This window comes from Hordeum vulgare, chromosome 6H, assembly GCF_904849725.1.
Source record: "Hordeum vulgare subsp. vulgare chromosome 6H, MorexV3_pseudomolecules_assembly, whole genome shotgun sequence".
In the NCBI taxonomy this organism is placed as follows: Eukaryota; Viridiplantae; Streptophyta; class Magnoliopsida; order Poales; family Poaceae; genus Hordeum; species Hordeum vulgare.
The window spans coordinates 199,539,166-199,827,523 of record NC_058523.1 but is presented as its reverse complement, the minus strand read 5'-3'; positions in this window follow the sequence as shown (position 1 = coordinate 199,827,523).

Genomic DNA, 288,358 nt, shown 5'->3' with positions numbered 1-288,358 from the left:
TAGGCTTATTGGGAGTGTATGGGAAGACAAAAGATACACCAGAGGCATGGGTGGAACATCACCGCGTGCATGAAAAAGACGGCATGCATCTAGATCAGTATGAAGGTCCTGCCAGCTACGCTTTTACCAAAGAAGAGAAGGAAATCTTCTTTGAATGCCTGCTCAGTCTGAAGGTCCTGTCTAGCTTCTCGTCGAATATAAAGGGAATAATAAATATGGTAGAGAAAAAGTTTGAGAACCTAAAGTCTCATGACTGCCACGTGATTATGACACAACTGCTTCCGGTTGCATTGAATGGTGCATTTTGGACACACAAAAAGTATGGAGTTCAAATAAGTTCAAAAAAATGAAATCCCTTTGTAACAGATGAGTTTTCGTATGAAACCGTGATACTTCGAAAGAGATTGTCTGTCTTGTACACGAAGTGCATCCAGTTTTTGTCGCAACCCTCTCAACTTTTTAGCACATGTTATGTGGGTGAAATGCTGATACCATGCCAACTTTCAACCTTTTTAGAGTTCATTTGTAGTGCTTTTCAATTTAAGGGCCATTTAGCTAAAAAATCACTAAATGCATGAAAAATACCAAATGAAGTCAAAACTAGTTAAAAACTTATGACGCGTCTTTGAATGGTGCATTTTGAACACACAAAAAGTCTGGAGTTCAAATAAGTTCAAAAAAATGAAATCCCTTTGTAACAGATGAGTTTTCGTATGAAACCCTGATACATCGAAAGGGATTGTCCGTTTTGTACACGAAGCGCATCCAGTTTTTGCCGCAACGCTCTCAACTTTTTAGCACATTACATGTGAGTGAAATGATGATACCATGCCAACTTTCAACATTTTCGGAGTTCATTTGTAGTGCTTTTCAATTTAAGGGTGATTTAGCTAAAAAATCAGTAAATGCATGAAAAATACCAAATGAAGTCGGAAATAGTTGAAAATTGATGATGTGTCTTTGAATGGTGCATTTTGAACACACAAAAAGTCTGGAGTTCAAATAAGTTCAAAAAATGAAATCCCTTTGTAACAGATGAGTTTTCGTATGAAACCGTTATACTTCGAAAGAGAATGTCCGTTTTGTAGAAGAAGTGCATCCAGTTTTTGCCGCAACCCTCTCAACTTTTTAGCACATGCTATGTGCGTGAAATGATTATACCATGCCAACTTTAGACATTTTCAGAGTTCATTTGTAGTGCTTTTCAATTTAAGGGTCATTTAGCTCAAAGCAAAAATCAGTAAATGTATGAAAAATATCCAATGGTCTGACGGACCTTTTGTCCCGGTTCTAGCCACCAACCGGTATGAAAGTACTCTTCTTCATGCCCTTTTGGGCGAGCGGAAGTGTGGCTTTGGTCCCGGTTGGTGCCACAAACCGAAACCAATGGTTCCACATATAGTACGGGAGTTGTCGAAATTGTCCTTTAGTCCCGGTTGATGTAACCACCCAAGACTAAAGGTGTGCTTCGGTCCCGGTTTGGGCCACCAACCGGAACGAAGGTGTTCGTATATTGCGGGAGTTGTTAAAATTTCCACCAACTTCCATCCCCCCCGTTCTCTCTTCGTTGCCGTCGCACCCGAGCCCTTCGCTGCCAGCCCGCGCCTCCTCCACGAGCCCGGCGACGCCATCGCCGTCGCTCATGAGCCTGTTGTCGCCCCAAGCCCATCGTTGTAGCCGTCGCTCCCGAGCCCGTCGACGTCGCCATCGCCGTCGCCGTTGCCCCCGAGCCCATCATCGTCGTCGTCCTTGAGCCCATCGTCGTTGCCGTCTTCCCCGAGCCCATCGCCTCCCTGTTCCCCTCGAGCCCATCGCAGTCGTCGTCGTCGCCCGTCGCCCCCGGGCCCATCGTCATCGTCATCGTCGCCCGTCGTCGTCATCGTCGCCCATCGCCCATCATCGTTCCGAAGCCGGCCGTCGTCGCCCGTCGACGTACCGGTAGCACGTCCATCGATCTCTCCATCTCCCTATTTGTGAATCCATGTGTCTGAGAAGATGTAGTTTAATTGCGAATCCATGTGTGTGTATTACAGTCATATTGGATTCAACTTCAATAGAAAATAAAGTTATAAAAATTATAAAAATATTTAGATTAGATTCAGTTTCAATAGAAAATAAAGTTATAAAAATTATAAAAATATTTAAATTAGATTAAGTTACAAATTAAGTTTTTATGTTAATATTTGGGATTATGTATAAAGGGCTTCCCCCACTTTGAAATATTTGCAGAAACAATGGATATTCTAAGAGACATGGAAAAAGAAGAATTTTTGGGGGATATAATCCACGACGACGGTAGTAATGTCGATTTTTTGCTCAGCAAACTCGGTGACTACCGAATCCCGGAGGAAGATCATGATGGCTTCGGTGATCGAACAATGGAGGAGGAAGGACATTATCATGATGGCTTCGGTGACTACAGAATCCTGGAGGAAGAACACCATGATGACGGCTCCGGTGACCGAACGGAGGAGGGAGCTATTGAATGTCCAGATCGAGCCAAATTTTGGTAACGAGACGAGGCCCGACGAGAAGGTTGGGCAAGGATCAAAAGTTCAGGATAACAGAACTGTCGGACAATGGCCAACCGATTGAACCCAAGCGGACCAGGGACACATTTTCTTCTCACTGTGGACCTATTGTCAGGGACAACATCCCGATCAGCATCAAGCAATGGAATAAGCCTAAGGGCGACAACGTCCCTGAAGGTGATTATGTCGCCAAGAGGCTGAAAGATGATCTTTGGACCGTGTTGAAGGAAAATTTCACCCTACTGCCAGAGGAGGATCCGAATAAGCCAGTTATAGAGCCACTAGTCAAGGCATGTGCTCTTAAGAAGATGGCAGAACTATTCACGAGGTGGAAGAAAGAGTTGAAATCAAAGTATGTCGACCAAGGGAAGACTCCAGAATTCGGCAACCGATTTGAGAAGATTAGAGATCACTGGTCCGCATATGTGGCCTACAAGTCATCGGACAACAGTTAGGAAATGTCAGAGAGAAACAAGAACAATGCTGCAAAGAATCAGTCTCACCATCACACGGGGTCAAGTGGCTACCTCAAAGGCCGTTTGTTGTGGGACAAAGCTGAGAAAGACATGATTGCTAAAGGGGTCCAACCACAGACGTGGAACTGGCCCGACCTTTCTAGAAATTGGTTCTTCGGAGTTGGGGGAACTTGGACCCTGAAACAGGGGATTGTCATTGGACGGACGAGCAACTTGCAACACCCATCAACAAGCTTCAGCAGTGTATCACCGTAGCATAGGAAGGGGCGTTCTTTCCTGAAAAAGAGAAGGACGAGTTGACTGAGGGCCTAGGAAATGCTGAGCACCCTGGACGAACACGAGGCACACGAGGCTCAATTTCGTGGAAGGTTGGGTTTCCCGGCGCAGCCGGTTACAAAAGCCGAGCGAGAAAGAGGAAAGCGGAGCTGAGCGACGTGCAGAAGATCAATGCAAGACTACAAATCCTAAAGGAACTTCACACCGCGCGAGCTGTCGACCAACCATCTCAGCGGCACGAAACTACCCTAGAATTTACCCCGCCATCTCAGCGGAGAAGCAACGTGGCTTCCACGGAGCTCGTTCAGCCTGACTTCACGGCTCCTAGCTATCCCATGGATACTATCACGGAGTCTCAACCTTGCGAGCTTTTGACAAAATGCCGGAACCTCACTTTCAAGGCTGCTATCGGCGTTGTTGCACCTCCTCAATCCAACGGAACTTTTCACTGCCGTCCGATTCCACATGGTTATGCTCGTGTGATGGTGGATGAATTAAATAAGGATTTTGAGCAGCTCAAGCTTGACCACCCTACAGCTGACGATGAGAATAATAAGCTGGTTCATGCTTTGAGGAGTTCATGTCTATGGCCGAAGGATTACATCAATCTTCCAAACTGGACGCCTCCTCCTCCTCCTCTGGCGAGTGATCACGGCACTCCTCATCCTCCTCCGGTGACTGATCAGGGCACTCCTCATCCTGCTCCGGCGAATGACCAGGGCACTCCGGCTCCTCCGACGCGTGAGGGCACTCCACCTTCTTCTTTGGCCCCTCCTCTGGCGCGTGAGGGCACTCCGCCTCCTTCTTCGACTCCTCGTCCGGCGCATCGGAGCAGTCCGCCTCCTTCTTCGGCTCCTCCTCTGGCGCTTCGGAGCACTCCGTCTCCTTCTTCGGCTCCTCCTCCAGTGCGTTGGAGCAGTCTGCCTCCTTCTTCGGCTCCTCCTCCGGCGCGTCGGAGCACTCCGCCTCCTTCTTCGGCTCCTACTCCATCGCGACAGAGCACTCCTCCTCCTTCGGCTCCTCCTGAGGCGCGTCGGAGAAGTCCGCCTCCTCCGCAGCGGAAGACATACGTCGTCGCCGCTCCGTCGAAAATTACACAAGTAAGAAAGATGCCGCCTCCTCCTCCTTCTCTCAAGCGGAAGACAGACACCGACGCCGCTCTGGCGGCTAGTAGTGATGCAATGTTAGCAAAACGAAGAAGTGGGAAAACAATTCCCTAGCTCGGCCAACAGAAGAAGCAATCGTGCCCCGCTCAAGGTGTCTAGCGATATCGTCGTTGCTAATGATTTGGGGTTGCTGCCCGGTACCAATCCTGGTGATTACATGAGCGATTCAGTAATTTCTATAGTTAAGTATCTAGCTCAGCTTGTTCATTGCATGTATCTATAATTATCCTCACTATATATATTATGTAGATTGAAGATCGTCGAATTAAAAAAAGCAGGGATCTTCAACATTGGGTTCATTAGCCCAGAATCGGTAAATGTATTTCGATACAAAATGAAACCAAAGAGACCGAGGTAAAGTTGCTAAATTCGTTGCTTGCAAATCAAAACAAAAGGGAAATACTCTTTCCTTACAACTTGAGGTGAGTGTTGATGTCTTCTCTGTATACTCCGTTTCGCTTACTCGAGGTTAATTAGTAAATGTAATTGATGAGTTATATATGTGTGCGCAGTTACCATGGGATTCTGCTATCCATTAAGCATGACGCGGGAAAAGTAAGTGTCTTAGACTCGAGACGTAGAGATCCCGAGGATTATGCGGACATGACTGCAATGCTCAAGAAGTAAGTTCACTCAATACCGGGACCATACGGGCCTGCAACTTTTGTTAATTTCCTGATATCAAGTAATCATTTTCTTTGCCTGGCAGGATTTGGAAGAAGTTCATGAATATGGTTCGCGATATACCAAAAGAGTTGCAATTTACACACCCCCACTAAGTAGTACCAGCTAGCTAGTTCTGCGCATCTCTAATTGATTCAAATTTTCATCAATATATCATTACCATGCTTGCTTATCAGTTTGATTGAACTCTATATATTCTCGTAAAGTGCTTGTACCAGGTAGGTGGGACTGAAAAATGTGCATTCTATGTATGCGAGTTCATTCGCCTCTCGACCTCTGGGCGGGGCATCTCTGACGAACAATTTGAAGTACGTACATAATATTCACAATTTTATTTTATATATTACAATCAATTGTGTTGAGTTTTATTCATATATATGCATGTATTGACCTTCTTCTTTAAATTAGTTCTGGAAGAAGCGGGATGAACCCCTATCAGATGATGGCATACGAGCAATTAAAGAGGAATTGGCGGGATTCCTTCTTAACCACGTCATATCTAGTGACGGAGAATACCATGTGAGCTATTTGTGATTGGATCTTAGGTAGATGATATTAGGCATTGTAAAATATGTTATATTGTAAAAGATGTTTAGTACTGTAAATGGTTAACTTCATTTTCTTATTAGCTACCATCATGTTCTCTCTATATGTATAGTAGCTAGCATCGACCAAGCACGGAGAAAGAGAGGACACTTCTCTCTATTAGCTAGCTAACACAATATGAAACCACTAAATTAACCCTCCACCCCCCCCCCCGATCAAAAAAACCCCAGCTCTGGGCAGATGCTGACGCGTGCATGCCATGTTGTCGCGGTTGGTGTGACCAACCGGGACTAAAGAACCTCCTGCACGGGCTCGCCGCAGCAGCCACGTGGAGACCATTCGGTCCCGGTTCGTAAGCGAACTGGGACTAAAGTTTTGGGCTTTAGTCCCGACCATTTAGTCCCGGTTCAAGAACCGGGCCTAATGGGCCCCTGGAACCGGGACAAATGGGACATTTTCTACTAGTGATGCTTCCTCTTCCTCGATAACATGCCGTCTCCGAAGACCTCTTGTTTCCCCTCTGAGGTACGCCGCCCCCCTCTTCTAGCTCCAGGACCTCAGCTGTCAGGTACTCCAGGATAGCTGCAGAGTAGACCAACACAATAGCACCAACGCGGCCATTCGACTAAGTCCTTTGCTTCAGGTGATGATGGAGACGACCAACAGGGAACTGAAATATCGCACAACCATAAATTAGTACACTGGAGCATATTTCTAAACGTTTACACAAGAATTTCATAACAATAACATTAAACCAAAGGATGCAAACAACCCAAATCAACTGACTTTGTTGGATTTCCTCAAAACATGTTACCAACAGGACCTACCAACCTAGGCAGCACCCATCCTGCTAAGTGCAAGGCCAATACAATTATATTCATAATTTTGAAAACGATGGACCAATTGACCATCACATACTTGAAGTGGGTTGTGAAACAGATGTAAAAGCAGAAAGCATCGACACAAGTCGGTATCACATATCACCTATATGCTAACAAACCATCACTTGTTGAGTTGTACATGATACCAAAAAGATTCAACATTACTTCTGAGATTGATGTGACAGCAGTATATCATACTCTGTTTATTAGTATTAATTAGATCATGGTAGTTTTATTGTAGGTAGTATGACACTTTTATTAATTAATACCATGACCATTTTTATGAAATACATCTTGGTTATTTTATTATATGCAGAATTTCACTCTTTAATTTGTGTGTGTTAGACATATGTGTCATGTGAGATACATATGTCTTGCCGGAATCATGGCCTACTTCTCCATGTCTTATTCTTCTAGAATATGTCAAGAAAATTTCCGAGTGGCCTATGTTTTGCCGGAATGTTGATTCATTTCCGTTCTGGCAAATTTCAGGCGCTCCATATGTCCACTTTGTAGCAAAGGTTATGCCATAAATTTCCGTGAATTTCGACATGACTGGTGCTAGAAACTAGGACATATGGAGTGCGTGGGAATTGCCAGAAAGGGGAATGAATCAAAATTCCGACCAAATACAGGTCCCTTTTTATTATTCATTTTATTCGGCCTAGAATTAAACTATTATACTTAAATACTCGTAGGAAATTAATATGTCTAGCGAGGACGAAGCTGGGGGTTCTGGTCACGCCGGAGATGACTATTTTTAGGAAGCACAAGATTTTTTTCAATTACATGGACCAATGCACATTCGAGGCGCAGGGTGGCACTAAGACCTACCAAGACACCGACGCTGGCACCGACACCGACACCGCCCCCATGTCCCGCAACGATGCTGACTTAGTCGGTGAAGAACCGAAGCCGAAGTGGGCAAGAAAACCAAACGAGCTTGGCACCGGACAAATCGTGGTCACCGCTATGCACCCCACGAAATTAGAGCCAACAGAGCCAAAAAAAGCACAAGTGCTACGACAATTAACTTGGATGCATCCTTACGGAAACCACCAACAACAACGACGAAAAGTTAAAGAAGATACCACATATGGAGAACACGCTCCTAACGAAGTTGCACAACAGGTTCCTGTTCCCCGACCGGAATGAAGAAAAACTTCCGTGGAATGAAAAATACATGACAAAGATAAACAACAAGGCAATGGTGACGTTCACCAATGCCTTGTCCACTTGGAAAGTACGGGTAAAAAAGCCATTATGAAGAATGAACCATGGTCCAAGATTAATGCTGACAATCTGCCAATAACGGAAGAGGACTTCGGAAAATTCGAAGAGACTTGCGCTACAGAAGAAGCCCGGCAAAAGTCGGAGAAAACGAAGGAGCTCCAAGCCAGGAACACGCCTGCCCACCGCCTCGAAAGCCATGGTTACAAGGGGAAGAGGAGCACATGGGCCAAGGAGGACGCCGAACGTGAAACTCACGGAATCCTACACCCCTTAGCGGAGTTCACCGAACCGCGGGAGCGTAACTAGATCAGGGCCCGACACAAGTGGGACCCCGTCAAGAAGATATTTTACACGGACATGAACACGAGGGAGTTCATGAGACTACTAGTAAGTGTTGTATTACCACCTTATATTAAGTAGCTTCGAATTAATTCGAAAACAAGTTTTGTCACATTTGTAAACCATCCACGTTCCTTTTGCAGAAAGAGCAGCACCAAATGGTAGCTGAAAGCGACGAGTCATCTCAGTCGTCGACAAGGCCCAAGTGGGACAATCCGTTTAACCAGGCCCTGAACATATTGAAAAATGTATCATTGGAAAAACCTCTATCGGGTGGACGTGTGCACATCGTTGGAGATGGCGCCTCGTGGAAGAAGTGCTACCACATAAGCAGGAGGAAAGAAAGAAGAGATGGGAGCATACTCAACTGACCGTCAACGAGGAGGTCGCACGGGCGGTCGATCAGACCAAAGAAGAGTTGACCATGGTAGTCGACGATAAGGTCAATGTAGGTGTGGCAACTTCCTTGGGCCAATTGGTTCCGACAATTTTTGAGTATGTGGGGAGGAATCAAGAAAAGGGCGAGAGGACTTTCCACTACTCAGCTTTGTCGGGAGCAATTCGGCGAACATCGCACCACCAGCACCTGCTCACGCAACTGCAAATGCTCCCGTACATGGTATCGCTTCGGTTCATAGCAGCCCGTCCTTCGTCTCTGGCATGCTCGGCGGGGCTTCATCTTTGGCTGAGCTCGACGCCATCATGGTAATTACGCGCCATACACTCTTCACAAGTATATCTATATAGTCTTTCGTTTTAGTTGCCTTTCGGATGTCTGACGTCATAGTCATGTCTTCGTAGGGCAACGAAACATCGTGCACCCTACTGTACTATATCAACGGCCAGAAGGTGGGTGTGGGAAAGGCAATGGTCATCAAGCCGAAGGACCGCATGCTCCACAACAAATAGATGCCCCATTGCATCTTCAAAGTTTGTGTGGCCAGTGTCAAAGCAGGCTTCGAGAATTTGCGTCTACCGGTACCAGTCGGTGATGACGAGACCCCTCAACTGATTGGTGCATGCAAGAGCTAGGTCTTGCCTTGGAAAAAGACTCACCTTCGTGTCCAGGCGCCCGGTAGCACACCAACAACAACTCCTCAAGAAGGTATGAACACCACCCCACCTACCCAATTACTTGCACCTGGCATGGGGGGAGATAGCGGACGATGCAGCGAGGGAGAGCCTCCATTAGGGCAAGATGATGTCGGCCCCGTCAAAGAAGCAAATGTTGATGATGTCATGGAGGAGGATGATGATGACGACCCTAACCAGTATATCAATACCGGCGTGACGATTCTCGACAATATGACTCGGACTATGAGAGTGCAGATGACTGGATGATGCCTGATTTGCTGGAGCCGGAATGTCTGACGGCTGAATGCAAAAAGTATCTCTTCGTGCGATCCTCACATGAGACGTCTCCAGATGGCACCTCTACCCAGCAAGAACAACACAGGGGCCGTTCACTGATAATTAGCCCGACGACGCTGGGGGAGGTAGTTAGGGAAGGTATGGCGGGCTCACTACTGCCACCCGCCAAGAAGCCAAGGAGGAGACTGGACAAGAAAGGCTTTAAAGGTGCTAGAGCTACTTCAAGCAGCCAACCAAAGCCCCCGGATGTAGACATGATACCTGTCGTAGGTGCAGAGCGTTTCCATGACGTCGGCCACCCGACCCTACCTCAAAAAGACGTAGAGAGCATAATGAACAGTGATCTAAGGAGACTTATTGATGACGTGGTGGCCACAGAGATCAGACTTCTCAGCTCGAAAAAACAAGGATACCCGCTTTACACGGTTCAGGTTCCGGGTGCGAGTGGATATGTCGACACATGGCCCGTGGAGAAGTTCATCATGCGATTTGACTACATCTACGACATGTTCCACATGACCAAGCTGAATTTTCAGTTCATCCGCTTGTATGCGTTGCATCTCAACTATGTGCACGAGAGCCTCTTGGCACACTGCAAAGAGCACCGGGACTCTGTGAGCAAGTACATTAGCGATTTCATGATCGCTAATAGGGACAAGGAAATGATTCTCCTACCTTATCATCCCACATAAGTTATCCGTGGATATCCTTTCTTAAGTTTTGATCATTCCTTTGCAAGCATGGAGGCTAATTTGAGCTCTTCTTATTTTGCGCAGCGGGGGGGGGGGGGGGCACTGTCGTCATCTGTCTGTACCCACAGTACTCCTATGCTCTGTACTTGGACTCATGGATGAACATCAAGAAGAAGGATTACACACAAATAAAGAGTGTTCTCGATAGTGCCATTTTCACCTACAACCTTACTGGTTGATATATCCAGGTGAAAAGGTACAGGAATAAAGCACCGACTTTCGGCCATAAGACCAACTTCTGGTGCATCCAGCAACCAAACGGTAGTATGGCTAATGGATTCTACCTCATGCTTCACATGATCGAGTTAAGAAGGGATAGACAACACCTTCGCATGTCATCTAATTCCGGTGATGCCAAGATTATCAACTGGGCTACAAGCATAGGAAGCACACCGGATCATCGAATCCAAGCTGAGTTTTATCACATCCAATGTGAAATTGCCTAGGTGCTCATGAAGCAGGTCGTCGAACAAGGAGGGATGTTCTACCATGGGCCAATGAGGCGGGAGACTGTCCAAGATGTGCTACTCGCTCAGGGTCTGGTCCTGAATCCATTCAAGAAGCTCGAGTGCTTCATCCATGACTATGAAGATTGGAGCTTCGACATGGAATAGTGATTGACGATGACAATGTGTGTGTCCAATTATAATTAATACTACTAGTCTTTCTATGAACTATCGTACATCGCTCTAGTTAATTAGATTGCGTATGAGGAACTTCATTATTTAGGATGCATTCTTCTAACTATGCCTCTTTGTGTTTCTCAAGTACATTATGTTGCATATTATATATCGTTGAATTAATCAACTTACGATGCAGGTACATAGATCAAAGATGGTGAAGGACTGTTACACCGTATTCATTGGGAGGGTTCTAGGAGTGTACGGCCACTGGCAAGATGCTCAGGCCCAGGTGGACAGGTACCCGTGGGCTATCCATAGAGGGTTCGACAGCAGAGCCGAAGCAGAAATGAGTTACTTAAGGTGGATGGTACGGCAAGAGATGGAGCCAAACCGGTGCCTCAAGAAGTACTACATAGTCGCGCTCTTGCTTATGCTGATTGCTCTTCTCTTCTACATGATGGTTTTGATAGGGATGATGAAACATGTGGGTGTGCCATGACTTGTGTGTATCGCTATTTTTGAGATTTGATTATATTTGTGTTGGATAATGATGATTATGATGATGGTATAAATGACGAGACAACTTTATGTGTATGATGTGATGACAATAATGCATGTTTGTCATGATATGATGAAACCATTGTATAGAGCATGCACAAATACGTAGGGGGGCATAAATATGAATTAAGTTTTGAAAGATGGAATATTATCGGTAGCACATATATTCCAGGGCTACTGCTAATGTGTATACGAGTAGCGCTTTATATTCAGCACTACTGCTAACAGGTTAGCTGTAGCGCGTTAGGAGTAGCATTGGCCCCAACACTACTAGTAAGGGAAAAACCAGTGCTACTGGTAGCCTTTCTCCTACTAGTGTAGCCTTCACTTGTACCAAGCTGGAATTCTGCTTGTGCATCCAAACTCCTAAAATCAAGTTGTTCCACATGAGTCAACCATACCTACCCATATGCGGTATTACCCTGCAATTCCAAGTAAATTTGCATGTGCCATCCCTAATATTCAAATAAATATCTGTTTTGTGTGCTCGTACCACTCATGGAGCAATGGGGCGGTCATTATCTTCCATTGTAAGTGGGTTATTATCAAAGATGAGTGTTTATTCACTTGTCATTACACGAGAGAGGTTGGTAAAAGGATGCCCAGTCCTGCATAATAAAAAAATAAATAAACAAGAACCCCCCCTAGAAAGTTGACTCTTTGGATGGTACCCGTGGATTCAATTACCATGGAGTGTGTTTGAATGCTCGTGGGGAGTAAAATTTCAATTCTGTTTGTAACCGCCAATAATGTGATTAGCATGGAAGATATTGAAAAATCCACTCTAACGTTGATAGGAAAAGCACACCACCCCAAAAATACAATTTCATCCCTGTTTTGGACCTTGAACTGTGGCACCTCAGCAAATCAATGCTTCCCTCTGTGAAGGGCCTATACATTTATTTTTGTGCTGAGTCATCACCTTCTTACTTACCGCACCAGACCGGAGAGAACCATTGTCATTCTTATGCATTGAGTCTAGTTAATGTTGGGTTTGAGCATTACTAGATCTTTCCTACTGTGAATTATAATGTTTAGTCGCTCCTTGAACCTCGGAGGTGCTCTACATTTATGTTTTGCAGTCCCAGAAAGGGCTAGCGAAATACCATGTCACCATATTATATTATGATTGTTTTGATAAATTGTTGGCATATGAGATATCTTATTATTTCTCACTAGTTTATTATGTATTGCCATGTGCGCATATGATGTTTAATTGTTATCATGTATATGGTTACTTATGATTTATGTTGAAAACCTAAACAGTAGCTAAGGTATATACAACAACAAGAACAAAAGAGTTTGTAAAAGTTTTCTTTATCACTTTCAGTTTATCAACAAAATTGCTTGAGGACAAGCAATGCATTAAGCTTCGGGGAGTTGATACGTCTCCAACGTATCTACTTTTCCAAACACCCTTTCTCTTCTTTTGGACTCTAATTTGCATAATTAGAGTGAAACTAACCTGGACTGACTCTATTTTCAGTAGAACTACTTTGGTGTTATTTTTGATATAAATTGGACAAAACTTTTTGTGAATTTTTCCAAACTTATGCCTTTTCTCTCTTATTTTACAAGGTTTACATGAAGAGGGAGAATGCCGGCAGCTGGAAATTAAGGACCGGAAAAGGAGCAAATCTTAGAGACCTATTTTACACAACGCCAAAAGTCCTGAAAACATACGGAGAATTATTTTGGAATATATAAAAATATTGGGAGAAAGAAATACATCAGGGGACCCACTAAGTGGCCACAAGCCAGGGGCGCGGCCTACCCCCCTGGGCACACCCAGCAGGCTTGTGGGCCCCCTGGCAGGTCTCCGGTGCCCATCTTCTGCTATACGAAGGATTTTGACCTGGAAAAAAATCATATCAGAACTTTCGGGCGAAGCACCGTCGTCTCGAGACGGAACTTCGGCAGAACCAATCTAGAGCTCCAGTAGAGCTATTTTGTCAGGAAAACTTCCCTCCAAGAGGGGGAAATCGAAGCCATCGTCATCACCAACGATCCTCTCATCGAGAGGGGGTCAATATCCATCATCATCTTTATCAGCACCATCTCCTCTCCAAACCCTAGTTCATCTCTTGTATCCGATCTTTGTCTCAAAACCTTAGATTGGTACCTGTGGGTTGCTAGTAGTGTTTGTTACTCCTTGTAGTTGATGCTAGTTGGTTTACTTGGTGGAAGATCATATGTTCAGATCCTTAATGATTATTAATACTCCTTTGATTATGAACATGAATATGCTTTGTGAGTAATTACGTTTGTTCCTAAGGATATGGGATAAGTCTTGCTATAAGTAATCATGTGAATTTGATATCCGTTCGCTATTTTCATGAGATGTATGTTGTCTCTTCTTCTAGTGGTTTCATGTGAACGTCGACTATATGACACTTAAACATTATTTGGGCCTAGGGGAAGGAATTGGGAAGTAATAAGTAGACGATGGGTTGCTAGAGTGACAGAAGCTTAAACCCTAGTTTATGCGTTGCTTCGTAAGGGGCTGATTTGGATCCATATGTTTATGCTATGGTTAGATTTATCTTAATGCTTCTTTCGTAGTTGCGGATGCTAGCGAGAGAGGTTAATCATATGTGCGATGTTTGTCCAAGTAAGGGAAGCACCCAAGCACCGGTCCACCACATTCCAAATTATCAAAGTAACGAACGCGAATCATATTAGCATGATGAAAACTAGCTTGACAGATATTCCCATGTGTCCTCGGGAGCTCTTTGCTTTATATAAGAGTTTGTCTAGGCATGTCCTTTGCTAAAAAAGGATTGGGCCACTTTGCTGCACCATTGTTACATTTGTTACTTGCTACCCGTTACAAATTACCTTATCAGAAAACAATGTGTTACTGATAATTTCAGTGCTTGTAGAGAATACCTTACTGAAAACCGTTTATCATTTCCTTCTGCTCCTTGTTGGGTTCGTAACTCTTACTTATTGAAAGGACTACGATAGATCCCCTACATTTGTGGGTCATCAGTGTGCCAGGGGGGCACAAGCGAACATGAAGCGGCCCTGATGGCTTGTGGGGCCCCAGTGGCTCCTCTAACCCTATTTTCAGTCCTATAACTTCCTATTCATAGAGGAATAAATAGGAGAGAAGATTTTATCGTGTTTCATGAGACGGAGCCACTGGCACCTCCTGTTCTTCCTCCGAAGGGATGATCTGGAGTCCATTTTGGGCTCCGGAGAGGGGGATTCGTCGCCGTCGTCATCACCAACAATTCTCCATCAACACCACCATGATGCTCACCACCGGGAATAAGTAATTCCTGTATAGGCTTGCTAGATGGTGGTGAGATTATATGAGATTGATCAGGTAATCGAGTTAAGTTTGATAGGGCTTGATCCCTAGTGTCCACTATGTTCGGAGAATGATGTTGCTATGCTAAATGCTTGTCACTAGGGCCCGAGTGCCATGATTTGGGATATGAACCTATTATGTTTTAATGAATATAAGAGTGTTCTGGATCATATCTTGCAAGTCGTAGTCACCTATAACGTGTCATGATCTGCATCCCCCAAGGTGATAGAAATTGGGACTCTTTCCGGTGATTGCCGTAGTTTGAGAAGTTCATGTATTCACCATGTGTTAATGCTTTGTTCCAGTTCTCTATTAAAAGGATGCCTTAAAATAGGACCCCGCTGCCACGGGAGGTTAGGACAAAAGATGTCATGCAAGTTCTTATTGCAAGCATGTATGACTATATAGGGAATACATGCCTACATTATATTAATGAACTGGAGCTAGTTCTCTGTCGCCGTAGTGTGTAAGTGTTACATGTTCAATGTCATCTAAATCATTCTCCATCACCGATCCACGTGCCTACGCTTTTCATATACCGAATCTTGCTAAGTTACTACTGCTGCTTCTACTGTCACACTTGCTACTAAATTGCTATTGTTACTTTTTCTACTAAAACTGCTACTCTCACTACTACTATTTGCCGTGGTACTAAATCCTTGCTGCAGAGAGATATCCCTGGTGCGGTTGAATTGACAACTCAACTGTTAAGGCCAATAAATACTCTTTGGTTCTCCTTGCGTCGAACCCTTAAATTAGGGTAAAATACTACCCGTGAAGACTATCGCGATCCCCTACACTTATGGATTATCAGCCACCAATGCCAAAGCATCCATATCCATCTAGCATCCTTGGGTGCCTTGTTGATACTACCTCCAATGTATCTATAAGTTTTGATTGTTCCATGTTGTTATATTATCATCCTAGGGTACTTTTTGGGTCATAATTCAACAATTTATATTATTTTTTTGCACCAAGCTATTAACCCAGTGCCCACTGCCACTTGTTGTTTTATGCATGCTTTTTGTCTTTCGGTTTTTCAGTACCAAATGAAAACCAATTTCCGTGAAACTATTTTATGAGTTTTTCTGGACTAAAAGAAGAGTTTGAAACCTCGGGAGATGTCTTGGGGACACACAAGGGAGGCACAAGGCAACAACGCACGACCAGTGGGGTGGACGTCAAGGCGATAAGCGTGGAAATAGTACCAGGGTACAAACAAAGGGAGGAGCCTAGCTACATTGTAGTTGTCACACTCGAATGTATGAGTGCAGGCCCCACTCAGGATTGGTAAAGACCCTACGTCTCGAGACCAGAAGCTTAGTGTTGCTTATTAGCTATGTTAATAAACAGAATGCTTAACCCCTATATTGGAGCTCATGACAGGCTTATATAGAGTGCGCCTGGACCCATGGCCTCCACTTCAAGGGCATTTAATGATAATAACTATGGAAGTTACCTAAAAGTGTAGCTCTAACTATACGTTACTGGTTAGGGCTTCTTGGAGCATTATGTGAGAGATTAAGTCCCTGGTCATTGCAGTCCTTATATCGTCCGGGCATCCTCTTTGTCCGAGTGTGGGCGAACGTTCGTCTCACCGAAGATGGTCCGAGTGAGCGTGTGCATGTCTGAGTGAGACTTAGACTACACCTATAGACCTCAGACTTTAGTGACTGTGTGGGGCCCTAGGTGGGCCTTGGATAGCATGTCCATGGCCCTACCCCTACTGGTAGGAGAGAGACTTGCTATCCAAATCTTGTGTTTTCTTCCTCCTCTTTTACCCTGTTACCCCATTTGAGAGCTCTGCCACCCCGCCTCCAGCCACCACACACCTCGGTCGCCTTGCCGAGCGACATGATGAGAAGCACGACGGTGAGAGCCGAGCAAGCCAAGAAGATCTCGCGCGTGTCCTCAACGAGTGGCGAAGCACTGTCGCTGGCCTGGATCCAGGGTGACTGGATGGCGTCCCGCGTCACGACGAGCCGTGTGCGGGAGCTAGAGAGCCAGGGCTCGTGGCTCCGGAGAGATGGCGCTTGTCGGAGGAGGGCAAGCGGGAGCCCATGCCGCGAGGAGACGAGCGGGCGCTCGTCGTCACCCATGTGGAGTGAGGTTTCTCCATACCCCTCATCCCTTTTTCCGTGCATTTCTCGACTTTTTCTGTGCGCACCTTCATCACCTTCCCCCCAATGCTTTTTCGTACTTAGTTGGTTTTGCGTGTGTGTGAGAGAATTTCCTCGAGTGCCACCCACATTGGGGATTGTTCAAGAATCTAGTCACCCCACCGAGTGATGATGGTGAAGAAGTCTTCTCAGTCGGGGGGGGGGGTGGTGGGAATACGAATGTAGTGCAACTTTGCAGGGGTCTAGGTATTCAACTCACAGGGAAGAGTGGCTCCCATCCAATGTCTTTTTCCTGATTCTGTCAAGGGTTGGCAGGACTCTTGGTTCTACTGCTAGGACGTCCTATTCGGCGAGGTCCAGCCAGGTCTCACGCCTTACTCGGTTGAGCTAGTTTAGTCAGCCCCTTCCTTGATCGTGTCAAAGAAGGAGAAGGTAGATGTAGACATCTTGGTGATCGCACTGGTTCCTGATACATCCAAAATGCATCATTATTTTGTATCAAAATTTGTCTCTATTCATTGATATATTTCACAATATGATGATGTACTTATAGTGTTTTGGTTTGTTTTACACAATTTACAACTTTCCGGTGCCGAAACAGCAAACACAGGATTCAGCGGAGAAAATAACATGAAGAGTTACCCTATCAGAACATCTCCAACTATGCTGAAATTTACAGAGAAGGAGTTTCCAAACAGATCACGAATACGGACCAAAGGAGGGCTGGAGGGGGGCCAGAGGGCACCCAGGCGACCTGGTGGCGTGAGTCACCCTAGGTCGCGCCCAGAGGCCGCCCGGGTGGTGGGTCCCGCCTCCGGTGCTCTTCTTTGGCCAATATGACCCCCGTGACCTAAAAGTTATGGGGGATAGAAGTTTTCCCGAAGTTCCACCGCCGCTTCGGGGCGGAAACCTACAGAGAAGAAAAGATTTGTCCGGTTGGCAGATTCCGCCAGGGAGAACTCCTCATCGTCATCACCATTGTCACACGCATCATCGAGATCATCATCACCACCATCATCATCACCAGCACCATCTCCATCTACACCCCATCTCACTTTACCATTGCAATCGGAGTTGTACCTTGCACTATTCATCCCCTCTACTCTACCGTTGTTGATTACACTTTTGTGGTGAATGCTATTGAATTTTGTTGGATAATTAATGTTATGACCAGATTCTTCATCATATTTTCATCACCTATGATCATGATCTCTTTTATGTCTTGTGAGTACTTACTTTATTTCTTGAAGACATGGCAGAAGTCTAGTTGCTAGTAGACATATGACGTTGAAGTAATATGTGTTGCTTGATATTTAAGTTATGGTGTGATTATTCTAGTGGTGTTATGTGAACGTCGACGACATAACACTTCGCCTTTTTAAGGACCTAGGGAAATGTATCGTCTATAAAGAATGCTTATGATGGGTTGCCGGAGTGACAGAAACCTGAACCCGAGTTCACATACTTTTGGACGAGGGAGTATTGGATCCTAAAGCTTATTGCTATGGTTAGGCTTTGCCTTAATTTCTCTCTTGTATTTGCGGACGCTTGCAAGGGGGATTAATCATAAGAGTGTACTTGTCTTAGCCTAGACTGTACACTAGTTAAGATCCACCCACATAACAATTATCAATACAAAACATAGTACTAGATAGAATATGGCGAAAGCACTTGACTATCTCTCCCGTGTGTCCTCAGGAACGCCTTAGTCTTTATAAGTTTAGTCCCTCAGCTTATCCCTTTTGTTCAAAAGGATTGGGCCACTTGCTGCACCTCAGCACCATTTACTTTGCCTGCATTTATTTCCTTGTTGCTTATACTAGAAAACCAATAAAAAGTTACCTTTCAGTACTTGCAGTTTTTCCTTGCTCACGATCGCTTGTCAGTACCTTCTGCTCCTCATTGGGTTCAACACTCCTACTTATTGAAAAGGCTACGATAGATCCTATACACTTGTGGGTCATCAAGACCATTTTCTGGCGCCGTTGACGGGGAGTGTAGCGCTATTGGTAAGTGAAATTGGTAAGGAAACCTTTACATTGTATGTGTTGTTTTTATTTTACTGTCTCCGCTTTTTGCCCCTATGGAGAACTCTTCTCTTGGTTTGTTGCTTGTGCGGAACCAGCCCAACACTATTGTGGTGGAGATGCCTCCCCCACCAACTAAAATTGTGCCCCTTAAAATACCAATTGGTATTATTGATTGTGTCTTGGCTAATCGATATTCAGGAGATACACATCCAGGTGAACACTTGTTATATCTTTCACAACTATGCTCCTTATTCAAGCTTAAAGGTATATTGATGGATTTTGTTATGAGAAATCTATTTTGTCTATCATACAAAGATAAGGCTTGGCATTGGTATAGGCTTCTCGATAACTCTCATTTACTAAATTGGCAAAATCTTATGCCTCTCTTTTATGCAAAGTTTTATCCTCTTCATGAAATACATCGAGACAGGAACTATATTTATAAATTTTGGTCTCGTGACGGAGAAAGCATCGCTCAAGCTTGGGGGAGATTGAAGTCCCTAATGCTCAAATGTCCCAATTATGAGCTCTCCAAGGAAATTATTCTTACAAATTTTTATGCAAGGCTTTCTCGTCAAGATAAAGAGATGCTTGATGCCTCCTCTCGTGGGGCATTCTTCAACAAAAGCACTAAAGCTAAGTGGAATCTTATTGAAAGGATCTAGAAGAACACTGAAGATTGGGCCATTGATGAAGGTATTGAAGCCGTTATAAATTATGAGCATGATTACATTGAGAGCTATGTGGAAACTGATTACTTCAATACCTTTTGTGCTAAGATTGGTCTTGATTCCCAGCTTCTAATTTATTTTTGCAAAGACTTTGCCTCTCATATTGACTCTTCTAAGAAGAGGGAGGATCGACACCATAAACCTTTTAAGGATTTACCTGTTGATATCAATGTTCTTGACCCTATCTTGCGTGCAGTTTTATATGAAAAGCCACCTTTTCGCACCAGGATGAGGGAGCATTCTTTTGTCACAGGCATACTGAATAAAAGAGAAAGAACGACTGATGAGCCTGAGGACTTGATTAAGGTCGATCCTCAAGTTGCATTAGTCATGGATCTTGTTACTAGTAATATTGAGGATTCCAATATAATTTTATGTGCTATTTCTACTAACCTTGTTACAAACAAGAATAAAGGCCCAATTTGAAGTACCCCAGTTGTATCTATTAAAATAGGAGATCATAATTATTATGGGCTATGTGATTTGGGATCTAGTGCTAGTGCTATTCCTTTTTCATTTATCAAGAGACCATGAATGACATTCTACCATGTGAAATCAAAGATGCTGATGTTACTATTCATATTGCAAACAAAGAAACTATCTCTCCTATTGGAATTGTGTGAGATGTTGAAGTTCTGTGTGGAAAGGTAAAATATCCTAACGACTTTCTAGTACTTGGTTCAGTGCAAGATAGTTTTTGCCCTATTATCTTTGGTAGGCCTTTTCTCAAAACTTGTGGAGCTATTATAGATTGCCGGAAAGGAAAAGTATCTGTTGAATTTAATCGTGAGCCATATGAATTTAACTTTTCTAAATTCTTGAAGCAAACTCGTGGTACTGATTTGCCTAGTAATGATAAAATTATTGAAGAGATTGATTCTATTGCTATTCCTCCTAGCGATCCTTTGGAGCAATTTATTCTTGAGACAACCTGCTATCCTGAAGCACAATCTTCTGGTTGAGCCTTTGGGAATTTTATTGAAACCAAAAGAAGACCCGGTGTTTGATCTTAAACCTCTTCCCAATACGCTCAAGTATGCTTATTTAGATGAAAAGAAAGTATATCCTGTCATTATCAATTCTAACCTTTCAGGATATGAAGAAGATAGATTATTGGAAGTCCTTTGTAAACACTGAGGCGCTATTGGCTATACCCTTGATGATCTTAAGGGGATTAGTCCATCTATTTGTCAGCATACTATCAATCTTGAGCCTGATGCTAAACTGGTTGTTGATCATCAACGACAGTTGAACCCGAAGATGAAGGATGTTGTGAGGACCGAAATCCTCAAGCTTCTAGCCACAAGTATTATCTACCCTATAATTGATAGTAAGTGGGTAAGTCCGGTACATTGTGTTCCCAAGAAAGGAGGTATGACTATGGTTCCTAATGATAAGAATGAACTAATACCTCAAAGAATTATTATTGGATATAGAATGTGTATTGATTATAGGAAGCTGAACTAGGCAACCAGGAAGGATCACTACCCGCTGCCATTCATCGACCAAATGCTTGAAAGGTTATCCAAAAACACCCACTTTTGCTATCTTGATGGGTATTCTAACATCTCTCAAATTCATGTTAACACTACCGAGATGGAGAAGACCACTTTTACTTGTCCCTTTGGTACTTATGCTTATATACGCATGCCTTTTGGTTTATGCAATGCTCCTGCTACTTTTCAAAGGTGTATGTCTGCTATCTTTCATGGTTTTTGTGAGGAAATTGTGGATGTCTTCATGGACGATTTCTCCGTCTATGGAACCTCTTTTGTCCATTGTCTCCACAACCTTAATAATGTTTTGCAACGATGTGATGAGACGAACTTGGTACTCAACTCAGAGAAGTGCCACTTCATGGTCAATGAGGGAATTGTTCTTGGACATTAGATTTATGAAAAGGGAATCGAGGTGGACATGGCAAAGGTCTAAGCAATCGAAAGGACGCTTAATCAAAGGACATTAGAGGTATTCGTAGTTTCCTCGGTCATGCTGGTTTCTATAGAAGATTTATTAAAGACTTTTCTAAGACTTCGAAACCCCTCACTAATCTTCTCCAGAAGGATATTCCTTTTGTTTTTAGTGAAGATTGTAAGGAAACCTTCGAAGTTCTTAAGAAAGCCTTGATAACCGCCCCTATAGTCCAATCACGTGATTGGAATTTGCCTTTTGAAATCATGTGTGATGCTAGTGATTTTGTTGTTGGAGCTGTGTCAGGACAAAGGGTTGATAAGAAACTGAATGTTATACATTATGCTAGCAAAACACTTGATAGTGCTCAAAATAATTACGCTACTACTGAGAAAGAATTTTTAGCGGTAGTGTTTGCTTGTAATAAGTTTAGGCCTTACATTGTTGATTCAAAAGGCATCATTCATAATGATCATGCTGCTGTAAAGGATCTTATGGAAAAGAAGGATGCCAAACCAAGGCTTATTAGATGGGTCCTTCTTCTTCAACAATTTGATTTGCAGATTGTTGATAGGAAGGGAGAAGCCAACCGTGTAGCAGACAACCTTTCCAGGATGGAGGACATACCACATGATCTTATTCCAGTCAACGATAGTTTTCCTGATGAACAGTTAGCTGTTTTGAAAGTACAATCTAATTCCGATCCTTGGTATGTAGATTATGCTAACTTTATTATTGCAAAGTTTTTGCCTCCAGGTTTAACATTCCAGTAGAGGAAGAAGTTCTTCCACGACTTAAGGTATAACTTTTGGGATGACCGACATCTTTTTATAGGAGGTGCGGATGGGATCATGAGAACATGCATACCACAACATGAGCAGAAGGATATATTGAGACAATGTCATAACAGTCCTTCTGGAGGACATCATGCCGGTGAGAGGACCACACACAAGTTTCTCCAGTCAGGTTTTTATTGGCCTACTCTCTTTAAAGACGCTAGAAATTATGTTTTGTCTTGTGATAAGTGCCAGAGAGTTGGTAATATTAGTAGGAGAAATGAGATGCCTATGAATTATTCTCTATTCATTGAGCCTTTCGATTGCTGGGGTTTTGATTTTATGGGTCCTTTTCCTCCTTCACACAAATACACTCACATCTTAGTGGCTGTTGATTATGTGACCAAGTGGGTTGAAGCAATCCCAACTGAAAGTGCTGATCACAAGACATCTTTGAAAATGCTCAAGGATGTAATCTTCCCTAGGTTTGGGTTTACCTAGGTACCTCATGACCGACGGAGGATTGCATTTTACACATGGTGCTTTTAGAAAAGCTCTAGGCAAATATGATGTTAATCATAGAATTGCTTCACCTTACCACCCTCAAACAAGTGGGCAAGTTGAGCTCACAAATAGAGAGATCAAGTTGATCTTGCAGAAGAAAGTGAATAGTTCTAGAAAGCACTGGTCCAAAAAGAAAGGAGATGCCTTGTGGGCATATAGAACTGCTTACAAAAAATCCCATGGGGATGTCTCTGTATAAGATGGTCTATGGCAAGGCATGCCATCTACCTTTAGATTTAGAGCACAAAGATTTCTGGGCTGTTAGAGAGCTTAATGCTGACCCAAAGCTTGCTGGTGAATAGCATTCCATGAACTTGACTTCTCTAGATGAGTGGAGAAGTGAAGCTTACGAGAGCGCAAAAATGTTCAAAGAAAAGGTAAAGAAGTGGCATGACAAGAGAATTTTGAAACGTGAATTTAATGTTGGTGATAAAGTTTTTTTGTATAGACCTCGTTTCAGGTTTTATATTGGTAAATTACTTTCCAAGTGGGAAGGACCGTACCATATTGAAGAAATCTACCGCCCCGGTGCAATCAAGATTAATAAATTTGAGGGCACAAAACCACATGTTGTGAATGGGCAAAGACTCGAGCATTACATGGCTGGAGACCCCATAAATGTAGAGGTGGATGTGATACAGGTAGCCACTCATGAAGAACATATTGCAACACTGTGTCAGACACCGACAGAAGCAGAATAAGAATAGGTATGTAATACGGCAAGGAAACTTCACGAACATCAATAAAAGTTCTGTATTATGTGTTTTTGCAAAATTAGGAAAATTCTGAGCCGAATTGGAGCTGGAGAGAAGCTCCAGGTGCTCCAGGAGACCTGGTGGCGAGGGCTACGTCCTGGCCTTGCTAGGAGGCCGCCTGGACCACCCGGAGTCCGTCTCCGACCCCACTTTGGCTTGTTACCTTCCTTTTGATGCAGAAATGTTTGCTATATATTTTCCCGGATCGTCCCGGCTTTGTATCTTGCGATTCCGTGCATTTTATTTTCGATCTGTTTGTGCCAAGAGAACTTTCAGCAAACCTAGGTGCCATGGCTGGCCCAAAGTCCCCCTAGGACAAGTTCTTCCAAAGAGGATCTGAAGGGACCTCTCAAGAAGGGAAGCACTGAGGCCAGGATGGAAGAGGTGGAGCAAGAAGTCTTCTAGTACAAGCTGATGATCAAGCGTGGTGTCGAGGCCAACTTTGATGTCATCGCCGAGCTGAAGAAGCAACACGAGAAGGATATGAAGGAAGTGCGATCAATCATATCCGCACTGGAAACCAAAGTGTTCGAGCTTCAAGGGCACATCTATGACCTTCAAAACCAGAATTGTGAGTATGAACTAAAGTTTTCGCACATGGGCTTATCTGCCGAAAGCAGGATCCTGGAGACTGAAGAATCCTGTGTGGAGGACCTATGCCATGGAAGCAATTCGCTAAGGATTACCTGAGGAACAAGAACAAGGATGAATAGTGAAATCTTCATGGGTAATGGCATCCCCTTACCTTGTTCCAATCTTTGGGGAGTGCTCGGTGTCTTTATTTTTATTTTTATTTTTATTTTTATCTTTTATGGTCAAGTTTAGTGTCGTATCATGTCTAGGGAAGCTATCTTATGAAATAGGTGTTTGCATTGAGGTCCATCATTCCTTTGTGGAGAGTGTTGTGTCCGTGAGTGTGGAGTTGTCTATGATGGAATATCAATGAGAAGTCTATTGGTTTCTTTGCTCCACCTGGTATTCTCTTCTGCAATCGACCTTATATGCTGATTCTTATAGGAGTATTGAGCTTACATATCAGGTATGGCTTTTAAAACTTCATTTAATCTGGGCAAACATAGCATTGGTCATAACAACAAGCATGAGTTTTTCTAGTAGCGACATAGCCAAAACCTTTGTGTTCTTATGCTTGGAGTGTTATGCTGACAAGGAAGACAACTTGATGTTTCATGCCAATTCTTTATGTTAAACCTTATATTGTTTTGTATCCAAGTCAACATCATTTGTCTGCTCACAAAAGCCTTTGCTAGCCAACCCGTGTACTAAGCGGGAATACTGATTGTGCATCCACACCTTGAAACCTCAACCTTCCAAAGAGTCCACCATACCTTCCCTTTATGTGGTATTTCACCGCCACTCCTAAAGTATATTACTCATGTGTTATATTTAAACCTTCAAATATTACTCCTTGTTTTGTGCCTCTATTTTAGCTCATGAGGAAGTAGTAGATAATTCATGATCTTCTCATACTGGACAAGTTTTATCCTGGGCTTGCATGTTTAATCTGTGAACCCCTAATACAAGAAGGTACTGACATGAGTGCGCCCAGCTCGTAAAAGATAATAACAACAAACAAAACCTCCTTCATGCTTTGTTGATGAGTAATCAGAAAACTTTGGTAGTGATAAACAAAGGAGACTAAGGGGATGTGATCGTCCCACTTTGGGAGCCGTTCCTCAAAACATGTCCAACATGAGAAGTATTAGGCTATCTGCTAGCATTCGTTGACAAATTATGCACCTCTCAAAAGCTTGTTTTACAATCTTCTTGATTTCAAAATCTCTAGCCCATGAGTTTTCCCTACTTCCCTCTGCGAAGGGCTAATCTTTTATTTTTATGTTGAGTCAGTAAACCTACTTCTTTCTATCCTATAAAAGAGCACACACTTTATGTTGACAGGGTTGCATGCATTTATATTGTTTCATTGAGAATATCATTAAGATGAGTTGTCTGTTAGGCCTAGCCAAAGCAAACATCTTCCTTTGTGTTAGCATTTTTACTTCTTGACTAATAACATGTTCTTTCAAAAATCTTCAATTGATCTCATCAAAATATAAGAGGAAGAGCAAAAGTTAAAAGTTATTAGTTGTTCTTTGACCAAAGACATGTTTCCCATGGTTTGATGAGTTTCCTTAGCCGTACTTTTGATTGTGATTGATATTACTCTTTCATATGGGGCTTATGAGTTGTGATTGCTGTTGAGGATGGTTGAGTTTTGTAGAGAAATTATGATGCTTCTTGTCCATATTCTTATTTATCAACACTTGACTCTCTAAACTTGTGGAGAGGTTTATCGACCTCAGTATCCGCTTGGGGAAAAGCGAGGTATAAGCTTCAGGGAGTTCATACGTCCAAAATGCATCATTAGTTTGTATCAAAAATTGTATCTATTCATTAATATATTTCACAATATGATGATGTACTTATAGTGTTTTGGCTTATTATACACAGTTTACAACTTTCCAGTGCCGAAATAGCAGACGCAGGATTCAGCGGAGAAAATAGCATGAAGAGTTACCATATGAGAACATATCCAACCGCATTGAAATTTATGGGGAAGGAGTTTCCAAATAGATCACGAAGATAGGCCGAAGGAGGGCCAGAGGGGGCCATAGGGCACCCAGGCGACCTGCTGGGGCGGGTCACCCCTAGGCCGCGCCCAGAGGCTGCCTGGGTGGTGGGTCCCACCTTCGGTGCTCTCCTTTAGCCCATATGCTCCCTCGTGACCTAAAAGTTACGGGGGACATAAGTTTTTCCAGAGTTCCGCCGCCGCTCCGGGGCGGAAACCTATAGAGAATAAAAGACCTTTTCGGCGAGCAGATTTCGCCGGGGAGAACTCCTCCCGGAAGGGGAGATTGTCCTCATCGTCATCGCCATCATCATGGGCATCATCGAGATCATCATCACCAGCACCATTTCCATCTTCACCCCATCTCACTTTACGATTGCAATCGGAGTTGTACCTTGCACTATTCATCCCCTCTACTCTACCGGTGTTGATTACTCTTTTGTGGTGAATTCTATTGAGTTTTGTTGGAGAATTATTATTATGACCAGATTGTTCATCATATTTTCATCATGTCTGATCATGATCTCTTTTATGTCTTGTGATTAGTTACTTTAGTTCTTGAGGACATGGGAGAAGTCTAGTTGCTAGTAGTCATATGATGTTGAAGTAATATGTGTTGATTGATATTTAAGTTATGGTGTTATTCTTCTAGTGGTGTTATGTGAACGTCGACGACAAAACACTTCGCCTTTTTAAGGATCTACGGAAATGCATCGTGTATAATGAATGCTTATGGTGGGTTGCCGGAGTGACAGAAACCCGAACCCCAGTTCGCATACTTTTGCACGAGGGAGTATTGGATCCTAAAGCTTATTGCTATGGTTAGACTTTGTCTTAATTTCTCTCTTGTATTTGTGGACGCTTGCAAGGGGGATTAATCATAAGACTGTACTTGTCTTAGCCTAGACGGTACACTAGTTAAGATCCACCCACATAAAACTTATCAATACAAAACATAGTACTAGATAGAATATGGCAAAAGCACTTGACTATCTCTCCGTGTGTGTTTATGAACGCCTTAGTCTTTATAAATTTAGTCCCTCAGCTTATCCTTTGTGTTCAAAAGGATTGGGCCACTTGCTGGACCTCAGCACCATTTACTTTCGCTCCATTTATTTCCTGGTTGCTTATACTCGAAAACCCATAAAATGTTACCTTTCACTACTTGCAGTTATTCCTTGATCTAGATCGCTTGTCAATACCTTCTGCACCTCGTTGGGTTCGACACTCCTACTTATCGAAAAGGCTACGATAGATCCCCTACACTTGTGGGTCATTAGTTGCACTAGTGCGGACGGGTGTCAATGGGATGGACCTGCTGAAGGACTTCTTCTAGTGGAGGATCTAGCACCCATGCAAGGGCCCGCCCCATGTGGAGGTATGAAGGGTCATATGACCCAACCCGTGTTCACCAAAGGAGCTTAAGCCATCACCCCAGTCCGCGACAACCTTAGGGGCACGAGGCTTGTGGCCCCTTCGTCACAGGGGAACCCGCCGAATGAGGTAATTTCTTGTTCATTTTTTCCGAGTGACATTTATAGCTATACTCTTCTGTTGGTGCACATGAACTTGTTTTCTTCACTTGACATGCCTTTATAGCGTTGATCATCTCGGTGTCAGCAGTCGACCATACGTTGATTGACGTGGCGATTGACACAGAGCATCCTGAAAGTTCGGGAGGTGACAATGATAATGACAATGAGGAGGAGTCTGAGGAGAGTGACGACGACGATGAGCACAGGGATGGGGCAGAGGCCTCCCCGCCCGATGAAGTTCCGGTCGAGGATCGTTCCAAGGCGCACCAGGACCATGGATCCCAGTTTGGAGGCGCCAAGGCCCTAAGTGTCTCTAAGCCAACTATGTCGGCTACTCAGACCCGTAGTTCCAAATGGGGATGGACTGAGCATCAAGGTGGACGTGCGTGTGGCCTCCAAGCCTCAGAAGGCTGTTATCCGACACATCAAAGTGGACGTGCGTGTGGCCTCAGCATAAGTATTTTTGCGGACTGAAGTAATTTCCTAAATGATGTTTCCCGACTGATGGTCGAGTAACATTTCCGTCTGAACATCTTTGTTGTAGAGCTGATACCTTGACCACCTCAATCGAAACCATGGCTTCGGAGAAGGGTTAGGCTGACGCCAACGTCACATCCTCCGAAGGAAGTAATTGAACACATTTTTACTTCATTCGGGACTTGTGATTTCCCTTGATAATTAATCGTCGAGTGCCTTTCGACGCTTGTAGGGCCATATAACATAATCAATCTTGATCTACTCACCCCTTCGGTCTTCTAGGATGTGGTGATGCTGGACACCACTCCCGGATGAGTGACTAGATCTTCCACTGTCAAGGTTACGACTCTAATGCAGGGTGCCATTTCGATTGGAGTATCACTCAGACCTGGTCCAAAGGTCACGTCGCTAACTCCTCCACTGGCCAACATCTTCGAGCTGCGCCATATCTTAGAGGACCAAGAGGGTGCGCGTAAGGAGTCCTTAAAACAGCTGGGGCTCATGATCGGACGACTGAAGGAGGCATATAACACCAACGAGGCCTTGGAGAAGAACGTTCGGGTAAGTTCCCTTGTGAATGCACCCACTGGGTGTTCTCTGCCAGTAGGGCCATTACCACCGAAGTCGGAAGATTTTCCTTTGCATTTTTTGTTTTGGAACTCGAGTAGGTTTGCATGGAGCACACCCACTAGGTGTTCTCTTCTAGTGGGGGCATGTTGAGTGCACTCAGTGGGTAGAGGCCCCGAGACTGCCGCTGACTGAAGCAATCAGCAGTAATCTTAGTTCCTATTTTTCCTTGACATAGATCGATAGGGTAAAAGGCCCTTTTTCTATCTCCTCATCCTTCTAGTGGGGGCACGCTGAGCGCACCCACTCGGTGTAGTCCCCGAGACTACCGTCGACTGAAGCAGTCGGCGGTAGTCTTATAGTTTCCATTGCTAACTTTTGGATAATTGTATTTGTTGCTGACAGAACGTTTGTGGGCTCAGGAGCCGCTATGATTCCATGAAGAAAGAGGTGCGGGACCTGTGGCTCAGCCTTAATGCCGGGAAAGCTAAGAGTGAGCGCCTGCAGCAGGAGAAACCCTCACTCGAAGGTAAACATTTCCCATTCGACTGCTCCTTCAGATTTGATATCTCTTCCCGTCCTGCTGAGACTGTTTTACCAGATCAACTTGTTGAGAGGTTGAAGACTTCTATTTATTTAGTTACCATGAAGGAGGTCCTCGAGAAGAGGGACGGGGATCTTTCATCTGCCTAGAAGGAAGCCAACCACAAGACCAAGGCGGCTAACGACAAGCTCAAATCAGTCTAAAAGATCGAGGAGGAGAAGAAACTCTTGGAGGTTGCGTCAAAGAAGTTCGCTAAAGAACTTTCCGAGCTAAAGACACATTATGTCGAGTGGGAGAACAAGCTTGAGCAGGTCACTGCCAAGAAGCTCGAATTGGAGCAGTTCGTGAGGGACTTTGGCAAGGAAATGAACGAAAAACTTAAAGGTATGCCTTGAATCCAAGTAATTATTTTCAATATCTTCGTAATTTCTAGGTGGTATTTGATGTCCTTGTCATTTGCTTGTGCTTATAATTCTACATCAACATTGATGAAAAGACTGAGATGATCGAAAAGGACTTGAATACATAGAGGGGGCTTCTCAGGGATAGTGCAACTTTGTGTCTTCTACGACTGGAGGACCACATCCACCATGTGCCGGTTTGCTTCAAGTGGCTTGAATCGGCCGTCCTGGAGATCGACTAAGAGGTCGCTCCTGGTGAGGAATAATCCAAGGATGTGCAGGCCATCATTGATCGAGTTATGGAGGTGCCCAGCCAGATGCAGTCTTGGAAGAAAGCAACGACCTGAGCTCGAGCTGACATCACCCTCTCGCTGGTTCATGTCCATTGCAAGGGAGTGGACGAAGAGAAGCCAAAGAACCTCAAGGTCTCCAACAGGAAGAACACCAAGTTCGAGGACTTCATGGAGATGTTCATGGAGGATGTTACTCGGATTGGTGACGGAATCGACCTTGACATATTTGTGGAAGTTATGGCTCCATCGTCCTCTCAGTGTTACTAAAAAAAAGACATAAAATTTGATTTGCTTTGGAATGTCGAGTGGTTGATGTAACCCTTAACCTCAGAGTGAGCCTTGGGATCCTGCTATCTCTACTCTTGCTTCAAACTGAATAAAACTTTATTTTCTTTACGTCCATTCATATTTTGAGTCTTCGAGTGTTTAACGGGCTCCAGCAGGGGGAATTGGAATACTTAGGTGATTGTTTGATCGCGACTAATTTCTCGAGTATGAATAATTTTCTACCTCGGGGTTAATCTGGGCTTAGGCGAAATTAGATTCACACCTAAACCCCCGTGCATGGAGGACATCCTCACTTGTGGCAGGTTTTATCTTCGGCGAATTCAGGTTCACAGCTAAGATATGAAGGTAGTTCCTGCCAACTAATGATTTTCATGTTCATATTGGGTTCCGAGTGAGGGTCGTGCCCTCATTCTACCTCATGCCCTCATTCTAAACCATTTTTAATTACGCCAAAGCAGGCTCGCAGCTAAGCCCCGAGTGTGGTGTACATCTTCACTTGGGGAAGGTTTTATCTTAGGAGAATTCAGGTTCACAGCTAAAAAATGAAGTTAGTTCCTGTGAATTAATGATGGTCATGTCCATCTTGGCGCACGAGTGAGGGTCGTGCCCTCATTCGGAGCCGTTTTTACTTAGGCAAAACCAGGTTTGCAGCTAAGCCCCCGAGTGTGAAGGACGTCCTCACTCGGGGCAGGTTTTATCTTAGGCGAATTCTGGTTCACAACTAAATAATGAAGGTAGTTGCTACGATCAAATGATGGTCATGTCCATCTTGGTGCCGGAGTGAGGGTCGTGGCCTAACTCGGAGCCGTTTTTACTTCGACAAAAGCAGGTTCGCAGCTGAGCCCCCAAGCATGGAGGACTTCCTCACTCGGGGCAGGTTTTAACTTAGGCGATGTCAGGTTTGCGGCTAAGTTTCACTCCCACTAGGTTAATAAGAAGGGGTATTTCACCGGAGTGAGAAATTTGACAAAATGTGAAGAAAGAGGACATTTTATTTGTCAAATCATTCGGATTCATTACAAGAATGAAGAGATATGTTCTACATGTAGAACTTGATGGCCAGGTCTGTGTTCTTGGTTTTGGGATCTTCTGCCCCATTTTGGAAGTTGTAAAGTCTACAGGCTCCGTTATGCAAGACCTTGGAGACCGCATAGGGACCTTGCCATGGATGTGCCAGTTTGTGGGCCCTTTGCTGGTCCATTCGGAAGATCATGTCACCTTCTTGCAAGGCTCGTCGTCTGACTTGCTTGTCATGGTAGCGCCTCAGATCCTGCTGATACAGTGTAGACCGAATGAGTCCTAGTTCTCTCTCTGCTTCCAAGAGATCCAGACTGTCCTGACATGCTACCTTGGTGTGAGCTTCATTGTATTGTTCCATTCGGGGGGAATTGTGATGCAAGTCACTCGACAAAACAGCTCCAGACCCGTACACCATAAAGAAAGGGGTATGCTTGGTGGTGCTGTTAGGGGTTGTTCACATCCCCATAGAGTAGAAGGCACCTCTTTGACCTAGGCACATGTAGTGTATTTTAGGTCCCTCATCAGTCGGGGCCTCGGTGCTTGCAATATCATACCATTCGCCCGCTCCGCCTATCCGGTCGACTACGGGTGAGCCATGGAGGCATAGTTAACCTGAGTGCCCTATGAGTAACAAAATTCATGGAATTCGTCCGAGTCGAAGTTGGACCCCTTGTCGGTGATGATATCATGTGGAACTCTGAATATGAAGATAATTAGCCGAATGAAATTGATGGTAGTTGCAGAATCCAGGCTTTTGATTGGCTTGGCTTCGTCCCATTTTGTGAACTTGTCCACGTCTACTAGCAGGTGGGTAAATCGACTCAACCTGGTCGGCAGGTGGCCAACCATGTTGAGACCCCACACAGTGAATGGCCAGGTGAGCGGAATTCATCCGATATCATGTGGAACACTAAATCTGAAGATAATTTGCCGAATGAAACTGATGCCAGTTGCAGAGTCTAGGCTTTTGATGGGATTCACTTCGACCCATTTGGTGAACTTCTTGAGGGCTACTAGCATGTGGGTAAATCCACTCGACCGAGTCTGCAGGGAGGCGAGCATGTTGAGACCCCACACGACGACTAGCCAGGTGAGCGGAATTTTCTTCAGTGCGGATGCAGGCTTGTGTGAGTGATTCTTGTAGAATTGGCATGCAACACATAGCTCAATCAAGTCTATTGCTGCCTCATTAGCTTGGGGCCAACAAAAACCCGTTCGGAAGGCTTTAGCAACCAGTGTTTGAGAGGATGCATGGTGGACACAAGTTCCCGAGTGAATCTCGTGTAAGACTTGTAGTCGTTCCTGTGGGGAAATGCATTTCTAACTAACACATGTAGCACTTTTCTTGTATAGCTTGCCTCCCAATATTTCGAAAGCTTTAGATCCTTAAACGATTCAGTGGGCTTCGTCTTCGTCTTCTAGAAGATCTTGTCGGAGCAAGTATGTTAGGTATGGTTAAGTCCACTTGAGAGTGATTACCAACATCTCCTCGACTAAGTCGATCACTACAAGGATGTCAACCTCAGTCGGATGTGAAGGACCAACTGGTTGTGGGGGATCCTCTACGGAAGGATCTTCCTTAACTGAGGGTGCGCACAAATGTTCAAGGAATGCACCCTTTGGAATGGATCCCCGAGTGGATCCAATCTTGGCCAGGTCATCCGCTCCTTGGTTCTTGGCTCGGGGCACATGGTGTGACTCCAAGCCTTCGAATTCTTCTCCAGCTTTCTGACTGTGTTGCAGTAACCAGTTATAGCTGGACTTGGAATGTCCCACTCTTTCATCACCAAACTGATGACGAGTTCTGAATCGTCGTAGACCATCAAATGCCAAATGCCGAGTGAGATGGTCATACGGAGGCCATACAGAATGGCTTTGTACTTGGCCTCATTGTTAGACGGATCGAAGTGGAATTGGAGCACGTAGACCAGTCGGTCTCCCCTTGGGGAGACGAGAACCACTCCGACCCACGAACCATGGAGCATCTTGGAACCATCGAAGAACATAGTCCAATGCTCACAGATTCTTGGCGATGGCTACTCTTGCTCCATCCATTCGGCCAAGAAATCTACCAGGGTTGAGACTTGATCGCCTTCTTGGCTTCAAAATTGATCTCCAACGGGAGGATATCTATTGCCCATTTGGCCACTCGGCCATTTGCGTCTATGTTATGCAGGATTTATGACAGGGGGGCATCGCTGATAACACTGACCGAGTGATCTTGGAAGTCAAGAACCACCTTCTCTGCTTTCGGGTAGATACAGTAGACCAGGTTTTGGTAATGTGTATACATCTGTTTGGAGGGCGTCAAGACATCTAAGATATAATAGATGTGGCTTTGAACCTTACATGCTTTGCCTGCATCCTGACGCTCCAGATTGAGAACGGTGCGGACCACTTGGCTAGTAGCTGCAATGTACAGGAGCAGCGGCTCCCGGCTGCCCAAAGCAGCTAACATCGGCTGGGTGGAGATCAAGACCTTGACTTGATTGAATACAACTTGCATTTCATTAGTCCACTCGAATCTATCATATTTTTTCATTAGTCGGTAGAGAGGTAGTGCCTTCTCACCGAGTCTTGAGATGAAGCAGCTCAGGGCCGCAAGGCAACCGGAAAGCCTTTGCACATCATGTATGTGCTCTAGCGGTCTCATTTGATCTATAGCACCAATTTTGTCGGGGTTAGCATTGATACCACGTTTGGCAACATGGAAATTGGGTAACTTGCCGGCTGGCAAGTCGAAGGTAGACTTGGCCGGGTTGATCTTGATCCAGCAGCACCACAGGTTTGTAAAGGTTTTGGCGAGGTAAGTCAGGAGGTTGGAACCTTTCCTAGACTTGACCATAGTAGCATCCATGCATGCCTCCACGTTCCGACTGATTTACTCTTTCAACCATTTCTGGATCATACGTTCGAAAGTAGCTCCGGCATTTTTGAGGCCAAATGGCGTAGTGATGTAGCACAAACACCCGAAGGGGGTGATGAAGACCGTTTTTATTTCATCAGGCCCATATATTCGGATCTGGTGGTACCCTGAGTTCGCATCCAGTAATGACAAATGTTCACATCCAGCAGTAGAATCTGCAAACTGATCTATGCGGGGTAAAGGGAAATGATATTTCAGGCAGGCGCGATTGAGATGCTTGAAGTCAATACTCAGTCGAAGTGACTTGTTCTTCTTGGGCACCATTACCACATTCAATTGCCACTGGAAGTGGTAAACCTCGCGAATGAACTCAACATCTAGGAGCCAGGCAATCTCCTTCCAAATCGCCTTACACTTTTCCATGGAGGAACGACACAAGTGTTCTTTGACGGGCTTGACCTTGGAGTCCACACACAGGCGGTGTTCAGCCAGCTCCTTAGGAACACCCAACATGTCAGATGGCTTCCATGCAAATATGTCCCCGTTCTCATGGAGGAATTGGATGAGCTCGACTTCCTATTTTTCTCCGAGTGATGTGAAGATGTTTATCGCGGAGGCACTCAGATCGTTGGGGTGAACGTGAACTCGTTTGGTCTCATCGGCCGACTGAAAGGCGGACTCAATAGCCGGCAGCTTTGGCATGAGCAAGTCGGGAGTGTCCATTGTGTTCTTGTACCCATCGAGCTCGACTACAAGGACTCGCTCGTTGGCAATTTTGGGGCATATTGGAGGCAATCCTCGACAATCTTCCAATTGCCGGTCACTGTTATCACGCCTCTCGACCCTAGCATCTAAAGCTTAAGATACACGTAACATGGTGTGGCCATGAACGTGCGTAGGGGGGCCTACCCAGGATAGCGTGATAGGCACTATGGAAGTCCACCACCTTTGAAGTCCCATGCTCCTTCCGATATTTTTTCGTTGTCGAATACGACATTCAGACCGATATGGCCGAGTGATTCGACCTTCTTCCCGGGGATGACCTCGTGGAAGTTCATGTTTCTCTTGAAAAGTTGGGACAACGGAATGTCCATTTCCCAGAGCATATCGGTGTAGATGATTTTGATGCCGCTGCCTCCATCCATGAGGACCCTACATAGTCGGACTCCATTGATAGCCGAATCAACAACCAGCGCATGCCGCCCACGGGTGGAAATATGGGTTGGATGGTCGCACTGATCAAATGTAATGGGCGTCTTAACCCAATCGTGGTACTTTGTGACAGTCGGAACTGCCAGGTTAACCTCCCAATTGATGACCTTCAATCGGCTCTTGCTCTCGACGTCGGTGCTAATCATGAGGACCTTTTCGATGTTCAGATACCCTGAGGCACCCTATTCGTCCTTCTCGTTTGTGACAATCTGGTCCCTCTTGGTGTGGATGTGGCACGACTGTTCTAAGAGGCCATTCTTGGGCTCTTGGGATAGATGGGATTACCATCATCATACAAGTGACAATCTCGAGCAGATTGCTTGTGATAGATGGGATTACCATCATCGTTCCTCTTGGTGTGGATGTGGCACGTCTGATCTAACAGGTCACTCATGGGCTCGGACTTCTTCTTGGCCGCCCAACCCTTCTTTTTCTTCTGCTTGATTTTGCCCCAGCCTTGCTCGAGGACAGTGCAAACTTTAGCCTTGCCCGATCCATCGGCCTTCCGCTTCTCCTTCTTCCCTACGTTACCCCTAAAGTAAGTGGTATCACTGTCTTGACCCTTGCCACTATGAAGGTTGTCTTCTTCTTCGGTGTTCGCTTATCGATTGGTGATCTACATGGGGCGACTGAGGGACAGATCCGCCGCTCGGCGAAACTTAAAATGAGCTCCCTGTACTGAGTGTTAGACTTGATGGCGCACATGGCCTGGTGCTCCGTAATGTTCTCCACGGTGTTGTGCAACGTGATCCATCTCCCTATGTACTCGCGGAGAGTTTGATTGATCTTCTGGACGCAATGCTACAACTCCGTCAAACCACCCATTCGCCTATAAGTGCCCTCGAATGTATTGACAAACAGTTGGGTCACGTCTTCCTAACTGTGGATACTGCTAGCGGGCAGCTGATTGAGCCACGCCCTTGCCGACCCCTCCAGCATGAGGGGTACGTGCTTCATTGCGACGAAGTCGTCGACGTTGTCGATCTAGAGGGCCAGTCGCTAATCCTCAAGCCAAGTTTCGGGATTGGACTCACCATTAAATTTGCCGATTCCCATGGACAACCTGTAGTTGGAGGGGATTTTCGACTCGCGAATGTGCTTGCCAAAACACTCGATGACAAAGACGCCTCGCCCTGCTCGCGATCGGTCAATCATGTTTTGCATGATGATGGATACTTCATTGAGGAGGGGAGCGCGATGGCCATCATCCCCATGGCCCCTATGTAGATTGTCGCTTGACATGCGGTCGTATGTATGGTGTTCAAGTGAAACCCTCCTCAGAGGAGGTGTTTTACTGCGAATCCAATTGTCACGCCTCCGGTCCCCATATTGTCCTCTCAGAGGAGGAGGGGTTCCTCGGTGTCTCTCAGGTGCATGAGGGCTCTGAGCCGATTGCACCGTGTCCTCCCATATGGTCGTCCTATGAGTATGGTACTGTGATTGGGATACCACTGAATTCTGCTGTAGGGAAATCCTGAGCAGTATCTGGTTCTACTGAATGCACTCCCTAGCCATGGAATCACTCCACTGAATGGATTCACCGATTCGAGTGGTCGTGGTCAAGTTCTGCAGAGGTGTTCGCATGATGTATATGTAACGTTGGTTTTCGTTTGTGTCGGTGCACTAAAGACTCGGGTCTCCGGTGCCCCAAACTAGTGTGCGGATGCCGGCAGCCCCTCTGCAGTGGCAAGGCGCATAGTAGGGGCTTAGGGCGGAAGCAAGACTCAGAAGCCACCTAGAACAGATTGCAAGCCCCCCAGCAAGCCCTCGCTTGATGGGAAAGAAGAAGAGACGCCAGAAGGATCTCCCTGTTGGGGGGGGGGGTGGATAGACAATGCCACGGCAAGACCCTCCTGCCAAGGAAGAAGGACTAATCCCCGCCAAGCCATCCTTACCAGGAAGATTGACAAGGCCTCGGCAGGCCATCACCTCCCTGCCGGGAGGAAAAAGAAGAGACCCGGCCAAGCAACCCTTGCCGGGAAGGAAGAGAAGGTCCGAGGAGGGGCGCAGGCCTAGGGCGCCTTCGCGTCCTGTGAACACCTCCACCAAGGAACACTCCACCACCGTTGCACGGACCACGTGTCCACCCACACGCCAGCGCAACACCCCGAAGTTGCCATGTCTGGGTACGTGTCCAACCCCCCACCCCCACCCCTGACGAGGTCAGGGAAGTCTGTGAAAGCATTTAATGCACCGCAGTAACACTGTGGCTGACGGTCGACGTTGTTCCACTCGCGAACCACCATTCACACACTGAGCCACAGTGGTGACCCGTTCGCCTGTAAAAGTAGGCCCGAGGCTCAGTAGTATGGACTTTTGGATTTTTGACTAATGGAAAGGTTGTATGAGGGACGGATCTACAGTAAGCTAAAAATGAATAACTGAACACATGCAGGAGTAGGGTTTTACGCTCCACACGGCCCGAACCTGGGTAAAAAATGACCTTGCCGGACCCTGACTGTTGGTTCTGCTCTTGCCGCGATCCCTCTCCCCGCTGAACCAGCAAAAGGGGACCCTTGAGGCCCCCATAGGTGTCGATCCTTCACCGACAGTTTGGGAACAACTACCTGTGGATGAGACTGGAGGTGGGCTGATCCCTTGTTGTTCGGTCATCGAGTGACTGTTGGAGCCACTCGATTCGCTCGTGCTCAGCCAATGTGGCTTGGCGATCATTCTCCTGTGCCATCTCCTTCGGGGGTGTTCCCGGTGATGAGTGTGGGAAGAGCATGCCCATTTGTCTGCTTAAGTTCCTTCCACTTCTGCTCATTGAGAAGTTAAGGATGTAGAGGTCAGAGTCGACATTGCAGCGATGGCCTCCATCGGATCTACGAGAGTAACCGACAAAAAAACAAGGAGCTCCTCCCATGGTCCTGTCGGCCATCAGGATCTTTGCAGCGTCTACGCTGCTCTCGTAATTGGACTCGCCGAATGAGTCGTCGCCCGAGGAAGGGACCAGGCAAAGAGTGGGATCGTCCGAGTCAAGCATCGCTACCTGTACCGAAGTGGCTTGAAGAGCCACCGCATGCTTCATCCGGCGGTGCAACCTAAAGCGCCTGGAGCGCTTGCGACGAAACGCGATAGGACATGGGCAAGCCGAGAGGCACTACACCAATGGCTGCCGAATAAGGACCCCGTGAGCCACTGTGCTGAAGTGCAATGCACCACGAGCGGGCAATACAATGGTATACAGTGGTGCATCCTACGGCCATGCCAAATCATCGGCTGTGAAGCTGAGGGAACCGAAAAGGATCTCGCCGCGGAGTGTCTTCATGATGACAAAAAAATTGAAACTCCAACTGCGCCGGAATTTGCTAGACGGGCAGCCCAATGGTGGGTGCCAACTGTCAAGGGGATAAGCTTGACAATAGAACCAAGGGTACGAACGAATGGCGGTGCCTAGCTATGACGCAGTTGTAACACTCGGATGAACGAGTTCAGGCCCCACTCGGGAGTGGTAAAGACCATATGTCTCGAGCCCGGAGGCTTAGTGTTGCTTATGGGGTTGTGAATACACAATGCTTAACCCCTCTCTCGAAGCTGAAGGAAGGCTTACAGAGTCGCGTGTACACGTGGCCTCCACTTCAAGGGCATTTAATGAAAATAACTATGGAAGTTACCTCAACATACAGCTCTAACTATATGTTACTGGTAACATATGGCTTTATGTGCATTATGTGAGAGATTAAATCCCTGGCTGTTGCATTCGTTTCGTCGTCCGCACTCCTCTTAGTACGAGTGTGGGCGAACGGCCGACTGATCAAAGATGGTCCGAGTGACTCTGCATGTTTGTCACTGTTATGGGAATGGGGGTCACCAGACCTACCTCTGTGTGGCCCAGGGCTGGCCCACTTCATCAAGCAAACCAACGGGCTCGACACCACTCAAGGCAAGGCCCTCGTGAGGGAACAAGCCTCACGAGAAGGAATTGCATCAATACCTGCAGGGGCCTCCTCAGGACCCCTTCGGAGCGGCGGATATTCCGAGGCGAGGCCCGGCCTCACGAGTCAAGGGTGATGCAAGGAAGGATAGGTGAGCAGCAGACAGCAGGGCGGAACAGTTTCCCCTTTAGTGCAAAGAGGGGCAGGGATATACCGTTGTTCCAAAGGCATCTTTCAAAGGTTTCCCTTCTTGTGCAACAAGGCCGTCCCCGCCCGCTAGCAGGACAGACGTCATCCCCGGGCCCAACTTTCGGGCAGGGGAGCATGTTCCCCTATTCCCCTTCAAAATTGGCCGCTGTGGGATCCCTTACCACTGAAACGATAAGTGAAGAGGAATGGGGCCTCCACTATATATAGGGGATAGGTTGCTTCATAGAAGCCCCCCTGGAATCATTCATTCACCCATCTTCACACCACTAGGCCACCTAGCCTTGGGAGGCCGAAGAACACTCTACTAGTTCATCCACCAGCTCCCACGAGAGGTAATCCACCAAAGCAGGAGTAGGGTTTTACGCTTCACAGCGGCCCGAACCTGGGTAAACTGTTGTGTTCTGTGTTTCCCTCACCACCGGTTGAGTTTTCTACCATCCCAAGCGAGTAGCAAGCTAGGTGAGGCGAACCAGTGACAGATCTTCGTACATGCCCCTAGGTTCGAATCTTTAGGGTTTTGCGGAACCCGAAATCCGACATTTGGCACGCCAGGTAGGGGGCGTGTCAAGGTCTCCTTCAAGTTCCACCTTCACCAAGCTTCGTCGCTCCGATGGCTGATGCTCGCCGGGCTCGCGCCGAACGTCGCGCCGCCTGCGTCGCTGAGACGGCCCTTGCAGGCCCCGCCGGCGCACGCCCGTCACCATCACCCGTGGTGAACGCCGCCACGGGCCCCGACGCTCAAGAACAACATGGCTCCTCCCAGCTGGCTACCTAGCACCGTGACTACCGCATCGCCACTCCATTGCTCGTCCGGGCCTCCGGGGCGACCTCGCACGCCCGACCAGGGATGCCACACGGCCGGCGCTTGCTTGCCATGGCCATCGAGCTGCTCCACTATCGGCTCGCCCCTGACCGCCACCACGACTGGCTCATCGCATCGAGGAGCTCGTTGTTGCCGCTGCTGACTCCATAGTGCTCTCCTGTTTGTTTCGGCCCCAACTGTCCCGAGCAAACGACAAGGAACAAGATGCGCCACCCCCACCATCATGGCGAGATGTGCGTCCCGAGCCTAGACAGGAGGCGCGTCCCTGCGACTAACCTCGCGAGCCCAGGGCGAGGCCAGGCGACGAACCAAGCTATCAGGTCGTTCTTCAACCGCGCGCCAACGTGCACGCGCTCCCGGTGCTGCAAGTCCCACACTGCGAGCGCGCCCCGCCCGAAGTAGACCTGTTGGAGCAACAGGGCCCGGTCGCCCCCGCACGCGCTACGCCCGTCAGACCGGTGGGATGCCTCGCGATCGCCCTTGAACTCTACCCAACTACATGGCCCTGCAAGTTCATGCCCGACCTGCCCCTGCGGTACGACGGCACCCTGGACCCGGCAGACTTCCTGCAACTTCACACGCTGAGCATTAGGGCGGCAGGAGGAGGTGACAAGGTCATGGCGTGTTGGTTCCCCATGGCGCTCAAGGGGGCATGCTCTCTTCGCTCCTCAACATCCCGAAGGCGTCCATCACCTTGTGGGACAGCCTGCACGAGCGCTTCGTCGCCAATTTCCAGGGCACTCGCGACCACGCTCCTAGCATGAACGACATGCGGCTCATCAAGCAGCAGAAGGGGGAGACCGTGCACAAGTTCATACAACGCTTCACGGTCATGCGCCTCAAGATCCCAAAGGTGTCAGACGAGGCCGTCATCTCGGCCTTCTCCGACGGAGTCACCGACCTCAAGATGACGGAGGAGCTCGCCATGAGTTATGAAATGAGCACCGCTTCGGAGATGTTCAACCTGGCAAACAAGTGCGCCAGGGCTGACGAAGGTCGCCTATCTCTCCTCGGGCCTCAGGCGGCGGAACCAGAAGAGAAGAAGGCCAAGGCCAAGGAGGTGAAGCGCAAGGCCCCTGTGGTGCTCATAGCCAAGCCTGAGGCGATGTACAACTGAGGAGGAGAGAACCCATTAGGAGGGGGCCAATGTGCATCTTCCATGGCACCATCGGCCATGATACCTCCGAGTGCCAAGATCTCCGACTGGCCCGTGCCGAGCATTTAAACAGGCACCTTGGGCAGGGAGACAGAAGCCCCGCCCGCGGCGAGGCTGCGACGGAAGCCACAGGGATAACCGAGAGCCGTGTCAGGGGTGGCGCGAGCAGCCTCATGAAGACCGTTGGCGCGGACAACCTCAGGAGGACCGCTGCCGTGGCCAAGCTCAGGAGGACCGCTAGCGCAATGACCCTTGGGAGGGGCAACGACGCGGTCAGCCTCATGAGGTTCGCCCTCGTGAGGCTCGACTGCCTCCTCTGCCTCCGCCATTCAGGAGGTTGGATGGAGACAGGCACGACGATGGGGCTGGAGGCTTCCAGGAGGTCAGGGCGGTGGCCTCCATCTTGGGCGGCACCCAGATCCCGACCTCCTACTGCACCTTCAAAAAGTTCGCACGGGAGGTGAATGCTACTCTCCTGAAGCCTAAAGCGATGCGCCCCCTCAACTAGTCCCAGACCACCATCAACCTCGACCCAAGTGATCTGCTCAGGTGCTCGTTCATGGCCAGCAAGCTCCCAATGATGTGCAACCCCGACCATCAGCAACGTCCTCGTCACCAAAACCCTTATTGATAGTGGAGTGGGGATCAACGTCCTCTCAGTCGAGACCTTCAACAAACTCCAGCTGCCGTATGCACAACTCCTGCCGACCAAGCCCTTCTCAAGAGTGATAGAGGGGTCCACCATGCCCATCGGGCAGGTGCATCTGCCAGTCACCTTCGGTGAGCGCAACAACTACCACACTGAGATCATCGTCTTCGACAACGCGCACATCCAACTGCCGTACAACGCGATCCTTGGGTACCCTGCTCTCGCCAAGTTCATGGCAGTGACCCACCATGGCTACAACATCCTCAAGATGTCGGGGAGCGGTGGCGTCATCACCAGTGCCTGCGACGAGAAGGACACCGTCTGCACACTCAAGTGCGTCTACCTCGCAGCGGCAGCGGAGCACTCGGACGACGAAGAAGAAGATCCACCCCGCGAGGAACCATGCAAGAAGAAGAAGGAACTCCTTCCCATGGAGCGCCCTTGGGCTTCGGGCTCCGTGCCGGGGGACGGGGCCATGATTCCAATCGCATAGGAAGGCGCACTCGGAGCCCCCCTTGGGTCAGGGATGAGCGCTCCCACCAGGGAGGTCCCTGGCCAGACCAATGAGGCAGGGTGGCACTCAAGCACAACCCGAGGACGAGCTCCGGCGCGCGTCCGCTCAGCTCATGTGAGTCCGTCATCGGAGCAATCCAAGAACTTAGAGAGGCCCAGGCCGTGCGAGGCGGGGATTGCCCGGCACCATCAATCGTAGTCGCAGTCATCGGCACAGTCGACCGGCCCCGCTTCTGCATCAACGCGCTCGCAACCGACAGAGCCGTGGCTCAAGGCCCTTTCTGGCCTACGCTAGCTGACCATCGGTGGGTGTACCCACGCGCCGGCGCCCTCATGCCATTCGAGCTGGGGAACGTGGCTACCACTTACGAGCGGCTTCAGTGGGCCATGCTCATGCCTGGCCTGCTAGGGCGTGGAGAGGAATAGGAGGAGATGCTCGGGCCGAGCGAAGTCCCCGAGCCTCGGGAGACGGCGGACCCGTGAGGGCCGCGACCGTGGAAGCAGGAGTTCGGGCGACGACGACGCTTCGGCACTTCAACTGCATGGCCACCAGGTGACTTTTTGTTGGCTGCTGCCAGGTAACTTTTTGGCTCACCTTGTCCGAGGACGCCCACACGGCCATGCGGCCTCCAGGAGCTCAAGGCATTCCCAGTCGCTACTTTCATTTAAGCATCTCTTAGTTGTTTCTACCTCACCCGCTTCGAACCCTAACATTCTACTTTGCTTGCATCTTTGGGTGGTGGACCCTCGCTTGGGGGCTCCGGTCGAAGCTTATCCTTGCAGGACGCCTGAGGCATCAGACACCCAATCTCACTCTCAAAGAAGAAGAAGCCAACAAGGTTTGCCAACGACCCAAAAGAAGCTTAGTCCACCAATGACTCGGGGGTAGGGACACTCGCGAGGCCAAAGCATCCCCGCGACCTCCCAGATACACCCCCACCGTGACACTCCCACAGAATAACGAGCCGAGGCTGTATACGCCTAGGCCCCCCCCCCCCGAGAATCCGGAGGGGTCCATCCCATGCAGAGTGGCAGTCCTATGCTCCTTGTCGGGGAGAAGTTCAGTCCACCAATGACTCGGGGGTAGGGACACTCGCGAGGCCAAAGCATCCTCGCGACCTCCCAGATACACCCTCACTGTGACACTCTCATGTAACAACGAGTCGATGTTGTATACGCCCAGGGCCCCCCGAGGATGCGGAGGGGCCCACCCCACGCCTAGTGGAAGACCTATGCTCCGCGCTGGGTACATATGGAGGCAATCAACATAGTCCTCCAATGACTATGCTCGCAGCTGGCACCAACACAGTCCGCCAATGACTATGCCCGCAGCTCGAACCAACACAGCGCGCCAATGGCTACGACCGGAGCTGCTAAGGAAATCAACACCGTCCACCTGCGACTACGCCCACACCCAGTGCGTGGGACACACAACTGAAGGTACGAAGCCGCTCGTACGTAAAGGGGGACCCCTGAGCATCGCGACTCAGGGGCCTAACTGCGCCCGTAGCCCCTTCCCCCTTTGGGCCATCCTTGGTTTCTGGTCGATCCAATCGCGGGGAGCTACACGTAGGGTGGGCCCTGCCGACGTAGAGCGTAGTGCGCTCAACAAGACACCTCAGGTCTCTTAGGAAAAATGATGTAGTCACTCGTACGTCAAGGGGGACTCCTGAGCATCGTGACTCAGGAGCCTGAACTGCGCCCGTAGCCCCTTCCCCCTTTGGGCCGTCCTTGGTTTCCGGTCGGTCCAATTGCGGGGAGTTACCCATGGGGCGGGCCCTACCGACGCGAAGTGCTGAAGGTGTTCTGAAGTTTTCAAATCCTCGTCGCATTCTCCTCATGAGGGCACCTCGCGCGTCAAGGGGGACTCCTGAGCATCGTGACTCAGGGGCCTAACTGAGCTCGTAGCCCATTCCACCTTTGGGCCGTCCTTTGTTTCCGGTCGGTCCAATCACAGGTAGCCCTACCAAGGCAGAGTTGCACATCAAACACGACAGGAATGGGGCGAAGAAAACATTCAAGCATTCAGTTATTACAAGCCTTGACAAGTTCATGAAAACGCAAATATGTTTGACGCCTTCACGACGCATGATGTGCATTGCAGTAAAAGCTACGAAGAAGAAATCAGGAGGAGCCTCCGCCGGTCGCCCGCTTCGCAGGGGGCTGGTCGTCGACATCAAAAGCGTCGTCTTCCCCGTCGTCGGCTTCATCAACATCTGGAGACGAAGGAGGTGCAACACGGGCAAACCTCTTCACCAACGCCTCCATGGGGCAGAGACAGCGGACAAGTAATACTCAACGCTAGCCATGCGACGTGCTCCAGCCTGGCGCAGAGGCATCTAGGGCCTGCAGCGTCTCAGGTCGCCCCCGAGGCTTCGCCCAGAAGCCAACCCGAGCGCGACGTGGGACCGAGGGCTACTGTGGGCGTTCTGGTAATGGGGGTACCCAGACCTGCCTACCTATGGCCCAGGGCTGGCCCACTTCATCAAGCAAACCAACGGGCTCGACACTAATGACCCACAAGTATAGGGGATCAATCGTAGTCCTTTCGATAAGTAAGAGTGTCGAACCCAACGAGGAGCAGAAGGATCTGACAAGTGGTTTTCAGCAAGGTAAAATCTGCACGCACTGAAATTGTCGGTAACAAGTGATTGTGTGGTGAGATGATTCGTAGCAAGCAACAAGTAACAAAAGTAGCAATGATGCAGCAAAGTGGCCCAATCCATTTTGTAGCAAGGGACAAGCCTGGACAAAGTCTTATAGGAGGAAAAACGCTCCCGAGGACACACGGGAATTTCTGTCATGCTAGTTTTCATCATGTTCATATGATTCACGTTCATTACTTTGATAGTTTGATATGTGGGTGGACCGGAGCTTGGGTACTGCCCTTACTTGGACAAGCATCTCACTTATGATTAACCACTCTCGCAAGCATCCGCAACTACGAAACGACAAAGTCTAACCATAGCAATAAACTAGTGGATCCAAATCAGCCCCTTACGAAGCAACGCATAAACTAGGGTTTAAGCTTCTGTCACTCTAGCAACCCATCATCTAATTACTACTTCCCAATGCCTTCCTCTAAGCCCAAATAATGGTGAAGTGTTATGTAGTCGACGTTCACATAACACCACTAGAGGAAAAACAACATACAACACATCAAATTACCGAACGAATACCAAATTCACATGACTACTATTAGGATGACTTATCCCATGTCTTCAGGAACAAAAGTAACTACTCACCAAGCATAATCATATTCATGACCAGAGAGGGAATGAGTAGCGTCAAGGATCTGAACATAAACTGTTCCACCAAGTAATCCAACTAGCATCAACTACAAAGAGTAATCAACACTACTAGCAACCTTACAAGTACCAATCGGAGTCGCGAGACGGAGATTGGTTACAAGTGATGAACTAGGGTTTGGAGATGAGATGGTGCTGATGAGGATGTTGATGGTGACGAGTCCCCTCCAATGAGAGGAGTGTTGGTGATGACGATGGCGACGTTTTCCCCCTCCGGGAGGGTAGTTTCCCTGGCAGGATCATCCTGCCGGAGCTCTAGATTGGTTTTGCTCAAGGTCCGCCTAGTGTCGGCGGCGAAATCACGAAAAAGCTCCTCCCTGATTTTTTTCTGGACGAAACCCTTCATATAGAAAAAGAGGGGGGCAAGTGGGCCCGCAGGGTGCCCACAAGCCCTCATGGCGCGACCTGGGGGGTGGCCGCGCCGTGCAGGCTTGTGGCCACCTGCACGCCCCCTCTGGGACTTCTTCGGCCCAGTATTTTTGATAAATTGGGAAAAAAATCCTTGTTGATTTTTACGGCGTTTTGAGTTGCGCAAAATAGGTATCTCAACTTTGCTCCACTTTCAGGTCAGAATTCCAGTTGCCGGCATACTCCCTCTTCATGTAAACCTTGCAAAATAAGAGAGAAAAGGCATAAGAATAGTATCTGAAGTGAAATAACAGCCAAAGAAGCGATAAATATCAACACGAAAACATGATGCAAAATGGACGTATCAACTCCCCCAAGCTTAGACCTCCCTTGTCCTCAAGCGAAAGCCTAGCTCAATCAATATGTCAACATGTTTAGGCAGAGAGGTGTCGAAAAAACAAGATACGAACATGCATGCATCATGATCATGATCAGAACAGCAATACCAACATATAATCTCTCATGCTAAAGTGATAATTCCTTCACAAAGTCAAGCATGGATCAAGAACCTTACCGAGAAGTAACAACCGATAGCCTTTTGTCATTGAAGCAATTGCAATTTATCACAAAATCAGAAAGAGTCAAATAAGAGCTTGTAAAGCAAATCCACATACTCAATAATTCTTTCGTTCTCTTCAATTGCTACAACTCACGTGGTACTCATGAGATCAAAGTTTCAGCTGGACACAGAGAAAGATAGGGGCTTATAGTTTTGCCTCCCAACTGCTTACCTCAAGGGTAATGTCAACAATAATAATTCATGAATACTTACCTCCAAGTTGACATATGAATATAGATCTTTCCCAAGCATGTGACGGTAGCCAAGACAAAGGAAAAATAAGGAATTGGTGAAGATCACCATGATTCTTTCAAGGGCAGAAAGTAAAGGTACAAGATAGGCCCTTCGCAGAGGGAAGCAGAGGTTGTCATGCGCTTTTGAGGTTTGGATGTGTGTCCTCTTAGTGCGGAGGAACGTCACTTTATTTTTCCTCCTGTGATAAAGAACTTTATTATGAAGTCTGTCGCTTTTATGTCTTCCTCATCACAGGTTCGTATAAAGCTTATTTTCCACACATTAATAGATCATACATATTAGAGAGAAATGTTTATTGCTGGCACCGATGACAACTTACTTGAGGGATCTTATTCAATCCATAGGTAGGTATGGTGGACTCACATGGCAAAAGTGGATTGAAGGTTTATGGATGCACAAGTAGTATCTCTACTTGGTGCAGGAGGTTTGGCTAATGTGAGGTGGAAGCAATTATTACATGCTAAGGGATCTCTAATCATATAACATTGTTCGGAGCCAAGCAAACACAATTCATTATGTTGTCTTCCTTTTCCAACATCTACTTCTAGGCATGCAATAGTTTAGCGAGTGTTCACAATCATAGATGGTGTCAGAGATGATATATTTATATGTGAACCTCTCCTTCTTTATCACTTCCTATTAATTGCAACCATGACCAAGGTCTACGTTTTCCTACCCTCAACAAGTTTCAATCCTCATTCTTTTTATATGTGAAGCCATCACTTCCCATAAGATCATTACATGATCTTTCATGCTTTTGTTCTATTCTCACTCTTTTGATCATGGCAAGAGGCAAAGCCCTTCAACTAATACACTCTTTATTATATGGCTCACGAGCTCGAATACATCGGGGGTGACACAAAGCAAAACTCAAGACTAAAACACTAAGACTTTTAAAACTACTAGAGAAAGTGAAAACTGAAAAGGAAAACTAAAACAAGGTAAAGGCAAAAGATGTGATGGTGATACGATACCGGGGCAACTTCCCCAAGCTTGGCACAAGCCAAGGGGATTGCTCGTTGTCTTCCTTTGGTGGTGATGGTGGAGGAGTTGTTGAAGAGGTCTTGAGCTTGTTTAATTTCCAATTGAGCATAAAATTCTGCTCCCTCAGATCATCATTTTCCTCTTCATGCTTTAACACCCTTTGGCATAATTCCTGCTTACTCTCCTGCAAGAAACGGGAAGGGATAAACAAGGTCTTAGGCTTCTTCCTTGAGTCAGGGAGGCTTGATTTCTTGAACTCCACATGCGTGCATCCAGGTTGAGGTAGAGGAGCCTCCTCTTCATCGGAACTCGTTTGTTCCTTCCCCTTGGGATCATAATCTTCTTCCTCATCAGAGGTCCATCCATAAGGATCAAAGTCCCCATAGATCTTGGGGTTAGCAAGGTAATCAGACACATAGCTCTCCCCCTCTGAATCCTTAGAAGACATCTTGACCTAGATGTGCGGCAGAAAACAGGCTCGAAACGAAAAATAGTGAAAATCTGCGTGATGTAGGGGTCAGACCAAACATGAGTATATATAATGATTTTTTCCAGACCAGAAGGAGTACCCTGCATGAAAACGGAGTCCGGGAGGCGCACGAGGTGGCCACAAGGCCTCACGGCGCGGCCAGGGGTGGGCCCATGCCATGCAGGCTTGTCGCCTCCTCGCGCACTTTCCGGACTACTTCCAATTTTTGTATTTTTCAAATATTCCAAAACGGAGAAAATTTCCTACTGGAAAAGTTTTGGATTCTGTTTTGTTACCGAATCACATACCTCTTCGTTTTCGGAGTCTGAGACAGGCTGATAAATATCCCTTAGGTATTCATACGGAGTTATGGTATTGATGATATTGCTTTCAACATTTATGGGAGTACCTAAGATATAATGGTTGATTCTTTGCCCATTTACAACTCTCGGACAATTACCTTCTGTGTTGTTGATCTTGATATCACCGGAACGATATACTTCCTCAACAACATAGGGACCTTCCCATTTAGAGAGAAGCTTGCCTGCAAAGAATGTTAAACGAGAGTTATATAGCAAGACATAATCACCTACATTGAACTCACGCTTTTGTATCCTCTTATCATGCCACCTCTTAACCTTCTCTTTGAACAACTTTACATTCTCATATGCCTAAGTTCTCCAATCATCAAGCGAGCTAATATCAAATAACCTCTTCTCACCGGCAAGTTTGAAATCAAAGTTGAGCTCTTTGATTGCCCAATAAGCTTTGTGTTCTAGCTCAAGAGGTAGATGACATGCTTTACCGTACACCATTTTGTATGGAGACATGCCCATGGGATTCTTATAGGCAGTTCTATAAGCCCACAGTGCATCGTCGAGCTTCTTAGACCAATTCTTTCTAGACCCGTTGACAGTCTTTTGCAGAATCAGTTTAATCTCTTTGTTGCTTAGCTCTACTTGACCACTCGACGGAGGGTGGTAGGGAGACGCAATTCTATGGTTGACATCGTACTTAGCAAGCGTTTTATGAAAAGCACCATGAATGAGTGTGAACCACCGTCGGTCATTAGATATCTAGGGACTCCAAATCTAGGGAAGATAACTTCTTTAAGCTTCCTGATAGAAGTGTTGTGATCAGCACTACTAGTGGGGATAGCTTCTACCCACTTAGTGACATAATCAATAGCAACTAGGATATGAGTATACCCGTTGGATTTTGGAAAAGGTCCCATATAATCAAAGCCCCAGACATCAAATGGTTCAATGACAAGTGAATAGTTCATAGGTATTTCCTGACGTTTGCCAATATTACCTATTCTTTGACATTCGTCACAAGACAAGTAAACTTACGGGTATCCTTGAAGAGAGTGGGCCAATAGAAACCTGATTGCAATACCTTGTGTGCAGTTCTATCTCCCGCATGGTGTCCTCCGTAGGCCTCGGAGTGAAACTTCTGTAGGATTTGTCCCTGTTCATGTTCAGGTACACAACGTCTAATAACACCATCTGCTCCTTCCTTATAAAGGCGAGGATCATCCCAAAAGTTGTGTCTCAAGTCAAAGAAGAATTTCTTCTTTTGCTGGTACGTGAAACTAGGTGGTATGTATTTGGCAACGATATAGTTTGCATAATCAGCATACCACGGTGCACTACGTGAAGCATTGATGACATTCAGTTGCTCGTTGGGAAAGCTATCATCAATAGGTTGTGGGCCATCAAGAACGTTCTCCAACCTAGACAAGTTATCTGCTACGGGGTTATCAGCACCCTTTCTGTCGACAACGTGCAAATCAAATTCTTGTAGCAAGAGAACCCATCTTATAAGTCTAGGTTTAGCGTCCTTCTTCTCCATGAGGTACATAATAGAAGCATGATCAGTGTGAATAGTGACATTGGAATCAACTATGTAAGACCTGAACTTTTCACATGCAATCACGACTACTAAAAATTCCTTCTACGTAGTAGCATAGTTTCTCTGGGCATTGTCTAGAGTTTTACTAGCGTAGTGAATAACATTCAGCTTCTTTGAAAGGTGGCAGGTGCATTACATAAACCAAAAGGCATACGTCTATGAGCAAAGGTACCGAAAGGGCAGGTGAAAGTGGTTTTGTCCTGATCAAATTGTGCAACTGGTATTTGGGAGAAACCGGAATAACCGTCTAGAAAGCAGAAGTGTGTGTGTTTAGACAACCTTTCTAGCATTTGGTCGATAAAAGGCAGAGGGTAATGATCTTTCCTAGTGGCTTTATTCAATTTCCTAGAATCGATCACCATCCTATAGCCAGTAATAATCCTCTGTGGGATCAATTCATCCTTATCATCAGGGACAACGGTAATGCCTCCCTTCTTAGGGACGCAATGCACCGGACTCACCCAATCACTATGAGCAACAGGATAGGTAATACTCGTTTCCAGGAGCTTTAGTATTTCTTTTCTTACTACTTCTTTCATTTTAGGATTCAATCTCCTTTGATGATCAGCAAGTGGTTTGAAATCAGGATCGGTTTTAATCTTGTGCTGGCATAGAGTGGGACTAATGCCCTTAAGATCATCAAGAGTAATCCAATAGCAGCACGGTGCTTCCTCAGAGTTTTTAGCAACTTCTTTTCTTCATGCTCTGAGAGGCTAGCACAAATAATAGCAGGATATATCTCCTTTTCATCAAGATAGGCATACTTAAGAGTATCAGGCAACTGTTTAAGCTCGAACACAGGATCACCCTTTGGTGGGGGTGGATCCCCAAGCAGTTCAACATGCAGATTATTCTTAAGGATAGGATATTGTTCTAAGAGAACTCTATCTATTTCATCCCTTTCATCCATATGCATAACATTTTCATGCTCAAGCAAGTATTGCTCTAAGGGATCAGTAGGAGGCACGGCAATAGAAGCTAAGGCAATAGTTTCATCCTTACTAGGCAACTCCTTGTCATGAGGTTGTCTACCAAACGTGGAGAAATTGAACTCATGTGACACACCATCAAAGCCAATAGTGATAGTTTGCTTCTCACAGTCAATATGAGCATTGACGGTATTGACGAAGGGTCTGCCAAATATGATGGGACAAAAGCTATCTTGTGCAGTAGCAAGAGCGAGGAAATCAACAGGATACTTCGTTTTACCACACAAGACTTCAACATCCGTAACAATTCCCACAGGGCAGATAGTATCTCTATTGGCAAGCTGAATAGTGACATCAATAGGCTCTATCTCAACAGGTGCAATCTCATCTTTGATTTCATCATATAAGAATTGAGGTATTGCACTAACACTAGCACCCACGTTACATAAACCATGGTAACAATGATCTACTATCTTAATAGAAACCACATGCATGCCAACAACAGGCCTATGTTTGTCTCTAGCATGAGGTTTAGCAATTCTAGCAGCATCTTCACAGAAGTGAATATTATCTCCCTCAACTTCTTCAGACAGAAGATCTTTGATAATAGCAATGCTAGGTTCAACTGTAATTTTCTCAAGGGGTGTAGGTGTTCTAATATAGCCTCTACGTATCACAGTTGAAGCTGTAGAATGATCCTCTATCCTAACAGGGAAAGGTGGTTTCTCAATGTAAGCACTGGGAACTACAGGATCATTATTGGCAATGACTTTCTCTTCAACTGGAGTGGGTTTAACTATATTGACTTCTAAAGGAGGATGAAATTTAAACCACTTCTCTTGTGGGAGATCAATATGCCCGGCAAAGGATTCACACAATGAAGCTACTATCTCAGAGTCAAGTCCATACTTAGCGCTAAAGTCACAAAAAGTATTTGTCTCAACAAAGGATTTACCGCAATGAAACGTGAAATTCATACCTAACTCCTTACCTTCTTCAAGCTCCCAACCTTAAGAGTTGCATTTAATTCTCTCCAATAAATTCCATTTGAAGTCAATATCTCTCTTCATAAAATAACCGGTACAAGAAGTATCAAGCATGGTGCGATGATCATGAGAAAGCCGAGCATAGAAGTTCTAAATGATAATTTCTCTCGAGAGCTCATGATTGGGACATGAATATAAAATTGATTTAAGCCTCCCCCAATCTTGAGCGATGCTTTCTCTATCACGAGTCCAAAAGTTATAAATATAATTCTGATCAGGATGTACTAAATGCAAAGGACAAAACTTTTGATGAAATTCCAATTTCAACCGATTGTAGTCCCATGATCCAGTATCATCACATAGCCTATACCATGTCAATGCCTTATCTTCAAAGATAAATGAAATACCTTCTTCTTGACCTCATCCTCGGGCACACCTGCAAGCTTAAATAAACCACAAACTTCATCAACATAGATTAGATGCAACTCTGGATGTGATGTTCCATCTCGTGTAAAAGGAATGAGCCAGTAGTTTCTCCAGCATACCCGAAGGAAATACAAAGAAAATATTTTCAGTCGGTGCAGCAGGTTGAGGAGCAACTCTTTGTGCTTCCGTTTGAGGTGAAGATACCCGAACAAGCTCCTCAAAGGATTAGTATCCATAGTGACAAGTGACAACAAATTTCAACACACTATATGAATGTTTCCTTACCAAGTTCCACTTACCAAAGGCGCTTCACTCCCCGGCAACGGCGCCAGAAAAGAGTCTTGATGACCCACAAGTATAGGGGATCAATCATAGACCTGTCAATCAGTAAGAGTGTCGAACCCAACGAGGAGCAGAAGGATCTGACAAGTCACCTCCGATGGTAAGAGAGTCTTGATGGTGGCGAGTCCCCTCCGATGAGTGGAGTGTTGGTGATGACGATGGCGATGATTTCCCCCTCGGGGAGGGAAGTTTCCCCGGCAGGATCGTCCTGCCGGAGCTCTAGATTGGTTCTGCTCAAGTTCCGCCTCGTGTCGGCGGCGAAATCACAAAAAAGCTCCTCCCTGATTTTTTTCTGGACGAAACCCTTCATATAGAAAAAGAGGGGGGCAAGTGGGCCATCAGGGTGCCCACAAGCCCTCATGGCGCGACCTGGGGGGTGGCCGCACCGTGCAGGCTTGTGGCCACCTGCACGCCCCCCTCTGGCACTTCTTCGGCCCAGTATTTTTGATAAATTAGGAAAAAAATCCTTGTTGATTTTACGGCGTTTGGAGTTGCGCAGAATAGGTATCTCAACTTTGCTCCACTTTCAGGCCAGAATTCCAGTTGCCGGCATTCTCCGTCTTCATGTAAACCTTGGAAAATAAGAGAGAAAAGGCATAAGAATAGTACCATGAAGTTAAATAACAGCCGAAGAAGCGATAAATATCAACATTAAAACATGATGCAAAATGGACGTATCAGGCACCACTCAAGGCAAGGCCCTCATGAGGGACCAAGCCTCACGAGGAGGAACGGCATCAAGACCCGCAGGGGGACTCCTCAGGACCCCTCTGGACCGGCGGATGTTACGAGGCGAGGCCCGGCCTCAGGAGTCAAGGGTGGCGCAAGGGAAGGACAGGCGAGCAGCAGACATCACGTCAAAATAGTTTCCCCTTTAATGCAAAGAGGGGTAGGGATGTACCGGGGTTCCAAAGGTTTCCCTTCTTGTGCAACAAGGCCTTCGCCGCCCGCCAGCACGACAAACGTCATCCCCGGCCCGACCCTACAACATGGGAGTCACTTTGCACGCGAAGACCACTTTCGGGCAGGGGAGCATGTTCCCATGTTCCCCTGTTCCCCTTCAAAATTGGGCGATGTGGGATCCCTTACCACCGAAACGATAAGGGAAGAGGACCGAGGCCGCCACTATATATAGAGGATAGGTTGCTTCATAGAAGGGGCCCCCGAGAATCATTAATTCACCCGTCTTCACACCACTAGGCTACCTAGCCTCTGGAGACCAAAGAACACTATACGAGTTCATCCACCATCCCCCACGAGAGGCAATCCACCAAAGCAAGAGTAGGGTTTTACGCTTCACAGCGGCCCGAACCTGGGTAAATTGTTGTGTTCTGTGTTTCCCTCACCATCGAGTGAGTTTCCTGCCATACCAAGCGAGTAGCAAGCTAGGTGAGGCGAACCAGTGAGAGATCTTCGTACACGCCACTGAGTTCGAATCTTTAGAGTTTTGTAGAGCCCGAAATCCGACAATGTACGAGTGAGACTTTGCATGTCCTAGTGAGACTTAAACTCCACCTGTAGCCCTGGGACTTTAGTGACTGTGTGGGGCCCTAGGTGGGCCCTGGATAGCAGGTCCATGGCCCTAACCCTAGTAGGCAACCCCATTAGTGGTCACACCCTGATGCCTTGTCCCTCCCTGGTCTCCACTCTTGCTCCATTCTCTAGCATATAAATTGACAAATACTCCAAAAACCCTAAATATCATCAACAAACACTTTTTACGCCACCGCAAATCTCTGTTCCACGGCGACCCCATATGGACCTTTGTTCCGACACTCTGCCAATGGGCGATCAATCATGGAGGGCCTCTTCCTCAACCTTGTTGCCCTCGCGATGATGTGTGAGTGGTTCACCACATGCCTACATGTCCCTAGTTAGTATCTAGATGGCTCTCTCTCTCTTTAACTTCAATACAATTATCGTCGCATCTTCGCTTTAATCGATCCGATGTAATTCTTTTGTATGGTGTGTTTGTTGGGATTTGATGAATTGTGGGTTTATGTTTAATGAGTCTTATCTGAGTTTTATGATTCTTATTTGCATGATCATCATAGCTTCCTAATTCTCTCTCATCTATTGAATTGCTCCGGCCGAGTGGTTTGGTATTTCTTCAGTGATAGGGGTGCATTGTAGTGGGTTCAACCTAGCGAGTTTCTATATCTCACAGACAGAAGGGGACAAGTTGCATCTTTTTGTTTCTGCCAGTAACGACAAAACGATGGGGTTTACTCATATTGGTTGAGTTTACTTTGCCTACATCACTGTTTTAGTTAATACACTGGATGCATGCTAATAATACACTGGATGCATGCTAGATAGTGGTTGATGTGTGGACTAATAATAGTACCTGCAGGCAGTACTTGGCCTATTTTGTTATGGATATTATGCACATATACATATCGCCCTGTTCTATCAATTGCCCAACAGTAATTTATTTACCCACCAGATGTTGCTTTCATGAGAGATGCCACTAGATATTACTATGGCCCTCGGGTCTATTCACTTATATATTCAGAAAAATTTTAATTCATAAAACTTATATTATTTTTCTTTTATTTTATTTCACAAGTCACAACTATCTTCAATTATCTACACACCTCACTTGCTTGCAAATAACGAGATCAAGGGGATTGACAACCCTCTTGCCCGCGTTGGGTGCAAGTTGTTTGATATTTTGTGTGCATCCGGTGAAGGCGGTTGAGGATTGATATTCCTACTAGTTCGATTATCCTTGGTTTCTTAACCGAGGGAAATGCTTACCCGCATTGTGTTGCGATTACCCGTTACTCTTCACGGAAAACCTAACACAGATCACAAGTACCATGAAGGATTTCGAGTGCCGTTGCCGAGGAATATCATCACCAACTATCAAGAAACTTCACACAGATTATCATTCACTTGTTCTTCTTTTTAATTTCTGTTAGATGTTTGTTGCTTAAAAAAAATGAAAAAAATAAAAATATTTACCTTTGCTTGTCACTAGTTTGCATCTTGGCTCTCTAGTTTACTTACCCAACTTGCCACTTTGCTTGGTCGATCACCATGTCTCAAGATACTAGTAGTTGTGTGACTTATCAAATACTAATAATCATGATTTTATTAGTACTCCAATACCACCCTCCACAAGTGGAGATGCTTTTGATATTAATGTTGCATTGCTGAATCTTGTCATGAAAGAACAACTTTCAGGAAGTCCTAATGAGGATCCTGCTGCTAATTCTAATACCTTTGTTGAACTTTGTGATATGCAAAATAAAAAGTAAATGGAAAATGGTATTGTGAAATTAAAATGATTTCCAATTTCTATAAGAGATAAAGCTAAGGTTGTGTTTTCATCTTTGCCATGAAATACTATTGGAACATGGGATAAGTGTAAATATGCTTTTATTGCCAAGTATTTTCCTCCTGCTAAGATCATCTCCCTTAGAAATCAAATAATGAATTTTAAATAAAAATATCATGAACATGCCGCACAATCTTGGGAGAGGATGAAATTAATTATTATAATTTTCCCTAGGCATGGTTTAAACCTGTGCATGATCATCCAAAAACTTTGTATCCAGGAATCTTCTAGATTCTGCCGCACCTGGTACCTTCATGGAGGTGACCTTATGATAGGACTCCAAACTTCTGGACAACATCATGGTAAACTATTCCGAATGGCATATGGAAAGAGCTGCAACTGGTAATAAGGTAAATTCTATTGAGGAAATCGCTACTTTGAGTGAAAAAATGGACGCTCTTATGAATTTGGTTGCCAATAAAAATGCTCATGTCGATCCAAATGCTATGCCCTTGTCTACTTCGATTGAGAAAATAATGATTCCATTGATGTGAATTTTATCTCGTGAAATAATTTCAATAACAGTGTCTATAGGGGTAATTTCAACGCTACACCATATCCCGATAACCCTTTTTGTGGTTATGGAAATTCTTATGAACATCCTTCTACCAATAATAATAAGTTCTCCTCTTATCTTGAAAACACCATAAATAAATTTTTAATTCCCAATTTTTTTTCAATACTATGGTAGAGGAAAAGCTGCACACACTCGATGCTTTGGCTAAGAACATAGATAGAATTGCGCTTGATGTAGAAACTCTTAAAAGTAAAGCTTTTCCACCTAAGCATGATTTTAGTGAGACTATTAAATATATCCAAATATCTATGAATGAAAGTAGGGAGAGGACCGCTAAGTTGAACTAACCGGGAATTCCTAGAAAAAGCTCTCCCACTCGTTTTTTACCAAAACCATGATGAATATTTTAAAGAAATTGGAATTTCTCCTATTAAATATTTATTTACTTTTCTAAATGCTAATGATAAAGGGATGAGGTGAGCCAACTTTAGTTAGAGAGCGTCCCATTTACTTGGAGGGTGATGATTCTAATACTAAAACTGAAAAAGTGGGTTTGTAGAGGTCAAAACATTAACTAGTGATGTGCCCGCTATCACTTTAATTATGAAATTTGCCTCTTAATAGAATTTATTTCCTAGTTGCAATCCATTAGTAGCTCATCCAATGCTTATGAACAAAACAAGGCTTTCACCAATTATATAGTGCAAGCGGTGATAAAAGCATAAGATGAGAAACATGAACTTGAAGTTTCTATTCCTAGAAAATTGCATGATGAGTGGGATCCTACTAACAAAATAAAGATGAATAAATATGAATGTAATTCTTTGTGTGACCTTGGTGTTAGTGTTTCAACAATACCTAAATCTCAATGTGATGTGCTTGGTTTCACTAATATTCAAGTGTGTTCCCTAAACTTGCGTCTTCCGAATTCTACCATAAAGAAACCTTTAGGTAGAATTAATGATGTTATCATAATTGAAAATAAAAATTATTTACCTGTAGATTCCATTGTGCTTGACATTGATTGCAATCCTACTTGTCCAATAATACTTGGAAGACCTTTCAAACGAACTATAGGTGCAATTGTTGATATGAAAGAGGGCAGCATAAGGTTCAAATTTCCATTAAAGGAAGGGCCAGAGAACTTCCCTAGAAAGATAATTAAACCACCTTATGAATCAATCATGAGGGCTACTTATGTAATGGTGTCAAAGATGACAACAATTGATCATATGCATTTTGCCTAGCTAGGGGCATAAAGCAATAACGCTTGTTGGGAGGCGACCCAATAGTTATCTTAATTTTATGGTTTTTACTTTATGTCTTGGTGTGATGACAAGATTATTGCCTCTCTAATTATTGTGTTCTTATGTTTAAATTAGTGTTTGTGCCAAGTAAAGTTTTGGGATGACTTGTATGATAAGTATAACTCATACGATGGAAAAGCAGAAACTTTGATGTCCACTGTAGAATTATTGCGATTTTATTGGAATGTATTTTTAAGCAGAATTTGTTTTACACGGTATTTCTGTACAAATTCCTCAGTTAGTCCTAAGTTTTCAGAATTTTTGGATTTACATAAGTATAGGTTCATTACAGACTACTACAGATTGTTCTCTTTTAGATAGATTCTGTTTTTTGCTTGGATAGTTTGCTTGTTTTTATTATGCTATGGATTGTACGCGGGGTATAAGCCGTGTAGAAGCTAGAATACAGTACCTATTATAAAATAATGAAATATGAGTCAATTTACAAGAAAATACCTAAATATTTTATATGTTTCTTATACTAATGGATCTCACGAAGTTTTGTTGAGTTTTGTGTTAATGAAGTTTCCAAGATTTGGGTGTTAACGCGATGGACCATAGAATAAGGAGCGGCAAGAGCCTAAACTTGGGAATTCCCAAGGCACCCCTAGGTAATATTCTAGGAATACTCAAGCATCTAAGATTGGGGATGCCTCGGAAGGCACCTCAATCATCACTACGTCAATTGGAGCTACATTTTTATTCGTCACATGATATGAATTTTGCTTGGAGCGTCCTTTGCTTCAGTTTGGTTTTTTACTTTTAGTTTGCCAAAATCATAATTTGATGGAAACACCAACCTGAGAGAGATACACATTTATCCTGATTTGTTAGAATACTCTATGTGCTTCACTTATATCTTTTGATTTAAGTAGTTTCTCTAGTACTTTGCTTAGGTATTTTTGAGCACGGTGGCGTGTACATATTTTAGAAATTTTTGCAATCTCATTCTTCACTTATATTTGTTTGTGAGTTTACAAACAGTAGCTCTAATTTGCATGGGTCATAAGGCTAGTCCAAAAATAATAAGTATTCAATGAATGATAATCAAAACCATCATGTTGTACATAAAGAGAAATTGTGGGTAAATGATATTGATGTGGTAATGTGAAAAAGTTGTGAGTCCATCGTTCTTGATTCATAGAAGTAGTGGTATTAAGATGTGTTAATTCCTTGTTTCTCTGAATATTAAAAAGGCATGGTGTGGATGTGTGTGCATTTCTATTCCTAATTGGAATCCTATTTTTGTTTCGAGTCGGAGTTGTGCAATGGTTAACTCCTCCCAACCCTCTCCGCCGGGGAATACGGGCAGTGCTTTGATTTGTGATGAAACTAATAAAAATTTGCAATAAGTATATGAGTTCTTCATGACTAATGTGAAACCATGGACATACGCAATCTCAACTCCTCATATTTTTCTAGCCTCTTCGGTACCGTGCATTTCTCGTTCTCACCTCGAGGATCGGTGCAAACTTTGATGGTGCATCCAAACCCTGTGGCATGATAAGTTCTGTCACACATCAAAAGAGACACATACCTACCTATCATGGCATTTCCATAGCCATTTGGAGATATATTCCCATGGAAATTCCATTGTTACATCATATGACTAGTATATTAAGCATCATATCAATTTGCATGATCATATAGAGCTGACATAGCATTTGTGGAAAAGGACCATTCATTATATTACTAATACATATCACTATAGATCATTGCACAGTCTGGTACACTGCCATAGGCATTCATTTTGAGTCATAGTTCTTCGTATCGAGCTTTCATGAGTTGTAAGTTAATAAAAGTGTGATGATCATAATTACTAGAGCATTGTCACAGTGAGGAAGGGATGATGGATACTACGGTTCCCCCACAAAGTCGAGAAGAGACTCCAAACGAAAAATAAAAATGGGGGAGGACAAATGAGCCCACCATAAAAAATAAGAAATGAAAAAATGAATGCGAGAAAAAGAGAGAAGGGATTTTGCTACTATCCTTTACCACACTTGTGCCTCAAAGTGGCACCATGTTCCTCATAGATACAGTCTCATGATATATCTTATTAATATGCTAGTGGGAATCATACTATCATTATTATAAACTTGTCTTGCATATTCTGATAATGGGCTTCCTCAAATGCCCAAGGTCTTCATGAGCAAGCAAGTTGGATGCACACCCCACTTATCTTCATTTGAGCTTTCGTACACTTATAGCTCTAGTGCATCATTTGCATGGCAATCCCTACTCCTTGCATTGACATCTACTTATGGGCATCTCCATAACCCGTTTGTACGCCTAGTTATGTGAGACTATCTTCTCCACTTTTAAAACTTTTGATATATACCACATATTCTATTCCACCTTATGCAATGTCCATGGTTGACGCTCATGTATTGCATGAAGAATAAAAAGTTGATTCACTTTGAAGAAGTATGATCCAATTGCTTGACTTGGACACCATGGTGCTTAACAGTTGTATTAATGTGGTGAAGACAGAGCCATGCTTTGCTAATATGAAAGATTAATGGGCGTAAACATTCTTTTAGGACCATATACTTTGAAAGATTGATGATTCTGTTGCTTGTGCTTATAATTATTACTATGTTGATGTTTGTCAATTTATAATTTCTTAATGAGCACACATGCAAAAGATTACTTACTGATAGCATGTCACATCAAAAATTTTATTTTTATCATTTACCTACTCGAGGACGAGCAGGAATTAAACTTGGGGATGCTTGATAATTCTCGAACGTATCTATATTTTTTTATCGTTCCATGTTGTTATATTATCATCTTAGGATACTTTTTGTGTTATAATTCACCATTTTAAATTATTTTTGAGCACTAACCTATTAACCCAGTGCCCGATGCTAGTTGATGTTTTCTGCGTGTTTTTTGTTTTTCTGGTTTTTAGTACCAAACGAAGTGCAATTGCCACGAAACTTTTTATGATATTTCTGTACCAAAAGAATACTTGGAAACATCGGAAGGAGTCATGGAGACACACGAGAGAGGCACAAGGTACCAGGGCGCAACCAGGGCGGTGGTCGCGCCCTGAGGCCTTGTCCCTCCACGATGGCCCCACGTGCTCCGTTATGTGGCTATAAATTCACAAATATTCTAAAAACCCTAAATATCGTTGCCATACATTTTTTACGCCAATGGAAGTTTGTGTTCCACGGCGACCCCATCTGGAGCTCCATTCTGGCACTCAGCCGGAGGGGGGACCGATCATGCAGGGCCATCTTCATCAACCGTGCTTCCCTGGTGATGATGTGTGTGTAGTTCACCACAAACCTATGGGTGTGTAGTTAGTATCTAGATGGCTATCTCTGTCTCTCGCTCGATCTTCAATACTACGATCATCGCATCTTCGCTATAATCTATCCAATATAACTCTTTTGCATGGTGTGTTTGGGTGGGATCCTATAAATTGTGGGTTGATGTTTAGATTATTCATGAATAATATTTGCGTCTTCACTGAGTTTTATGATTCTTGTTTGTATGATCATCATTGCTTCATAATTCTCTCTGATCTATTGAATTGATTTGGTCAGGTGGTTTAATATTTCTTTAGTGAGAGAGGTGTGTTGTAGTGGGTTCAGCCTGGCGAATTTCTATATCCCAGTGATAGATGGGGACAAGTTGCATCTTTGTGTTGCTGCCGTTAAGGACAAGTTGCATCTCGGTTTTACTTGATAATCTAGATGCACGTTGGATAACGGTCGATGCATGGAGTAATAGTAGGTGCTGCAGGCAGGAGTCGGACTATTTCCTTATGGACATGATGCCTATATACACATGATCATTGCTGTGAAAATCACATAACTATGGGTTGTTCTATCAACTGCCCAATAGAAATTTGTTTACCCACCATATGTTGCTTTCATGAGAGATGCCACTAGAGAACACTATTTCCCCCACGTCTATTCACTTATATATTCAAAAAACTTATAATTTCCTCGTTCTTATTATTTGTCTTTTATTTTATTTTGCAAGTCACAACTATCTTAAATTATCTACACACCTTAATCGCTTGCAAATAACGAGATCAAGGGGATTGGCAACCCTTTTGCCCATGTTGGGCGCAAGTTGTTTGATCTTTTGTGTGCACCCACTAAAGATGGTTGAGGATTGATATTCCTGTTGGTTCGATAAACCTAGGTTTCTTAACCGGGGGGTTATTTATCTGCAATGTGCTTCTATTACTCGTTCCTCTTCATGGAAAACCCTACGCAGATCAGAAGTATCACCTTCTGACGGAGAAATTTCTGAAGAGGGTGAAGATCAGCCACTTGTTGCTAACCCGAAGCCAATGCTAAAAATTTAGGCTTTGAAGCAAAAAGATTTGACGTTTTCTAAGCCAATCGCCATAACACCTCAGGCTTCACGATCGAGACCGGATGAACCAGCTGAAACCGGTGAGACCGAGGATGAATCTTGTACTACGAGAAGTCTTGAGAGAAAAAATGTTTCTACTCGTGTCAAAAAGCCATCCGTAACCTTGATGGATGGTGATATCGTGATTGAGCTACCAGATGATGAGTTCGATGATGAGGCTCTCACGAAGCTCAACCAGCAAAAGGAGGTAGAGGCCAAACGTCTTGATGACTTGACTCTATTTTATGGACACATCCTAAACTATTTGATCGACGAATGGTATGTTGATCCCTCACTATCCCATGATGCCCTCCACCTTCCCATTGGGCTTAGTGTCACCTTTCAAGGGCTGGTGAATGAAGAATTGACAGTTTCTCAGAAGGTAGATGAAATGCATGAAAAGATTCCCCATTACAAGGCACTCTTCAAGAAGAACGTGCACAAGGTAAATGTTCAGAAAATCCACGGCTATCAGAAGATGATGGATGACTTGAAAGCAGAGTTTAAAAGCCGTCGATATGACGTAAGAGGCACCCTAGAGCATTTTAAAAAGATGTCTGAAAAGTTGGTCCAATCTCACAATGAGATGCTTAAGATGAAAGCACTTGGCCAGCCTGCTCTTGACCCAAGAATTATTGAGAAGTCAAGGAAAGCCTCTATGTCTTCGATCTAGTATACACCATCAAGGCAAGCAACGCCAAGCATTATGTTCCTTGGCTGGCTTCTCTAGCTCAAGGACGCCTCCTCCTTTCACTGTTTGTCCAACAAGCACACCAAACAGACTAAGGCTGAAGCCAAAAAGCGCAAATCTATGCCAGCCGTTGAAGCTCAACCTGCCAAGAAGCTGAAGACAAAGAAGACAAAGTCTTCGAGCTCGGCCCAAGTTCCCAAGCCCCCTCAAGTTCCCTCTGCCACTCCACCTTCTCAAGATAAGCCCCTGCTAGTGACACATATCTCCATGGATCCTACTGCGCATGAAAACGTTGAGGGGTGCATTGTTCTTCATGAGTCTGCTATCATATAGGCTCCAACACTTCGATACATCGTAGCTGCTGAACCCACCACAGCTCAAGACATTATTTCTGCTGAAGACAATGTTGTAAAAGAACTAGAACCGGTGCCTCAAATTCATGCACCTATGGTATCATCTCCACTGCATACTATTAGTGAACAACTGGGCATTCATTCTCCTACTACACCAATTGTTCAAGATGTGCTTTGGGAAGGAATCATCCCAACACCCCCATGCATGAAGTCATTCATTGCACTCCGCATGTTCCTGTTTTAACTCAATTTTGAAATCACCACAATCTCCATTTAAAGACATGGAGGTTGGTACTCCTGAACATGTGTCACCCCTCAAAAGAATTCGTAGAGGACCAAGGTCTGTCATGTCTTTGATTACAAGCATACTTGAAGATGAAGTGCATGCTAACCCGACTGCATCACTCGACGAGATTCCCAGGACTGAAGATGTTGCTCCTGAACAACCAAAGCATCCAAAGACATTGTTGCTGACACTACTATTTCCCCTCTAGAACTACAACCCTTAACAGTTAGTGAGGGCAAAGTTAATGCTCCATCTCCTGATGGTCCTCCTGTTCTTTCCACGCCATCGAGTGACGAGAATTCTGAAAAAAATATTATGGCTCGCAATAGGGCAGGAGAGATGGTGCCAACCAAATGGCCCAAGATAGTTCTTTCACCAAGAATGGGTCCTCAGTATGAATTGAACATTCATTGTTGCAGAAGGGTCATGAATCATATGCCGAGGATTCCAAGTCTGGAACAACAAGAACCAACTCGTTATCTTGTCTTCAGTATCAAGAGATTCTGATTCAACAACACTTTCCTTAACTCTGACCAGAATCCCTACAAGGATCAGAAGGTTTAGTCTGATTAATTTTGGAGTGTTCCACAATGCACCTACTACACCTGTGTGCTGTATGGACAGAACATGATCTTTCCTCACAAGAATATCAACTTTGAAGCCATGAGTGGCCTTCCTTGTTTTGATGAGCCCTTCATTGTTGATCACACAGACTGGAATGAAGAACTCATTCTAAAATTTTATGCGACGCTCCTCATCTATGGCTTTGGGAGATATCTCAAGACATGGGAATGGACTTCATGATTCAAGATGAGCATATCAATGCTCCTGCTATGGAATTCTTTGCTAACACACCTCTTGCTGCTTCTGGCGAAAATTTTCATCCACAATTTGCTGCTTATGCTAAAGCTACCAAGAGCATCTTCCAAGTGACCGAGCCTAACATGAAAGATATGCTGACGCTCATGAAGCCAATGGAACTGGATACTCCCTTGCCCACGAGTTTCTTGGTTGATGATCTTTAGTACCCGAGGAAGACTATCTACCATATTCTTTGACACACTATCTGGCCAGTCAAGGGCATTCATCTTCAACCAAGCTGGAAGGTGCCATGAAGACATTGATCTATAATACAACATATGTCATAAGGTTCAATCTTCAATACTTATCCTTGCGTAACTTCGCTGCTTCTGGTATCAATCTCTTTGAACCAAAGATTTATGCACCATGGATCATGCACTTCATCAAGCACAGAACAAGCACAAGATATTTTCCATCTGTGCACAACCATGGTGTGTACCTCCCGGATTTGTAAGTCATTCGCGAAGACATTTACCCATCCAAGAGAAAGAACCCCCTTATTGAAGGCACAATTGGCAAAAGTCACATTGAAGGGCTTCACATTTCGTCTGATCCTTCCGTGACAAGAATAATTTTCGCCATTTTCCATCCACAACCTAGTGCTATTCTCACTGAAGCCACTACCAACACTATGCCTCAACGGACCCAGCGCAGAAGGGAACATGATATGACATATCGAGAGATTCTTGTCTCTCTACATTAGAAGAAGGATCAGCACCATCAATGGATAAGGAAGAAAATGCAATTCGTTGTGGCTGATATCAATTACATTCATAACCTATCCACCAAAAACACCTTTGTGTCCCATGAGACTTGCATGTGTTCCTGGAAGACATTGACAATGCTGGTCCCTGAGGATGATCTTCACGAGGATGGCTTCGAGAAATATTTCAAATTCTGTGCTCCTACTCCACGCACGAAGAAGTGGCGCAAGATGCCAGCTCTCAAAGAAAGTGACTACTCCTCTTCAGTACCGACCGTCCACCTAAATCTTGTTAATGATGAAGATGAAGATGTCACTTCTCCGCTAGTACCACCTAAATGCAACAACGATGTAACAAGCCCATCTGCTCTGCCAAACTTCGACCCTGCTGCACCATCATCTTCAACTAAATATGGGGACGTGTAGTGCCCAATGTTTTCACCCTTTTTGGTTAGTTGATGACAAAGCGGGAGAAGCATTGGATTGATAGTATTCAAATGGGTCAATAGGGCCGGGCTCTTCTATTTTTGTTAACTTTACAACTCTTGTTCTAAAAATTTGCTATTTTGGGTTGTATAACTTATGTCCTCATGGACGTATACACATTTTATGTTTACCTTACTTTTGGCACTACTCTATATCTTATAATATGAGCCCGAAGTCATTCAGCGAATGCCCATTTTTCGTTATGCATTTCATTATCTTTATAAAACCTCTAAAGTGCATAGTGGTTGGATTCCAAGATATAGGGCGAGATCTACACAAAGTAAAACCTGCCATGTGCTCTTGTATTCAAATAAAAATCTCCATAAGCACATCCTTAGGGGGAGCTGTCTATATGTTGCAAGCATAATCTCCAAGTATGTATCTTCATATAATTGATCCCCCATGAAAACTTCAACTAGTTTGTCATCAATCACCAAAAACGGCGGAGATTGTAAGCGGATATAGCGCCACCCTTTGCTAGTTTTTGAATATTGAAAACACGTGTGGTTGAGGGACTAATGTATTTGTGAGAGTTCAAAGGTTTACAAAGATAGAAGTGCCTAGAGATTTGGATTAACCATCGAAGACGGCCCCTAAAAATGTCTGGAGACATTGATGATGGCCGAAGATAATCACTTGAAGATACTGAAACGCAAAGACGAACCCTTTTGGTTGTTTTGTTTCTTCTTTCCTGAGTCAAAGGAAGCACTATACTATTAAGTGGGGTTGAGGTGATCAATATCAGATGCTAACGTGATGCTCAACCGATATACATATGTCTTTGAGTGAAGACAATGAGAGGAAATATGTTCAGAGTTGGTTGAGTGGGCATTACTTGTAGACTAAGTAATGATGCCTCGTGAGTTTATGAAATGTTATCGTTGGAACACGTGTTGGTTGGCCATTGACCGAGGATCATTTTGGTCATATAATGTCGAGTTGTCTATTGGCTATAAATAGCCCACCCCCTCTTCCACAAGTTGGTGCCTGCTCAGAGTCAGATACGGGTGTTGTCATTTTTGAGCAACCCACCTTGAGGACATTGAGAGGGAGCTATCCTGCAAGGATATACCCAAACACCTAGAGCCTGGTTGTTTGGACATCACCGAAATTGTTCTGGTCTGAGTGAACAGAAAACTTGTTCACTTGAAGACTATGAGCTTCTATACAGTTAGGCGTCGTGGTCTAGAACATCCAAGAGTCATTGTGGATTGTTGGGTGACTGAGTTGTACCGGTTTCAAAAGTCCCCCTTGAAGACTTACCTTAGTAATGGGCAAGGTATAAGTGATCATGGCTCAAGAGGACCAAGGTGAAGATGAGGTCTTCTGAGTTGAATCTCAGCGTGCCCAACCAGACATACATTTGTCACAACAACTGGAATTGGTCCAACAAATCCCGAGTTTTAGTCAAGCAACAGGTTTTATATTTCCACTCCTTTACTTACAACTATGCACTACAAAGCCATCGCTTGATTGCTCTAGAGTGAAGACATTCTTCGAATACATTCGTCTGATCAACATTTGTCTTCGTACTATTGTAGTTTATGTTTGATACACTTTTATTTGTATGATGACTGTGTTGCACATGTCTAGATGTGTTTATAATACTACATGCCATGCCTAGATTCTTGAGTGTTATCCCTATCTAATCATGTTCTCTTTCGCTTATTCAAAGACATTTACTGTTTTGAAGGTTTTCATAAAACTAGCATATTCACCCCCCTCTTGTTGATAACTATCACTTTGAAAATTTCATCCACCTATTGAATAATTAAGGGAGGAACCCATTAAAGTTAACGAAGAAACGATTATTTATCATGTTGATTTAGTTGTGCCTACTGCTTTGTCAGTGCACTAGAGACTGGGGTCCCCTGTGCCCCAGACTTGTGCACGGGCACCAGCAGCACCCCTCGCAGGGGTACACCAAGATAGTCGACGGTGAGAAACCCCAGGCTCGCCAAGACCACACACCACCAAACGTGTGCAGAGCCACCCCAGGCTACAAGGCCCCAGTGAGCCCTCCTCGCTGGGAAGACTCACAAGACCCTGGCAAACCCTCCTTGCTGGGAAGACTTGCAAGGCCCCGGAAAGCCCTCCTTGCCGGGAAGATGTGCAAGGCCCCGGCAAGCCCGCCTTGCCGGGAAGATAGGCGAGGCAGCAGGCAAGGACGCCAGGCCGGCAAGCTTCCTTCGTCCACCAGGTGTCCCTCCTACAAGAGTGCCACTGACCGCCACCGCCCCAACGCATCCCTCATGCGCCAGCACAAAGCCCAGGTGTCAATACACCTGGGTACATGTCGAAGCCACATTGATGCTGGTCAGGGGGCCTGCCAAGGCATTTACTGCCCCTAACACCAAAGTAGAAAGATAAGAGGTGAACCCTGTTCACTATGCAACCCATGAGCACACGGTTGGTGGCCCCCTTGCCTATAAAATAAGGCCCAAGGCTCATTTATAGGGGTTGGACCTTTTGGGGTTAGACTCTCTAATCACCAGCTAAATTACTGTAGCAGATAACCCTCCAGTAATCACCCAATACAAACAAAGCAGGAGTAGGGTTTTACAAGACAAGTGGCTCGAACCTAGGTAAATGACCTTGCCGGTGTTGATCGCTAGTTCCGCCCTTGACGCCACCTCTCGCCCTCAGCCGAACGCCAAGGGATTCTCAGAGTCTCCGACAGGCGTGCGTTTTCCCGGTATCTTTGGCGCGCCACGTAGGGGGAGCTACTGAGAGCTTTTTAGCGGATTTGAGCAAGCTCCGCACCAGATCTTGGGAAGTTGAGTGCACCTTCCAGGTTCCCAAAGGCGGAACGGAGCTGTGGTCGCTCCACTTCGCTATGGCCTCCTAATGCCTGCGCGAGCGTGATACGTCTCCATCGTATCTACTTTTCCAAACTCTTTTGCCCTTGTTTTGGACTCCAATTTGCATGATTTGAATGGAACTAACCTGGACTGACGCTGTTTTCAACAGAATTGCCTTGGTGTTATTTTTGTGCAGAAATCAAAGATCTCCAAATGTCCTGAAAATTTACGGGGAGCAGTTTTGGAAAATATCAAAAATATCTGTGCCAAGTTCCACCTGAGGGGGTGGGCCAGTGGGCCACAAGCCCCTGCTCCGCCACCACCCCCTGGTGGCGGTGGGCAGGCTTGTGGGGCTCACAGGCACCTGCCGCCCCCAACTCCAGCTCTATAAATTGCCTTTCGTCCGAGAAAAAGCGAGTTTTCGTCGAGTTTTCGATACGGAGGCGCCGCCACCTCCTGTTCTTCATGTAGAGGGCAGATCTGGAGTCTGTCTTGGGCTCCGGAGAGGGGAAATCGTCGCCATCGTCATCATCAACCTTCTTCCCTCTCCAATTCCATGAAGCTCTTCGTCGTTCGTGAGTAATCTATTCGTAGGCTCGCTGGGCGGTGATGAGTAGGATGAAATCTATCATGTAATCGAGTTAGTTTTTATGGGGATTGATCCGTAGTATCCACTATGTTCTGAGATTTGATGTTGCTACTACTTTGCCATGCTTAATGCTTGTCACTAGGGCCCGAGTGCCATGATTTCTGATCTGAAATTATTATGTTGTCACCAATATATGTGTGTTTTAGAACCGATCTTGCAAGTTGTAGTTACCTACTATGTGTTATGATTCGGCAACCCCGGAGTGACAATAACCGGAACCACTCCCGGTGATGACCATAGTTTGAGGAGTTCATGTGTTCACCAAGTGCTAATGCGTTGGTCCGGTTCTTTATTAAAACGAGAACCTTAATATCACGTAGTTTCCTTTTGGACCCCGCTGCCACGGGAGGGATGGACAATAGATGTCATGCAAGTTCTTTTCCCTTAGCACGTATGACGACACACGGAATGCATGCCTACATCACATTGACGAATGAGAGCTAGCCACATATCTCTCCGTGTTATAGCTGTTGCATAATGAATATCATCCAAACAAATCACAAACCCATTGCCTACGAGTTTGTCCTACTGTTGTTACTTGTTTTGCTCTACTGCTGCTACTACTGTTCCTACTGCTGTTACTTGTTTTGCTCTGCTGCTGCTACTGCTATTACTTGTCTTGCTCTGCTGCTACTGTTGCTATTACTGTCGCTTGCTACTGTTGCTACTTGCTACCGTTGTCACCATTGTTGTTCCTTGCCACTTCTATTGCTCGTTACACTGCTGCTACCTGCTACACTATTGATTCGCTAACCATTGGCACGAACTGACAACTTCCGTCAACGCGGAACGGAGGCTCCATTGATACAATCGTTAGGAATAGTCTGCCGTCAACAGATCATTTCTGACACCGTTGTTATCATATTACTTTGCTGTTACTATTGTGCTTGCAGATACTAATCTTTCAGGTGTGGCTGAATCTGACAAATTCAGCTGCTAATACTCGAGAGTATACTCTCACCTCCAGACTGGCTTATCAACAAATTGGGTCGAATACTCTACCCTCGAAAACTGCTGCGAACCCACGCGCTGGTGGGTAGTCAACAACATTCTTCTAGTCTCACTACTGGGGAGTGCTTTCAACATTCTTCTGGTGCCGTTGTAGGAGAAGGTTTGTTGTCATAAGCATTCGTCTAGCTAACGCTAGAGATTGCAGATCAGAGCGCGCCGCTGCGCGAGCATAGTCCAAGGAGGCGGAGACCCCGAGCTCCATGGCATCAGGTTAATTTGCCGCACCAAGACAGTGTGTTGCTGTCGAGGGTGTACCTGGGGGCTTCGGTGAGGCCTCCGGTGCATACTAAGGCTCATGCACCTCCGCGAAGTGATCCATAACCGTCGAAGATGCGCCAACAGGCCCTGAAGCCCATGCACGCACTCCAGCGGAAACACTTTCCCCCCTTGGAAGCGTCACGTCACAGACGAATATGCGCTCGGGGGCTCCGCGAGCATGGCCTGGCAAAAGAGAAAAAAGATTTATACTCTGGCAAGCCCTTTCCTATACGATAGTCAAGGACTATCGGCAATAACCTTGTCGGTGGAGAAGTTGCCGACGGAGTGTAACGTCGTGTTTGTCGGGGGTCTGACGCCCCGACAAAAGACCCAAACACCGCAGGAACAAGTGTCGCGACACAACAGATAAGTTATAGAATTCTAGATGAAATTTTCGTGTAGATAGGTTGTTTCCTTTCAAGAAATCGCAATCTTTGTTTGAGAAACCTGCGCTCAGATGGAACCTTGTCAGGATCGGTGAACCTTGGCCCTGTTCTGAACTAGTTCAACGACCTGAATGGCCACAGAGAGCCTTCACACTGTTTTGAACTTGTTCAACACACAAAGCGGCTACGAAGCGCCTTATTTCCCCTCGAGCTGCGCTCGACGATTTAATGGTTGCACCGAATGCGGCAAGGAGTCTTGCCGGTAACGACCCCTCCGTCGAACTGCTAAGGATCCTTTCCTCAAAGCACTAGCGGCAGGACCAATCACAGCAGCAAGCTTCCAGAAAACGCAAAGGATGTATCATAAAAAGAGGGGGATCACACACAAATGAAACAACATTTCATTCATCTGTTTGAGACAAAATCAGACATATTAGATGGATGATTTTTACTACTCTAACCTATGATACTGTCTTTTGGCGAGGGACATGCTGGCCGGACGAAAGTTCAAGAAGACAAAAAGTGGGGCTCGTGGCACAACCCCGGGTTGGCTCCTCCAGGACCAACACTGTGCCGACGAGAACGTAACCAGTCCCGACAAGTGTCGCCTGGTCTCTATGGTTCGGTTCCAGAGGATAGGTCCACAGGAAGGGGAGAAGGATCCGGAGCCCGCAAGTGCGCCTCCTCTTGGAAGATAAGCCACCGGCGCCGGCCTCGGCGAGGTGACCCCAGCAGGAGGGGATGGAGAATCCAGAGCTTGTGAAGGTGCCTCCTCCTGGAACATGAGGCACCGATGCCATCTCCGGCAAGGCAACACCGTCGGGCGGGGCAAAGGCGTGAGCTAGCCACGGCGGCATGGCCGACGATCAGTTAGAGCTCGGGTTGTTGTGCTCCGACCTTACGCCCCGAGATCCTGACCTGCCAAGAGCGCCACTCCCACCACTGTCCTCCTTGTCGCTATCGCTCGAGGAGGGACATTCGGCGCCGCTCGAGCTCTCTTCGCAACAGCCGAGATGCCCACCTGAGCGCCCGTAAAACTTGACGGATAGCATATTATCATCCGCTAGCTTAAATCGGAGGATATGCCCATCCTTGAGGCTGTGGGCGCGGGCGAAGGCTTTCCAGGCCCGCCTGAGCAGCATGGAGTCGTGTTTCGGGTACTCCACGTGCACCTCCATAGCGTCGTGGGATCAACCGTACGCCCGCAACCACAAGACGGGAGGCTTGGCAGCCACCATCGCCCTGGCAAAGGGGCGAGGGAGGTGCAGATGGTCCCGAGGAAAGCCGTGCAGCTCCACGACGAACTCAAGCGTTGTCCCGTCCGAGTGCCCGCCCCATGGAGGAGAAGCCGGCGTTGGGGGAGAAGACGAGGGTGCTGGAGTAGCACTCCGCCTTTCCTGGCCACGGCCTCAGTGACGACTACGGCCCCTCGCCCCTCCGCCACCTCGAGCGCTTGGGCTGCCCTCCGCAGCTGCTTCCCCTGAAACTGTGGCATGATCCGAATGGGATCCTCTTTCCACCCTGGCGGCCGATGGTGGCCGCCCTCGTCCCCTAGATATGGTTAGGGGAGAGCGCCACCTGAAACTGAGGACGACACTGCAGAGACAAGATGGTGTTGCTGACTGTTTTGAGAGTTGGATGGCTGAGAAAAACCCCCTCGGAAACCTCCTAATTTATAGCGCGAGGCACGAGGGCTAGCTCTCCTCACTCCAGAAACCGCCGTCCCTCTCGCCCAATCACCCTGATCATGGGCGAACAAGGAGCCGCCCTACTACACCAATGCATGAAGGGACGGGCCCTTCCACGACCATGACCTTTAAAGCCACGATCGCCACTTTCCTGGCCATTAATGCGCATGCCTCACATGTGGAAGTAATGCCTCGGGAGGTGGGAAGGCCACTGTGCGCACACCTCTCCACCTCACGTGCTCGATGCGCGACGTGAGGAAGGGCCACTCGCAACGGCTCCAAGCTACCGAGCATAAGCCCGTGCACCACTTTGGTCCTGGCCCAACGACGCCTCGCATGCGTGTGTGGCCCAGGCCCGGGGGCTCTTGTCGGTGCACTAGAGACTGGGGTCTCCTGTGCCCCAGACTTGTGCACGGGCACCAGGAGCACCCCTGGCGACAGTACACCAACAGAGCCGACGTGGAGAAACCCCAGGCTCGCCAAGACCACACCACACCAAAGGTGAAAACCCTAGGCTACAAGGCGCCGGTGAGCCCTCCTCGCCGGGAAGACTCGCAAGACCCCGGCAAACCCTCCTTGCCAGGAAGACTTGTAAGGCCCTGGCAAGCCCTCCTTGTCGGGAAGATGTGCAAGGCCCGGGCAAGCCCTCCTTGCTGGGAAGGTGTCCAAGGCTCCGGCAGGCCCTCCTTGCTCGGAAGGTGTCCAAGGCCCCGACAGGCCCTCCTTGCGGGGAAGATGGGCATGGTCGCAGGCAAGGATGCCAGGCCGGCAAGCTCCCAACGCTCGCCAGGTGTCCCTCCCGCGAGAGTGCCACCGACCGCCACCACTCCAGCGCATCCCTCATGTGCCAGCACAAAGCCCAGGTGTCAATACACCTGGGTACGTGTCGAAGCGACCTTGATGCTGGTTAGGGGGCCTGCCAAGGCATTTACTGCCCCTGACACCATAGTGGAAAGATAAGCGTTGAACCATGTTGACTATGCAACCCGTGAGCACACTGTTGGTGACCCCTTTGCCTATAAAAGGAGGCCCAAGGATCATTTCTAGGGGTTGGACCTTTTGGGGTTAGACTCTCTAATCATCACCTAAATTACTATAGCAGATAACCCCACAATAAGCACCCAATACAAACAAAGCAGGAGTAGGGTTTTGCGCGCCAAGCGACCCGAACCTAGGTAAATGACCTTGCTGGTGTTGATCGCTAGTTCCGCTCTTTGCATCACCTCTCTCCCTCCGCCGAACGATCAAGGGATCCTTAGAGTTTCCCATAGGTGTCGTTTTCTCGACATGCTTGTATTGAGAAACCACCTTTTCCTGTTAGGATTAAGGAACATGCTAAAGTTTGAACTGTTGTTAGTAAAAATCATTTTAGGACACGTAAACATTCTAAGAAACAAAAGTAGAACCTAATATTGCTATGGTTAAAGATATGCTAGCTGATAACATTGATGGTCACGTTATTTACTTCTGTGATGAAGCTGCTAGAACTGCAAAACCTATTAGAAACAAGTAGGATGAGTTAGATTGCAAGTGCGTGTAGTGCCCCTTATTGATTTTGATGTATTGTAGACTTATAAGTTAAGGAACTAATATGTTTGTGAGTGTACACATGCTCTACAAGTCGCTGAGGAGTTTGGTATGTCCAAAGAATGTTGACCCCTAAAAAATAATGTCATCAACTGAAGACTATGATGTTTTCCTGAAGACTTTGGAAATGAGGAAATTCGTGTGTCCTTGAAGATATTGATGGGAGGACTGTGAAGCGTGAAGACTTTAGTTATCTTGTTTCATTTCCTTTATTTTTGAGTCATAGGTAAAATCATATTATTAAATGGGGTCGAGGTAAAACTAAGGAACATTTCCAACTAATTCTGAACTCAAACCTACACATACCCAATCCTTCGAGTGAAGCCTTTTGAAATCTCTTACAGTGCAGTCAAATTGCTCAGTGACATAGTGAAAGTTCTTCTAGTATCTAAGGAAATTGGTCTAGCTGAGGAGTTAGGATTTCCCTAGTGTGAATTGCCTACAAGTGAGGAATATGATAGCCCTGAGACTTTCATAGTTTGCAATTTCGACCGTTGTTGTGCTTAGCGCCAGCTATCCCAAAATATTTTGTCCACATAACAGTCATATCATTAGGGGCATTTATGTCATATCATGTCAGATTGCACCCTGGCTATAAATAGCCGCCCCCTAGAACCCCTAGCTGGTTGGCTGCTCAGAGAGAGAAACTATCAAGTGTCATTTAAGAGCAGCCCATCGTGTGATGACTTTGAGAGAAAATCATTAGTGAGGAAAAACCCAAAACCAAAATACCCAAAAACCCAACGTGATTGGGAATCACTCAATGGATTGTTCCTCTGTGGAACCGATGACTGTTACCTCTAAAGACTGTGTATCTTCGAGACAATTAGGTGTCATGGTCTAGAGCATCCAAGATGAAATTGTGTATTGTCGGGTCGCCAAGTTTGTGAGGATTTGAAAGTCTTCCCCGAAGACTTACCACGAGTGTTGGCAGAGATCTATATGACCTTACCTCAAGGACAATACGGTAAAACTGTATGTCCTTTGGTTTAAATACCAAGCCGCTCCAAACCAGATGTACGAATGTAACAACAATTGGAATTGGGTCATCAAATCATTATATTCAGCGAGCTCCTGGTTTTATTTCCTCAACCCTTTTCATTTCTTCGAGTACTTGTTGATGAAACTGATTGTTACTGTTTGAAAATTTTGATTGAATACTGTCTCATTTTCCTCAACCCAAATTCATGAGTCACCTTGTCTATATCTGCTTACCCTATTTACACGCTACTTGTGATGTGTGTATGTTTCATTTCATCATGACTACTATGCTACTGCTACGTTATGCATACAACTAAGTACTTATTCTGTTGCACTTAGTTCGTCACTTTGCAAATTCCTCAAGTAGTAATTCCTCAGTTACGAATTTGTAAAAATCCCCTATTCACCCGCTCATGTCGATATAAAACACTTTCAATCGGTATGAGAGCAAGGTACTCCCTTGTTCAGTGTGATTTTGGTTTAACCACCTGGAGTTTTAGTTATGCTGACTATATGTATGATCAAGGTCTCTTCAGGTTCTCCTACCTTCGAAGGGGTGAACTACCCCTACTAGTAGAACAAGATATGCATGCATCTTGAAGCAATTGACAATGATCTCTTGTATGTCGTGGAAAATTTTGTTCCCTCCATCTCCCCTTCTATGAACGCTGCTGGTGTGAAGACATTCAAGCAACTCGACTCTCAAGCAAAGAATATCATATGTGGCTGTTTGGCAAAGTTTAGTATGGCAGAGTGAGTTCTTTTAGATCTGCAAAGCTCATGCGGGATAGGCTGTCCAAAGTCAATTAATGAATCTCAACTCAATGTGACACTAGAGTCGATTTCTTCGCAATCTCTTCAACCGCTTCAAAACAATCAACGATGAAAATGTTTAGCAAACTTCGATCGCCTCACTAATATCTCCAACGAGCTCCAAGCTCTTGGTGCCACTGACATCACCGTCCATGAGGGGTGAAGAAACTACTGAGATCTCTTGATTCCACATTCAATACACTAGCTTTGATGATTCAAGAGTGTGGAGCCTACAAGTCACTAGATCCCGCTGATATTCTTGAGAGGCTCAATACTCATGAATTCCAACAATGTGAGCAAAGAGATCTCTATGGTCCAAGCTATGGAAGGTCTCGTTCTCTGAAGGAAAAGGCAATTTCCTCATCTAAAGAAGAAGAATATGATTGCAGCCTTGGTGATCCTGAACAACTTGGTCAGGTGCTTGCAATGCTCGTGAGGAAATTCTGGAAGTTTTCAAGAAGAGGTCAGTTTGGAAAATCTTCAAAAAGAGATGTGAAGAAATCAGAATCTTCATCTGAGGACTACAAGAAAAGAACTACATTGATGATTGCCCTTGTCGGGTAAAGGAATTAAAGAAGAAGAAATACAAGGATGTCAGTTCTGATGACTCAAAGAAAAAGAAGAAATCTTCAAATTCCTCATCACACAAGAAGAACAGTCCTAGAAAGGCTCGAGCACTTATTGGGAAGGAAATGGATTCTGAAAAAGTATCTGAGGAATACGAGTAAGAGGAAGGATCGAAGGAGGAATCAGACTCCATTATGGCAAGACTATCTCTTGCTACCGCATTGATCGGCAAGTCCATCTTCAACATTGAAGAAAATCATGTCTTCGATGACATTGATGACTACGATGACGACTCTACTCCCACCTAAACTATAATGATTATTAGAAACCTAGTTACTACGAACTTGCTAATATTGCCACTAGGAAACAAACTTATTTGAAAAAACTTGAGAAACTACTAGATAAAAGCAATGACCTCTTGAATGAGGAAATGGATCAGACTCAAACTCTGACTGATGACATTCAAAATCTTCAGTCTAAGTATAACAACCTTTAAAGTCGTCATGAAACTCTCTTAGCTGATCATGAGAAACTTTCCTATTAATTTCTTCAAAGAAAGCAACATCTTGAAAACCTAAGGGTGTCTCATGATGATCTTAAAAGGGAAAACGACTCTTTGTTTTCCACCTTGTTTAAAATGCATCAAACGTGAAATTGCTAATTCTTCACATGAAAGTTCAAAAGCTTCTATTGCTGAAATCTTTAACAATATTCGTGGTCACAAATTCCTCAAATCGGGAAAACATAAGTGTCACTCACGATAATGCAGGGTTGATGGAATTGTATGTGACACGCATGTACAAAAGTCTCAAAGGCCATCAAACCCTTTTTGATGTGCTGTGAAAGCATATTCTGAACAGGAACCCTATGAAAGAGGGTATTGCATTCGAGAGGAAGTTGAATGATGATGGATCTTACTGGAAACCTGAGCAGTATCCCAAAACCTCATGGGTTGCTGCAAAAGGACCTCTTGTAGATCTATCCACTTTATATGGATTTACTTGTAAATCTTCACATTCCTCTAATGAGTAATTTCATTCAAACTATAAAATTTCAAATATCAGAATGATGAAGTATTTGCTAGATATGTTGGAAGTAATTGCATGAACGGTTCCCCTCTGAGGAAAATCTAGGTTCCCAAGAGTTGCTTGGAAAATCTTCAAGTGAATGTCCCCATGACATCATCCATGAAGAAAAGGAACCCCAGATCAAATTCCTCAAATGGACCAAAGTCTTCACATGGACCAAATTCCTCATCTGGTCAAAGTATAATAAAGCTCATGCTAATGCTTTTGCTTCACAGGGAAAATATAAGGGTTGTGAATATATGCTTTATTCTTCAAACTATTATGTTCACAAATTCTCGAAGAATTTCTCTTCATATTTATTTGAGTAGATGAACGCCCCTAGTGTGAAACAAATTGCACTAGATTCAATGCCTAAATTCTCATATGGTGCTCATAGAATGATGAACTCTTTGCAACCCCTCCAAATGTGGGTATTGAAGAAGTGAACTAATCTGTTATGTAGGTTTAGGTCTCTAGACGAACTTGAATGTCTGATGAATTTGCTTAAGACCTGAGGAAATGCTTAAAAGAATGCAAGCTAATCATGATGAAATGAATTACTCATTCCTCTCGTCCTCTTATTAGTACATATATACAACTTCATTGATAATTCCTCAAAACTGATGAATTTGATAAGTCATATTCTTCATTCTAAAGTATATGAGTTCGTAAGTTGTACTAGTTCGTCTGTAGGAAAAACCACCTAAATCTACTGAGTGGGTCCTCGACAGTGGATGCACTAATCACATGATTGGTGAAGAGAACGTTTTGATGGATTCTAAACTAAGTCCATATCTTGTGGAGCATATCACATACGTTGAAAAGGAAAAAAGCAAGGTGTTGGGTCTAGATACGGTTGCAATCTCAGAGGGTGGACACATGGATAAAGTGATGCTTGTGGAATCCCTAGGATTCAACCTCATGTCTGTCTCAATGCTTTGTGATCTTGATGTGGTTGTCATCTTTGCAAAATATCGTTGCATTGTGCTTATGGAATCTGACCAAATCCAAAGTCTTCGGAGGCTCTAGGAGAGGCGACATGTATATTCTTGATTTCTCTACAGGTCCTCAGCCTCCCACGTGTCTACTTGCAAATGCTTCACAAGGCTGGCTATGGCATCGATGACTTGGGCATGCTGGCATGAGGAATCTGCACACACTCATGAAGAAGAAGCACGTCATTGGCATTAAGGGTGTCAGGTTCCTCAAGAATCATCTCTGCAAAGCTTATGAGTCTAGAAAGATGACGATATCCATGCATCCCTCAAAGACTATCATGACTACCACTCATCACCTTCAATTGCTTCACATGAATATATTTGGTTCCATTCATTATGCTACAGTAACCAATGTTACATCTTTATATGGCTTTGTCATTGTTGATGACTGCTCTCGTTACACTTGGGTGCATATTATTGATAACCCAGAAGTGTAGGGGGTCGTTTGTAGACTTTTTTCGTAAGTAAGAGTGTAAGACACAATGAGAATCTGAAGGTAGAATTAATGTGCTCTCAAGTTTTGTTGAATACCGATACAACTTGACGCACGCTAACGCTTACTTTACCTAGAACAAGTATGAAACTATTTTGTGAGAAGGGAACTAGAAGTACTTAGTAGGTGTAATAGATAGCTTTGCAAGATAATAGAGAACGTGAAAATAAAAGTTAGGTACTATCTTAGACAAATATTAATTTAGTTAGTTGTTTAGTAGAAATCTTTTTGTGTAAGGCAAGAGAAACATTTTCCACTAGCAATTGAATATAACATGATAGATACTTAACATATGCAATCAGGGCGAGGCATACGCTAACACAGTTTCCATACTTGGATCATATGCATGTATGATTGAAACTCTAGAAAGTATCCGCAACTACTAAATATCATTAAGGTAAAACCCATCGATAACATTAATCATCAAGTCCTTTTTACTGGCATAAGCAAACAATCCCCTTACTCGGGTGTAAGCTTCTGTCACTCTAGCCACCCACTATAAGAAAATTATTAACATATTGTGAACCCTCCAGCGGGATTGCCTTATGTGTGCACCTCACGGAGGGCACCTTAGAACAGCACCATGTCAACATACACCTCATATCAATAACATCATACCACACTTAATGCATAGGACAAAATAAATCTTCCCTAACAACATAGGATAGCCATACATCGTTGCGTAATAATATATATCATTAAGCACCATGTTTAGGTAGAGATTACAGCGGAAAGAAGAGGGTTTACACCGCTTCATAGAGGGGGTGAGTTGGTGGTGACGGTGGCGAAGTTGTTGGTTGTAGATCGGTGTCACGACGGTTGCCTCTACGGCACTCTGGCGCCACCGGGAGAGGGGGGAGAGAGCCATGTCGGCGTAAAAACCGGTAGATCTCAAATAAGGGGTACCAAACTATGGATCTTGAATCAATGGGTAATGGGAGACAAAGGGGACGATGTTTACCCAGATTCGGGCCCTCTTGATGGAGGTAAAACCCTATGTCCTGCTCTTGTTTATATTAATGGTGGAGTATCGAATACAGAGTTGATCTACCTCGAGATCGTATGTTGTGGTCAAAAACCCTATGAGTAATAATAATAACCCCTCCTACGAACTAAAGCCCTCGAATTTATGTAGATATTAGGGGTACCAGTGTTACTCTATGGAAGTTACACCTAGGGGAACACATGATGAGTATTATATTGCCGTGAACTGAACACCAAGTGTTCGAAGAGTCCGTCTTGGATAGACCGTTGTCTTGTAATCCGGATTCCAATGATAATTATCGGACGTTCAAGGAGTCCGGCCCATGAACGTAGGCAAGCAGCCCGAGGACCCTTATTCCCGGACTCCCTCACTATCCCCCGAACTGGCCTCCAATGCTACACTCTGGATCTAGCATCTTCACGCATCCAAAGTCTTCAGCTAGCGGGGTGAGTTCCCCTCATCTTTTATTTTTGGCTTACTCTTGTTCGGCATGAGCCACATTCTCGATTGTTAAAACATCGCATGGCCCACAAAATTAAATTTTCGTTTGTAGGGTTAATCAGACCCCTCGATTCTCGTGTGCCAATAATATATAGGATTTTACAATAATATTTTCGCAAAAGCCCTTCACATGTAATGGGGAAAACCACTTATTACATAAGTCGGGCGCACTTTTAGCAACACACCATGTCTCCCCAACTGTCGAGAAGAACACGGGAAAGCCAAGAGACATCGTGAGTGCTTCAAGCTCCTCCTCGCGTCCTTATGGCCATCTTCTAGGCCACTAGGCAAGTTGGTGTGTCTCCCGCCTTCTCTTGCGCAAACGCGAGGTGCAAAGGTACCTCCCCTTCTCAGATCTGGCGCCTTCCCGTTTCGGATTAGCTTCTACAAATGGTGAAGCCTTTGCACAGAAATTCCCTACTCCTACAAGGAAGAGAGGGTAAGTTTCGTTCCCTTCCTCTTATGGTTCTTGGGATTCTCCGTTCACCCTTTCTTAAGTGGTTTATTAGCATCTTATAGGATTCAACTCCACCACCTCACCCCTGGATCCATTATTCACATCTCGGGTTTGGTCGCCCTTTGCGAGATGTTTCTGGGTTGTGAAGCTCTTTTGATCTATGGAGGAACTTTTTCTACCGCATCCCCCGAACTCAAGGAGGGACAATTTGTGAAGTAGGCGGAGCCAAAGTGTGGCGCATTGTTGGGACGGGATATCTGGTAGGGACCCCAAAGAAAGCCTCCTAAAACAGGAACTTTGAATGGTTCTATATTGAGGATGTTCCTCTATTCGATCTTGTACAAAGGGGTCTACCCGAATTCTCAATTGTTCCCATAAAGAAGCGGTTCAACTAGCACCCTAAGAATCCTTCCTAGGAGTATAGCCAAGAAGTGAGACAGTTGGTTGCCAAGGTAAGATTTCTGGCACACTTAAAGATGACCATTATTGATGTGATGGCCGCGACCATAAACCAACGTGTACAACCTCTTTAACAAAGATCCCATCCTTGGTGGCATTATAATGGCTCAAGTAATGCCACCCGGTATAAACGGGAAGGTCCTGCCAACCAAGCAGCGACGAACCCTATATTAGCCGACCTCTTCGATGGAGAAAAGAAAGATTTCGTTAGTATGAGCACCAAGGAAGGCTACTCTAATTATAACCCCATCGAATGGGTGAGTATAACCCTATTTTCATAATTCAGATTTTATTTTGTAGTTATTTTGGCCAATTGAACCCTTGAAAACTTTCAAACAGGAATAGAGGTGCTGGATAGAGAAAGTTAATTGACCTCCTCCCCAACCACAGAATTATGCTCAGGACAACGATCTGAGGTTTCATGACAATCCCAAAACGTCGATCATATTTGAGGACGGGGTCTTTTTCAGCGATCATTGATGGCTCCGAGGTTGCTCTTATAGCCGAGTACCCTGGGATACCTCCTTCCTCAATTGGGGGTAAAAAGAAGGCTTCTTCCCAAAAAGGGGCCCCGTCCACTGTAGCACAAACTCCCACTCCAAAAGGTCGTCGCTCCTTGCGCTGAACACCTGCTAGTACATCACCTGCCAATCCCGTGCCCAACAATGACAGGACCTCTTAACGCGGAGCATCCAGAGGGACTACTTTGAATGCACCACCTCCCAAGAGGTAATGAATTTACACTCATGATTTAGGAATTGTTTACAACCACTTGTGGGTTTTCACACCTATTGCGAGATTCTATAGGAACCGAACACAACAACCTCCATTCAAAGACATCGAGAGGGTTCAGGGCAGTGATCCCAAGCTAACACATCCTATGACCGCGGGTGGTAATGCTGAGGTTCCTGTTGCAAACAAACTTCGAGAGGATCCTGAGGAGGTTTCGGTTACTAATACTTAAATTGAAAGCATGATGAATCATCATCGTTGGAAAGAGTCACTACACCACTCGAGTTTTCTAAACATGAGTTTAATGCTTTGACTTCAGTGGATGCACATCTCGAAACTGCCCGAGCAAGACTTGAGGGAGTCACCCACCGCATGTCAACCAGTCCTAAGGTATGTGTTTGATTTTGACAACCGCACACAAATCTCAACCCAGTAGCCCCCGAGCCTTAAGTTGGTTGGGATGACCGAGTTAAGGGTCTAAACAACCCTGTTGCCATATTTTATAGCCTTCAAGAGATGAAAATGAGAAGTTGTCAGAAGACCTTGAAATTCACCGAACACAGTTGGAGGATCTGAAGCCCGAATTGGAGGAAGTGAGGAAATTTACAATCAAAGAACACAGTGAGTGAGGGAGTTCTGGATTAAGGGGTCCTCGGGTGGTCGGGTTATCCCTTATGGGCCGACCATATGGGCTACATCATTTAATACCGGATTGTGTGATGACTTCGCAATCAAGAAGGAAGAATCTGAAGAATAGGCATGCACTCCAAGACAAGAGGACTAGTTCGGCCCATCTATCCCCGACTAAGGCTGGTAACATGTAACCCTCGGAACCCTGGTGTGTATATAAACCAGAGGTTCTTATGCTTGGAGGCAAGTTATCTCACCTAGGGTTTTAGCTAATACTATCTCGAGGTAGATCAACTCTGTAACCATCGTTCCCAATCGATATAATCAAGCAGGACGTAGGGTTTTACCTCCTCAAGAGGGCCCAAACATGGGTAAATATTGTGTTCCCTACTCTGCTACAACCCTTCAATCCCAGGTCCACTATTCGGGACCCCCTACCCGAGATCTGCCGATTTTGACGCCAACATTGGTGCTTTCATTGAGAGTTTCGTCGTTGGATCACCGGAAGGATCAATGGCTCCCTTGATCATCAGCGATCGAATCTGCAACAGGGGCATCTTCACCCTCGAACAGGTCCTCACGCACGGTAGCATCATACTGCGCTTGGACTTAACTGGCCTTCCCGGCCAAATAGAAGATTCCGTCCCTAGTTAACAAATAAGGTTTGGAGTGTTTCAGTTCTCTACCGACTCACGGGGCAATCTGTCCCTCGCCGACGTCACGGCCTTTGCTGATGAAATTCAAAACCCTCAAGCCTTGACTCTGTATCCCTTGTCGGACGACGACCTCGGTCCCCTGCTCATCGAAGGGTTGGCCTTGAGCTCGGACCAACCATTGTGTCTGGACAAGAGGAAACAACCATTGCCGAGCTTGCATCCCTTGTGAAAATCACGAAGGTCAACTCCAAAAATCTCAAAAAGATCGATCAGGACAGCCTGTCGATGTTAAACGAGATGCTCGACTAGATCCGGTCACTTCAAATCTGACTTCATCGAAGCCCGACCTGTCCGAAGATCGGGTCCGAGGTGGATTATGAGGACTTTTAGGGCCCACACACCACACGCTTGATCACCACCGTCGAAGACTTAACTGACGCATTGGACTATGCCTCCGAAGTGCTCGAGGCCATGGACGATGAGGCCTACTACGCCACCCTCGTAAACACTGGGCGGAGGACCGCAACATCCACCTACGATGTTTACATGGTAGACACCCAACCAAAACAACAATAAGCCCGTGATGAATCCCTCAAAGCGCCGAAAGCCGTGTAAGCGTGCCAAGGCAAATAAGGGAAGGGGCTCTGCACAAGCTACAGGGGAAAACATCACCCCCAAAACCACGGCAACCCCGAAGCTCCCGAACAACAACGAGAGGAACCGGACAATGCCGGTCCCAACGAGCTCAATAATCCGGAGGACGATGACTAACTTCCCCCTGTCGACGATGAAGACGGCCTTGAAGTAGAAGACTTCATAATCCCCAACGACCCGAAGGCCAGGAGAAATTCCGGCACCGGCTTATAGCTACCGCTCACAGCTTAAAAGCAAAGCAACACCAACTCCATGATGAACAGGACACCATTAACAACAGGTGGACCAAAATCCTCGCGGACGAAGACGGATATGTCATAGAGTGGTCGGACCAAATGAAAACCTACCTGCACCCACACCTGCTTCCCGAGTTCAATGAAGAGGCCCCATAACACGTGTCCCCCCGACGCATGGACTATGACCAAACTGATCACCTGTCTTGAGGGCACGACAGAGAGGCCGGAGAGAATGAGTATAGACCCGAGCCTCCCTCTAGAAAAGGCAACGAACATATGCACCCTGGGGACAGACGTGACCCATGACGTTAGATCAGGTCACAACAAATCCATCTACGGATCCACGAGGTACTCCCCCACTCGATGGGATGACGAACCTCCTCGGGTCGCTTACAAAAGCAGAGGCCAGGAAGCGTACCGGGCTCAACCCGGAGCCGATCTCCAGCACAGCATAGCCCGGATCAGAGGCGCTGCTCCCCCATTGTGTTTCTCACATGAGGTTATGCAACACCAGTTCTCGGAAGGGTTTAAACCCATAAATATTGAACAATACGACGGGACAACACACCCTGCTGTTTGGATAGAAGATTTCCTTCTCCACATCCATATGGCTAGAGGAGACGATCTCCACACCAGAAAATACTTGCCCCTAAAACTCAAAGGGCCGGCACGACACTGGCTAAACAGCCTACACGAAGACTCCATTGGAAGCTGGGAAGACCTCGAGGAGGCTTTCCTATCTAACTTTCAGGGAAAGTATGTTCAGCCACCGGATTCATCTGACCTAAGCAACGTTGTTCAAAAGGCAGGAGAATCGGGCAAAGAATTCTGGAACTTGTTCCTCACCAAGAAGTATCAAATCCCGGACGAATGGTTGGCCAGGCAACTCGTCCAGGGCAGGACGAGGGCAGTGTCCACCCTTACTTCCCTCATGACCCGCTTTTGCGCGGGTGAAGGTAATTGGCTAGCTCGGAGCAGCCACAATGCGGATGACCCTGGAACCTGTGAAGTTTGGGACAGAAACGACAAGCCAAGAAAAAAACAAGAACAAACTCCGCCACTATAATGGTGATGCCGACGACACTATAGTAAATGCTAGATTCCGCAGTTCAAAACCTAGACAGCCGAAGAAATCCTTCAAAGGGAACAAGGACGGACCGACTCCATGGGATAAAATCATGGAACGGCCATGTCAGATCCACGACACCCAAGACTAGCCCGCCACCCAGACCAACTGTAATTGTTGGGTTTTCAAACAGGCTGGCAAGATGGTCGTCGACGAACAGAATAAAGGCCCATGAAGTGAAGACAATGAGGAGCCCCGCGGCCCGAACAATGGTGACCAAAAGCAGTTCCCTCCTGAGGTCAAAACTCTCAACATGATCTATGTCACCCATATACCCAAAAAGGAGAGGAAGTGGGCCCTTCGGGAGGTATAAGCCATAGAGCCCGTAGCACCGAAATATAATACATGGTCGATCTGCCCGATCACTTTCGACCATAGGGATCATTCGACCAGTATCCGTCATTGAGGATCAGCTACCCTCGTCCTAGATCCCATAGTAGATGGGTACCACCTCACTAGAGTCCCCATGAACGGAGGAAGTAGCCTTAATATGATTTATTCATATAGGATGAAAAAGATGGGTATAAACCCATCACAAACCAAATCAAGTCGCACTACCTTTAAAGGAGTGATTCCATGCGTCAAAGCCCACTGCTCGGGAACGATAACACTAGAGGTTGTGTCTCACCGAACAACTTCCGTAGCGAAGACTTGATCTTCGACATCATCCCCTTTCATAGCGGATACCATGCACTGCTCGCCCGCACATCTTTTGATTGCTTCAATGTTGTGCCCCACTACACCTACATGAAGCTCAAAATGCCGGAACTCAAGGGAGTCATCACTGTCAACAGCAATACAGAGCATTCTCTATGGATCAAAGAGCACACGATCACACTACAACTGAGTGCCAACATGACAGAGAAACATCAAGCCACAGGCTGGCAATCGAGGCGCGAAAGGAAGGCAAGCGAGCTCGAGCTAAAACAGATCTACCGGAGACATCTTCAGCTCAGAGTAAATAGGGATACGACTCCCATGGCACAGCCCAAACACTTTCAAGGTATGTCCCTCATAGACACAATTTCATCCTTAAAATTCCATGGACATCCTTGGGAGCAAGCCGCCAGGGATCATGTGATCGGTTCAACCGAGCCATGGTCCAAAACACCTCTATGGACAAAAAGCGGGGTATCATGAAAAACCCTTATACGTCAAGTTTCTTCGTTTCATCAGCACCTTCTCAAGACCCTCTACTCAAGGTCCGCTTGTTGACAGAAACTTCCTTCAAAGGATAGTACACCCACCTCTAGTAAGGGTCCTAGATAAAGTAGAACCGAAAATAAGGCAGACGTCAAGTCGCCCATGCAAGGCTACTAGAAAAAGTTGGTTTAAAAACTATTATCTCAAGTAAAGATAGTTACCTATAACAGCTGCCTTGGTGCCATGAGTTATAAAAATTCCTCACAGACATTATTTAGAAACCTTTTTTAGTATTTTTGTATGCACATGTTTCATACTCATTGACGCTGACAGGTCAAGTTTATTTCTACATATGCCAAAGTGTTATCGGTCAATAGACTAGGGGCTTGGATGGCAATACCACCCCGATCACTACAAGGTCACTACTTAAGTGTCTGGTCCCTCGGGTTTTATATTATATGCATTGGTTCCGAATTATGTCTTGGGTCTATAGTTGGGTTACCCTGCTCCTGTGCTTACCTCCTTACGTTCTTCTAGTTCGGCTAAGGGGTAAAGGAAGAACCACTGCGATTGTATTACCAGCTAGTCTAGCTAAAAATACCTCAGTGGAGAAAGCCGAAAACTGATCGTCATAGTAAGCGAGAACTGGTCTGCAACCCGAGCTCAAAAATAAAAGCCATTGGAAGTTATTCCGTGTTACACAGAGGGTTCATGCCTTTGGAGATCCTATGGTAGCTATTTAGAAACAAGGCTTATCCAACTACCACGAAAAACCTCACGGCTTTCGATCAGCCCCTGAATTTAAACTGCTAATGTTAAGTGAAAGCGATAAAGCCACATGTCTGATTGCCTCGTGTCCGTCGCACACTACCCCCTTCGAGCCTCGACTCATCCGCTAAGGTTAATAGTACGAATGATGAAACACCCTGAGTAGTTTCTACCTAGGGGTTGAAGCCGATAACTGGTAACTTTCAGATTAAAACGGCCAAACGTCAGGAGTCCAAATAATGCACAAGTACATCCCATTCAAAGACAAGCATCATGAATACAAATTGTTCGGAGGCACGTGACAGTACAATCAGTCAAAGAGTACATCTTTTGAGCATTGGGCTTCTATAACCCGAGCACCCTCCGTCGCGGAGGGAAATTACAGCATGGGATGTCGGTGCTCCTTCCCGGCAGGCGGAGGTGCGGTTGCCATATTCGGGGGCTTCATACCCGGCAAATGCACAATGGTCCTCGCAAAGGCCATCCGAGCTCCTTCTATGTAGATGGAACGCATCAGGATCTCGATTCGGGACACGACATCAACCAACTTCTACACCAAGCCGAAGTGGCTGCTCGGCAAAGGCTTGGTAGGCCATAGCTGGCTACATATATCCTTCGTGGCCGCCTCCGCCATCATATGTAGCTCCATGAGCTGTTTCATTTGATAGCCCACACTAGGGTTGGGATCGGGAGTCTAAAACTGAGCCCACAAAAGCCTCCGCTCAACATCCCCGTCGTGAGCGAGTAGTGCTTGGTTGCTTCTGCCACAGTCCACGCGAGGTCCGTGAAGGCGCCTAAGGAACGCCATATCCGCGTAAGAAATGCATACCTATTTCCACGAAAGGCACACTGCAATAAGTATGGCTTACCATTTGCCATCAGCTTGGCATGGCGCATCTCTTATTCAAAAAACCTCTTGTCCACCTGCTCTGATTTGAGCTCGGCGGATAGCTTCGAGAGCTCAGTCATCTGCTCCCGAGATTTCTGCTCCAAGTCTCACACTTAGAGCTCGCCTCGTGGAGCTCCTGTTGAACCTCTGCCACCCTGGCCTCATGCTTGTTGCTATCATCCTTGAGGGAGCTCAGCTCGTCAGCTACTTGTTCGGCCGCAAACTTGTGAGCAGTGGCCTCCTTCATGGCCTACTCCAGTTCAGCCTAGAGTTTTTCAAACAATCTATCCTGGGCTGCTGACCAAATAGATATCATGTGTCGCATATTAAATGAGGGAGTCTTTCTTTACTAAAGGGCACTAATAATTTTTACAGCATTGTTGGAAACTTACCCTGCTTCTCATCAAGCCGGACATTCACACGGCTGAGCTCATTGTCAAAAACCTTCAGTCTCGAGTTCAGCTCGGTTATCTCCAGAGCATTGGCATCAGCAACGGAGGATGAAGCCTGCATGGCATAATTATGGATTATAACGACTATAGGTTAACGGCATGCAAGACACTCTGGTCGGAATTACTCCGGCAAGCATTTATAATTGAAAAATCTCAGGATTATTTTTTATGCCTAAGAGTTAATTTTGAGCCACAAATAAGCTTGTCAAACTTACCCGTGCCTCGGGGGCTGTTATACCCATAAAGGCATATAAAACCTTATAAATAAGACTTAAAACATTACACGGCTTACCTTAAAACCTACCAGCAAGCCATTGAAGGCTTCGCTGATTCTGCTCTTAACGGACTGAATACTCTATAAAACTGCACCCATAAGGCTGCGATGATCTTTGGCAATAGAGGAGTCCGTCAAGGCATCCTCCATCATGGCCTGTCACCCAGCCGTAGCCTATTCTACTAGGGGCGACGCTGGATGCGGCACCGAAGATACCGGAGCATCAGGGCTCCCGGAAGCTTTTCCGGGCAAAGCTCGGAGGGAGTTTGGTTCCCCTTTCCACTTGCGGGGAGGGAACCAACCCCTTGGGTCTCGATGACCGAGGTATGGACCTCGGCTAGAATCTCGTGTTCTTCAGTGGCCGGTGTATCAACACCAGCAGGGCCCTCTCGGTCTTCGGAGGCTAGTGTATCAACTTTGTACGGGACCTCCCGACCCTCGGTGTCCGATGTACCCACCTCTGCCATCACCACCTTGGTGGTGGTCGACAGGGCCTGATGAGGCATCACCTCGGCCATCTCATCCGAGGCCCGAGGAGGGATATTGTGGGACACGTTCCCACTCTCCGCCAGCTCGGCAGGCAGTGAACCCTCCTCTGACACCTGGTCCATCGGAAGATCTATGATAGGGGTGTGACGGGAAACATCTCGTTTCTCAATATTAATAAAAATTTGATGTAATTCCGTTGAATTAAGAATTGGATTTCATACCTTCGGGCTCGGGGCTTGACCCTAGGGTTCAGCGAGGAATCCCCTCGAAGGCTCTGATCTCGTCATCAGAGCCCGGGCGAGCGCCGAGAAGGGTGACCTTGCTCTTGCAATGTCTCTTCGGATCTCGAGGAGGTAGCCCCTCCTCGGCCCCCTCCAGTGCTTCCCTCCTCCTTGCCTGAAGAGAATCCTTCTCTTCCTTATCTTCTGCATCCTCCCCCTCGTGGGTGGAGGAGGCATGAGTGTCCCCGGACTTGGTATCCGGCGGACCCCTCGAACGGAGACCCCCGTGGGTCTCCTTCTTGTTGTTGTCTAGCGCCATGTGTGGTGCCTACACCAGCATCACGCTCAGCAGAGGATACCGGGGTTCCTCGAGCAGGGGACCTGGGCCATCCAATCCTCCAAGGAAGGAGAGATGGTAAGTAATTGAATGAAAGGAGGTATTCAAGTAAGTATAAGAGCTCGGACGTACCTCCAAAGTGGGGGGTCTCAGCATCCAAGCCGGTGTCTTTGTCCTCTGCCGGCCACTCCTACTGTGGGTGGAGCAGTATCCGCCACAAGTTCTCATGGGTGGTGCGGTAGAACTCGTGCACCACCCAGGGGTCGCTAGGCTTGTAACACCACATCAGTTTATCCCGGCGCTGCCAGGAAAGGATGTGGCAATGGAGCATGACCTCGACTATGTCGATCAGTTAGATGTTAGTCGCCACCATCTGCTTGATGCGCTTTTGCAGCAGCTTCACATCTGAAGCCAAGCCCTAGTCTAGGCCCTTCTTAACCCATGAGGTTAGCCTCACCGGGGGTCCAGATCTGAACTCGCCGGGCATTGACCAGTTTGCTTCTCGTGACTCTGTGATGTAGAACCTCTCCTTCTGCCAGCCCTTGATGGTGTCGATCAAGGTGCCCTTCGGCCACGACACGCAAAAAATCTTGCTTATCACAACCCCGCCACAGACGGCGTGCTGGATGCTGACCGACTTTGGCTTAACATTGAAGACTTTGAGCCAAAGTCCCAAGTGCGGATGAACCCACAGGAAGGCCTCGGAAATAGTGATGAAGTTGGAGATGTGCATTATAGAACTCGGTCGAAGATCGTGGAAATCTAACATGTATTAAAACATCAATACGCTGACGAAGGGGTGAAGCGGAAAACCTATCCCCCGGGGGAAGTGGGGACGAACACCACCCGCTCACGGGGACTTGGTGTAGGTACCACCTGGCCCTTCTCTGGTGCTCAATGGGCGATGTTGGCCACAAGATAGCCAGAGTGCTTCAGCTCCTCGATGTCCCTGTCGAAGACGCAGCAGATCTCTCACTTGTCATGAGAGCCCGAGCCGGCCATTGCTGAGCTTGGCAAGGAGGATGGCTCGAAAGAGTGGGATATGGAATGGATCTAGGCACTCGAGCTTAGAAGGAGAGAGAGTTGACTTTTGAATGCCTGTGGTGTGTTTTGGGTCTTTTCGCTTTTTAAGGGAGGTAGTAAAACCAAGGGTTTCCATTTACTGCGCCACCAGCTCCGCCACTTCCCAAAACGATTGCGCTATTGAACGTGCATGTGTTGGCCCGGGTAATTAACTCAAATCGCCTTGAATGCGGGACATGATCTTTTTTGTTGATAGAATGTGTCTCGGGGAAACTGGCCTCGAGCCGCGATTCGAGTTTTTCTCATTATTTGTTATCATGACTTTCCGCCAGAAGAATTTTCAAATAAGTGACTGCTCACCTGTGGGCCTTTAAGCCTTTAGATTCAATGCACCTGTTTTGAGAAATGAAAAGTAGGAAGAAGAAGAAGAAGAAGAGAAGAAGAAGAAGCAGAAGAAGAAGGAGAAGGAGGAGAAGAAGGAGAAGGAGTCCTACTTCTCCTTCTTCCCCTTCTTCTTCTCCTCTCCTCTTTCTTCTCCTCTTTCATATTCTCCTGACCTTATTTCCCCCAACAATGACATAATTATCCCATTTAGCTCCAAAAACACATACTTAGCTAATTTAGCTCCAGGAAGAGGACAAGAGGAGATGAAACACGAAAAATGAAAAGAAGAAGGCAGAAGAAGAAGAAGAGAAGAAGAAGAAGAGAAGAAGAAGGAGAAGGAGGAGAAGAAGGAGAAGGAGCCCTCTTTCTTCTCCTTCTTCTACTCTCCTCCTTCTTCTCCTTCTTCTTCTCTTCTTCTTTTCTTCTTCTCCTCCTCCTCCTTCTCCTTCTCCTCCTCTTCCTCCTCCTGCTCCTCCTTATTCTTTTTATTCTCCTTCTCCTTCTCCTCCTCTTCCTCCTCCTGCTCCTCCTTTTTCTTCTCTTTCTTCTTGTACGTAGCTTATTTTCCCCAACAAAGACATACTTAGCTAATTATACTTCAGAATGACATAATTAGCTAAGTTAGGTAAAAACATCATAAGAACCTTGGTTAGCTCATAACTTAGCTAATTTAGCTCCAAAATGACATAATAAGCTCAAGATGGCATAAGAACCTTGGTTAGCTCATGAATATTATATACTTAGCTTGTTTTCATCTAAAATGACATAATTAGCTCCAAAAAGACATATTTAGCTAATTTAGCTCCAAGAAGAGGAGAAGAGGAGAAATGAAAAGAAGGAAGAAGAAGAAGAAGATAATAAGAAGAGAAGAAGAAGGAGAAGAAGAAGGAGAAGGAGGAGAAGAAGGAGAAGGAGTCCTACTTCTCCTCCTTCTTATCCTTCTTCTTCTCTTTCTTCTTCTCCTCCTCCTCTTTATTCTCCTCTTTCATTTTCTCATTACCTTATTTTGCCCAACAATGACATAATTAGCCCATTTAGCTCCAAAAAGACATACTTAGCTAATTTAGCTCCAAGAAGAGGACAAGAGGAGAAGAAAGAGGAAAAATGAAAAGAAGAAGGAAGAAGAAGAAGAAAAGACGAAGAAGAGAAGAAGAAGGAGAAGGAGGAGGAGAAGGAGAAGGAGCCCTCCTTCTTATCCTTCTCCTTCTCTTCTCCTTCTTATCCTTCTTCTTTTCTTCTTCTTTTCCTCCTCCTCCTTCTCCTTCTACTTGTCCTCCTCCTCCTACTCCTCCTCCTCCTTCTTCTTCGTCTTCTTTTCCTTGTCCTTCTTCTTCTCTTCTTGCTTCTTCTCTTTCTCCTTGTACGTAGCTTATTTTCCCCAACAAAGACATCCTTAGCTAATTATCCTCCAAAATGACATAATTAGCTAAGTTAGGTAAAAACATCATAAGAACCTTGGTTAGCTCATAACTTAGCTAATTTAGCTCCAATATGACAAAATAAGCATAAAATGGCATAAGATTCTTGGTTAGCTCATGAATATTATATATTTAGCTTGTTTTCCAAAAAAATGTTATAATTAGCTCCAAAAAGACGTACTTAGCTAATTTAGCTCGAAGAAGAGGAGAAGAGGAGAAATGAAAAGAAGGAAGAAGAAGAAGAAGAGAAGAAGAAGAGAAGAAAAAGGAGGAGAAGGAGGAGAAGGAGGAGAAGAATGAGAAGGAGTCCTCCTCTTTCTTCTCCTCTTTCATATTCTCCTAACCTTATTTTCCCCAACAATGACATAATTAGCCCATTTAGCTCCAAAAATACATACTTAGCTAATTTAGCTCCAAGAAGAGGACAAGAGGAGAAGAAAGAGGGAAAATGAAAATAAGGAAGAAGAAGAAGAAGAGAAGAAGAAGGAGAAGGAGGAGAAGAAAGAGAAGGAGCCCTCCTTCTTCTCCTTCTTATTCTCCTTCTTCTTCTCATTCTTCTTCTCCCCTCCTTCTTGTGCTTCTTCTTCTCTTTTTTCTTTTATTATTCTTCTCCTCCTCCTCCTTCTTCTTCTTCTTTTTCTTCTCCTTCTTCTTCTCTTCTTGCTTCTTCTCTTTCTTCTTGTATGTAGCTTATTTTCCCCAACAAAGACATACTTAGTAATCATCCTCCAAAATGACATAATTAGCTAAGTTAGGTAAAAACATCATACGAACCTTGGTTAGCTCATAACTTAGCTAATTTAGCTCCAAAATTACATAATAATCTCAAAATGGCATAAGAACCTTGGTTAGCTCATGAATATTATATACTTAGCTTGTTTTCCTCTAAAATTACATAATTAGCTCCAAAAAGACATACTTAGATAATTTAGCTCCAAGAAGAGGAGAAGAGGAGAAATGAAAAGAAGGAAGAAGAAGAAGAAGAGAAGACGAAGAGAAGCAGAAGGAGAAGAAGTAGGAGAAGGAGGACAAGACGGAGAAGGAGTCCAACTACTCCTCCTTCTTCTTCTCCTTCTTCTTCTCCTTCTTATTCTCCTCCTCTTTCTTCTCCTCTTTCATATTCTCCTTACCTTACTTTCCCCAACAATGACATAATTCGCCCATTTAGCTCCAAAAAGACATGCTTAGCTAATTTAGCTCCAATAAGAGGACAGGAGGAGAAGAAAGAGGAAAATTGAAAAGAAGGAAGTGAAGAAGAGAAGAATAAGGAGGAGAAGGAGCCCTCCTTCTTCTCCTTCTTTTTCTCCTTCTTCTTCTCTCCTCCTTCTTCTCCTTCTTCTTCTCTTCTTCTCTTCTTCTTTTCTTCTTCTCCTCCTCCTCCTCCTCCATAGCCCATTTAGTTCCAAAAAGACATAATATGCTCAAAATGGCATAAGAACCTTGGTTAGCTCATCAATATTATATACTTAGCTTGTTTTCCTCTAAAATTACATAATTAGCTTAGTTAGGTCAAAAATGGCGTACGAACCTTTGTTACCTCATAAATGTCAGATAGTTAGCTTATTTCCATCCAAATTGACATAATTAGCTTAGTTAGGTCAAAATGGCATAATAACCTTGGTTAGCTCAAAAAGGTCATATACTTAGCTTATTTTACTACACAATGACATAATAAGGTCAAAAATTTCATATGTTGTTGTTCTTCTTCTTCTGACTTTCTTATTCCCATTTGCAGATTGGATGTACTACATGCATGGAAGCTGTCATTGATGGAGTGCTTTAGTTCTAGTTTTCATTTGAGTTGGTGAACAATGTGGAACTATGTCTATATGTATATATGGATGAATAGTAGATGTGGAACTATATGTATATGTATATATATGGATGAAACTTTGTATATGTTGGTTCTTTCGATATATGGGATGTACATTGATGAACAAATGGCATTGATGAACTTTATATGTATATCATATATGTGTTGTGAACTATATATCATATATGTGCTATGAATTATATATATATATATATGTGTGTGTGTGTGTGTGTGTGTGTGTGTGTGCTGTGAAATAACATAAAAAATTAAAACTCTGACAATATGGGCTCTTTCCGTCTGCCAACTGATGGCAAAGTCCTTTGCCATCAGGAAGCAGATGGCAAAGGTGCCACATAGCACCTAGTTGTGCAACCTGATGCAGCATTAGCTGGGCCATATAGGATCTTTTTCGTCCGCTACCCTGCCTGGCAGACGACACAGAGCCTGAGGGAGGTGGACGGCAAAGAGTGTGAGGGATGCACACGACAAAGAGTGTGAGAAGCCGGCTGGGCCAACGGAGGGCTGGCCCATATAGGCAGACAGCAAAGCTGATGAGTGAGGCAGACAACAAAGCCTCCGTTAGACCTAATGGAGGCGTTGCCTGTCGGCTGCCGTCTAACGATGGTTTCCATCTGCTCGGTACTAGAAGCTAACGGCAAAGGCCTTTGCCGTCCTCTTACGGCAGATAGACGACAAAGAAGGTGCTATGCCGTCGAAAGTAGCCATAGGAACTTTGCCGACAGGAGGCAGACGACAAAGACCTTTGTCGTCAGTGGAACACCTCTTTGTTGTTTGTTATGGCAGACGACAAAGTGTCCGATTCCTGTAGTGAATGGTAAGGAGGTACCTCTCCACTTGGTGTACGATCAAGTGATGCCTGTCGCACGTCACTCGCAAGAAGACTGTCGTCTGGACGTGATTATAGATAATCTGGATCAACGGCCAGATGTGTGATTTTATGTAACTATGTACTTTATATCACATATTTCTCCCCCCCCCGATTTGTAAGCATTGTCTTAACCGTACATCGGCTTCTACTTCCCTTGACAATAGTCAGGTAGTGGTCTGTACTATGTAACCTGAGGTAACAGGGAAACAGTTCGGAGAACCAGGCAATCTGTCCATCTGGTGCTAACAAACTGCTTCTGATCTCCGAGTTATGTTATATTCCTTGTATAACATAAGAAACATCTTAGAAATAAAATAGTTCCTCTATGGGTTGCTTTTTTTGGGTTGCTACGCAAACGTAGACATAATAACCGAACATTCACCCTATGCGGATGATGTTAACTTTGCGAAGAATAACCTAATTATTTATGCTTCCTTTGTGCCTGATCGATTATTTTCTTAAGAACCCTAGCTTTCGGCTTCACTCGTCTGAGGTATGTATCCGAATGACCCGGTCGTAACAATCGCACATGTGCTCCCTTTACCCTCTAGCCGAATAATCGGGAACATAGAGGATAAGTGAAAGTGTGATATATCGACTAGAGGGTTGAATAGGAAATTTTTAGAATTTCATCACTGAGAAAATTCCTTGTGAGGAAAGTCCTAACTTATGAACTAAGTGCAGCGGAAATAGCGCAGGATTAGAGTGCAAAAACGACTACAACAGAATACTCAATGAAGTTTACGAGGTTCGGTTTGCACAGTTCACAAGTAAAGAGTACGCAGGTGAAGATTAACTCAGGTGAAGAATTTGAGGTTGAGGAAATTCAGAGAAAGTCTTCAGAAAGATTCTTCAAACAGCACAGATGAAAGTCTTCAACATACAATTTGAGGAAATGACAGAGTTGAAGAAATAGAACCCGTAGCTCGATGAAGACAGTTGTTGATGACCCAGTTCCAACTGTTGTGACAGTTGTACGTCTAGTTTGGAGCGGCTTAGTATTGAAACCAAAGGACACACAGTCCCTACCGTATTCTCCTTGGGCTAAGTACACACAGTCCTCGCCCAACACTCGTGGTAAGTCTTCAGGGCAGACTTCCAAACCCTCACAAACTCGGTCACCCGGCGATCCACAATTGACTGCTGGATGCTCTAGACCATGACGCCTAATTGTCTCGAGGATGCACAATCCTCATAGGTAACAGGCTTCAGTTCCACATAGTAACAACTTCTTCAGTGATGCCCAATCACTTCGTTTTTGGTTTGGGGTTTGGTGTTTTGGGTATTTCCTCACTTTATGATTTTCTCTCGAAGACTCTAAGGAATTTGGGTTGCTCTAAATGACAAGTGTTAGTTTCTCTTTGAGCAGCCAACCAGCAAGTGGTTGTGGGGGCGGCTATCTATAGCCTCGGAGCATCCCGACATGATTTGACTCAATTGCCCTTAAATAATGTGACAGTTGGGTGGATAAGATTAGTGAGGTAGCGCGTGACGCGGCAACGGTCTGAACTTTCAACAGTGAAAGTCCTCATGTCTCTCATATTCCTCACGTTGAGGCTTTGGAAGATTTAGTCTTGGGTTGAGCATCATGAGGAAATTCGTTCCGTAGTTTTAGCTCGATCCCCTTTAAGAGTATGGTGTTCCTATGACTCAAGATTAAAGAAAATGAAACAGAAAGAATAAATCTTCACGCTTCAAAGTCTTCAGACAGTTTTCTTCAGGACACATCGAATTCCTCATCTTCAATATCTTCATTAGGAATATCAATTTCTTTTTAATTTCTTCGCGATCAAAGGCTTCAAGGAAGGACCAAAGTCTTCACCCAAATACATACATTTTTAGGGTTCATTATTCATCGTATAACTGAAACTCCTCGGCGACTTATAGAGCATGTGTACACTCACAAACATATTAGTCTCTTAACCTATAAGTCTTCAAACCACCAAAATCACTAAGGGGCACTAGATGCACTTACAATCTCCCCCTTTTTGGTGGTTGATGACGATTAGTTTAAGTTTTCAACGGGGATAACAATATGGAATGTAAGTACTGAGTTTGAGGAATTTGAAATAAAGATACAGAGAAACTCCCCTTGAAGATGTGCATATTTTGAGGAATTTGCTTTGAACAGCAGATGCACATTGACGATTTATATCAAGGAGATCTCCCCGTGTATCTTACAATTCATGAATGCATTTGTCATATAGTATGAGGAATTAGATATGCATGATGAACAATGGTGTCTGACGAATTTCAGCATGCCTGCACTAATGAACTTTGAGGAATAAGCATGCGAGGAAAAACATCCAACAGAGTTAGAAGACCATCGGGCTTAAGTTAGAACTCATTACATCAAAAAATTCAGAAGAGACAAGAGTTTGTAAATTAATAAATTTTATAAGCCCCATAAAGTATCTCTCTTGAAGACTAACTCGGATCCCCACTTTGTCATCAAGTGACGAAAAGGGACAAAACTGAGGACTAATGCCTTGGAAGAAGTTCACTTCTTTGACGATGTAGAGGTGTGAGCACCCTTGGAGGCACGCTTGTTTCTTGGACCAGTTGGAGTGTCTTCTGGTTCTGCATCTGACTCAGCAGTAAGAAATGAAGAAAATGAACTGTCCTCCAAGTGAGGAACTGGAATTGGCTTGAATTTCTTATTTGGAGGGCACGACCAGTCAAAGTCTTGAGTAAATTCTAATTCCTCAAGTTCCTCAGGAGTCTTCAGATGAGCCAAGGTGGCCCAAGTGCGATCAAATACCTCATGAAGATAGTTGTGATTTTTCTTCACTGCATTTTGAGTCTCATTGAGAGTTTTCACAGTGGCACCAAACTGGCGCTTCACCCACTTGTGATTGCGATTGACTTTGTGGTGAATACTGAGAAGAAGCTCTACGTTAGTCATCACGCTTGGAGCAGTTGGGCTTGGAAATCTTGAGTAGCAGTGTCATCATATGAGGAATATGAATCAGCCTTGCAAAATTGGCCATCAAGGGGCCGATTTCCTTCATCGATCACATATTTTCCTTTTCCTTCAACAGGTTCAAAAGTTGACTTGATGACTTTGATCGGTGGCAGATATCCGAGGTAATTCTGAAAGTTAGCTTGATAGTTGATGCCTGATCTTTTCCTGATGAATCTCATGATCCAAGGCGCATAAATATTCAACTCATATGGTGATAGAGCATTATCAGCCAAGTCCTCAAGAAGAAATCATGAAGATCCATAAGGATACCATGAATGACGTTGAAAAGGATATTCTTCATGATGCCTAGGACGTCTTCTTCATTGTCATGCCCTTTGATAGGTGCGATGGCATAGGACAAGATCCTGTACACGATTCTCGGCTCATACTTCTAATCTTGCACCAGAAATCAAGTCCTTGGAGGTTGGCCCTTGTCCAAAGGCTTCATGAGTACTTCCGTAAGCTTGTTCCACAGTTCTCGTTCATCATACATTTTTACTGCGTCCTCTGAGGGAATTGATATTGGGAGAGCTCGAAGCAATTCAATAGCTAGAGCTTTGTAATGAGTATGCTAAGTCATCCAGTCCAATACCCATGTGGTAACGTCTTTTGGGTCGCCTGAGATAGGAAGTGTGGCATAAAATTGAAGAATTATGTACATGTTCCAATCACTGATATCTATGCAGAAAGGCAATAACCCAGCTTCATGAAGAACATTGAGGACTGGTACGAAGCAAGTATTTCTTCCATATCAAAGTGAGGAATGTGAGTGTGAATAAATATCTTCTTTCTTCCACAGAGCACAGAGGCATAGTAGTTGAGTTGATTTCTTGTCCAGAATTTCCTGTGTCTGATGCGAAGCCTGTCGTACGGATTCTCTCCCGTGAAGTAATGACGTTCATCAAAGAAAGCTTCCTTCTAAAACTTTGGCCTCTTGGAGAAAGGTTGATTTGGCTTCGGTTGAAGATTGTGCTGCTGTGCATCTTGAGGAGTTGTGGCCACTACAATGGTAGTTTTAGTATTCACCACGACAAGTGCAGTTTTAGCATTTGGGACACAAGCATTTTCATCAGCTTGAGCATTTTCTTCACCTTGAGGATTTTCTTCAGCATGAGGAATTTGCTCACTAGAGGAAGCAGTTGCAGTTTTTGATGCTGCATTTTCTTCAGCTGATGTAGCTGATTCACGGTCTTGGGCTGATTCCTCATGTATGCTCTTCTCATTAGAGGAAATCAGAATTTCAGTATCAGCCGAAGTTGGAGGAAGTTGGGTTGTTTGTGATGAGTGAGGATGAGTCTATTTCCAAAACTCATCATGGATGACAGGAGTGCTGCATCCATTTTCATGATCACCCTCCTTTTCTTCAGTGGTCATCGAAGGTGTGGTGATTTGAGTAATATCATCAATTTGTATTTCCTCATCCATTTCTTCATCCTCTTCAGTGTTATCAATTTCTTCATCCTCTTCGGGAATGAGATAGTCCTCACTGAAAGGAACAATCATATATGATGGTGCTATATTGAGAGGAGTAGCATCCACCGGGGCTAATGAAGATTCTGAACACATGATCTTTAGACGTTTGGCTTCTGAGGATTCCGAAGCCATTGAAGCTTTTCTATTTTTAGCTTCTTTTTCAGCCACTTTGGTTTTCTTCACGTCTGATGCAGACGGAGTCACTTTCTTCACCTTTGAGGATTTTGGTGAAGGAGAAATTTCATCAGGCACTAGTTCGTCGGTGTTTGGCCTGGCAGTTTCTTCAGCTAGAATAGTCTGAGGAATTTCTTCTGCAGCTGGTTCTTCATCTTCATCTTCCTCATTCAGTTGAACGGTATAGCTTGGCTGACGGTTTGTCTGCTGCACTGGAGAGGCAGCTCTGCTATTGTATTCATCAAGTGCAGTAGTTGCAACCTTGATGAATTTCACTTTCACCCCTTGACGATCAGAGTGAAGACTTGTATACTTGTCCGTGGGGGTTTTGAGTTCAGCCTGAGTTGATACATGTACTTGAGGTGACAAGTTGAGGAGATTCTGCTTGAGGAATTTCTCCTTTATAACTTTGGCAGCTCTGGTTGCTTGGCTTGCTGCTCTTTGCATTTAACTTCATTGATGTAAGTAGCAACCGTATGGCTTACACCAGGGGGAAGCTTCCAATCATCAATCGGTGTGTTTGGATCTTCATACCAGAGGTCGATGAAGTCCAGCAATACCTTCGGGTCCATAGCAAGAAGGTTGGAACTACCAGAGGCTTGTGCAACACGTTCCTGTTTGTTTCTGATAATTCCTTGGATTGTTTCATCATCAAATTCTTCACTTCCTTATGATGCAGCGGGAACGTTGATGATTTTTTTTGGACTTGGCCTTGAACCTTTATCGGCAGTCATTTTAGTCTTCAAAAGACTTGGTGAAGACTTTGAGGCAGAGCGAGCAGCAGATGGCACAAAGGAACTAGGTTGTTCAGATTTAATCTTAGTGAGCTGCTTTTGCGGAGGAGGTACGGACTGTTTTGCAGTTTAGGATTTTGCAGTCGGTGCGACTTTCTAAGGTAGTTGTTGATTTGACACGGCAGTTGAAGCTTCTGGTTTCTTCAGAAGAGTCTTCTTCTCATGAACTACAGTAGCAGAGGCCTCAGGAGCTGAAGAAGTGGTAGCAGTGGCTGCAGCAGCAGAGTCCTCATTGAATTTCATCACAGCTTCTTTTGCCTTTTTCTACAATTTAGAGAAGTATTTGTGTGTCTCATCATGATAGTCCTCAATAGTGGCTACACTTGAGGGATGAGCTGCTTGTTGATCACCCTGTGGTGGTCTTTTTTAGGGGCTCTTGAGGGCGAACTTCTTTGCATATTTTGAAGTCACATATTTGTCCTCTTTCCATTATTTAGCCCACCTGCACTCAATCTTTTGAAGCCTTATCTTGCGCTTTGCCATGGTCTTTTTACCATGTATTTCCTCATTAGGTGTACAATAATCAACATATATTTCTTCAGGTATCTCAAAAGCAGTATTCTGCTCCAGTTTCTTGCCACCTTTCTGTTTCTGATCTTCTTCCATTTTCTTCAGCCGAGGTTTTTGCTGAGGAATTTTAATTCTTGATGATTCTGAAGACACGGGTAAGGTTTCTTTGAGAAATGCTTCAAATGTGTTAAGTTGATGAGAACCTAGAGATTCATCAGCTCACATTTTGTACCTGTGAACAGAGTATAGGTGCGAAGAATTTGGAGAGGTCATATGCGTTCTCAGATTTGAGGAAATTGAATTTTTTTTAAAAGTTGAGAAATTTGACCAGTGCATTGAGGAATTTGACTAAGCATTCTGATCTTCTGTTCCAGAGTTGTGTAGATCCGAAAATTTACACAATTGATAAATATCGTGAAGAATTTTAGTAACTTAGTGAAATTCATCAAGTGTTCTAGGCATGAGTGTGCACAGTTGAGGAAATTTGTGAGGAAAAACTGATTTCACGAATCTAACGTGAAATAATAGGTCAACAGGGGTAGTAAAATAAGATTTTACTTACCCTGTGCGAAGAATACGTTGAACTGAGGTTGTAAAAGGAAGAAGTTCTTCGGTTCAGATCTTCAGTGCCCTAAGACGAGAGGGAAGCTCTTCCTCACCAGCGGCAAAGATGTTAGCGGTGGCGCTAGGGTTCGAGCTCGAGCGGAGAAGACGAGAGGGAAAGAAGTGTTAGGTTGTGTGCAAGTTTAAAAGACATTCGAAGATTCTACGATATTTAGCTCACACCGCAACTTGCAAAACCTTCTCTCATCCAAGGTCTTTGTGAAGATATCAGCTAGTTGATCATCAGTCTTCACATGGTCGATGATGATACTGCCCTTGAGGACATGGTCATGAAGAAAATGATGATGAATATGCATGTTCTTGGTCTTCGCGTGTTGTACTCGGTTGTAGGCAATCTTGATTGCACTCTCATTGTCGAAGTAGAGGGGCACATTCTTCATGTTGATGACGTAGTCTCTGAGGGTTTGCTTCATCCCTAGTAGTTGAGCACAGCAAGATCCAACATCAATGTACTCAGCTTCAGAAGTGGAGAATTATACACAGTTCTGCTTCTTTGAGACCAGCAAACTAATGATCTTTCAAGGAAATGGCATGTGCATGATGTTCACTTGAGATCCACACGGTCACCAGCATAATCAGAATAAGAATATCCGACGAGGTGAAGATTTGACCCCTTGGGGTACCATAATCCTAGTGTTGGTGTGTGAGCTAAGTATCGAAGAATATGTTTCACGGCCTTATGGTGTGATTCCTTCGGTTTTGCTTGAAAACGAGCACACATGCAAACACTAAGCATAATATCTGGCCTAGATGCACATAGGTACAATAAAGAGCCAATCATAGAGCGATGTACCTGTTGATCTAAATCTTTACCATTTTCGTCAGTGCAGAGGTGGTCGTTGGTAGGCATAGGAATCTTGACGCATTTGCATTCATGCATGTTGAATTTCCTCAGAACGTCCTTGAGGTATTTCTCCTAGGATATGAAGATTCCATTCTGCTGTTGACAAATTTGTAGACCTAAGAAGAATTTCAGCTCCCCCATCATAGACATTTGATATTCTTCACTCATCATGTAGGCGAATTCATCACTCTAACATTTGTTAGTACAACCAAAAATAATGTCGTCGACATATATTTGGTACATAAATAGTTCATTGTCATAGGATTTTTTGAAAATAGTAGGATCAAGTGAACCAGGTATGAATCCTTTCTTCATGAGGAATTCCTTCAATGTATCATACCACGCCCGAGGGGCTTGCTTGAGGTCATAGAGTGCCTTTTTGAGTCTGAAGACTTTGTCTAGATGCTTCGGATCTTAAAAACCTGGAGGCTGAGCAACATATACTTCTTCCTCAAGCTTACCATTGAGGAATGCACTTTTTCACATCCATTTGATACAGAGTAATATTATGATGATTAGCATAAGCAAGTAATATTCCAATAGCTTCAAGTCTAACAACAGGTGCAAAAGTTGCATCGAAGTTAATTCCTTCAACCTCTGTGTAGCCTTGGGATACAAGTCGTGCCTTATTCCTCACTACCAGACCATCCTCATCTTGCTTGTTTCGGTACATCCACTTGGTGCCAATGATATTGTGTTTGCGAGGATCTGGTCGTTTGACGAGTTCCCATACATCATTTAGCTTGAACTGAAGAAGTTCATCTTGCATGGCTTGAATCCACTTAGGTTCCATGAAGGCTTCATCAATTTTGAGGGTTCTATGATAGACAGAAAAGAGTAATGCCCACAAAACTTAACTAAATGTGAAGCTTTTGAGCGAGTGAGTGGACCTGGTGCATTGATGTCATCGAGAATTTTGTGAATTTCTACTTCATTTGCAATCCTCGGATGAGCTGGTTGATGACTTTGATTGGACTCAGGAATTTGATCTGTAGCATTTTCATCAGGTTTACCAGTTTGAATTTCCTCAGTGTTGTGGATGACTTTTTCAACAAGGGCTTGTTCCTCAGTAGGAATGATATCCTCAGTTGCCTTGAGCTTGATGGCTTCCTCTGGAGGTAATATATCTGGCATAGGAGGCAGTTCCTCTCTTTGCGAGCCATCAGTTTCATTGAACCGCACATCTACAGTTTCATTGAACCCTCATGTGATTTAGGTGAAAAGTTTGAGCTATGATCAGGATCTCTAATCCAGCATTTTGCACCGAAGACTTTGAAATAACTTACATTAGGTTTCTTGTCAGTGAGGAGTTCATATGAGGTTTTCTTTAGGAATTTGTGAAGATATACCTTGTTGATGCTGTGGCAAGCAGTGTTGATTGCTTCAGGCCAGAAACGACGAGGAGTCTGATATTCTTCAAGCGTAGTCCGTGCCATTTCAACAAGGGTCCCATTTTTGCGTTCAACGATGCCATTCTGTTGAGGAGTATAAGGTGCAGATAATTCGTGAGTAATACCAAATTTCATCAAGATAATCATCAAGACCAATGTTTTTGAATTTTGTCCCATTATCACTCCTGATGTGTTTGATCTTGACACCGAAGTTCGTTGAGGCCCTTCAAGAAAATCGTTTGAAGACTTCGTGCACTTCAGTTTTGTACAAAATCATGTGTACCCAAGTATATCGAGAATAGTCATCAACGATGAAAAAACCAAATAAAGATGTTGCATTGGTTAGAGTTGCATAATGAGTAGGTCCAAACAGATCCATGTGAAGCAATTCAAACAGACGAGTAGTAGTCATGATAGTCTTCGAAGGGAGTTTGGATTTGGTTATTTTTCCAGATTCACAAGCACCGGAGAGATGGTCCTTGAGGAATTTGATTGATTTGATGCCAATGACATGATTCTTGTTCGCCAGGGTGTGCAAATTCCTCATGCCTGCATGACCCAGACGTTGATGCCATAGCCAGCCTTCTGAGGTTTTGCTAACAAGCGTGTGGCTGGTTGAGGATCTGCGGAAAAATCAACAATGTACAAATCTCCTCTCCTAAAGCCTTCGAAGACTTTGGATTGTTAGATTCCATGATGACTATGCATTTGTATTTTCCAAAGATAACAACCATATCAATATCAAAAGCATTGAGACTGCCATGAGGTTAAACCCAAGGGATTCGACAAGCATGACTTTGTCCATGTGTTTGTCCTTTGAGATAGCCACTTTGGCAAGTCCCAATGCCTTGCTTTTACCTTAATCTGCATAAGTGATTTGCTTTAGGGGTGATGGAGTCAGTGGCATATTCATCAACAAGCTTTTATCACAAGTCATGTGGTTTGTGCAACCACTGTCAAGTATGCACTCTGTATTCTTGGGTTTTTCATCCTGCAGATGAATTAGTACAGCTTACCATCTCATATGCTTCAGACTTCAAGAATATGATTTCAAATTCATTAGATAGGAATTTCATCATAAACAGTAAATTTGAGGACGTGTGAAATGTTATCATTTCATCAAGTTTAGCTTGCGTCCAATCAAGCAATTTCCTCAGATCTCTAGCAAATTCTTCAGATGACGACTTTCATCAGGAGATCTGACCTGCAGAATTGACTAGTTGAATTACTTCACAACCCACATCTGAAGGGGTGGCAAAGAGTTCATCAACCTGCGAGCACCATATGAGAATAGAGGCATTGACGCTAAAGCACTTTTATTCATAGTAGGGGGTTAGAGTACTAAAATGAATAGGCAGAGATATTCTTTGAGGACTTATGAACATAATGATTTGAGGAATAACGCTCATATTCATGTCCCTTGTATTTTCCATGCATATCAGAAGAATTAGCGCGAATACAAGCAAAGTATTGACCATTTGAGGATTTTGATCCCCGTGAAGACTTTTGTCCACCTGAGGAAATAGATCTGGGTTTCTGGTTCTTCACAGGTGGTGTCATGAGGACATTCACCTAAAGGTTTTCCAAGCAACTTTTGGGAACCCAGATTTTCCTCAAGGGTGGTCCACTCCTACAATTAGTTCCAACATTTAGAGCAAATACTTCACCAGATTTATTTTTGAACAGTTTATAGTTGGAGTCGAATGACTCATCCGAGGAATAGGATAATTCACATGCAAAGCCTGTTAGAGTGGATGGATCGACGGAGGACCTTTAGCAGCAACCTATGAGGTTTTGGGGTACTGCTCAGGTTTCCAGCATGATCCATCAGCATTCAATTTCCTCTCAAAGGCAATTCCTTCTTTCCTCGGGTTCCTGTTCAAAATCTGGCTTTTGAGCACATCGCAAAGGGTTTGATTCCCTTTGAGACTTTTGTATATGCCTGTCACATACAATTCCTTCAGCCCTGCATTTTCGTCAGTAGCATTTGTGGTTTCTTCAAGTGAAAATTTTGATACCACATGGACAGTTGAAGAATTTGTAGCAATAGAAGCATATGATGATTTTGGTGAGGAATTAGTAGTTTCACGCTTGATGCATTTCAAACATGGTGGAATGAATTCAACCAGAGCAGTACTGATCTGTTGAGCAAGCAATGAATTATTTTCCATTCAAAGATCATCATGAGACATTTTCAACTTCTCAAGATCAAGCTTCCTTTGAAGAAATTCATAGGAAAGTTTCTCATGATCACCCAAAAGTGTGCCATAACGATCTTGAAGACTATCAAATCTAGACTGAGGAGTTTTCACATCTTGAGTGTGGACTTTAGTACTATTCATTTCATCATTCAACACATCATCGCTTCTGTCTAGCAGTTTTTGAAGATTTTCAATGGCACTTTGTTGCTTAGTGGCAATGTTGGCAAGTATATAGTAACTGGGTTTTTGATAATCATCAGGTTCACAGTCACTCGAATCAGAGGAGGAAGTATGGTTTGGTACCTTTGAACCTTTTGCCATGAAGCAATAGGTTGGAGCAAAGTCATCAGCATTTTCATCAGTGTAGATAGCGTTGTCATTTTATTCAAGGTTAAAGATTGACTTGCTGACGAATGTGGTAGCCAGTGCAAGACTTGCCACACCAGACTCAGAATCTTCTTCAGAACCTTCTGCTTCATCACATTCCTTGGATTCTTCTTTCAAATCCATTTCCTTGCCAATGAGTGCCCGAGCCTTTCTGAAACTGGTCTTCTTGTGCGATGAGGACTTTGAAGATTTCTTCTTTTTCTTCGAGTCATCAGAACTTTCATCCTTGTATTTCTTCTTCCTTGATTCCTTCACCCATGTGTGGACAGTTAGCAATGTAGTGACCATATTTCTTGCATTTGTGGCAGGTTCTTTTCTTGTAATCCTCATATAAAGTTCTGAGTTCCCCATATCTCTTCTTGATGATTTAGCGATCTGGCCACACCTTGTGAACTTTTGGTACTTTCTCACGAGCATAGCAAGTTCATGTCCCACTTCTTCAGGGTCACCAATGTTGCAATGTGAGTCTTCTTCTTGAGATGAGGAAATAGCCTTAGCCTTTAGCGCACGAGGTCTTGAGTAGCTTGGTCCATACAGTTCTCTCTTTTCTTCTTCTTGGAATTCATGAGTATTGAGTCTCTCGAGTATATCAGCAGGATCAAGCATTTTGTAGTGTCTTCATTCTTGAATCAACAGAACTAGTGTATCGAATGATGGATCAAGAGATCTTAGCAGTTTCTTCACAACTTCATGGTAAGTGATGTCTCTAGCTCCCACTGCTTGCAGTTCATTTGAGATGTTAGTGAGGCGATCAAAGGTATCTTGGCAGCTTTCATTGTCAAGCCTCTTCAAGCGATTAAAGAGATTGTGAAGAACATCAACACGAGAGTTACGGTGCATTGAGACTCCCTCATTGACTTTGGACAACCTAGCCCAGATAAGCTTAGATGTTCCCAAAGCACTTACTCTACCATACTGACCTTTGCTGAGATGGCCACAGATGATATTCTTCGCTTGTGGGTCAAGTTGCTTGAAATTCTTCACATCATCGGCAGAGACAGTAGCAGCGATGGAGGGAATACGGTTTTCCACAATATACCAGAGATCATTGTCAATAGCCTGAAGACGCATCTGCATCTTGGTCTTCCAGTAGGGAAAGTCCTTTCCTTCAATGGTAGGACATCCTGCAGTAACCTTGATCATAACTCCGGTCGACATAACTAAAACTCCAGGTGGTTAAACCCAAATCACACAGAACAAGGGAGTACCTTGCTCTGATACCAATTGAAAGTGCGTTATATAGACTAGAGGGGGTGAATAGGCGATTTTTAGAATTTCATCACTAAGTAAATTCCTTCTGAGGGAAGTCCTCATCGATGAATTAAGTGCAGCGGAAATAGCGCAGGATCAGAGTGCAAAAATGACTACACCAGAATACCCAATGAAGTTTCCGAGGTTCGGTTTGCACAGTTCGCAAGAACAGAGTATGCAGGTGAAGATTAACTCTAGTGAAGAATTTGAGGTTGAGGAAATTCATAGAAAGTATTCACACAATTCTTCAAACAGCACACATGGTAGTCTTGAACATACAATATGAGGAAATGAAAGAGTTGAAGATATAGAACCCATAGCTCGATAAAGACAGCTTTTGATGACCCACTTCCAACTGTTGTGACATTGTACGTCTGGTTTGGAGAGCTTGGTATTGAAACCAAAGGACACATAATCCTGGGACACACAGTCCCTACCGTATTCTCCTTGAGCTAAGGACACACAGTCCTCGCCCAACGCTCGTGATAAGTCTTCAGGGCAGACTTCCAAAGCCTCACAAACTTGGTCACCCGGTGATCCACAATTGACTGCTGGATGCTCTAGACCATGACGCCCAACCGTCTCGAGGATGCATAGTCCTCAAAGGTAACAGGCTTCAGTTCCACACGGGAACAGCTTATTCAGTGATGCCCAATTACTTGGTTTTTGGTTTGGGGTTTGGTGTTTGGGGTATTTCCTCACTTGATGATTTTCTCTCGAAGACTCTAAGGAATTTGGGTTGCTCTAAATGACAAGTGTCAGTTTCTCTCGGAGTAGCCAACCAACAAGTGGTTGTGGGGGCGGCTATTTATTGCCTGGGAGCATCCCGACATGATTTGACATAAATGCCCTTAAGTAATGTGACCGTTGAGTGGATAAGATCAGTGAGGTGGCGCGTGGCGCGGTAACGGTCGGAACTTTCAACTGTGAAAGTCCTCGTGTCTCTCATATTCCTCACTTTGAGGATTTGGTAGATTTAGGCTTGGGTTGAGCATCATGAGGAAATTCATTCCGTAGTTTTACCTCGACCCCCTTTAACAGTACGGTGTTCCTATGACTCAAGAGTAAAGAAAATGAAACAAAAAGAATAAATCTTCACGCTTCAAAGTCTTTAGACTATTTTCTTGAGGACACACCGAATTCCTCATCTTCAATATCTTCATGAGGAATATCAATTTCTTCGCAATTTCTTCGTGATCAAAGTCTTCAAGGAAGGATCAAAGTCTTCACCCGAAGACATACATTTTTAGGCATGGGTATCCATCGTATAACTCAAACTCCTCAGCGACTTATTGAGCATGTGTACACTCACAAACATATTAATCTCTTAACCTATAATTCTTCAAACCACCAAAATCACTAAGGGGCACTAGATGCACTTACAATAAGCACATGAGCAAGGCAGCCCAGCTTGGCCAAATCTTAAGTCAAATCAATGCATATAATGGCTTTAAAATAATATAGGAAGGACACATACATCATAAAGGCAAAAATATATGCATAAATGTTGTTTGATTAGCTTTTACTAATAAGCCCCTAGGTGTTACAAAAAATACATTTTCACGAAAATAGTTCGGTCTAACCGAATATATCCTGGGATAGGCTAATCAATATTGAACGAAAAAAGGTACACACAAAAAAAGAGTGGAAAAGGTAAAATAACTAGTTGAGTATGACGACGAGTCTAACTATAGAAGCGTTGAAGAGGAACTGCATTCCATGGATTTGGTTCAAGGCGATTATCAGACGGCTTGCGAAGACGATACGCCCCTCCTGCAAGTATTTCATTAATTATGAAGGGACCCTCCCATTTAAGTGTGAGTTTATTCTTATTCTTCTCTGGGAGGCGTAGCATAAGCTCGCCCACATTATATGCTTTTGCTCGAACTTCCCTCCTCTAGTAACGCCAAGACTATTGTTGATAATGGTGGAACGTGCCAGAGCTATGTTGTTTTCTTCTTCTAGTGCATCCAAGTCATCCTATCGATCTAGGTCGGCCTATTTTCCCTCGTACATGTGTACTCTTGGTGCATCATGGTTGATATCACAAGGGAGGACTACTTATGCCCCGTATACAATAAAAATGGTGGATATCCCATTGATCAGTCTCGGGTGGTGCGCTAGTCCCACAGTATGGAGTCAAGCTCCTCTACCCAATGGCAATCAGATTCCTTCAGAGATCGGACTAGGCGCAGCTTTATTTTGCTCATAACAAGGTCGTTAGCTCGTTCAACCTCTCCATTGGTTTGTGGGTGATACATAGAAGCGCAATCGAGCTCGATTCCCAAATTAGCACACCAGTCCTTGATTTCTTGAGCTGTGAAATTGGATCCCTTGTCCATTATTATACTATGGGGGACACCGTAATGGTGAACCATGTCGGATATAAAATCAAATAATCATTCCGGACTTGACAGAAGTTATTGGTTTCGCTTCAACCCACGTAGTGAATTTATTGACCATAACCTGTAAATATTTCTTTTTCTTGGACTCCCTTTTAAGTGGTCCGACCATGTCCAACCCCGGGACTGCAAAAGGGTAAGTGATCGCAATAGTCCGAAGAGTCGTTGCAGGCATCTGGCTTTGTTTTGGAAAAAAATAACAACCAACACAATGTTCGATGAGTGTGAGTGTGAGCGCGAGCCATGGGCCAAAACAAGCCAGCTCGAAAAGCCTTCTTGACCAGGGCCCGAGCTGCTGCATGATGACCGCCATGCCCGCATATGTTTTAGCCAAGAGTTGTTGACCCTCTACTTCAGATATGCACCGTTCGAGGACTGTGGTGGTGCTTTTCTTATATATCTCCTCCTCATGAACCTTGTGAAGCTTGGATCGAGGAATTATTCATCTTTCCTTAGTTCGGTCATCCAGGAGCTCTTGGTGGAGAAGGTAGCAAGAAAAGGTTCAATCCATGGCACAATTAATGCCATGATTTCATGAGCTGAAAGTGTTTCTTCAAGAACTGAGCCACCAATGATTCGTTCACCTGGCTCTGTTAGAAGAGGAGTGACCAATTCCTTTCTGTTGACTCTGGTTTCATTCTCTTCATCCTGCCATACCACAGTAGGCTTGAAGAGCCGTTCCACAAAGGTATTTTTAGGGATGGGGTCGCGTTTGGCGCCCATACGAGCAAGAACATTGACAGCTTGATTGTTGCCTCTTGAGACATGGTTGAATTGAAGGCCTTCAAACAACGATGATATTTTGAGGATATCGTTCCAATAAGCCGCCATTTCCCTTGATTTTAGGTGTGAATTCAACATTGATTTTGGAGAGAGCAAGGTAAGAGTGTTCCCATACCTCGAGCCATTGTACGACCATCGGAGTTGCCATCGAGAGTCCATGCAAAAGAGCGTCGTATTCGACCGCATTATTGGAACCAGCGTACATAATTTGTAGCACATACCGCATGTTGGCTTGAGTGGGTGATGTAAGTATGATACCAGCCCCTAGTCCGGCAAGCGTCTTGGAGCCCTCAAAGTACATCGTCCAATCGCAATATGCACTGTACTCATTAGGGAGATCAACTTCCATCCATTCGGCAAGAAAATCAGCCAACACCTGAGATTTGATAGCTCGTCGTGGCTTGTACACGATTTCCAAAGGTTGAAGCTCAATAGCCAATTTGCCTATGCAGCCCGTGGCATCCTTGTTGTTGATTATATCATTTAGAGGTACATCCGATGCTACCGTGACTGAACACTCTTGAAAGTAGTGTTGGAGTTTACGAGATGCCATAAAAACTGTATAGGCTATCTTCTGATAGTGCGGATAACAATATTTGGATGGGGTAAGTACTTCGGACAGATAGTAGACTAGCTTGTGTATCCGGAGCTTATGGCCATCCGCCTATCATTCGACTATGAGGACTATGCCGACAACTTGGTTGGTGGCCGAGATGTACGGCAACATTGAATCCCCCGCAGCAGGTGTCGTTAGTATGGTATTACTAGCTAATAACATTTTGATTTCTTCTAGCGTGATTGTTGCCTCATTGGTCTACTCAAAATTTATTGTTTGTTTGAGCAGTTTGTAGAGAAGTAATGCCTTTTGCCAAAGCAAGAGATGAAGCGGCTCAAAGCGGTCATGCAACCTGCCAGTTTTTGCGCGTGCTTCAACTCCGTGGGGATCAAAAGTTAGGGTAAAGCTTGGATTTTAGCCGGATGGGCCTCTATTTTGTTGGATAACGTAGCATAAATTCAAAAAATTTCCTACGCATATTCAGATCTTCCTATGGAGAGACCAGCAACGAGAGAGGGGTGAGTGCATCTTCATACCTTTGAAGACCGCTAAGCGGAAGCGTTGCTAGAACACGGTTGATGGAGTCGTACTCGCGGCGATTCAGATCGCGGTGTGATTCCGATCTAGTGTCGAACCACAGCACCTCCGCGTTCAACACACGTGCAGCCCGATGACGTCTCCTGCACCTTGATCCAGCAAGGAGGAGGGAGAGGTTGGGGAAGATCTCCGGCAGCACGATGGCGTGGTGTCGATGGAGAGAAGAGGTCTCCCGGCAGGGCTTCGTCAAGCACCGTGGGAGATGAGGAAGAAGGGGGGTAGGGCTGCGCCGTGGGAGAGGGAAAACTGTGTGTAAAATAGCCCCAAAACCCCCACTATATATAGGAGGAGGGGAGGGCAGGTGCCACCCCTAGGGTTCCCACCCTAGGTGGTGCGGCAGCCCCCCCAAATGGGAGGTGCGGCAGCGAGGGCAGGGGAAGGGGGTGGCGCACCCCTAGGTGGGCCTTAGACCCACCAGCGCCTAGGGTTTCCCCCCCTCTCCACCTAATGCGCCTTGGGCCTCCTTGTGGGAGGCGCACCAGCCCACTTTAGTCGGGTAGCCCTCCCTCTTTTGGCCCGTGCTACCTCTTGGGGCTGGTGGCCCCTCCCGGTGGACCCCCCAGACCATTTCCGGTGGTCCCGGTGGTCCCGGTACATTACCGGTGACGACCGAAACATTTCCGGTGTCCAAAACCATCCATCCTATATATAAATATTTACCTCCGGACCATTCCGGAGCTCCCCGTGACGTCCGGGATCTCATCCGGGACTCCGAACAACTATGGGTAACCTCGTATAACAATTCCCTATAACCCTAGCGTCATCGAACCTTAAGTGTGTAGACCCTACGGGTTCGGGAGAGAGGCAGACATGACCGAGACACCTCTCCGGCCAATAACCATCAGCGGGGTTTGGATACCCATGCTGGCTCCCACTTGCTCCACGATTATCTCATCGGATGAACCACGATGTCAAGGATTCAATCAATCCCGTATACAATTCCCTTTGTGTGTCGGTATAGAACTTGCCCGAGATTCGATCGTCGGTATACCTATACCTTGTTCAATATCGTTACCGGTAAGTCTCTTTACTCATTCCGTAGCACGTCATTGTGTGACTAACTCCTTAGTCACATTGAACTCATGATGATGTTCTACCGAGTGGGCCCAGAGATACCTCTCCGTCACGCGGAGTGACAAATCCCGATCTCGATTCGTACCAACCTAACAGACACTTTCAGAGGTACCCGTAGTGCACCTTTATAGTCACCCAGTTACGTTGTGACGTTTGATACACCCAAAGCTACGGTACCCGGGAGTTGCACAATCTCACGGTCGAAGGAAAAGACACTTGACATTAGAAAAGCTTTAGCATACGAACAATATGACTTAGTGCTATGCTTAGGATTGGGTCTTGTCCATCACATCATTCTCCAGTGATGTGATCCCGTTATCAATGACATCTAATGTCCATCATCAGGAAACCATGATCATCTATTGATCAACGAGCTAGCCAACTAGAGGCTTGCTAGGGACACATTGTGATCTATTTATTCACACATGTATTACTGTTTCCTGTTAATACAATTGTAGCATGAACAATAGAAGATTATCATGAACAAGGAAATATGATAATAACCATTTTATTATTGCCTCTAGGGAATATTTCCAACAGTCTCCCACTTGCACTAGAGTCAATAATCTAGTTACATTGTGATGAATCGAACATCCATAGCATTATGGTGTTGATCATGTTTTTCTCATGGAAGAAGTTTAGTCAACGGGTCTGCGACATTCAGATCCGGATGTACTTTACAAATTTCTATAACTCCACTCTGGACATGGTCGTGGATGGAGTTGTAGCGGCGTTTGATGTGCTTCGTCTTCCGGTGAAACCTGGGCTCCTTGGCTATGGCAATGGCCCCAGTGTTATCACAGAAGAGTGTCATTGGACCCGACGCGCTTGGAACCACTCCAAGGTCGGTGATGAGCTCCTTCATCCAAATTCCTTCATGAGCTGCTTTTGAAGCAGCTATGTACTCCGCTTCACATGTAGATGCTGCCACGACTTCTTGCTTGCTGCTGCACCAGTTCACTGCCCCACCATTAAAAACATATACGTATCCGGTCTGTGACTTAGAGTCATCCGGATCTGTGTCGAAGCTAGCAACGACGTAACCCTTTACGACGAGCTCTTCGTCACCTCCATAAATGAGAAACATTTCCTTAGTCCCCTTTAGGTACTTAAGGATATTCCTGACCGCTGTCCAGTGTTTCATACCGGGATCACTTTGGTACCTCCCTACCAAACTTATGGCAAGGTTTATATCAGGTCTGGTACACAGCATGGCATACATTAGAGAGCCTACGGCTGAGGCATAGGGGACAGTACTCATCTTCTCTCTATCTGCTGCCGTGGTCGGTGACTGAGTCTTACTCAATCTCATACCTTGCAAAACTAGCAAGAACCCTTTCTTTGAGTTTTCCATATTGAACTTCTTCAATATCTTGTCAATGTATGTACTTTGCGAAAAACCTATGAGGCGTCTCGATCTATCTCTATAGATCTTGATGCCTAATATGTATGCAGCTTCTCCAAGGTCCTTCATTGAAAAACTCTTGTTCAAATAGGCCTTTATGCTCTCCAACATCTCTATATTATTCCCCATCAATAATATGTCATCCACATACAGTATGAGGAAAGCTACAGAGCTCCCACTCACTTTCTTGTACAGACAGGCTTCTCCATAAACCTGTATGAACCCAAACGCTTTAATCACCTCATTAAAGAGAATGTTCCAACTCCGAGATGCGTGCACCAGCCCATAGATGGAGCACAGGAGCTTGCACACTTTGTTAGCACCCTTAGGGTCGACAAAACCTTCTGGTTGCATCATATACAACTCTTCCTTAATGTTCCCGTTAAGGAACGCTGTTTTGACGTCCATTTGCGAAATTTCAAAATCATAAAAGGCGGCAATTGCTAACATGATTCAAATTGAGTTGATGGGTAGCGGGAGACAAAGGATACAATGTTTACCCAGGTTCGGGCCCTCATGATGGAGGTAAAACCATATGTCATACTCTTGCGTATATTGATGATGGAGTATCAAATACATAGTTGATCAACCTCGAGATCATATGTTGTGGTCTAAAACCCTATGAGTAATAATAATAACCCCTCTTACGAACTAAAGCCCTCTGGTTTATATAGATACCGGGGGTAGCAGGGTTACACCCACGAGAAAACATGCCGATTATTATCTTGTTATGGGGTGCACACCAAGTCTTCAAAGAGTCCATCTTGGATACAACATTGTCTTGTAATCCGGATTACAATGATAATTATAGGACGACCCAGGAGTCCGTCCCATGAAAGTAGGTAAGTGTCCCAAGGACTCCTTATTGTCAAACTGCCTCAAGCCCCCTCCTTCTTCTTCTTCCTTGGCCTCCTCCCTAGGTGGGAGTAGGGTTTGCCCTCTAGTCCATGTCCTCCATGGATCCCAGAGGACAGGACTCCCTCTGAGAATGGATCTATCTCTGTGTTTCTCTTCTCTTTTCACTACTATTTTCTGGCCCTTCACCGTTTCTTAAATATCCGAAGATTCGTAACTCCGATAGGGCTGATATTTTGAGCGGATTTTTATCGCAAAAATATCTTTGTTGCGGCAAAAGTAGGGGCCCATCTGACTTAAGGGGGAGCCACAAGGCATCAGGGTGCGGCACCCCCTGGTCGCGCCATGTTGCCTTGTGAGAGCCTCCGGCATCGTGTGGCGTTGATTCTTCTTCCCAAAATTCACATATATTCCAAAAAATCTCCATAAATTTTTATCACGTTTGGGATTCGTTTGATATGGAATTTCTGTGAAAAAGCACACAAAAAACAGGGACTAGCACTAGGCAGTAGATAAGTAAGTTAGTCCCAAAAATAATCTGAAGTGTTGCCAAAAGTATATGAAATTTTTAGAATATTGTCATGAAACAACCAAAAAATTACAGATACGACGAAGACATATCAACATCCCCGAGATTAGTTCATGCTCGTCGTCGAGGAGATAAATGAGAAAAATATGATTTTCGATGTGGAATTCTACCTAACATAATGTTGAACAAATCTCAAATCATGGCATGAATATTAAGAAACAAGTGATTCAAGGAAATAGTCTATTATTTGACAAAACGACATCCATACTCAGGTTTACCAACAAATAATTATATCCTTTCAAAATAACAATGCTAAAGAAAGATATCCCTACAAAATCATGTAGCCTGTCATGCTTGGTCCTTCTAGCATAAAGTATAAATCATGAGCACCCTGGTGTCAAATCAAGCAATTGGATCATACTTTTTAACGCGCTTCAGCTTTTTATTACTCACTCAATACATGAGCCTGGATGATGGATATAGCATAAAGGTGGAATATAATATGGTGGTAGGTTTCAAAGGGGTAAAAGTGGAGAATAAAGTCTCGCATCAACTAGGCGTATCAAAGGGCTATGGAGATGCAAATCAATAGATATCAATGCAGGTTTAGGGATTCTCGTGCAACGGATGCACTATAGCTATAACTGTATGAAAGATCAACTGAAGCTAAGTGGGTGTGCATCCAACTTGCTTGCTCATAAACAGCTCATGCATTTGAGGAAGCCCGCCATCGGAATATACAAGCCAAGTTCTATAACAAAGAATTCCCACTAGCTTATAGAAGTGACAAAACAAGAGACTCTCTTTATGTAGAACATGGTGCCACTTTGAGGCACAAGTGTGGTAAAGGATACTAGAAAAGTCCCTTCTCTCTTTTTCTCTCATTATATATATAGAAAGTCTATTTGTCATTCACGGTGCAAAATAAGTTATTCTTCTCCCAAGTAATCTTACGACTGTTTCATAAATAAATTACATTAGCAATATTAATAGTTACATTAATATTGATTCATTACGTAAAATTTGATGTTAAAAAAATAAAAATATAGGTCATAAAACTAGAAAAATCGCATTTCTTGTATATTTTACACTACGTTTTTATGTTCGTAATTTTACGTGACATAAAGTATTTTTTATGATGACTATATATTTTTTTACAGTGTCTTTTTACGTATGAAATAAGAAAAAGACATATAATTACGGGGCATTGATGTGAAAATAGAGGGGGGTATTCTTCACCGATGGTGACGAATAGTCAATCCCTATATATATATATATATATATATGTTGGAAATATGCCCTTGAGGCAATGATAAAATAGTTATTATTATATTTCTTGTTTCAAGATAATCGTTTATTATCCATGCTATAACTGTATTGAATGAAAGCATAGATACATGTGTGCATATATAGACAAAACAATGTCCCTAGCAAGCCTCTAGTTGGCTAGCCAGTTGATCAAGGATGGTTAAGGTTTTCTGATCATATGCAAGTGTTGTCACTTGATAACTGGATCACATCATTAGGAGAATCATGTGATGGACTAGACCCAAACTATGAACGTAGCATGTGATCGTGTCATTTTATTGCTATTGTTTTCTGCGTGTCAAGTATTCATTCCTATGACCATGAGATCATATAACTCACTGACACTAGAGGAATACCTTGTGTGTATCAAACGTCACAACGTAACTGGGTGACTATAAAGGTGCTCTACAGGTATCTCCGAAGGTGTCCGTTGAGTTAGTATGGATCAAGACTGGGATTTGTCACTCCGTGTGACGGAGAGGTATCTCGAGTCCCACTCGGTAATACAACATCACAAACAAGCCTTGCAAGCAATATGACTAAAGTGTAAGTCACGGGATGTTGTATTACGGAACGAGTAAAGAGACTTGCCGGTAACGAGATTGAAATAGGTATACGGATACCGACGATCGAATCTCGGGAAAGTAACATACCGAAGGACAAAGGGAATGATATACGGGATTATATGAATCCTTGGGACACAGGTTCAACCGATAAGATCTTCCTAGAATATGTAGGATCCAATATGGAAATCTAGTTCCCACTATTGGATATTGACCGAGGAGTGTCTCGGGTCATGTCTACAAAGTTCTCGAACCCGCACGGTCTGCACACTTAAGGTTCAATGATGTTTTAGTATAGTTGAGTTATATGTGTGGTTACCGAAGGTTGTTCGGAGTCCCGGATGAGATCATGGACGTCATGAGTGTTTCCGGAATGGTCCGGAAACGAAGATAGATATATAGGATGGTTTCATTTGGTCACTGGAAAGTTTCGGGCATTACCGGCACTCTACCGGGAGTGACAAATGGGTTCCGGGTATTCACCGGGAGGGGCCCACCCACCCGGGAGTGAGGCCAGTGACCCTAGGGTGGTGCACCAGCCCTTAGTGGGCTGGTGAGGCCAGCCCAATAGGGCCATGGCGCCACAAGTGGAGAAAACCAAAAGAAAAGAAAAAACAAGGAAAGAGGAAGGTGGGAAGGAAGGAGGGGACTCCTTTCCCCCAAACCGAGTTGGCGTGGGACTCCACCTCCTCCCACTCGGCCGGCGCCCTTGGGGCTCCCTTGATCCCCAAGGCTAGCCCCTCCCCTCCTCCTATATATATTGGTGGTTTAGGGCTTTTTGAGACACAACTTTGCCACGTGCAACTCAAACCGAGCTCGGACGGAGACCTGCAGGAGTAGATCATCACCACCACCGGAGAGCTGTCACGCTGCTGGAGAACTCATCTACTTCTCCGTCTCTCTTGCTGGATCAAGATGGCCGAGATCGTCATCGAGTTGTATGTGTGCTGAACGCGGAGGTGTCATCCGTTCGGCGCTAGATCGGAATGGATTGTGGGACGGATCGTGGGACGACGGTTAATTGAATCACGAAGATGTACCACTACATGAACCGCGTTTCTTAACGCTTCCCGCTTAGCGACCTACAAGGGTATGTGGATCTAATCTCCTCTCGTAGATGGACATCACCATGATAGGTCTTCGTGTGCGTAGGAATTTTTTTGTTTCCCATGCAACGTTCCCCAACAGTGGCATCATGAGATAGGTTCATGCGTAGATGTTATCTCGAGTAGAACACAAAAGGTTTTCTGGGTGTTTATGTTTGATTTGCTGCCCGCCTTAGTCTTTACTCGATTCGGCTGTATTGTTGGATTGAAGCGGCCCGAACCGACATTACTCGTACGCTTACGACAGACTGGTTTCATCGACTGACATGCAACACATTGCATAAAGATGACTGGAGGGTGTCGGCTTCTTCAACTTTAGTTGAATTGGTTTTGACCAAGGCGGTCCTTGGAGAGAGGCTAAATAGCAATTTGCACATCTCCGTTGTAGTTTTTGCGTAAGTAAGATGTGATCATACTAGATACCCATAGGAACCACGTAAAACATGCAACAACTAATTAGAGGACGTCTAACTTGTTTTTGCAGGGTATGCTTGTGATGTGATATGGCCAAAGACATGATGTGATATATTGGATGTATGAGATGATCATTTTGTAATAGTTAATATCGACTTGCACGTCGATGCTACGACAACCGGCAGGAGCCATAGGGTTGTCTTTAAACTAACGTTTGTGTTTGCAGATGCGTTTACTGTATTTCTAGGTCGTAGCTTTAGTAGTAATAGCATAGATAGCATGACAACCTCGATGGAGGCACGATGATGGAGATCATGGTGTGGCGCCGGTGACAAGAAGATCATGCCGGTGTTTTGGTGATGGAGATCAAGAAGCACAAGATCATGGCCATATCATGTCACTTATGAATTGCATGTGATGTTAATCCTTTTATGCACCTTATTTTGTTTAGAACAATGATGGCATTATAAGGTGATCCCTCACTAAAATTTCAAGATGAAATTGTGTTCTCCCCGAGTGTGCACTGTTGCGACAGTTCGTTGAGTCGAGACACCACGTGATGGTCGGGTGTGATAGACTCAACGTTCAGATAGAACGGGTGCAAAACAGTTGCACACTCGGAACACTCGAGTTAAACTTGACGAGCGTAGCATGTGCAGACATGGCCTCGGAACACATGAGACCGAAAGGTCGAGCATGAATCGTATAATTGATATGATTAGCATAGAGATGTTTACCACTGAAACTATACTCAACTCACGTGATGATCGGACTTGGGTTAGTGAATTTGGATCATGCACCACTCAAATGACACGAGGGATGTGCTTTTTGAGTGGGAGTGTATTAATAATTTGATTAGTTAAACTCTGATTGTATTGAACATAGTCTAAGTCCACTTTGCAATATTTTATGTTGTAGATCAACGGCTCACGCAGTAGCAACCCTGAATTTCAATACGTTCCTAGAGAAAGCTAAGTTGAAACATGATGGAAGCAACTTTGTAGACTGGGCACGTAATCTTAGGGTCATCCTACAAGCTGGGAAAAAGAATTATGTCCTTGATGCTGCGCTAGGAGATGAACCACCCGCTACGTCTGACCAAGATGTTCTGAACGCTTGGCAATCGCGTAAGGAGGACTACTCAGTAGTTCAATGTGTAGTCTTGTATGGCTTGGAACTGGGACTTCAACGTCGCTTTGAGCGTCATGGAGCATATGAGATGTTCCAGGAGTTGAAGTTTAGCTTTCAGAAGAACGCCCGGATCGAGAGGTATGAGACCTCTGAGAAATTCTATGTTTGCAAGATGGAGAAGAATTCGTCTGCCAGTGAACATGTGTTCAAAATATGTGGGTACTCCAACCGTTTAGCTGAGTTGGGGATTGAACTCGGGCAAGAGGCTATCACTGACAGAACTATTCAATCACTGCAACCTAGCTATAAGATCTTTGTGTTGAACTATAACATGCAAGGGATTAACAAGTCACCCGGCGAGTTATTCGCGATGCTAAAAGTCGCAAAGTCGGAACTCCGGAAAGAGCATCAAGTGTTGATGGTCAATAAGACCACTGGTTTCAAGAGAAACGGCAAAGGCAAGAAGGGTAAATCCAAGAAGAGCGGCAATCCTATTGCCAATCCGACGAAGAAATCCAAGGTCGGACCTAAGCCATAAATAGAGTGTTATTATTGCAAGGGAATGGGTCACTCGAAGTGCAACTACCCCAAGTATTTGGCTGATAAGAAGGTGGCCAAAGAAAAATCAGGTATATTTGATATACATGTTATTGATGTGTACTTAACCAACTCTCGTAGTAGTGCTTGGGTATTTGATACCGGTTATGTTGCTCATATTTGCAACTCGAAGCAGGAACCGCGGAATAAACGAAGATTGGCAAAGGACGAAGTGACGATGCGCGTGGGAAATGGTTCCAAGGTTGATGCAATCGCCGTCGGCACAGTCTCACTGCAATTACCATCAAGATTAGTTATGAACTTAAATAATTGTTATTTAGTGCCTGCGTTAAGCGTGAACATTATATCTGGATCTTGTTTATTGCAAGATGGTTACTTGTTCAAGTCAGAGAATAATGGTTGTTCTATTTATATGAGTAATATCTTTTATGCTTATGCACTCAATGTGAGAGGATTGTTCATATTGAATTTTGATTGTGATGATACAGATATACATAACAATGAGACCAAAAGATGTAGAGTTAACAGTGATAGCACCATGTTTTTGTGGCACTGCCGCTTAGGTCATATTGGTGTAAAGCGCATGAAGAAACTCCATTCCGATTGTCTTTTGGAGTCACTCGATTTTGAATCACTTGACATGTGTGAACCATGCCTCATGGGCAAGATGACTAAGACTCCGTTCTCCGGAACGATGGAGCGTGCAAGTGACTTGTTGGAGATCATACATACCGATGTGTGCGGTCCGATGAGTGTGGATGCGCGCGGCGGATATCGTTATTTTCTCACCTTCAATGACGATTTAAGTAGGTATGGATATATCTACTTGATGAAGCACAAGTCTGAAATGTTTGAGAAGTTCAAGCAATTTTAGAGTGAAGTTGAAAACCATCGTAACAAGAAGATCAAGTTCCTACGTTCTGATCATGGGGGTGAATATCTGAGTTTCGAGTTTGGTGATCACTTGAGACAATGTGGAATCGTTTCATAGTTAACACCGCCGGGAACACCACAGCGTAATGGTGTGTCCGAACGTCGCAATCGTACTTTGTTAGAAATGGTGCGATCTATGATGTCTCTTACCGATTTGCCTTTATCGTTTTGGGGTTATGCATTAGAGACAGTTGCATTCACTTTAAATAGGGCACCATCAAAATACGTTGAGACGACACCATACGAGTTGTGGTATGGCAAGAGACCAAAGTTGTCGTTTCTTAAAGTTTGGGGATGTGATGCTTATGTCAAAAAGCTTGAGCCTGAAAAGCTGGAACCCAATGCGGAGAGGTGCGTCTTCATAGGTTACCCAAAGGAGACAGTTGGGTACACCTTCTATCTCAAATCCGAGGGCAAAGTGTTTGTTTCTAAGAACGGAGCTTTTCTTGAGAAGGAGTTTCTCACGAAAGAATTGAGTGGGAGGAAGATATAACTTGATGAGGTTGTCGAACCTCTAATCCCCCTAGATGGTGGCGCAACACAGGGGGAAACCTGTGTCGAAGCGATGCCGGTTGAGGAGGAAGTTAATGATGATGATCATGAAACTTCGGATCAAGTTCCTATCGGGCCTCGCAGGTAAACAAGATCACGTACTGCTCCTGAGTGGTATGGTAATCATGTCTTATCAATCATGTTGTTGGACAACAATGAACCTGCGAATTATGAAGAAGCAATGGTGGGCCTCGATTCCAACAAATGGCTAGAGGTCGTGAAGTCCGAGATAGGATCTATGTATGAAAACAAAGTGTGGACTTTGGAAGTATTACCTGAAGGCCGCAAGGCTATTCAGAACAAATGGATCTTTAAGAAGAAGACGCACGCGAACGGTAATGTAACCGTTTATAAATCTCGACTTGTGGCAAAGGGTTTTTCACAAGTTCAAGGAGTTGACTACGATGAGACGTTCTCACCGGTAGGGATTCTTAAGTCCGTCCGAATCATGTTAGCAATAGCTGCATTTTTCCATTATGAAATCTCGCAGATGGATGTCAAAATGGCGTTCCTTAACGGTTTTCTTAAGGAAGAGTTGTATATGATGCAACTCGAAGCTTTTGTCGATCCAAAGCATGCTAACAAAGTGTGCATGCTCCAGCGATCCATTTATGGACTGGTTCAAGCATCTCGGAGTTGGAATAAGTGCTTTGATGAAGTGATCAAAGCGTTTGGTTTTATACAAGTTTTTGGAAAATCTTGTATTTACAAGAAAGTGAGTGGGAGCTCTCTGGCGTTTCTAATATTATATGTGGATGACATATTGCTGATTGGAAACAATGTGGAGTTTTTAGAGAGCGTAAAAGATTAATTAAACAAGTGTTTCTCTATGAAGGACCTAGGAGAAGCTGCTTACATTCTAGGCATTAAGATCTATAGGGATAGGTCGAGACGCGTGATAGGACTTTCACAAAGCACATACCTTGATAAAGTTTTGTAGAAGTTCAAAATGGAACAGTCCAAGAAGGGGTTCTTGCCAGTATTACAAGGTATAAAATTGAGTAAGACTCGGTATCCAGTAACTGCGGAAGATAGAGAAAAGATGAGTACCGTCCCCTATGCTTCAGCCATAGGGTCTATCATGTATGCAATGTTGTGCACTAGACCGGACGTCAGCCTGGCCATAAGTATGGCAGGTAGGTTACAAAGTAATCCAGGAATGGATCACTGGACGGCATCAAGAATATTCTGAAGTACCTGAAAAGGACTAAGGAAATGTTTCTCGTTTATGGAGGTGACGAAGAGCTCGCCGTAAAGGGTTACATCGACGCAAGCTTTAACACTGATCCGGATGACTCTAAGTCTCTAACCGGATAGGTATTTATTCTTAATGGGGGTGCGGTAAGATGGTGCAGTTCCAAGCAAAGCGTCGTAGCAGATTCTACATGTGAAGCGGAGTACATGGCTGCCTCAGAGGCAGCTAAGGAGGGTGTTTGGATAAATGAGTTCATGACCGATCTTGGAGTTGAGCCGAGGGCACTAAATCCAATAACTCTATTCGGTGACAACACTGGTGCCATTGATTTAGCAAAGGAACCAAGGTTTCACAAGAAGACCACACACATCAAACGACGCTTCAACCTCATCCGCGACTACGTCAAAGGAGAGGACGTAAATATTTGCATAGTGGACACCGATCTGAATGTAGCAGATCCACTGACTAAACTTCTTCCACGAGCGAAGCATGATCAACACCAGAACTGTATGGGTGTTAGATTCATTACAATGTAAATGGCATAGCGATGTGCGGACTAGATTATTGGCTGTAGTGCAAGTGGGAGACTGTTGGAAATATGCCCTAGAGGCAATGATAAAATAGTTATTATTATATTTCCTGTTTCAATATAATCATTTATTATCCATGCTATATTGTATTGAATGAAAACATAGATACATGTGTGGATATATAGACAAAACAATGTCCCTAGCAAGCCTGTAGTTGGCTAGCCATTTGATCAAGGATGGTTAAGGTTTTCTAATCATACACAAGTGTTGTCACTTGATAATTGGATCACATCATTAGGAGAATCATGTGATGGACTACACCCAAACTATGAACGTAGCATGTGATCGTGTCATTTTATTGCTATTGTTTTCTGCATGTCAGGTATTCATTCCTATGACCATGAGATCATATAACTCACTGACACCGGAGGAATACATTGTGTGTATCAAACGTCGCAACGTAACTGGGTGACTATAAAGGTGCTCTATAGGTATCTCCGAAGCTGACCGTTGAGTTAGTATGGATCAAGACTGGGATTTGTCACTCCGTGTGATGGAGAGGTAGCTCGGGGCCCACTCGGTAATACAACATCACAAAGAAGCCTTGCAAGCAATGTGACTCAAGTGTAAGTCACGGGATCTTGTATTACGGAACGAGTAAAGAGACTTGCCGGTACCGAGATTGAAATAGGTATACGGATACAGACGATCGAATATCGGGCAAGTAACATACCGAAGGACAAAGGGAATGATATACGAGATTATATGAATCCTTGACACAGAGGTTCAACCGATAAGATCTTCTTAGAATATGTAGGATCCAATATGGAAATCCAGGTCCCGCTATTGGATATTGACCGAGGAGTGTCTCGGGTCATGTCTACATAGTTCTCGAACCCGCAAGGTCTGCACACTTAAGGTTCGATGATGTTTTTGTATAGTTGAGTTATATGTGTGGTTACCGAAGGTTGTTCGGAGTCCCAGATGAGATCACGGACATGATGAGGGCTTCCGGAATGGTCCGACAAGGAAGATTAATATATAGGATGGTTTCATTTGGTCACTGGAAAGTTTCGGGCATTACCGGTAGTGTACCGGGAGTGACGAATGGGTTCCGGGTATTTACCGGGAGGGGCCCACCCACCCAGGAGTGAGCTGAGTGACCCTAGGGTGGCGCACTAGCCCTTAGTGGGCTGGTGGGGCCAGCCCAATAGGGCCATGGCACCACAAGTAGAAAAAACCAAAAGAAAAGAAAAAACAAGGAAAGAGGAAGGTGGGAAGGAAGGAGGGGACTCCTTCCCCCAAACCGAATTGGGGTGGGAGTCCACCTCCTCCCACTCGGTCGGCGCGCTGGGGGCTCCCTTGAGCCCCAAGGCTAGCCCCTCCCCTCCTCCTATATATATTGGTGGTTTATGGCTTTTTGAGACACAACGTTGCCACGTGCAACTCAAACCTATACCACGTACTTCTTCCTCTAGATCGGATTTCTGCGGAGCTCGGGCGGAGCCTTGCAGGAGTAGATCATCAGCACCACCGGAGCGCCGTCACGCTGTCGGAGAACTCATCTACTTCTCTGTCTCTCTTGCTGGATTAAGAAGGCCGAGATCATTATCGAGCTGTACGTGTGCTGAACGCGGAGGTGTCGTTCGTTCGACGCTAGATCGGAATGGATCGTGGGACGGATCGTGGGACGACGGCGATTTGAATCACGAAGTTGTACCACTATATCAACCATGTTTCTTAACGGTTCCCGCTTAGCAATCTACAAGGGTATGTGGATCTAGTCTCCTCTAATAGATGGACATCAACATGATAGGTCTTCGTGTGCGTAGAATTTTTTTATTTACCATGCAACGTTCCCCAACAGTATATATATATATATATGTGTGTGTGTGTGTGTGTGCGTGCATGTGTGTGTGTGTGTGGGTGTGTGTGTGTGTAGGTAAAATAATTGGGGCACCTAGGTGCGTGGGCACCTAGATCTTGAGCCCTACGATCTACGAGTGAATCATCGCATGGCACAATGGATATTTTGATAGTCAAACCCGTTATGCAAATGCAACCCGTAAGCATTTTTTTTGGACAATTGATACCTTGCCAACTTTAGTTGTCGTGTTGTACCTACCAAAATTCTGTTATGATTGTGTTTTTTGTGTTTCTTTTTGCGTTTGTGCCAAGCAAAATCGTTATGATTAGTCTTGGGGATGATCGTTTGGTCACGCTGGAAAAGACAGAAACATTCTGCTCACGAAAAGGATTTTCATTTTCTTTCTGTAAGAGCTTTTGAGTTGATTATTTTTTCTGCTGATTTCTGCGCAAATTCTTCAAACTTCCATAATTATTTAGAATTTTCAAGTATCATAGGTATACGAAACATACAGATTGCTACAGACTGGTCTGCTGTTAACAGATTCTATTTTTGTTGTGTTGGTTGCTTATTTTGATGAAACTATGGATAGTATTGGGGGGTATTAGCCATAGAAGATTGAAAGTATAGTAACCCAACATCAGCACAAGTAGAATTTAAGTTTGCAACAGTACATAAGGAAGTGGTGGTTTGCTTTCTTGTACTAATGTTATCACGAGTTTCTGTTTAAGTTTCGTGTTGTGAAGTTTTCAAGTTTTGGGTGAAGTTCTTATGGACAAAAAGATAAAGAGTGGCAAGAGCTCAAGCTTGGGGATGCCCAAGGCACCCCAAGAGATTCAAGGATGCCATAAAAGCCTAAGCTTGGGGATGCCCCGGGAAGGCATCCCCTCTCTCGTCTTCAATCCATCGGTAACGTCACTTGGGGCTATATTGTTATTCACCACATGTTATGTGTTCTTGCTTGGAGCGTCTTGTATCGTAGGAGACTTTTATTTTTGTTGTGTCACAATCATCCTTACTGCACACCTAGAGAGAGAGACATGCACACATCGTGATTTTGTCGAGCTTCACTTATATCTTTTGGTAGACAATTCAGCTCACGTGTGCTTCACTTATATCTTTTGAGCTAGATACTTTCGCTCTATGTGCTTCACTTATATCTTTTAGAGCACAGCGGTGCATGGCTTGGTAGTTGATCTATGCTTTCAATGTAGTCTCAAAAGGGGTAGTTATCCAAAGGGATACGAAAACTTCCACCTTCATGTGCATTGAATAGTTAGAGAAGTTTGATTCATCTCAATTAGTTTTGAGTTGTGGTTATGGTAATATTGAAGTCATGCTAGTAAGGTGTTGTGGATCTAGAAATACTTGTGTTGAAGTTAGTGATTCCCGTAGCATTCACGTATGGTGAACCGCTATGGGATTAAGTCTGAGCATGATTAGTATATTGATTGTCATCCTTTGCGTGGCGGTCGAGATCGCGCGATGGTTTATACCTACCAACCCTTCCCCTAGGAGTATGTGTTGAATGCTTTGTTTCGATTACTAATAAAACTTTTGCAACAAGTATATGAGTTCTTCATGACTAATGTTGAGTCTATGGTTTAGATGCACTTTCACCTTCCACCATCGTTATCTTCTTAGTGTCGTGCAACTTTCGCCGGTGCACAAAACCCACCATTAGCCTCCCTCAAAACTGCCACCATACCTACCTACTATGGCTGTTTCAAAGTCATTTCGAGATATATTGACATGCAACTACCACCATGATATGTGCACCACGTCTACATTACCATTGCATGATCGTAAGATAGCTAGCATGATGTTTCCATTGATGTCTATGCCATGCTAGATCATTGCCACGGTACACTACCGAAGGCATTCCATAGAGAGTCATAGTTGCTCTAAGTTTTGAGTTGAAATTCTGATGATCATCATTATTGGAGCATTGTCCCATGTGAGGAAATAAAAGAGGCCATAGAAGCCCATAAAAAAAGAGGACAAAGAGCCCACCAAAAAAAAGAGATGAGAGAAAAATAGAGAAGGGACAATGCTACCACTTTTTCCACACTTGTGCATTTTGAGCACCATGATCTTCATGATTGAGAGTCTCTCGTTTTGTCACCACCATATAGCTAGTGGGAAATTTTCATTATATATCTTGGCTTGTATATTCGAATGATAGGCTTCCTCAAAATTGCTTTAGGTCTTCGTGAGCAAGCAAGTTGGATGCACACCCACTAGTTTTCTTTAAGAGCTTTCACATACTTGTAGCTCTAGTGCTTCATTTGTATGGCAATCCCTACTCATTCACATTGATATCTATTAATGAGCATCTCCACAGATCACTGATATGCCTAGTTAATGTGACTATCTTCTCCTTTTTTGTCTTGCAACCTCCACTACATTCCACACTATCTATAGTGCTATAACCATGGCTCACGCTCATGTATTGCGTGAGAGTTGAAACGGTTTGAGAAAGTAAAGGTGTGAAACAATTACTTGGCCAATACCGGGGTTGTGCATGATTTAAATTCGTTGTGCAATGATGATAGAGCATAGCCAGACTATATGCTTTTGTAGGGATAACTTTCTTTTGGCCTTGTTATTTTGAAAGTTCATGATTACTTTGCTAGTTTGCTTGAATTATTATTGTTTCCACGTCAATAGCAAACTATTGTTTTGAATCTAATGGATCTGAACATTCACGTCACATAAGAGGAATTACAAAGGACACCTATGCTAGGTAGCATGAAAGCATCAAAAGTTCATTCTTATCACTTCCCTACACGAGGACGAGCAGGAGTTAAGCTTGGGGATGCTTGATACGTCTCAAACGTATCTATAATTTTTGATGGTTTCACGCTGTTATCTTGTCTTCTTTGTATGTTTTATGTACCTTTTTATATCTTTTTGGGACTAACTTATTAATTCAGTGCCAAGTGCCAGTTCCTGTTTTTTCCGTGTTTTTGACTCTTTTCAGAACTGATTTTGGAACGGAGTCCAAACTGAAGAAAAACCCCGAAATGATTTTTTCCCGGACGGAAGAAGTCCAGGGGGATTTTGGGCCAAGCCAGGTGGGCTCCAGGGAGCCCACAAGCCCCCACTCTGCCACCAGGGGGAGGCGGCGGTGGGCAGGCTTGTGGCCTCCCTGGCCGCCCCCTGACCTAGGTCTTTGGCCTATAAATTCCCAAATATTCCGCAAAAAATCAGGAGAGCCTCGAAAATACTTTTCCGCCGCCGCAAGCTTCCGTTTCCGCGAGATCACATCTGGGACCCTTCCCGGCACCCTGTCGGAGAGGACTTTGGAGTTGGAGGGCTTCTTCATCATCATCATCGCCCTTCCAATGACTCGTGAGTAGTTCACTTCAGACCTACGGGTCCATAGTTAGTAGCTAGATGGCTTCTTCTCTCTCTTGGATCTTCAATATAAAGTTCTCCATGATCTTCATGGAGATCTATCCGATGTAATCTTCTTTGGCGGTGTGTCTGTCGAGATCCGATGAATTGTGGACTGGTGATCAGATTATCCATGATATATATTTGAGTCTTTCTTGATTTCTTATATGCATGATTTGATATCCTTGTAAGTCTCTCTAAGTCTTGGGTTTTGTTTGGCCAACTAGATCTATGATTCTTGCAATGGGAGAAGTGCTTGGTTTTAGGTTCTGCCATGTGGTGACCTTTCCCAGTGACAGTAGGGGCAACAAGGCACACATCAAGCAGTTGCCATCAAGGATAAAAAGATGGGGTTTTTATCATTGGTTTGAGATTATCCCTCTACATCATATCATGTTGCTTAAGGCGTTACTCTGTTCTTATGGACTTAATACACTATATGCATGCTGGATAGCGGTCGATGTGTGGAGTAATAGTAGTAGATGCAGAAAGTATCGGTCTACTTGTTTCGGACGTGATGCCTATATGTATGATCATTTCCTTAGATATCATCATGACTTTGCGTGGTTCTATCAATTGCTCGATAGTAATTCGTTCACCCATCGTAATACTTGCTATCATGAAAGAAGCCTCTAGTGAACACTATGGCCCCCGGGTCTACTTCACATCATATTTTCAGCTCTACACTTTCACTTCGTTGCACTTTCCGCCTTCAGATCTCAACTTGCAATCAATCATGAAGGGATTGAAAACCCCTTTGTAGCGTTGGGTGCAAGTTTGTTTGTTTTTGCGCAGGTACTTTGGAGACTTGCCTTGATACTCCTACTGGATTGATAACTTGGTTCTCAAACTGAGGGAAATACTTACTGCTACTGTGCTGCATCACCCTTTCCTCTTCAAGGGAAAAACCAAGGCAAGCTCAAGAGGTAGCAAGAAGAATCTTTGGCACCGTTGCCGGGGAGTATCAAGTCAAGAATAGTCTTCCTTCAACGTGTCAATTTCTCGCACCAGGGACTATTCTAAGTGAAGCTTATCCAAGTAACTGTCGCAAACTCATCTCTTGCATTTACTTTTTTTGCCTCTCGTTTTCCTCTCCCCCACTTCTGAAAAACAAAAATTTACAAAAATATTTTCCTTTTTCGTTCGCCCTTTTCTTTCGCTTGCTTTCTGTTTGCTTGTGTTGGATAGTCTACCTATCCTTATGGCTAGTCCTATCGCTTTGAACGATACTCCCGAGAGCGAAGTTCTAAATTTCAAACAGAACGAGGGAGAAAATTTAAAGGATTCTTGGTATAGGATTTGCAATGCTCAGAGTAGATCTACTCGTAAGAAATCTACTATCATTCTGCTTCGCAACTTTTATGTGGGAATTTCCCCTTGGAATAGGTATGTTCTTGACACAATCGTAGGTGGAAATTTCTTCGGTATCCATATTGTGGATTCTTACGGTGCCTTAATAAATCTGGTAGGCTCACCCCCACTCACGGTTAATGGAACTACCTTAACTTTGGAACATGTGATGTGTAGGCTGGATATCATTGAAAATAAAGTTTCTATGATTGAACTCATTGAAAATTTGGATAAAAAGATAGACAATCAAATCACTCAGTATGGATCAAAGGTGGGAAGGACTTTGAAAAATTTAAAGGAGAGGGAACCCACAGTTAACGAAAAACTAGGTCATGATTCTGCTAGAATTGGCAAACTAGAGGATGCTATAACCAACTTGGGTTCCGCTTTTGCCGCTTTTCAGAACACTCCAAGTTTTGCCCACAATAAGGCCACCAAGTTTGTTTTTGTTCATAAAAATAGTGGTGAACCATCTAGTAAGACAGATGAAGATCTTAAAGTGTTGAGTGTTCACCCTACTTATGGTTTGAGCACCAAAGACGACGATACTTGAATCTATCGCCTTCTGCCTAGCTAAGGGCGTTAAACAATAGCGCTTGTTGGGAGGCAACCCAACGAATTTATATTTGCTTTTTGCTTTCTTTTTAGTTGTGTCCGAACCATCACAATTCCGTTATGATTGTGTTTTTTGTGTTTCTTTTTGTGTTTGTGCCAAGTAAAACCTATATGACTAGTTTTGATGATGGTTGTTTCATCTCGCTGAAAAAGACAGAAACTTTGCGCTCAGGAAATTATTTTTAGTTCCTATCCAGAAAGAGATTTTGTGTTGATTCTTTTTTCTACTGGTTTATATGCCAATTTACCTAATTGTAATAATTTTTCAGAAGTTGTGAGATACCAGAAGTATACGAAGTATACAGATTGCTACAGGCTTGTCTGTTTTTGACAGATTCTGTTTTTATTGTGTTGATTACTTATTTTGATGAAACTATGGATAGTATCGGGGGTACTAGCCATGGAAAAGTGAGAATACAGTAATGTAACACCAATGTAAATAGAAATCAAGTTTTATATAGTACCTAAAGAGGTGGTGGTTTGTTTTATTATGCTAATGATATCACGAGTTTTTGTTTAAGTTTTGTGTTGTGAAGTTTTCATGTTTTGGGTGATGTTCTCATGGACAATGTGATAAAGAGTGGAAAGAGATCAAGATTGGGGATGCCCAAGGCATCCCAATCCAAATCCAAGGACACCAAAAAGCCTAAGCTTGGGGATGCCCCGGGAAGGCATCCCCTCTTTCATCTTCAATCCATCGGTAACGTTACTTGGAGCTATATTTTTATTCACCACATAATATGTGTTTTGCTTGGAGCGTCGTGTATTATAGGAGTCTTTTCTTTTTGTTGTGTCACGATCATCCTTGCTGCACACCTTTTGAGAGAGACATGCACTCATCATGAATTTGCTAGAATACTCATTGAGCTTCGCTTATATCTTTTGAGTTAGGCAATTTAGCTCGCATGTGCTTCACTTATATCTTTTCGAGCTAGATAACTTTGCTCTAGGGCTTCACTTAGATCTTTTTAGAGCACGGCGGTGTCATATTTTGGAAAAATAAAAACTCTCGATCTTCACTTATATCTTTTTGAGAGTGCTCTCTCTAAGTAACTTGGTAATTGGCGTGTGCTATGAAAGTAGTCCTAAAGATGATAGGCATCCAAAGAGGATAAAATAAAAACTTCCATATTCAAGTGCATTGATTAGTAAGAGAAGTTTGATTCCTCACAATTAGTTTTGAGATATGGATTTGGTAATATTAGAGTTATGTTAGTAGGGTGTTGTGAACCTAGAAATACTTGTGTTGAAGTTAGTGATTCCCGTAGCATGCACGTATGGTGAACCGCTATGTTAGGAAGTCGGAGCATAATTGATTTACTAATTGTCATTCTTTGTGTTGCGGTCAAGATCACGCGATGGTTAACACCTACCAACCCTTCACCTAGGATTATGCGTTTAGCACTTTGTTTCGATTACTAATAAAACTTTTGCAATAAGTATATGAGTTCTTCATGACTAATGTGAGTCCATGGTATAGATGCACTTTCACCTAACAACATTGCTAGCCTCTCTAGTGCGGCGCAACTTTCGGCGGTGCACAAACTCACCATATACCTTCCTCAAAACAGCCACCATACCTACCTATTATGGCATTTTCATATCCATTCCGAGATATATTGCCATGCAACTCCCACCGTCCCGTCTCATGACAGGTGCCGTCACTTACATATTGCCATTGCATGATCGTAAGATACCTAGCGAGATGTTTCAACGTCATACGCTAAGCTAGATCGTTGCACATCCCGGTACACTGCCGGAGGCATTTCCTATAGAGCCATCATTATTCTAAGTATTGAGTTGTGAGTAAATAAAAGTGTGATGATCATCATTATTAGAGCATTGTCCCATGTGAGGAAATAAAAAAAAAGAGGCCAAAGATGCTCACCAAAAAAAATGAAAAGAGGCCAAAGAGCCCAAACAAAAAAAAAGAGAGAGGAAAAGAGAGAAGGGACAATGCTACTATCTTTTTCCACACTTGTGCTTCAAAATAGCACCATGTTCTTCATGATAGAGAGTCTCTTGTTTTGACACTTCCATATACTAGTGGGAATTTTCATTATATAACTTGGCTTGTATATTCCAATGATGGGCTTCCTCAAAATTGCCCTAGGTCTTCGTGAGCAAGCAAGTTGGGTGCACACCCACTAGTTCTCCTTTTGAGCTTTCACACACTTATAGCTCTAAGTGCATCCGTTGCATGGAAATCCCTACTCATTCACATTGATATCAATTGATGGGCATCTCCATAGCCCTTTGATACACCGAGTCGGTGTGACCATCTCCTCCTTTTTTCCTCACAACCTCCACCACACCCTATTTCACCTATAGTGCTATATCCATGGCTCACGCTCATATATTGCGTGAGAGTTGAAAAAGGTTTGAGAAAGTAAGAGTGCAAAAACAATTACTGGGCCAATACCGGGGTTGTGCATGATTTAAATTCGTTGTGTGAGGATGATGGAGCATAGCCAGACTGTATGATTTTGTAGGGATAACTTTCTTTGGCCTTGTTATTTTCGAAAGTTCATGATTACCTTGCTACTTTGCTTGAAGTATTAGTGTTTTCATGTCAATAGCAAACTACTGTTTTGAATCTTACGGATCTGAACATTCATGTCACATGAAATAAGTTGCAAAGGAAAAATATGTTAGGTAGCATTCCACATCAAAAATTCAGTCTTCGAGCAGGACTTAAGCTTGGGGATGCTTGATACGTCTCCAACGTATCTATAATTTTTTATGGTTCCATGCTATTATCTTGTCAACTTCGGATGTTTCGTATGCATTTTATATCTTTTTTGGGACTAACCTATTAACTCAGTGCCAAGTGCCAGTTCCTGTTTTTTCCGTGTTTTTGACCCTTTTCAGAGAAGAATATTAAACGGAGTCCAAACGGAATAAAACCTTCAGAAAGATTTTTTTCGGAACAGAAGATACCTAGGGAACTTGAGAACCAAGGCAAAGGATCCCTGGGGAGGCCACAAGCCCCCTAGCCACGACCTGGGGGCGCCTAGCAGTCTTGTGGGCACCCCATGGCTCCTTTGCCCTACTTCTTCCGCCTATAAATTCCCTAAAAACTTGAAACCACGGGAGAGAGCCACGAAAATACTTTTCCGCCACCGCAAGCTTCTGTCTCTGCAAGATCCCATTTAGGTACCATTCTGGTGCCCTGTCGGAGGGGGATTCGTACACGGAGGGCTTTTTCATCAACACCATTGCCTCTCCGATGATGCGTCAGTAGTTGACCACAGACCTTCGGGTCCATAGTTAGTAGCTAGATGGCTTCTTCTCTCTCTTGGATCTTCAATACAATGTTCTCCATGATCTTCATGGAGATTATCCGATGTAATCTTCTTTTGGGTGTGTTTGTCGAGATCCGATGAATTGTGGATTTATGATCATATTATCTATGAATATTATTTGAGTCTCTTATGATCTCTTATATGCATGATTTCGTATCCTTGTAATTCTCTTCGAGTTGTGGGTTTCGTTTGGCCAACTTGATCTATAATTCTTGCAATGGGAGAAGTGCTTGGTTTTGGGTTCATACCATGCGGTGTCCTCACCCAGTGACAGAAGGGGTAGCAAGACACGTATCGTGTTGTTGCCATCAAGGGTAAAAAGGTGGGGTTTATATCTATTGCATGAATTTATCCCTTTACATCATGTCATGTTGCTTAAGGCGTTACTATGTTTGTTATGAACTGAATACACTAGATGCATGCTGGATAGCGGTCGATGTGTGGAGTAATAGTAGTAGATGCAGACAATATCGGTCTACTTGTCTCGGACGTGATGCCTATATGTATGATCATTGCCTTAGATATCATCATGACTTTGCGCGGTTCTATCAATTGCTCGACAGTAATTCGTTCACCCACCGTAATACTTGCTATCATGAGAGAAGCCTCTAGTGAACACTATGACCCCCGGGTCTACTTCACATCATATTTTCAGCTCTACACTTTAAATTTGTTGCACTTTCCGCCTTCAGATCTCACCTTGCAATCAATCGTGAAGGGATTGACAACCCCTTTATAGCGTTTGGTGCAAGTTTGTTTGTTTTTGCGGAGGTACTTTGGATACTTGCCTTGACACTCCTACTGGATTGATACATTGGTTCTCAAACTAAGGGAAATACTTACTGCTACTGTGCTGCATCACCCTTTCCTCTTCAAGGGAAAAACCAACGCAAGCTCAAGAGGTAGCAGGGACATCAAGGATGCCTCACCGGTGCTCGGGCTATCCCACAAGGCCGCGGTCATAGTGCGTGCCAACTCCAGGGGCGAGGCACGTGCCGCGGAGGACCCAGGAGACATCCACGACATCGCGCCCGTGAAGAAGAAGCAGTTGTTTTCCCAGGACTGGGCGAAGATGAAGCAACTGCTAGTGGATGAAGGAAGCCTTGGCCCCACCTTCACCATCGGCGCGAACCTCCCCCAAGACCAAGAGAAGGCATTTGTGGATTTCCTCAGGGAGAACAAAGGTGCGTTCGCCTGGAGTGCCTCCAATCTTGTGGGGGTTCCGAGGGACGTAATCGAGCATGGCCTCATGGTGTGCCCGAACGTGTGTCCGTTGAAGAAGAAGGCAAGGAGGCAAGCCCTAGAGAAGCAGGCGTTCATCGCTCACGATTGCGCAAGTTGAAGGACGGAGGGGTCAAAAGGGAGGTGCGCTACCCAGAATGGGTGGCCAACCCGGTGGTTCGCCCGAAGAAGTGTGGGAAGGAGCGCATGTGCGTCGACTTCACGAACCTCAAGAAGGCTTTCCCTCAGGACCCGTTCCCACTGCCACGCATCGACTAGATCGTGGACTCCACCATGGAGTGTGACCTCCTGTGCTTCTTGGACGCATTCTCGGGCTACCACCAGATCAAGATGGCAGTGGAGGACATCGAGAAAACAACTTTCCTCTTTCCGTGTGGGGTATACTGCTACGAGTGTATGCCTTTCTGGCTGCGGAACGCCGGGGCGACCTTCCAGCGGTTGATGCATATTACCTTGGGGTCATAGCTCGGGAGGAATGCGGAGGCCTACATGGACGACATCGTGGTCAAGTCAAGCCAAGCAAAAACCATGGGGGAGGACGTGGTGGAGTCCTTCCCCAGCCTGCGGAAGGTGAACCTGAAGCATAACCCCGAGAAGTGCGTCTTTGGATTCCCATCGGGCAACCTGCTCAGTTTCCTCGTGTCGCACTGGGGAATCGAGGCTAACCCAGTAAACGTCAATGCCATAAACAAGATGAGCGCACCCACAACCCTCAAGGAAATGCAGAAGATGACGGGGGGTGTCTCCTTCGTGGGTCGTTTCATCTCCAAGCTTGGCGAGCGGGCCCTGCCCTTCTTCAAGATCATGAAAAGGAAGGGGTCCTTCGAGAGGACCCCGGAGGCCGAAGCTGCCTTCGACGAGCTCAAGTGTTACCTCACGAGCCCGACGGTCATGGTGGTGCCTCTCCCTCGGGAGCCCCCGCTACTGTACCTCGCTGCCACACCCCACTCCGCCAGCGCCGCATTGGTGGCAGTAAGGGAGGAGTAAACCGGCAAGGGCGCTACTTTGGGAAGCCCCAGCGGGCCCCCGCCCACTGCGCCTGGGGGCTCACACGACTCACAAGCTCCAACCTCCCGCGAGCAGAGGGACTTGAGGCCCATACTGACGAATCATGTCATGAAGATCCTTGCCCCCCCTCCGGACGAAGAAATGCCCCGGCCTCCTGAAGCCACCAAGGAGCACGACGCCCTGGGCAGACGCGTCCTCGTCGACCACCCAGTGTACTTCGTCAGCACGGTACTGCGGGACTCGCGCTCGCGCTACCCCATGCAATAGAAACTCCTTCTAGAGCTCCTCATCACCTCACGCAAGCTGCGTCACTACTTCCAAGGACACCCAATCAAGGTCGTCTCCGCCTACCCCTTGGAGAAGATCCTGCACAACCCAAACGCTGCAGGAAGACTTGCCGAGTGGAACACCAAGCTTCAGGCCTTCAACAATGAATTCAGCACGACCAGGGTCATCAAGGGAGCGGCTCTGGCTGACTTCGTGGCGGAATGGATGGACGCACCGGACCGGGGGATGGAAGGGAGCAGCGGCGCCAGAGGGATGGACGATGCACTTCGACAGAACCTTCGCGCGAATGGGAGCAGGGGCACGTGTCCTGCTCACCTCCCCGATAGGACACAGGCTTCGCTAGATCGTGCGGCTCTGTTTCCAATGGGGGAGAACGTCTCCAACAATAGAGCAGAGTACGAGGGCCTCATCGCCAGCCTCAAGTCAGCAGCGGCCTTGAGGGTCCGACGCCTCACCGTGATGGGAGACTCTCAGCTCCTCGTCAACTTCTCCAACAAGGAGTACACACCCAAGGACGAACATATGGAGACATATCTGCAGGAGGTACGTAAGATTGAGAAATCTTTTCAGGGCCTCGAGCTGCAGCATGTCCCGCTATGCGAAAACAAGGAGGCGGACGACATCGCCAAAAGAGCTTCGCGTCGTGAGGCTCAGGAGCCAGGCGTTTTTGAGGAGCGACTCTTCAAGCCTTCCATGACGCCATCAACTGAGGACCCGGCACCGCACGCAGAGGAGCTCCCCCGAGCACCTCCCTCGAGGGCTCCGAACTGTGGACAGGCCTTGGGTGCTCGACTACTCCTGGCCCTAGAGGCTCAAGACGATGATTGGATGCAGGAACTCGGGGCATATCAGCTCCACGGGACATTATCGGAGAAGGAAGAGGATGCGGAATGCGTAGTATGACAAGCCTCAACCAACTGCGTACGAGACGACGCCTTGTACCGCACGCACGCGAACGACGTCGCGCTACGGTGCATTTCCCGGGAGCAGGGGCGCGAGCTACTGGCCGACATCCACGAAAGGGACTGCGGACATCACTCCTCCTCGCGCGTGCTCGTAGGTAAGGCGTTTAGGTCAGGTTTTTACTGGCCTACAGCTCTGGACGATACCACCCAGCTGGTCAGGTCTTGCAAGGCATGCTAGTTCGAAGCCAAGCAGATCCACCAGCCCGTGCTGGGCCTCCAGACCATCCCGCTCTCCTGGCCTTTTGCGGTCTAGAAGTTGGACATATTGGGGCCCTTCCCACGGGCCGCGGGGGGTTTCCGCTACCTCTATGTAGCCATCGACAAATTCACCAAGTGGGCGGAGGTGGAGCTCGTGCGCACTATCCCGGCCGGGTCTGCCGTGAAGTTCATCAAAGGCCTCGTGAGCCGCTTCGGCGTCCCCAACCGCATCATCACCAATAATGGTTCGCAGTTCACCAGTCAGCTCTTCAAGATTTACCATGCTAACCCCAGTACGCAAATATGCTATGCATCGGTGGCCCATCCGCGGAGCAATGGCCCGGAGGAGCGCGCCAACGCGGAGGTCCTGCGTGGTCTCAAAGTGAGGAGCTTCAAGAAGAAGCTCGAAGTATGTAGCCAGGGTTGGGTCGACAAGCTCCCGTCGGTACTGTGGTCCATCCGCACCACTGCAACCAAACCCACCGGCGAAACCCCGTTCTTTCTCATCTACAGAGCAGAGGTGGTCCTTCCCCACAAAATCAAGCACCGGTCCCCGCGGGTCTTGGCGTTCGATGAGGAGCGTAAGGACGCTGCGGGCGGGACTGATACGTCTCCGACGTATCTACTTTTCCGAACTCTTTTGCCCTTTGTTTTGGACTCTAATTTGCATGATTTGAATGGAACTAACCCGGACTGACGCTGTTTTCAGCAGAATTGCCATGGTGTTGTTTTTGTGCAGAAATAAAAGTTCTCGGAATGACCTGAAAATTTCCGGAGAATTTTTCTATAATAAATGAAAAATACCTGCGCAAAGATCCACCGGAGGAGGTGAGCGAGTGGGCCACAAGCCCAGGAGGCGCGGCCACCCCCCTCGCCGCGCCTGGCAGGCTTGTGGGGCCCACAGAGCTCCACCACCTCCAATCTCAGCTCTATATATTCCGTTTCGCCCGAAAAAAATCACAGAGAAGGATTCATCGCGTTTTGCGATACGGAGGGCAGATCTGGAGTCCGTTCTGGGCTCCGGAGAGGGCAAATCATCGACATCGTCATCATCAACCTTCCTCCATCGCCAATTCCATCATGCTCTTCACCGTTCGTGAGTAATCTCATCGTAGGCTTGCCAGACGGTGATGACTTCGATGATATCTATCATGTAATCAAGTTAGTTTTGACGGGGATTGATCCCTAGTATCCACTATGTTCTGAGATTGATGTTGCTACTACTTTGCATGCTTAATGCTTGTCACTAGGGCCCGAGTGCCATGATTTCAGATTTGAACATATTATGTTGTCGCCAATATATGTGTGTTTTAGATCCTATCTTGCAAGTTGTAGTCACCTACTATGTGTCATGACCCGGCAACCCCGGAGTGTCAATAGCCCGAACCACTCCCGGAGATGACCATAGTATGAGGAGTTCATGTATTCACCAAGTGTTAATGCGTTGGTATGGTTCTTTATTAAAAGGAGAACCTTAATATCCCGTAGTTTCCATTAGGACCCCACTGCCACGGGAGGGATGGACAATAGAAGTCATGCAAGTTCTTTTCCCAAAGCACGTATGACGACATACGGAATACATGCCTACATTAGATTGACGAACGGGAGCTAGTTACTTATATCTCCGTGTTATAGCTATTACATGATCAATCACATTTGGCATAATCATCCATCACCGATCCAATGCCTACGAGTCTTTTACTATTGGTCCTTGCTATGTAGCTTTGTTGCTTCTGCTGTTACTCTGGTGCTACTGCTGTTACTCTGGTGCTACTGTTGTTACTGTTGTTATTGCTGCTTTCATACCACCTTGCTATTGATACTTTGCTGCACACACTAAATCTTTCAGGTGTGGTTGAATTGACAACTCAACTGCTAATACTTGAGAATATTCTTTCTCTTCCCCTTGAGTCAAATCAATAAATTTGGGTTGAATACTCTACCCTCGAAAACTGTTGCGATCCCCTATACTTGAGGGTTATCAAGACACTTTTCTGGCGCCGTTGCCGGGGAGACACAACTATATTCTCTGAGTCACTTGGGATTAACGTCTAGTGGTCACTATGAGGAATCACAAAGATTCAAGAACCGAAATCTTGCCCTCAACTACGAGGATAGGTAAGGAACTGCCATCTAGCTCTGCACTTGATTCACCTTCAGTTATGAGTAAGTTTGCGACATCATCTCCTGCTAGAAATCTTGATATGTCACGTGTGCTTGATGATGCTACTTCTGCTGCCCATGATGCTTATGATGATGTTATGCTTGATACTGCTTTGCCTGATGATGCTATGCCTGATACTGCTTTGCCTGATGATGCCATGCCTGATACTGCTTTGCCACTAGGTGCATTCCTTGATGCACAAATTGCTAGAGTTGCTGCTAGATGTGATGATACTTCTGAAACTGCTGATACTATTGAGGTAGAACCTGCTACTATGCCTGAATTACATGTTATGCCTGAGCATTATGTTATGGAGGGAGAGATAGTCGAGGACTTTCTTGCGTGTAAGAATAGCTATGATGTTGAGAAATTACTGCGCAAGTGGAAAGAAAAATCTCTGAACGTTAGGATGAAATACGACCCGAAGTTTGCTACCTCGCCTATCTTTGTGACCGATAAGGATTATGAATTCTCTGTCGACCCGGAGTTAATTACTCTGGTCGAATCTGATCCTTTTCACGGTTATGAGTCTAAAACGGTTATAGCCCATCTTACCAAACTGCACGATATAGCCACACTATTCACGAGTGAAGAAAAGATCCGCCACTACTATATCCCCAAGTTGTTTACTTTCTCGCTAAAGGATGATGCTAAGACCTGGTTCACTTCTCTTTCTCCTGGTTGTGTGTGTAGCCCCCAGGATATGGTCTACTACTTCTCTGAAAAATATTTTCCTGCCCATAAGAAGCAAGCTGCCTTGCAGGAAATATACAACTTTGCTCAAGCTGAGGAAGAGAGTCTCCCACAAGCTTGGGAGAAGCTTGTCCAGCTATTGAATGCTTTGCATGATCACCCTCTTGAGAAGAATGAAATACTTGATATCTTCTATAATGGACTTACCGATGCTTCCAAAGACCACCTAGATAGTTGTGCTGGTTGTGTTTTTAGGGAACGAACCGTAGAACAAGCTGAGATTCTATTGAATAACATCTTGTGCAATGAGAATGCTTGGACTATTCCCGAACCACCTCCTAAGCCAACTCCGAAGAAAAGAGGTATTATATTCCTCAGTCCCGAAGATATGCAAGAAGCTAAGAAATCTATGCGAGAGAAAGGCATCAAATCTGAAGATGTCAAAAATCTACCACCTATCAAAGAGATCCATGGTCTCGATAACCCAATACAGGTAGTAGAAGTAAATTCTCTGCGTAGGTTTGATGAGAGTGATATTCCTTTTGATAAACCTGCTAGCCTATGTCTGGATGAATTTGATAACTTTGTTGCCAAACAACAAAGTTTCAATGATTATGTTAGCAGACAATTGGAACAGAATGCTCGTATGCTTAGTCATTTAAGTGCTTGTGTGGACAGAAATGTCAATGATCTTAAGCTCCTGAGTAAACATGCCTCTATGGTTACTACTCAGGTAGAACAAGTACTTAAAGCTCAGAATGACTCGCTCAATGAGTTGAACGCCAATTCTGTTGAAGATATTACTAGAGGCGGTAGAATGACCCAGGAACCTTTGTATCCTGAGGGTCATCCTAAGAGAATTGAACAACATTCTCAAGGAGTTAGCACTGATGCACCCAGTCATCCTAGAAAGAAGAAGAAAGATGATAGGGATGTGCACGCTAGCAACCCTGTTGCTGCTACACCTGAGGGTCCAAACGATGTCTCTGTCTCTGATGCTGAGACACAATCTAGTAATGTTCATGTTGATTTTTCTGGAGTTTTTGAAAAAATCTGAGACAAAGACCTTGTCTGGGGGCTGCACCAGTGGGCAACAAGACCTTGAGGCGCGGGCACCCCCCTGGCCGCGCCACCCAGGCTTACGGGGCCCACAGGCACCCCCTCCACTCATTCTTGCTCTCATCTGGTTCTCCTACCTCCAGAAAAAATCGTTTCGCAGCTCAAACCCGTGTTCTTGCTCCTCTTGCTGGGATTTTCGATCTCTTTGCTCAAATCACCATTCTCCGAACTGTTTTGGGGAAATTACACCTTGGTAAGTGACTCCTCCATTGGTCCAATTAGTTTTTGTTCTAGTGCCTTATACTCCGCGTATTTTTTCTCCCTTGGTGACCATGTTCTTGAGCTTTCCATGCTAATTCTAGCTGGTCCCAAGTGGTTTTGATGCGTAATATGGCCTCTAGGCACTGGTTGGAGTAGTTGGTACGAGTTTCGTTGAGCCTTATTCACTTCTCCTTAGAATCACTAAAAATTTCAGAAATTTTTAGAGATAGAAAAAGGAAAAGATGAGGAGGTCTTAAGAGGCTCTTCAAGCCGTGACCCCAAGGATGATGGGAGTGAGAAGAAGCCCAAGTATCTGGTCCCTCGAGTCGTAGAAGTTCGAGCTTGTGAGTGGCCAAGCGACATGTTCTTACGCGCCGCTAGAATTTATGAGGACTTTTATCACTTGGAGGAAAATGTAGGCCTTACTGCCTTCGTTGAGTATAAGTGTCCGCAATACCTCCTCGTCACTAATATGTTCGTACAAAGCTTTAACTTCTATCCGAGGAAGAATCCTCCTATGATTGAGTTCAATCTTTATGATATCCCCCAACGCATGTCACTCCAAGATTTTTGCAATGTTTGCAAATTACCTTACGTTGGGGATATTCATGAACCTCGTCCATAGTACTTGGAAGCTTTCATCGATACAATTGATGTAGGAGAGGAGAGAGGAGTGTCTTGCGCTAGAGCTGCTAGCATTCATTTTCCCGTGCTTCAGTACTTCTCACTTTTTGTGGGAAAATGTTTGATTGGCCGTGGGAAAGCTGGGTCACTTAGTTCCCCAGATCTTGCGGTCTTGCGCGAAGCCCTTTTTAATGATAAAACTTATAGCTTGGGTGCTATAGTAGCTCAACGGTTGATCACGAACCGTTCTAAGGGCATTGTCTATGGAGGTATCTATACTACTCGTCTTGCAAGACACTTTGAGATACCTATTAGACTTGAAGAGGAAGAAGAGATTCTTCTTCCCGAGAGATATCTAGATTACGATAGCATGGTTCGCCATGACTTTCTTGATAGAGACATAAATAGAAGGATGATTTATACCCTGGTATTTAGTCAGGGTACTCGTGAGACTATTACTTTGTTCAATCTTCATGCAGGCAGGTACATTATTATGCCCTCGGACATCTACGCATATTGGGGCCTAGCCCAACCACAGGTACCCGTGCCCGAGCCACCAGTCGAGTACCAGACGCTAGTTTATCAGTGGGAGCCAGAGGAGCTCACACAACAGTTGCATCCTCAGTCCACTCCAGACTATCCCGGAGCTGGTTATTTCCCTCCTTGGGAGTAGACCAACTTAGGCCAAAATCCTAAGCTTGGGGGAGTACGTGTTCTCACCGACTTTACATTCTTGCTTATGCTTTCACTTTGTTAGCCGGTGTTAACACTTTTCCACTATATCAACCACGTTAGTTTATTTTTATTCTCGCGTTTTCTTTTCGTGTGTCTGTCTAGTTTGAGAAAACCCAAAAATATTTTCTTGTTCTTCTTTTGCTTGTTGGGAGCTTTCCCGTGTAAATAGTTTTCTTTTTCTTTGGGTCAAGGTAGAAGATATTGGTTACAATGTTTAGTGGCTCTCGCATGCATACCTGTTTAGCTGTCAAAGAGCCATATTACTTTGTCTTCTCCTTTGTGTTTGCCTCCAGATTCCAGGTTTAGTCCAATGCATGAGCACGGTTATTATTGTTCACATCGTTCGATCGTGCAAGTGAAAGGCAATAATGACGATATATGATGAAGTGACTGAGCCTCGAAAAGCTGGTATGAACTCAATCTATTTTGTTTTTGTAAATATGACTAGCTCATCATGCCTAATTCAGCTTTGTTGTGAGAGAAACATGTTTGCAATGACAACTTAGAGATTATAGTTGCTTATGCCATGCTTACTTAGCTGGTAGCTTATAATGGTTTGTCTTGGATTCCCACATGAATTTTGAGATGACTGTGTTCTAGTATGATAGGATGGTATCCTCCTTTCAATGTTTCAAGTGGCTTGACTTGGCGCATGTTCACGCATGTAGTTGAAACAAAATCAACATAGCCTCTATGATATTCATGTTCATGGTGATTTATGTCCTACTCATGCTTGCATTCAATGTTAGTTAATCTCAATGCATTTTGATGACTGTTGTTGCTCTCTAGTTGGTCGCTTCCCAGTCTTTTGCTAGCCTTCACTTGTACTAAGCGGGAATACTGCTTATGCATCCACCCCCATAAACCCAAAGTTGTTCCATATGAGTCCACCATACCTACCAATATGCGGTATCTACCTGCCGTTCCAAGTAAATTTGCATGTGCCACTCTCTAAATCTTCAAGAAATAATCTGTTTTGCGTGCCCGAACCGCTCATGTGGTGACAGGGGGCTATCAGTATCTTCCATGCTAGGTGTGTTATCCTCGATATGTGTTTATTCACTATCATTCACGAGAAAGGGGCCGGTAATTGGAATTCCCAGTTCCATGCTCAAATCGAAAAGATAATTGCAAACAAAACTCCCCCACGATTGATGTTGGTATGGACGGTACCCGAGGATTCGGCTAGTCATCGAGTGTGATTGATTGGTGGTGGCGGAGTCAAAACTTTAATTTTCTGTTTGGGAACCGCCTATAGCATGTGTAGCGTGGAAGATGTTGAGAACTCTTAGTCATTGCGTTGACAATGAGAGCATGCCACCCAAAATTATTATCTCTGTTTTAAAAGCTTGAGCTCTGGCACCTCTGCAAATCAATGCTTCCCTCTGCGAAGGGCTTGTCTATTTATGTTCCCGTCGAGTCATCCTCCTCTTATAAAAGCACCAATTAGAAAGCACCTCAGTCGTTTTTATGCTTTGCTTTTAACTGTGTTGAGTATGACTGTGACTGGATCTTCTTTGCCATGAATTACAATGTTTTGTCAGGCCTTGGTCTTTGAAGGTGCTCTGCATTTATGTTTTGCGGTCTCACAAAGAGCTAGTGAGATACCACCTATTCGTACTGCTTCATGTTGTTTTGATTGAAGTGTTGACATTTGAGGCTTATTATTATTTGCTCGCTAGTTGATTATGCCATTGATTTGAGTTTACCATGAGACCTAGATGTCATTTTTCTAATGTGGTTTGCTTGTGATCTTGCTGAAATCCTCGTTATGAGTTAGACATAGTTGCAACTACAAGATCAAACAGAGTTGTTCAAAGATTTTCTTTTGTTTCTTTCAGTTTGTCAACTGAATTGCTTGAGGACAAGCAAGGCTTTAAGCCTGGGGGAGTAGATACGTTTCCGTCGTATCTACTTTTCCGAACTCTTTTTCCCTTGTTTTGGACTCTAATTTGCATGATTTGAATGGAACTAACCCAGACTAACGCTGTTTTCCCCAGAATTGCCATGGTGTTGTTTTTGTGTAGAAATAAAAGTTCTCGGAATGACTTGAAAATTTCCGGAGAATTTTTCTGGAATTAATGAAAAATACCTGTGCAAAGATCCACCGGAGGAGGTGAGCCAGTGGGCCACAAGCCGAGTAGGCGCGACCACCCCCCTTGGCAGCGCCTGGCAAGCATGTGGGGCCCACAGAGCTCCACCACCTCCAATCTCAGCTCTATATATTCCGTTTCGCACGGGAAAAAATCAGAGAGAAGGATTCATCGCGTTTTACGATACGGAGGCGCCACCACCTCCTGTTCTTCATCTGGAGGGTAGGTCTGGAGTCCGTTCTGGGCTCCGGAGAGGGGAAATCATCGACATCGTCATCATCAACCTTCCTCCATCGCTAATTCCATGATGCTCTTCACCGTTCGTGAGTAATCTAATCGTAGGCTTGCTGGACGGTGATGAGTTGGATGAGATCTATCATGTAATCGAGTTAGTTTTGACGGGGATTGATCCCTAGTATCCACTATGTTCTGAGATTGATGTTGCTACTACTTTGCCATGCTTAATGCTTGTCACTAGGGCCCGAGTGCCATGATTTCAGATCTGAACCTATTATGTTGTTGCCAATATATGTGTGTTTTAGATCCTATCTTACAAGTTGTAGTCACCTACTATGTGTTATGACCCGGCAACCCCGGAGTGACAATAGTCGGAACCACTCCCGGAGATGACCATATTATGAGGAGTTCATGTATTCACCAAGTATTAATGCGTTGGTCTGGTTCTTTATTAAAAGGAGAACCTTAATATCCCGTAGTTTCCACTAGGATCCCACTGCCACGGGAGGGATGGACAATAGATGTCATGCAAGTTCTTTTCCCTAAGCACGTATGACTACATACGGAATACATGCCTACATTAGATTGACGAACGGGAGCTAGTTACTTATATCTCCGTGTTATAGATGTTACATGATGAATCACATCTGGCATAATCATCCATCACCGATCCAATGCATACGAGTCTTTTACTACTGGTCCTTGCTACGTTGCTTTGCTGCTACTGCTGTTACTCAGCTGCTACTGATGTTACTCTTGCTACTGCTGCTTTCATACCACCTTGCTACTGATACTTTGTTGCACACACTAAATCTTTTAGGTGTGGTTGAATTGACAACTCAACTGCTAATACTTGAGAATATTCTTTCGCTTCCCCTTGAGTCGAATCAATAAATTTGGGTTGAATACTCTACCCTCGAAAACTGTTGCGATACCCTATACTTGAGGGTTATCAGGGACGAACCTCGTACTTGGAGAGGAGGCATGCCGCCGAGCCTCTCTCCGAGCCGCGAGGTACCAGCAGGCCTTGCAGCACTACCACTACCGCAACATCCGCTTCAGGACCCTCGAAGACGGCGATCTCGTCTTGAGGCGGGTCCAATCCCGGGAAGGCTTGCATAATCTTTTGCCCATGTGGGAAGGCCCATTCAAGGTCGATCACATCTCCAGACCTGGCTCCGTGCTTTTGGAGACTCAAGATGGAGTTCCCGTCCAGAATGCTTTTAACATCCGGCACCTCCGCAAGTTCTACCCGTGACAACTCTGCACCGCCCCTGCACTACCTACGTGTCGCCTCTGCATCGACCATGCATCGTCCTTCAATTCTTCCGGAACCTACTTCATCCCGTGAAACTCTCACGTAATAACGAGCCGAGGCTATGTACGCCCAGGGGCCCCTGAGGACGCGGAAGGGGTCCATCCGACGCCTAGTGGGGAAGACGGAGGCAATCAACACAATCCACCAATGACTTCCGAAATCAGGCACCTGAAGATGTCGAGGTAATTTCCATTTCTTCTGACTCAACTTCTTCTCTCCCCAAGCCGGCGAGGCGAATCTGTAGGAAAGTTCCCATGTTTCACCCGGATGCTCATCTGGATCCCAATTTCCTTTTGAAGAATGTGAGTTATACACCTAAACCTCATACTCGAAGCCATTCTAGAGACCTAGTGTCCGGCTTGCCCGAGAGAACAACTGGTCGCAAACGGCAAAGCGAGGTATGTTTTCGCGAGCATCTTTTCCTTCTTGTGTAAGATATGCTTCGCAATTTACCCAATATTTGAATCCTTGTCCATCAGGTTTCACCTCCTTCATCTCGCGATTCAGCAATGTTGACTCTCCCCCCAATGATTCGTCTTCAGGGGTAAGTTTCTTTACTAACATCTTTATTTGAAATGTCAATGTCTTTTTTCCAACATTGGTGTCGTTGTTTCTCAAAGCGCAAGCAAAGAAAAGGAAAACTGGTGACTCATCTTCGGCTCCCAAAGCGGTTGAAACGTCTGGTATGGGTACCTCCATCCCAGAGGCTCCAAAAGAACCAGCTGAAATGCACGAGAATATTTTTGATGATGTTCCTGATATCCGGTTCAACCCTTCAAGCCCTCAAAAGGAGGTGACTGAAAGCATCAACCCGCCCAGTCCTTCTAAGATGCCTAAAGATCCAGACGCAGTCATCGTTACTGATACTGGTTATTCTAAACCTGCAACCGCGGTGTTAACCAAACACACGCCAAAAGATGCCCAAATATTTGTAGAGAAGGATATCACCAAGCTGAAGCTTCCTCATTATCAAAAATTGGAGTTTGAGGAACTGTATTCTGGTTTTGTGAGCCGCGTGGAGACAATTCGCGAGATGGAGAAAAGCCTGGCCAACTTGATGCGAATCAAACATGAGGTATGGCATCTTTATCACTGTTAATATATCCTCCCATTAGCCCTCCAAAGGATAGGTCATCCATGACGAATCGTGTATTTGTATCATTCTTCAGTGTGTAGCCCCCAAGGGTCGGGACATCTTTGTAAAGATGAGCCGGGTCTTGAACTTATATTTGCAAAAACAGCTTCAACCTGTAGCCCCCAAGGGTCGGGTCATCTTTTGAAAGATGAGCCGGGTTTTGAACTTGTAATTGAACAAAAAAATTCTTCAACCTGTAGCCCCCGAAGGCCGGCTCACCTTTTGAAACATTAGTCGGGTCTTGAACTTGTAATTGAACAAAAAAATTCTTCAACCTGTAGCCCCCAAGGGCCAGGTCATTGATAACTCACAAGTATACGGGATCGCAACAGTTTTCGAGGGTAGAGTATTCAACCCAAATTCATTGATTCGACTCAAGGGGAAGCCAAAGAATATACTCAAGTATTAGAAGTTGAGTTGCCAATTCAACCACACCTGAAAGATTCAGTATCTGCAGCAAAGCATCAGTAGCAAAGTAGTATGATAGCAGCAGTAGCAATAATAACCAGTAGCAGCAGAGTAACAGCAGTAGCAACAGAGTAAGATTACCAACAGTGACAGCAGTAGCGGCAAAGTAACGTAGCAAGGACTAGTAGGAAAAACTCGTAGGCATTGGATCGGTGATGGATGATTATGCCGGATGCTATTCATCCTGCAACAGTTATAACATGGAGAGATATGTAACTAGCTCCAGTTTGTCAATGTAATCTGGCATGTATTCCGTATGTAGTCATACGTGCTTAGGGAAAAGAACATGCATGACATCTATTGTCCATCCCTCCCGTGGCAGCGTGGTCCTAATGGAAACTACGGGATATTAAGGTTCTCCTTTTAATAAAGAACCGTACCAACAAATTAACACGTGGTGAATACATGAACTCCTCATACTATGGTCATCTCCGGGAGTGGTTCTGGCTATTGTCACTACGGGGTTGCCCGGTTATAACACATAGTAGGTCACTACAACTTGCAAGATAGGATCAAGAACACACATATATTGGCGACAACATAATAGGTTCAGATCTGAAATCATGGCACTCGGGCCCTAGTGACAAGCATTAAGCATGGCAAAGTAGTAGCAACATCAATCTCAAACCATAGTGGATACTAGGGATCAATCCCCGTTAAAACTAACTCGATTACATGATAGATCTCATCCAACCTATCACCGTCCAACAAGCCTACAATGAGATTACTCACGAACGGTGAAGAGCATCATGGAATTGGCGATGAAGGAAGGTTGGTGATGACAATGGCGACGATCTCCCCTCTCCGGAGCCGAGAACGGACTCCAGATCTGTCCTCAAGAGGAAGAAGAGGAGGTGGCGGCACCTCCGTATCGTAAAACATGATGAACTCTTCTCCATTATTATTTTCCGGATGAAAGGGACTAAATAGACCTGAGATTGGAGGCGGTGGAGTTTTGTGGGCCCCACAAGCCTGCCAGGCGCGGACAGGGGGGGCCACGCCTGGTGGGCTTGTGGGCTCCACGCTCCACTTCCTCCATTGATTCTTGCGCCAGTATTTTTTATATATTCCACAAAAATTCTCCGTAAATTTTCAGTTCATTCCGAGAACTTTTATTTTTGCGCAAAAACAACACCATGGCAATACTGCTGAAAACAATGTTAGTCTGGGTTAGTTCCATTCAAATCATGCAAATTAGAGTCCAAAACAAGGGCAAAAGAGTTTGGAAAAGTAGATACGATGGAGGCGTATCAACTCCCCCAAGCTTAAAACCTTGCTTGTCCTCAAGCACTTCAGTTGACAAACTGAAAGAGACAAAAGAAGAACTTTTACGTACTCTGTTTGATCTTGTTGTTGCAAACATGTCTAACTCATAACCAGAATTTCAGCAAGATCACAAACTAACCACATAAGCAAATGACATCTAGGTCTCACGGTAAACTCGTATCAATGGCATAATCAACTAGCGAGCAAACAATAATAAGTCTCAAACGTCAACACTTCAATCAAAACAATCATGAAGCAGTACGAACAGATGGTATCTCGCTAGCTCTTTCTCAGACCGCAAAACATAAATGCAGAGCACCTTCAAAGATCAAGGGCTGACTAAACATTGTAATTCATGGCAAAGAAGATCCAGTCACAGTCATACTCAATAACAGTTAAAAGCAAAGCATAAAAATGACAGAGGTGCTCTCTAATTGGTGCTTTTATAAGAAGAGGATGACTCAACAGGAACAAAAATAGAAAGGCCCTTCACAGAGGGAATCATTGATTTGCAGAGGTGCCAAAGCTCAAGCTTTGAAAACAGAGATAATAATTTCGGTTGGCATGCTTTCATTGTTAACGCAATGACTAACAGTTCTCACCATATTCCACGCTACACATGCTATAGGCGGCTCCCAAATAGAAAAGTAAAGTTTTGACTCCCCCACCACCATCAATCACACTCCACGACTAGCCGAATACTCGGGTGCCGTCCATACCAACAACAGTCCATGGGGAGTTTCGTTTGCAATTATCTTTTCGATTTGATCATGGAACTGGGCATTCCAATTACCGGCCCCTTTCTCGTGAATGATAGTGAGTAAACACATATCGAGGATAACACGCCTAGCATGGAAGATACTGATAGCCCCCTGTCACCACAGGAGCGGTTGGGGCATGCAAAACAGATTATTTCTGTAAGGTTTAGAGAGTGGCACATGCAAATTTACTTGGAACGACAGGTAGATACCGTATATAGGTAGGTATGGTGGACTCATATGGAACAACTTTGGGTTTATGGAAGTGGATGCACAAGCAGTGTTCCCGCTTAGTACAAGCGAAGGCTAGCAAAAGACTGGGAAGCGACCAACTAGAGAGCGACAACAATCATCAAAATGCATTGAGATTAACTAACATTGAGTGCAAGCATGAGTAGGACATAAATCACCATGAACATGAATATCATAGAGGCTATGTTGATTTTGTTTCAACTACATGCGTGAACATGCGCCAAGTCAAGCCACTTGAATCATTCAAAGGATGATACCATCCTATCATACTACATCATAGTCATCTCAAAATTCATGTTGGCATCCAAGGCAAACCATTATAAGCTCCTAGCTAATTAAGCATGGCATCATAAACTATGATCTCTAAGTAGTCATTGCAAACATGTTTCTCTCACAACAAAGGTGAATCAGGAACGATGAGCTAGTCATATTTACGAAAACAAAATAGATCGAGTTCATACCAGCTTTTACAAGCTCAGTCACTTCATCATATATCGTCATTATTGCCTTTCACTTGCACAACCGACTGATGTGAACAATAATAAGAGTGCTCGTGCATTGGACTACGCTGGAATATGCAGGCAAATACAAAGGAGAAGACAAAGTAATATGGCTCTTTAACAGATAAACACATATGCATGCGAGAGCTAGTAAAAATTGTAACCATGGTCTTCTACCTCGACCCAGAGAAAAGGAAAACTATTTACACGGGAAAGCTCCCAACAAGCAAAAGAAGAACAAGGAAATATTTTTGGGTTTTCTCAAACTAGACAGACACACGAAAAGAAAACGAGAAAAATAAATAAAGTAGCATGGATGATACAGTGGCAAAGTGTGAACACCGACTAACAAAGTGAAAGCGTAAGCAAGAATATAAAGTCGGTAAGAAACACGTACTCCCCCAAGCTTAGGCTTTTGGCCTAAGTTGGTCTACTCCCAAGGATGGTCCGGGCGATACCCAAAATCATAATGGGGGTTATTCGGGAGCGCTGCAGCCACTGCCTGAATAGCTGCCTCACAGAGACGAGCAGCCTTTGCCTCCCTCTCGTACTCCTTTGCCTCTCCTCTAGTCATGTAATATCTCCGTTTTACCTGAAAGTCAAAGAGGGCAAGAGCAGGAAGGGTAATATGGAAAACACGCTGCCGGTTAAATATTAACCGGTATAGGAGGGATTCATCATCCCTCTCAAGGAACTGATAGCGTGTCAAAGTGACGCGGTCAAGGAAAGTTGTCTGGAGCGGGGGATCTCCTTCGCGGATGGGTACTCCAAGGAAATTTTCTATGTGAGTGGCATAGATCCCACCAAAGAAATCCCCTTCATTAGCATTATTATTCAGCCTCCTTGCTATTATAGATCCCATGTGAAAACTTCTATCACCCATTACTGCGCTCTTAAGAATACTAAGGTCGGGTGCGTAGAGGTGACAATGCTCAATCTTGCCATTAATGCATCTGCCTATGAAGAGGGCAAAGTAATGCAAGGTAGGAAAATGAATGCTCCCCATGGTAGCCTGCGTAATATCTCTAGTTTCTCCAACAGTTATACTAGAGAAAAAAAATCTCTAACCAAAGATTTAGGAGGATCATTGAGACTACCCCAAATAGGTATCTTGCAAATTCTATTGAAATCCTCTAAATCAATGGCATACGATTTGTCATAGAGATCAAACAGTACAGATGTATCACGGGCAACTGAAAATTTGAATCTACGAACAAAAGAGGCAGTGAGAGCAACATACTATTCACATTTATCGCAGATGAATTCTTTGAGTCCGACGTTGTGAACAAGTGTATCAAACTCGTCTTTGAAACCTGCCTCAATCATGAATTCATTAGAAGGCCATTCACCTGGTTGTACGTGTGCGTTCCTTGGTTGGTAAGGATCGGGCTCCCGAATCACAGGGGACCTCTCTTGCTTGAGGAACCACCATGATAGTTTCTCCTGAACATCTTCCTTTTCTGAAATTTTCAGTGACTCTAAGGAAAAATGAACAAGGCCTAGCAAAACTCGTAGCAACTACTCCCACAAGTGCCTAGAAGCCATATTACACATCAAAACTACTTGGGACCAGCTAAAATTAGCATGCAAAGCTCAAGAACATGGTCACCAAGGCAGCAAAAATATGCGATGTATAAGGCACTAGAGAAAAAACTAATTGGACCAATGGAGGAGTCACTTACCAAGGAGTAATTTCCCCAAAACAGTTTGGTGAATGGTGCTTTGCACAAGGAGATCGAAAATCCCAGCAAGAAGAGCAAGAACACGGGTTTGAGCTGCAAAACATTTTTGTCTGGAGGTAGGAGAAGAAGATGGGAGCTAGAATGAGTGGAGGGGGTGCACGTCGGCCCCACAAGCCTGGTAGGCGCGGCCAGGGGGGTGCCCGTGCCTCCAGGGCTTGTGGCCCACTGGTGCAGCCTCCACACTAGCTCTTCGCCTCAGTATTTTTCAAAAAATCCAGAAAAAATCATACTTGATTTTCAGGACATTCGGAGAACTTTTATTTTCGGGGTACTTTTCTACGGGACGCTAAAAGCAGAAAACAGGGAAAACTAAACTAAATCTATCTTTTTTTCTAAGCTACCAAAGGTGAAGCTTGGAACAGAGGTTTGTGGCTCCTCGATTCATCCGTCTCATGGTCATCGAAAGAAGTCCATCGATGAGGTTGATCAAGTCTCCTTCACAAACTTTTTCGAATCGCAAAGGAGAATGAAGAATTTGTGAATAGTCACTAGGTTACCTCAATGGGGATGTGTATATCCCCGACAGTCAAATCATCCTTTATCTTGACAGGAGGTATAGGGCATTCAAAGCTCCCAATAAGAATCGATGAAGTTTTTTCGATAGCATTGATTCAATGTACTCGATATTGTTTCTTCAGAAAGTGCACCGTATGCTCATTACCGTTGACATGGAAAGTGATGTTACCTTTGTTACAATCTATAACAGCCCCTGCGATGTTTAAAAAGGTTCTTCCGAGGATGACCGCCATGGCATCGTCCTCGAGAATATCCAGAATAACAAAGTTTGTTAAGATAGTTACGTTAGCAACCACAACAGGCACATCCTCGCAAATGCCGATAGAGAAAGCAGTTGATTTGTCGGCCATTTGCAGAGATATTTCAGTGGGTGTCAACTTATCCAGCTCAAGTCTACGATAAAGATAGAGAGGCATAACACTAACACCGGCTCCAAGGTCGCATAAAGCAGTTCTAGCGTAGTTGCCTTTAATGGAGCAAGGTATAGTGGGCACTCCGGGATCACCCAGTTTCTTAGGAGTTCCACCCTTGAAGGAATAGTTAGCGAGCATGGTGGAAATCTCAACCTCAGGTATCCTCCTCTTATTAGTCAGAATATCTTTCATGTACTTAGCATACAGAGACATTTTGAGCATATCTGTCAACCGCATTTGCAGAAAGACAGGTCTAATCATTTCAACAAATCGCTCCAAATCCTCATCATCCTTTTTCTTGGATGGTTTTCGAGGAAAGGGCATGGGTTTTTGAACCCATGGTTCACTTTATTTACCGTGCTTCCTAGCAGTGAAGTCATTCTTATCGTATCTTCTATTCTTATGTTGTGGGTTATCAAGATCAACAGGTTCAATCTCCATGTCCTTATCATTGCTAGGTTGAGCATCAGCATGAACATCACTATTGATAGTATCATTAGGCTCATGTTCATCACCAGATTGTGTCTCAGCATCAGAAACAGAGACATCGTTTGGACTCTCACGTGTATCAGCATCTGGGTTGCTGGCGTGCAGGTTCCTATCATCGTTCTTCTTCTTTCTAGGATGACTAGGTGCATCAGTGCCAACTCCTTGAGAATCTTGTTCAATTATCTTTGCATGACCCTCAGGATACAAAGGTTCCTGGGTCATTCTACCGCCTCTAGTGACGACTCTAGCAGAATTGTCATTCAACTCATTGAGCAAGTCATTTTGAGCCTTAAGTACTTGTTCTACTTGAGTAGTAACCATAGAGGCATGTTTACTCAAAATCTTAAGATCATTGACGTTTCTGTCCACACAAGCACTTAAATGACTAAGCATACGAGTATTCTGTTCCAATTGTCTGCTAGCATAATCGTTCAAACTTTGCTGTTTGGCAACAATGTTATCATATTCATCCAGGCATAAGCTAGCAGGTTTATCAAAAGGAATATCACTCTCATCAAACCTACGCAGAGAATTTACTTCTACTACGTGTATCGGGTTATCAAGACCATGGATCTCTTCGATAGGTGGTAGATTTTTGACATCTTCAGATTTAATGCCTATCTCTTTCATAGATTTCTTAGCTTCTTGCATATCTTCAGGACCGAGGAATAGAATACCTCTTTTCTTCGAAGTTGGCTTAGGAGGTGGTTCGGGAATAGTCCAAACATTCTCATTGCACAAGATATTAATCAATAGGATCTCAGCTTGTTCTACGGTTCGTTCCCTAAAAACACAACCACCACAACTATCTAGGTGGTCTCTGGAAGCATCGGTTAGTCCATTATAGAAGATATCAAGTATTTCATTCTTCTCAAGTGGGTGATCAGGCAAAGCATTCAGTAGCTGGGCGAGCCTCCCCCAAGCTTGTGGGAGACTCTCTTCTTCAGCTTGAGCAAAGTTGTATATTTCCTGCAAGGCAGCTTGCTTCTTATGGGCAGGGAAATATTTCTGAGAGAAGTAGTAGACCATATCCTGGGGGCTATGCACACAACCAGGAGCAAGAGAAGTGAACCAAGTCTTAGCATCATCCTTTAGTGAGAAAGGAAATAGCTTAAGGATATAGTAGTGGCGGATCTCTTCCTCACTCGTGAATAGGGTGGCTATATCGTGCACATGCGACATATCAAGATTTCTAGCACGAGGTGGTGTTGCAAACTTACTCATAACTAAAGGTGAATCAAGTGCAGAGCTAGATGGCAGTTCCTTACCTGTCCTCGTAGTTGAGGGCAAGACTTTAATTCGTGGATCTATCGGATTCCTGATAGTGATCAGCAGACGTAAATCCCAAGTGACTCAGAGAATATAGATGTGCCTCCCCGGCAACGGTGCCAGAAAATAGTCTTGATAACCCACAAGTATAGGGGATCGCAACAGTTTTTTAGGGTAGAGTATTCAACCCAAATTTAATGATTCGACACAAGAGGAAGCCAAAGAATATTCTCAAGTATTAGCAGTTGAGTTGTCAATTAAACCACACCTGAAAGATTCAGTATCTGCAGCAAAGTATCAGTAGCAAAGTAGTATGATAGCAGCAGTAGCAACAGTAACCAGTAGCAGCAAAGTAACAATAGTAGCAGCAAAGTAACAGCAGTAGCAACACAGTAACAGTAGCAGCAGTGACAGCAGTAGCGGCAAAGTAACATAGCAAGGACCAGTAGGAAAAACTCGTAGGCATTGGATTGGTGATGGATTATTATGCCGGATGCTATTCATCATGCAACGGTTATAACACACAGAGATATGTAACTAGCTCCAGTTCGTCAATGTAATGTAGGCATGTATTTCGTATGTAGTCATACGTGCTTAGGGAAAAGAACTTGCATGACATCTATTGTCCATCCCTCCCGTGGCAGCGGGATCCTAATGGAAACTATGGGATATTAAGGTTCTCCTTTTAATAAAGAACCGGACCAACGTATTAACACTTGGTGAATAGATGAACTCCTCATACTATGGTCATCTCCGGGAGTGGTTCCGGCTATTGTCACTCCGGGGTTGCCGGGTCATAACACATAGTAGGTGACTACAACTTGCAAGATAGGATCAAGAACACACATATATTGGCGACAACATAATAGGTTCGGATCTGAAAGCATGGAACTCGGGCCCTAGTGACAAGCATTAAGCATGGCAAAGTAGTAGCAAACATAGTGGATACTAGGGATCAATCCCCGTCAAAACTAACTCGATTACATGATAGATCTCATTCAACCATCACCGTTCAGCAAGCCTACGATGAGATTACTAACGAACGGTGAAGAGCATCGTGGAATTGACGATGAAGGAAGGTTGGTGATGATGATGGCGACGATCTCCCCTCTCCGGAGCCCAGAACGGACTCCAGATCTGCCCTCCAGAGGAAGAACAAGAGGTGGCGGCGCCTCCGTATCGTAAAACGCGATGAACTCTTCTCCTTTATTTTTTCCAGATGAAAGGGACTAAATAGACCTGAGATTGGAGGCGGTGGAGTTTTGTGGGCCCCACAAGCCTGCCAGGCGCGGCCAGGGGGGCGCGCCTGGTGGGCTTGTGGGCTCCACGCTCCACTTCCTCCGTTGATTCTTGCGCCAATATTTTTATATATTCCACAAAAATTCTTCGTAAATTTTCATGTCATTCCAAGAACTTTTATTTCTGCGCAAAAACAACACCATGGCAATTCTGCTGAAAAGGGCATTAGCCCGGTTAGTTCCATTCAAATCATGCAAATTAGAGTCCAAAACAAGGGCAAAAGAGTTTGGAAAAGTAGATACGATGGAGGTGTATTAGTCATCTTTTGAAAGATGAGGCGAGTCTTGAACTTGTAATTGAACAAAAAAAAATCTTCAACCTGTAGCCCCCAAGGGTCGGGATCATCTTTTAAAAGATGAGTCGGGTCTTGAACTTGTATTTGAACAAAACAATTCTTCAACCTGTAGCCCCCAAGGACGGGTCATCTTTTGAAAGATGAGTCGGGTCTTGTGTGAAGGTATGACCTTAGAAGAATTGAGTCATACATTACCCACAACTGTCAGGATGTTGCTTGCAATGGTCCTGAAACTTGCTTCCCCAATGTTTGTTGCAGGAATTCTTGACTCGGGCCGACTCAACTGTGGCCGGCTCAAAGGAAAGCTTAGCTGAGCAGCAGGACGCTCGGGCTAAGTTTGAAGAAAAGTTTCGTCCTGCCCTTATTGACATGGAGAAAATGAAAACATAACACAAATGGTTTGAAGATAAGGCCCATGCTGAGCAAGCCGCCATTTTGAAACGGGCGGAACAAGCCGAAGAGAAGCTGAAAGCCGCTATTCAAGAACTCTCCAGCTTGAAACGTCATATCTCCAACATGACCATAGCTATATTTTGTAAGGGTCAATTACCTTCTTGTGAAAGGTACTGCGAAGCATATTGCAACCGCTAATTATCCTGTTTTGCCACTCGTAGGTCCACGAGCTGCCACCCTGTAGAATGACTGCATTCTGAAGCTGAAAGCGGTCTATACTTTAACAGAGAAGCTATACACTGGTGGTATGATGACTATGAAGGCTGTAATGGGCAACAAGGAACCCATAAGATCCATCAAGCACATGTTGGGTTGCTTGTCAACACTATCACCCCAGATAGAGGAGTTAAAAAGGTCAGCCGCCCGTAAAGGAGCACTAACCACCCTAAGCCGGTGTTTGGCCTATGCGCCCGAACTTAAGCCGAAAGAGGTGGCTGGCGGCTTTCCAGAGTTAAAGGATGATGCGTCAGATTTCACCGAGGAGGACTACCACCATTGTGTCAAAGAGTCTTGTTTTGCGGCGAGTCAGCTAGCAACCGGCCTGGACTTAGGAAAATACCAGACGTCTTATGATGAACACAACAAAAGGGTGACTCCTCCCTAGTATGAAATCACCAGCCTGACTCCGCGATGCCGTAAGAATCCTATCGATTTTGATGTTGATCTGTCCACCGTCTTGACTGATGAAGACGAGTTCCTTGCCTTGACCAATTGCAATTGGAAATTGGGCGACTTACAGATCGAAGATAGTGAAAGCTCGAGGCAGGGTAACCCGGAGACGACTTGAACCAAATTGTCATGAAGTTTATCCTCCAAGAATGTTTTGATCCTTTTATGATCGGGATATGATTCCTCGTATGGCCTACTGAGCCATGTAATAGTCTAGGATTCGGGTAAACAGTATGATAACCGTACCTTGTGATGGTGTTTGGAAGTTTCAGCCTTCATTAATATGAATCCCTTTTCCCAAAGCTTTGTCATGTTTTGACAAAAAAGGTCTTTGCCCTATTTATCAGAGAAAAACAATAGGCCGGCTTAGTGAGTCGCGGCGGGTTATAAATTTTTATGAAACCTTTGGGCGGTGCCACAAAGATAGTCATAAAGTTCGCCGTCTCGATGAGTTACGACAGGATAGGACGAGTTTGCAAAACTCTAATGCCACCCCAAGAAGGCTTTTGCAACAGCCCGAGTTGTTTAGACTGGCTGATCAGGCGCGAGTCAAGCTTCGGTGAAGCAGTTTCAGTGAACCCATGGTTTGTCTATTTTCCATGTGCCGGCTCTCGCCAGTACCTTTCATGTTTTAACCAAGGCAAGTTCAGGGTCCAAAAAGTGGATTGACTCGCCAAGAGTACATGGGACCATAGGTTGAGTCGCCAAACACACAGTCCAATATAACCATTGTAATGCGTTAACTTTTCGCTAGCCAAGAGGGCATTCAGGCTCAACTCAGTGAGTGGAAGCCCCCAAGTGACTAATACGTCTCCAACGTATCTATAATTTTTTATGCTTTCATGCTATTATCTTGTCAAACTTTGGATGTTTTGCATGCCTTTTATATATTTTTGGGACTAAATTATTAACACAGTGCCAAGTGCCAGTTCCTATTTTCTCCATGTTTTTGACCCCTTTCAGAGGATAATTTTGAACAGAGTCCAAACGGAATGAAACTGCCAAAAAGATTTTTTTTCCGAAATAGAAAAAGATCGGGAAGCCGGAGAATTAGGGCAGGGGGCCTGCAGGTACCCCACAAGCCCCCTAGCTGTGGCCAAGGGGGGGCCTCCCTGGCTTGTGGGCTCTCTGGGCCACCTCTGCCCTAGGTTTTGCACCTATATATTCCCTAAAATCCCAGAAAAAATCAGGAGATCATCGAAAGTACTTTTCCGCCGCCGCAAGCTTCTGTCTCCGCAAGATCCCATATGGGGCACGTTCTGGTGCCCTGCCGGAGGGGTGATTCGGATACGAAGGGCTTCTTCATCAACACCATGACCTCTCCGATGATGCGTGAGTAGTTCACCATAGACCTACGGGTCCATAGCTAGTAGCTATATAACTTCTTCTCTCTCTTGGATCTTCAAAACAAAGTTCTCCATGATCTTCATGGAGATCTATCCGATGTAATCTTCTTTTGCGGTGTGTTTGTCGAGATGTGGTGAATTCTGGATTTATGATCAGATTATCTATGAATCTTATTTGAGTTTCTTCTGATCTCTTATATGCATGATTTCATATCCTTGTAATTCTCTTCGAGCTGTGGATTTTGTTTGGTCAACTAGATCTATGATTCTTGCAATGGGAGAAGTGCTTGGTTTTGGGTTCATACCGTGCGGTGACCTCACCCAGTGATAGAAGGGGTAGCGAGGCACGCATCGTGTTGTTGCCATCAACGGTAAAAAGATGGGGTTTTCACCATTGGTTTGAGTTTATCCCTCTACATCATGTCATCTTGCTTAAGGCGTTACTCTGTTCGTCATGAACTCAATACACTAGATGCATGTTGGATAGCGGTTGATGTGTGGAGTAATAGTAGTAGATGCAGAAAGTATCGGTCTACTTGTCTCGGACGTGATGCCTATATTTATGATCATTGCCTTAGATATCGTCATGATTTTGCGCGGTTCTATCAATTTCTCAATAGTAATTTGTTCACCCACCGTGATTTTGCTATTATGAGAGAAGCCTCTAGTGAACACTATGGCCCCTGGGTCTACTCCACACTATATTTTTAGCCTTACACTTTTACTTCGTTGCACTTTCCGCCTTCAGATCTCACTTTGCAATCAATCTTGAAGGGATTGACAACCCCTTTAAAGCGTTTGGTGCAACCTCTTTTGTGTTTGCGCAGGCACTCTGGACTTAACGAGATTCTCCAACTGGATTGATACCTTGGTTCTCAAACTGAGGGAAATACTTACTGCTCCCGTGCTGCATCACCCTTTCCTCTTCAAAGGAAAAACCAACGCAAGCCCAGTCTCCGTCAACATGCCAATTTCTGGCGCTGTTGTTTGTTGTCGTAGCAGTGACCTATGATTAGGGAAAAGCCAGACATATGATTGTAGAAGCGTATACGCTCTTACTGCAAAACGATTTGGGAGCTAGTAGCCCCCAAGTAAGCCGGCTTAATTCTCAAAACCATATAGGGTGCCCATGTTTGAACCGTGTAACGTGGCAACTTTGGCCCTCTTTGGCGTATCAACATCCAGTTCTGAAATAAGGGCAACGTGGTGACTTATGCTCTTTGATGCTGATAGCGTCCATGTCTGGACGACTTATGGAAAAATAAAGACTCATGCTTTCAAGAAGCTGAAACTACAAAAGACCCCGAAGTTCGTGGGCGCCGGCTTTATTGCTTTATATATAAAAGAAGAGATTACAAAGTCGGAATTGTAGACTAGATAAGGAGCCAGTGGCTCTAAGTATAGTATGGCCACAATTGGGCGATGTTCCATGGGCGGGTTGTCTCAACCTCTGTTGTTGGCCTATCTGGGCGAAGATCCACCAGGTAGTATGAACCGTTGTGGAGATTTTTGCTGACGACAAAAGGTCCTTCCCATGGAGGAGATAATTTATGCATACCAGTATGATCTTGAATCCACCGGAGCACTAAGTCGCCCTCTTGAAAAGTTCGGCTCTTGACTCGGCGGCTGTGATAGCGTCGCAAGTCTTGTTGATAAATCGCCGATCATGACGCGGCCAAATCATGCTCTTCCTCGAGGGCGTCCAATGAATCTTGACGTGCTATCACGTTGTTTTGTTCCACATAGGCGGTGAATCGTGGTGAGTCATGTCTGATGTCACTTGGTAATACTGCCTCTGCTCCATATACCAAGAAAAAGGGTGTGTAACCGGTAGACCGATTAGGGGTGGTTCTGATGCTCCACAAAACTGAAGGTAATTATTCAACCCAGCATCCCGGAGTACGTTCCAGAGATACCATAAGTTGGGGCTTGATTCCTCGCAATATTTCCTGATTCGCCCTTTCTGCCTGTCCATTAGACTAAGGGTGGGAAACCGCAGAAATATCAAGCCTGATGTGCTCCTTTGCAAAGAAATCTTGCATCGCGCCTTTGGATAAATTAGTACCATTATCAGTAATTATACTATGAGGATACCTAAAGCAAAAAAATCAACTTCTTGAGGAACTTGACAGCCATGTCTGCATCGTAGCTGCTAACCGGCTCTGCTTCAACCCACTTGGTAAACTTGTCAACCGCCACCAATAAGTGAGTCTTTTTATTGGACGACATCTTGAAGGGGCCAACCATGTCCAGCCCACAGACTGCAAAAGGCCATGTAATTGGAATCATCCGTAATTCCTAAGCCGGCACAGGCATCTGACGTCCAAATTTTTGACACCCATCACATCTGCGTACTATATTCTTAGCATCTGCATGAGCTGTCAACCAATAAAACCCATGCCTAAAGGCTTTCGATACCAGAGAGCGTGACCCAACATGATGACCACAGTTGTCTGCATGTATCTCATTGAGAATCGCACACCCTTCCTCGGAGGAAACACACCTTTGAAAAATTCGAGAAGTACTTCGCTTGTGTAACTCGCCTTTATGTATGATCATGGACTTGCATCGGCGAACGATTTGGCGGGCCAACAACTCGTCAGTAGGTAACTCACCTCGTGCCAGATACGCCATGTAGGGGATTGCCCAATCCGGGGTAGCACGGAGAGCCGCCACAAGTTGAGACTCAGGGTCAGGAATTGCTAAATCTTCTTCTGAAGGTAATTTTACCGATGGGTTGTACAATACATCCAAAAAGACATTAGGGGAACCAACTTACGTTGTGAACCGAGGCGTAAAAGAGCATCAGCCGCCTCATTGAGCCGATGATCAATGTGATTAACCTGATAGCCATGAAAATGACGTGCCACGTTCGACACTGCACGCCTATAAGCCGCCATCAGAGGATATCTGGAATCCCATGTGCCAGAAACTTGCTACGCCACTAGATCTGAGTCGCCCAAACATCTGACTCGACTGAGGTTCATCTCTTTGGTGATTCTCAACCCATAGAGCAGGGCCTCGTATTCCGCCACATTATTGGTACACGGGAACATGAGTCGGAGGACATAGCAAAACTTGTCACCCTGAGGCGAACTCAAAACCACGCCAGCCTCTGAGCCTTCCAGGTCTCTAGACCTGTCAAAATGGATAGTCCAATACGTGTGATCAGGTTTGTCTTCCGGAATTTGCAACTCGGTCCAATCATTGATGAAATCCACCAATGCTTGAGACTTAATAGCTGTGCGAGGGGTATATTTCACATGATGGGGTCCAAGCTCAATGGCCCACTTAGCAATCCGCCCAGTCGCCTCTCGATTCTGTATGATATCACCAAGTGGAGCAGAACTGACCACCATGATAGGATGCTCTTGAAAGTGATGTTTCAACTTCCGACTCGCCATGAATACCCCAAAGACTATCTTCTGCCAATGTGGGTAGCGCTATTTGGAGAGGGTTATGACTTTGCTGATAAAGTAGACCGGTCTTTGAACCGGGTATTCCTTCCTTTCCTCTTTGCGCACGGCGACCACTGCAACACTTACCACTTTAGAATTGGCAACAATGTACAGGAGCATAGACTCTTTGTCAGTCGGAGCAGCTAAGACTGGCGGCTCAGCCAGTTGTTTCTTCAAGGCTTCGAAAGCTTCGTTGGCTTCATCCGTCCAGACAAAGCGATCGGTTTTCTTGAGCACCTCATAAATAGGGATGACTTTCTCCCCAAGGCGACTTATGAACCTACTTAGAGCCGCAATATGACCCGCCATGCGCTGAACTTGATTGACATTGGTCGGCTTGCCTAGCAAAGTGATCGCTTCAATTTTATTCGGGTTAGCTTCGATGCCTCGTTCTAACACCAAGAAGCCCAATAACTTTCCTATGGGAACACCAAAAACACACTTGGTAGGGTTAAGCCTCATCTGGTACACGCGCAAATTGTCGAAAGTCTCCTTGAGGTCCTCCAAAAGTAACTCTTTCTTCTGGGATCCGACCACTATATCGTCAACGTAGGCGTGAACATTGCACCCGATCTGTCTGTGTAGGCAATTCTAGATGCAGCGTTCGCCCCCGTGCTCTTGAGCCTGAACGGCATGGACACATAACATAAGGCTCCAAAGGGAGTTATAAATGACGTTTTCTCCTGATCCGCCAAAGCCATCTTGATCTGGTGGTACCCCGAGTAAGCATCTAGAAAACATAGTCGCTCGCAACCCATCGTAGAGTCATTGATTTGATCATTGCAAGGGAGGGCGAAAGGGTCCTTTGGGCAAGCCCTGTTGACGCCAGTGTAGTCAATGCACATGCGGAAGGTGTCGTTCTGCTTGAGTACCAAGACCGGGTTAGCCAACCACTCAGGATGAAAAACCTCGATAATGAATCCAGCGGCCAAAAGCCGGGCGACTTCCTCCTCAATTGCTTTACGCCATTCTTCATTAAACCGGCGAAGATACTGCTGAACCGGCTTTATTTTAGGGTCAATATTAAGGTGGTGCTCAGCGAATTCTCTCGGTACACCTGGCATGTCTGAAGGCTTCCATGTGAAGATGTCCCAATTATCATGGATGAATTCGATGAGCGCGCTTTCCTATTTGGGATCCAGACCCGTCCCAATTGTGAACTGCTTGGATGAGTCGCCAGGCGTGAAATCTATCACCTTCGTATCGTCCGTCGGCTTAAACTTGAGGGGCGGCTCTGAATTGATTGTGGGTTTCTTGAGTGGTGTCATATCTGCCGGGTCAACATTGGCTTGGTGAAACTTGAGTTCCTTAGCCGCGCAAGGAGACTAGTCATAAGCCGCGTGTCCTTCCTCGCATTCTTGAGCTGTTTTCCTGTCCCCGTTGATCGTGATAGTTCCCTTAGGGCCTAACATTTTGAGTTTGAGGTAGACATAGCATGCACGGGCCATGAAACGAGCGTAAGCCGGCCTTCCGAACAGTGCGTGGTAAGGGCTCTTGATCTTGACCACCTCAAACATGAGGGATTCGCTCCTGTAATTGGACTCCGTGCCAAAAGCTACATTAAGTTTGATCCATCCAACAGGGTATGCCGACTTAACCGAAAAAATGTCGTGGAAGACCGTGGGAGATGGCATCAAATCGCCCTCTGAGAAATTCATCCACCGAAAGGTATCGAAATATAAGATGTTAATGCTGCTGCCGCCATCCATAAGGACCTTGGAGAGTGTATAGCCCCCGACCTGGGGGGCCACGACCAGAGCTAAATCGCCGGGGTTATCAACCCGGGGCGGGTGATCCTCCCTACTCCAAATAATGGGCTGCTCAGACAAATTGAGGTACCTGGGAACCGTCGGCTCAACCACACTAAAAGCTCTGTGCTTTACCTTTCGGTCCCTTTTGCAAGTGCTCGTGGTGAACACATGATATTGTCCGCTGTTCAACTCCTTAGGATTTTTCTAGGAGCCGCCATTGTCATACTGCTGCTGGGGGTCGCCTTGCGGGGGTGGTTGCTGAAACACGCCCTGCGTATTGTACTGCTGATTGTTTTGAACCTGGTACTGGCCGACATTAGACTATGACCCGCCTTGTGGGACCAGGTTGGGAAATCCACCAAACGGGTTTTGGTATGATCGGGCGTGCCAAATTGTTCCTGATGTCCGCCCTGGTTACCTCCTTGACCATTCTTGAGCGCCTCAGCGCGGAATTCCTACATCACATAGCAATCCTCCCATGAGTGGGTGGACGGACGTTCCGCGGTGGCGAGTTGTGGGCAAGGGCCCTTGCGCATCTCGTGATAATTGTGTGATTTCTTCCCACTGAAGCCCCTTTTCTTCTAACGCTGGTTCCCGTTGCCAGCGTTAGTGTTAGCGACAAAGGCTGTCACGCCTTCCTGCTGCCTCCTTTTACGTTGTCCTGCGGGGTCGTAGTTTCCTCGCCCTTGGAACTCGGAGTGGCCCTTTGACGACTCGCCTCTCCTGGCGGTGCTAACTTTGTCGTCATCCTCCCCGGGATCTTTAGTGTCATCTGATTCGGCATACCTAGTCAAGGTGTCCATCAGTTTGCCCATGTCCTACACCTTACGTTTGAGTTGCCCAAGCTTCAGCACCAAAGGCTCGTAGTGACAATTTTTCTCCAGGACCAGCACGGCCTGAGCCGCCGAGATGCCATCCGATGAATGGATTACTTCTGCGACTCGCTGCATCCAATGATGGGTCGACTCATCCGGACGCTGAACACAGTGCTGTAGGTCGACGATGGTCATCGGGCGCTTGCATGTTCCTATGAAATTTTTGACGAAGCGTTCCTTCAACTCGGCCCAGGTGGTGATGGAGTTGGGCGGCAGGTTCTTCAACCACGTGTGTGCTGTTCCTTCGAGCATCATGGTGAAATACTTAGCGCAGAACGCCTCACTCACATCGAGCATATCCATCGCAATCTCGCAACTCTCGATCCATGCACCTGGCTCGAGGTCTCGCGTGTAATTGAGTACCTTCCGTGGTCCTTTGAAATATTTCAGCATACGCTCATTGCGAAGGGCGGGCGCTAGACATGGCACCCCGACGTGCCTGCCACCTGTTTCGGTCAACGTGGGAGAAGGCAAGGTGTAAGCCGGATAACCCTGACCCGCCGCGGCCGTTGTTTCCATCAAGTGTGCGGCTCGCACCGAGTCCACAAGATCCTGAGTCCGTTTGTCGGGCATCCCGAGCGGATTGATCTGCGGCGAACGCCGTTGCTCGCTGGTCATTGCGGGCGGGTCATCATGGCAGCTTCTGGTGTGACTCACCTAGGGCGTGGAGTGTAGCCACTCGCGGCTATATGAATATTGTGCATGTTGTACTACCGCCGTTTTTAGCATCTCGATGGCATTTCTCGCCTCCATTTCGGCCAGGGAGTTTCCGTGAATGGGGAAAGATTCAAGGTGGCGGGTTGCTGCTAGCATGTTGTCAACGGGGTTCGAGAAGTGACCCCGCGATGTTTGGAAATGGGGTGCATGAGCCTCCATCGGCTGAGGCGGCTGAGGGTTAAGTGGTGGCCGAGCCGGGTCGTCTTCTGGGGCAACCTGCCATGGCCGATTGGGCTCCATCCTAGGGTTATGTGGGCTGTGGAAGTGTAGTGCCCCAGATATAAACCTTCCCCATTTGGAACCTATCTCATGTGGGTCCACCTTTTCATGCTATGAGAGAGCCCATGCTCATTATTTCATGTGATGTCACCTTATTATTTTTTCTCTTCCTTTGTGTGCATGCATTCCTTATCATGCCATGTGTTCTTGTTGTTGCATTGTGTTCTTGTGATTTCATGTGTTGCCTTGTGATGATGTTGCATGTGGTGTATAGCTTGTGTGGAGTGATGCTTGTGAAAGTATTTGCATAGGTTTCAAACCATCCTCCCTCTCTCTCTAATTTCTACTCTATGTCAAGATTCACTCCTTCCTTCCCTGTTTTAAAAATATCCAATGTTTAGGGATTATTGTGAGAGTGAAGTTGTGATAGTTTAGTGCTTTTTAGAAGTGTTGAAAACAGGTGCAATAAATACAAAGCAGAGGCATTAATTCTGTTTTGTGAAATATTATCTGCTCCTAAAAATCTTGATCTTATTTTATTTAAAAAGGTCATTTTTTTATGACCAGGAGGTATTTTCTTTTGAATTTATCCCAGTAGTTTTGCCTTGTATTATTTTTTCTTTCTCTGGCCTTTCTTTCAAATAGAAGGAGCCCAGGTTTTCTTTTCTATTTATTGGCGCCAGTGGGCTTCCTCCTCCTAACACCGTCTATTCTCTCTCCCTCTGCTTCTTTTCGTCAGTGCGCGTGTAGGAACAGAGCCCCCGTTGCACTAACGTCGAGCCCCCCCCCATATAGCGTGGAGTTCGTGCCCCCCTCGGCCTAGGGTTTCCCTTTCGCCCTCTCCTGCCGCCGCCACCTCTCTTCTTCCCCTCTGTCACATCCCTAACCCTTAAGCAAGATAGCATTGTGCTCATGTCTTCTTTGCATTTGCATCTAAGAAGTTTCAACAAAAACAACAAAAGTGGCAAAGGAAATACTCAAAACCCTAGCCACCATTTCAGTTAAAGGAAATCTCAAACTAGTTCAAAATCAATGAACCCAAAATGGTCTCAAGAAATGTTCAAACTTTCTGATAAATCATGAAAGTAAATGAGCATTGGAGAAAACTATTTCCTTGACACCTTAAGCTTTTTAAATTAATGCAAAAGCCAGTGGTTTCAAATTTAAAAATTGAAATTAGAAACTATAATTTTGCAAAAATGTTGAAAACCTTGGAAATGGTTGGGGATATTATAACAAATATTTCAGGAGGTCTAAAATAGTTTTTACTTTTTGTTTTGGAGCTGAAATAATTAGCAAAACAATGGTTAGCAAAACAAAAAAAACATGGCCCGGCCCATCTCCCCGCTCGTCCCCTCCCTCGCGCCAGTAGGCAGCAGGAGGTGGCCGCCGCCCCCTCCGGCGCGGCCACGCACCTGCGTGCCTGCCTGGCCGCCGCCTCACGCTGGCGACGACGGGGATAAGCTCCCCAGAGCCTCATATCCATTCCCCGCCTCGGTTCTCCTCCTCGTCCTTGCTGCCGCCATTAGAGCCGAGCTCGAGCTCGAGCTGCCCATGCCCCTGGCCATAGGATCCCCTCCCAGAGCACGCCATTAGCTCCGCCTCGTCGCCCTGGTTATCCCTGCAGAAGCCGAAGCTTCCTCGAGCCCTGCAACACCCGCAACGCCGTCGTCTTCCACCTCCGGCCGCCGGACCTCTCCGGTCGATTCGCTCCCTCTGGCGCATCCCCGAGCCCCTATTCAGCACCATCCGAACCACCGTGAGCTCATCGTCGTTTCCCCTCTCGCCCCACGCTCTCCCGTGCATCGTATCCTAGTTCCCCACCAAGGCCGAGAGCTTCTCGCCGCCGGCCATGTCGCTGCCGACGCTGTGATGGCTGATCCACGCGCCCGAGCTAGGATTCGAGCTCCTGGAGCCTCCAGGAGCGTGTCGAGCCCTCCAGCTGCCCTCCCCGTGCCCTAGAACCGCCCCGTATAGAAGGCCGAGCTTCGGCCGCCACTCCGGCTCGTCGCCGACGCCTCTTCCGGCGACCCTAGCCTCCCCAGACGGTCCTGCCAGATCGGCCACTTCGCGAGCATGCTGTAGCTGCCAACCGCGTGCGTTTTGGTGCTGTGCAGCGCCGTCTAGGTCGCCTCCGGCGAGCCCTCCGCCGCGGGTCTGGTCGGTATGCCATGCGTACGTGTGTCTTACTTGGTATGTATGGGGTTCAAATACCTAGTCGTGAACTTTAGTAGCACTCCTTACAAGGAAATGCCCCTTTGTGATCCAACGAGCCTTGGTAGTTCGCTACTGCTCCGGACACATTGGTTGACCGGCATGTGTCCTTCTTAGCTGCTGTGTCTATCCCCTTTGGGAAATGTCACGCGATGTAATGGAGTCCTTGTAGCTTGCTACGACTCGTCTACATTCGCCGATGACCGACACCTGCTTTGTTGGGTCATGTATGCCTGTCCTTGTGCGGTACTGCCACTTTGGTTCATGACTAGACATGTCGATCCGAGTTCTTTGACATTGGATTGCTAGCGACACTATCGCATACGTGAGTCAAAAGACGCAAACGGTCCCGGCTAAGGTAAGGCTGCAGCCGTGGGGTTAACCGTGCGTGAGACCACAAAGGGATGCGATGTGTTACAGGCTAGATTCCTATGGCTTAGGATCGGGGTCCTGACGGCGTTGGTATCAGAGCCTGACTGACTGTTGGATTACTAAGCCAAACTGGTCGAAGTTGAGTCTAGAATTTCTTTAGCTATATATAAGGGAATTGTTTGTGGAAGGGAACGTAAGACTCTTGTTCTCTTCTCAAGTTATTCTATTCTGGTCATCCTCGCCTTTTCTGCGGGAATTAAGGACTAGATTTCTCATCTTCTCCTAGGCTCGTGTTTCCGATCGGTAGCTTATAGGACTACGGGTCGAGAGATATTGGGTTTCTTTTATCCCTAGGAAGCAGGAAGTAAGTTTGATGATCAGAGAGTTGAACTTGATAGTTGAGTGGTGATGCTATTTCATTTTGGGTTGTCTCAAAATTTGTTTTTGAGCATTTACAGCCGTTATGCTACCCAATTTTGCATTCGGAGCTCTAATGCTTTTGCATTACTCTCTATTTACAGATGCCTGGCCGTCCTTCTCGTCAGGTGGTACGTCTGACCAGGTGCATTGATGTGCCGGGTCATACGGCCATGCTGGTCAGGGTGATGTCGGTGTGCGGTTACCGCTGGTACCCCGAGTACACGGTAGAGGAACAGTACCGAGACTTCAACCAGAGCCAGTACATCTGCACTGTTAGGGTATTCCCAGACTACCCTGGAGTGGAGAAGCCAATCCATTGGTCCTATGGGTTGGGGGTCACCGTTGACATGGCAGTACAGGATGCTGCCTATTCAATGCTGACTATTATGAGAGCGAGACATGCACTGCTGCAGAATTCAGAGTTCTGCTATGTTTCGGCCTCTCAGTCTGGTGAAGAGGGATACCTCAGTGGAGTCTATTTTGATTCTTCTATGGAGGATCCACTTCTGCAGTCCACTGTTGAGATGCTAGAGAACAGAGACAGGGATGCTCGTGCTCTCCGCATGGAGCTTTATGCTACCCGTGCCCGTCTGTGGACAGTTTTGACGCAGCTGGCACCGGTAGTCCAGACAGGGTATGGAGAGATGGAGATGCTGAACCCTGTTAGGACCCATCTTCCGGCTCACGTTGACTGGCCAGCTATAGGAGGAGTCACACCTCTTCGGGGACCCCTCTTACCACCAGTCAGGGGACAAGGCCACATCCGTGTCCTTATGGATCCCAGGGATCTCAGGCTAGAGTGTTTCCTGATCCGCAGGTTGAGCTTCCAGGTCATGGAGGTAATATCTATGAGATGTTCTATGCGGATGCCTGAGCTGTGAGCGGAAGGATAGTATGGTAGTAGCCGTACATTCACAGTCCTGCGTGACTTGTGAAGTATGGTAGTAATGTGAAATGAATTCCGGAGGCCTAGATAAATATTGTATAGGAAGCTTGTAAGCCTCTGATGAGTAGTTCCACCATTTCAGTAGTTTTCTCTTCGAGTAAGTTTGTACTGAACTATGTAAGGGTGTGTATGAACCATGGTGTATATATAGCAGTTGCTTGTTACCATGTTGTTCGGATATTAATTTCCGCATTCCGTGTGTTCAGTACATTCTTAATCCATAGCTAGTATTGATATGATATTGGTCTAAGCTATGAGTTTGTTTGTCAGGATGGTGTTCACCAGGTTGAACCGTGCCCCTGCTCATGAGCAAGGCGAGGGTAGTCAAGCATCGCAGGAAGACCTGCCTCACCCACCTTCTCTGGTGGAAGTGATGCTTGAGGCAGAAAGAAACAAAAGGGAGACCAAGCGACTGCTAGAGCGTATTGAGCATAATACGGCTCGATAGCCTAGGAATGCTGCAGTGTCCCTCAATGACTTCGTGAAGCTGAATCCTCCAAAGTTTCATCATTCCATCGATCCCCTCGACGCTGATGACTGGCTGTGCAGCATCTCACGCAAGATTCGCTCTGTGAATGTGTCTGAGGCCGACAAGGTGACCTTCGCGACGTATTTCCTGGGGGGACCCGCCAATCTGTGGTGGGAGAATTTTGAAGCTATGCGTCCCGCTGAACCAGTGGCCACATGGGCAGACTTCAGCGCAACTTTTCGTCTGCACCATATTCCAGAGGGCCTGATGGACAGAAAGAGAGAGGAGTTATGTGCCTTCACTCAGGGCAAGTTGTCTGTGGATGCCTATAGCCGCGAGTTCGGTAACCTCGCCCGCTATGCAACAGAGGAGGTGTCTACTGACGCCAAGAAGCAAGCAAGATTCCGTAAGGGTCTGAGCCCTGAGCTCCGTCGAGACCTGCGCCTCCATGAGTGTGCAAGTTTTCAAGCCCTGGTCAACAAAGCGATCAGTGCGGAGACTGGTCATACTGACTTCGAAGCCACAAGGAAGCACTCCCCGTGACTTTGGCTCATCTGCTGGTTCCGCGTTTCCAAAACGCAGGCTGTGGGTTCCAAACAGTTCTCTGCCGCCAAGATACCCTCCGAGGCCATCCTACGTGGCGCCTCAGACGAATCAGGCCAACCCTCCAGCAAAAGCTTATGGTGTTCCAGCTAGCAATGCTGCACCACGTGCCAACCAGGTGATATGCTACAAGTGTGGAGAACCAGGGCATTATTCCCGTGAGTGTCCTCAGAATGTGGGTGCCAAGCAACCCGGAAAGTCCGTCGGGCAGGCCAAGTCGGGTGAAGCTTATTATGTAAAGCCAACTCATGCACGTGGCCGTGTGAACTATGTGTCAGCAGAAGAAGCCGCAGAGGATCCCGACGTCATGCTGGGTACGCTTCTTGTTAATCATCACCCAGCGTCCGTTCTCTTTGACACTGGGTCTTCTCATTCCTTCATTTCAGAAAGTTATGCACAGTTGCATAACATGTCATTTTGTGATATGCCAATCCCATTGGTCGTCCAAACCCCTGGTAGTAAATGGCAAACCTCTAGGATAACCTATGACAATGAAATTCTAGTAGACAGGCTAGTTTTTCTAGCCTCATTGATAGCATTGAAATCTTCGGATATTAATATCATCTTGGGCATGGACTGGATGTCAGCTCACTATGCCAAGATTGATACTCATTCTAGAAATGTACAGCTTACCCATCCCTCGGGTGAGATAGTAAATGTCTCTACTCGAGCTGCCAAATGCCAACTCTATTCCCTAAATGCCAACCCTCCTCCGGAACTTGAAGACATTCCGGTAGTCCGTGACTTCCCGGATGTTTTTCCAGAGGAACTGCCAGGAATTCCACCTGACAAAGATGTAGAGTTTGTGATAGATCTTGTTCCGGGAACTGTTCCAATAGCTAGAAGACCTTATAAGATGGCACCCCTGGAGCTAGCCGAACTTAAGAAGCAATTAGATGAGGCTTTGAACAAGGGTTTCATTCGTCCTAACTCTTCTCCTTAGGCTTGCCCCGTCCTCTTCGTCAAGAAGAAAGACGGAACGGATCGGATGGTTGTAGATTACTGACCAGTTAATCTGGTCACCATTAAGAACAAGTATACGCTCCCCAGGATCAACGACCTGTACGATCAGCTCGCTGGATCCTCAGTCTTCTCCAAAATGGATTTGAGGTTGGGATACCATCAAATCAAGATCAATAACGGGGACATTCCAAAAATGGCTTTTGTTACTCGTTATGGCCAATATGAGTACACCGTTATGTCCTTTGGTTTAACCAATGCCCCAGCCACCTTCTCTCGGCTGATGAATTCAATCTTTATGGAGTATTTGGATAAATTCGTCGTAGTATACCTCGATGATATTCTCATCTACTCAAAGAATGAACAAGAACATGCCGAGCATCTAAGGCTGGTATTGATGAAACTTCGAGAGCATCGCCTTTATGCCAAATTTTCAAAATGTGAATTCTGGTTACCAGAAGTGACCTATCTAGGCCACGTAATCTCTGGTAAGGGTATTGCTGTCAATCCCGAGAGAGTTCAAGCTGTCCTTGATTGGACTCAACCTGAATCGGTTAAGCAAGTTAGGAGTTTTCTTGGTCTAGCGAGCTATTGTCGCCGCTTCGTCGAGAATTTCTCCAAGGTTGCAAAGCCTCTAACTGAACTCCTCAAGAAGGATAAAAAGTTCGAGTGGACACCACAGTGTGAGCATAGTTTTTAGAAACTGAAAAGACGCCTGACTTCCGCACCTGTGTTGCTACCACCAGATTTTTCTAAGGACTTTGTTGTCTATTGCGACGCCTCGCGACAAGGATTAGGTTGCATTCTCATGCAAGATCGTCATGTGATCGCATACGCATCTCGTCAGTTGCGTCCACATGAGGATAATTATCCCACACATGACCTTGAGCTTGCAGCTGTGGTCCATGCACTAAAAACCTGGCGATATTACCTTTTGGGTAATCGTTGCGAAATATTCACTGATCACCAAAGTCTGAAATATATCTTCACCCAGCCGGATTTGAATCTCAGGCAAAGACGGTGGGTTGAGTTGATCTCGGATTACGACTTAGGGATAACTTACACCCCGGGGAAGGCCAATGTTATGGACGATGCACTAAGTCGTAAATCTTATTGTAACAATTTGATGCTACAACAAGGTCAACCACATCTCCATGAGGACTTTCGGAAGTTGAATCTTCATATTGTTCCTCAAGGATTCCTTTCTACCCTGGTGGCGAAGCCTACTCTTAAGGATCAAATTATAACTGGCCAAAAGCGTGACAAGGGTATATCACGGATCAAGGAGAATATTTTTTGCGGAAACGCTAAAGAATTTTCCATGAATGATCAAGGTGTTGTGTTCTTCCAGAATCGTTTAGTGGTTCCTAAGAACCCACATCTAAGGCAGTTAATCCTTAAGGAGGCTCATGATTCTCCTCTCACCATTCATCCCGATAGTACTAAGATATATCAGGACCTACGCCAGAGGTTCTGGTGGACTAGGATGAAGAGAGAAATTGCTGAGTCCGTTGCTAACTGCGACGTTTGTCGTCGAGTTAAGGCAGAACATCAAAGGCCTACTGGCACCCTTCAACCTTTAGCTATTCCTGAATGGAAATGCGATAAAGTTTGCATGGATTTCATTACCGGATTTCCCAAGACCAAGAAAGGGAATAATGCTATCTTTGTGGTCATTGACCGTCTTTCCAAAGTGGCTCATTTTCTTCCCGTTCGTGAGAGTATAACAGCTAGCCAGCTAGCAGAGTTATATATCTCTCGAATAGTGTCTCTTCATGGTGTTTCCCTAGAGATTAACTCGGACCGTGGAAGTATCTTTACTTCTCGCTTCTGGGAAAGTTTTCAGAATGCCATGGGGACTCACCTATCTTTTAGCACTTCTTTCCATCCCCAATCAAGTGGTCAAGTAGAAAGAGTGAATCAAATCTTAGAAGATATGCTCCAAGCCTGTGTTATTTCGTTCGGTATGAATTGGGAGAAGTGCCTTCCATTCGCCGAATTCGCTTATAACAATAGTTATCAATCAAGCTTGGGCAAATCCCCTTTTGAAGTTCTCTATGGACGAAGATGTCGAACCCCTCTTAATTGGTCAGAAACCGGAGAGAGGCAACTCTTTGGCCCGGACATGATCCAGGATGCAGAAGAGCAGGTTCGCATTATTCGTGAAAAGTTGAAAACAGCCCAGTCTCGTCAAAATAGCCAATATGATCGTCATCATAAGGTTCTGACCTTTGAAGTTGACGAGAAGGCTTACCTTCGGGTTACACCTTTGAAGGGTACCCATCGATTCGGTATCAAGGGCAAATTGGCTCCTCGTTAGATTGGTCCTTTTCGCATTCTTGCCAAACGAGGATAAGTTGCCTACCAGTTGGAACTTCCTCTGCATCTTTCCAAGGTTCATGTTGTTTTCCACGTCTCACAACTCAGGCGTTGCTTTTCGGATCCTATCCGTGAAGTGGACCACGAAACGCTTGATCTACAAGATAACCTTTCTTACCGAGAATACCCCGTGCGTATTCTTGATCAAGCTGAGCGTACCACTCGACGTCGAAACCTCAAGTTTCTTAAAGTTCAATGGTCAAATCATTCTGAAAAGGAGGCAACTTGGGAAAGAGAGGATCGTCTCCGACTTGAGTATCCTGCGTTATTCCCGACGACTTCTAAATCTCGGGACGAGATTCTTTTGAGTGGTGGTGAGTTGTCACATCCCTAACCCTTAAGCAAGATAGCATTGTGCTCATGTCTTCTTTGCATTTGCATCTAAGAAGTTTCAACAAAAACAACAAAGTGGCAAAGGAAATACTCAAAACCCTAGCCACCATTTCAATTAAAGGAAATCTCAAACTAGTTCAAAATCAATGAACCCAAAATGGCCTCAAGAAATGTTCAAACTTTCTGATAAATCATGAAAGTAAATGAGCATTGGAGAAAACTATTTCCTTGACACCTTAAGCTTTTTAAATTAATGCAAAAGCCACTGGTTTCAAATTTAAAAATTGAAATCAGAAACTATAATTTTCCAAAAATGTTGAAAACCTTGGAAATGGTTGGGGATATTATAACAAATATTTCAGGAGGTCTAAAATAGTTTTTACTTTTTGTTTTGGAGCTGAAATAATTAGCAAAACAATGGTTAGCAAAACATAAAAAACAAAAAACAGAAAAAAAACATGGGAAACCTTACCTGTCGCCTAAGCCTGTCCCGGCCCATCTCCCCGCTCGTCCCCTCCCTCGCGCCAGTAGGCAGCAGGAGGTGGCCGCCGCCCCCTCCGGCGCGGCCACGCACCTGCGTGCCTGCCTGGCCGCCGCCTCGCGCTGGCGACGACGGGGATAAGCTCCCCAGAGCTTCCGTATCCATTCCCCGCCTTGGTTCTCCTCCTCCTCCCGGATCTCCTCCTCCTCCTTGCTGCCGCCATTAGAGCCGAGCTCGAGCTTGAGCTGCCCGTGCCCGTGGCCATAGGATCCCCTCCAGAGCACGCCATTCGCTCCGCCTCGTCGCCCTAGTCATCTCTGCAGAAGCCGAAGCTTCCTCGAGCCCTGCAACGCCCGCAACACCGTCGTCTTCCACCTCGGGCCGTCGGACCTCTCCCGTCGATTCGCTCCCTCCGGCGCATCCCCGAGCCCCTCTTCAGCACCATCGGAACCGCCGTGAGCTCGTCGTCGTTTCCCCTCTCGCCCCACGCTCTCCCGTGCATCGTATCCTAGTTCCCCACCAAGGCCGAGAGCTTCTCGCCGCCGGCCATGTCGCTGCCGACGCTGTGATGGCTGATCCACGCGCCCAAGTTAGGATTCGAGCTCCTGGAGCCTCCAAGAGCGTGTCGAGCCCTCCAGCTGCCCTCCCCGTGCCCTAGAACTGCCCCATATAGAAGGCCGAGCTTCGGCCGCCGCTCCGGCTCGTCGCCGACGCCTCTTCCGGCGACCCTAGCCTCCCCAGATGGTCCCGCCAGATCGGCCACTTCGCGAGCATGCTGTAGCTGCCAACCGCGTGCGTTTTGGTGCTGTGGAGCGCCGTCTAGGTCGCCTCCGGCGAGCCCTCTGCGGCGGGTCTGGTCGCCGGCGACCACCCTCCGGTGGGCGTCGACGTGGCCGACCATTAGGGCGTAATCGCCCTCCCCTCAGTCGCTGCCAGAGGGCCCCACGCCTGGTCAAACCCCAATTAGGGGGTGGTCAGCGCGGGATTAGTCCCAGAGAGGCTGACTAGTGGGGCCCCCCTGTCAGGTTTGACCTGAACAGGTCGGCTGACCTGCTGACGTCAGCCTGAGGCAATAAATAGAATTTCCAGATTAAAACTAATTCAGGAAATTGCTAAAATTTGTAAAAATCATAGAAATTAATCTGTAACTCCAATGAAAATAATTTATATATGAAAAAGTATCAGAAAAATTCAGGGATTTTGATTATGCTATTTTCAACCATGTTTGAAAAAGTTACAGAACCCTAAATTGTGAAATAAGGAATAATTCAATTGTTTTAATCACTTTATAAATGGAATTTGCAAAAAATATTCAAATTTCATTACAAATGCAATGATCACACACTGCCCTAATTACAAATCAGTATCATAACATGACATATCATGCATGTTAACATCAAGTTGATCTGAGCATTAGGTCGAATCAATTAAACCGGTATCCGAGAATACCCCGTTTGAATTGCTATTCGAATGTGATTCAAATCAACTCTAAACCTAATACATGTTGAAAATAACAACTTATCACCTTGCATTCTCATGCTATGCTCATGCATCATTTTGAGTGCATATGATTATTATTGAATGTTGCCATTCTTTTCGGTAGGCTCCGCACCCCTGGATTCCACCGAATATACGTCTGACGGATATCGTTCCTCCTATGAGCAACAAGGAAAGCAACCCTTTTGATCATCCCGATAAATCCCATGTTCTTGCTCCTGCACCTATTTATTGCATTTAAGATCAAATGCTTCAACTGCTTTTGCCACGATAGTTGAACCCACTTCCTTTGCATGACTTAACCTTGTCACAGTAAATAGCCAAACCTTGCAACCTAGCATACCTAGTAGTAGCTTGAGCCATGATGTGCCTTATCCTGCTATGCATGCTATGCTTAGAGTTGTGTATGGTTTGTCATCTGGGAGATGAACAGAATTGTGAAATGTGTTTGATGAGCAAAGGTTGTGTGTTGAACTTGATTTGGTAAAGGTACCGGTGAAAGGTTGTGTAGGAGTACATGGCGGGTTGTTTCATTGGAACCGTCCTTAGGAACTGAGTTCCGTGTATGTAATCCAAGACTAGATACTACCACATGCTCGGCCCTGAAATATGACCCCGCTCGACCTATTAATCACGTAGTACTCGGTCCAGGAGTTGCAAGTAGTTTCTGGTGTTTATAGTAATGCTGGAGGTCGTGCATGGTGCTGACCTGAGAGGTGGGCTGTGATGCGGTAGGCAGTGGCACGGTGTACCAAGTGGCACCCGGATGGTGGGCTTGGGAACCCTGCGCACATTTGAGGCCGTGGCGGAAACCCCAGCCGGACTTCCGTACGGGTTACTCTCAGATAGGCGATAAACCTGGACTAGGTACTAGTGTGGTTAACGGTCGTGGCCGACTCCCTCGCTGGGCTTCCGCTTGAAGGTTGCCGAGGTGCATGACGTGCACATGGCGATAAGTGGCGAGAGCGTGTGTGACGAAGTACACCCCTACAGGGTTATGATCTATTCGAATAGCCACGTCCGCGGATATGGACTACTTGGAGACATATGTTGTTCATAGATAACTTCAATGGTTACTCATAAAATTGTCAAGATAAGCGTGAGTGTCGTGGACGGCATTTCCGTATGGAGACGAAATGATTCCACGATAGTGTATTGTTGTGGTGTTAGTGGACTCGTGTGCGAGAAATCAAGTTGTCAAAACTAATTTCAAAGTGCAAGTTGTCTAGCCACGAGTCAAATGCTGGCTTCCCGCATGAAACCCCACAATACCTTTTGATACCTTGCATGAGTAGTTAGTTCTCCTAAAGTCTTGCTGAGTACCTTCGTACTCATGTTTGCTTAATAAATGTTGCAGAGGTTCCTAATGACCCTAATGGAGGGTTCTTCGTAGACATCGACGACGACGAGTAGCTGGTGTCCCAGCTACGATCTGGCCCTACGTCGGCTGTGTAGTATAGTCAGGCCATGTGCCTTCTAGTTGCCCTGTCTGTACCCAGACAGTTTATAACTCTTCCGCTGGCTTGTATTGTATGACTACTATTATGGGTCGTGAGACCCTTAATGAGTAATATTATGTGTGGGGCTCTTCCGAGCCTCTTAAATAAAGCTTGTATGTTTATGGTTATGTTGTGATGCCATCGATGTATCTATACATATCGGTATGCCATGCGTACGTGTGTCTTACTTGGTATGTATGGGGTTCGAATACCTAGTCGTGAACTTTAGTAGCACTCCTTACAAGGAAATGCCCCTTTGTGATCCAACGAGCCTTGGTAGTTCGCTACTGCTCCGGACACATTGGTTGACCGGCATGTGTCCTTCTTAGCTGTTGTGTCTGTCCCCTTTGGGAAATGTCACGCGATGTAATGGAGTCCTTGTAGCTTGCCACGACTCGTCTACATTCGCCGATGACCGACACCTGCTTTGTTGGGTCATGTATGCCTGTCCTTGTGCGGTACTACCACTTTGTTTCATGACTAGACATGTCGATCCGGGTTCTTTGACATTGGATTGCTAGCGACACTATCGCATATGTGAGTCAAAAGACGCAAACGGTCCCGGCTAAGGTAAGGCTGCAGCCGTGGGGTTAACCGTGCGTGAGACCACAAAGGGATGCGATGTGTTACAGGCTAGATTCCTATGGCTTAGGATCGGGGTCCCGACACCCTCCATCTCTCCCTTCCTCCCCAAGGTAAGTCTGTTGTAGGGCTAGCAGAGAGAAACTGAGAAGAAGCCCGCCGTCGATCCCCTGCCTCCCGTCGTCTCCGGCGACGGCGGCCATGTACAGAAGCGCGGTGGTGCGTCCCGCGACCCATTCCCAGTGCTAGGAGCCCCGGAGAGCATCCTCACCGACGAGCACGAGCTCGTCTTCGCCGTGAACCGGTGGCCTACCTTCTCTTCTTCAGTTCTGCAGATCAGCAGGAACTACTTCGGCTTCTTCTTCCTCTCCGGCCGGCCTCCTCCTTCAGATCGGCCTCCTTCTTCCTCTCCAAGGTGAGGATCAACCCCTCCTTCCTTCCCCTCCGTAGATCGGCCGGACCTGGTAGTGCTCGCGTTCTCTGTTCGTAGCTCGGTAGCAGGGCGTGGTGCAGCGCGTGTAGATGAGCTTGTGGGTGTGTTGCGCAGAGGGGTGCTCCCTCTCCCCTCGTAGTAGCAGCATGGAGGCTATTCGGACCCCTCGCCGACGTTGATCCATGGTAGACCAGCACCACATCGTTCCCATGTCGCCAGGATCTCTGTCAGCACAGAACCTCAATGTGCTTCGCTGCTATGTGTTGGTGTGTGTTTTGTGGTGTAGTAGTTGGTAGATGTACGTGATGTTGGGTGCTCGGTAGTAGTGGAAGTAGAGGTGCGGGCAGAGTAGAAGGCGTGCAGCAGCAGCAGGCGTTGGCCTCCCTATCGCGCAACAGCAGCAGCAGAGAAGTGCACCCAGCGTCCCTGTCGCCGGCGAGCATCAGTGCACGTGCAGGTGCAGGGTAAATTCAGTTGAGGTGCTAACCTATCTCGGTTTAGCCCTCCCCTCTGCCAGACTTCGATTCATAGCACAGTGGCTGGAGTATCATGGTTGTTCTCGAGAGGTGCAGGGTTCTATTCCCCTCGGCGCACCCCCTTTTATATTGTGTTTTTAGGCACTAACATCAGTAGCGCAACAAGAGGTTTAACCTGTTATGTGCCCCTTCCTGTGTCAAAACGATGACAGTAGGAGAGTGGTAGCGTGTGTGCGGTAGAACCAGGAGGTGCTGGGTTCGATCCCAGCAGCCCTGTTGTTATTTTATTTTATTTTCTGTTTTCCCTTTATGTTGAATCTACCCTTTGTGCCTAATCCAATAGGTATTAAAGAGGCAGTTTATGTTCCTTTTTGCCTGCTATAGAATTATTGGCAGGAGGATGAAATGTGTGTGTGTGTTGTGCACACACTTGTATGAATGGAGTTTGTGTGTATGTGTTACATGATATGTGTTGGTATCCTTTTGTTTTGCTAGTGCATGTAGGTGCATATGCTAGTATAATCTTGAGCTTGCAAGCATAGCATTTTGTTGTGTGTGATGCACTGGAGTTTCATGTGTAAGTGCATCTTATGGGGGGTTATGATGTGTGTATGGTTGCCATGTGTTGCAAGCTATGATTAGCATGTGTAGGTATGTGTGTTGATCTAGAGCATGATGTGCTTGTGGGTGATGTGGAGTAGATGTGTGTGTGGGAAGCATTCCACCTTTGCAAGCAAGCTTTGCACCTTCACATGACCATATGTGAGAGGGCATGGTATGTTGTTTGTGTGGATAGCTTGGTAGTAGTGGTTATGAAGTTGATGAGCATGACACAAACATGGGGTTCAAACCCCCATGTCACTTTGTCATTGTGCACATGAGCTCAACCATGTAGTAGTTGATATAGTGGAACTACATGAAATAATGCACTAATTACTAGGCATGATTTGGAGTAGTTTCCTCTTCCTTAATTTGTGGTCACTTGTTCCAAGTAAGTGCCCACATATTATAGATGATTTTGGGGTAGAATCTCCCAAGGAATCCAGTGGTGAAGTTAGTTTTGCCATTAGGATACTTTATGGAGTGGACATATTCAGATGTGTTGCAAGTTTGCGCTTTGTTTCCATGGAATAGGTGGAGCCTAAGGGCATGAGCTTTTGTGTGGTAGTAGTAGGGGTTTTTCTTTACACCATGGTGGTGTCATTTATCACTTGGTGTTACTTGGGTGCAAGTTATGCCTAGACAAAGTGGGCATGTGGCTGGAAATTCCAGCTTAAGTGAAATCTGGAATTTCACTAAGTCTGGGAAACTGGAAACATTTTCTTCTCCTGTAGATGAGGTTGTGCTGGTCATTGTGTTGTGATCCAGCCTTAGTTCAGTGCTAGGAATTTGGACCTGATATGTTTGTGAAGCTCCCTGTTAAATTTAATCCCATTTGGATTCTTTAGGTTATGTTTTGGTTGCTGTCAAAAAGCTTCAGAGCAAAGACAGAAAGTCAGGTGCAGGACTTTTCACCAAGTCCCTGAGATCTGATGGTTTTGGGAAAGTTTGCAGCCTTGTATCTTCCAGTGCTTAATTCCTTTTGGTGTGATTCTTGATTGTGCTTGTAGTATTCTTGGTTGAATACAGCCACATAAATTATTTGTCATATTTGGAGGGCTGTAGCTATGTTGCATGTAGCTCACAAAGTGCTAAGATGCAGATTATGGCAGATTATGTAGTTTTGTCATTTTGATGATTGTGTGTGCTTAGTTGATGTTGTGGTGTTCTTCCTTGCTCCAATCCATTCATGTTGGGTTGTTATATGTCTTGGCAACCTGGGAATACCAGATTTGTGCCATTTGAGTGTGTGGTGTTGATTTGACACGTAGGGCTTCATATCTTGTTTCGTTGATTCTCGTTGATCCGTAGCTCCAATTGTAATGTTCTTTATATGGTTTTGCATCGTTTTCATGAGATGCATCTGACCATGTCATTCTCATGCATGTAAAAATATCTTAGGGTACAGTTCTGTCCAGAAACTTGTAGTAGCTTCTCTTGCTTGTGCTAGTGATAGAAATAGTGATGCATGCTCTTTTTTCATCTCATGCATCATGTGCTTGTTGCATCTTGAGGTGCTGTTGTTCATTGGATGTTATTCTTATGTTGGGTAGCACCGGGATCGGAGAACGAGTACGTGGATTCGGGAGAGTACGTGCAGGACAAACAAGAACCATTCCAAGCTGAGGATATCACAGGCAAGAAGATATGACCTTGATTCCATCTCTAGACTTGTTATGCTAGTTTGCGTTTCCATGTCATATTTCTCGCTGCCTACCACTGAATTAAATTGCCTCTTGATATGCCATGAAACCATACACTGATCCCTTCCTAGCAAAACTTGAATGGCTAAGTAGGCTTTGCTCAGCTACTAATGTTACGTTGCTAGATGCAGGTGCTTCGACTCATGTGAAAACATGAGATTGATAACATTATCTTAAATGTTGTTATTTAATTAATGCACCTATATACTTGGTAAATGACGGAAGGCCTAGCCTTTTGCCGGGTGCTTTGTTCCGTTATTGCCGCCTTAGTTACCGGTTACCGGTGTTTGATTCCATAATGATCGCTCGTAACACGTTCGGGGTTGTTATGGGGACCCCCTCGATAAATTGCTTAGTGATAAGACTTGTCCGGCAAGACCCAACACTGGTGTTAATTAGCTAATCACTTAATAAACTGCATAGGGAATGATCACCCCGAGGATCTTTAACTAACAACCCGGGCCAGTGTTCCTCATGAGTGTTGGTCCAAACTAGAGCACCGTGCGGGGCCATCCCGGGGCAACTCGGGAGATTTCTCTGGCCACTGTACGCTTCTCTTATCCGGCGTGTCCTGAGACTGAGATATGCGGCTCTTATCGGGGTCGTCGACACGTCGGGAGGTCCTGCTAGTCTTGCCTTACCTTAGCGATATATCTTGCGTATAGGAATCCCGGTGAAGCTTTGGTTTCCCCCAGAGTTGAGGTTTTCCTCTAAGGAATCCGACGAGATCACGAGATTCGTGATAGAGGATTACTTTGCGGCCCGTGTACGTTTGTGATGGACTAGTTGGAGCACCCCTGCAGGGTTTTAATCTTTCGGAAAGCCGTGCTCGCGGTTATGTGGCAACTTGGAATATTTTGTTAACATCCGGTATTAGATAACTTAAACAAAAGCTAATAAAATTGTCAACTGTGTGCGTAACCATGACTGTCCCCTCGAAGATCTCTCTTCGATCGGGAACACAGTGGGGTTATGAATGTCGTAGGTAAGTGTTCAGGATCACTTAGTGATCAAGTAATCACGACCGCTATTGTAGACCACCTTCATAAATGCTACGTAAGATAGCCACCAAATCAAGCTTAGGATGTTGCAACCTTAAACACTTCACCTTACCCTACCTAATAACTTGACTAGTTCTGGCACCAAGGTCTTAGATTACTGAGTCCCCGTGACTCACGGATCCCTCCAAAATCCCAACAGGTTCAGGTACCCCAGAGACAGATGATCCCGACGGCACTCAGCTGGCGTGGCAGTACGACGAGGAGACAGACCGCCTTTACGTGAACTATCCAAAACATTGAGGCATGGTCGTCATCGGGGGCCTGCAGGCAGGGTAGCATAGCATTTCTATGTTTTGTAGTCCGTAGCGGAACTACCTTGGTTGTATGTTTGTTGTACTCTGAGATATTTATGAGAAGGCAATTGAATCCCTGATTGTCTATCTTTATTATTCTGTATGTGTTGTGTTACCCGTTTGCGAGACGCTTAGATGCGCTCCTTTCCAATTCGGGGCATCGATCCCCAGATCGGAAAGGACTGCATCCTGGTCGTTACAAGTTGGTATCAGAGCCTTACGACCATAGGAGCCTTTGTGTGATCGTACTTGGCCGAGTCGAGTCTAGAAATGTTTTGAGTCTTAGTTATATCGGAGAGTAGGATTCTTTTTTCTCCTCTTCTATGCTCTGGTGAGGTTCCCGTCTTAGGAAATCTTTAACTCTACTCCTTTTCTCGCTCAAAATTTTTTTAGGATCACGCGGGTATTTGTGAAGTCTATATGATTTCGATGTGACGGAATCCTGTCCTGGTGCCTCCTATCTGCTCTAAGTCTCACGGGAGTTGAGCTCCGGGGGATTCTTGCGCACATCGCCATCATTCAGATTTCTGAGTATCTGAGAACAGAGGGTGTTCGTTATTGCTTCAATACTGGTAGTGGTGGGATAACCCCAATGTCCCCAGTATTGGTGTAGATTGTTGGGGGGTACTACCACACTTGGTATCGTTGTGATCATGAGGATCTGTTGTAGATGAAGGTCCGAGATGCTGGTTGTGTGTTGAAGGATGTGATACAGGTGACGGGTTAGTTTAGGAGTTGTGTGAAATACTCCTTGTATCCGTGTACCAGATTGCATGACCATTTATTTCAGGAATTCATAGCTGGGATATCTAGTAGTATCTTATCGGACTATCTTCCTACAGACGCTTGATTGAGGTTTGGGAATCTCAATCATATGTTTGTTCCGAGCGATTCTAGCTCACACTTGGTTGCAGTGGTCCTTATCGGAATTTTGTCGTCCGTCACTTTGAGGATGCATTCTTGCTATGTTGTTCAAGTGCAATTGCTAAATTCTGTTCGGATATTCTGTCTTTTGATTCAACAATATGTTCAATTATTCTGTGGACTAATATGATATCCGTCTTCAAGATGGCTCCACCGACTCGTCAGACCCCTGGGCGTGAGGATATGCCGCCTCCACCACCTCCTCCTCCTCCGCCGTCGCCGCCTCCTCCTGCAGAGGCCTGGCAAGCGATGATGGCAGCTACTAATGCAAACACTCAGATGTTGTTACAGTTGATTCAAGAGAGAGCCAATCAACAGCAGGGCAATTTCCAGCAGGGTGGCAATCACTTCGCCAATCTGAGTCAGTTCCTGTCAAACCAGCCTAACACGTTCACTTCTTGCGACCAGCCATTTGATGCAGAAGATTGGATCCATGACATGAACAAACATTTCGAGTGTAGCAATGTGCGTCCGGAGGACTATGTCAAGTTTGCAACGTTTCAGTTGAAGGGACATGCTTCTATATGGTGGCACCAGCTCAAGGAATCCAGAGGCGACAGGGTGATGTCTTGGGACGAGTTTTGTCGTGACTTCAGGTACCACTACATCGCTTCTAGTTTTGTAGAGGAGATGCGTGAGAAGTTCAGGCGTTTGAAGCAGGGCAGCAATTCCGTGTAGAAGTACAATGTCGAGTTCCACGAGCTGGCCCGTTACGCACTGCAGGATATCCCGGATCAGAAGAGCAAGATCTATCAGTTCAGGGGTGGTTTGAAGGAAGACTTGCAGTTAGCTCTTGCCTTGCACGATCCTGAGGAATTCGACAAGTTCTACAACCTAGCTCTTAGAGCAGAGGCAACCTTGCTCAGGGTGGAAAATTCCAAGAAGCGCTTCAGAGATTCCAGCTCTTCCTCGACTCAGGTGGTTCAGAAGCAACAGAGGTTTTGGGTTTCTCCTCCTCCTCCTCGGCACTCACAGCAGCTGAAGCACTCAGGTGGTCGTGGTTATTCCCACCCACCCAACCCTGGCTTCCAGCAGAGATACCAGCATCAGAACCAAGGGCCTCCTTAGACTCAGTACCGGCAGCCAGCATATGTCACTTGTCACAAATGTGGGCAGAAGGGTCACTATGCCAACAAATATACTTCTCAGCTCTGACTGCCGCCTCCTCCTCCAGGCAAACCTCCAAGCAACGCTCTTGTCAAATTCAACCCCAGATCAGCTCGAGTCAACATGGTGAACGCAGCTGAAGCAGACAACTCCTCTGATGTGATCATGGGTAATCTCCTCGTCAATGATTTTCCTGCTAAAGTCTTGTTCGATTCTGGTGCTTCGCATTGCTTTATGGCAAAGTCATTTTTCATCAAGCATGATTTTCCCTCGACAAGTTTGCATAGACCTTTGGGTGGTGTTTCTCCGGGTGCTCAGATGAGGTCAAATTGTAGATTTTGAGATGTTTCTGTCAAGATGGGCAGTTATTCTTTTTTGGCCTCTCCGTATGTCTTGGGAAATTCCGACATCGACTTGATTCTTGGTATGGACTGGTTGGCAATGAACAAGGCGTCAATTGATTGTGAAGCCAAAGAAGTGAAGCTTACCCACTCTTCAGAAGACGTGATTATATTCACGGCGCGATGATACAATCCGTTTGTTCTCCTTGAATGAAAAGGGTGAGATCAATCCTATTGAGCAAGTCCCAGTAGTCTGCGAATATCAAGATGTGTTTCCTGAAGAGCTGCCAGGCATGCCTCCAAACCGTGAAGTTGAGTTTGTCATTGAGCTTGAGCCAGGCACAGAGCCAGTGTGCAAACGGCCGTACAAGCTGGGTCCATAAGAATTGAAGGAACTCAAGAGGCAACTCGATGAGCAGGAGCGTTTGGGTTTGATAAGACCGAGCTCGTCTCCGTGGGGCTGTGGTGTTCTGTTTGTCAAGAAGAAGGATGGCACGGACCGGCTGTGTGTCGATTACCGTCCATTGAACAAGAAGACAATCAAGAACAAATATCCACTTCCGAACATAATTGAGTTGTTCGAACAGTTGAAAGGTGCTAAAGTATTCTCCAAGCTTGATTATAATGGGCTATCATCAAATTCGCATTCGCGAGGAAGACATTCCGAAGACGGCATTCAAGACTAGTTTTAGCTCGTATGAGTATACGGTCATGTCTTTTGGTCTGGCTAATGCTCCTCCGATATTTTGTCGATTGATGAACTATATTTTCTCCCCATACAAGAATGAATTTGTCCTACTCTATCTCGACGACATTCTGGTCTTTTCTGAGACTGGGGAAGAACATGAAAAACATCTCAGATTGGTGCTTGATAAACTGAGAGAGTACAAGTTGTATGCTAAGTTTTCCAAGTGCGAGTTCTGGCTGAAAGAAGTGGTTTATCTTTGGCATATTATCTCTGCCGAGGGCATTAAGGTTGATCCGTCCTAGGTTCAAGCCATTGTTGAATGGGAGCCTCCGCAGAATGTGAAGCAGCTTCGAAGCTTTCTTGGGCTTGCTGGATATTGCAGAAGGTTCGTTGAGAACTTCTCCAAGATCGCCAAGCCGCTCTCTAGTCTTCTTCAGAAGGGTGTTAAGTATGCTTTGTCTCCAGAGTGTCAACTGGCTTTCGATACACTCAAAGAGAAGCTTATCTCCACTCCGGTCTTGGCCCCTCCGGATGATTCTAAGCCGTACCAGGTCTTTTGCGACGCTTCTCTCCAGGGTCTTGGTGCAGTCTTGGTGCAGTCTTGATGCAAGATAAGAAGGTGGTTGCTTATACCTCCAGGCAGTTGAAGCCTGCGGAGAAGAACTATCCTGTGCATGATCTCGAGCTAGTTTGCTTGAATTATTATTGTTTCCACGTCAATAGCAAACTATTGTTTTGAATCTAATGGATCTGAAAATTCACGTCACATAAGAGGAATTACAAAGGACACCTATGCTAGGTAGCATGAAAGCATCAAAAATTCATTCTTATCACTTCCCTACTCGAGGACGAGCAGGAGTTAAGCTTGGGGATGCTTGATACGTCTCAAACGTATCTATAATTTTTGATGGTTTCACGTTGTTATCTTGTCTTCTTTGTATGTTTTATGTACCTTTTTATATCTTTTTGGGACTAACTTATTAATTTAGTGCCAAGTGCCAGTTCCTGTTTTTTCCGTGTTTTTGACTCTTTTCAGAACTGATTTTGGAACGGAGTCCAAACGGAAGAAAAACCCCGAAATGATTTTTTCCCGAACGGAAGAAGTCCAGGGGGATTTTGGGCGAAGCCAGGTGGGCTCCAGGGAGCCCACAACCCCCACTCTGCCACCAGGGGGGAGGCGGCGGTGGGCAGGCTTGTGGCCTCCCTGGCCGCCCCCTGACCTAGGTCTTTGGCCTATAAATTACCAAATATTCCGCAAAAAACCAGGAGAGCCTCGAAAATACTTTTCCGCCGCCGCAAGCTTCCGTTTCCGCGAGATCACATCTGGGGACCCTTCCCGGCACCCTGTCGGAGAGGACTTTGGAGTTGGAGGGCTTCTTCATCATCATCATCGCCCTTCCAATGACTCGTGAGTAGTTCACTTCAGACCTACGGGTCCGTAGTTAGTAGCTAGATGGCTTCTTCTCTCTCTTGGATCTTCAATATAAAGTTCTCCATGATCTTCATGGAGATCTATCCGATGTAATCTTCTTTGGCGGTGTATCTGTCGAGATCCGATGAATTGTGGACTTGTGATCAGATTATCTATGATATATATTTGAGTCTTTGTTGATTTCTTATATGCATGATTTGATATCCTTGTAAGTCTCTCTGAGTCTTGGGTTGTGTTTGGCCAACTAGATCTATGATTCTTGCAATGGGAGAAGTGCTTGGTTTTAGGTTGTGCCATGTGGTGACCTTTCCCAGTGACAGTAGGGGCAACAAGGCACACATCAAGCAGCTGCCATCAAGGGTAAAAATATGGGGTTTTTATCATTGGTTTGAGATTATCCCTCTACATCATGTCATGTTGCTTAAGGCGTTACTCTGTTCTTATGGACTTAATACACTATATGCATGCTGGATAGCGGTCGATGTGTGGAGTAATAGTAGCAGATGCAGAAAGTATCGGTCTACTTGTTTCGGACGTGATGCCTATATGTATGATCATTGCCTTAGATATCATCATGACTTTGCGCGGTTCTATCAATTGCTCGACAGTAATTCGTTCACCCACCGTAATACTTGCTATCATGAGAGAAGCCTCTAGTGAACACTATGGCCCCCGGGTCTACTTCACATCATATTTTCAGCTCTACACTTTCACTTTGTTGCACTTTCCGCCTTCAGATCTCAACTTGCAATCAATCATGAAGGGATTGAAAAACCCTTTATAGCGTTGGCTGCAAGTTTGTTTGTTTTTGCGCAGGTACTTTGGAGACTTGCCTTGATACTCCTACTGGACTGATACCTTGGTTCTCAAACTGAGGGAAATACTTACTGCTACTGTGCTGCATCACCCTTTCCTCTTCAAGGGAAAAACCAACGCAAGCTCAAGAGGTAGCAAGAAGAATCTTTGGCACCGTTGCCGGGGAGTATCAAGTCAAGAATAGTCTTCCTTCAACGTGTCAATTTCTCGCACGGGGGACTATTCTAAGTGAAGCTTATCCAAGTAACTGTCGCAAACTCATCTCTTGCATTTACTTTTTTTGCCTCTCGTTTTCCTCTCCCCCACTTCTGAAAAACAAAAATTTACAAAAATATTTTCCTTTTTCTTTCGCCCTTTTCTTTCGCTTGCTTTCTGTTTGCTTGTGTTGGATAGTCTACCTATCCTTATGGCTAGTCCTATCGCTTTGAACGATACTCCCGAGAGCGAAGTTCTAAATTTCAAACAGAACGAGGGAGAAAATTTAAAGGAGGTATAGGATTTGCAATGCTCAGAGTAGATCTACTCGTAAGCAATCTACTATCATTCTGCTTCGCAACTTTTATGTGGGAATTTCCCCTTGGAATAGGTATGTTCTTGACACAATCGTAGGTGGAAATTTCTTCGGTATCCATACTGTAGATTCTTACGGTGCCTTAATAAATCTGGTAGGCTCACCCCCACTCATGGTTAATGGAACTACCTTAACTTTGGAACATGTGATGTGTAGGCTGGATATCATTGAAAATAAAGTTGCTATGATTGAACTCATTGAAAATTTGGATAAAAAGATACACAATCAAATCACTCAGTATGGATCAAAGGTGGGAAGGACTTTGAAAAATTTAAAGGAGAGGGAACCCATAGTTAACGAAAAACAAGGTCATGATTCTGCTAGAATTGGCAAACTAGAGGATGTTATAACCAACTTGGGTTCCACTTTTGCCGCTTTTCAGAACACTCCAAGTTTTGCCCACAATAAGGCCACCAAGTTTGTTTTTGTTCATAAAAACAGTGGTGAACCATCTAGTAAGACAGATGAAGATCTTAAAGTGTTGAGTGTTCACCCTACTTATGGTTTGAGCACCAAAGACGACGATACTTGAATCTATCGCCTTCTGCCTAGCTAAGGGCGTTAAACAATAGCGCTTGTTGGGAGGCAACCCAACGAATTTATCTTTGCTTTTTGCTTTCTTTTTAGTTGTGTCCAAACCATCACAATTCCGTTATGATTGTGTTTTTTGTGTTTCTTTTTGTGTTTGTGCCAAGTAAAACCTATATGACTAGTTTTGATGATGGTTGTTTCATCTCGCTGAAAAAGACAGAAACTTTGCGCTCAGGAAATTATTTTTAATTCCTATCCAGAAAGAGATTTTGTGTTGATTCTTTTTGCTGCTGGTTTATATGCCAATTTACCTAATTGTAATAATTTTTCAGAAGTTGTGAGATACCAGAAGTATACGAAGTATACAGATTGCTACAGGCTTGTCTGTTTTTGACAGATTCTGTTTTTATTGTGTTGATTACTTATTTTGATGAAACTATGGATAGTATCGGGGGTACTAGCCATGGAAAAGTGAGAATACAGTAATGTAACACCAATGTAAATAGAAATCAAGTTTTCTATAGTACCTAAAGAGGTGGTGGTTTGTTTTATTATGCTAATGATATCACGAGTTTTTGTTTAAGTTTTGTGTTGTGAAGTTTTCATGTTTTGGGTGATGTTCTCATGGACAATGGGATAAAGAGTGGAAAGAGATCAAGATTGGGGATGCCCAAGGCATCCCAATCCAAATCCAAGGACACCAAAAAGCCTAAGCTTGGGGATGCCCCGGGAAGGCATCCCCTCTTTCGTCTTCAATCCTTCGGTAACGTTACTTGGAGCTATATTTTTATTCACCACATAATATGTGTTTTGCTTGGAGCGTCGTGTATTATAGGAGTCTTTTCTTTTTGTTGTGTCACGATCATCCTTGCTGCACACCTTTTGAGAGAGACATGCACTCATCATGAATTTGCTAGAATACTCATTGAGCTTCGCTTATATCTTTTGACTTAGGCAATTTAGCTCGCATGTGCTTCACTTATATCTTTTCGAGCTAGATAACTTTGCTCTAGTGCTTCACTTAGATCTTTTTAGAGCACGGCGGTGTCATATTTTGGAAAACTAAAAACTCTCGATCTTCACTTATATCTTTTTGACAGTGCTCTCCCTAAGTAACTTGGTAATTGGCGTGTGCTATGAAAGTAGTCCTAAAGATGATAGGCATCCAAAGAGGATAAAATAAAAACTTCCATATTCAAGTGCATTGATTAGTAAGAGAAGTTTGATTCCTCACAATTAGTTTTGAGATATGGATTTGGTAATATTAGTGTTATGTTAGTAGGGTGTTGTGAACCTAGAAATACTTGTGTTGAAGTTAGTGATTCCCGTAGCATGCACGTATGGTGAACCGCTATGTTAGGAAGTCGGAGCATAATTGATTTACTGATTGTCATCCTTTGTGTTGCGGTCAAGATCACGCGATGGTTAACACCTACTGACCCTTCCCCTAGGAGTATGCGTTTAGCACTTTGTTTCGATTACTAATAAAACTTTTGCAATAAGTATATGAGTTCTTCATGACTAATGTGAGTCCATGGTATAGATGCACTTTCACCTAACACCATTGCTAGCCTCTCTAGTGCCGCGCAACTTTCGCCGGTGCACAAACTCACCATATACCTTCCTCAAAACAGCCACCATACCTACCTATTATGGCATTTTCATAGCCATTCCGAGATATATTGCCATGCAACTCCCACCGTCCCGTCTCATGACATGTGCCGTCACTTTCATATTGCCATTGCATGATCGTAAGATAGCTAGTGAGATGTTTCAACGTCATACGCTAAGCTAGATCGTTGCACATCCCGGTACACTGCCGGAGGCATTTCCTATAGAGCCATCATTATTCTAAGTATTGAGTTGTGAGTAAATAAAAGTGTGATGATCATCATTATTAGAGCATTGTCCCATGTGAGGAAATAAAAAAAAGAGGCCAAAGATGCCCACCAAAAAAAATGAAAAGAGGCCAAAGAGCTCAAACAAAAAAAAATAAAAAAAGAGAGAGGAAAAGAGAGAAGGGACAATGCTACTATCTTTTTCCACACTTGTGCTTCAAAATAGCACCATGTTCTTCATGATAGAGAGTCTCTTGTTTTGACACTTCCATATACTAGTGGGAATTTTCATTATATAACTTGGCTTGTATATTCCTATCATGGGCTTCCTCAAAATTGCCCTAGGTCTTCGTGAGCAAGCAAGTTGGGTGCACACCCACTAGTTCTCCTTTTGAGCTTTCACACACTTATAGCTCTAAGTGCATCCGCTGCATGGAAATACCTACTCATTCACATTGATATCTATTGATGGGCATCTCCATAGCCCTTTGATACACCGAGTCGGTGTGACCATCTCCTCCTTTTTTCCTCACAACCTCCACCACACTCTATTTCACCTATAGTGCTATATCCATGGCTCACGCTCATATATTGCGTGAGAGTTGAAAAAGGTTTGAGAAAGTAAGAGTGCAAAAACAATTACTTGGCCAATACCGGGGTTGTGCATGATTTAAATTCGTTGTGTGAGGATGATGGAGCATAGCCAGACTGTATGATTTTGTAGGGATAACTTTCTTTGGCCTTGTTATTTTCGAAAGTTCATGATTACCTTGCTACTTTGCTTGAAGTATTAGTGTTTTCATGTCAATAGCAAACTATTGTTTTGAATCTTACAGATCTAAACATTCATGTGACATGAAAGAAGTTGCAAAGGAAAAATATGTTAGGTAGCATTCCACATCAAAAATTCAGTCTTCAAGCAGGACTTAATCTTGGGGATGCTTGATACGTCTCCAGCGTATCTATAATTTTTTATGGTTCCATGCTATTATCTTGTCAACTTTGGATGTTTTCTATGCATTTTATATCTTTTTTGGGACTAACCTATTAACTCAGTGCCAAGTGCCAGTTCCTGTTTTTTCCGTGTTTTTGACCCTTTTCAGAGAAGAATATTAAACGGAGTCCAAACGGAATAAGACCTTCAGAAAGATTTTTTTCGGAACAGAAGATACGCAGGGAACTTGAGAACCAAGGCAAAGGATCCCTAGGGAGGCCACAAGCCCCCTAGCCACGACCTGGGGGGCGCCTGGCAGTCTTGTGGGAACCCCGTGGCTCCTTTGCCCTACTTCTTCCGCCTATAAATTCCCTAAAAACTTGAAACCACGGGAGAGAGCCACGAAAATACTTTTCCGCCGCCGCAAGCTTCTGTCTCCGCAAGATCCCATTTGGGGACCGTTTTGGTGTCCTGTCGGAGGGGGATTCGTACACGGAGGGCTTTTTCATCAACACCATTGCCTCTCTGATGATGCGTGAGTAGTTCACCACAGACCTTCGGGTCCATAGTTAGTAGCTAGATGGCTTCTTCTCTCTCTTGGATCTTTAATACAAAGTTCTCCATGATCTTCATGGAGATTATCCGATGTAATCTTCTTTTGGGTGTGTTTGTCGAGATCCGATGAATTGTGGATTTATGATCATATTATCTATGAATATTATTTGAGTCTCTTATGATCTCTTATATGCATGATTTCGTATCCTTGTAATTCTCTTCGAGTTGTGGGTTTCGTTTGGCCAACTTGATCTATAATTCTTGCAATGGGAGAAGTGCTTGGTTTTGGGTTCATACCATCCGGTGTCCTCACCTAGTGACAGAAGGGGTAGCAAGACACGTATCGTGTTGTTGCCATCAAGGGTAAAAAGGTGGGGTTTATATCTATTGCATGAATTTATCCCTTTACATCATGTCATGTTGCTTAAGGCGTTACTATGTTTGTTATGAACTCAATACACTAGATGCATGCTGGATAGCGGTCGATGTGTGGAGTAATAGTAGTAGATGTAGACAGTATCGGTCTACTTGTCTCGGACGTGATGCCTATATGTATGATCATTGCCTTAGATATCATCATGACTTTGCGCAGTTCTATCAATTGCTCGACAGTAATTCGTTCACCCACCGTAATACTTGCTATCATGAGAGAAGCCTCTAGTGAACACTATGACCCCCGGGTCTACTTCATATCATATTTTCAGCTCTACACATTCACTTTGTTGCACTTTCCGCCTTCAGATCTCACCTTGCTATCAATCGTGAAGGGATTGACAACCCCTTTATAGAGTTTGGTGCAAGTTTGTTTGTTTTTGCGGAGGTACTTTGGACACTTGCCTTGACACTCCTACTGGATTGATACCTTGGTTCTCAAACTGAGGGAAATACTTACTGCTACTATGCTGCATCACCCTTTCCTCTTCAAGGGAAAAACCAACGCAAGCTCAAGAGGTAGCAGGGACATCAAGGACGCCTCACCGGTGCTCGGGCTATCCCACAAGGCCGCGGTCGTAGTGCGTGCCAACTCCAGGGGCGAGGCACGTGCCGTGGAGGACCCGGGAGACGTCCACGACATCGCGCCCGTGGCGAAGATGAAGCAAGTGCTAGTGGATGAAGGAAGCCTTGGCCCCACCTTCACCATCGGCGCGAACCTCCCCCAAGACCAAGAGAAGGCATTTGTGGATTTCCTCACGGAGAACAAAGGTGCGTTCGCCTGGAGCGCCTCCAATCTTGTGGGGGTTCCGAGGGACATAATCGAGCATGGCCTCATGGTGTGCCCGAACGTGTGTCCGTTGAAGAAGAAGGCAAGGAGGAAAGCCCTAGAGAAGCAGGCGTTCATCACTCACGAAGTGCGCAAGTTGAAGGACGGAGGGGTCATAAGGGAGGTGCGCTACCGAGAATGGGTGGCCAACCCGGTGGTTGGCCCGAAGAAGTGTGGGAAGGAGCGCATGTGTGTCGACTTCACGAACCTCAACAAGGCTTTCCCTCAGGACCCGTTCCCACTGCCACGCAACGACCAGATCGTGGACTCCACCATGGAGTGTGACCTCCTGTGCTTCTTGGACGCATTCTTGGGCTACCACCAGATCAAGATGGCAGTGGAGGACATCGAGAAAACAACTTTACTCTTTCCGTGCGGGGTATACTGCTACGAGTGTATGCCTTTCTGGCTGCGGAACGCCGGGGCGACCTTCCAGCGGTTGATGCATATTGCCTTGGGGTCATAGCTCGGGAGGAACGCGGAGGCCTACATGGACGACATCGTGGTCAAGTCAAGCCAAGCAAAAACCCTGGGGGAGGACGTGGTGGAGTCCTTCGCCAGCCTGCGGAAGGTGAACCTGAAGCATAACCCCGAGAAGTGCGTCTTTGGATTCCCATCAGGCAACCTGCTCAGTTTCCTCGTGTCGCACCGGGGAATCGAGGCTAACCCAGTAAACGTAAATGCCATAAACAAGATGAGCACACCCACAACCCTCAGGGAAATGCAGAAGATGACGGGGGGTGTCTCCTTCGTGGGTTGTTTCATCTCCAAGCTTGGCGAGCGAGCCCTGCCCTTCTTCAAGATCATGAAAAGGAAGGGGTCCTTCGAGAGGACCCCGGAGGCCGACGCTGCCTTCGACGAGCTCAAGTGTTACCTCACGAGCCCGACGGTCATGGTGGTGCCTCTCCCTCGGGAGCCCCCGCTAATGTACCTCGCTGCCACACCCCACTCCGCCAGCGCCGCATTGGTGGCAGTAAGGGAGGAGTAAACCGGCAAGGGCGCTACTTTGGGAAGCCCCAGCGGGCCCCCGCCCACTGCGCCTGGGGGCTCACACGACTCACAAGCTCCAACCTCCCGCGAGCGGAGGGACCTGAGGCCCATACTGACGAATCATGTCATGAAGATCCTTGCCCCCCCCTACGGACGAAGAAACGCCCCGGCCTCCTGAAGCCACCAAGGAGCACGACGCCCTGGGCAGACGCGTCCTCGTCGACCACCCAGTGTACTTCGTTAGCACGGTACTGCGGGACTCGCGCTCGCGCTACCCCATGCAATAGAAACTCCTTCTAGAGCTCCTCGTCACCTCGCGCAAGCTGCGTCACTACTTCCAAGGACACCCAATCAAGGTCGTCTCCGCCTACCCATTGGAGAAGATCCTGCACAACCCAAACGCTGCAGGAAGACTTGCCGAGTGGAACATCAAGCTTCAGGCCTTCAGCAATGGATTCAGCACGACCAGGGTCATCAAGGGAGCGGCTCTGGCTGACTTCGTGGCGGAATGGATGGACGCACCAGTCCGGGGGATGGAAGGGAGCCAATCCCTTGCCCCCGGAGCAGCGGCGCCAGAGGGATGGACGATGCACTTCGACGGAACCTTCGCGCGAATGGGAGCAGGGGCACGTGTCCTGCTCACCTCCCCGATAGGAGACAGGGTTCTCTACATCGTGCGGCTCTGTTTCCAATGGGGGGAGAACGTCTCCAACAATAGAGCGGAGTACGAGGGCCTCATGGTCAGCCTCAAGTCAGCAGCGGCCTTGAGGGTCCGACGCCTCACCGTGATGGGAGACTCTCAGCTCCTCGTCAACTTCTCCAACAAGGTGTACACACCCAACGACGAACATATGGAGACATATCTGCAGGAGGTACGTAAGATTGAGAAATGTTTTCAGGGCCTGGAGCTGCAGCATGTCCCGCTATGCGAAAACAAGGAGGCGGACGACATCGCCAAAAGAGCTTCGCGTGACTCTTTTTGAGGAGCGACTCTTCAAGCCTTCCGTGACGCCATCAACTGAGAACCCAGCACCGCACGCAGAGGAGCTCCCCCGAGCACCGCCCTCGAGGGCTCCGGACTATGGACAGGCCTTGGGTGCTCGACTACTCCTGGCCCTAGAGGCTCAAGATGATGATTGGATGCAGGAACTCGGGGCATATCAGCTCCACGGGACATTGTCGGAGAAGGAAGAGGATGCGGAATGCGTAGTACGACAAGCCTCAACCAACTGCGTATGAGACGACGCCTTGTACCACACGCACGCGAACGACGTCGCGCTACGGTGCATTTCTAGGGAGCAGGGGCGCGAGCTACTGGCCGACATCCACGAAAGGGACTGCGGACATCACTCCTCCTCGCGCGTGCTCGCAGGTAAGGTGTTCAGGTCAGGTTTTTAGTGGCCTACAGCTCTGGACGATACCACCCAGCTGGTCAGGTCTTGCGAGGCCTGCTAGTTCGAAGCCAAGCAGATCCACCAGCCCGTGCTGGGCCTCCAGACCATCCCGCTCTCCTGGCCTTTTGCGGTCTAGGGGCTGGACATATTGGGGCCCTTCCCGCGGGCCGCGTGGGGTTTCCGCTACCTCTATGTAGCCATCGACAAATTCACCAAGTGGGCGGAGGTGGAGCTCGTGCGCACTATCCCGGCCGGGTCTGTCGTGAAGTTCATCAAAGGCCTCGTGAGCCGCTTTGGAGTCCCCAACCGCATCATCACCAATAATGGTTCGTAGTTCACCAGTCAGCTCTTCAAGATTTACTGTGCTAACCCCAGTACGCAGATATGCTATGCATCGGTGGCCCATCCGCGGAGCAATGGCCCGGAGGAGCACGCCAACGCGGAGGTCCTGCGTGGTCTCAAAGTGAGGAGCTTCAAGAAGAAGCTCGAAGTATGCAGCCAGGGTTGGGTCGACAAGCTCCCGTCGGTACTGTGGTCCATCCGCACCACTGCAACCAAATCCACCGGCGAAACCCCGTTCTTCCTCATCTACAAAGCAGAGGTGGTCCTTCCCCACAAAATCAAGCACCGGTCCCCGCGGGTCTTGGCGTTCGATGAGGAGCGTAAGGACGCTGCGCGGGGGACTGATACGTCTCCGACGTATCTAATTTTGCGAACTCTTTTGCCCTTTGTTTTGGACTCTAATTTGCATGATTTGAATGGAACTAACCCGGACTGACGCTGTTTTTAGCAGAATTGCCATGGTGTTGTTTTTGTGCAGAAATAGAAGTTCTCGGATTGACCTGACAATTTCCGGAGAATTTTTTTGGAATTAATGAAAAATACCTGCGCAAAGATCCACCGGAGGAGGTGAGCGAGTGGGCCACAAGCCCAGGAGGCGCGGCCACCCCCCTCGTCGCGCCTGGCAGGCTTGTGGGGCCCACAGAGCTCCACCACCTCCAATCTCAGCTCTATATGTTTCGTTTCGTCCGAAAAAAATCACAGAGAAGGATTCATCGCATTTTACGATACGGAGGGCAGATCTGGAGTCCTTTCTGGGCTCCGGAGAGGGCAAATCGTCGACATCGTCATCATCAACCTCCCTCCATCGCCAATTCCATGATGCTCTTCACCGTTCGTGAGTAATCTCATCGTAGGCTTGCTAGACGGTGATGACTTGGATGATATCTATCATGTAATAAAGTTAGTTTTGATGGGGATTGATCCCTAGTATCCACTATATTCTGAGATTGATGTTGCTACTACTTTGCATGCTTAATGCTTGTCACTAGGGCCCGAGTGCCATGATTTCAGATCTGAACCTATTATGTTGTCGCCAATATATGTGTGTTTTAGATCCTACCTTGCAAGTTGTAGTCACCTACTATGTGTTATGACCCGGCAACCCCAGAGTGACAATAGCCGGAAGCACTCCCGGAGATGACCATAGTATGAGGAGTTCATGTATTCACCAAGTGTTAATGCGTTGGTACGGTTCTTTATTAAAAGGAGAACCTTAATATCCCGTAGTTTCCATTAGGACCCCGCTGCCACGGGAGGGATGGACAATAGATGTCATGCAAGTTCTTTTCCTAAAGCACGTATGACTACATACGGAATACATGCCTACATTAGATTTACGAACGGGAGCTAGTTACTTATATCTCCGTGTTATAGCTATTACATGATCAATCACATCTGGCATAATCATCCATCACCGATCCAATGCCTACGAGTCTTTTACTACTGGTCCTTGCTATGTAGCTTTGCTGCTACTGCTGTTACTCTGGTGCTACTGCTGTTACTCTGGTGCTACTGTTGTTACTGTTGTTACTGTTGCTTTGATACCACCTTGCTACTGATACTTTGCTGCACACACTAAATCTTTCACGTGTGGTTGAATTGACAACTCAACTGCTAATACTTGAGAATATTCTTTCTCTTCCCCTTGAGTCAAATCAATAAATTTGGGTTGAATACTCTACCCTCGAAAACTGTTGCGATCCCCTATACTTGAGGGTTATCAAGACATTTTTCTGGCGCCGTTGCCGGGGAGGCACAGCTATATTCTCTGAGTCACTTGGGATTAACGTCTGCTGGTCACTATGAGGAATCCGAAAGATCCAAGAACTGAAATCTTGCCCTCAACTGCGAGGATAGGTAAGGAACTGCAATCTAGCTCTGCACTTGATTCACCTTCAGTTATGAGTAAGTTTGCGACATCACCTCCTGCTAGAAATCTTGATATGTCGCGTGTGCTTGATGATGCTACTTCTGCTGCCCATGATGCTTATGATGATGTTATGCTTGATACTGCTTTGCCTGATGATGCTATGCCTGATATTGCTTTGCCTGATGATGCCATGCCTGATACTGCTTTGCCACTAGGTGCATTCCTTGATGCACAAATTGCTAGAGTTGCTGCTAGATGTGATGATACTTCTGAAACTGCTGATACTATTGAAGTAGAACCTGCTACTATGCCTGAATTACATGTTATGCCTGAGCGTTATGTTATGGAGGGAGAGATAGTCGAGGACTTTCTTGCGTGTAAGGATAGCTATGATGTTGAGAAATTACTACGCAAGTGGAAAGAACAATCTCTGAACGCTAGGATGAAATACGACCCGAAGTTTGCTACCTCGCCTATCTTTGTGACCGATAAGGATTATGAATTCTCTGTCGACCCTGAGTTAATTACTCTGGTCGAATCTGATCCTTTTCACGGTTATGAGTCTAAAACGGTTATAGCCCATCTTACCAAACTGCACGATATAGCCACACTATTCACGAGTGAAGAAAAGATCCGCCACTACTATATCCTCAAGTTGTTTACTTTCTCGCTAAAGGATGATGCTAAGACCTGGTTTACTTCTCTTGCTCCTGGTTGTGTGCATAGCCCCCAGGATATGGTCTACTACTTCTCTAAAAAATATTTCCCTGCCCATAAGAAGCAAGCTGCCTTGCAGGAAATATACAACTTTCCTCAAGCTGAGGAAGAGAGTCTCCCACAAGCTTGGGAGAAGCTTGTCCAGCTATTGAATGCTTTGCATGATCACCCTCTTGAGAAGAATGAAATACTTGATATCTTCTATAATGGACTTACCGATGCTTCCAAAGACCACCTAGATAGTTGTGCTGGTTGTGTTTTTAGGGAACGAACCGTAGAACAAGCTGAGATTCTATTGAATAACATCTTGTGCAATGAGAATGCTTGGACTATTCCCAAACCACCTCCTAAGCCAACTCCGAAGAAAAGAGGTATTATATTCCTCAGTCCCGAAGATATGCAAGAAGCTAAGAAATCTATGCGAGAGCAAGGCATCAAATCTGAAGATGTTAAAAATCTACCACCTATCAAAGAGAACCATGGTCTCGATAACCCAATACAGGTAGTAGAAGTAAATTCTCTGCGTAGGCTTGATGAGAGTGATATTCCTTTTGATAAACCTGCTAGCCTATGTCTGGATGAATTTGATAACTTTGTTGCCAAACAACAAAGTTTCAACGATTATGTTAGCAGACAATTGGAACAGAATGCTCGTATGCTTAGTCATTTAAGTGCTTGTGTGGACAGAAATGTCAATGATCTTAAGCTCCTGAGTAAACATGCCTCCATGGTTACTACTCAGGTAGAACAAGTACTTAAAGCTCAAAATGACTTGCTCAATGAGTTGAACGCCAATTCTGTTGAAGACATTACTAGAGGCGGTAGAATGACCCAGGAACCTTTGTATCCTGAGGGTCATCCTAAGAGAATTGAACAAGATTCTCAAGGAGTTAGCACTGATGCACCCAGTCATCCTAGAAAGAAGAAGAAAGATGATAGGGATGTGCACGCTAGCAACCCTGTTGCTGCTACACCTGAGGGTCCAAACGATGTCTCTGTCTCTGATGCTGAGACACAATCTAGTGATGTTCATGTTGATGCTCAACCTAGCAATGATAAGGATGTGGAGATTGAACCTGTTGATCTTGATAACCCACAGCCTAAGAATAGAAGATACGATAAGAATGACTTCACTTCTAGGAAGCATGGTAAAGAAAGGGAACCATGGGTTCAGAAACCCATGCCCTTTCCTCCCAAACCATCCAAGAAAAAGGATGATGAGGGTTTTGAGCGATTCGTTGAAATGATCAGACCTGTCTTTCTGCAAATGCGTTTGACAGATATGCTCAAAATGTCTCTGTATGCTAAGTACATGAAACATATTGTGACTAATAAGAGGAGGATACCTGAGATTGAGATTTGCACCATGCTTGCTAATTATACCTTCAAGGGTGGAACTCCTAAGAAACTAGGTCATCCCGGTGTGCCCACTATACCTTGCTCCATTAAAGGTAACTACGTTAGAACTGCTTTATGCGACCTTGGAGCCGGTGTTAGTGTTATGCCTCTCTCTCTCTTTATCATGGACTTGAACTGGATAAGTTGACACCCACTGAATCTCTTTGCAAATGGACGAAAAATCAACTGCTTTCCAAATCGGCATTTGCGAGGATGTGCCTGTTGTACTTGCTAACGTCACTATCTTAACAGAATTTGTTATTTTGGATATTCCTGAGGACGATGTGGTGGCGGTCATCCTCGGAAGACCCTTTTTAAACACTGTAGGGGCTGTTATAGATTGCAACAAAGGCAATGTCACTTTCCATGTCAACGGTAATGAGCATACAGTGCACTTTCCGAAGAAACAATATCGAGTACATTGCATCAATGCTATCGAAAAAACTTCATCGATTCTTATTGGGAGCTTTGAATGCCCTATACCTCGTGTCAAGATAAAGTATGATTTTCTTGTTGGGGAGATACATATCCCCATTGAGGTGACCTAGTGACTATTCGGAAATTCTCCGTTCTCTTTTGCGATTCAAAAAAGTTTGTCAAAGAGACTTGATCAACCTCACTGACGGATTTCTTTCGATGACCATGAGATGGATGAATCGAGGAGTCACGAACCTCTATTCCAAGCTTTCACCTTCGGTTGCTTAGAAGAAAAATGATAGATTTAGATTAGTTTTCCCTGTTTTCTGTTTTAGCGTCTGGTAGAAAAGTACCCCGAAAATAAAAGTTCTCCGAACGTCCTGGAAATCAAGTATGATTTTTCTGGAATTTTTGAAAAATTCTGAGAAAAAGAGCTTGTCTGGGGGCTGCACCAGTGGGCCACAAGCCCTTGAGGCGCGGGCACCCCCCTGGCCGCGCCACCCAGGCTTATGGGGCCCACAGGGACCCCCTCCACTCATTCTTGCTCTGATCTGGTTCTCCTACCTCCAGGAAAAATCGGTTCGCAGCTCAAACCCGTGTTCTTGCTCCTCTTGCTGGGATTTTCGATCTCTTTGCTCAAATCACCATTCTCCGAACTGTTTTGGGGAAATTATTCCTTGGTAAGTGACTCCTCCATTGGTCCAATTAGTTTTTGTTCTAGTGCCTATACTCCGCGTATTTTTGTTGCCTTGGTGACCATGTTCTTGAGCTTTCCATTCTAATTCTAGCTGGTCCCAAGTGGTTTTGATGGGTAATATGGCCTCTAGGCACTGGTTGGAGTAGTTGCTACGAGTTTCGTTGAGCCTTATTCACTTTTCCTTAGAATCACTAAAAATTTCAGAAATTTTTAGAGATAGAAAAAGGAAAAGATGAGGAGGTCTTAAGAGGCTCTTCAAGCCGTGACCCCAAGGATGATGGGAGTGAGAAGAAGCCCAAGTATATGGTCCCTCGAGTCGCAGAAGTTCGAGCTTGCGAGTGGCCAAGCGACATGTTCTTACGCGCCGCTAGAATTTATGAGGACTTTTATCACTTGGTGGAAAATGCAGGCCTTACTGCCTTCGTTGAAGATAAGTGTCCGCAATACCTCCTCGTCACTAATATCTTCGTACAAAGCTTTAACTTCTATCTGAGGAAGAATCCTCCTATGATTGAGTTCAAACTTTATGATATCCCCCAGCGCATGTCACTCCAAGATTTTTGCAATGTTTGCAAATTACCTTACGTTGGGGATATTCATGAACCTCGTCCATAGTACTTGGAAGCTTTCATCGATACAATTGATGTAGGAGAGGAGAGAGGAGTGTCTTGCGCTAGAGCTGCTAGCATTCATTTTCCCGTGCTTCAGTACTTCTCACTTTTTGTGGGAAAATGTTTGATTGGTCGTGGGAAAGCTGGATCACTTAGTTCCCCAGATCTTGCGGTCTTGCGCGAAGCCCTTTTTAATGATAAAACTTATAGCTTGGGCGCTATAGTAGCTCAACGGTTGATCACGAACCGTTCTAAGGGCATTGTCTATGGAGGTATCTATACTACTCGTCTTGCTAGAAACTTTGAGATACCTACTAGACTCGAAGAGGAAGAAGAGATTCTTCTTCCCGAGAGATATCTAGATTACGATAGCATGGTTCGCCATGACTTTCTTGATAGAGACATAAATAAAAGGATAATTTATACCCTGGTATTTAGTCAGGGTACTCATGAGACTATTACTTTGTTCAATCTTCATGCAGGCAGGTACATTATTATGCCCTCAGACATCTACGCATATTGGGGCCTAGCCCAACCACAGGTACCCGTGCCCGAGCCACCAGTCGAGTACCAGACGCCAGTTTATCAGTGGGAGCCAGAGGAGCTCACACAACACTGGCATCCTCAGTCCACTCCGGAGTATCCCGGAGCTGGTTATTTCCCTCCTTGGGAGTAGACCAACTTAGGCCAAAATCATAAGCTTGGGGGAGTACGTGTTCTCACCGACTTTACATTCTTGCTTATGCTTTCACTTTGTTAGCCGGTGTTCACACTTTTCCACTATATCAACCATGTTAGTTTATTTTTATTTTCGCGTTTTCATTTCGTGTGTCTGTCTAGTTTGAGAAAACCCAAAAATATTTTCTTGTTCTTCTTTTGCTTGTTGGGAGCTTTCCCGTGTAAATAGTTTTCTTTTTCTTTGGGTCAAGGTAGAATATATTGGTTACAATGTTTAGTGGCTCTCGCATGCATACTTGTTTAGCTGACAAAGAGCCATATTAGTTTGTCTTATCCTTTGTGTTTGCCTGCAGATTCCAGCTTTAGTCCAATGCATGAGCACGGTTATTATTGTTCACATCGTTCGATCGTGCAAGTGAAAGGCAATAATGACGATATATGATGAAGTGACTGAGCCTCGAAAAGCTGGTATGAACTCAATCTATTTTGTTTTTGTAAATATGACTAGCTCATCATGCCTGATTCAGCTTTGTTGTGAGAGAAACATGTTTGCAATGACAACTTAGAGATCATAGTTGCTTATGCCATGCTTACTTAGCTAGTAGCTTATAATGGTTTGTCTTGGATTCCCACATGAATTTTGAGATGACCGTGTTATAGTATGATAGGATGGTATCCTCCTTTCAATGTTTCAAGTGGTTTGACTTAGCGCATGTTCACGCATGTAGTTGAAACAAAATCAACATAGCCTCTATGATATTCATGTTCATGGTGATTTATGTCCTACTCATGCTTGCATTCAATGTTAGTTAATCTCAATGCGTTTTGATGACTGTTGTTGCTCTCTAGTTGGTCGCTTCCCAGTCTTTTGCTAGCCTTCACTTGTACTATGCGGGAATACTGCTTGTGCATCCACCCCCATAAACCCAAAGTTGTTCCATATGAGTCCACCATACCTACCTATATGCGGTATCTACCTGCCGTTCCAAGTAAATTTGCATGTGCCACTCTCTAAACCTTCAAGAAATAATCTGTTTTGCGTACCCGAACCGCTAATGTGGTGACAGGGGGCTATCACTATCTTCCATGCTAGGTGTGTTATCCTCGATATGTGTTTATTCACTATCATTCACGAGAAAGGGGCCGGTAATTGGAATTCCCAGTTCCATGCTCAAATCGAAAAGATAATTGCAAACAAAACTCCCCCACGATTGATGTTGGTATGGACGGTACCTGAGGATTCGGCTAGTCGTGGAGTGTGATTGATTGGTGGTGGGGGAGTCAAAACTTTAATTTTCTGTTTGGGAACCGCCTATAGCATGTGTAGCGTGGAAGATGTTGAGAACTCTTAGTCATTGCGTTGACAATGAGAGCATGCCACCCAAAATTATTATCTCTGTTATAAAAGCTTGAGCTCTGGCACCTCAGCAAATCAATGCTTCGCTCTGCGAAGGGCTTGTCTATTTATGTTCCCGTCGAGTGATCCTCCTCTTATAAAAGCACCAATTAGAAAGCACCTCTGTCGTTTTTATGCTTTGCTTTTAACTGTGTTGAGTATGACTGTGGCTGGATCTTCTTTGCCATGAATTACAATGTTTAGTCAGCCCTTGGTCTTTGAAGGTGCTCTGCATTTATGTTTTGCGGTCTCAGAAAGAGCTAGCGAGATACCACCTATTCGTACTGCTTCATGTTTCTTTGATTGAAGTGTTGACATTTGAGGCTTATTATTATTTGCTCGCTAGTTGATTATGCCATTGATTTGAGATTACCGTGAGACCTAGATGTCATTTGCTTAAGTGGTTTGCTTGTGATCTTGCTGAAATTCTGGTTATGAGTTAGACATAGTTGCAACTACAAGATCAAATAGAGTTTGTCAAAGTTTTTCTTTTGTCTCTTTCAGTTTGTCAACTGAATTGCTTGAGGAAAAGCAAGGCTTTAAGCCTGGGGGAGGTGATACGTCTCCGTCGTATCTACTTTTCCGAACTTTTTTTCCCTTGTTTTGGACTCTAATTTGCATGATTTGAATGGAACTAACCCGGACTAACGCTGTTTTACCCAGAATTGCCATGGTGTTGTTTTTGTGTAGAAATAAAAGTTCTCGGAATGACCTGAAAATTTACGGAGATTTTTTTTGGAATTAATGAAAAATACCTGTGCAAAGATCCACCGGAGGAGGTGAGCCAGTGGGCCACAAGCCGAGGACGCGCGACCACCCCCCTTGGCCGCGCCTGGCAGGCATGTGGGGCCCACAGAGCTCCACCACCTCCAATCTCAGCTCTATATATTCCGTTTCGCACGGGAAAAATCAGAGAGAAGGGTTCATCGCGTTTTACGATACGGAGGCGCCACCACCTCCTATTCTTCATCTGGAGGGCAGATCTGGAGTCCTTTCTGGGCTCCGGAGAGGGGAAATCATCGACATCGTCATCATCAACCTTCCTCCATCGCTAATTCCATGATGCTCTTCACCGTTCGTGAGTAATCTCATCGTAGGCTTGCTGGACGGTGATGAGTTGGATGAGATCTATCATGTAATCGAGTTAGTTTTGACAGGGATTGATCCCTAGTATCCACTATGTTCTGAGATTGATGTTGCTACTACTTTGCCATGCTTAATGCTTGTCACTAGGGCCCGAGTGCCATGATTTCAGATCTGAACCTATTATGTTGTTGCCAATATATGTGTGTTTTAGATCCTATCTTACAAGTTGTAGTCACCTACTATGTGTTATGACCCGGCAACCCCGGAGTGACAATAGCCGGAACCACTCCCGGAGATGACCATAGTATGAGGAGTTCATGTATTCACCAAGTATTAATGCGTTGGTCCGGTTCTTTATTAAAAGGAGAACCTTAATATCCCGTAGTTTCCATTAGGATCCCACTGCCATGGGAGGGATGGACAATAGATGTCATGCAAGTTCTTTTCCCTAAGCACGTATGACTACATACGGAATACATGCCTACATTAGATTGACGAACGGGAGCTAGTTACTTATATCTCCGTGTTATAGATGTTACATGATGAATCATCTGGCATAATCATCCATCACCGATCCAATGCCTACGAGTCTTTTACTACTGGTCCTTGCTACTTTGCTTTGCTGCTACTGCTGTTACTCAGCTGCTACTAATGTTACTCTTGCTACTGCTGCTTTCATACCACCTTGCTACTGATACTTTGTTGCACACACTAAATCTTTTAGGTGTGGTTGAATTGACAACTCAACTGCTAATACTTGAGAATATTCTTTCGCTTCCCCTTGAGTCGAATCAATAAATTTGGGTTGAATACTCTACCATCGAAAACTGTTGCGATACCCTATACTTGAGGGTTATCAGGGACGAACCTCGTACTTGGAGAGGAGGTGCGCCGTCGAGCCTCTCTCTGAGCCGCGAGGTACCAGCAGGCCTTGCAGCACTACCACTACCGCAACATCCGCTTCAGGACCCTCGAAGTCGGCGATCTCGTCTTGAGGCGGGTCCAATCCTGGGAAGGCTTGCATAAGCTTTTGTTCATGTGGGATTCTCATTCAAGGTCGATCACATCTCCAGACCTGGCTCCGTGCTTTTGGAGACTCAAGATGGAGTTCCCGTCCAGAATGCTTGGAACATCCGGCACCTCTGCAAGTTCTACCCATGACAACTCTGCACCGCCCCTGCACTGCCTACGCGTCGCCTCTACATCGACCATGCATCGTCCTTCAATTCTTCCGGAACCTACTTCATCTCGTGAAACTCTCACGTAATAACGAGCCGAGGCTATGTACGCCCAGGGCCCCCTGAGGACGCGGAAGGGGTCCATCCGACGCCTAGTGGGGAAGACGGAGGCAATCAACACAGTCCACCAATGACTTCCGAAATCAGGCACCTGAAGATGTCGAGGTAATTTCCATTTCTTCCGACTCAACTTCTTCTCTCCCCAAGCCGGCGAGGCGAATCTGTAGGAAAGTTCCCATGTTTCACCCGGATGCTCATCTGGATCCCAATTTCCTTTTGAAGAATGTGAGTTATACACCTAAACCTCATACTCGAAGCCATTCTAGAGACCTAGTGTCCGGCTTGCCCGAGAGAACAACTGGTCGCAAACGGCAAAGCGAGGTATGTTTCCGCGAGCATCTTTTCCTTCTTGTGTAAGATATGCTTCGCAATTTACCCAATATTTGAATCCTTGTCCATCAGGTTTCACCTCCTTCATCTTGCCATTCAGCAATGTTGACTCTCCCCCCAATGATTCGTCTTCAGGGGTAAGTTTCTTTACTAACATCTTTATTTGAAATTTCAATGTCTTTGTTCCAACATTGGTGCCATTGTTTCTTAGAGCGCAAGCAAAGAAAAGGAAAACTGGTGACTCATCTTCGGCTCCCAAAGCGGTTGAAACGTCTGGTATGGGTACCTCCATCCCAGAGGCTCCAAAAGAACCAGCTGAAATGCACGAGAATATTTTTGATGATGTTCCTGATATCCGGTTCAACCCTTCAAGCCCTCAAAAGGAGGTGACTGAAAACATCAACCCGCCCAGTCCTTCTAAGACGCCTAAAGATCCAGATGCAGTCATCGTTACTGATACTGGTTATTCTAAACCTGCAACCGCGGTGTTAACCAAACACACGCCAAAAGATGCCCAAATATTTGTAGAGAAGGATATCACCAAGCTGAAGCTTCCTCATTATGAAAAATTGGAGTTTGAGGAACTGTATTCTGGTTTTGTGAGCCGCCTGGAGACAATCCGCGAGATGGAGAAAAGCCTGGCCAACTTGATGCGAATCAAACATGAGGTATGGCATCTTTATCACTGTTAATATATCCTCCCATTAGCCCTCCAAAGGATGGGTCATCCATGACGAATCGTGTATTTGTATCATTCTTCAGTGTGTAGCCCCCAAGGGTCGGGACATCTTTGTAAAGATGAGCCGGGTCTTGAACTTATATTTGCAAAAAACAACTTCAATCTCTAGCCCCCAAGGGCCGGGTCATCTTTTGAAAGATGAGCCGGGTCTTGAACTTGTAATTGAACAAAAAAATTCTTCAACCTGTAGCCCCCAAAGTCCGGCTCATCTTTTGAAAGATTAGCCGGGTCTTGAACTTGTAATTGAACAAAAAAAATCTTTAACCTGTAGCCCCCAAGGGCCAGGTCATTGATAACCCACAAGTATAGGGGATCGCAACAGTTTTCGAGGGTAGAGTATTCAACCCAAATTTATTGATTCGACTCAAGGGGAAGCCAAAGAATATACTCAAGTATTAGAAGTTGAGTTGTAATTTCAACCACACCTGAAAGATTCAGTATCTACAGCAAAGCATCAGTAGCAAAGTAGTATGATAGCAGCAGTAGCAACAATAACTAGTAGCAGCAAAGTAACAACAGTAGCAACAGAGTAAGATTACCAAGAGTGACAGCAGTAGCGGCAAAGTAACATAGCAAGGACTAGTAGGAAAAACTCGTAGGCATTGGATCGGTGATGGATGATTATGCCGGATGCTATTCATCATGCAACACTTATAACATGGAGAGATATGTAACTAGCTCCAGTTTGTCAATGTAATCTGGCATGTATTCCGTATATAGTCATACATGCTTAGGGAAAAGAACTTGCATGACATCTATTGTCCATCCCTCCCGTGGCAGCGTGGTCCTAATGGAAACTACAGGATATTAAGGTTCTCCTTTTAATAAAGAACCTTACCAAAAAATTAACACGTGGTGAATACATGAACTCCTCATACTATGGTCATCTCCGGGAGTGGTTTCGGCTAGTGTCACTCCGGGGTTGCCCTGTTATAACACATAGTAGGTCACTACAACTTGCAAGATAGGATCAAGAACACACATATATTGGCGACAACATAATAGATTCAGATCTGAAATCATGGCACTCGGGCCCTAGTGACAAGCATTAAGCATGGCAAAGTAGTAGCAACATCAATCTCAGACCATAGTGGATACTAGGGATCAATCCCCGTTAAAACTAACTCGATTACATGATAGATCTCATCCAACCTATCACCGTCCAACAAGCCTACAATGAGATTACTCACGAACGGTGAAGAGCATCATGGAATTGGCGATGAAGGAAGGTTGGTGATGACAATGGCGACGATCTCCCCTCTCCGGAGCCGAGAACAGACTCCAGATCTGTCCTCAAGAGGAAGAACAGGAGGTGGCGGCACCTCCGTATCGTAAAACGTGATGAACTCTTCTCCATTATTATTTTCCCGATGAAAGGGACTAAATAGACCTGAGATTGGAGGCGGTGGAGTTTTGTGGGCCCCACAAGCCTGCCAGGCGCGGACACGGGGGGCCACGCCTGGTGGGCTTGTGGGCTCCACGCTCCACTTCCTCCATTGATTCTTGTGCCAGTATTTTTTATATATTCCACAAAAATTCTCCGTAAATTTTCAGTTCATTCCGAGAACTTTTATTTTTGCGCAAAAACAACACCATGGCAATTCTGCTGAAAACAATGTTAGTCCGGGTTAGTTCCATTCAAATCATGCAAATTAGAGTCCAAAACAAGGGCAAAAGAGTTTGGAAAAGTAGATAAGATGGAGGTGTATCAACTCCCCCAAGCTTAAAACCTTGCTTGTCCTCAAGCACTTCAGTTGACAAACTGAAAGAGACAAAAGAAAAACTTTTACGAACTCTGTTTGATCTTGTTGTTGCAAACATGTCTAACTCATAACCAGAATTTCAGCAAGATCACAAACTAACCACATAAGAAAATGACATCTAGGTCTCACGGTAAACTCATATCAATGGCATAATCAACTAGCGAGCAAATAATAATAAGTCTCAAACGTCAACACTTCAATCAAAACAATCATGAAGCAGTACGAACAGATGGTATCTCGCTAGCTCTTTCTCAGACCGCAAAACATAAATGCAGAGCACCTTCAAAGATCAAGGGCTGACTAAACATTGTAATTCATGGCAAAGAAGATCCAGTCACAGTCATACTCAATAACAGTTAAAAGCAAATCATAAAAATGACAGAGGTGCTCTCTAATTGGTGCTTTTATAAGAGGAGGATGACTCAACAGGAACAAAAATAGAAAGGCCCTTCACAGAGGGAATCATTGATTTGGAGAGGTGCCAAAGCTCAAGCTTTGAAAACAGAGATAATAATTTTTGTTGGCATGCTTTCATTGTTAACGCAATGACTAACAGTTCTCACCATATTCCACGCTACACATGCTATAGGCGGTTCCCAAATAGAAAAGTAAAGTTTTTACTCCCCCACCACCATCAATCACACTCCACGACTAGCCGAATACTCGGGTGCCGTCCATACCAACAATAGTCCATGGGGAGTTTCGTTTGCAATTATCTTTTCGATTTGATCATGGAACTGGGCATTCCAATTACCGGCCCCTTTCTCGTGAATGATAGTGAGTAAACACATATCGAGGATAACACGCCTAGCATGGAAGATACTGATAGCCCCCTGTCACCACAGGAGCGGTTAGGGCATGCAAAACAGATTATTTCTTTAAGGTTTAGAGAGTGGCACATGCAAATTTACTTGGAACGACAGGTAGATACCGCATATAGGTAGGTATGGTGGACTCATATGGAACAACTTTGGGTTTATGGAAGTGGATGCACAAGCAGTGTTCCCGCTTAGTACAAGTGAAGGCTAGCAAAAGACTAGGAAGCGACCAACTAGAGAGCGACAACAATCATCAAAATGCATTGAGATTAACTAACATTGAGTGCAAGCATGAGTAGGACATAAATCACCATGAACATGAATATCATAGAGGCTATGTTGATTTTGTTTCAACTACATGCGTGAACATGCGCCAAGTCAAGCCACTTGAATCATTCAAAGGATGATACCATCCTATCATACTACATCATAGTCATCTCAAAATTCATGTTGGCATCCAAGGCAAACCATTATAAGCTCCTAGCTAATTAAGCATGGCATCAGAAACTATGATCTCTAAGTAGTCATTGCAAACATGTTTCTCTCACAACAAAGGTGAATCAGGAACGATGAGCTAGTCATATTTACAAAAACAAAATAGATCGAGTTCATACCAGCTTTTACAGGCTCAGTCACTTCATCATATATCGTCATTGTTGCCTTTCACTTGCACAACCGAATGATGTGAACAATAATAAGAGTGCTCGTGCATTGGACTACGCTGGAATATGCTGGCAAACACAAAGGAGAAGACAAAGTAATATGGCTCTTTAACAGATAAACACATATGCATGCGAGAGCCAGTAAAAATTGTAACCATGGTCTTCTACCTTGACCCAGAGAAAAGGAAAACTATTTACATGGGAAAGCTCCCAACAAGCAAAAGAAGAACAAGGAAATATTTTTGGGTTTTCTCAAACTTGATAGACACACGAAAAGAAAACGAGAAAAATAAATAAATTAGCATGGATGATACAGTGGCAAAGTGTGAACACCGACTAACAAAGTGAAAGCGTAAGCAAGAATATAAAGTCGGTAAGAAACATGTACTCCCCCATGCTTAGGCTTTTGGCCTAAGTTGGTCTACACCCAAGGATGGTTCGGGCGATACGCAAAATCATAATGGGGGTCATTCGGGAGCGCTGCAGCCACTGCCTGAATAGCTGCCTCACAGAGACAAGTAGCCTTTGCCTCCCTCTCGTACTCTTTGCCTCTCCTCTAGTCATGTAATATCTCTGTTTTACCTGAAAGTCAAAGAGGGCAAGAGCAGGAAGGGTAATATGGAAAACACGCTGCCGGTTAAATATTAACCGGTATAGGAGGGATTCATCATCCCTCTCAAGGAACTGATAGCGTGTCAAAGTGACGCGGTCAAGGAAAGTTGTATGGAGTGGGGGATGTCCTTCGCGGATGGGTACTCCAAGAAAATTTGCTATGTGAGTGGCATAGATCCCACCAAAGAAATCCCCTTCATTAGCATTATTATTCAGCCTCCTTTCTATTATAGATCCCATGTTAAAACTTCTATCACCCATTACTGCGCTCTTAAGAATACTAAGGTCGGGTGCGTAGAGGTGACAATGCTCAATCTTGCCATTAATGCATCTGCCTATGAAGAGGGCAAAGTAATGCAAGGCAGGAAAATGAATGCTCCCCATGGTAGCCTGCGTAATATCTCTAGTTTCTCCAACAGTTATACCAGAGGAAAAAAATCTCTATCCAAACATTTAGGAGGATCATTGAGACTACCCCAAATAGGTATCTTGCAAATTCTATTGAAATCCTCTAAATCCATGGTATACGATTTGTCATAGAGATCAAACAGTACAGATGTATCACGGGCAACTGAAAATTTGAATCTACGAACAAAAGAGGCAGTGAGAGCAACATACTGTTCACATTTATCGCAGATGAATTCTTCGAGTCCGACGTTGTGAACAAGTGTATCAAACTCGTCTTTGAAACCTGCCTCAATCATGAATTCATTAGAAGGCCATTCACATGGTTGTACGTGTGCGTTCCTTGGTTGGTAAGGATCGGGCTCCCGAATCGCAGGGGACCTCTCTTGCTTGAGGAACCACCATGATAGTTTCTCCTGAACATCTTCCTTTTCTGAAATTTTTAGTGACTAAGAAAAATGAACAAGGCCTAGCGAAACTCGTAGCAACTACTCCCACAAGTGCCTAGAAGCCATATTACACATCAAAACTACTTGGGACCAGCTAAAATTAGCATGCAAAGCTCAAGAATATGGTCACCAAGGCAGCAAAAATATGCGATGTATAAGGCACTAGAGCAAAAACTAATTGTACCAATGGAGGAGTCACTTACCAAGGAGTAATTTCCCCAAAACAGTGTGGTGAATGGTGCTTTGCACAAGGAGATAGAAAATCCCAGCAAGAAGAGCAAGAATACGGGTTTTAGCTGCAAAACATTTTTTTCTGGAGGTAGGAGAAGCAGATGGGAGCTAGAATGAGTGGAGGGGGTGCACGTGGGCCCCACAAGCCTCGTAGGCGCGGCCAGGGGGGGTGCCCGTGCCTCCAGGGCTTGTGGCCCACTGGTGCAGCCTACACACTAGCTCTTCGCATCAGTATTTTTCAAAAAATCCAGAAAAAATCATACTTGATTTTCAGGACATTCGGAGAACTTTTATTTTTGGGGTACTTTTCTACGGGACGCTAAAAGCAGAAAACAGGGAAAACTAAACTAAATCTATCTTTTTTTCTAAGCTACCAAAGGTGAAAGCTTGGAACAGAGGTTTGTTGCTCCTCGATTCATCCGTCTCATGGTCATCGAAAGAAGTCCATCAATGAGGTTGATCAAGTCTCCTTCACAAACTTTTTCGAATCGCAAAGGAGAATGAAGAATTTTCGAATAGTCACTAGGTTACCTCAATGGGGATGTGTATATCCCCGACAGTCAAATCATCCTTTATCTTGATAGGAGGTATAGGGCATTCAAAGCTCCCAATAAGAATCGATGAAGTTTTTTCGATAACATTAATTAAATGTACTCGATATTGTTTCTTCGGAAAGTGCACCGTATGCTCATTACCGTTGACATGGAAAGTGACGTTGGCTTTGTTGCAATCTATAACAGCCCCTGCGGTGTTTAAAAAGGGTCTTCCGAGGATGACCGCCATGGCATCGTCCTCGGGAATATCCAGAATAACAAAGTTTGTTAAGATAGTGACGTTAGCAACCACAACAGGCACATCCTCGCAAATGCCGATAGAGAAAGCAGTTGATTTGTCGGCCATTTGCAGAGAGATTTCAGTGGGTGTCAACTTATCCAGCTCAAGTCTACGATAAAGATAGAGAGGCATAACACTAACATCGGCTCCAAGGTCGCATAAAGCAGTTCTAACGTAGTTGCCTTTAATGGAGCAAGGTATAGTGGGCACTCCGGGATCACCCAGTTTCTTAGGAGTTCCACCCTTGAAGGTATAGTTAGCGAGCATGGTGGAAATCTCAACCTCAGGTATCCTCCTCTTATTAGTCAGAATATCTTTCATGTACTTAGCATACAGAGACATTTTGAGCATATCTGTCAACCGCATTTGCAGAAAGACAGGTCTAATCATTTCAACAAATCGCTCCAAATCCTCATCATCCTTTTTCTTGGATGGTTTTGGAGGAAAGGGCATGGGTTTCTGAACCCATGGTTCGCTTTGTTTATCGTGCTTCCTAGCAGTGAAGTCATTCTTATCGTATCTTCTATTCTTATGATGTGGGTTATCAAGATCAACAGGTTCAATCTCCACGTCCTTATCATTGCTAGGTTGAGCATCAACATGAACATCACTATTCATATTATCATTAGGCTCATGTTCATCACCAGATTGTGTCTCAGCATCAGAAACAGAGACATCGTTTGGACTCTCACGTGTATCAGCATCTGGGTTGCTCGCGTGCAGGTTCCTATCGTCGTTCTTCTTCTTTCTAGGATGACTAGGTGCATCAGTGCCAACTCCTTGACAATCTTGTTCAATTCTCTTTGCGTGACCCTCAGGATACAAAGGTTCCTGGGTCATTCCACCGCCTCTAGTGACGACTCTAACAGAATTGTCATTCAACTCATTGAGCAAGTCATTTTGAGCCTTAAGTACTTGTTCTACTTGAGTAGTAACCATAGAGGCATGTTTACTCAAAAGCTTAAGATCATTGATGTTTCTGTCCACACAAGCACTTAAATGACTAAGCATACGAGCATTTTGTTCCAATTGTCTGCTAGCATAATCGTTGAAACTTTGTTGTTTGGCAACAAAGTTACCAAATTCATCCAGGCATAAGCTAGCAGGTTTATCAAAAGGAATATCACTCTCATCAAACCTACGCAGAGAATTTACTTCTACTACCTGTATTGGGTTATCAAGACCATGGATCTCTTCGATAGGTGGTAGATTTTTGACATCTTCAGATTTAATGCCTGTCTCTTTCATAGATTTCTTAGCTTCTTGCATATCTTCAGGACCGAGGAATAGAATACCTCTTTTCTTCGGAGTTGGCTTAGGAGGTGGTTCGGGAATAGTCCAAGCATTCTCATTGCACAAGATATTAATCAATAGGATCTCAGCTTGTTCTACGGTTCGTTCCCTAAAAACACAACCAGCACAACTATCTAGGTGGTCTCTGGAAGCATCGGTTAGTCCATTATAGAAGATATCAAGTATTTCATTCTTCTCAAGAGGGTGACCAGGCAAAGCATTCAGTAGCTGGACGAGCCTCCCCAAGCTTGTGGGAGACTCTCTTCTTCAGCTTGAGCAAAGTTGTATATTTCCTGCAAGGCAGCTTGCTTCTTATGGGCAGGGAAATATTTCTAAGAGAAGTAGTAGACCATATCCTGGGGGCTACGCACACAACCAGGAGCAAGAGAAGTGAACCAAGTCTTAGCATCATCCTTTAGCAAGAAAGGAAATAGCTTAAGGATATAGTAGTGGCGGATCTCTTCCTCACTCGTGAATAGGGTGGCTATATCGTGCAGTTTGGTAAGATGGGCTACAACCGTTTTAGACTCATAACCGTGAAAAGGATCAGATTCGACCAGAGTGATTAACTCAGGGTCGACAGAGAATTCATAATCCTTATCGGTCACAAAGATAGGCGAAGTAGCAAACTTCGGGTCGTATTTCATCCTAGCGTTCAGAGATTTTTCTTTCCACTTGAGGAGTAATTTCTCAACATCATAACTATCCTTACAAGCAAGAAAGTCCTCAGCTATCTCTCCCTCCATAACATAACCCTCAGGCATATGAGGCAATTCATATCTAGGAGAGCTAGTTCTAACACGCAAAATAGCAGGTTCTACTTCAATAGTATCAGCAGTTTCAGAAATATCATCACATCTAGTAGCAACTCTAGCAATCTGTGCATCGAGGAATGCACCTAGTGTCAAAGCAGTATCAAGCAAAGCATCATGGACAGCAGAAGTAGCATCATCAAGCACATGCGACATATCAAGATTTCTAGCACGAGGTGGTGTCGCAAACTTACTCATAACTAAAGGTGAATCAAGTGCAGAGCTAGATGGCAGTTCCTTACCTATCCTCGTAGTTTAGAGCAAGACTTTAATTCGTGGATCTATCGGATTCCTGATAGTGATCAGCAGACGTAAATCCCAAGTGACTCAGAGAATATAGTTGTGCCTCCCCGGCAACGGTGCCAGAAAATAGTCTTGATAGCCCACAAGTATAGGGGATCGCAACAGTTTTTGAGGGTAGAGTATTCAACCCAAATTTAATGATTCGACACAAGGGGAAGCCAAAGAATATTCTCAAGTATTAGCAGTTGAGTTGTCAATTAAACCACACCTGATAGATTCAGTATCTGCAGCAAAGTATCAGTAGCAAAGTAGTATGATAGCAGCAGTAGCAACAGTAACCAGTAGCAGCAAAGTAACAACAGTAGCAGCAAAGTAATAGCAGTAGCAACAGAGTAACAGTAGCAGCAGTGACAGCAGTAGCGGCAAAGTAACATAGCAAGGACCAGTAGGAAAAACTCGTAGGCATTGGATTGGTGATGGATTATTATGCCGGATGCTATTCATCATGCAACAGTTATAACACACAGAGATATGTAACTAGCTCCAGTTCGTCAATGTAATGTAGGCATGTATTCCGTATGTAGTCATACGTGCTTAGGGAAAAGAACTTGCATGACATCTATTGTCCATCCCTCCCGTGGAAGCGGGATCCTAATGGAAACTATGGGATATTACGGTTCTCCTTTTAATAAAGAACCGTACCAACGTATTAACACTTGGTGAATACATGAACTCCTCATACTATGGTCATCTCCGGGAGTGGTTCGGGTTATTGTCACTCCGGGGTTGCCGGGTCATAACACATAGTAGGTGACTACAACTTGCAAGATAGGATCAAGAACACACATATATTGGCGACAACATAATAGGTTCGGATCTGAAAGCATGGCACTCGGGCCCTAGTGACAAGCATTAAGCATGGCAAAGTAGTAGCAAACATAGTGGATACTAGGGATCAATCCCCGTCAAAACTAACTCGATTACATGATAGATCTCATCCAACCATCACCGTCCAGCAAGCCTACGATGAGATTACTAACGAACGGTGAAGAGCATCGTGGAATTGACGATGAAGGAAGGTTGGTGATGATGATGGCGATGATCTCCCCTCTCCGGAGCCCAGAACGGACTCCAGATCTGCCCTCCAGAGGAAGAACATGAGGTGGCGGCGCCTCCGTATCGTAAAACACGATGAACTCTTCTCCTTTATTTTTTCCAGACGAAAGGGACTAAATAGACCTGAGATTGGATGCGGTGGAGTTTTGTGGGCCCCACAAGCCTGCCAGGCGCGGCCAGGGGGGCGCGCCTGGTGGGCTTGTGGGCTCCACGCTCCACTTCCTCCGTTGATTCTTGCGCCAATATTTTTTATATATTCAACAAAAATTCTTCGTAAATTTTCATGTCATTCCAAGAACTTTTATTTCTGCGCAAAAACAACACCATGGCAATTCTGCTGAGAAGGGCATTAGCCCGGGTTAGTTCCATTCAAATCATGCAAATTAGAGTCCAAAACAAGGGCAAAAGAGTTTGGAAAAGTAGATACGATGGAGGTGTATTAGTCATCTTTTGAAAGATGAGCCGAGTCTTGAACTTGTAATTGAACAAAAAAAATTCTTCAACCTGTAGCCCCCAAGGGTCGGGGTCATCTTTTAAAAGATGAGCCGGGTCTTGAACTTGTATTTGAACAAAAAAATTCTTCAACCTGTAGCCCCCAAGGGCCGGGTCATCTTTTGAAAGATGAGTCGGGTCTTGTGTGAAGGTATGACCTTAGAAGAATTGAGTCATACATTACCCACAACTGTCAGGATGTTGCTTGCAATGGTCCTGAAACTTGCTTCCCCAATGTTTGTTGCAGGAATCCTTGACTCGGGCCGACTCAACTGTGGCCGGCTTGAAGGAAAGCTTAGCTGAGCAGCAAGACGCTCGGGCTAAGTTTGAAGAAAAGTTTCGTCCTGCCCTTATTGACATGGAGAAAATGAAAGCATAACACAAATGGTTTGAAGATAAGGCCCATGCTGAGCAAGCCGCCATTTTGAAACGGACGGAACAAGTCGAAGAGAAGCTGAAAGCCGCTATTCAAGAACTCTCCAGCTTGAAACGTCATATCTCCAACATGACCATAGCTATATTTTGTAAGGGTCAATTACCTTCTTGTGAAAGGTACTGCGAAGCATATTGCAACCGCTAATTATCCTGTTTTGCCACTCGTAGGTCCACGAGCTGCCACCGTGTAGAATGACTGCATTCTGAAGCTGAAAGCGGTCTATACTTTAACAGAGAAGCTATACACTGGTGGTATGATGACTATGAAGGCTGTAATGGGCAACAGGGAACCCATAAGATCCATAAAGGAGTTAAAAAGGTCAGCCGCCCGTAAAGGAGCACTAACCACCCTAAGCCAGTGCTTGGCCTATGCGCCCGAACTTAAGCCGAAAGAGGTGGCTGGTGGCTTTCCATAGTTAAAGGATGATGCGTCAGATTTCACGGAGGAGGACTACCACCATTGTGTCAAAGAGTCTCGTTTTGCAGCGACTCAGCTAGCAACCGGCCTGGACTTAGGAAAATACCAGGCGGCTTATGATGAATACAACAAAAGGGTGACTCCTCCCTCGTATGAAATCACTAGCCTGACTCCGCGATGCCGTAAGAATCCTTTCGATTTTGATGTTGATCTGTCCACCGTCTTGACTGATGAAGACGAGTTCCTTGCCTTGACCAATTGCAATTGGAAATTGGGCGACTTACAGATCGAAGATGGCGAAAGCTCGAGGCAGGGTAACCCGGAGGCGACTTGAACCAAATTGTCATGAAGTTTATCCTCCAAGAATGTTTTGATCCTTTTATGACCGGGATATGATTCCTCATATGGCCTGCTGAGCCATGTAATAGTCTAGGATTCGGGTAAACAGTATGATAACCGTACCTTGTGATGGTGTTTGGAAGTTTCAGCCTTCATTAATATGAATCCCTTTTCCCAAAGCTTTGTCATGTTTTGACAAAAAAGGTCTTTGCCCTGTTTATCAGAGAAAAACAATAGGCCGGCTCAGTGAGTCGCGGCGGGTTATAAATTTTTATGAAACCTTTGGGCGGTGCCACAAAGATAGTCATAAAGTTCACCGACTCGATGAGTTACGACAGGATAGGACGAGTTTGCAAAACTCTAATGCCACCCCAAGAAGGCTTTTGCAACAGCCCGAGTTGTTTAGACTGGCTGATCAGGCGCGAGTCAAGCTTCAGTGAAGCAGGTTCAGTGAACCCATGGTTTGTCTATTTTCCATGTGCCGGCTCTCGCTAGTACCTTTCATGTTTTAACCAAGGCAAGTTCAGGGTCCAAAAAGTGGATTGACTCGCCAAGAGTACATGGGACCATAGGGTGAGTCGCCAAACACACAGTCCAATATAACCATTGTAATGCGTTAACTTTTCGCTAGCCAAGAGGGCATTCAGGCTCAACTCAGTGAGTGGAAGCCCCCAAGTGACTAATACGTCTCCAACGTATCTATAATTTTTTATGGTTTCATGCTATTATCTTGTCAAACTTTGGATGTTTTGCATGCCTTTTATATATTTTTGGGACTAAACTATTAACACAGTGCCAAGTGCCAGTTCCTATTTTTTCCATGTTTTTGACCCCTTTCAGAGGATAATTTTGAACAGAGTCCAAACGGAATGAAACTGCCAAAAATATTTTTTTTCCGAAATAGAAAAAGATCGGGAAGCCGGAGAATTAGGGCAGGGGGCCTGCAGGTACCCCACAAGCCCCCTAGCTGTGGCCAAGGGGGGGCCTCCCTGGCTTGTGGGCTCTCTGGGCCACCTCTGCCCTAGGTTTTGCGCCTATATATTCCCTAAAATCCTAGAAAAAATCAGGAGATCATCAAAAGTACTTTTCCGCCGCCGCAAGCTTCTTTCTCCGCAAGATCCCATATGGGGCACGTTCTGGTGCCCTACCGGAGGGGTGATTCGGATACGGAGGGCTTCTTCATCAATACCATGACCTCTCCGATGATGCATGACTAGTTCACCATAGATCTACGGGTCCATAGCTAGTAGTTAGATAGCTTCTTCTCTCTCTTGGATCTTCAATACAAAGTTCTCCATGATCTTCATGGAGATCTATCCGATGTAATCTTCTTTTGCGGTGTGTTTGTCGAGATCTGATGAATTGTGGATTTATGATCAGATTATCTATGAATCTTATTTGAGTTTCTTCTGATCTCTTATATGCATGATTTCATATCCTTGTAATTCTCTTCGAGCTGTGGATTTTGTTTGGCCAACTAGATCTATGATTCTTGCAATGGGAGAAGTGCTTGGTTTTGGGTTCATACCGTGCGGTGACCTCACCCAGTGATAGAAGGGGTAGCGAGGCACGCATCGTGTTGTTGCCATCAAGGGTAAAAAGATGGGGTTTTCACCATTGGTTTGAGTTTATCCCTCTACATCATGTCATCTTGCTTAAGGCGTTACTCTGTTTGTCATGAACTCAATACACTAGATGCATGTTGTATAGCGGTCGATGTGTGGAGTAATAGTAGTAGATGCAGAAAGTATCGGTCTACTTGTCTCGGACGTGATGCCTATATTTATGATCATTGCCTTAGATATCGTCATGACTTTGCGCGGTTCTATCAATTTCTCGACAGTAATTTGTTCACCCACCGTGATATTTGCTATTATGAGAGAAGCCTTAGTGAACACTATGGCCCCTGGGTCTACTCCACACTATATTTTCAGCCTTACACTTTTACTTCGTTGCACTTTCCGCCTTCAGATCTCACTTTGCAATCAATCTTGAAGGGATTGACAACCCCTTTAAAGCGTTTGGTGCAACCTCTTTTGTGTTTGCGCAGGCACTCTGGACTTAACGAGATTCTCCAACTGGATTGATACCTTGGTTCTCAAACTGGGGGAAATACTTACTGCTCCCGTGCTGCATCACCCTTTCCTCTTCAAAGGAAAAACCAACGCAAGCCCAGTCTCCGTCAACATGCCAATTTCTGGCGTTGTTGTTTGTTGTCGTAGCAGTGACCTATGATTAGGGAAAAGCCATACATATGATTGTAGAAGCGTATACGCTCTTACTGCAAAACGATTTGGGAGCTAGTAGCCCCCAAGTAAGCCGGCTTAATTCTCAAAACCATATAGGGTGCCCATGTTTGAACCGTGTAACGTGGCAACTTTGGCCCTCTTTGGCGTATCAACGTGGTTACTTATGCTCTTTGATGCTAATAGCGTCCATGTCTGGACGACTTATGGAACAATAAAGACTCATGCTTTCAAGAAGCTGAAACTACAAAAGACCCCAAAGTTCGTGGGCGCCGGCTTTATTGCTTTATATATAAAAGAAGAGATTACAAAGTCGGAATTGTAGACTAGATAAGGAGCCAGTGGCTCTAAGTATAGTATGGCCACAAGTGGGCGATGTTCCATGGGCGGGTTGTCTCAACCTCTGTTGTTGGCCTATCTGGGCGAAGATCCACCAGGTAGTATGAACCGTTGTGGAGATTTTTGCTGACGACAAAAGGTCCTTCCCATGGAGGAGATAATTTATGCATACCAGTATGATCATGAATCCACCGGAGCACTAAGTCGCCCTCTTGAAAAGTTCGGCTCTTGACTCGGCGGTTGTGATAGCGTCGCAAGTCCTGTTGATAAATCGCCGATCGTGACGCGGCCAAATCACGCTCTTCCTCCAGGGCGTCCAACGAATCTTGACGTGCTATCACGTTGTTTTGTTCCACATAGGCGGTGACTCGTGGTGAGTCATGTCTGATGTCACTTGGTAATACTGCCTCTGCTCCATATACCAAGAAAAAGGGTGTGTAACCGGTAGACCGATTAGGGGTGGTTCTGATGCTCCACAAAACTGAAGGTAATTCTTCAACCCAGCATCCCGGAGTACGTTCCAGAGATACCATAAGTTGGGTCTTGATTCCTCGCAATATTTCCTGATTCGCCCTTTCTGCCTGTCCATTAGACTAAGGGTGGGAAACCGTAGAAATATCAAGCCTGATGTGCTCCTTTGCGCAGAAATCTTGCATGGCGCCTTTGGATAAATTAGTACCATTATCAGTAATTATACTATGAGGATACCTAAAGCGAAAAATCAACTTCTTGAGGAACTTGACAGCCATGTCTGCATCGTAGCTGCTAACCGGCTCTGCTTCAACCCACTTGGTAAACTTGTCAACCGCCACCAATAAGTGAGTCTTTTTATTGGACGACATCTTGAAGGGGCCAACCATGTCCAGCCCCCAGACTGCAAAAGGCCATGTAATTTGAATCATCCGTAATTCCTGAGCCGGCACAGGCATCTGACGTCCAAATTTTTGACACCCATCACATCTGCGTACTATATTCTTAGCATCTGCATGAGCTGTCAACCAATAAAACCCATGCCTAAAGGCTTTCGATACCAGAGAGCGTGACCCAACATGATGACCACAGTTGCCTGCATGTATCTCATTGAGAATCGCACACCCTTCCTCGGAGGAAACACACCTTTGAAAAATTCAAGAAGTACTTCGCTTGTGTAACTCGCCTTTATGTATGATCACGGACTTGCATCAGTGAACGATTTGGCGGGCCAACAACTCGTCAGTAGGTAACTCACCTCGTGCCAGATACGCCATGTAGGGGATTGCCCAATCCGGGGTAGCACGGAGAGCCGCCACAAGTTGAGACTCAGGGTCAGGAATTGCTAAATCTTCTTCTGAAGGTAATTTTACTGATGGGTTGTACAATACATCCAAAAAGACATTAGGGGGAACCACCTTACGTTGTGAACCGAGGCGTGAAAGAGCATCAGCCGCCTCATTGAGCCGATGATCAATGTGATTAACCTGATAGCCATGAAAATGATGTGCCACGTCCGACACTGCACGCCTATAAGCCGCCATCAGAGGATCTCTGAAATCCCATCTGCCATAAACTTGCTGCGCCACTAGATCTGAGTCGCCCAAACATCTGACTCGACTCAGGTTCATCTCTTTGGTGATTCTCAACCCATAGAGCAGGGCCTCGTATCCCGCCACATTATTGGTACACGGGAACATGAGTCGGAGGACATAGCAAAACTTGTCACCCTGAGGCGAAGTCAAAACCACGCCAGCCTCTGAGCCTTCCAGCTCTCTAGACCTGTCAAAATGGATAGTCCAATACGTGTGATCAGGTTTGTCTTCCAAAATTTGCAACTCGGTCCAATCATTGATGAAATCCACCAATGCTTGAGACTTAATAGCTCTGCGAGGGGTATATTTCACATGATGGGGTCCAAGCTCAATGGCCCACTTAGCAATCCGCCCAGTCGCCTCTCGATTCTGTATGATATCACCAAGTGGAGCAGAACTGACCACCATGATAGGATGCTCTTGAAAGTGATGTTTCAACTTCCGACTCGCCATGAATACCCCAAAGACTAGCTTCTACCAATGTGGGTAGCGCTGTTTGGAGAGGGTTATGACTTTGCTGATAAAGTAGACCGGTCTTTGAACTGGGTATTCCTTCCCTTCCTCTTTGCGCTCGACGACCACTGCAACACTTACCACTTTAGAATTGGCAACAATGTACAGGAGCATAAACTCTTTGTTAGTCGGAGCAGCTAAGACTGGCGGCTCAGCCAGTTGTTTCTTCAAGGCTTCGAAAGCTTCGTTGGCTTCATCCGTCCAGACAAAGCGATCAGTTTTCTTGAGCACCTCATAAAGAGGGATGACTTTCTCCCCAAGGCGACTTATGAACCTACTTAGAGCCGCAATATGAACCGCCATGCGCTGAACTTGATTGACATTGGTCGGCTTGCCTAGCAAAGTGATCGCTTCAATTTTATTCGGGTTAGCTTCGATGCCTCGTTCTAACACCAAGAAGCCCAATAACTTTCCTACAGGAACACCAAAAACACACTTGGGAGCGTTAAGCCTCATCTGGTACACGCGCAAATTATCGAAAGTCTCCTTGAGGTCCTCCAAAAGTAACTCTTTCTTCTGGGATCCGACCACTATATCGTCAACGTAGGCGTGAACATTGCACCCGATCTGACTGTGTAGGCAATTCTAGATGCAGCGTTGATAAGTCGCCCCCCGTGCTCTTGAGCCTGAATGGCATGGACACATAACATAAGGCTCCAAAGGGAGTTATAAATGACGTTTTCTCCTGATCCGCCAAAGCCATCTTGATCTGGTTGTACCCCGAGTAAGCATCCAGAAAACATAGTCGCTCGCAACCCACCGTAGAGTCAATGATTTGATCATTGCAAGGGAGGGCGAAAGGGTCCTTTGGGCAAGCCCTGTTGACGCCGGTGTAGTCAATGCACATGCGGAAGGTGTCGTTCTGCTTGAGTACCAAGACCGGGTTAGCCAACCACTCAGGATGAAAAACCTCGATAATGAATCCAGCGGCCAAAAGCCGGGCGACTTCCTCCCCAATTGCTTTACGCCATTCTTCATTAAACCGGCAAAGATACTGCTGAACCGGCTTTATTTTAGGGTCAATATTAAGGTGGTGCTCAGCGAATTCTCTCGGTACACCTGGCATGTCTGAAGGCTTCCATGTGAAGATGTCCCAATTATCATGGATGAATTCGATGAGCGCGCTTTCCTATTTGGGATCCAGACCCGTCCCAATTGTGAACTGCTTGGATGAGTCGCCAGGCGTGAAATCTGTCACCTTCGTATCGTCCGTCGGCTTAAACTTGAGGGGCGGCTCTGAATCGATTGTGGGTTTCTTGAGTGGTGTCATATCTGCCGGGTCAACATTGGCTTGGTGAAACCTGAGTTCCTCAGCCGCGTCTCCTTCCTCGCATTCTTGAGCTGTTTTCCTGTCCCCGTTGATCGTGATAGTTCCCTTAGGGCCTGACATTTTGAGTTTGAGGTAGACATAGCATGCGCGGGCCATGAAACGAGCGTAAGCCGGCCTTCCGAACAGTGCGTGGTAAGGGCTCTTGATCTTGACCACCTCAAACATGAGGGATTCGCTCCTGTAATTGGACTCCGTGCCAGAAACTACATTAAGTTTGATCCATCCAACGGGGTATGCCGACTTAACCGAAAAAATGTCGTGGAAGACCGTGGGAGATGGCATCAAATCGCCCTCTCAGAAATTCATCCACCGAAAGGTATCGAAATATAAGATGTTAATGCTGCTGCCGCCATCCATAAGGACCTTGGAGAGTGTATAGCCCCCGACCTGGGGGGCCACGACGAGAGCTAAATCGCCGGGGTTATCAACCCGGGGCGGGTGATCCTCCCTACTCCAAATAATGGGCTGCTTAGACAAATTGAGGTACCTGGGAACCGTCGGCTCAACCACACTAAAATCTTTGTGCTTTACCTTTCGGTCCTTTTTGCAAGTGCTCGTGGTGAACACATGATATTGTCCGCTGTTCAACTCCTTAGGATTATTCTAGGAGCCGCCATTGTCATCCTGCTGCTGGGGGTCGCCTTGTGGGGGTGGTTGATGAAACACGCCCTGCGTATTGTACTACTGATTGTTTTGAACCTGGTACTGGCCGACATTAGACTACGACCCGCCTTGTGGGACCAGGTTGGGAAATCCACCAAACGGGTTTTGGTGTGATCGGGTGTGCCAAATTGTTTCTGATGTCCGCCTTGGTTACCTCCTTGACCGTTCTTGAGCGCCTCAGCGCGGAATTCCTGCATCACATAGCAATCCTCCCATGAGTGGGTGGACGGACCTTCCGCGGTGGCGAGTTGTGGGCAAGGGCCCTTGCGCATCTCGTGATAATTGTGTGATTTCTTCCTACTGAAGCCCCTTTTCTTCTAACGCTGGTTCCCGTTGCCAGCGTTAGTGTTAGCGACGAAGGCCGTCACACCTTCCTGCTGCCTCCTTTTACCTTGTCCTGCGGGGTCGTAGTTGCCTCGCCCTTGGAACTCGGAGTGGCCCTTTGACGACTCGCCTCTCCTGGCGGTGCTAACTTTGTCGTCATCCTCCCCAGGATCTTTAGTGTCATCTGATTCGGCATACCTGGTCAAGGTGTCCATCAGTTCGCCCATGTCCTACACCTTACGTTTGAGTTGCCCAAGCTTCAGCACCAAAGGCTCGTAGTGACAATTTTTCTCCAGGACTAGCACGGCCTGAGCCGCCGAGATGCCATCTGATGAAAGGATTACTTATGCGACTCGCTGCATCCAATGATGGGCCGACTCATCCGGACGCTGAACACAGTGTTGTAGGTCGACGATGGTCATCGGGCGCTTGCAAGTTCCTATGAAATTTTTGACGAAGCGTTCCTTCAACTCGGCCCAGGTGGTGATGGAGTTGGGCGGCAGGTTCTTCAACCACGTGTGTGCTGTTCCTTCGAGCATCATGGTGAAATACTTAGCGCAGACCGCCTCACTCACATCGAGCATATCCATCGCAATCTCGCAACTCTCGATCCATGCACCTAGCTTGAGGTCTGGCGTGTAATTGAGTACCTTCCGTGGTCCTTTGAAATATTTCAGCATACGCTCATTGCGAAGGGCGGGCGCTAGACATGGCACCCCGACGTGCCTGCCATCTGTTTCAGTCAACGTGGGAGAAGGCAAGGTGTAAGCCGGATAACCCTGACCCGCCGCGGCCGTTGTTTCCATCAAGTGTGCGGCTCGCACCGAGTCCACAAGATCCTGAGTCCGTTTGTCGGGCATCCCGAGCGGATTGATTTGCGGCAAACACCGTTGCTCGCTGGTCATTGCGGGCGGGTCATCATGGCGGCTTCTGGTGTGACTCGCCTAGGGCGTGGAGTGTAGCCACTCGCGGCTATATGAATATTGTGCATGTTGTACTACCGTCGTTTTTAGCATCTCGATGGCTTTTCTCTCCTCCATTTCGGCCAGGGAGTTTCCGTGAATGGGGAAAGATTCAAGGTGGCGGGTTGCTGCTAGCATGTTGTCAACGGGGTTCGAGAAGTGACCCCGCGATGTTTGGAAATGGGGTGCATGAGCCTCCATCGGCTGAGGCGGCGGTGGGTTAAGTGGTGGCTGAGCCGGGTCGTCTTCTGGGGCGACAGGCCATGGCCGATTGGGCTCCATCCCAGGGGTATGTGGGCTGTGGAAGTGTAGTGCCCCAGATATAAACCTTCCCCATTTGGAACCTATCTCATGTGGGTCCACCTTGTCATGCTATGAGAGAGCCCATGCTCATTATTTCATGTGATGTCACCTTATTATCTTTTCTCTTCCTTTGTGTGCATGCATTCCTTATCATGCCATGTGTTCTTGTTGTTGCATTGTGTTCTTGTGATTTCATGTGTTGCTTTGTGATGATGTTGCATGTGGTGTATAGCTTGTGTGGAGTGATGCTTGTGAAAGTATTTGCATAGGTTTCAAACCATCCTCCCTCTCTCTCTAATTTCTACTCTATGTCAAGATTCACTCCTTCCTTCCCTGTTTTAAAAATATCCAATGTTTAGGGATTATTGTGAGAATGAAGTTGTGATAGTTTAGTGCTTTTTAGTAGTGTTGAAAACAGGTGCAATAAATACAAAACAGAGGCATTAATTCTGTTTTGTGAAATATTATCTGCTCCTAAAAATCTTGATCTTATTTTATTTAAAAAGGTCATATTTTTTATGACCAGGGGGTATTTTCTTTTCAATTTATCCCAGAAGTTTTGCCTTGTATTATTTTTTCTTTCTCTGGCCTTTCTTTCAAATAGAAGGAGCCCAGGTTTTCTTTTCTGTTTATTGGCGCCAGTGGGCTTCCTCTCCCTGGCGGCCTTTTCACTTCCTCTCTCGCGCAGCAAGGCCCATCTGCCTTTCGTCCTCCTCCTAACGCCGTCTATTCTCTCCCTCTGCTTCTTTTCGTCAGTGCGGGTGTAGGAACAGAGCCGCCGTTGCACTAACGTCGAGCCCCCCCCCCCCATATAGCGTGGCGTCCGTGCCCCCCTCGGCCTAGGGTTTCCCTTTCCCCCTCTCCTGCCGCCGCCACCTCTCTTCTTCCCCTCCATCTCTCCCTTCCTCCCCAAGGTAAGTCTGCTGTAGTGCTAGCAGAGAGAAACACAGAAGAAGCCCGCCGTCGATCCCCTGCCTCCCGTCGTCTCCGGCGACGGCGGCCATGTACAGAAGCGCGGTGGTGCGTCCTGCGACCCATTCCCAACGCTAGGAGCCCCGGAGAGCGTCCTCACCGACGAGCACGAGCTCGTCTTCGCCGCGAACCCGGTGGCCTACCTCCTCTTCTTCAGTTCTGCAGATCAGCAGGAACTACTTCGGCTTCTTCTTCCTCTCCGGCCGGCCTCCTCCTTCAGATCGGCCTCCTTCTTCCTCTCCAAGGTGAGGATCAACCCCTCCTTCCTTCCCCTCCATAGATCGGCCGGACCTGGTAGTGCTCGCGTTCTCTGTTCGTAGCTCGGTAGCAGGGCGTGGTGCAGCGCGTGTAGATGAGCTTGTGGGTGTGTTGCATAGAGGGGTGCTCCCTCTCCCCTCGTAGTAGCAGCACCCTGTTCGGACCCCTCGCCGACGTTGATCCGTGGTAGACCAGCACCACATCGTTCCCATGTCGCCATGATCTCTGTCAGCACAGAACCTCAATGTGCTTCGCTGCTGTGTGTTGGTGTGTGTGTTGTGGTGCAGTAGTTGGTAGATGTACGTGATGTTGGGTGCTCGGTAGTAGTGGAAATAGAGGTGCAGGCAGAGTAGAAGGCGTGCAGCAGCAGCAGGCGTTGGCCTCCCTGTCGCGCAATAGCAGCAGCAGAGAAGTGCACCTAGCGTCCCTGTCGCCGGCGAGCATCAGTGCAGGCGCACGTGCAGGGTAAATTCGGTTCAGGTGCTAACCTATCTCGGTTTAGCCCTCCCCTCTGCCAGACTTCGATTCGTAGCGCAGTGGTTGGAGTATCGTGGTTGTTCTCGAGAGGTGCAGGGATCGATTCCCCTCGATGCACCCCCTTTTATATTTTGTTTTTAGGCACTAACATCAGTAGCGCAACAAGAGGTTTAACCTGTTATGTGCCCCTTCCTGTGTCAAAACGATGACAGTAGGAGAGTGGTAGCGTGTGTGCGGTAGAACCAGGAGGTGTTGGGTTCTATCCCAGCAGCCCTGTTGTTATTTTATTTTTTTTCTTATTTTTTTCTGTTTTCCCTTTATGTTGAATCTACCCTTTGTGCCTAATCCAATAGGTATTAAAGAGGCAGTTTATGTTCCTTTTTGCGTGCTATAGAATTATTGGCAGGAGGATGAAATGTGTGTGTGTGTTGTGCACACACTTGTATGAATGGAGTTTGTGTGTATGTGTTACATGATATGTGTTGGTATCCTTTTGTTTTTCTAGTGCATGTAGATGCATATGCTAGTATAATCTTGAGCTTGCAAGCATAGCATTTTGTTGTGTGTGATGCACTGGAGTTTCATGTGTAAGTGCATCTTATGGGGGGTTATGATGTGTGTATGGTTGCCATGTGTTGCAAGCTATGATTAGCATGTGTAGGTATGTGTGTTGATCTAGAGCATGATGTGCTTGTGGGTGATGTGGAGTAGATGTGTGTGTGGGAAGCATTCCACCTTTGCAAGCAAGCTTTGCACCTTCACATGACCATATGTGATAGGGCATGGTATGTTGTTTGTGTGGATATCTTGGTAGTAGTGGTTATCAAGTTGATGTGCATGACACAAACATGGGGTTCAAACCCCCATGTCACTTTGTCATTGTGCACATGAGCTCAAACATGTAGTAGTTGATATAGTGGAACTACATGAAATGATGCACTAATTACTAGGCATGATTTGGAGTAGTTTCCTCTTCCTTAATTTGTGGTCACTTGTTCCAAGTAAGTGCCCACATATTATAGATGATTTTGGGGTAGAATCTCCCAAGGAATCCAGTGGTGAAGTTAGTTTTGCCATTAGGATACTTTATGGAGTGGACATATTCAGATGTGTTGCAAGTTTGCTCTTTGTTTCCATGGAATAGGTGGAGCCCAAGGGCATGAGCTTTTGTGTGGTAGTAGTAGGGGTTTTTATTTACACCATGGTGGTGTCATTTATCACTTGGTGTTACTTGGGTGCAAGTTATGCCTAGACAAAGTGGGCATGTGGCTGGAAATTCCAGCTTAAGTGATATCTGGAATTTCACTAAGTCTCGGAAACTGGAAACATTTTCTTCTCCTGTAGATGAGGTTGTGCTGGTCATTGTGTTGTGATCCAGCCTTAGTTCAGTGCTAGGAATTTGGACCTGATATGTTTGTGAAGCTCCCTGTTAAATTTAACCACATTTGGAGTCTTTAGGTTATGTTTTGGTTTCTGTCAAAAAGCTTCAGAGCAAAGACAGAAAGTCAGGTGCAGGAATTTTCACCAAGTCCGTGAGATTTGATGGTTTTGGGAAAGTTTGCAGCCTTGTATCTTCCAGTGCTTAATTCCTTTTGGTGTGATTCTTGCTTGTGCTTGTAGTATTCTTGGTTGACTACAGCCACATATATTATTTGTCATATTTGGAGGGCTGTAGCTATGTTGCATGTAGCTCACAAAGTGCTAAGATGCAGATTATGGCAGATTATGTAGTTTTGTCATTTTGATGATTGTGGGTGCTTAGTTGATGTTGTGGTGTTCTTCCTTGCTCCAATCCATTCTTGTTGGGTTGTTATATGTCTTGGCAACCTGGGAATACCAGATTTGTGCCATTTGAGTGTGTGGTGTTGATTTGACACGTAGGGCTTCATATCTTGTTTTGTTGATTCCCGTTGATGCGTAGCTCCGATTGTAATGTTCTTTATATGGTTTTGCATCGTTTTCACGAGACGCATCTGACCATGTCATTCTCATGCATGTAAAAATAGCTTAGGGTACAGTTCTGTCCAGAAACTTGTAGTAGCTTCTCTTGCTTGTGCTAGTGATAGAAATTGTGATGCATGCTCATTTTTCATCTCATGCATCATGTGCTTGTTGCATCTTGAGGTGTTGTTGTTCATTGGATGTTATTCTTATGTTGGGTAGCACCGGGATCGGAGAACGAGTACGTGGATTCGGGAGAGTACGTGCAGGACGAACAAGAACCATTCCAAGCTGAGGATATCACAGGCAAGATGATATGACCTTGATTCCATCTCTAGACTTGTTATGCTAGTTTGCGTTTCCATGTCATATTTCTCGCTGCCTACCACTGAATTAAATTGCCTCTTGATATGCCATGAACCCATACACTGATCCCTTCCTAGCAAAACTTGAATGGCTAAGTAGGCTTTGCTCAGCTACTAATGTTACGTTGCTACATGCAGGTGCTTCGACTCATGTGAAAACATGAGATTGATATCATTATCTTAAATGTTGTTGTTTAATTAATGCACCTATATACTTGGTAAATGACGGAAGGCCTAGCCTATTGTCGGCTGCTTTGTTCCGTTATTGTCGCCTTAGTTACCGGTTACCGGTGTTTGATTCCATAATGATTGCTCCTAACACGTTCGGGGTTGTTATGGGGACCCCCTCGATAAATTGCTTAGTGATAAGACTTGTCCGGCAGGACCCAACACTGGTGTTAATTTGCTAATCACTTAATAAACTGCATAGGGAATGATCACCCCGAGGATCTTTAACCAACAACCCGGGCCAGTGCTCCTCATTAGTGTTGGTCCAAACTAGAGCACCGTGCGGGGCCATCCCGGGGCAACTCGGGAGATTTCTCTGGCCACTGTACGCTTCGCTTATCCGGCGTGTCCTGAGACTGAGATATGCGGCTCTTATCGGGGTCGTCGACACATCGGGAGGTCCTTCTAGTCTTGCCTTACCTTAGCGATATATCTTGCGTATAGGAATCCCGGTGACGCTTTGGTTTCCCCCAGAGTTGAGGTTTTCCTCTAAGGAATCCGACGAGATCACGAGATTCATGATAGAGGATTACTTTGCGGCCCGTGTGCGTTTGTGATGGACTAGTTGGAGCACCCCTGCAGGGTTTTAATCTTTCGGAAAGCCGTGCTCGAAGTTATGTGGCAACTTGGAATATTTTGTTAACATCCGGTATTAGATAACTTAAACAAAAGCTAATAAAATTGTCTATTGTGTGCGTAACCATGACTGTCCCCTCGAAGATCTCTCTTTGATCGGGAACACGGTGGGGTTATGAATGCCGTAGGTAAGTGTTCAGGATCACTTAGTGATCAAGTAATCACAACCGCTATTGTAGACCACCTTCATAAATGCTACGTAAGATAGCCACCAAATCAAGCTTAGGATGCTGCAACCTTAAACACTTCACCTTACCCTACCTAATAACTTGACTAGTTCTGGCACCAAGGTCTTAGATTACTGAGTCCCCGTGACTCACGGATTCCTCCAAAATCCCAACAGGTTCAGGTACCCCAGAGACAGATGATCCCGACGGCACTCAGCTGGCGTGGCAGTACGACGAGGCGACAGACCGCCTTTACGTGAACTATCCAAAACATTGAGGCACGGTCGTGATCGGGGGCCTGCAGGCAGGGTAGCATAGCATTTCTATGTTTTGTAGTCCGTAGCGGAACTACCTTGGTTGTATGTGTGTTGTACTCTGAGATATTTATGAGAAGGCAATTGAATCCCTGATTGTCTATCTTAATTATTCTGTATGTGTTGTGTTACCCGTTTGCGAGACGCTTAGATGCGCTCCTTTCCAATTCGGGGCCTCGATCCCCAGATCGGAAAGGACTGCATCCTGGTCGTTACAAGTTGGTATCAGAGCCTTACGACCATAGGAGCCTTTGTGTGATCGTACTTGGCCGAGTCGAGTCTAGAAATGTTTTGAGTCTTAGTTATATCGGAGAGTAGGATTCTTTTTTCTCCTCTTCTATGCTCTGGTGAGGTTCCCGTCTTAGGAAATCTTTAACTCTACTCCTTTTCTCGCTCAAAATTTTTTAGGATCACGCGGGTATTTGTGAAGTCTATATGATTTCGATGTGATGGAATCCTGTCCTGGTGCCTCCTATCTGCTCTAATTCTCAGGGGAGTTGAGCTCCGGGGGATTCTTGTGCACATCGCCATCATTCAGATTTCTGAGTATCTAAGAACAGAGGGTGTTCGTTATTGCTTCAATACTGGTAGTGGTGGGATAACCCCGATGTCCCCAGTACTGGTGTAGATTGTTCGGGGGTACTACCACACTTGGTATCGTTGTGATCACGAGGATCTGTTGTAGATGAAGGTCCGAGATGCTGGTTGTGTGTTGAAGGATGTGATACAGGTGACGGGTTAGTTTAGGAGTTGTGTGAAATACTCCTTGTATCCGTGTACCAGATTGCATGACCATTTATTTCGGGAATTCATAGGTGGGATATCTAGTAGTATCTTATAGGACTATCTTCCTGCAGACACTTGATTGAGGTTTGGGAATCTCGATCATATGTTTGTTCCGAGCGATTCTAGCTCACACTTGGTTGTAGTGGTCCTTATCGGAATTTTGTCGTCCATCACTTTGAGGATGCATTCTTGCTATGTTGTTCAAGTGCAATTGCTAAATTCTGTTCGGATATTCTGTCTTTTGATTCAAAAATATCTTCAATTATTCTATGGACTAATATGATATCCGTCTTCAGGATGGCTCCACCGACTCGTCAGACCCCTGGGCGTGAGGATATGCCGCCTCCACCACCTCCTCCTCCTCCGCCGCCACCGCCTCCTCCTGCAGAGTCCTGGCAAGCGATGATGGCAGCTACTAATGCAAACACTCAGATGTTGTTACAGTTGATTCAGGAGAGAGCCAATCAACAGCAGGGCAATTTCCAATAGGGTGGCAATCACTTCGCCAATCTGAGTCAGTTCCTGTCAAACCAGCCTAAGACGTTCACTTCTTGCGACCAGCCATTTGATGCAGAACATTGGATCCGTGACATGAACAAACATTTCGAGTGTAGCAATGTGCGTCCGGAGGACTATGTCAAGTTTGCAACGTTTCAGTTGAAGGGACATGCTTCTATATGGTGGCACCAGCTCAAGGAATCCAGAGGTGACAGGGTGATGTCTTGGGACGAGTTTTGTCATGACTTCAGGTACCACTACATTCCTTCTAGTTTTGTAGAGGAGATGTGTGAGAAGTTCAGGCATTTGAAGCAGGGCAGCAATTCCGTGTACAAGTACAATGTCGAGTTCCACGAGCTGGCCCGTTACGCACTGCAGGATATCCCGGATCAGAAGAGCAAGATCTATCAGTTCAGGGGTGGTTTGAAGGAAGACTTGCAGTTAGCTTTGCCTTGCACGATCCTAAGGAATTCGACAAGTTCTACAACCTAGCTCTCAGAGCAGAGGCAACCTTGCTCAGGGTGGAAAATTCCAAGAAGCGCATCAGAGATTCCAGCTCTTCCTCGACTCAGGTGGTTCAGAAGCAACATAGGTTTTGGGTTTCTCCTCCTCCTCCTCGGCACTCACAGCAGCTGAAGCACTCAGGTGGTCGTGGTTCTTCCCACCCACCCAACCCTAGCTTCCAGCAGAGATACCAGCATCAGTAGCAAGGGCCTCCTCAGACTCAGTACCGGCAGCCAGCATATGTCACTTGTCACAAATGTGGGCAGAAGGGTCACTATGCCAACAAATATACTTCTCAGCTCCGACTGCCGCCTCCTCCTCCAGGCAAACCTCCAAGCAACGCTCTTGTCAAATTCAACCCCAGATCACCTCGAGTCAACATGGTGAACGCAGCTGAAGCAGACAACTCCTCTGATGTGATCATGGGTAATCTCCTCGTCAATGATTTTCCTGCTAAAGTCTTGTTCGATTCTGGTGCTTCGCATTGCTTTATGGCAAAGTCATTTTTCATCAAGCATGATTTTCCCTCGACAAGTTTGCATAGACCTTTGGGTGGTGTTTCTCCGGGTGCTCAGATGAGGTCAAATTGTAGATTTCCAGATGTTTCTGTCAAGATGGGCAGTTATTCTTTTTTGGCCTCTCCGTATGTCTTGGGCAATTCCGACATCGACTTGATTCTTGGTATGGACTGGCTGGCAATGAACAAGGCGTCAATTGATTGTGAAGCCAAAGAAGTGAAGCTTACCCACTCTTCAGAAGACGTGATTATATTCACGGCGCGCGATGATACAATCCGTTTGTTCTCCTTGAATGAAAAGGGTGAGATCAATCCTATTGAGCAAGTCCCAGTAGTCTGCGAATATCAAGATGTGTTTCCTGAAGAGCTGCTAGGCATGCCTCCAAACCGTGAAGTTGAGTTTGTCATTGAGCTTGAGCCAGGCACAGAGCCAGTCTGCAAATGGCCGTACAAGCTGGGTCCATAAGAATTGAAGGAACTCAAGAGGCAACTCGATGAGCAGGAGCGTTTGGGTTAGATAAGACCGAGCTCGTCTCCGTGGGGCTGTGGTGTTCTGTTTGTCAAGAAGAAGGATGGCACGGACCGGCTGTGTGTCGATTACCGTCCATTGAACAAGAAGACAATCAAGAACAAATATCCACTTCCGAACATAATTGAGTTGTTCGAACAGTTGAAAGGTGCTAAAGTATTCTCCAAGCTTGATTATAATGGGCTATCATCAAATTCACATTCGCGAGGAAGACATTCCGAAGACGGCATTCAAGACTAGTTTTGGCTCGTATGAGTATACGGTCATGTCTTTTGGTCTGGCTAATGCTCCTCCGATATTTTGTCGATTGATGAACTATATTTTCTCCCCATACAAGAATGAATTTGTCCTACTCTATCTCGACGACATTCTGGTCTTTTCTGAGACTGGGGAAGAACATGAAAAACATCTCAGATTGGTGCTTGATAAACTGAGAGAGTATAAGTTGTATGCTAAGTTTTCCAAGTGCGAGTTCTGGCTGAAAGAAGTGGTTTATCTTGGGCATATTATCTCTGCCGAGGGCATTAAGGTTGATCCGTCCAAGGTTCAAGCCATTGTTGAATGGGAGCCTCCGCAGAATGTGAAGCAGCTTCGAAGCTTTCTTGGGCTTGCTGGATATTGCAGAAGGTTCGTTGAGAACTTCTCCAGGATCGCCAAGCCACTCTCTAGTCTTCTTCTGAAGGGTGTTAAGTATGCTTGGTCTCCAGAGTGTCAACTGGCTTTCGATACACTCAAAGAGAAGCTTATCTCCACTCCGGTCTTGTCCCCTCCGGATGATTCTAAGCCGTACCAGGTCTTTTGCGACGCTTCTCTCCAGGGTCTTGGTGCAGTGTTGACGCAAGACAAGAAGGTGGTTGCTTATGCCTCCAGGCAGTTGAAGCCTGCGGAGAAGAACTATCCTGTGCATGATCTCTAGCTAGCAGCTGTGGTACACGCCTTGATGACTTGGAGACATCTCTTGTTGGAACGTAAGGTTGAAGTTTTCACCGATCACAAGAGTCTCAAGTACATCTTCACTCAGCCTAACTTGAATCTTCGGTAAACACGTTGGGTGGAGATGCTCCAGGATTTTAATCCGAGTGTGGAGTACACGCCAGGCAAGGCAAATGTTGTGGCAGATGCTTTGAGCAGGAAGGTATATTGCAACAGTCTGATTCTGCAACCTCTCCAGCCGGGTCTTTGTGAGTCTTTCACGAAGCTCAACCTTTAGCTAGTACCTCAGGGATTTCTTGCGAACCTTCAGATCTCTCCTACCTTGGAAGATCAGGTTAGAGCAGCTCATCTTCTTGACGCTATGGTGAAGAAGGTCAAGACTGGCGTGGGAAAGAGTCTCCCCAAGTATAAGTGCTTCACTGTTGATGCCAGGGACACGTTGTTTTTCGAGGATCGCCTTGTCGTCCCGAAATGTGATCTCAGGAAGGTGATCATGGAAGAAGCTCATAACTCTCTTCTCTCTATTCATCCTGGAAGCTCCAAAATGTACCATGACTTGAAGCAGACTTTCTGGTGGACTCGTATGAAACGTGAGATTGCTCAGTTTGTAAACATGTCTGATGTATGTCGAAGGGTGAAAGCAGAAGACCAACACCCAGAAGGTCTCTTGCAGCCTTTGCCGATTCCCGAGTGGAAGTTTGATCACATTGAGATGGATTCCGTCACCGAGTTTCCGAAGTCCAAGAAGGGCAATGATGCTATCTTCGTCGTCATCGACAAGTTGAGTAAAGTGGCTCATTTCCTTCCAGTCAAGGAGTCCATTTCAGCAGCTCAGCTGGCAGAGTTGTACGCCTCCAGGATTGTCTCTTTGCACATCGTACCTATGATTATCTCGTCAGATCGCAGAAGTATCTTCACTTCCAAGTTCTGGGATTCCTTTCAGTCTGCTATGGGCACGAAGATCCGCTTCAGCACAGCGTTCCATCCTCAGACTAGTGGTGAAGTGGAGAGAGTGAATCAAGTTCTTGAGGATATGCTGAGAGCCTGTGTTATCTCTTTTGGCATGAAGTGGGAAGATTGTGTGCCTTTCGTGGAGTTCTCGTATAGCAACAGTTATCAAGCTAGTTCTGGCAAGGCTCCTTTTGAAATTCTTTATGGCAGGAAGTGTCGTACTCCGCTCAACTGGTCCGAGACCGATGAGCGTCAGATCCTTGGCAATGATATGATAGAAGAAGCTGAGGAGATGTGTCGGATCATTCGCGACAACCTCAGAGCAGCTCAGTCCCGTCAGAAGAGCTATTACGATAGCAAGCACCGTGACATGTCTTATGAGCTTGATGACTTTGTCTATCTCAAGGTGTCGCCTATGAAGGGTATGCAGCGCTTTGGCATCAAAGGCAAGCTTGTGCCTCGTTTCGTTGGTCCGTTCTAAGTGGTTGGCAAGAGAGGCGACCTTGCATACGAGCTCGAGCTTCCGTCAACCTTTGCAAATGTCCATGATGTGTTCCATGTTTCTCAACTTCGGAGGTGTTTCAAGACCCCCGAGCGCACTATGCATCTTCAAGAGCAACTGAGCGCAACTGAGCAACTGAGCCAATGAATTAATGCCTCTGTTATGTATTTATTGCACCTTCAGCCTCACCTTTCTTATCGTGAGCATCCAGTTGTGGTTCTCGAGGCAACTGAGCGCAAGACCCGTAACAAGACAGTCAAATTTCTCAAAGTGCAGTGGTCTCACCATTCCGATAAAGAGGCTATGTGGGAACGCGAGGATCACCTCCGTTCTGAATTTCCCGATTTCTTTCAGTCTTAGATCTTGAGGGTGAGATCTTCTTTGTAGTGTGGGAGAGTTTGTAGTGCCCCAGATGTAAACCTTCCACAATTGGAACCTATCTCATGTGGGTCGACCTTGTCATGCTATGAGAGAGCCCATGCTCATTATTTCATGTGATGTCACCTTATTATTTTTCTCTTCCTTTGCATGCATGCATTCCCTATCATGCCATGTGTTCTTGTTGTTGCATTGTGTTCTTGTGATTTCATGTGTTGCCTTGTGATGATGTTGCATGTGGTGTATAGCTTGTGTGGAGTGATGCTTGTGAAAGTATTTGCATAGGTTTCAAACCATCCTCCCTCTCTCTCTAATTTCTACTCTATGTCAAGATTCACTCCTTCCTTCCCTGTTTTAAAAATGTCCAATGTTTAGGGATTATTGTGAGAGTGAAGTTGTGATAGTTTAGTGTTTTTAAAAGTGTTGAAAATAGGTGCAATAAATACATAACAGAGGCATTAATTCTGTTTTCTGAAATATTATCTGCTCCTAAAAATCTTGATCTTATTTTATTTAAAATGGTCATATTTTTATATGACCACGGGGTATTTTCTTTTGAATTTATCCCAGTAGTTTTGCCTTGTATTATTTTTTCTTTCTCTGGCCTTTCTTTCAAATAGAAGGAGCCTAGGTTTTCTTTTCTGTTTATTGGCGCTAGTGGGCTTCCTCTCCCTGGCGGCCTTTTCACTTCCTCTCTCGTGCAGCAAGGCCCATCCGCCTTTCGTCCTCCTCCTAACGCCGTCTATTCTCTCTCCCTCTTCTTCTTTCCGTCAGTACGCATGTAGGAACAGAGCCGCCGTTGCACTAACGTCGAGCCCCCCCCCATATAGCGTGGCGTCCGTACCCCCCTCGGCCTAGGGTTTCCCTTTCCCCCTCTCCTGCCGCCGCCACCTCTCTTCTTCCCCTCCATATCTCCCTTCCTGCCCAAGGTAAGTCTGCTGTAGGACTAGCAGAGAGAAACAGAGAAGAAGCCTGCCGTCGATCCCCTGCCTCCCGTCGTCTCCGGCGACAGCGGAAATGTCTAGAAGCGCGGTGGTGCGTCCCGCGACCCATTCCCGGCGCTAGGAGCCCCGGAGAGCGTCCTCACCGACGAGCACGACCTCGTCTTCACCGCGAACCCGGTGGCCTACCTCCTCTTCTTCGATTCTGCAGATCAGTAGGAACTACTTCGGCTTCTTCTTCCTCTCCGGCCGGCCTCCTCCTTCAGATCGGCCTCCTTCTTCCTCTCCAAGGTGAGGATCAACCCCTCCTTCCTTCCCCTCCATAGATCGGCCGGACCTGGTAGTGCTCGTGTTCTTTGTTCGTAGCTCTGTAGCAGGGCGTGGTGCAGCGCGTGTAGATGAGCTTGTGGGTGTGTTGCGCAGAGGGGTGCTCCCTCTCCCCTCGTAGTAGCAGCACCGAGGCTGTTCGGTCCCCTCGCCGACGTTGAGCCGTGGTAGACCAGCACCACATCGTTCCCATGTTGCCATGATCTCTGTCAGCAGAGAACCTGTAGGTCCTTCGCTGCTGTGTGTTGGTGTGTGTGTTGTGGTGCAGTAGTTGGTAGATGTACGTGATGTTGGCTGCTCGGTAGTAGTGGAAGTAGAGGTGCAGGCAGAGTAGAAGGGGTGCAGGAGCAGCAGGCGTTGGCCACCCTGTCGTGCAGCAGCAGCAGCAGAGAAGTGCACCCAGCGTCCCTGTCGCCGGCGAGCATCAGTGCACGCGCAGGTGCAGGGTAAATTCAGTTGAGGTGCTAACCTATCTCGATTTAGCCCTCCTCTCTGCCAGACTTCGATTCGTAGCGCAGTGGTTGGAGTATCGTGGTTGTTCTTGAGAGGTGCAGGGTTCGATTCCCCTCGGCGCACCCCCTTTTATATTGTGTTTTTAGGCAGTAACATCAGTAGCGCAGCAGGAGGTTTAACCTGTTATGCGCCACTTCCTCTGTCAAAACGATGAGAGCAGGAGAGTGGTAGCGTGTGTGTGGTAGAACCAGGAGGTGTTGGGTTCGATCCCAGCAGCCGTGTTGTTATTTTATTTTTTTCTTTCTTTTATTTTTTGTTTTCCCTTTATGTTGAATCTACCCTTTGTGCCTAATCCAATAGGTATTAAAGAGGCAGTTTATGTTCCTTTTTGCCTGCTATAGAATTATTAGCAGGAGGATGAAATGTGTGTGTGTGGTGTGCACACACTTGTATGAATGGAGTTTGTGTGTACGTGTTACATGATATATGTTGGTATCCTTTTGTTTTGCTAGTGCATATAGGTGCATATGCTAGTATAATCTTGAGCTTGCAAGCATAGCATTTTGTTGTGTGTGATGCACTAGAGTTTCATGTCTAAGTGCATGTTATGGGGGCTTATGATGTGTGTATGGTTGCCATGTGTTGCAAGCTATGATTAGCATGCGTAGGTATGTGTGTTGATCTAGAGAATCATGTGATTGTGGGTGATGTGGAGTAGATGTGTGTGTGGGAAGCAATCCACCTTTGCAAGCAAGCTTTGCACCTCCACATGACCATATGTGAGAGGGCATGGTATGTTGTTTGTGTGGATAGCTTGGTAGTAGTGGTTATGAAGTTGATGTGCATGACACAAACATGGGGTTCAAACCCCCATGTCACTTTTTCATTGTGCACATGAGCTCAACCATGTAGTAGTTGATATAGTGGAACTACATGAAATGATGCACTAATTACTAGGCATGATTTGGAGTAGTTTCCTCTTCCTTAATTTGTGGTCACTTGTTCCAAGTAAGTGCCCACATATTATAGATGATTTTGGGGTAGAATATCCCAAGGACTCCAGTGGTGAAGTTATTTTCTACATTAGGATAGTTTATGGAGTGGACATATTCAGATGTGTTGCAAGTTTGCTCTTTGTTTCCATGGAATAGGTGGAGCCCAAGGGCATGAGCTTTTGTGTGGTAGTAGTAGGGGTTTTGCTTTACACCATGGTGGTGTCATTTATCACTTGGTGTTACTTGGGTGCAAGTTATGCCTAGACAAAGTGGGCATGTGGCTGGAAATTTCAGCTTAAGTGAAATCAGGAATTTCACCAAGTCTGGGAAATTGGAAACATTTTCTACTCCTATAGATGAGGTTGTCCTTGTCATTGTGTTGTGATCCAGCCTTAGTTCAGTGCTAGGAATTTGGACCTGATATGTTTGTGAAGCTCCCTGTTAAATTTCATCCCATTTGGAGTCCTGTAGGTTATGTTTTGGTTGCTGTCAAAAAGCTTCAGAGCAAAGACAGAAAGTCAGGTGCAGGAATTTTCACCAAGTCCCTGAGATCTGATGGTTTTGGGAAAGTTTGCAGCCTTGTATCTTCCTGTGCTTACTTCCTTTTGGTGTGATTCTTGCTTGTGCTTCTAGTATTCTTGGTTGGCTACAGCCACATATATTATTTGTCACATTTGGAGGCCTGTAGCTATGTTTCATGTAGCTCACAAAGTGCTATGATGCAGATTATGGCAGATTATGTAGTTTTGTCATTTTGATGATTGTGGGTGCTTAGTTGATGTTGTGGTGTTCTTCCTTGCTCCATTCCGTTCATGTTGGGTTGTTATATGTCTTGGAAACCTGGGAATACCAGATTTGTGCCATTTGAGTGTGTGGTGTTGATTTGACACGTAGGGCTTCATATCTTGTTTCGTTGATTCCCGTTGATCCGTAGCTCCGATTGTAATGTTCTTTATATGGTTTTGCATCGTTTTCACGAGACGCATCTGACCATGTCATTCTCATGCATGGAAAAATAGCTTAGGGTACAGTTCTGTCCAGAAACTTGTAGTAACTTCTCTTGCTTGTGCTAGTGATAGAAATTGTGATGCATGCTCATTTTTCGTCTCATGCATCATGTGCTTGTTGCATCTTGAGGTGTTGTTGTTAATTGGATGTTATTCCTATGTTGGGTAGCACCGGGATCGGAGAACGAGTACGTGGATTCGGGAGAGTACGTGCAGGACGAACAAGAACCATTCCAAGCTAAGGATATCACAGGCAAGATGATATGACCTTGATTCCATCTCTAGACTTGTTATGCTAGTTTGCGTTTCCATGTAATATTGCTCGCTGCCTACCACTGAATTAAATTGCCTCTTGATACACCATGAACCCATACACTGATCCCTTCCTAGCAAAACTTGAATGGCTAAGTAGGCTTTGCTCAACTACTAATGTTACGTTGCTAGATTCAGGTGCTTCGACTCATGTGAAAACATGAGCTTGATATCATTATCTTAAATGTTGTTATTTAATTAAAGCACCTATATACTTGGTAAATGACGGAAGGCCTAGACTTTTGCTGGGTGCTTTGTTCCGTTATTGCCGCCTTAGTTACCGGTTACCGGTGTTTGATTCCATAATGATCGCTCCTAACACGTTCGGGGTTGTTATAGGTACCCCCTCGATAAATCGCTTAGTGACTTGTCCGGAAGGACCCAACACTGGTGTTAGTTTGCTAATCACTTAATAAACTGCATAGGGAATGATCACCCCGAGGATCTTTAACCAACAACCCGGGCCAGTGCTCCTCATGATTGTTGGTCCAAACTAGAGCACCGTGAGGGGCCATCCCGGGGCAACTCGGGAGATTTCTCTGGCCACTGTACGCTTCGCTTATCCGGGGTGTCCTGAGACTGAGATACGCGGTTCTTATCGGGGTCGTCGACACGTCGGGAGGTCCTGCTAGTCTTGCCTTACCTTAGCGATATATCTTGCGTATAGGAATCCCGTTGAAGCTTTGGTTTCCCCCAGAGTTGAGGTTTTCCTCTAAGGAATCCGACGAGATCACGAGATTCGTGATAGAGGATTACTTTGCGGCCCGTGTACGTTTGTGATGGACTAGTTGGAGCACCCCTGCAGGGTTTTAATCTTTCGGAAAGCCGTGCCCCCGGTTATGTGGCAACTTGGAATATTTTGTTAACATCCGGTATTAGATAACTTAAACAAAAGATAATAAAATTGTCAACTGTGTGCGTAACCATGACTGTCCCCTCGAAGATCTCTCTTCGATCGAGAATAGGGTGGGGTTATGAATGCCGTAGGTAAGTGTTCGGGATCACCTAGTGATCAAGTAATCACGACCGCTATTGTAGACCACCTTCATAAATGCTACGTAAGATAGCCACCAAATCAAGCTTAGGATGCTGCAACCTTAAACACTTCACCTTACCCTACCTAATAACTTGACTAGTTCTGGCACCAAGGTCTTAGATTGCTGAGTCCCCGTGACTCACGGATTCCTCCAAAATCCCAACAGGTTCAGGTACCCCAGAGACAGATGATCCCGACGGCACTCAGCTGGTGTGGCAGTACGACGAGGAGACAGACTGCCTTTACGTGAACTATCCAAAAGATTGAGGGATGGTCGTGATCGGGGGCCTGCAGGCAGGGTAGCATAGCATTTCTATGTTTTGTAGTCCGTAGCGGAACTACCTTGGTTGTATTTGTGTTGTACTCTGAGATATTTATGAGAAGGCAATTGAATCCCTGATTGTCTATCTTAATTATTCTGTATGTGTTGTGTTACCCGTTTGCGAGACGCTTAGATGTGCTCCTTTCCAATTCGGGGCCTCGATCCCCAGATCGGAAAGGACCGCATCTTGGTCGTTACAGGAAGAGCCGAGTTGGGTTTAAATCAGCTGGCAGGCGGTCGCGATGTCTCCTTTGGTGGATCGCATCGGGGGCACACTATTGTCGCTCAAGCTGCCAGCCTTCAGTATTCAGCCGTTGTGTCTCCGCGATGATCTGGGCCTGGTGTGTTGCCATCCTCGCGACTTCTGCTTCTATGTCCCTCTAGATCTTGCCCATCTCCTCCCTCATTTTCTCTAGTTCGGCGTTGACCGTTTCCTCGTTCTCTGCCATCAAAGTGATCGCCATGAGTTTGGCCGTCTCTGCTACCAGGTCTGCCATGGCTTGAGCCGGAGCCTTCCCCGATCCACTAGTTTCATTGTTACCCGCCGGGTTTGGTTGAGGCGGCGCTACCCCCACCATGTAGATGGCGACTTGATGGTGCAGTCCCGCAAAGTCCTGAGGGATTACTGCCTCCGGCAACCCCCCAAGCTGTCCTTCGTGGAGAGGGCAGATTGAATCTGTATCACCCATGGATGACTCTCGTCCGAGTTGACGGGGGTGATCTCCTGGATTACTGGCTCGTCTGATAGGTCGGCTCCTTGCGTAAAACCAACGAAAGCGTGGTGTATCCTGACCTGATGTTTGGCAGGATGGGCGTACCGGGCCGGCTCGACGATGTGGGTGAAGGTGTCCGGCTCAGGTATGGGTGCCCCGATCTTGCCGATGAAAATGTGGATCTTGCCGCAGGGGACCCTTTATACAGATTCGATTGAATCGGCCTCTGATCCCCACTGAGAGTTGTCGATGTAGTACTTCCCGCGGCGGCTCTTCGTCATGATGCCGACCACGTAGCTTCCTGACCCTGGAAGGGCTCCCTTTGAGAACTCAACTCCACCGTGCGCAATCCCCATGGTGGGCGCCAACTGTCGTGGTTTTGTCATGGGAGATGTCCTCGTGAAAGGACTTAGTGATGGTGCCATCGCACCTTGGTGGTGACTCAAAGGGGGTGAGAAGAAGTGAGACTCATATTTATGTAGGTTCGGCCCCTCCTGTGGAGGTAAAAGCCTACGTCCTGCTTTGTGTATGTTGATGGTGGATTCGATTACAAGGAGGGTGTAACTCGCGTGACCTAGCTCTCGATGGTTTCTAACTTGATCTATCTGCCCTAGAGACTCGCCTTTATATACAGGTCGAGGCTCTAGGGATTACGAAGTCCTGGCCTCATTACAAATCATGGCCTTCCATATCTCTAAGTCGCCGTGTCGGCCAAGCCAGGAAACCTCCTTGGCGACTTATCTTCTTCATCAATCCCGAACCGCCATCTGGCTCATGGGCCCTGGCAGCCTTCTGACGAAGATCTCCCTACACGCCTCAGGCCTGGGCCAAGGCTTACACTGACCATGTATGTATGAGTCGCCGCTTTCCTGACCCGGCCCAATAGGGCAGGTCATACCGCAGGTAATACCCCCAACACATACCATTGGATTGAATAAGATCCGTCAAGTAAGTTGTCATCGGTGCACAACAATAAAAATGAACCTAAACATGTATGATCTTTTATTGTGAGGGAAAATAAGCTTTGAACGACCTTGTGATGGCAAAGAAATAAAAGTAGCGGAGTGCATATTAATTTTTTCTATCATAAGGGACAATATAAAGTGACGTTCATTTACATTAAGATCATGCACATCTAAATTAAAAAGTGCTTGACAACCTCTGCTTCCCTCTACGAAGGGCCTATCTTTTACTTTCATGTATTTACTTTTATGCAAGAGTGAATAATTGTTATCCCTATTCTTACCTATTAATTTTCTAGTTGGCTAGCATCATGTTATGGGGAAAGATCGATATATATATATATATATATATATATATATATATATATATATATATATATATATATATATATATATATATATATCCAATTGGATATAGGTGATCGTGAGTCATTATTGTTGACATTATCCTTGAGGTAAATAAGTTGGGTGGAGAAAATGCTAAAGCCCCTATCTTCCTATGTGTGTGATGGAAACATTAGCTCAAAAAATATGCAATGAGTGTTAGCAATCATAGAAGACTAAATGATAGTCGAGTATGTGAACTTGCTAAAATGAAAGCTCTTACATAGACTCTTCTCTAAAATATGATGAATTGTTATTGTTCCAATGGCTAAGAACATAGTTTGTTGATTTTCAAGAAATTTTATGCTTCATACTTCATCAATTGTAGATAGATTGTTACTTGTTTATGAGAAGTCTTATGATGAAAAACTTGTTGCTATATTAATATTCATGATGCTCTCATGTCCGTATTCTGTTTTTATTGACACATCTCTCTCAAACTATTTGGTCATTATTATCGAGTTCGGCTTTCACTTGGGTCTAAATTTGAGGGACTTGATACGTCCATTTTGCATCATGTTTTCCTATTGATATTTATGTTATTCTTGGTCATTTTTCCACTTTATAACAGAGTTCTTACGCCTTTTCTCTTTGAATTTACAAGGCACATCACAAAGAAGGAAATCGTCGACAACTAGAATTCCAGACCTAAAAACCAGGAAAAAGGTTGAAAATTTACTGGACTTCAAAATGACGTGAAACTTCATGAGGATTTTTTTGGAGTATATGTGAATTTATGCAGCAAAAGTATACCACAGGGGGGGCCACCTGTTGGTGCCAAGCCAATAGGGCACGCCCTGATGGCTTGGGACCACCTCCCAGGTGCCCTAGCCTCCCTCTTCTGCTATAAGATGGGTTTTGACCTAGAAAAAAATAAGAAGATACTTTCGGGATAACACAATGCCGTCTCAAGGAGGAAACCTGGGTAGAGTCCCTTTTGCTCTCCGACATATCGATTCTGTCGGGGAAACTTCCTTCCGGGAGGGGGAAATCAAAGCCATCGGCATCACCAACGCTTTCTCCTTTGTGGGAGGACCAATCTTCATCAATGTCTTCACCAGCACCATCTCATCTCAAACACTAGTTCATCTCCTGTATTCAATCTTTGTCTCAAAACCTCAGATAGGTACATGAGGGTTACTGGTAGTATTGGTTACATTTTGTAGTTGATGCTATTTGGTTTATTTGGTGGAAGATAATGCGTTCATATCTTGAACATGGTTATGATTTGTGAGTAGTTACTTTTGTTCTAGAGGACATGGGAGGAGTTTTTTTATAAGTAATCATGTGAAGTTGGAATACGTTCGATATTTTGATGATATGTATGTTGTTGCTTCCTTTAGTGGTGTTATGTGAACGTCGACTACATGACACTTCACCATACTTGGGGCTATGGGAAGGCATTATGGAGTAATAAGCAGACGATGGGTTGCTAGAGTGATAGAAGCTTAAACCCTAGTTGCGTTATTTCATAAGGGGTTTATTTGGATCCACTTGTTTCATTGTATGGTTAGATTTATCTTAATTCTTCTTTCATAGTTGAGAATGCTTGCGAGACAGGGTAATAATATGTGGATTGCTTGTACACCTTACCACTAGTCTACCCACATGTTAAATTATCAAAGTAACGAATGTGAATAAACTCAACATGATGAACATGACTACACGGAAATTCCCATGTATTGAAAGAACAATTGCTCCCTAGGGTGTGTTGGGGATCGTAGTAATAATTCAAATTTTTCCTATGTCACACCAAGATCATCTAGGAGAAACTAGCAACGAGTGAGGAAGAGCATCTTCATACCATTGAAGATCGCAAAGCGTAAGCGTTACTATGAACGCGGTTGATGGAGTCGTACTTGCGGCGATCCTATCCAAACACCGAACGTTCGGTGTCTCCGCGTTCAACACACCTATAGCCCGGGGACGTCTCCTCCTTCTTGATACAGCAAGGATAAAGGAGAAATTGAGGGAGAACTTCTATAGCATGACGGCGTGGTGGCGATGGAGTTTGTGGCTTTCCGGCACTGCTTCGCCAAGCACCGCGGATGGGGAGAGGTGGAGAGGTAAGGCGGCACCGAGGGAGAGAGAGACGTGTGTGTGCAGCCCTCCCAATACCTCCACTATATATAGGAGGGAGGGAGAGGGGGTGCAGCCAACCCTAGGAAAACCCTAGGTGGTGTGGCAGCCCTAGATGGAGGAGGGGGCGGCGGCCTACGGGGTGGCTTACCACCCAAGGCAACCACCATGCCCTTGGGTTTGGCCTCCTTGTGCTCCTTGGGCCTTCTCATTGGCTCGCACCAGCCCACCAGGGGCTAATTCCCTTCTCCTTTCAAACCATGCAGCCCTCCAGGACAGGTGGACCTTCCTGGTGGACACCCGGTACCCTTCCGATGGTCCCGGTACAATACCAATAAACTCCGAAACTTTTCCAACGACCGAAATTGGACTTCCCATATGTAAATCTTTACCTCCGGACCATTCCGGAACTCCTCGTGACTTCCGGGATCTCACCCGGGACTCCAAACAACCTTCGGTAACCACATATACAATTCACATAACAAATCTAGCGTCACTGAACCTTAAGTGTGTAGACCCTACGGGTTCGGGAAACATGCAGACATGACCGAGACATCTCTCTGGCCAATAACCAACAACGGGTTCTGGATATCCATGTTGGATCCCACATGTTCCATGATGATCTCATCGGATGAACCACGATGTTGAGGATTCACTCAATCCCGTATGCAATTCCCTTTCTCTACCGGTATGACACTTGCCTGAGATTCGATCACGGTATCCCTATACCTTGTTCAATCTCGTTACCGGAAAGTCTCTTTACTCGTTTCGTAACACATCATCCCGTCGCTAACTCCTTTAGTCACATTGAGCTCATTATTATGATGCATTACCGAGTGGGCCCAGAGATACCTCTCCGTCACATGGAGCGACAAATCCCAGTCTTGATTCGTACCAACCCAACACACACTTTTGGAGATAGCTATAGTGCACCTTTATAATCACCTAGTTACGTTGTGATGTTTGATACACCCAAAGGACTCCTACGGTATCCCGGAGTTGCACAATCTCATGGTCTAAGGAAATGATACTTGACATTATAAAATCTCTAGCAGACAAACTACATGATCTTGTGCTATGCTTAGGATTGGGTCTTGTCCATCACATCATTCTCCTAATGACGTGATCCCATTATCAGTGACATCCAATGTCCATGATCAGGAAACCATGACCATCTATTGATCAACGAGCTAGCCAACTAAAGGCTCACTAGGGACATGTTGTGGTCTATGTATTCACACATGTATTACGGTTTTCGGTTAATACAATTATAGCATGAATAATAGACAATTATCATGAACAAGGAAATATAATAATAACCACTTTATTATTGCCTCTAGGGCATATTTCCAACAAGGTGGTTTTGATAATTGATCACAACATCTGCATTTTTCAAAGTATATTTCAGAAAACTTTAAAATATGATATGGCCAAAGGCTTATGTGGAGATGCTCCTTGATGCAAGAAAGGAATAATATTGGCTCAAGCTTCAAGCTAGAATACTCTTCATTTTATATTTGTGAGAAATCACTTTTGAGTCCATAGTAAAGCTAATACTATTAAAAGGGGGTGAGGTAGTAAAATGAACTGATTGCTCAAAATGCTCAAAGTTAGCCACCAAAATACTCAATCATATTTCCCATATATCCACTCTGTCAAATTCCATATACACAAATTCGGTGTCACCAACTTTCACATTTCAGACCCACCAAGTTTTACCTCAGACAAAAACCCTAGCCATTCCCACCAAATCGGTGCAACCGAATCCATATCGGTGCTACCGAGTTTAGGTGACCAACTTTCGGGTGCCTCGGTACACAAAATTGGAATTTAATCCTCATTTTTGGGTTGTTATTCGTGTTGGTGTGCAAGGTAACTTCTTTGGAGAAGGACATCAACCGAATCATGACGCGACAACTGATGAACTGAAGATGTTGCAACTCAATGCTCAATCCCGCGACATCATCTTCAACTATCTATGCCCCGAAGAATTCAACAAAATCAGTCATCTTGAGAATGCAAAATAAATTTGGGAAACTTTGATTGATATGCACGAAGGTACTCATTCAGTCACAGAATCTAAGTTGGATGTGCATCAAAGTCAACTTGACAAGTTCAAGATGAAGGATGGTGAAGGTGTCGCTGAAATGTACTCCAGGCTAGCTCTCATCACCAATGAGATTGCCGGCTTAGGAAGCGAAGAGATGACCAACAAATTCATCATCAATAAGATAATTAGAGCTCGCGGTGGCAAGTATGACACAGTGTGCAAATTGATCCAAATGATCCCAAACTACAAAGATCTCAAGCCAACTAAAGTCATTGGTAGGATTGTTGCTCATGAGATGTCACTCAAGGACAAAGATGAGCTGCACAACAAGTCAAGCGGTGCTTACATAGCGTCTTGTGATACTCCCACTACTTCAAAGGACAATCTTTTCACTACTGAAGAGATAAGCCTCATGGTTAGAAAATTCAACAAGTCCTACAAGAGTAGAGGCAAAGAGAGAAGCTCAAGCTCAAGACATGATGAGAAGCGTTCATCAAGTCGTGATCAAAACTGCTACAAATGTGGGATGCTCGGACACTACTACAATGAGTGCTCGGCTCCCTACAAAAGAAGAGAAGAGTCGCCTTGAAGACGAAGCTCAAGAGATGAGTCACCTTGCAGAGAGAGAAGGAGTAGAGAAGATCGCTATGAACGAAGACACTCACGGAGAGGCAAGGAATCGGAAGTGAAGAACAAATACACTAAGAGAAGCCCAAGAAGAAGTCAGCATGCTCATGTTGGTGAATGGGTTTCTGCCTCCGATTCTGATCACCACTCCGAGAGAATCTATCACTCCAACTCCGACTACAGTCAAGATGAAGGTATTGCCGGCATTGCACTTGTTTCCACCAACTCCTACGACTTATTTGATTCACCAAATGAGTGAGTCGGAAACTGCTTCATGGCTAAAGGCCCCAAGGTATCACACCCCGAGTATCTTGATTTCAATAGTGACGAGGACGACTTGTTAGGACAAGATGACTTGCTCTTTGAGAAAACTAATGATTGCACTGAAAATGAACTTGCGAATTATCATGCTAGTCAAGAGAAATCAAATGAGATGATAAGAAAGAGATTGAACGACTAACTCAAGAATTAAAGACTCTTAAGTTAGCTCATGAGACTACTCTAGAAGATCATAGAGAGCTTACAAGATCTCATGAGAAGCTACGCTTCGAGAAGCTCAATTTGGAGCAAGAGCATGAGTTCCTAAAAGAGATCAATGATGATCTTCGAAAGAAGAGTTCTTCTTATCTAGACAAACGATTACTCTTGTCTAATTTTGTTCCACAAATTAAACCAAGGAACAGTAGTAACAAAGGCAATAAAGTTTCTTCATCTAGTAACAACAATGCTAAAGCTAAATCCAATAATGTTGTTTCTATTAGCTCTATTGATTCCACTAATGATTCTCTTAGCCAAGTTATAGTTGAGCAAGAAGATGTTTTATTGAAAGGGGTTATAGAGAGAGATGTCTTCAAGAGTCTTGCCGGAAGTAAGAAATTTGAGGAAATTGTGCACAATCAAGGAGGACATCGGAAGAAGCGAGGTGTTGGCTACTTCAACGTCAACGAAGATGATTGGGAAGAAGGTCCATACCACATTCCTAAGTTTGTTCCCCAAGAGGAGAAGTATGATCTTACTCCTCCCGAAGGAACAAGCTCACAAGATGTCCTTCTACCACAAGACCACAAAGGCAAGGGAAAGCTTCAAGATGACATTGACCTATTTGAAGAAGAACCCCAAGTCAAGGTCAAGTGGGTTCCCAAGGACACTACTAGCTCTACCTCAACTAGTGCTACCACAACTCCAAGGATTCCCATCAATTTGGTGTGGATGCCCAAGAGGAAGAACTAGAAAGTTCTTGAGGGGTGGCTCCGCCAATCAAATTCACTCTTATTCATTTTGGCAAGAACTATTTGCAATCAACCTCAACCATATGCATTAGTTCAAGGAGACACACATTCCCTCAAAGGTAAGCAAGGAAGAAGGAAATTAATGCATCTTTGAACATCATCCCATTTGTATTTCACTCCATATCCATAGATATTCTTGCATATGTTCCTCGTGCTCTAGGACTAACCCATGTAGGTGAGAAGAGTAAGAAAACAACAAGGATTGCTCCCAACTCAAGATGATCTTCATCAACTTCGAGCATCCACTACCACTTCACTTACTTGAAGTCTTCTACGACAAAACCCAAGGTTAGTTGATCCCTCTTAGGGGGTGTCATATCAAGGGGGAGCTTTACATTAAGACTTGAGTATAAGCATCTCCTAAGGATATAAACACATTAATGCTTATGTAAAAGTGGTAACCCCACTTGTGCTTAACGATGAGTATGACCTATGATCAAGTATTCTTACTAGGCTCCTACGCCAATATACTCATATATAGATGGCTTTTGTCATCGCCCACGTGCTTGATAGCTGCTAGGATGTTTGTGCATGTTCACCATGTTTTATCTGTCATTCTTATTGTGTGAGCATGCTGGTCTGCATGTTTTTTATCATTCGAGGACATCCAATTGTTGTTATTTGACTCTTGATTTATCTTTTCCCAATTGGATGGACAAGAATGCCTAGGACCCTTCTCTAGCTATCTATGCTATCTCATCTCAAGATCTATTCATGCTTCATCACAAAACTTGAACAAGCACTTGTCGATCCCTGTGGGTGAAGGTGCACTCGGAGTTTCGTATCATCAATGGCTGGCTTCCAAAACCTCTTTGAAAATCTCGGTGAGACCAACTTCACAAAATCAGTTGCACCGAATTTACAAAGTTGATGTGGTTTTCCATCTCGGTATCACTGAAATCACAAACTCGGTTACACCGAGTTTCCCTGTCAACAGACAGTAGAGGAACTCGGTGACACCGATTTCGTCATCTCGGTGACACCAACAGCGCAAGGGTATATAATCCATCGGACCGAATCTTTAATTTCGAATCGTCAAAGCTATTTCGCCTCAAACCCTAAGCTACCTCCCGTGACCCCTGGTCGTCTCCTTGACCCCCTGTGCGTCTCCGCCACTGGGAATCGGCGCCATAGATGGATTCTTCGCCGCTCTCTCTATCGTAGCTGGACCGCCGCCGAATTAGGTTATGGTTCGAATCTCCTTCTACATTCCTCTATCCAAATCTTACGCATTGGGAAGTTTTATCTACAAGCCATCTCGTGCAAACCTCTCTTCCACCAGAAGTTCCCATAGAATTAGCGGACGAGAAATTTTTGTTGGGGAACGTGGTACGGGAAACAAAAAATTTCCTACGCACACGCAATACCTATCATGGTGATGTCCATCTACGAGAGGGGATTTCCGATCTACGTACCCTTGTAGATTGCACAGCGGTAAGCGTTAAGAAACACGGATGATGTAGTGGAACAACTTGCGTGATTCAAATCACCGTAGTCGTACTCTTCGTCCCACGATCCGATCTAGCGCCGAACGGACGGCACCTCCGCGTTCAGCACACGTATAACGCGACGATGATCTCTTGATCCAGCAAGAGAGACGGAGAGGTAGATGAGTTCTCCGGCAGCATGACGACGCTCCGGAGGTTGGTGGTGATCTATCCCAGCAGGGCTCCGCCCGAGCTCCGCAGAAATACGATCTAGAGGAAAAACCGTGGAGGTATGTGGATGGGCTGCCGTGGCAAAGTTGTCTCAAATCAGCCCTAATACCTCAGTATATATAGGAGGGGGGGGAGGGCCTTGCCTTGAGGTTCAAGGGAGCCCCAAGGGGTCTGCCGAATCAAGGTGGAGGAGTCCACCTCCAATCCTAGTCCAACTAGGATTGGAAGGTGGAGTCCTTCCCTTCCTTCCCACCTCCTTTTTTTCCTTTTCTTTTGATTTCCTTATCTCCTGCGCATAGGGCCTCTTGGGCTGTCCCACCAGCCCACTAAGGGCTGGTGCGGCACCCCTAAGGCCTATGAGCTTCCCCTGGGTGGGCTGGGCCCCTCGATGAACATCCGGAACCCATTCGTCACTCCCGGTACATTCCCGGTAATGCACGAAAACTTTCCGGTAATCAAATGAGGTCATCCTATATATCAATATTCGTCTTCGAATCATTCCGGAAACCCTCGTGACTTCTGTGATCTCATCCGGGACTCCGAACAACATTTGGTAACCAACCATATAACTCAAATACGCATAAAACATCGCCGAACCTTAAGTGTGCAGACCCTACGTGTTCGAGAACTATGTAGACCTGACCCGAGGGACTCCTCGGTCAATATACAATAGCGGGAGCTGGATGCCCATATTGGATCCTACATATTCTACGAAGATCTTATCGATTGAACCTCAGCGCCAAGTATTCATATAATCCCGTATGTCATTCCCTTTGTCCTTCGGTCTGTTACTTGCCCGAGATTCGATCGTCAGTATCCGTATACCTATTTCAATCTCGTTTACTGGCAATTCTCTTTACTCGTTCCGTAATACGAGATCCCATGACTTACACTAAGTCGCATTGCTTGCAAGGCTTCTGTGTGATGTTGTATTACCGAGTGGGCCCCGAGATACCTCTCCGTCACACGGAGTGACAAATCCCAGTCTTGATCCATACTAACTCAAGGGACACCTTCGGAGATACCTGTAGAGCATCTTTATAGTCACCTAGTTACGTTGTGACGTTTGATGCACACAAGGCATTCATCCGGTGCCAGTGAGTTATATGATCTCATGGTCATAGGAATAAATACTTGAGACACATAAAACAGTAGCAACGAAATGACACGATCAACATGCTACATTCATTAGTTTGGGTCTAGTCCATCACATGATTCACCCAATGATGTGATCCACTTATCAAGCAACAACACCTTGTACATAGTCAAAAAACCTTGATTATCCTTGATCAACTGGCTAGCCAACTAGAGGCTTGCTAGGGACAGTGTTTTCTCTATGTATCCACACATGTATCTAAGTCTTCATTCAATACAATTATAGCATGGATAATAAACGATTATCCTGATACAGGAATTTAGTAATAACTTATTTATCATTGTCTCTAGTTCATAATTCCAACAGTCTCCCACTTGCACTAGAGTCAATAATCTAGTCCTCACATCGTCATGCGAATTACAGTGTAATAAATCTAACACCCATACAGTTATGGTGTTGATCATGCTTTTCCCGTGGAAGAGGTTTAGTCAGCGGGTCTGCCACATTCAGATCCGTGTGCACTTTGCAGATATCACGTTCTCCTCCTCGACGTAGTCGCGGATGAGGTTGAAGCGTCGTTTGATGTGTCTGGTCTTCTTGTCAAACCGTGGTTCCTTTGCTAAGGCAATAGAACCCATGTTGTCACAAAACAGGGTTATTGGATTCAGTGCGCTCGGCACCACTCCAAGATCGTCATGAACTGCTTCATCCAGACACCCTCCTTAGCTGCCTCCGAGGCGGCCATGTACTCTGCTTCACATGTAGAATCAGCTATGACGCTTTGCTTGGAACTGCACCAGCTTACCGCACCCACATTAAGAATAAATAAGTATCTGGTCTGCGACTTAGAGTTGTCCGGATCTGTGTCAAAGCTTGCATCAACGTAACCTTTTACGGCAAGCTCTCTGTCACCTCCATATACGAGAAACATCTCCTTAGTCCTTTTCAGGTACTTCAGGATATTCTTGACCGTCGTCCAGTGATCCACTCCTGGATTACTCTGGAACCTGCCTGCCATACTTATGGCCAGGCTAACGTCCGGTCTAGTGCATAGCATTGCATACATGATAGAACCTATGGCTGAAGCATAGGGGACGACACTCATATGCTCCCTATCTTTATTAGTTGCTGGGCACTGAGTCTTATTCAATCTCGTACCTTGTAAAACTGGCAAGAACCCCTTCTTTTACTGTGTCGTGGTTTTGTCACGGCAGATGTCCTCGTGAAATGACTTAGTACTGGAGCCATCGCACCTTGGTGGCGACTCAAAGGGGTTAAGCGGGAGAGACACGGCGATTTACCCAGGTTCGGCCCCTCGTGAGGAGGTAAAGGCCTACGTCCTGCTTTGGTTTGTATTGATGTGGTTTCGATTACAAGGAGGGCGTAACTTGCCAAACCTAGCACTCGATGATTTCTAACATGTCCTCTTCTTCCCTCGGACTCACCTTTATATACACGTCGAACCCTTAGGGTTTACAAGGATACTTTCCTTCCTACAAATCGTGACCCCCGTGGTCTCTAAGTCGCCGTCCTTCAAAGCTTGGAGACCTTCCGGAAATCATAAACCGCCATACGCCCTTGATCTCGCCAAGCCAAAGCTGAAACCACGCTCAGGTGAATCACCTGATTTGGTGACCCAGCCCAACTAGGGTGGGTTATTAACAGGTAATATCCCCAACATTAGGCCCCAGATTGACTTGAACTCTTTTCACGCCAATATTTCTGCTCAGTTAAAGGCGATTCATTTTTCATTCTTCTCCATTCATCAGAAATTGTAACCCACCATCTGGTGCTGAAAATCTTTAAGTCGCCAAACCATTTCTCGTTGGCATCTTCTTATCCCTTGAATTCCGGGAAGACTGACATAATCCCAACGGATCCTGGTGCATCGTTATCCCAAAATTTTCGGAACGCCATTATAGCGAATCTTTTTATTCCCCGGCGGTTCCCGCTCACGGCGCCTCGATTCCAGCGCCCGTCCTGTTAAATAGATGGGGGGACAGGACTGGCGCTTCCCACCTACCAGTCTCATCAATCTCCTCCCCATTATCACAGCGAGGAAACCACACCATCTCCCGAGGGCTCCGCCGCTGACCGCACTTCCTGTCTTCGCCCGAAAGCTTCGGCGCCGCCCATAGATCTTCGCCGTCGTCAAGCTCCGTACCGCGGCCGATCCGCTCGCCGCCATTGACCAACGCGTTACCGTCGACCACCTCGCCGTTTGCCGAACACTCTGTCGCCGCCGAAGATCTGTTCGCCCGACAGGACTTTCGTGCTTCTCCAACAGCCTCCATCACCGTCGACCGCTTCCGACCGAAAGCATCAGGTTAGGCCACCACCCATTTAAGAGCAGATCCAATCTTTGTTCGAAGTTCCAACATCGCCATGTTCTTGATGTTCTTCGTGAGTATCTGTTACCTGTCCTCGACTGATTAACTCAAATGTCGACGAGATAGCCAATGTTTTGAATACCTTCACTTATCCGCTCTTAACTTGCGAGTCTAGAATAATGTCTCGTCAAGTGAACGACATCACCTTATCCTGGTAATAAATTGCTGCATCCAGCCATTTTTCTCATGTTTTTTCATCCGTCCAGTAGATCCATAATTTACCCACTGATTGCATAAAGTTGTTTGTAGTCTTCACACTTCACTGTTTTGAGCGAACGTCTCCGACACCTTTAGAACATAGCTCTAGTGAATAACCAAACTTCGTAAGTCGCCATAGAAACCCAATTCGTCTCTTAATATGGCGGGTCAAGTTTTTTCCCTCAGTCCGTGAACAAATTACTTGGCGAGTCAAATGAACTTATTTCACCCCTTACAGTAGATGTTCGAGGCGTGTAAATTCATCCGTACTTTACTTCTTTGTAGCATGGGCACTGTCTTCAAAAGTGACTGGCTCCCTACCAAAGTCAACGACACCATACTAGCAGACTATGTGAAAACGGGCAACTTGGACCCTCAGAACGTTATCGGCTGGCGTACCGGGTTCGGAGAGGATCTCCCCAACCCCAAAGAAGGGGAGATAGTCGTTTTCGTTGAACACCTTGAGCGAGGTTTTAAGCCGACCGGATCGAAGTTTCTTAGAGACGCCATGGCTTTCATGAACGTCCGCCTCCAGGATCTGGGACCTAACTCGATAAGTAACCTATGCCAATTCCAAGTGTTCTGTGAGGCTTATCTGCGGATTGAACCCTCAGTTCCCTTATTCTGGCACTTTTTCCACCTAAATCGCCAAACGGAATTTCACAACGGCCCCAGCCTGGAACTCGGCGGTGTCAATGTTCAGCGTCGCAGGGATAGCCCGTTTCCCTCAATCGCCATGCCAATCCATCCCAAAGGTTGGGGCGAGTCTTGGTTCTATTGTCAAGAGACCTCACCTGCACGCGAAAACAAGTTTCTGGGCTATAGGAAAGATCGCCTTCCAACGAACTTCAAGCTTCCAAACAAGCTCACCGAGGAGGAGGAATCAGACTTCATCCCAGTATTGTCCGAGTTAAGATCTTTGACAAACAACGGCCTTACTGGGGTTGACTTGATCCGCTGTTGGGTCGAATGGCGCATCCTCCCTCTGAGTCGCCGGGACGGGCTAATGTGCGAATTTGATGGCACCTTAGATCATCCTCAATGTTATTTCCATATGGCTTTAACAGAAAAGGATATTGTCACCATCATCAAGAAGCTGACTGGCGAGCCTGCGGGAAAATGCGGCCAAATCGGCCTCAAGCCTTTGTGCAAAATTAATCCGGCGCCCAAGGTAAGCAAATCTAACCCGCCTTTTGTCTTTACTTCTTATGTTTCACTTGTATTGTGGCTTTTTGTAACATATGCTATTTCAGAAAGGTGATAAATTTTGGTCCAAGAAACCCAAAAGGCCAGCCATGAAGCACGCTAAGCCGCCCCCAAATAAAACCAAGGGCAAGGGCAAAGCTGCTGCGGCCGAGCCATCCGAAGTCGATGAATCTCAAGTCGGCGATGCACCTTCGGAGGTAAAAACCTATCCTCTTTTCACTCGCCATCCACTACTGTTAACTTTGTATTTATATCTCTGCCTCTCTTGAATAGAATGAAGACAACGAAAGCCAGGAGGATTCTGTAGAGGTAATTTCTGTTTCCTCCGATTCATCTCCTTCTCCACCTAAGCCGGCCAGGCGAATTTGTGGGAAAGTTCCCTTCTCACATCCAAATGCTTGTTTGGGCCCAAATTACCTACTGAAGAAAGCACAACATACTTCAAATCGGAAGACCCGAAGTCATTCCAGTGATCTGGTGTCTGGATTACCAGCAACGAACAAGAGGAAACCAAATGAGGTACCCATGAATAACAATTCTTCATGTTTCTTTGGATCACATCTGTAACCCGCCTATATCTTTGACGTATAATTCTTGCAGAACTCTCCTCCTACATGTGGCGACTCAGTAATGTCGACACTTCTGCCAATGAATCGAGTCCCTGGGTAAGTCTTTTGATAATCTTACTTTGAATCTGAAGGTGATAAACTTTCAGTTCTTTAATGCGCTTCTCCCCTCTTTTAGGGCACAGACCAAGAAAAGGAAAACCGGTGGGTCAACTCCTGTCATAATTTCAGAGCGCATCAAAGAGTCAGTGTTGATCCAAGATAACTCGGATCAAGGCGAGCCCGAAAATCAAATGGATCTTCCAAACTCGCCCAAGGAAACAATGAATGCCCCTAAGCCGCCAAGTCCATTGATGACAGCAGAAGACCCGGATGCTGTAGGTATTACTGGTACTAGCTTCTCCAAACCGGCGACAACGGTTTTGTCGAAGCATGTGACATCCTCCTCTCAAACCATTCCTGAGTCTGGACTCTCCAAGGCTAAGCTTTCTGAATATGAAAATCTGGAGTTCAAAGAACTCTGCTCTGGTTTTGCAAGTCGCCTGGAGGCAAGTTATGAGATGGAGAAAAGCCTGCACCGGATGCTAAAAAACAAACATGAGGTAAGCTTTGTTATATTGTATTACTCCCATTAACCCCCAAGGGCCGGGTCATCAGTAAAAAGATGAGCGGGGTCTTGATAAATTTAGAAAAACTTTTGACCAGTAACCCCCAAGGGTCGGGCCATTAGTAAAAAGATGAGCCGGGTCTTGATAAATTTTTTTAAAAAAAAACCTTTCGACCAGTAACCCCCAAGGGTCGGGTCATCAATAAAAAGATGAGCCGGGTCTTGATGAATTTAGAAAAACTTTCGACCAGTAACCCCCAAGGGCCGAGTCATCAGTAAAAAGATGAGCCGGGTCTTGATAAATTTAGAAAAACTTTCGACCAGTAACCCCCAAGGGCCGGGTCTTGATATTGTATAATTTCATCTGAAAAGAAAAAATTATACATTAGCCCCCAAGTGCCAGGGATATTGCTTGCAATAGTTCTGAGACTTGCCCCTTCTTATGTACTTTCAACAGGAAACTCTTGCTCAGACTGAATCGGCTCTTGGCGATTTAAAGAAAAACTTATCTGGTCAGCAAGATGCTCGAGCTAAGTCGGAGGAGAAGTATCAATTGGTCCTGGCTTAGCTGGAAAAACTCAAAGCCAATTTGAAAAGAGCTCAAGCTGACCAAGATGCTGCAACAAAAAGAGCAGAGAAGGCTGAAGCCAGGCTGACTACTGTGCAACAAGAATTGTCCGGCTTGAAGCGTCATATCTCAAACATGACGCAAGTCGTCTTTGGTAAACTTACTCAAACTTTTGATCTTTTCTCTTTTTTTATCAATAACTTTTATTGTAAGTCGCTGATTATCATGACCCCTTACATAGGTCCGAGAGCCGCCAACCTCACGATGATTGCATGCTGATGCTGAAGGCAATTTACACGCTGACAGAGCAGCTGTACACCGGCAGTGTTTTAACTGTTAAAGCTGTGATGGGTGCCAAAGAGCCTATAACTTCCATAAAGAAGATGCTTGGCTTCCTATCTACACTTCCCCCTCAGATTGGCGAGTTGACTCGGTCAGCCGCCCGGAAGGGGGTATTGACTACCTTAAGTCGCTGATTGGCGTATGCTCCAGAGATCAACCCGGAAGAGGTAGCGGCAGGCTTTCCTCAACTCAAAGATGATGGGTCAGAATTCGTCGAAGAGGACTATCAACGTGTTGTCAAGGACTCCTGGCTGGCGGCAACCCAACTTGCTGCAAGTCTGGATTTATCAAAGTATCGGGCTGCTTATGACAGCAAGAACAAGAAGGTCAACCCGCCAACCTTTGTGACGACCAGTTTAATTCCTCGGCGACCCAAGAACCCTTTTGACTTGGAAGCAGATCAGGCATCAATCCTGACCGATGAAGATGACTTCGCGGCTCTGGCCAAGTGTAACTGGGTACTGGGCGATTTGCAAATTGAGGTCGGCCAAAGTTCGCAGCAAAATGATCCGAAGGCGCCAATAGAATAAACTTCATCGATTTGGCCTGAGAGCCATGTAATAGGTCTTTTTCATAAGTCGGTATTGCTTTTGTGATACTCTCGAAAGAATCTTTATATCGCCCTTAAGGCGATTTGAAATATTTGATCCGCCATTTGAGAATCCTTTATAATGCTTAATCCGCCATGGATGAAGTGACTTTGATCATCAACCTGATTTAGGCTTTGAAAACAACATATGTGAAACCAAATAAATGATAACAAATATTTTCAAGATGAATCAGGAAAAAGGTTTTGAAACCCTCGTGGCCATGCCATGAAAGAAAATAAAAACAACAATTTTGTCGGCTCATAAGGTCGCGACAGGATGGGGCGAGTCAGAAAGCTCGAGCACACACCCTAAATGATGGTTTCGTCGGCTCATAAGGTCGCGACAGGATGGGGCGAGTCAGAAAGCTCGAGCACACACCCTAAGATGATGGTTTCATCGGCTCATAAGGTCACGACAGGATGGGCCGAGTCAGAAAGCTCAAGCACACACCCTAAGATGATGGTTCCGTCGGCTCATAAGGTCGCGACAGGATGGGGCAAGTCAGAAAGCTCGAGCACACACCCTAAGATGATGGTTTCGTCGGCTCATAAGGTCGCGACAGGATGGGGCGAGTCAGAAAGCTCGAGCACACACCCTAAGGTGATGGTTTTGTCGGCTCATAAGGTCGCGACAGGATGGGGCGAGTCAGAAATCTCAAGCACACACCCTAAGATGATGGTTTCGTCGGCTCATAAGGTCGCGACAGGATGGGGCGAGTCAGAAAGCTCGAGCACACACTCTAAGATGATGGTTTCGTCGGCTCATAAGGTCGCTACAGGATGGGGCGATTCAGAAAGCTCAAGCGCCACCCTAAGATGATGGTTTCGTCGGCTCAAGGTCGCGACAGGATGGGGCGAGTCAGAAAGCTCAAGCGCCACCCTAAGATGATGGTTTTGTCGGCTCATAAGGTCGCGACAGGATGGGGCGAGTCAGAAAGCTCAAGCGCCACCCTAAGATGATGGTTTCGTCGGCTCATAAGGTCGCGACAGGATGGGGCGAGTCAGAAAGCTCAAGCGCCACCCTAAGATGATGGTTTTGTCGGCTCATAAGGTCGCGACAGGATGGGGCGAGTCAGAAAGCTCAAGCGCCACCCTAAGATGATGGTTTTGTCAGCTCATAAGGTCGCAACAGGATGACAAAATTGATTTTTAACGAAGAAGCCCCCAAGTCGGGGAGCATTTTTTAATTTTATTACTTCATAATGAAACTGAAAAACTTACAAAAATGCAGAGCTTAAGAGCTCAAGTGTAATAAGGCCGCAAGTGGGAAATATTCCAGGGGCGAGTTGACTCAGCCTCCATGGTTGGCCGGTTTGGCCGAAGATCCATCAGATAATAAGAGCCATTGCGGAGATTCCTGCTGACGACGAACGGTCCTTCCCAAGGTGGTGACAACTTATGCATACCAGGCCGATCTTGTATCAACCGAAGAACCAAGTCGCCTTCCTGAAAGGTCCGGCTCTTAACCCGGCGGTTGTGATAATGTTGTAGATCCTGCTGATAGATAGCTGAACGGGCCGTAGCCAGGTCACGTGCCTCTTCCAAGGCGTCCAAGGAGTCTTGACGCGCCATCTCATTGTCTTGTTCCACATATGCGGCGACTCTGGGTGAGTCATGTCTTATATCAGTAGGAAGAACGGCTTCTGCTCCGTAGACCAGAAAGAAAGGGGTGAAACCTGTGGACCGGTTCGGGGTGGTCCGGTTACTCCATAGTACTGAAGGTAATTCTTCAACCCAACACCGTGTGGTTTTTTCCAAGGGAACCATGAGTCGGGGCTTAATTCCTCGCAAAACCTCCTGATTTGCCCGCTCCGCCTGCCCATTAGATTGTGGGTGAGCGACTGCAGAAACATCAAGCCGGATATGTTCTCGACGGCAAAACTCGTGCATCGCCCCTTGGGACAAGTTAGTACCATTATCAGTAATGGTACTGTGCGGATATCCAAACCGAAAAATCAGCTTTTTCAAGAATTTGACCGCTGTCTCCGCATCGCAAGCTCCAATAGGTTCCGCCTCAACCCACTTGGTGAACTTATCAACCGCCACCAGCAGATGGGTCTTCTTGTTGGAGGACATTTTAAAGGGATCGACCATGTCTAGCCCCCAGACCGCAAAAGGCCAAGTGATGGGGATCATTCTTAATTATTGAGCCGGCACATGAGCTTGTCGCCCATAACGCTGGCATCCTTCGCACCGACGAACTATATCTTCTGCATCTGCATGAGCCGTTAGCCAAAAGAAACCATGACGAAAAGCCTTTGACACAAAAGAGCGTGACCCGGCATGATGCCCACAATCTCCGGAATGAATGTCATTTAAGATTATGCATCCTTCTTCGGAGGAAACGCATCGCTGAAAAACTCCAGAGGCGCTCCGCTTATATAACTCGCCATTGATGATGACCATGGATTTGCTGCGCCGAACGATTTGACGAGCCGAAACTTCGTCTGTTGGTAACTCGCCCCGGGCGAGATAAGCCAGATAAGGAAGAACCCAAACCGGCGTGACATGGAGAGCAGCCACGAGCTGAGACTCAGGATCTGGTATTGCCAACTCCTCCTCCGATGGTAGAATCACGGATGGTTTATGCAAAATATCCAGAAAAACATTGGGAGGAACTGGCTTCCGCTGGGAACCAAGTCGTGAGAGGGCATCAGCTGCCTCGTTGAGGCGCCGATCAATGTGGTCCACCTGATAACCATGAAAATGACCCGCCACATCAGACACAGCTCTTCTGTAAGCCGCCATCATGGGGTCCCGAGAATCCCAGGTACCCGAAACTTGCTACGCCACCAAATCAGAGTCGCCAAAACACCTGACTCGCGTTAGATTCATCTCCTTGGAGAGTCGCAAGCCGTGAAGCAAAGCTTCGTATTCCACAGCATTGTTAGTGCATGGAAACATGAGTCGGAGAACATAACAGAATTTATCTCCTTGAGGGGATACCAATACCACACGAGCCCCCAAGCCTTCCAGCTGCCTAGATCCATCAAAATAAATAGTCCAGTAAGTGAGATCAGGCCTGTCTTCCGGAGCCTGCAGCTCCGTCCAGTCATTGACGAAATCAACGAAGGCCTGAGACTTGATGGCTGTGCGGGGGGTGTACTGTACATGATGCGGCCCAAGTTCAATTGCCCACTTGGCAATCCGCCCTGTTGCCTCCCGAATCTGGATGATGTCCCCAAGGGGGGCAGAGCTAACCACTTTGATAGGGTGTTCTTGGAAGTAATGCTTGAGTTTCCGACTCGCCATAAACACCCCATATACCAACTTCTGCCAGTGTGGGTACCGCTGCTTGGAAAGGGTTAGCACCTCGCTGATAAAATACACCGGGCGTTGCACTGGGTACTCCTTCCCTTCCTCCTTTCTTTCAATGACCATTGCCACACTTACTGCTTTGGAATTTGCCGCGATATACAGAAGCATGGGCTCTTTTTCAGTCGGGGCGGCCAGGACCGGCGGGTTAACCAATTGGCATTTCAGGGCTTCGAGCGCCTTGTCTGCCTCATTCGTCCAAACAAACCGATCAGATTTCCTTAGTAACTGATAAAGAGGAATCGCTTTTTCACCCAGGCGACTTACGAAACGACTTAGGGCCGCAATGCGACCCGCCAGTCGTTGAACTTGATTAACTTTCGCCGGCTTTCCAAGGGATGTAACTGCTTCGATCTTGTCCGGGTTAGCTTCAATGCCGCGCTCCGATACCAGGAAGCCCAGCAATTTCCCTGCAGGCACACCAAAAACACATTTGGTGGGATTCAGCTTCATCTGATATACCCGTAGATTATCGAATGTTTCCTTGAGATCCTCCAGTAGTGTCTCCCCCTGGTGGGTTTTGATCACAATATTGTCGACATAGGCGTGGACGTTGCGACCGATTTGGTTGCGAAGGCAATTCTGGATGCAACGCTGATAAGTCGCCCCCGCACTCTTGAGTCCAAAAGGTATGGACACATAACAAAAAGCCCCAAAGGGGATTATAAAGGCTGTTTTCTCTTGATCCTCCACGGCCATCTTGATTTGGTGATATCCTGAGTAGGCGTCCAAAAAGCACAATCATTCGCATCCTGCCACCGAGTCAATGATCTGGTCGATGTGGGGAAGAGCGAAGGGATCTTTTGGACAAGCTCTGTTGAGGTCCGTGTACTCAATGCACATACGAAGGGTACCGTTCTTCTTGAGTACCAAAACTGGGTTAGCCAGCCATTTGGGGTGGAAAACTTCCATGATGAATCCGACGGCTAAGAGACGGGCGACCTCTTCCCCAATCGCCTTGCGTCGCTCCTCGTTAAATCAGCGAAGGTACTGCTGGATGGGTTTTGCCTTTGGGTCAACATTAAGATGGTGCTCAGCGAATTCTCTCGGTACACCAGGCATGTCAGAAGGTTTCCATGCGAAGATGTCCCGATTCTCACAGATGAATTCGATGAGCGCGCTTTCCTATTTGGGGTCCAGGCCCGTCCCAATGGTGAACTGCTTGGATGAATCGCCAGGAACGAAATCGATTGTCTTAGTGTCATCTGTTGGCTTGAACTTGAGGGGCGACTCAGCATCTGTCGTTGGCTTCTTTAGGGGTGACATGTCCGCTGGGTCAACATTGGCCCGATGGTGTTTGAGCTCCTCTGCAGCGCAGGCGACTTCCGCATAAGCCGCGTCCCCTTCTTCACATTCCTTTGAAATCCTTCTATCTCCATCAACCGTGATAGGTCCTTTGGGACCAGGCATCTTGAGCTTGAGGTAAACATAGCACGGGCGAGCCATGAAACGGGCGTAAGCCGGCCACCCAAATAACGCATGGTAGGGGCTTTTCAATTCGACCACCTCGAAAATCAGTGACTCCGACCTGTAATTCTGCGCTGTTCCAAACGCCACTGTGAGCCTGACTCGGCCTATGGGGTAGGCCGACTTGCCCGGGACGATTCCATGGAAAACCGTGGTTGAAGGCATCAGGTCATTTTCCAATAGGTTCATCCTTTGGAAAGTGTCAAAATATAAGATATTAATGTTGCTGCCACCATCCATTAGCACTTTGGACTGGGTGTAACCCCCGACTTGGGGAGCCACGACCAACGCTAAATCGCCAGGGTTGTCAACTCTTGGCGGGTGATCCTCCCTACTCCATGATATGGTTTGCTCAGACCAATGGAGGTATCTGGGAAGCGCAAGTTCAGATACACTGTATGCCCGGTGACTCTACTTCTTACCGCGCCTGCAAGCATTGGTGGTGAAAACATGATACTACCCATTATTTAACTGTTTGGGGTTGCTGCGGAAGCCCCCGTTATCATCCTGACCCTGCGGAGCCCCCTGTGGGGGTGGCTGTTGAAAGGCTCCTGGCGGGTTATACCGCCGCTGGTGGTGCACCGGGTACTGGCCGCCGCTTGGCTGTGGGCCTCCCTGAGCCCCCTGTTCAGGAAAGCCGCCGAAGGGGTTCTGTCGTTGGTTGGGTGCGGCAAACTGCTCCTGGTGCTGGTCCGGGTCATTGTTTTGACTTTTCTTGATTGCCTCCGCCCGAAACTCCCGCATTACGAAGCAGTTCTCCCAAGAGTGAGTCGCCGGACCGTCTGCCGTGGCATGGTGCGGGCAAGGGCCTTTGAGTAGCTCTTCATAGTTACGCGGCCTCTTCCCGCTAAACCCCATGTTTTTCTTCTGGCGTTGGTTGCCATTGTTGGCGTTGGTATTGGCGACTAAGTCTGAGGGCTCCTCTTGCGGTCTTCGCTTGCCATTGGCCCCTTGATTCTGGCGGTTACGTCCCTGGAACCGGGTATGGTTTTTGGATGACTCGCCCTTCTTGGGCAAATTAGCCTTACCGTCCTCACCAGGATCTTTGGTGTCATATGCCTCGGCGTACCTAGTGAGGGTGTCCATCAGCTCTCCCATGTCTTGGACCTTTCGCTTGAGTCACCCCAATTTTTGCACCAAGGGTTCGTAATGGCAATTCTGCTCGAGGATCAGCACGGCCTGAGCCGCCGTAATACCATCTGGCGAATGGATAATTTCCGCAACCCACCGTGACCAATGGTGAGCCGACTCATCAGGGCGCTAAACACAGTACTGTAGATCGACGATCGTCATCGGACGTTTGCAAGTTCCTCGGAAGTTTTTGATGAAACGCTCTTTTAGCTTGCCCCAGGTCTGGATGGAGTTGGGAGGTAAGTTTTTCAACCAAGTACGTGCTGACCCCTTGAGCATCATCGTGAAGTATCTGGCGCAAAACGCCTCGTTTACGTCGAGCATGTCCATGGCGATTTCATAACTCTCGACCCACGATGTCAGCTCAAGGTCCGGGGTGTAATTAGGCACCTTTCTTGGTCCCTTAAAATCTTTGGGAATCCTTTCGTTACGAAGGGCGGGGGCCAAGCATGGCACCCCCACTCGCCCACCGCCCCCGACGAGGGGGGCCGGGGCGACTTGGGTGTTCGGGAGATCCCGGCCCGGCGGGTTCTGATCGGGCGGATTGTCCTGTGGGACGGGTCGCGGCCCGCTGTTTACGGCGGGCTGGTCCTTTGGCCGACTCCTGGTGTAACTTGCGTGGGGAGTGGAATGCAGCCTCTCGAGGCTGTGTGAGAACTGGGCGTTTTGAACCACTGTCGTCTTCAACATCTTTATAGCGTTCCTTGCTTCTATCTCGGCAGGAGTGTTGCCGTGAATCGGAAGAGATTCCAGATGGCGAGTTGCGGCTAGGACGTTGTCCACCGGGTTGGAAAAGTGGCCTTGAGGCGTCCGGAATCGGGGAATGCGATCCTCAGCCGGCTGAACCGGCGGGTTAGGTGGGCGACCCGGTCCTCCCCCCGGGGCGGTTCCCGCCCCAGGGGTTCGTGCAGTGTCGAACAGGCGGGTCGGGTTGAGATCATGGGGCAGGCGACCCTGGTGTCTCCATTGATGGACGGCGTCATATGCGCGCTGGTGTCTTTCGAGCCGCCAGTTGTCAGTGTTTAAGCGCATCCTTTCGGCCGCAATTTGAGCTTGCCGAGTCTCGGTCCTGGCGGACTCCACCTCGGCATCCCGATGAGCCTTTGCCACTGCCTCTGTGAGTTTCGCCAGCTCCGTGTTTATCTCCTCCTGGTTTTCTGGTGTGAGGGGAGTCGCCATCAGCCTTCCGATCTCCGCCGCTAAATCCACCATGACTGCGGCCGGGCTTCTAGACGTCTCGCCGGCTCCATCGCCTCCGGTGGGGTTTTGTGTGGGTTGAGTCACCCTGCCATGTAAATGGCGATCTGGCGGCGGGTTCGGTCGAGAACTTCGGGGTCCATGACCAGCGACAAGCCCCCAAGACAATTCCCATGTAGAGACCGGATTGAATCTGAATCGCCCATGGATGATTCGTCATCAGAGTTGAACGGTGTAGTTTCCTGAGTCGTCGAGCGCTCTGGCTCCTCCGATCCCTGCGTGAACCCCACAAAGACCGGGCGAGTCAGATTTGGCGTTATTTCTAGGCGGACGTACCTGGCCGGCTCGACGATGTCGGTGGAGATGTCCGACTCAGGCACGGATGATCCGATCATGCCGATGAAGATGTTGATCTTGCCGAAGGGGACCCTGTAACCAGATTCAATCGAATCCGCTTCAGGCCCCCATCGTTGGTTGTCGATGTAGGTTTTCCCGCGGCGACTCCGGGTCATGAGCCCCGTCGCGTAACTCCCAAACCTTGGTAGGGCTCCCTTTGAGAACTCAACTCCACCGTGCGTAGGCCCCACGGTGGGCGCCAACTGTCGTGGTTTTGTCACGGCAGATGTCCTCGTGAAAGGACTTTGTACTGGAGCCATCGCACCTTGGTGGCGACTCAAAGGGGTTAAGCGGGAGAGACACGGTGATTTACCCAGGTTCGGCCCCTCGTGAGGAGGTAAAGGCCTACGTCCTGCTTTGGTTTGTATTGATGTGGTTTCGATTACAAGGAGGGCGTAACTCGCCAAACCTAGCACTCGATGATTTCTAACCTGTCCTCTTCTTCCCTGGGACTCGCCTTTATATAGAGGTCGAACCCTTAGGGTTTACAAGGATACTTTCCTTCCTACAAATCGTGACCCCCATGGCCTCTAAGTCGCCATCCTTCAAAGCTTGGAGACCTTCCGGAAATCATAAACCGCCATACGCCCTTGATCTGGCCAGGCCAAAGCCCAAACCACGCTGAGGTGAATCGCCTGATTTGGTGACCCAGCCCAACTAGGGCGGGTTATTAAGAGGTAATATCCCCAACAGACTGTTCCATTTTGAACCTCTTCAAAACTTTATCAAGGTACGTGCTTTGCGAAAGTCCTATCAGGCGTTTTGATCTATCCCTATAGATCTTTATGCCTAGAATGTAAGCGGCTTCTCCTAGGTCCTTCATAGAGAAGCTTTTATTCAAGTAATCCTTTATGCTCTACAAAAGCTCCACGCCGTTTCCAATCAGTAATATGTCATCCACATATAGTATTCGGAACGCCACAGAGCTCCCACTCACTTTCTTGTAAATATAGGATTCTCCAACCACCTATATAAACCCAAATGCTTTGATCAACTCATCAAAGCGTTTATTCCAACTCCGAGATGCTTGCACCAGTCCATAAATGGATCGCTGGAGCTTGCACACTTTGTTAGCATTTTTAGGATCGACAAAACCTTGGGGTTGCATCATATACAACTCTTCCTTAAGGAAACTGTTAAGGAACGCCGTTTTGACATCCATCTGCCAAATTTCATAATCGAAAATTGCAGCTATTGCTAACATGATTCGGACGGACTTAAGCATCGCTACGGGTGAGAATGTCTCATCGTAGTCAATTCCTTGAACTTGTGAAAAACCCTTTGCCACAAGTCGAGCTTTATAAACGGTCACATTACCGTCAGTGTCCGTCTTCTTGTTAAAGATCCATTTGTTCTGAATAGTCTTGCGGCCTTCAGGTAGTACTTCCAAAGTCCACACTTTATTTTCATACATAGATCCTATCTCGGACTTCATGGCCTCCACCCATTTGTTGGAATCCGGGCCCACCATTGCTTCTTCATAATTCGCAGGCTCATTGTTGTCCAACAACATAATTGATAAGAAGAGATTACTTTACCACTCTGGAGCAGTACGCGGTCTCGTCGACCTGCGAGGTCCGATAGGAACTTGATCCGGAGTTTCATGATCATCATCATTAACTTCCTCCTCAACTGGCATCGCAACGACAGGGGTTTCCCCTTGCCCTGCGCCACCATCCAGAGGGATGAGAGGTTCGACAACCTCATCAAATTCTATCTTCCTCCCACTCAATTCTCTCGAGAGAAACTCCTTCTCAAGAAAATCTCCGTTCTTAGCAACAAACACTTTGCCCTCGGATTTGAGATAGAAGGTATACCCAACTGTCTCTTTTGGGTAACCTATGAAGACGCACTTTTCCGCTTTGGGTTCCAGCTTTTCAGGCTGGAGCTTTTTGACATAAGCATCACATCCCCAAACTTTAAGAAACGACAATTTTGGTCTTTTGCCATACCACAGCTGATATGGTGTCGTCTCAACGGATTTCGATGGTGCCCTATTTAAAGTGAATGCAGCTGTCTCTAATGCATAGCCCCAAAACGACAATGGCAAATCGGTAAGAGACATCATAGATCGCACCATCTCTAGTAAAGTACGATTACGACGTTCGGACACACCATTACGCTGTGGTGTTCCAGGCGGTGTCAACTGTGAAACAATCCCGCATTGTCTCAAGTGAGTACCAAACTCGAAACTCAGATACTCACCCCCACGATCGGAACGTAGGAACTTGATCTTCTTGTTATGATGATTTTCTACTTCACTCTGAAATTGCTTTAACTTTTCAAACGTTTCATACTTGTGCTTCATCAAGTAGACATAAGCATATCTAGTCAAATCGTCAGTGAAGGTGAGAAAATAACGATATCTGCCGCGTGCCTCCACACTCATCGGACCACATACATCGGTATGTATAATCTCCAACAAGTCACTTGCACGCTCCATTGTTCCGGAGAACGGAGTCTTAGTCATCTTTCCCATGAGGCATGGTTCGCAAGTGTCAAGTGATTCAAAATCAAGTGACTCCAAAAGCCCATCTTAATGGAGTTTATTCATGCGCTTTACATCAATATGACCTAAGCGGCAGTGCCATAAAAACATGGCGCTATCATTATTAACCCTACATCTTTTGGTCTCAATGTTATGTACGTGTGTATCATTGCTATCAAGATTTAGTATGAACAATCCTCTCACATTGGGTGCATGACCATAAAAGATATTACTCATAGAAATAGAACAACCATTTTTCTCTGACTTAAACAAGTAACCATCTCGCAATAAACAAGATCCATATATAATGTTCATGCTTAACGCAGGCACTAAATAACAATTATTTAATTTCATAACTAATCTCGATGGTAACTAAAGTGAGACTGTGCCGACGGCGATCGCATCAACCTTGGAACCGTTTCCCACGCGCATCGTCACTTCATCCTTCGCCAGCCTTCGCTTATTCCGTAGTTCCTGTTTTGAGTTGCAAATGTGAGCAACAGAACCGGTATCGAATACCCAGGCACTACTATGAGAGCTGGTTAAGTACACATCAATAACATGTATATCGAATATACCTGATTTTTCCTTGGCCGCCTTCTTATCAGCCAGATACTTGGGGCAGTTGCGCTTCCAGTGACCCATACCCTTGCAATAATAGCACTCTGTTTCAGGCTTAGGTCCAGCTTTGGGCTTCTTCGTCGGATTGGCAACAGGCTGGCTGCTTTTCTTTGAATTACCCTTCTTTCCTTTGTCGTTTCTCTTGAAACTAGTGGTCTTATTCACCATCAACACTTGATGCTCTTTACGGAGTTCTGACTGTGCGACTTTCAGCATCGCGAATAACTCGCCGGGTGATATGTTCATCCCTTGCATGTTATAGTTCAACACAAAGCTCTTATAGCTTGGTGGCAGTGATTGAAGAATTCTGTCAGTGATAGCCTCTTGCGGGAGTTCAATCCCCAGCTCAGCCAGACGGTTTGAGTACCCAGACATTTTGAGCACATGTTCACTGACTCACGAGTTCTCCTCCATCTTGCAAGCATAGAATTTATCGGAGGTCTCATACCTCTCGATCCGGGCGTTCTTCTGAAAGATAAACTTCAACTCCTGGAACATCTCATATGCTCCATGATGCTCAAAGCGACGTTGAAGTCCCGGCTCTAAGCCATACAAGACTGCACATTGAACTACTGAGTAGTCCTCCTTGCGTGCTAACCAAGCGTTCTTAGCATCTTGGTCAGCCGCGGTGGGTGGTTCATCTCCTAGCGCAGCATTAAGGACATAATCCTTCTTCCCAGCTTGCACGAGCAACTTAAGATTACGAGCCCGGTCTACAAAGTTGCTTCCATCATCTTTCAACTTAGCTTTCTCTAGGAATGTATTAAAATTCAGGGCGACTGTCGCGTGAGCCATTGATCTACTACACAAATATATTCAAAGTGGACTTAGACTATGTTGAAGATAATTAGAGTTTAACTAATCAAATTACTTGCTAAACTCCCACTCAAAAGGTGCATCTCTCTAGTCATTTGAGCGGTCATGATCCACTTCCACTAGCTCAAGTCTGATCATCACGTGAGTTGAGGATAGTTTCAGTGGTAAGCATCCCTATGCTAATCATATCAACTATATGATTCATGATCGACCTTTCGGTCTCATGTGTTCCGAGGCCATGTCTGCACATGCTAGGCTCGTCAAGCTTAACCCGAGTGTTCCGCGTGTGCAACTGTTTTGCACCCGTTGTATGTGAACGTTGAGTCTATCACACCCGATCATCACGTGGTGTCTCGAAACGACGAACTGTAGAAACGGTGCATAGTCCGGAGAACACAATTTCGTCTTGAAATTTTAGTGAGAGATCACCTTATAATGCTACCGTCGTTCTAAGCAAAATAAGGTGCATGAAAGGATTAACATCACATGCAATTCATAAGTGACATGATATGGCCATCATCATGTGCTTCTTGATCTCCATCACCAAAGCACCGGCATGATCTTCTTGTCACCGGCGCCACACCATGATCTCCATCAACGTGTCGCCATCGGGGTTGTCGTGCTACTCATGCTATTACTACTAAAGCTACGTCCTAGCAATATAGTAAATGCATCTGCAAGCACAAACATTAGTTTAAAGGCAACCCTATGGCTCCTGTCGGTTGCCGTACCATCGACGTGCAAGTCGATATTAACTACTACAACATGAACATCTCATACATCCAATATATAACATCACATCACTGGCCATATCACATCACATGCATACCCTGCAAAAACAAGTTAGACGTCCTCTAATTGTTGTTGTATGTTTTACGTGGTTGCCATGGGTATCTAGTAGGATCACATCTTACTTACGCAAACACCACAACGGGGATGTATGAATTGCTATTTAACCTTTCTCCAAGGACCTCCTCGGTCAAATCCGATTCAACTAAAGTTGGAGAAACCGCCACTCGCCAGTCATCTTTGAGCAACGGGGTTGCTCGTAGCGATGAAACCAGTCTCTCGTAAGCGTATGAGTAATGTCGGTCCGAGCCGCTTCGATCCAACAATACCGCGGAATCAAAAAAAGACTAAGGAGGGCAGCAAGTCGCACATCACCACCCACAAAAACTTTTGTGTTCTACTCGAGATGACATCTACGCATGAACCTAGCTCTGATACCACTGTTGGGGAACGTGGTACGGGAAACAAAAATTTTCCTACGCACACACAATACCTATCATGGTGATGTCCATCTACGAGAGGGGATTTCCGATCTATGTACCCTTGTAGATCGCACAGCGGTAAGCGTTAAGCAACGCGGACGATGTAGTGGAACAGCTTGCATGATTCAAATCACCGTGGTCATACTCTTCGTCCCACGATCCGATCTAGCGCCGAACGGACGGCACCTCCGCGTTCAGCACACGTACATCGTGACGATGATCTCGGCCTTCTTGATCCAGCAAGAGAGGCGGAGAGTTAGATGAGTTCTCCGGCAGCGTGACGGTGCTCCGGAGGTTGGTGGCGATCTATCCCAGCAGGCCTCCGCCCCAGCTCCGCAGAAATACGATCTAGAGGAAAAACTGTGGAGGTATGTGGACGGGCTGCCGTGGCAAAGTTGTCTCAAATCAGCCCTAATACCTCAGTATATATAGGAGGGAGGGGGAGGGCCTTTCCTTGAGGCTCAAGGGAGCCCCAACGGGTCCGCCGAATCAAGGTGGAGGAGTCCACCTCCAATCCTAGTCCAACTAGGATTGGAAGGTGGAGTCCTTCCCTTCCTTCCCACCTCCTTTTTTTCCTTTTCTTTTGATTTCCTTATCTCCTGCGCATAGGGCCTCTTGGGCTGTCCTACCAGCCCACTAAGGGCTGGTGCGGCACCCCTAAGGCTTATGGGCTTCCCGTGGGTGGGCTGCCCCCCCCCCCCCCCCCGGTGAACATGCGGAACCCATTCGTCACTCCCGGTACATTCCCGGTAATGCCCGAAAACTTTCCGGTAATCAAATGAGGTCATCCTGTATATAAATCTTCGTCTCCGGACCATTCCGGAAACCCTCGTGATGTCCGTGATCTCATTCGGGACTCCGAACAACATTCGGCAACCAACCTAAAGTGTGCAGACCCTGCGGGTTCGAGAACTATGTAGACATGACCCGAGGGACTCCTCGGTCAATATACAATAGCGGGACCTGGATGCCCATATTGGATCCTACATATTCTACGAAGATCTTATTGATTGAACCTCAGCGCCAAGGATTCATATAATCCCGTATGTCATTCCCTTTGTCCTTCGGTATGTTACTTGCCCGAGATTCGATCGTCAGTATCCGTATACCTATTTCAATCTCGTTTACCGGCAAGTCTCTTTACTCGTTCCGTAATACAAGATCCCGTGACTTACACTAAGTCACATTGCTTGCAAGGCTTGTGTGTGATGTTGTATTACCGAGTGGGCCCCGAGCTACCTCTCCGTCACACGGAGTGACAAATCCCAGTCTTGATCCATACTAACTCAATGGACACCTTAGGAGATACCTGTAGAGCATCTTTATAGTCACCCAGTTACGTTGTGACGTTTGATACACACAAGGCATTCCTCCGGTGCGAGTGAGTTATATGTTCTCATGGTCATAGGAATAAATACTTGACACGCAGAAAACAGTAGCAACAAAATGACACAATTAACATGCTACGTTCATTAGTTTGGGTCTAGTCCATCACATGATTAACTCAATGATGTGATCCAGTTATCAAGCAACAACACCTTGTACATAGTCAGAAGACCTTGACTATCCTTGATCAACTGGCTAGCCAACTAGAGGCTTGCTACGTACAATGATTTGTCTATGTATCCACACATGTATCTAAGTCTTCATTCAATACAATTATAGCATGGATAATAAACGATTATCTTGATGCATGAATTATAATAATAACTTATTTATCATTTCCTCTAGGGCATAATTCCAACAGTTTTTAGGTTTAGCTGTTCGCACACCTCATGTGGGTGACACCGATTCGCAAAAGTCGGTTCCACCGATTTTGAACCTAGGGTTCCTGAGAATGAACTCGGTGAAACCGAGTTGTCAATTTCGGTTCCACCAAAATGATGACCAGGTTTTTGTAAAGAATTTCATGTGTCTCGGTGACTCCAAAAGTTCAAACGCGGTGCTACCGAAATGTGATTTGCAGAAAGTGAAAACAAAGGATTTCTTTGTTCAAATTTTTCGAAAACATCTAAATTTTGTGATGCCCAACCCTTGTGTCTTTCCTATATCTACTTCACAGATTTTGTTGTTTCCTACTAAGTTTCAGCTTGTGTCTCAGAGATGTATGGTTCAGAAGATAGTCAGAATGATTTCAGAGAACCAAGTGTTGAGATGGACTTAGGAACTAGTTTAGAGAAGTCTGACTCTGACCCTAGATCCTACAACTCTCATAGCTTGCCCAAGGCAGCCACCAGGTAGAGGAAGAAACTGAATTCTGATGAAGAGGACTCAGATTTTGTGCTGGAGGAAACTTTAGCTCCTCCAAAGGCTCCAAGGAAGACAGTCAAGAAGGTAACTGTTGATCCTGCTGATCTGAGAGCACGTGCTTATGTAAGGAGAAGCATAACACTTTCCAGTGATGAACCTGTCAAGAAGGCTGGAGCGAAGAGAGCAAGGAAAAGGATAGTTCGTATTGTGGGGAGAACTACTTCTATGTATGAAGACCCTGAAGAAGCTGCTGAAGAAGAAGATCCTAATGAGATCCCAGTTCCTCCTAAGAAGAAGAAGCTCATGGCCGATGCCATGAAATCGGCTCCTAAGCCTCCATCCAAGGCAAAGAAGGTTGTAGCTCACAAGAGGACTGCAAAGGACATTACTGCAGTTGCCAAGGACAATACTATTAAAAGGGGGTGAGGTAGTAAAATGAACTGATTGCTCAAAATGCTCAAAGTTAGCCACCAAAATACTCAGTCATTTTTCCCACATATCCACTCTGTCAAATTCCATATACACAAATTCGGTGTCACCAACTTTCACATTCCAGACCCTCCGAGTTTGACCTTAGACAGAAACCCTAGCCATTCCCACCAAATTGGTGCAACCGAATGCATATCGGTGCTACCGAGTTTGGGTGACCAAGTTTCGGGTACCTCGGTACACGAAATCAGAATTTCCGAGTTTGTATCGGTGCCACCGAGTTTGGCCATCTGACCGTTAGCCACCTTTTCGGTGTCACCGAGTTTCATATATCGATCTCACCGAGATTCAAAAGTTGCCACCTTTGTGCTAATCGGTACCACCTAGTTCTTCACTTAGGTATCACCGAGTTTGCCACTTTGTGTGTAACAGTTGGATTTTGTGTGTTGCCTATATATACCCCTTCACCCACCTATCATTCGTGGGAGAAGCACTCAGAACACACACTTCATTGCCAGATCCATCTTCTGAGAGAGAACCACCTACTCATGTGTTGAGACCAAGATATTCCAATCCAATCATTTGAAACTTAATCTCTAGCCTCCGAAACAGCTTTCCACCAAATTAATCTCTCCTACCAATGCATATTCTGTGAGAGAGTCATTTTGTGTTGAGGAGACTATCTTTAGAAGCACAAGAGCAAGGAGTTCATTGATCTACCACATCTATTACCTTTTGGAGGGTGGTGCCTCCTACATTGGTTTGGTGTCGCTTGGGAGCCTCCTACTTCGTGTTGTGGAGTTGAACCAAGATGTTTGTTAGGGCAAGGAGAACGCCTACTTCGTGAAGATCTACCGTGAGTAAGGCTAGTCCTTCGTGGGCGGAATCCGTGGTGGAATAGACAAGACCGCTTCTTGGTGGACCCTCCGTGGGTGGAGCCCTTCGTCGACTCTCGTAGCCGTTACCCTCCGTGGGTTGAAGTCTCCACTAACATGGACGTACGATAGCATCACCTATCGGAACCATGCCAAAAATCACCGTGTCAACCTCATGTGTTTGATCTCCCTACCTTACTCCTCTAGTTTACACTTGCATGTTTTACATTCCGCTGCTATACTCATAGAACTGCATGTGTAGGGTGTACTTGACTTGCTATAACTCCCATAGCCGCCTCTCAACTAAAATTGGAAAAGGCAAAAAAAAATCTTGTCAAGTAGTCTAATCACCCCCCCTCTAGACATACTTTTGATCCTACATGTGTCCTCGAGAGCGCTCTCGTTCTTATAAGAGTAATTTCAAGCCCATCCTTTGCTACAGAAAGGATTGGGCTATCTTGCTGCATACTTGCTACTATTTTTACTTGTCACTTGTTACGAACTATCTTGCTACAAACCTATCTATCATTGTTACTCAATGTTTGTAGAGAATACCTTGTTGAAAACCGCCTATCATTTCCTTCTGATCCTTGTTGAGTTCGACACTCTTACTTATCGAAAGGACTACGATTGATCCTCTATAATTGTGGGTCATCGGCAGCGTTAGCACGGAATGTGACCATGAGCTCCTACAACCATTACGATCGTCGGAGCTCCGACGAACAAGTTAGTCACCCAAAAAATGGCGTCCGACTGGATCCAAATCGCCAGTAGTTGGTGGATTCGACGACCCAACTGGCGGCGAGGTCGTGGTGGGGTTGGGGATGGATGAGCAAGCGACGGGAGGTTTCACAATGGCAATTGGTGATTCGCGCGCGGATGGCCGTTTTATATCACACGACGGCTGTTGATGTATATTTCCATCTGCAAGTACTGTATTTTTACATCACTTGAAGGAGGTGCTATAATTTTTTTTATATCTACATCATGTGTTGGAGCATCGTTTTTAAATCTTTATGTAAGAAGCTGTTATTTATACAACTACACCATCATCTATTGGAGATACTCTAACCGGTACACATCCCTGTGTCCAAGCGGGCACACACATTTAAGAACTGTAGTGTATTATCTTTTGGCATATTTTTTCTTTTTTCTTATATTTTCTATATGCATGGACCTTTTTAAATTTGAAACGTTTTATTCAAATTCATGTACCTTTTAATATATGTGAGCTTTTCTTCAATTCATGAACTCTTTTTCAACCCCCAAACTTTATTTAAATACATGAATACATTCAAATTCACCAACTTTCCCAAAATTACGAACATTAATTCAAATTCGTGAACTATTTAAAAAAATGAGAACTATTTCCAAATCAATAAACTTTTGTTTCCAATTCGGGAACTATTTCAAATCCATAATTGTTTTTCAAATCGGTTAATTGTTTTCCAATACAAGAAATATTTTTTTCTAAATCTATATAATTTGCTCAAATCCATTTTTTAAAACTCGATGAACTCTTTTTAACTCCTCTAACCTTTTTAAAACTTGTGAACTTTTCATTCAAAATCATGGACTATTTTGAATTTTAGAAAATTGCCAAATCTGTTAGTTTTTTAATTCACGAAATTTATTTCACTTTTTAAATTCTTTGTTTTTTGTTTGCGTCTTCTCTGAAATTCAATGGTTGACCGATTAGCTCGTCGACGGTAGGGCAGTCCACTTTTTGATCGAGTGCATTACATGCGCCCTGGGCAAGCGATGGCTTGTATTGCTGACGGCCCAGCCCATATTTGATTGCGCGTGGGTGCCGGAACCCTTAACCGGCGCGCGAGGCGCCAATTAGGAGGTCCAAAGGAAATGAAGAGGGGTGAAGGTCAGGAGCCGACACAAGTAGCAATGCCATACCTCATTGGTTCCGCATGTTGTTATCTTTTTTGTCCTTTCTTCTTTTTAGTTTGGACGTAGACATTCGCCACGCATGTGGTGGGAAGGGGTTTGGATCGAACGACTTCCTTTATCATATACTCCCTCCGTTTCTAAATATAAGATCTTTTAAAGATTTCACTATAAACTATATACGTATGTATGTAGTCATATTTTAGGATGTAGATTCACTCATTTTTGTTCCGTATCTAGTCTATAGTAAAATCTCTAAAATGTCTTATATTAAGAAACGGAGGGAGTATCATGCCACGTTAGGCATGCATGCACAAATTATGAAGGTACTAATGCTAATAAGATTTTTTTCGTGTTTTTAATTTTTAAAATGTTTTATCTCTTAAATGAAAAGTTTGATTGAAAAACCATTTTTACTATTAGATTTATCGCGATATGTTTTTATGATTTTTTGTTAAAATTTATCATGTCTATTACACATAAATTTCTATGGTGTTTACATCAAAGTTGTCATGATATGTTTCAACTACTTTTTCTTTAATGTTTGATGTAATTTTTTGACATGTTGTAAAAAAAACTAAAATTTCCATGATCCATGAAATAAATTTAAGATGTTTCATAATTAAAAAGAAATACATCATGAATTATTTTAAAAATGCATGGTCAATGAGTCAAATTTGCTATGAACCATAAATTAAATTTGTCATGATACATGCACCAAAATTTGCCTTGATACATGTATTAAAATTTGTCATGGTTTATACAAAAAAAAACATTCCATGGTAAAAAACAAGAATTGTCCTGGTTAAAAATACTAAATTTGTCATGATCTATAAACTATATTTACCATGATGGATCACTAAAAGTTTTTCATGATCCACGAATTAAATTTGCCATGGTTAATTACTAAGAGTTTCCATGGTTAATCAATAAAATTTACCGTGACAAGTAGTTGAACATATAGCGATAGCTTGAAATCTAGAAAAAAATATAAATGAAACATATCATGGCAATTTGAGTATAAACTATACCAAATTCAGTGTGCACATCATGAAAACTTTTGGTCCGTGAAAAAATCGTCAAAACACACACATATGTAGTAACACTGTTCTCATCCTAGAATCATAATAATATAAGGTAAACGTTTAGATCCGGTGCACCGGCCGAAACTTCAGTCGGCCTCGTGCCTCGTCACGCACAACACACGCATAAATAGAACGTCTCCTTGGCCCGTGCATCTTATCCATCCCTCTTCATTTCATTCTCATCTTCCTCCTCTCCTTCCACCTTCACGTGCTCCCTGCGTTGTTCCCCCACAGTTCCGTCATCCCTCCCATCCACCGCTACTTTTGCAGCTATTTAGCGCGCCGCCGACAACAATCAACGGCGAGCACGCCGACGACTACATCGGGGGCGGCCGAGTTGCATCCACAAGCCGGTGAGCTATGATCTGCTTGAGGGCTGCTGCGACCTTTGCAGGAGGAGCTACCACCTCAACCGGCAACCATGACGGCAAAGCACACAGCTCTCACAACCGGCTGGGGCGGGAGCTGCAATCGTGTACTGGTTTTGCTGGAACCAGTGACGACGGCGAGCTGCGGGATTCACCCCCGGCGAGCTGCTGGAACAAATTCTACAACCATTGTATACATTTGTACTAGCTGCTGGAAAAATGCTACAACCGATGTATACATTTGCTACTAGCTGTCAGGGAGGCAGAAGTCGTAATTGTTGAAATTAGAGATGGGCCTTAGGCCCATAAGACTAATTTAAAAAAAATCTCCAGGGGCCCATGTAGGTGGTGGCATGACAAGGTGGTGGGAAAATTGCCTATTTACTCAACAGTAATCAGGGTAGACAAATGATGCAACCGGTGTATACATTCGCTTCAACCATTTATGAAAAAGCTTCGTCCTGCTAGAGGAAAAGCGTCAAAGTAGCACGAGGAAAAAAATCTTCCACCGCGGGAAAAAAGCTTGAATGATGGAAAAAGCTTCAAGCAGCAACGGAAAAGTTTCAACCGACACGGAGTGTCGGCGATGCGAGGTCGACACTTATGGGAATCAACGTGAAACCCTTGTGATCGTAGGGCGGGGAGAGGTGAGGTGAAGAGCAGAGCTAACAATCAGCACCCGGCAAGCCTTTTTACCCAGGTTTGGGCCACTTACGTGTAAAACCGTACGTATTACTTGTCTGGTTGTATTAAGCGTTTTGTTGTCGATTTTTACAGTTACCGTTGATGACCGTCTTATGGGTCAATGTCCAAAGGGTCTAACCCCTTCGAAATGAGCTAAGGGCATCCTTTTATAGGCAAAGGGGTCGCCTATAGTGCTTAGTGGTAGGTTCACGAGGAGTTACAGTGAACCTAGGGCGGTGCTTATCCATCTACCGCTGTCAGGTGCATTTAATGCACGTCTTGTCCTTGTGAGCGATGTGCTAGTGAAGACACGTATCCAGGTGTTTCGACACCTGGACGCTGCGCTGGCGCATGCGAAATGCGTTGGCACTTGGGGGCGGTGGCACTGTGGCAAGGGCGGTTGCCCACCAGTGGCCAGGCCCGTCATCCCGGCAAGGAGCTTGCTGGGGCCTTGAGTCTTCGTCCCGGCAAGGGAGCTTGCCGGGGGCTTCAGTCATCATCCCGACAAGGGAGCTTGCCGCGGTCTTGTACTTGGAGAGTTCATAACGCCCACCAAATGGTACGGCCTTGGTCTTGATAATCTTGGGGGTTGCATCTTGACCGGGTCCTATCGTGCCCTGCCGACAGGGGCTCTTCGCGCCCGTGCACAAGTCTGGGGCACTAGGGACCCAGTCTTTAGTGCACCGACAGGAGCCCCCGGGCCTGGGCCACACACGCATGCGAAGCGTTGTTGGGCCAGGCCCAAAGAGGTGCACGGGCTTTCGTGGTTGGATTCGTTGGCAGTTGTTTTTCCCCACGTAGCGAGTTGGACGCGCAAAGTGGGGGGGGGGGGGTCCTGCGCGGAGTGGTATTTCCACCTCCTGAAATGCCTGTGCCACGCGTGTGGCATGCACAGTTATGGATGGACAGGTGGCAGACGTGGCCTTAAAAGGCGCAATAGTGGTTGGGCCTGCCCGTGCTTGCACTGGTGCAGCAGGGCGGTTCCCTGTTCGCCCGTGAGCACGAGAGATTGGGCGAGAGGGATGGTGGCTTCTGGAGCAAGGGAGGCTAGTCCCCGCGCCCCTCCTATAAATTGGGAGGGTTTGCGATGGGTTTTGCTCACCCAACTCCTTCTGAATCCACCAAATCCTCAGCCTTGGTCTTGAGAGTCTTCTTCTGTCTGTAGGTGGCGCTCGCCCCTAACCATGGTTAGGGGATGGGGTCAGCCACCGTCGGCCGCTAGGGCGGCGAGAGGATCCTATTCGGATCATGCCACAACTTCTGGGGGCGTCACAGTGGAGGACGACCCGAGCGCCTGTGGCGGAGGAAGGACGAGGGGTCGCGGTCGTCGTGGAGGTCGAGGTCGAGGGAGGCGGAGCGCTACTCCAGCGCCTCCGCCTTCCTCGAGGCTTGCTCCTATGACGGTCCACGTCGGAAGGAACACGATGGAGTTCCTTGTCCAGTTTCGAGGACCCAGTCCGACGAGCGTAGTTCCTCACCAAAGACAATAGTTCTAGGTTAGAGTAGATCATATCATCCATGTAATATGTTTGAGAGTATCCCAAACAAATGAATGAAAAGACCGTTTTCCCTTTCTCCGATTCCATTCTTTCTATGGTTTATCTTTGCATTTTCTGGGAGCTTGCCCGCAACTACCGGCAAGGCTCCTTGTCGCGTTCAGTGCAACCATAGAAATCGCCAAGCGCAGCTTGAGACGAAATCAGGCGCTACGTAGTCGCTTGCTGTGTTGATCAGGTTCGGAACAGTTTGAAGGCGCTCTGTGGCCATTCAGGTCGTTTGAACGAGTACGGAAGAAAGGCAAGGTGCACTTATCTTTGGAAAGGTCCCAGTATGCGCAGACTCCACACACAAATATTGGAAACTTTTAAAGGGAAAACAGAGAATCTATCTACTTTAGATCTGAATCTTAAACTTAGAAACTTATCTGCTCACGTTGTGGTTGCATGGCGCTTGAATCTTTTGCCAGGGCGTCGGGGTCCCCGACAAGCAGGAAATTACAGCTCCCGGCAGCTTTTTCTCCGGCAAAGACTTCTTGCCGACAGTCCGCGACCGTCGTTTGGAGAAAAAGTTGGCCAGGGTGTAACCCATTTACTTTTCTCTTGCTAGGCTGTGCTTGCAGAGCCCCCGAGCGCATCTTGGGCGATGACACGACGCTCTCAGGGGCACAACACTTACGCTAGAGTGCGCGCTTGGGCTTCGGGACCGTTTGGCGCATCCTCCACGACTATGCATCACTCCGCAAAGGTGCGTCCGCTGGAGTATAAACCGAGGCCTCTGTGAAGCTCCCAGGTACGCACTCGACAGTTGCGCGTTGGCCCTGAGCGATGCATCGGCCTGACGGTGCCGCCTTTGGAGCCTCGGCCTCCCTACCTCGTGCTCGCGCAGCAACGCACTCGCGCAGGCCTTGGGAAGTCGTAGCAGAACAGAGCGTCCCCGCGGTACCCCGTTTCCGGGGGAACTGCGGCGTAGCGCCCAATCTTCCAAGAATTTGGTGCTGAGTTTGCTCAGATTTGCACAAAACTCCACACCCCCTACCTGGCGCGCCGAAGATGTCAGCAATGCGAGGTCGACACCTATGGGAATCAACGTGAAACCCTTGTGATCGTAGGGCGAGGAGAGGTGACGTGAAGAGCAGAGCTAACAATCAGCACCCGACAAGCATTTTTACCCAGGTTCGGGCCGCTTATGCGTAAAATCCTATGTCCTTCTTGTCTGGTTGTATTAAGAATTTTGTTGTCGATTGTTACAGTGACCATTGATGACCGTCTTATGGGTCAATGTCCAAAGTCTCCAACCCCTTCGAAATGATCTAAGGGCCTCCTTTTATAGGCAAAGGGGGTCGCCTACAGTGCTCAGTAGAAAGTTCATGAGGAGTTACAGTGAACCTAGGGTGGTGCTTTTCCATCTACCATTGTCATGTGCATTTAATGCACGTCTTGTCCTTGTCAGTGATGTGCTCGTGAAGACACGTATCCAGTTGTTTCGACACCTGGACGCTGCGCTGGCGCATGTAGAATGCGCTGGCACTGTGGCAAGGGCGGTTGCCCACCAGTGCCCAGGCTCGTCATCCCGGCAAGGAGGTTGTTGGGGCCTTGAGTCTTCGTCCCGGCAAGGGAGCTTGCTGGGGGCTTCAGTCATCATCTCGACAAGGAAGCTTGCCGCACTCTTATACTTGGAGAGTTCATAACGCCCACCAAATGGCACGGCCTTGGTCTTGATAATCTTGGGGGTTGCATCTTGACTGGGTCCTGCCATGCCCTGCCGGCAGGGGCTGTTCGCGCCCGTGCACAAGTCTGGGGCACTAGGGACCTCGGTCTTTAGTGCACCGACACGGAGGAAAAGTTTCAAACGGTAATGACAAAAAAGCTTCAGCCGGGAGAACGCCGATGGTACTAGCGGGCAACGACGATAGCTGCGGTGATCGATGGCAGATCGGCGATGAGGAGAGTGACCGGTGATGACGAGGACGGCAATCGGGGGCAAGGATGGTGACCCGACGACGAGGAGGACGGCCGCTGACAACTAGAAGTGAGGGGGCGCGCATCGGCAGCAAGGCGGAAAATTACGACGGGGTCGACGACGCTAGCTGCAGCATCGTCGTACTGTGTTCTTCAGCGTTGCAGGAAGACGGTAGAGAGAAAAATGAGACGAGGTGGCACATCTTAACGTAGCAGTAGTTGCATCCTACAGTCCTCGGACGATCAGTCGAAATTATTAGGCCGGTGCACCGGCGTAGAGTAGTTCCCATAATATTATGATGGGATTCTGCGAAACTCCTGAACCGGGTAGTAACAATAACACAAAAAGGAAAAAAACCCACTCACCTCCCACGATCCTGATCCACCACCTTCCCTGGTACAGATCTCCCGCCGCCCGACCTTCTCCCCGATGGCGCCACTGCCCGGCCTTCTCCGCTGCGCTCCCTTGCCCGGACTCTACCCGAGAGCTCCACCGCTCGTCCTTCTCCCAGCGAGGCGCCACCCGTCCTTCTCCGCTGCAGCCGCCGCCCTGCCATCTCCATCGTGCGCCGCCGCCCTGCCTTCTCCCCTGCACGCCCCTGGCCTACCTCCTCCCGAGTGCACCACCGGCCGACCTGAGCAGATTCCGCCCCAGTGCGCTGTTCCCACCAGCCACCTCCCGGTGAATAGTCGCACCCCGCCTCCCACACCCCGATGAATCGAAGGGCGCGACGGGGATGTTTGAGCAAATGGAGCTCCCTCCCATAAAGTCACTCCTTTTTTTAAAAGGAGGTTCAAACCCCCGCCATCTGCATCAATCGATGCATACGGCCATTTTTCTTAATTATTCTACATATGTCTAACAAGAACATACACCAAACTATCCGAAGCCACAACTCACACCTACAAAACTCGATAATGTGGAGTGCTCTCACTCCCCATATCTAAAACCGGTGTCGTCACCGATACATCCATATAACGTATCGGAACCCACAACCGATGCAACAGAACTAAAGCATACACCACATGCACACGTTTTACATGCCGACATCATCATCAGGCCACTAACC